At 46.8% G+C, this 288,358-nt stretch overlaps 1 protein-coding gene across 1 annotated transcript; it reads left to right on the top strand.

The window, feature by feature from the left end:
• The first annotated feature begins 56,297 nt into the window (after positions 1 to 56,297).
• LOC142583036 (uncharacterized) lies at positions 56,298 to 267,459 on the top strand. Its single transcript, XM_075693287.1, has 4 exons — positions 56,298 to 56,462; positions 57,979 to 58,243; positions 241,932 to 242,071; positions 264,184 to 267,459. Exons 3-4 carry the CDS (start codon positions 242,012 to 242,014, stop codon positions 264,679 to 264,681), a joined length of 558 nt encoding a protein of 185 aa, XP_075549402.1. The 5' UTR covers positions 56,298 to 56,462; positions 57,979 to 58,243; positions 241,932 to 242,011; the 3' UTR covers positions 264,682 to 267,459.
• The last annotated feature ends 20,899 nt before the right edge of the window (positions 267,460 to 288,358 follow it).

The following is a 288,358-nucleotide window of genomic DNA, read 5'->3' as shown; positions in this document are numbered from 1 at the left end:
CGGGCCCACAAAGCTAATGCTGCCTTAAGGTCGTGGATTGAGAATGGTAGGTCCATCCGGTGATCACGTGGTGGCGGACAGCTGCTCGAAGGCGATGGAATGTTGGTAGCTGTGAGTTGGCCGCATAATCTGGCGCAGAAATACTGTGCCACGTCAATCTCAGATCTCTTTTGAGAGAGTGCAAGCGCCTTGAATGGGAATCGCTGTACGGGGAGCATCCGGAGACCACGCACCGTTCTCCATAGTTGCGATAAAGGCTTGCGTGGATCTAGCGACTCACAGAAGGCAGTCCAACGTTGCAATTCGAGCTTGTCTAACCGGCGCTGTATCTTCTTTTGCGTGCGCCTGGCGGTTCGTAAGTCGTCCATTGTCTTCGTACGTCGGTATCTTCGTTCAGCACGTCGTCGGATTGCTCGATGTCGTTCTAGTTCCACATCAAATTCATTCAGTTTCGAAGAGCATGTGAGAGTACGCATAGTGTCTTACCCCGCGCTCTTGATTGCCTCTTCCAAGACGAAAGATGGATTGGCGTCGCAGTGTTCTTCCATAACAGACTGAAATTTAGGCCAGTCCACTCTTTGGATCGTATCCCGTATTTTGGAAGGGGACAATCCTCTGATCTTGATGAACGTGGGGATATGGTCGCTTCCGAGCGTCTCTATGACCGTAAACAACCCTGCCCGTCTGACAAGGCTTCGTGAGACGAAAGCCAACTCAAGACAGCTGCTGTACGTGGAGCCACGTAAGAACGTATGACTTCTATCATTCAGCAGCCAAAGTTCATTACTGGAGGCGAAAGATGCCAGAGCTCTGCCTCTTGCGTTGATCATCGGACTTCCCCAGAGTGTATGATGGGCGTTGAAATCTCCAATGATGACCCAGGGATTGGAAGTTGAGGAAAGGATGTCTCGTAGTCTTCTGTAATCAAATCGACTTGACGGATATAAGTAGGCACCCACAAAAGTAAAGGCCAAATTATTTTTCCTTACGTTTAGGCATATATACTGATTATTGTCATTAGGTGTTACAAGCTGATGAGTGTAGGTGAGGTCACGGCGAATAAACACCAAAACCTTACTGTTTTCATAAACAGTTGACGACATAAATTGTTCATATCCAGAAAGCCTGATTGTGTTCGATAAGTTCGGCTCGCAAATGACGATAATGGGAAACATATTGGCGTACACGAAGCGACGGAAATCCGAAAGGCGCGCTCTGAGTCCGCGGGCATTCCACTGAAAAATAGCTGCTTGTCGAACCTCTTCCCTAAAAGACCATGGCTGTGGCGCCATGATCTACTCAAGGGTTGCAAGCACCGGACTAAGAGCGTCCAGTACCTGAAGCGCACTACTGGCAGACGGTGTGTGCATGTTGCTTAGCAACACGCGAATGGCATTCATTAAAGGCATAATAAGTGCTATAACTTGCTCATCTGTTTTCCGCGACTCCTCGGATACAGCATCTTGTTTTACTGGGGGCGGCTTCTTCTGCGGTTCTTCTGGCGGTCGTGTACGCGGAAGTGGCGGCCATTCCTTTGTGGAGAGAGATCTGGTAGTTTGCTCCCTTCCAACTTCAGTGTTCAGAGTGCTGGAAACGTCCGCTGATGATGCTGCTTGACGAGTTGACTTTTCGTGAAAGCTTGATGTTATCCGTCTTGAAGACCTTCGACGGTGACGTCGTTTTCGCCGTACTTTCACAGCAGCCTCTTTGTGGGTAGAGTTGTCTCTCACCATTTGTGTGAGAATGGTGATCTCTTTCTTAATCTGGAGACAGTCTTTGGGAGAGGCGCAGTGATCACCCTGACAGTTAGGACACTTCAATGTGGTTGCACTGCAGTTGTCTTCTGAGTGGGGTTCGGCACATCGAGGGCCCACGGCCGAATTTCTGCAAACACCCTTCACATGTCCGATCTTCTGACAATTGAAGCATTGCATTGGTCTTGGAATAAATGGTCGTACCTGGTGGCGAAAGTGGCCGACCTTCACGTAGGCTGGAAGGCAGTCGCCTTTGAACGTTATCCTCACACAACGTGTATTGCCGAGGCGACCAACATGCACAATGACGTTGTGTTCACTTGCTGGTTCTATGAGAATTGGGAGGTCTGCGTTTTGTATTTCATTGTCAATGTCATAGATGACTCCTGTTACTGTGGCACCATTCGTTGGCCCGATGGATCGGACCTTGATGTTTCCCAGCTGCGTTACATGTTGTAGTATGGTCAGCGAGCTCGGGATCATCACATCGATTGCCAGGATGTTTCGCCTAGTGTTTATCCTGACATCCTTGATCTCGTTTGGCACGGTGTTTGCTAGATACACGGAGAGTGCTTGCCTGTTGAGGACGCGCAGGTTGTCGGTAACGTTCTGTGGCACAGACAGGATGGAGTGAGGCCATCGTTGAGGCGCTATTTTCACAGTGTTCGAGCTGGACGCCGAAGATGAGTTGATAATTCTTCGTTTGGCCTTGCGGTACTGGACAAGTCGCAAGCTGTCTTCCGAGGACTCGTCACCTGATGCGGAGTACAGCTCTGTGTCCTCACAACCACTCGACGTATTCCCTCGCTTTCTCGAACCGATGTCGTGGGTGAACGGGAACCGGGAGGATCCTCGGGGTGTTGTACATCCATCACCGCGATGGAGGGAGTGGTAGGCCCCACAGGTGCAGCGAGAAGTCCAGAAAAGCTCAGAGACGGGTGAGATGATGATGATGATGATGATGAAGCCTCAGGTAATGGCACAAACCCACTGAGGGGGATAGGCCACGAATCGGGTGGTAATATGAGATGTATTCCGCAAGAGAAGCACTTCGTCTTCCAACGTCCAATCCTCCAAAATAGGTATGCGCCACTATGACGCAAGTGATACAGAATACCGAAGTGTTGCTTCATATGTATCGTGTTTTACAGCACATACAGCTTTCATTACCCCTCTTCTTTTTGACAAGTACCATGCATCGCCTTCGTACCGTGACGTCCCTGTGTTTCACACTGTTCATGTGCCTGATATGGAGTTGGCATTTCCTCATAACCGGAGGAAAGTCGTCGCTGTGGAGACACCATGCTACCACGACGTAAGAAAACAAACTTTCAAACAGCTATTGGCATATTAAACATTAAGCTTTAATTTACGACAGCGCCTCCATTGTGTCCTCACTTCCTATATAACAACCTTTTGAGAAATGAAACACCAATCTGAAATACCGGACCTAGTGTGTCATTACGGCATTTCTAAGCAATTGAAGAATGTGACATTTTGCGTTATAATTTTGAGACCGCACATTTATTTTCAAAACGAGGAACATTTAAAGCTGCCAAAAATTCGGTCTTTTTCCGCAGAGCGCAGCAAAACGGGAGAAATATGGCAAACTCATTGTCAATCTGACATTTGACGTCGTTTTCGGTGAGCGCAGGGGGCGAAATGACGAAAGGCTTATTTTGGTGTTGATTATGCCAGCTAACGAGCCACATTATTTCTGCTGAAGTCAATCGTAAAGAAACGAGCGAGTTATAGCACGGACATGAGGAAGCAAAACAAGCACCTGAGGAGGCACAACATAATACAAACACGTAACTGCTACGTGTGCATATTCGTTTGAGCCTCCTAGTGTCCTTGTTTCCTGTCCACGCTACAACTCGATCCTTTCAAGATGAACAAGCAACAAGCCCACATCGTCGCTCTCATTAAATTTATAAAGAGTCCCACAACAAGGCTGTGCAAGTCGGCCCTGATAGACGTTTTCCTTTTAGTGTCAACTTAATTCTAGCCGCTTTGGTACAGGAACGATTTAAAAAAATGAATGACTGCAACAGAAAGGAAGGTAAACAAGCAAATGGGGGGGAGCAATCTTGAGATCTGGCTTGCTAATGAAAGTGTGAGATTTTTCATGTAGTTAGCCTAACACAGGCCGGAACAACCACCACACAGAGAAAGGAGACCATAATTTGTCAGCCTATCCATTATAGCTGTTCGAATCGACACTTTTGTAAAATGGCTGCTTGTCAAGAATGGGCAATTGTTCAATAAAACAAATTAAAAAAAATGATAGCCACAAGCTACTTATGAAAGGATAAAATTAATTCTGGGATTTTACGTGTCAAAACGCCAATTTTGCTTATAAGGCACGCCGCAGTTGGGAACTCGGGATTAATTTTGACCACGAGGGGATCTTAGGGTGCCCCCAGAGCACGGGACACGGGTGTACTTGAATTTCGTCCCTATCGGTATGCGGCCACCGTGGCCGGGATTTGTTCCCGCTACCTCGTGCTTAGCAGCGCCACACACTTATGAAAGGAAAACAAGAGGAATAGCCTGAAGTTGAATTAGGTATACCAGCTTTCATATGGCGTGGTGAAAAGTTCCCGACACATCTTTTTGCAAACTAATAAATTCTTGGAATCAATCACTAAGAACAACCGGAAACAATAACATCAATAGAACCAGGCAAGGGTTGTCCTCTTACCGGTACGTCCTTCGAATATCAGACGAGCAGAAACTACATATAAAGCCAGAAGCCCAAGCAGTCGTTTGTGTGAGCCTTTTCGGGAGTTATCCCTTTTCTAGTCAATGAGGTGCGCTAAACACACAATTATTTATAAATAATAAATCCTTGGAGATCGTCGTCAATCAGGTTGCCTGGATTAACTACATAATACAAGACAAGTCATTTTGTCTGTAGAACATAAAGAAAGGGCGTAACCAAGATACTTTCTACCTCAATCTTTGCACAGCAACAGAACGGAAGGTTCCGAAAATTTTGAGCAAGGAAAAACGAAAAAAAAATGTGAAAGTTAGCTAGTAGTATGGACGCCACAAATTTTAAGTAGCAGGCAACGTTTTTTCTTTATTTCTGAGCGGCTCTGCACTCCTGTAACATAAGCTTAACATGATCTGATTTATGACCCAGACCACCACCTACAGCACACTATCCATACTGGTGTGCCTCCATGGATCACTGAGATATATGAGTCAGGTTACCAGTGCATCCGCGAGCCATGCGTTGTTCCTTCCGAGTAGATGTAGCATGCAGCTTGCGAGAGATCTGTGGCCAATCCCTGTTCGGAGCTGCCATGATCGTCAGTCTTACTTTCTCGCGAGAGTTAGACGCCACCCGCCTTACTCTATGTCCCTCGCTTATATTTAGACATTTTTCTGTCTTTCTTTTTGTAATTCTACGGATCATCTCAGTGTTTGTGTTCTTTTAATTCAGGGACAGCTAGACAGCAAAAGATACCGGACGGATCTCATACGGAATGACGTATAAAGCGCGATCAAGCGTTTCCGTTGACGCTCGAAGGTATTTGCTTCTGTGGTCAGAAACCTAAATCCGAGAAGATGAAGTGCGAAAGTTCAGATAAGACCTGCGAATATTTATGGAGTCAGGGAAAGGCGTGAAGCTGCAGCATTTGGAAACTGGAAACCGTCGCAATACGAAAGTGCAGGCCACGTTAAGTTACGCGTCTACTGCAGATGCATGACCGAAAAAAGTGAAGTTGAACTCGCAGGAGCACTTGAGATCATTGGAAATTAAAAATGTACGATCGTTTTAAATGCGTAGGCATTTATATGCTTACCCAATGGGAACAACCGCCATCCATCCGTCCCGTAATAGCATCGCTTTTATGATAGAGCCCGCCGCAGCTAGCGACGTTGCTTTCGTGCTGCCTGTCGCTTCCACGCGAACAAAGCGGCGAGATCAGAGCGCTCACGAAGCTCTCAGCACATATCGCACTCCGCGCCTTTCGCAGATCGCTTTCAATTTATGGGCTCACGCGTCTCTCCTCGAGAGAGATTCTTGTTTCGGGAAGTGAAAGGTGGGCTTAAGTGCAGCGCAGTAACTGTCTCTCAGTAGAGGACACCTCAACCACGCTGCAAAAGGGGGAAGGGAGAGAAAGGTAGGGAATGTCTTCAACACGAAGTGGTGAAAACACAGCGCGCGAGAGTACAATGCAGCAAACTCCGTCCGCATCGCAGTTCGCTTTCAAGATATGGCCCGCGCGACCGTGTCACACGCAGCCTCAGCTGAAGTTTGGTTGATCACGGCTCATAATGGTTCGATGCGGATGGATAAGGCGCTAAAGAGTGATATCGGATTATATTAAAGGGAACGTCATTACGGCACCTGGCTCCGCCACCTGTAGTAGTTTGCTTGCGCCATCGGCTCACCTTGCGCCGCCGCCCGCAGCAGCTCGTGTCGCCGCAGCGCTGTCGTTTATAATGGTCGGAACAAGTGTCAGAACATTGATAATGACACCAGACTGAGCAAATGGTGCAATGCTTACGCATATTTAGAGAACTCCCAGATGAGTTTCTGCGTGAATATTTCTATTTTTCTTTTGAAATTCCAGTTGTATGTTTAAAACTGCAGGCTTCGTCGTCTTGGTACGCTATGTTAATCGAAAATGCAACACTGTCGACGCAATCCCAAGAAGCAGACACATGCACAGTTAAAGTTGGAGTTTTGTCGCTGGCTAAACTTTGGGAAAGCTCGTTTATATCCAAGCGTGTGGCAAAGAAAATGTCCCCAGTGATGAGCAGCATAGTTTTGTATGAAGAAACCACTTGCATTTTATTTTGTGTTCATTATTGATAGCCATGAAATAACTTCAATATGTCGTTCGCGCAGGAGTTCTCGCGCAGGTCCAATAATAATAATAATATTTGGGGTTTTACGTGCCAAAACCACTTTCTGATTATGAGGCACGCCGTAGTGGAGGACTCCGGAAATTTTGACCACCTGGGGTTCTTTAACGTGCGCCTAAATCTAAGCACACGGGTGTTTGCGCATTTCGCCCCCATCGAAATGCAGCCGCCGTGGCCGGGATTCGATCCCGCGACCTCGTGCTCAGCAGCCCAACACCATAGCCACTGAGCAACCACGGCGGGTACTCGCGCAGGTCCAGACTGCATAAAATAGTGTATATAGAAGTGAACACGATGCTGCAGAGCCTCGTACAGAACAGTGACATGGAACTGAACATGTGTGCACATGATAGCCGATTATGATTGTCAACTTTCGCATAGACCTTCAATGCGCTGTGACATGACAGTACGGTCGAAACAGTTTCTCTTTCCGGATCGTCAGTGCCATTGCAGTAAATTGTGGCATAATGTGCGTGTGATCCCGGCTAATTCTTTGATATTTGATTCACGGCGCAATAATGCATCGCACCGCGTGACGAAACGGACCATCGGGCTGTGAAAACTGTTTTTGAACCTCTCAACAAGTACGCCCAAGCTGCTCAAAAATGCAGCATTTATCTTTTCTTAATACCATCGCCCCTTCGTGCTTACAGTTGCTGCTCCCAAGCTTCAGCCTGTCTTGAATATAAAGACTTGAGCGAACCATCATTTGGAGACCCAAATACCACGCCATATTCTATCTAACGATGCGAACGGGCAGTAATGAAAATAAATTTAGCAAATTTTCAATGTTTCTACCTTGTTTTTATATTGAAACGGAAAGCTTGCATGATAGGACATTTCTTGGGCTGTTTTTTAATAGCAACGGAAAAAGAACTTCTGGAACAAGCAAACGAAGGAAACCTCCGCAAGTTCGCTGTTCCATTTCTGAATATTTCCTGCGTTCATGATATGCCAATAAACTCACCATCATGAGGCCATGCACCGTTCTTGCGGTTTAAACTTAACCTCTTATAAATTGCGCATTGCAGTCTGAATGTCTTACTGGAATGTTAGGAAATATTTTACAGTGTTCCAAGTAGTTGCTTGAGAATTATTTTTTTATATCACAGAGATTTTATTAGATATTCCATGTAAAGATTCACATATAATTATTATGATACCGATGCGATATTTCCTGCAGCTAGAGGGACGAAATAACAGTTATGCCTTGTTAAAGGGGCGCAAGATTAGGAACCCTCAATGCGGCAGATTACAATTACGCGGAAGTAAGCGAAGATGGCTCGCAACTTCCTGCAACAAATATTGAAAATTAATTTCCATTTCTTTTTTTTTTTTTGCCTGTTGAGCTCATCTCCGAGCGGTTTTCGCTTACAAATACTCTTGTGTTTGAAAAATACAGCACAGTATTTCAGTCGGCATCGAAAAGAGCGTGTGCTGTCCCACATCACGCTTTCTAAGAAATACGCGGCGACACCCAATTTCTTTGCTTATTCACGTCATGCGTGTCACAGGTAGATCGAGCCACTTGAGCTCTGGATATTGACTTACGTGCTCATTCAAACGTCGCAGGTTCTCCTACTTTTCAGTGAAGGCTTCTGCCATGAGCAAGGGTGTTTTACAGGCAAAACACGCTTTACAGGCAAAAATTGTGTGAGAAGTTTTTACGGTAAGAAAAAAAAAAGGGGGGGGGGGGACGGGGGGCGTACAGTGCCTGGACACGATAATAGCGAAAAGGGCGGCACAAACGCCTGCTTTTTTACCATAATGCCCACCAACATCCCCAGATTTGTATTGTCTCCTGATGCGTCCTCATTAATATATTAAGTAGCGCAAACGCGTTGCCTCAAATATAATTATTCAACAAATCAATTAGTTGCCAAAACGCGGCATGATGACTTTCTTTTATTGGAGCGCAGTGCTCAGAAACAAAACCGCGAAAGGCTTGTGCATCGTACGCTACATGTCGCTAAATGTGTGGAACGAAGCCCTTTTAATAATTTTCGCTGCTGGATTATCTTTCTGCAATTTTCACTATGATTGTTCTCACATTTTCAATAGACTCCCGCCAATTTGTAAGGATTGGTGGTTACAGGCCATGGTAAATCAAATAACACCTCGTTATATTTCTGGTACTCAAGTTTTATTACTCACAAAATATAATTGTGGGGTTGGTGTCCTTGCGCATGGGCTATGGACATCTATACTAAGTGGCCTCAAATCATATACGAGCAAAAATATACCCTTAACTGGAAAACTCGGAAGAAACAGATGGGGAAGTAGAAGTTAGTCATTACTGCTCTTTATTACGTGAATAATTAGTGTCCTATTACCGTATTTTCCTCGCCCGTGCACATTACTTTTAAAACGTAGTGTGCTCAAAGAGCAAACAGAGTTCAAGAGGTTATTTCGCTGAGCCATTTCGAATACATACTATTGCGTCTGCAGACTAATTAACAGCGGACATTATAAATACACATTTTTTTCTGCAGCTAGCAGGGCTCGATAAAGAAAAAAAGAGAAATGAAGAAGCAGTATTCTGTCTACGACGGACGTTATGCAAGATCTACCATTTCTGCGTGTCAACGTGTGTGTGTGTGTGTGTGTGTGTGTGTGTGTGTGTGTGTGTGTGTGTGTGTGTGTGTGTGTGTGCGTGTGTGCGTGTGTGCGTGCGTGCGTGCGTGCGTGCGTGCGTGTGCGTGTGCGTGTGCGTGTGTGTGTGTGTGTGTGTGTGTGTGTGTGTGTGTGTGTGTGTGTGTGTGTGTGTGTGTGTGTGCGTGTGTGTGTGCGTGCGTGCGTGTGCGTGTGCGTGTGCGTGTGCGTGTGTGTGTGTGTGTGTGTGTGTGTGTGTGTGTGTGTTCTTTTTGTCCTGAAGCTAGTAGATTGAGCAACTGTGTGAAGTTTTGCCGTTTTCTTGCAACACGAGACATACTTTAAAGTTTGCGCTAAAAATAAACTCATAATATTATTAACGAACTGCTGCTACGCCTGTCCGACGAGAGCAATCGATGTGCCCTGTTTACGCTGTGGATTATGTTCTGATGTTTCAAGGGCTAACGAACTTAAGCACCGAAGTGTTCCTCCCAGTAAACTCCGCACGTTTACCATAGTTTGTTTTATCCCAAGGTGAGTGCTCTGATATATGGATGGCAGCAGCCCTGACATGCGGGAAAACGAGCCACGTGTAACAAAGTTTAATTTTTGTGGTTGCGGTGCCCTCGGGTCATTCACCTACATAAGACATAGTGGGCAGATTACCGATATCTTCTCTACATAAGTACGCCTTTTTTCGTAGTTTCTTGATGGGGGATGACTCTTGCTCGTCGTGAAGCCCCAAGCGATATTTAGTTCGGCGACAGGAGCCGGCTCCAGTGGCCTTACCTTTGACGGGGTATGAGTGAGGCATTGCCTATGTCCGTGGGGGAGTGGAAACGGTTTGCGAAAAAAATTACACTCGCGCACGTGCATACGTACCAAGGTGTTGAAGATATTTCAGTGTACAAACAACAGTCCGCTCACGTAGCAGTGTGTAATCAGAGCGGTGGTTAGGGAGGACTTACATCAAGAAAGGCACTGACGCTGTCGCACCTAAGTATAACTCGGGGGTCATGGCCACCGGTTCATTCCTTTCCATTTAATGCGTTTCGCAAGGTGTGTTACCAAGACTGCTGATTGCATAAATGCCTTCGCCGTTGTTCACGCGGCTAGCTTATTTTATCTAATGATGCAGGGAGGTTTACTTCTTTAAAGAGAGAAAAGTGAGGATTATTCATTGCGCGTTCTGCAAAATGTGTGATCTTTCTTTCCTTAATTAGCTAAATTGCGTCTTTCGCGAAGTGCAGCACACATATTAAGACTGATTAAACAGCCCTATCGCCAAATCAACCATATAAGCACAGCCAATAAGTAACCATAACACAGCCAGTAAACAGCCATATCAACGAGAAGAGGTTAGGCGCAGATATTAGCGTACTTTTCTTAAACTTCGTCTACCAAAGGCTACCGGTTCAGAACTGCTTGCATGCGAGCATCCATGACCAGGGGCACGTATACCCCGTAAGTGTGCAGGCTAAATGTCCTCGCTTTACAGTGACGTGCGCTTTAATATAATAACCTTAATTGAACGTTAGGAACTTACCACTGCGTATTCTTTTAGTCAAAATTTGCAAGAAGATTTCGTTTTTAGCTCGCATTGCTAGTCATACAATTAGAATTGTAGTTTGCCTGGTTCATTGGCGGCGGTACCTCTCCGACTGGCACCAAAACCAGTCCACCGCCTGGCAAAAGTTCGCTTCTGCTAGAGTGTGGAGAAGTATTACGCTCTTTTTTTTAGTTGTCTTTCTAGATAAGTATTAGTAGTAGGATTTTCTTGTAGACACGCAGAGAGGTTCGCCTCAGCTTGCACGATTGCTACTCTGCACACGGGAAAGGGAGAAAGGGGAACAAAAGTGAGACGGAGGTTGATCACAAGAATATTGGTGCGATGAAGCTAGTCGCCAACATGGCAGCATGTTTAAATTTATCGAAGCTGGTCGTGTGCTTCTTTCCGGACAAGTCATGGCGAGCCAAAACGTGGATTATTTTATTGAGCAATGTGGACAAAGAGATGAGGCAGTGTTGTGAAATTTGAGCGAGAACGAAGGTGCGATAAGAGAAAAACTTTCGCTTATGGTTGTGAGCTTGTATGCTTGGTTGCTTGGTTATGGTTGTGAGGTTTTCACCGTATGTGCAATTTGTCTGAAAATTTTACCGACAGCGGGATCTGAGAAATATCTCGCATTTCCGAAAAGTCCTTGACCGTAGCCCGTACAACAGTTCATTACTTTTGTTCCAGTACATCTGTACAGCCTGGTAATCCGAATACAGGCACCGCTGACAAAGATGCGTTTATATCCAAGTTTCTCGTAGAACCCCAAGTCCGCAAATTTTTGGCGCCGGCTGTAAAACGAAGACGGCTGCTGTAGTGGACTGTACAGCAAGCGTTAGCATTGCAGCGCGGCGGCTATCTGCTGTGGCCCACGCGATTAATGCGGCAATCATGAAGAACGTGACCTTCTTGAATTTAATTCTGCGGCTTTAAGGGCCAAACCACGATTTGATTGTGAGGCACGCCGTAGATGGGGGGGTCCTCCGGATTCATTTTTGATCACCAAGGCATCTTTAAAGTGCCCCCAATGCACGGAACGCGGGCGGTCTTTGCATTTCGCCCACGTGAGCTTCTTAAATGGCAATCTTGCGTGGTGACATCTAATGAGAATTTACAGGTCGGCAATTTTGGAAGCTTTCGTTATCCTGTAATATCCACACAATATTACAGCACTTAGGGCATCTAGTGAATACAAAAATGAATGAATGAAGGAATGAATAAATAAATAAATAAAATATCCGAGGACACCTAAGCACTTCTTATGAGTTGTGAATGCGAAAGCGTTAATGCTCAATTGAACGCCGCCGAGTGGTCCTTCGAGTTATGAACTTCTCTCCGGCAAATGAGCGCGTCGAGACGCTTTGCCAACGCCTCCTAGACAGCACAAGGCCGGTGAACTTTCATCCGTGACGCCATGCTACCTTGCCCCACTGCCATAGAATCTAATGGGGACGCTCCCGAGGCCGCCGCGGTGATTTTGGCGTCACCGCTTTCGTCATGCCGGGGGTTGGCAATGCAAATTTCGGTCCAAGTAGCATGATGTAATTAATCAGAGTGCACGGGCCTGCTATCTGGGAGGCGCAGATTTAGCCCAGTGGGAAAGACAGTGTGATTCTGAGCGTGGGGTTGTAGGTTCGAGACACACTACAAACAACGTTTTACAGCGAAGCTGTAAAACGTGGATCATGTGTAAAACGTGGATCATGTGCCATCGTTGCTGGACTTCGCTAAAGAAGGTGCCACGTGACCTAACGGAAGAGGAAAAGAAGAGCTCAACAGGTCGAAAGAGGTTGGAGTGACCCCCTAGCCCCTGTGTGAATGCTATCTTATACGCGAATCTTATACGGCTGTCAAACGGTGCATTTTCGGCGTTCGAGCTAGATCGGCATCGAATTTTTTGATGACTGATTACAGACTGCCGCGAACGAAACAAATGTTATGCTGGCGGTTTGCGACCAACGAGCAGTGCCCAGTGGTTCAAACGCTATACTAGGAGCGCATGGCTGCCGGCACAATACAACCATTCGTCAAAACGATTGCAGCGCCCGTATTTCCAGTGGTGGGCCTTGTACCTTATATATGGAACTTTAGGTTAGTGGTAACGCACATTCCATCCCAGCTACAACTATGGGAAGACCACGAGTAGTGCGCACTCCTGAGGAACGAGCTGTCTACCGCGAGCGTGAGCGATAGTTGGCTCGTGAACGGGCTCGTCGTCGTAGTGCCAACCCCGAGCTGCGCGCCAGAGATGCCGAGTTTAAACGGCAGCGCTTCTAAGGCATTCTCAGCACGCGAAGCCCGCAAAAGCGAAAATGAGGTGAAAGAATGGCGCGAAAAACGATCTACAATATAGACTGCTTTCGAAGTTTGACTCCGTGACTTCGATTACACTGCATGGTGTAACACTCGGTGTAACAACGCAGCTTCGCTGTTCGACCATCTTCGCGGACTGGAAAGGGCAGTGATTTCTTTCCTTTCGAGTTCGTTCTATTTTTATTTCATTATTTCGTTATAGCGATTACCGAGGCGAAGTTAGAACGCAGACGAGAGCTTTCGCTGACAAGGAATGCACAGATAACACAGGCTTCAGACAGGGAGGGTGACTTGGAATCGCGGCGACGCCCTTTACCCTCACACAACACCTGGCGCGGTAACAAGTGTTCCCTTTCACCTGCTCTACTCTGTCGAGGCGGATGCGTTACGTGATGTCGCACTCGATGAGAATATGGTGCCGTTTCGCTGGTACAAAGACCGTTTTTTTTTTCTCATTAAATGGGCCATTTGGTGCTTTCGCATCAATAAATAACTATATAGGTTTACTGCGGCATGTTGCTTATAAGCCTCGCTGTGCAAGTACACAGGGAGGTGTGTGGACGTCTGAGTTGCACAAAGGTCATGGTGATAAGTGTGCGGCTTGCTGTGGCGTCAATGGGAAATTCACGGGTCGTAGTGCAGAGGGGACCACTGCAAGAACTGGCGACCGGTACATGCGCTGGAAAGTAATGTAGCTCCGGTCACTGTTCTTGGATGCGTAAACGCAGTGGCAACCCTGAGCTTTTCAGACATTTATGATATCAGCATTCCAGGAACCGGCACACGCTCCCAAAATAGTGGTGGGAAATGTCGCTGAATATTTCAAAACGTATGCTTTCTGTAGAACACCCGCTGAAATCCAGAACACTCTGTTGAGTTTCGCCGTCCTGCCGCCATGTGAGGACTTGTAACTTAAAAATTGCTACTTCCGCACAAGCATTTATCCCGACAGCTGCCTTAGGCTACTGGAGGAATTCGATGCTCGACGTGGCGTAGAAATACCAAATTAATGCAAAACATGAACGACAGAAATAATTTTTTTTCTTATGGCATAACTCCACCTATGAAGGCAGGAACCGCTTGGACACCCCGTGGGATGACGTTTCTTGGCCAGGCCGGGCTTATGCATTGTCTCATCGTCTCAAAAACATCTTCTCACGAACTGACCGTAAATCATTCCGCGAAATGTTAAGTAATCACATTGCTTAATTACCGATACTACCCACCCTTACTCTAACACGATGTTTGCTTTTTTTTTCACAATTGTTCCTGGCTTGTTTTTTGTTTGTTGTTGTTTCTTTAGCTGTTCTGTACATTTGTCCTAATATTGTCACAATCATTAATGTCTTCTCTTATGTAATGCCTCCGTGTCTTTAAGGCGAAAATAAATGAAATGAAATGTATGCCCTTCTAGTGTATTTGATGACTGGGCCCTAAAAATGCAGCCGTGGGAAAGTTTGTATCCGTTTTGAAGACGTAATCTGCGCATATAAACTACACAAATGCAATTCTGCGCTCAAATTTCTTCCCGATCATTCGCTTCGTTGCAAAAGTGGGCACTCAGTCTCAACTTCCGCAATTAAAATCTCTCTAGTGATTGGCGAAACATTAGCGAAACAGAATACATTTGCTGCTTGAATTCTCTGGAAGAGCTGGTTGTTCGCGTCCAGAGTTTATACCCTGAAAAGGAAGTCATGAACCTTTGAGGAGACATGTCGTTTGTGTTGCAGGAAACAAAAAGAAAAATGACTTCGGATTGCCAGGAAAAGATGCCAAATGGCGCTAGGAGGTGTTCGCCCCACGCACCTTGAATGGTACGTCTGTAATTTCGCACCCTCAATTTTTTTTCGAACTCTCCGCGCATACGGCGAGAGATCGATTTTTTTAAAGTCATGCTACCGCCTGTTTGCGTTTCAGCTTGTCCGACGACCCTCGGGCCTCGGTGAAACCAGCGGACAAGAGGCCGGTTGCTGCAGCTGCCTTCAGAGGCGACAGATTGGACGGCTTGAAGCAATCGATTCGGACCCTTTCCTGCACCCTCGCTTCCTTTGCCGAAAGGCTTTGCAATTCGATAAAGAAAATGGTGGCTCCGAGTGCTTCGTTTCAGACGGAAGAAGATATTCTCGTCGCGCCCATGTGCACGCGTCTGTTACAATCGATAGACGTTTCATATTTCTGGTCGAGCGCTCTTCCCGGCACCCTTCAGCGATATTTGACACGGCCCGGCCCTCGCCCCCCTGGGAACAAAATATTATCGCGATATTTGTCTCTGGACGAGAGCTCCCTGAATCCATACGCCAAAACTGGTGCGCGCTGACACCCTCCCCCCCAGATTCCTAACATGTACCTGTCTTCAAGCGGAGGAGGTAGGGTAGAACACGACGCTGAATTTAACAGCTATACGCCTGATGCATTAAGCTTCTTATCCTCCGTTTAAATTTTTTTTTCGGACGTAAACAATAGATTTGCGCACGCCACAGCTGCACGGAGGCGGAGACGTCACCTTCCGTTTCTACTACAGCTCACACGTAGCTTATGCGGCTTGCTACCAACACTGATGAGGCTCTTGCGTTTCGTCTCATTACAAAAAGAAAACGGATATATATATATATATATATATATATATAGTCACGCTGTAGTCATGGTGAAGACCATGGCAAACTGCGAATCATGAAAGAGCTTCTTATTGAATGGACCTAAGCTCACTCTCAGATAAATCAGTACTTTCGCTAACTTTGAAACTACACAGTGATCTGTAAAAATGATCGATTGGTGTAACGCCAATTTTCTATTTATAAACCCTACGAAAACACAATTCATGTCATTAAGGTCGTCGCAGAGAGATTTACCTTGCTCTCCGACCAAACTTCTCAATAGACATGGCATTCCTGCCTCCACTTGTGTTTCCTTCCTCGGCATCAAATTAGATCACCACCTTAGGTTTACTAACCAAATTGCGCACATCAAAGAAAAAACTGCATTTGGCATTAGAGCACTACTCAAATCACGTGCATTTTTGCCACTGAAGCATTGTTATCGTTATACTTCGCTTTCATTCACAGACATATCATTTATGGTATCACTTCTTGGGGTAATATTTATCATTGCCATATGTCCTCTGTTCAGCACACTCAAAATCAGGCTATCTGAATGTTAACGCAAAGCCATTTTTTCTCTAACGCCTCTTCACCACTACGTAGAAACCGTCAAGTTACTGATTTGCTTAACTACCATTTAGCGGTATTATTTTTCAGATTACTAACTCACAAGTTTCTTTCAACTTCGTTAGTTCTGGTCCTCTTTTTATTCCTAATAACACAAAGTTTGCAGTACAAGGAAATTTCCTGTTGCCTTTATGTCACACTAAATACAGAAAGATGGATTCCTTTGTTTAGGCGTTTAAACTTTGGAACAGTCTACCATATTCCATTAAGTTGTCATCTACTTTGTACTCTTTTATGTACGAACTCAAGAATTGTTTGCTGTCTGATTAGGCTCCTATAATGTTACTTTGCTAATTAGTAGCCGTTTAATTAGCAATCATTGGGCTTCTTTACTCTTTCTTTTGTGTTTTATGTGTGTCGTCACTCAGTACCTGGCTTAAATTTTGCTTATTTCACATTTTCTTTCTCGGCGCTGTATTCGACTCTATTTTTTTATATAACTTCTAATCCAAGGGCCCCGGTGCAATCTCTGACTAAGGGACCCTTGTTTGTATACCATTTCTTGTAACCAATTGTTATAAACGAATAATAAACTGAAACTGAAAGCAAGTGACACGCGAAGCACAACGGTGGCAGCAAGCCCAGTCGGCGATCGCCGAAATCTGAGTTGCGGGTCAAGCACATCGACTTTTATATGTGACTCGTCCAAGATTCCAGCGTATTTGCTGGTGCTAGCATATACCTTCCAGTAAATACACTATTCGCGTCCCACATACAATCTGATGACACAAATCTTGGCGAGAACATACATAACAGATGGAAACAACGATACCGTTTGAGTAGAGAGAGAAGGGAAGAAGGAAAGGCAGGGAGGGTAACCAGACTGTCCAGTTTGCTACCCTACACGTGGGGAAGGGAATTGGGATTGAAAGAGAGAGAGAGAAAGAGAACATGAGTCTATACCGCACTTTCACATGCACTAAGTTAAGTGTAGGATGTCTATAGTCGGGCACTTAAGTCTGTTGCCTTCAGGTAGCGAAGAAGCGCTCGAACTGCTTTCTGGGCTAATGAACTGTGAGGCCAGGCTCCCAAGATCTTTGCTTCTGTAAATGGCCTGTCATCCAGTCTATTCAAGGCACACTGGAGAGTCTGACGTGGGTTATCAAATCGAAAACAGTGGCACAGAAGATGACTGATGGTCTCTTCACACTTGCACTTAGCGCACATTAGTGAGTCCGCCATTCCAATACGATAGCTGCAGGAGTTGGTGAATGCAACTCCTACCATTCGAGTAAGTTCCAAATCATGTAGGCGCGTCTTTCTCTGAGCCATAACTTTAATTTGCTGGCGGGGAAAATGCAGTCCCCGGAAAAACGATAAATAAGGACACGTGTCAATATATACAGAGTGTCCAAAATATCGTGCACCAAGATTTAAGAATGTACAAATGCCACGTAACTGGATAGAGTCATGGTAATGTCGTTCGATAGCGCTTAAAGATAGTCAGATAAGATTTTTTGCATTCTACCTAATTACGTAAGTTGCCTTAGTTAATCAACTTCTCAAATATTATGTGTAGTTGAAAAGTGTCAATGAGAAAATTGCAGCGAAACATGAAAAATTTTTGATACAGCTTTCTGCTGCTCCATGCGTGCTACACAAAAGTGTTTTTCCGACTGTCAAAGAAGGCCACGAATACACGCAAAATTGCCGAGCAACTGATCGCTATATATATATATATATATATATATATATATATATATATATATATATATATATATATATATATAAAAGTATACAAACAACCCTGAAAAGAAGACGACAAGAACGGACTCTACTGTTTTGCTTCGACGAGCCTCGTCGAAAGTAGGCCTTTGCCATCCACTCGGGAACCCAGACGCGAGATCGCTATCGATGTCCGTTCTCCGGTGCTGACTGTGTTGTCGTGAATCTTCGCCAGCACCGCCATTTTCTTCTCTCGCTTTCTTTTTATTCTCAAGGAGTGGCATCAAATCAAAGACTGTGATATCACTTTTCTCATCTCCAGGTTTGCCTTCTGGACCTGCGTGGGAGTAAATTCCTCTTCTTCCCTTTGCTATGTTTACCCAAGCTTTGTTGGTCACGACTGGAAAATAAAGGGGAACAGAAGCTGGGAAAATAACCTGGGCGCAACAAAAGTTGTAACGGAGAAAAGGGGTGCCCGTTGTCGCCCTGCTGACAGCGTGCTCGGCGCCATTCACGTGTCTCGAGGTTCCCGCTTGGCGAACCGCAGGGGTACCATTCTTTGTGTGCAAGCCTCCCAACTCCGTTTTCTTTTCTCTTTTCAAATATGTGTCAGTATTCAAAACAAGGCTGTCGGCTGAGTTTACTCGCCCTGCCTTTTGTACTTAGATGGTGTCGCAACCTTTTCTGTAGCCACAGTCGTTTTGCTAGGCGCACTTACAAACGCATGCTTTGTGCGCCTTGTCGGCACTGGTGACATGACTTCGGTGTTCTGTTGAATTATAAAAACAGATTTTTGCTTTAATTTTATGCGAAATGGCACCCTCTGTCTTATGATTAGTTCAAACGACGAATTCTTAAGAGCACTAAGCCACCGCCGCTTCCTTTCGTTGGTTAATGCTACTCTGCTTGCTCGACATTTCTTGACTCCTCCGACAATGTAGGCGTACTTCATGTAGTTTATAGTAGGGAGCAAATCGGCACGGCAGTAAAAAAAGGGAGAGAGAGAAAACGTTTTGCAAACTTTTACAGTGCCCCATGAATTCGCTTGGAGTAAATGGCGACAATGAAGGCAGTTATAAAAGCCGCAGTTTTGCGCGAAAAGAGAAGCATTGATAGGGCTATCCCGCCATGGTTGCTTAGTGGCTATGGTGCTGGGCTGCTAAGCATGAAGTCGCGGGATCGCATTCCGGCCATGCGAAATGCGAGAAACACCCGTGTACATAGATTTAGGTGCACGTTAAAGAACCCCAGGTGGTCCAAATTTCCGGAGTTCCCCACTGCGGGGTGCCTCATAATCATAAAGTGGTTTGGGCACGTAAAAACCCCATAATTTAATTTCTTTTGATAGGGATAGCAAACTATTAAACAACTGCTTAAAGTAAGTTTCGTAGTTTTACCTGTTGTATCATTGCAGTCAACACTCGCTTACTAATTAAATTAGCGATCATGGTGTGGCAGGCGCACGGACAAACATGAACCGACCTCGTTCGATGATCGCGAACACACGCTGTCGCAACCCTGGTGTGATGAAGAGCGCAAACCAAGGGAAGTGATCGCTTCTGATGCCTCTTCCTTGAACACGTTGCCAACAATTGACATTACACCACCTCCGGCACTAGGCGCATGCGAACGCCATGCACATGTAGCCATCAGCCATCCCTGCTTGCCCAACGTTTGCCCCCGCCGGATATTGCCTCCAAGATAGGACGCATCGACGCACGGCTGGGCTTGGAAACCAGACGCGCGCTCAGTAATTGCTTTGGCCTGTGCGCAGCATTTGCCCTGTGATGACACGAAAGCGTCACGAAAGCTCATGTCGCCCTCCCGATGACAAGCCCATGGTACCCAGCTCCGTGGGAAGCCCAGCTTTTGCGACGCCCGTGGGTTTCATATGGAGTGATGAACAAATGAGAAGATACTCTCATGATGAATGATGTACAAGATGTAGGGACAAGGAAGGAAAAAGTGGAGAAGGAAAGGAAGGGAGGTTAACCAGTTTAGCTTAACCGGTTTGCTACCCTACACATGGGAGCGGGATGGGGGGATGAAACATGGGGAAGGGAGAGAGAGAGAGTGCATAGCACAGCAGACACACATCGTCCGTTAGAGTCCCTCACTCTGGCGTGGTACATGATATCACTGTCACAGCCGCTTGTCCAATCCCGTCTCTCAAAAACCGAAGTAGTCCCTTCGTCGCCTTGAGCTGCGATGTCTTCTGTCGGCGGCATGTGAAAATCGTGTCCAGGGACAATGGTCTAGTGTAATGTAGGGACGAAGCCAGTGGCCTATACAATACGCACTCGATGACTGAGACGGACCATGATACACAGGTAAACGAAAGGGCAAGTGTATTACGCACGAGGTACCTGGATAATGTGAAGTTATGATGACCGGTGTTAACCTTTGATGGAGAACAATAACATGAACTTCAGAAGAAGTCTCGGTAGAGTACCGCATAAGTGCTCTAGAGTCAAGCACACTGGTACTAAATGCAATTTCGAGGAAGCCTCTACAACAGACAATAAGACCTGCTGCCTCTCTGTCGACGAAGGAGGGCTACTTGAGAGAGGAGGCTAGAGATGTAAAGGTACAAACATATCAAACATACAGTTATAGACATTTGCTCATCGGCGGTAAGTTCATTAACACACCATTGTCGTTTCTACGCGATGAGGGCCTCCACGCTTATATTAGATTACACATCTATGGAGCAGGGCCAGCTGCTCCAAAAACGTATTAAAACTAGCGTAAATCCCATTCGGTACTACGGACTTGATTAGTCTTACACGTAGGCTCAGACATTGCCGTGACGTGCTGAACGTGTTGGCGGGCGAGTAGAAGCAAAAGTTGTCCATGTTATACCGAGCCTGCGGGTATATTAGCCAAAAAGATGAATAATATGGTTCATCGCGGTGCGCATAAGCCCAAAGGTCACCGTCGGATTAGTTTTCTTATGGAACATCACGGAAACAACGCAATATTTGACTACAACAATGATTTTACCAGGCTCTACCCAGCCCATTTCCTTTTCACTGCGTCATGGCTGATTTAACAAGGAAGCTTCCATCACAGTTAAGATTCTGTGTACAGATGATGTGTGCATTTGGACACCAGGGGCTAATGTTCTGTTACTTCAGATGGCATTGCAAGACGACATAAACGTCATTAATCAATTGTTGAGGAAAACAGGAATGATTCTGTCACACACGAAGACAGCTGTATGGTTCTCCAATCGGAGGCAGTTAAAAATTTCACTCTTAATTTGAAAGCACAACCTCTAACAATTGTCACACAGCATCGCCTTCTTCAAATAATACATGATAGGAAGCTATCTTGAGCACCCCATATAAAAAACTCCAAAACGAGGTCAATGCGATAGTGAATGTACTTCGCAGACTTGCAGGCACATCATGGGGCGGATCAGCATCGTCCATACTGATTGTTTACAATGCATTAATGCGACAAAAACTTGCCTGTTGCGCGCCCATCTTACACGGACTTTCCCACACGTCAGAAGAGTGACCTCAAAGACTTTTAGCTAGAGGACTACGCATAAGTCTAGAGTTCCACGAGGGACTTCCAGCTGTCTTCCAATAACTGAGGTTCACCAATCACCATTTCCATTTATAAAAAATACAGAAACATGCCGACATTATTTTCATCTTCAAACATAGCATAGAAGCCACCCACAGCCTCTACACATAGTGAAACGAGATAGAAGTTATGTTCATAAAGAAATTCAAGAAAATCTCCATATATTGTCAAGAAATGAATTTTGGAACTCGAACGTCGAATATCTTCCATGGCTGCTTACACTTTAAAATATCGAATTGTCAGTAGACGGCATATTCAGAAAAAGAGACATGTTCATTCAAGCAGCCCAACAACTAGCACTTTACCAGATGTATATGTCTATTCAGGATCCAGACACGTACGTCTATACAGATGGCTCCAGTGCACCAACCTCTACAACTTCAGCATTCACTATACCGCTCCTCAATAAACAAGAACAATTTAAGTTATCTCGTGCGACTTCGTCCCCAACGGCTCAACTATTCGCAATACTATGTGCGATAAAATTTATGACTTCAACAAGAGATGGCGCAAAAATGGGTAATATTCAGCAGTTGACAGGCGGCACTAACATCACTCTACAGCACATAAGGAAAAACAATCAGTGATAGTATAATACACAAAACAATTAAACATCTCACAAAGGCAAGCCAAGCGAAGCATGAAATAACATTCCAGTGAATACCAGGACATTGCAACTTTCGCGGCAACGCAGCAGCCGATGAAGCAGCACGACAAGCACACCTCAAGGATGACGTGGTTCCGCTCCCAGTATCAAAGAATGAATTATGCTGCATTACAAGGGCAAGGTCTTTCAGAATGTGCGGAAAAGCATGGTTTGACCAGAGTCCTAAGAGCTCTAGTTGGTATAGTAGAACAGAAGGCCACCAAGAATTGCCATTTATTTATCAGGTGACTGCGTTGATGTCTCGGCAACCATCGTTGAGCCTATATGCCTGATGGCGTGGGTTAAGTCTCTTCTTCCTCCCCCGCGGGGTTCTATGCGTATTGTCGAATACATGGCTCCCCCCCTTCCCCCCCCCCGCCCCTAGCGATGAAGGCACGGCCGTTCAGCGGTTTAAGTTGTGGAGATGGCACTGCCAGAGTCTAGATGAGCTGCCTTCAAGCGGTCGATCGAAATTGTCTCTTCGCAACCGCTGACAGCACTGTGAAAAACTTGGCGTCACTCTTAAGGACTTTGAAGGGACCGCGCCTTAAGGAGCCTGTAAAGGAGCGCGAGTAGCGTCGTGTCGGATAAAGACGTGACTGCTATGAAGTAAAGATGGGTTCATGTAAACATATCTGCGGTCGTTACGAAGCGGCGGTAGTATAACAGTGGCCATTGTAATGCAAAAGCGGTCGGGGTAAGATTGTAGGTCAGCAGATGACGGCTCCGAAGCGAAGGACTCACCAGGAACGTGAAGTTTCGTGCCGAAAACGAGTTCGGCTGAGGAACACTATGCATCTGTTTTCAGAGCTGTGCGAAGACCTAGTAAAACCAAAGGCAGGCGCTCTGTCCATAGAATCATGGAGTCGTGGGCACGAATTGCTGCTTTCAGTTGACGGTGGAAGCGTTCTACCATTCCATTGGAACTTGGGTGAAAAGCTCTCGTTCGTATGTGCGTTACAACCAGAAGACGGGTGAGAACTTAAAAGAGGCACGAGGCAAATTGTCTTCCTATGACTGTCGTGATGGTGTGTGGTACTCCGTAACAAGAAATCTAGATAAGGTGGAAGCTTAGGCGAGTCAGTGATTCAATATCGACATGTGTGCACAGCGCAAAAGACGAGGACTGAAGGAAGAACACAACACGTAGCGGGAAGTGACGAGACGTTGTGTGGCGCGTACTCCAGTGTGCGATAAGGAGTGTAGTGCTTCAACAACTTTTGACGAAATTGTGTTCTTCCTTCAGTCCTCGTCTTTCGCGCTGTGCACACATGTAGATAGAGAAATCTAGGTATTTAAGGTGGCCTGGGCTACAGACATTGCAATAATGTGAGAGAGCGGCATCGCTTCAGGCCAGCGTGTGAAGCGGTCGATACAAGTGAGTATATATCGTTGGTTTAAGGACAGTGGTAGTGGACCAACGATATCGGTGTGAACGTGGCCGAAATGAACATCTGGAGGTGGAAAATGACCAGGCGAGCTAATAGTGTGCCGACTGACATTGGCGTGCTGGGACTGTATGCATGTCCGAGCTCAGCAACGGAAGTCAGTGTTCATACGCGGCCACACATAGCGGGAAGTGACGAGACGTTGTGTGGCGCGTACTCTAGGGTGCGATAAGGAGTGTAGTGCGTCAACAACTTGCTGCCGAAATTGTTGTGGAACGTACGTTCAAGAACGGCCCGTAGACATGTCGCACATTACTGTGACGTCCAGCCAGGCAGTAAGATATCTTCGAAGCGCAGATAATCGTTGGCAGTCCGGAGTGTTCGAAGTTCACGGTTGAGCGGTAGCGAGGCGGACGAAGTCCATGTCAGAACGATTTACTTCACTTGACTTTATATGAATCCATGGCAGAGCATCAGCAACGGGATTATCGCACCACCGATATGCCGAAAATCAGCAGCGAATTCGGTGACGTAAGCAAGTTGGCGAAGTTCGCGGGGCGCGTGCGAGGAACTTTTGGAGGTAGTAGGATAAATGAGTGCTTTGTGGTCGGTGAGAATTAGGAACTGACGCCCTTCGAGGTTGTGACAGAAGTGGCGGACTGCGAGGTAGAGTCCTAGGAATTCGCGACCGAAAGTACTGTAGCGGGTTTCACGCGGTGTCCGCTTGCTTGGAAAGAAAGACATAGGCTGCCATGTCTTGCCAAGCAGCTGTAGAAACACGGCGCCAACAGCTATGTCATAAGCGCCTAACATAACGGACAAGGGAGCGTCTGGTTGCGAGTGTGACAGTAGAGCAGTGGTAGCAAGGGCGTTCTTGGCAGAGATAAAAGCAGATTCAGCAGCATTAGTTCATAATATACGCGTGCTAGATCGTGGTGTGCCAGAGAGAAGAATGTGTAGAGGTTGCAAAATTGAGGCACAACGAGGAATGAAACGGGGATAGTAATCGATGAGGCCCAGAAACGGCCGTAATTTCTTGGTGGAAACGGACGTGGAAAATCTTTACCGGCTTGGACACGGGACGGAACGGCTTGGATGACATGCTCGTCTACTCGATGGCCCAGTAAATTGAGAGAAACAATGCCAAACTCACTCTTCGAGACGCTTACAACCAGGTCATATTGACGGAGGCGTTCGAACACCTTACGTAGGTCAGATTCGTGTTCCACAGAAGAGCGACTGAATATAAGAATGTCGTCTAAATTGACGAAGCAACAAGTCAGGCCCCGGAGTACTTGATCGACGAACCGATTAAATGTTTGAGCGTCATTACAGAGGCAGAATGGCATGCGCAGGTATTCGAACATGCCAAAAGGGGTGATGATTGCGGTTTTAGGAATGTCGGAAGGCTAGACAGGAATCTGGTGGTAGGCTTTTACTAGATCCACTTGACTAAATAGGCAGAAACCATGATGCGATGCGATGAAATCATGGGTGTGGAGTATAGGGCCCCTATAGGGAATCGTCACTTTGTTTAAGGCGCGGTAATCGCCGCACGGCCGCCAATCACCCGTCTTCTTGGGCACCATGTATGAAGCAGATGATCAAGGGCTTGCGGAAGGGCGAACGACGCCCAACTCTAGCGCGTGTTCAAGTTCTTGCTTTCTCATTTCCAGACGGTCTGGTGCTAAGCCGCGAGGTCGGGCATATGCCGGTGGTCTTTCAGTCACAATGCGTTGCGTGACGTTGTGCACTATTGGATTATCTGGCGAGGGTGATTCGAACAGCTTTGGAAATTCCAGCAGGATGGTGGACCACGGTTTCGGTACCTGAGTGTGTGCTTGGACGATACGCAAAGGTGGTGCAGACATGGTGATACCTTGTGCGGACAGGTTTGTTGAGGAGTCAAAAAGGCGGCAGTGGCGAAGTCCGTCGAGAAGGTTAAACTTCCGCAAAAAGTCAGCGCCGAAGATCGGCCCGCGGACATCGGCGACCATGAATAGCCATTTAAAAGGGCGCCGCAGACCCAGGTCAAGAGTGACAAATTTCCGGCCATACGTTTTAAGGTTGGAACCATTGACGGCAGTGAGAAAAGACGTGTCATGGCGATGTCTTCTGCGGTCATCAAAAGTAGAGAGAATGACGCAAATTGCTGCAGTAGTGTCTACAAGATAGCGAACTCTCGTGACACGGTCGGTGACGTAGAAGATACGTCTTGATGTAAGGCCATTAGCAGTAGCTGTCATCAGTGACCGTTTCCCGGAAAGTTGCAAGGCGGACGGTACTTACCTGCGCGAGTGCCATGTCTGGCGCGATACCAATAAATAAAGGTAGACGGAGTACGCGACAGGTTTGGTCATGCAAGCGATGCCGCTCCTGATGGTTACTGGAACGAAAGCGTAAGGCAGCCAACTGATTAGTTAACTCCTCTGCTTGCGCAGCAAGCTGCCTGTTTGAACTGTCGGGTTCGTCAAAGTGCCGCCGTAAGTGGGGTTGGGTCGCAACGCGTGCATTACAAGGCTCAATAGCGTATATCACAGAATGGAAAGAATCCATAATCTGGTCAGCCATCGTCGCTAAGGCCTTGACGGACTTCGTCGTAGGGGAGGCACATAAAATCATTCATACCTGGTTCGGTCGACGCTGAAAGAAGAGCTCCCGAAAGATTTTCGATTCTGATGTTGGTGGACTGGTTCCCAGAAGTTGTGTCATGCGGCGAAGCAGCTCAGTCGGTTTTCTGTCACCAAGTTCCTCCGATGAGAGGAGCTGTTGAATCAGTCGCGATTCAGAGTCGGTGGTGCACCGTAGTAACTCCCGCTTAAGGATGCCGTACTGATAATCGGGCGGAGGAGCTAGCAAAATGTCGCGGGCCAAAGTTGCAGTGGTCTAGTTAAGCGCACTCACAACGTTGTCGTACTTGGCCGCCTGAGATGTGACTCGCTGACGGCAAAACTGCGTCTCGATGTGGACAAACCAGAGTTCACAGTCCTAGGGCCAGAAATAGGGAAGTTTGAGTGTGGTGACGGAAGACGCTCCGTTTTTTTTCGAGACGTATTGTTCGGCGGCCGGTTCCATGGCGTCGAGAACGAACTTGGTAGACGTATACAGTTGCGATGCGGTATCACAACTGTGCTAATGCATCATCTGCGTTGGTGCACTGAGCAATGCATCAGCGCAGAAAATTGCTCCGAAAGCTTTAGTAGCCTTCCTAGAGACGTATTGTGTAGAATAAACCTTATACAACAAACATTATACTTTTCTTAGGGCGCAGCTCTTATGCGCACGTTTCTGCGACTAGCGTCGGCGTTCCCGGGGTAACCGAGAGAACGAGCACTGCGAAAGATGAGAGCGAAGGCGGCACGTAGCAGGGGATGAAGTAAAGCGGCGAGAGAGAAGAGGTGCGAGAAGGAAAGCGGAGAGGAGGGTGCAGCGGAACCATAAGACAGAACCATAAGGCCACAGTCCTTATCCGGGCACTGAAACGAGAACATCCGGGCAAGTTGCGAGTAAAAAACGAGATAATCTGGGCAACCAGTCAAGACCTCATTACATTCGCCAGTTACTTTCCAAACAAGTTACAAAAACATTGCTTCCGAGTTCTTCCAAATGTTCGTTCACAATATCACTCAAGCTGTAACTTGTAGTACGCAGAAGTTTAATTTGTCATCTCCAATAGCGACGTTCAAAAGGCGAATACAGGGCACTGTAAACTTGACTGTCATCTTTTGGCGCTGAGGCAGACTTGCCTGTGCTTTCTACAATGCCAGCTGCCTGTGTGTGCCGCGGTGCGTCCAGCTCGCGGCAGCGTCCTATTTCCCCACCGGCTCTGAAGTATCTGATCACGGTGGCGTGATCACGGTGGCGGTGGCGGTGATCACCATAACCCCAAGGGTTAAGCAGCTTGTATTACTACATGCTCATTTCTAAGCAGTTATGCAAAGAAAAACGGTTCACAAGTCTTACCAGCCTGTTTACTGCACACAAGCATGGTATAAGTACACCCCTTTCGTTTTCTCCAGTTTTGGCGCTGGCTAACAGCCTTCTTAATTTCTTACTAGTGGCATTACGAATCCAAAAAAAAAAAACATGTGAGCGATCTTATCCTTCGGGTAGGTTCGAAATTAGACATCTAACCCTTCGTATTCGTTTCGGTGAATGACGGTATACGAAAAGGAAACGCAAGAAGTTTAAAGGCAGCGACCCTGTTAGTGCCGCTCGTGGCGACAGCTATCGGCTCTGTGTGAGTGCAGGCACCATCCTTGGTTGCTCATGTTGGTTTCTGTGATTTCTTCGTGCCTCAAGCGCCGATCTATTGACGTTGGCTTTGCGGCTGCCATCGTCGAGCCTGTATGTCTGGTCACAATGATGATGATGATGACCTTGATGTGTTCGGCGCAAACCCACTCACGGCGATTGGCCAAGAGCCGGGCAGACTTTTTGTATGTGTTCAGGTAATAACCTTATCAATATATAATTTTGATGAATAAATTAAAAACAAGGAAAGTTCGAAATGATTCAGTAGAGAGCCATTGAATAAAAAAGAAAAAAGAAGTATATATAGTATAGATGAGGCAATAAAGGAGGAATGACGTGAATAATTCGGTCAACAATGAAATCGGTTTGATTCAATAATTAATTTTTTCAAGGCGATATACACATTCCTGTACGAGTGCCCAAGCACAGACGCTCCGAAAGAGCTGTCGCATTGTAATTTCCAATGTCATTTTTCTCAGGGAGGTGAAACGGCGGCATTCCTGTAAGTAGTGTTCAAGCGTTTCTATTAAGTTGCAAAAATGGCACAAAGGGAAAATTGCCAGACCAGATCGGTGCACGTATAAATTTAGGGGTGGGACTTGACAACGCAGTCTCGTTAATGTCACTTCCGTCTGTCTCGCGCTAGTCCAGTCTTTTCTTCTTCCGCGGGGCTCTATGAGTACTGTCCACTGCACTATATCATATCGATTGGTTTATTGAATCCAATTTTCCATTGTCATTAGAAAGAAATATAGAAACCCTTATTCATCGATTAAGGCTAGGCACTGCCTACACAAAACATTTCTTACATAGAATTGGCCGCGCAGAAACCTAAAATGTGATTGTGGATTTGCAGATGAAGATGTACATGCCGTCCTTCTATAGATTACCAACATCACGACACACCAAGACAACGAATTAAATCAACTCTAGTGTCATTACACTACACAGCTTCCCCTTGAACGAAACTTTTGGGCCCTTGGCAAATAACGACCTTGCAGCATAGCGCTTTAATAGCATTAACAACTTTTCTCAAAGACAGCGGCATCATTGGCCGTTATTAATGCTTCTATTGTTCCGTTGATTTCAACGTTGCTGTATATATGTTGACTGTTCTGTTCTGACTAGACGTGATAATTAATTTACACAATCCGTGCACTACCCGCATACTAGAGACAATATTATTAGGTGACAGTATTATTTGTATTTTTGAGACTGTCTTGTAGAGTGCTGTGGAGTTATTTAACATGCATATTGCATCAAACACATATTTCTTACGTTATGGCATTACTGTGAAAACGTTGCTTTACAAATTATGGTGCTGGTATGAGAAGGTTGTTTGACATGTAATTTTGAACCTTGTATGGTGTAGGTTAGATCTATTCAAGAGCTAAGGAGTAGCTGATGCCTAAAGTGTGCTTCAGCATCTCCTTATATCATATCAATAAAAAAAAAGTTTTACCAAAACAAGGCAACCTCCCGCAGGCGTAGGAGAAATTGTCTTGCCCATTTATTAAATTCCGCATGTGGTACACTGCGATTTCCATATTTAACCGTGCAAAAGAAAGGACATTATGTACATTTTGTACAAATGCGCATGGCCAAAAAAAAAAAATCTATGGGCATTTTGCTGAGGTAAGCTCCGATAGGCGAAAGGCTATCATCGAATGCCTTTGTAACTGTTGTCTGAATTGTTCTGCGAACGGACACCGCCGTGGCCGCGAGCATGGGGTGCAATCAAAGCCATATGGCTGCAAGGTTTGTCGCCGATGTGCGCGCACCCCCACCCGCATGTCCGCGCTCTCCCACGCGCCCACTCCACAGCGCTACTGGCATGGCACCTCCTCTCCTTGCTCCCCTCGCCGGTGATCACCGCTTTCCTGCGTCCACCACGGATTGCGCCCGGACGCTCATGAGCCACTAAAGGCTTACGCCTTAATATGACCCTATACGACGACCACCAGTGCCTTGTTGCCAATGCCGACACTGGTGGGATAATGAAGAATACTTATTCGTACGTTTTCCCCGATAAGGGCCACATAGACGTGTTTTCAGAAAATCACAAAACTGACTTGATGTCCGGTATTTTAACACAAGAAAGCGAAAAAGATGAACTTGCATCAGTGAGCAATGCATCAGTGCAGAAAACTGCCCCGAAAGCTTTATTAGCCATGTAATGGACATGTACTTGGACTTGGACTTTAGGACATGTAATGAGGAGGGAAGATAACCGATGGTCATTAATGGTTACGAACAGGATTCCAATGGAGTGGAAGCGTAGCAAGGGACGGCAGAAAGTTACGTGGGAGGATGAGATTAAGAAGTTTGCAGGGACAACATGGCCACAATTAGTACATGACCGGGGTAGTTGGAGAAGTATGGGAGCGGTCTTTGCCCTGCAGTGGGCGTAACCAGGCTGATGATATATATAATATATATATATATATATATATATATATATATATATATATAGAGTCATATCATAAGAAGCCAAGAAACACTGGCAGAGCGAGGACAACAGAAGGTAAATTACTTGTGCTTAAGAAATGAAATAAATAAACGATAAATTAATGGAATATAAAGTGGATGAAAAAACAACTTGCCGCAGGTGGGAACCGAACCCACAACGAGAACTGAAATGCGAAGGTTCTGGGTTCGGTTCCCACCTACAGCAAGTTGTTTTTTCATCCACTTTAATTTCCACTAATTTATCGTTTCTTTATTTCATTTATTAAGCACCAGTAATTTCCCCTATGTTGTCCTTGGTGTCAGTGTTTCTTGGCTTCTTATGGTAATACATAAAAATCGGACCCCTCGGTGCACCCCCAGTCTTCTCGTTCATATATATATATATATATATATATATATATATATATATATATATATATATATATAAGGGCCTTTTTTCTAAACCTTCACGTGACTGCCACGCGTTTCATAGGAAACAGTCTCACTTCGCCAATCGCCATCCTTTATTAATTTAGAACCACTGTAACAATTTTAGAAAAGCCGGCGGCATACTGTAATTGCAGCCAATATTTCTAACACTAGAGATCAATTAATAGATAAAGCTACCCGACTACATGGGACCTTTACCCTCTATGCGATAATTGAAAACGAAAGGCGAAATATAGTCACGACTGCTACAATCTGTGCACACGCCTCAAATTAATAGAATAAAGTAGAATAATGATTAAAAGCTAGATATTATACATGTAACCTTAGCCGCCTTCAAATTATGTCGAAATTTTGTCTCTGAGCGCGCTTTGCATTTTATACTATCATGCTAATGGGGCTGTTATTGAATTTAGTCTCTTTGGCTTATTTCTTTCTTCCTTTATATGTCCTTATGTTGGAGTTGATTGCGCTTGACTGTTTTAAGTTTGACTGCGCCAAGTAGTCCAGTCCAATTTAGTTTACTGCTGCCCAGGTCTCCTTATACAATTTGGTATCTTACCATAACCACAAGGGTTAAGTAGCTGGTCTTACTACATGCCCATTTCTACAAATTTAGGGCATACGTAAACGGTTTACAAGCCTTATTAGCCTGTTTCGTGCGCACAAGCATGGAATGAGTGAACCCCGTTTGCGTTTTCATTTTCTGCAGTCACGACGCTGGCTAACCGCCTTCTTCATTTCATGCTAGTGGCATTACGAATTCAAATAAACATGTGTGCGATCTTATCCTTCGGGTAGGTTGGAAATTATACATCTAACCCTTCGTATATGTTTCGGTGAATGATGGTATACGAAAAGCAAACGCAAGAAGGAAACGCAAGAAGCTTAACGGCAGCGACCCTCTTATTGCAGCTGGTGGCGACAGCTGTCAGCGCTGTGTGAGTGCAAACATCATCCTTGGTCGCTCATATTGGTATCTCTGATTTCTTTTTGCGTGCCCCAAGCGCCGATCTATCGACGTTGGTATTGCGGCTTTTCGCCCGACTGTTCTCGAAGCTTTGTTATAGGGCCTCATACAACGAAAGGCATCTCCGCCTTTCCGAGCAGCGACAGAGTTTTCAGCTGTTTCGATCAGCAAGAAGAATGCAGTAAAGCGCACCCGCAAGACGCAAGCGTCTTTCACTGGCGCTGTCAAAACAAAGCTGAACTGTCGCGTTTCCTTCATCAGCGTTTCGAAACGACGCAAAGGAAGTACGAAGCGCCCCGAAAACAGCAGCAGGCGTTAACGACGCCGCAGAATGGACAAGAAAAGTTTTAATGGGGCTACAGCCGGCAAGTGTTCAATTTGTTTCTTGCTTTTTTTTTAGTTTGCTTTGTTGTTTCTTTTTTGTGTGTGTCTGTTTGTTTTGCACTTCAAGAGCTCGCTCAGATGGAAACGGTCGCACTCCTTCGCATGAATACTTTTGCTTACGCCAGTATCTGCTGCTTCAGCACGCCACAATAAGAATGAGTGGCGCAGTCTTTCGCCGGTTGCGCACCTGCATGTTCATGTAGCTGCGTAATTTTGCCTTGGGAGTTTTCTTCTCAATGAAATATTGGTGGAGTTAAACGTCGCGAAGATGCAGAGCGGGATTTGAGGGACGCAGCGGTGGAAGGCTCCGGAATAAATTTTACATAATAGGTTTCTTTAACATGCAACTAAATATTTAGGTACACGGGCGTTCTTGCATTCGCCCAGAATAATCTTATTCTCACTGTGCTACAAAAGAAACAAGAAGAAAAGTGAGGCAAAAGCCTGCAATCAAAATAAATGAGAATGGGCTTTAATTAAGTCCGAAACATAAATGTTTAAAAAAAAACGACAATTTAGCAAGTCGCGGTTTTGCCCGGAAGGCGACGCATGGATTGAGATAGGAAATTCTTAGGCAGATATACGGAATAAAGTTATTAGCATTATCAGCCATATAAACTGCCGTAGACATTCGCTTACCAATGAAATTAATAAGCACAGTGTCACGCGCACACATGCAAACATGAACACATCTCACTCGATGACCGCGCACCCTCGGTGTCGGAACTCTGGCGTGATGAAGAGCGGCATCTTCCACAAATGTGCGTCGATTGAAGCGCAGTTTTGAAGATGCTATAGGAACGAAGCCTCGCTTTGCGACATGCTATTGCCAGGGATTCTCGTTGCTGCGACGCTATATACTCGTGCGCTTTCCGACGTAATAATTCTTGCCCCCCCCCCCTTTTTTTTTTTTGCTTCAGTTGCTTCTTACTTGCATGGCCTCGTTGCGGCGAAATTATGTTCGCATCGACCTTGGGCGTATCTCACTAAGCCCCTATCGATTGCTGCACAGCGCGGATGTGGTGCGGCCGTCGACCTGCGCGAAAACGAGCGGCAAGATTTATACTCGCGAGAAAACTGCAAAGAATCGCACGGCGGAGAACCTCGCTACGCGGTCATGTACAAACGGTTGCTGAAGTATGCCGGGGGGAATATGTTGTTTACTGCGTTCAGAGAGCGTCCACCCTCGCGATAAGTTGTGCCCACACAAAACTGCGGCCCGATCTGTGAGGCCGCTGGAGCCATCCTTCCTCGCTAAGAGGTACCTCAGTTTGCAACATGCTTATTTATCGGTTCTATTTTCTTGCTGTTTTCTTCTGGTGCTTGGTATTAGGAGAGCTGTGTTTATTCGCGAAATAACGCGAGAGCTTAGGCGTGAGGCATGATAGCTCGGTCTCAAATCTGCAATACTGGCTGCATACTTTCATATCAGCATAGGCGCGCACGTTGCCCGTGCGCGCCCCGATTTCAGAGACCATGCACAAGTGAAACCTTAAAGAAGTTCGTATCATAAGAAGCGAACACAGTATTAAGCAGATTAAAGGGAAGCTGAAAGCTTTTCCCGAAAAAATGAGTGAAAAGCAGTACGCCGTGGTTTTCAACCCTCTGAATTCGAATATCGCATCGAAATTGAGCGAAAGAAAGCGCAAACATATTTTATTTCGACGAAAAGTGCAGCAGCAGACACGCCCAGCTCGCGCGCCTCGTTTCCGCCTGTGGTTGGCCGGGCGCCTCGTGACGTCAACAATGGTGTTCGTCCGGACCGACTGCTGCCTCTACACACGAAGCACGGTGCAAAGTAGTTTGGTGGTGTTTTACTTAGACGGTCATGGAAATTTTTGAGAGCTTGCGTTTCTCTGAGGAGTTCGGCGTTAAGTCCAAACTCTACGAGAGCGATTTTGCGCGCGACGGGGACGGGCGACGGCTTTGTGCGACAAAACGGGCTGTCGCTTGAACAAATCGCTCGGTGTTGTCGCTCGATCGCTCGTTTCTAGAAATCTAGGACTCGTCGCTGATCGCCCGGAAATGCTATGAGGGACTAGCCAATTGTGCGAAGCCAAAACTGGATGTACATAACTCAAATACTGCTATTTGTCGCACGGAACGACCAAACTATTGAATTTTACACGTACAAGAATAAGAACCTAGTGCAAGACCTTCAGAAATATTTTATGCTCCTTCTGCAGTAAAATACATCAACTTACATTGATAAAGCATGTGTCACGCTAGTTTCGGCGCGTATATTGCTGCCCTCATACCGGGAAGTCGTCGCTCAAAGCCGTCGCTCGCGTAGAATTCGGCTTGCAGACGACGAGTGAACGCGACAGCCATCGCCTCGCTTGTAGCGCTGTCGCTGTCGCGTGCAAGATCACTTGTAAGGGGTTTATACTTGTACATACTACACGCATGTACATACTTGAACATACTACATGTACCAGTCGATTGCGAAAAGCCGGCCTCTCCAAGAAGCAAAAAATGCAGGCGCAAGCACTGCTTTCCACGCGAACGAAGGCGAAGTGTCAGCATCTCCTTCTGTTGGAAATGTTCTTTGGCGAGTATGTTTTTTGCTAAGCTGCATTCAGCGTTCCAGTGAGTACGTTTCCGGGCAAGCACCTGTAGTGTTATGTTCCTGCATGCCTCCTCGTAGAATGTAAGCGGTGATGCGATCTGCAGCATTTGTGCGCTGCCCCAAAGCTGTCGGCAATCTACACAGACGGTTTAAACGCAGGAAAAGTTTATCGGCTGTTGTAGCACGTGTAGTATAGAACCTTCATCAGCGCGCCATCCGCACGCTACTCGTAACCGGCGAATTCCGTCGGCTACGTGAGATGGTCAGTTTCTTATGTGTGCGAGAGAAGGGGGAGCGCAGCGTCTTGGCGTGAGCAGGCTTTCCAACACATGCAAACTTTACGCTTGCACTGCGTTATGGTAGCTGCATGCAGGCTGTTTCACAACACACGTGCGAATAGAAAATTCGCGGCGCTTGGCGATGAAACCTGCGTCAAGGGTGGGCGATAAACATGCACCTTCCGTTCAGCGTGCTATTTTTTTTTAGGAGAACCAAAAGCACGTATTGTTGATAAACTCCGGTAGTAATCGTCACGGAAGCGGTTAGAGCACAACAATGTTGTTCTTTAGCTCTTGAAGTTGTTTCGCTTCACAGCAGCCTCCCACTTAGCTGAAAGCTTCTTGTTTTGCAGGAACTAATGGTAAAGGGAAAATCAGACATCCACCCGTTCGTAGCAATTGCTACAAAGGAAACCCATACGGGTTCCTCGAAAGAAAAGCCTCAGAGTTGAAGAAAAATTCTTCCTGGTCCGGGACTCGAACCCGGGACCACCGCCTTTCCGGGGCAGCCGCTCTACCATCTGAACTAACCAGGCGGCTAGCAGATGGCAGGGCGAAGCCGTTGTAGCAATTGCTACGAACGGGTGGATGTCTGATTTTCCCTTTATCAATTACTTCTCTCCACCTAGCGGGTTTCCGCAGAACTATATACTGCGTCGAACACTTGCCTTTGCTTCGTGTGTTGTCGACAAATTCGACTTCGCCCTGCCATCTGCTAGCCGCCTGGTTAGCTCAGATGGTAGAGCGGCTGCCCCGGAAAGGCAGTGGTCCCGGGTTTGAGTCCTGGACCAGGACGAATTTTTCTTCAACTCTGAGGCTTTTCTTTCGAGGAACCCGTATGGGTTTCCTTTGTAGCAATTGCTACGAACGGGTGGATGTCTGATTTTCCCTTTATCAATTACTTCTCTCCACCTTGCGGGTTTCCGCAGAACTATATACTACGTCAGGAACTAACGGAACATCGTCGCGGCCGCTGGTGTTCGTGCAAGCGTAGGCTGCACAGAACGCCGGAATGATTGGCCTACAAGTTCAATTGATGTTGCGCACGTCAACTACCACGCCTATATACACACAAATAAAGGAATGTAGGGTCGAGCGAAGCAGATTAGGACGGCACGCACGCAGAAATAAGCCCGGTCAGGCACGGTCGGGGAGACTGCGAAGGAGCGGAACACCAGTGTTGACGTCACTAAGCCGCGGTTTCCGCTCTCCGCTCGCATCGTCAGCGTCAGCAGCAGCGCGCGGCGCTCGACGGGGGGCGGAGCTACAGCGCAATTTTAACCGACAGCTGCGTCGCTCCTAAATGAAAAATCCCCCCCAAAATTTTACCTTCATGGTTTATAAGGTTCCCGCATCCGTATATGAGCGTCTTATTGAATTCGACAGACTCTTCAGCTTCCCTTTAAGTATATTATTTATCAAGGACAAGTAATTTCCCCTATGTTCTCCTTGGTGTCAGTGTTTGTTGGCTTCTGATTAATAAAAATCGGGCCCCTCGGTTAACCCCCTTTCTTCTCGCTTAAAGAAGTTCGGTGACATTATATGTCCGACATGACGACAGGGGCAGCGTGACACACCAAGGTATAAACTAGTATGGCGACTTTGACAATGCGCGTTTGGGTAGATGAGGCAACAGCTCAACTTAGTGAGATGTAGAGGAGTAGCTAAATAATAGCGTACTGTGTACTGTTTTATGTTAGCGCACGCGCACCGACCGAAACAGCATTTGGATTGTTGTATTCGAGATCGCAGAGCAACGCCCCGATTTAAAAATTTAAGGTCTACGGTAAATTTTGTGGTATTTCTTTCCCAAGCACCGTATCTATGTCTCCCCTTCTAAGTGGAAGCAATGATGAAGGTTCTCTATTGCAATTGAGGGCTGCTCGCGTTTTCGCGGTGTTGAAATGAGTCAGGGATTAATTTGGGGACTTTTTGTTGTTTACTAACTGTGAAAGTATCGAAGGTTCTGCTAGTGAAGAGCCCGGTTACACCAAACAAAATATATTGTAGATTTCTTGCACTTTTTTTCATGGTAGAAGCTAGTCTTGAGTGTGTCCACGTGTGAAAACTATTTTGTATAGTTGCGGACCTGACGCTGTATGCGCCGTCCTGGCAAGCCTTCATTTGCAAAGCTTAAAGTGAGTATTTGTGTCAGTCAAACAAAAAGTAAATTCTGTTCAATCTACACTAAGCTCTGTCGCTATTTTTGCGTGACTGTACTGAAAGCTCCGTATTTCAAAGGAAATTGAAAAGCACTGATGTAAATTAATTTACTTTGCGAAATCGATAGGTTCCCTCTCATCTACTGTTTTGAGAGGCCTAGACGACACCTAATATTGTGATCTGTAGCATGAATTGGTTAAATTCACTCGCTTAGCCCACATGACGGGCTATGGAGTTTTCTATGAACGATTGTGCGCACACTGCGCGAACGGCGCTGTCCCGCACTTGAAGCCAGCAGGCCGAAGCCCTGGCCAGCCGGGCAAGGGCGCCCAGCGTACGGCTCACGCCCCCATTGGCGTGGTCTTCGTCTTCCTTTTTTAAGCACATAATGCTTGTATCTCCTGTCGTCGGCGACCTTCAAGTGACCTTGTGGCCAAACGCCAGAGCCCTTATCCGGGCACTCAAACGAGAGCATCCGGAGAAGTTGCGAGAACAAAACGAGACCGTCCGGGCAACCAATCAAGACCGCATTACATTCGCTAGGTACTTTCCAAACAACTTCCAAACGCTCAAGCTGTAACTTCTAGTACATCATCATCATCATCATCAGCCTGGCTACGCCCACTGCAGGGCAAAGGCCTCTCACATACTTCTCCAACTACCCCGGTCATGTACTAATTGTGGCCATGTTGTCCCTGCAAACGTACTTAATCTCATCCGCCCACGTAACTTTCTGCCACCCCCTGCTACGCTTCCCTTCCCTTGGAATCCAGTCCGTAGCCCTTAATGACTATCGGTTATCTTCTCTCCTCATTACATGCCCTGCCAATGCCCCCCCCCCCCATTTCTTTTTCTTTATTTCAACTAAGACGTCATTCACTCGCGTTTGTTCCCTTACCCAATCTGCTCTCTTCTTATCCCTTAACTTTACACCCATCATTCTTCTTTCCATAGCTCGTTGCGTCCTCCTCAATTTGAGTAGAACTCTTTTCGTAAGCCTCCAGATTTCTGCCCCGTAGGTGAGTACTTCTAGTACGCTGAAGTTTAATTTGTCACCCCAATAGCAACGTTCAAAAGGCGAATACAGGGGGCGAATCTTATAATGGTTCGGAAGGAAACCGGTTCCCTTGGCCTCATCTGATTGGCCAAAAAATTTTGCTTGCGTCAGAGCAACGGGGTGGCACCGCAAATTACGATCACGTCACGCATCTGTCAATCATTCCCAAATCGAAACCGTTTTTGGCGAAGAGCGGAACCGGCGAAGGGGTAGTTCGCTTTGGGTTCCATTGCTGTGGCTTGGCTGTTGGCTCGCGACCCTGGCCGCGCGCGCCGGTTGCGCGATCCCGGAGACACGCGGGCGTCGCGCACGCGTGGATTGGTTTCTGCGGAGGCTATTAGTTGCTTTTGTCGTCTGCTTGGTGTTGCTCTTTCGGTGTCGACCACGGCTGGTAGTGCGATACGCGTTCGAAGAAATGACGGATAATGAGTCGCACCACCTAGGACGAGGGCCTAGGCCCTCGTCTCTAGGAAAGCAGCTACGGTTATAAACACCATCGTCTTCCAAGAAACGGGAGGAGACAACCTCCCGTCCCCACACATCACATGGTTCCCGGCCCACATGGGCATCATTTCCGGACCTCCTGACTGTAATCCGAACGAGCGGGCATACCAACTGGCGCGAGAGCTCACATTCCGCGTCTGCGGTCCACCCTCTCGCTTCAACCCAGCCTGGAGGGACCTAGACACAAAGACCCATTCGTATCATACCACGAAATCACTTCAAATCATAGGTTATCACGAAGGATTTTTCCTCCTCCTCACCCAAAGCTCAAAAAAGCACAGGCCGTCACTTACAGACAGTTGCAGACTAGGACATACATCACACCAACAACACTAAGCAGGATCAATCCTGACCTTCCTACTGAATGCCCACACTGCGGCCACGAATACAACAACTTCGAACACATGCTCTGGCTGTGCCCTGCCAACGCGAGCACGGACTTTCCCGACCAGTCTTCCCGGGACTCAGCGCTCAGAAGCACAGAGCTCATCGCTCAGTTCAAGGCTGTCCAGAGGGCCCGGGCCGTCGCCGAAGGACTCTGTCGACCGACCCCGACCTGGGTGGAGCCGCCGGATTGATTTCCCCTCAGGACCTAAATAAAGTTCTAACTCACTCACTGAGTTGCACCGCTCCTGACGGCTTTCTAAGTAGACCTTTTGCAGGCTACGCTTTCAATAGGAGGAGACTCAGGTGCAAGCGCACAAGTGGTCATTCCACGCAGAGGAAGGAATTGCGCGCTGCGGTCCATCGCCACCGGCCTGCAGCTCCCAGAGGTCGGTCGGAAGCGAAGCATTCATCGGAATGGTCTAGATCTCTGCAGCCGACACTGTCCACGAAGTTGCTCTCGCCATTACTGTGCTGGCCGGTTGAAGGGCTGGGTCAGCTTTCCCGTGACCTCCGCTTCAAAGAAGCCAATGCCAAGGAAATATATGCGTGGTGAGATCGAATTCCCAGTGCTATCACCAGCGTCAATAGCTCGCAGATCGCCGTTCAGAAATCAGAATGGTTCAACCTAGGCTGGTCCAGCGCTTCTTTCGTTAGGCCGATAAAACTATACAGTCAGGACGGGAAGATATTGTGGAGATCTCTTATTTGGCTGCCCTTTTTTCTCTAGTTCGGGAGTGCCGCACTTTTTTCCTCCATTTCACGGCACAGCGCGCACCATCAGCACCACACTCTTCGATTTCACTTCGCGCAGGTAATGCAAGGCCCGTATAGCGTAATGTTAGATTTCAAGTTCCCTTGCTTCTATCATGCGCCGCACCGTGAGGCAGATCGTAGCGATAGCGGCAGCGTGGCGGCGAGCGAGTCATGTCTGAGCTGATGACGAAGGGTGAAAAAAGAAGGAAAATCGATATAATCGGCTGGTAATTAAAGGTTACCCTAAGAAACAGTTCACGGCTTTGTTGCGCACACTACTTAAGAAGTTCTGGCACTGCGTTCCTGTTGCGTACATCGGGCAAGCTACTGATAGCAGACGACATAGCGCTGAGCTCTGCCAACTAATTTACGCTTGCAATACCACCTGTCGGCTGAGAATGAAAAACAATCATTTTATTAAATTACTTCTGCATTGCGTAAACGCCCGGCACCACACATCTATATTTTAGAACTTGGCGTATAATATTTAGTTTATATTTTACATTTATTTAGCAAGCAGAAACTTTCTGCAGTTCCTCGATTGGCTTGTCATATAACGTCCTACACTTTAGAGGTGGCACCCTCTCATCTATTGGTCGCGTCCTCCCCTTCTTCCACCACCGGCTTGGGAGTGGCACATTTAGTGACCGCCCCACAGCCCCAGGGCACTGTACACTTGGTAGTCATCTTCTGGCGCTGAGACAGACTTGCCTGTGCTCTTTTCAATGCCACCGACCCGTGTGGTCCGCGCGCGTCCGGCTCGCGGCAGCGCCGGTAGCGTCCTATTAACGCGATAGCGTTAAGGAGCTCGTGTCGCAGAAAAAAGCAACTTCCAAGATGGCTGGGTGGGAATCGAACCAGGGTCTCCGGAGTGTGAGACGGAGACGTTACCACTGCGCCACGAGTTCGATGCTTCAAAGCGCTACAAAAGCGCCTCTAGTGAACGCGGTGTTGCCTTAGAAACGAGCTGTTTCTAAGGCTCAGGCGTGCGTCGCTTGCTCAGGCGCACATTTCGTTGTCGCGCCGAACGCTGCGTTGCTCGACGCTCACCGCGTCCGATGCGGGGCGCGTAGTCGCTGCGCCGTAGCCCATTGTCTTACACCCCTTGGCGGGTCGACGGGAACGCTGTCGCGTTCCACTCTTGAAGGCGAAGCTTAAGCGTCCTCCAATTTTTTCTCCACCGGCTCTGAAGGAGCTGATCACGGTGGCGTACACATGCCGGCCCTCCTTCCCTGAAAGCGATGATGGCACTGACCCCACGGTGGTTTCCAGCGACGGCACTGCGCCCCAATTGGCGGGCAAAACCTTGCAGACTGCTGCACCGGACGTGGGTCAGCGGAGGAAGCAACGTCTGAGTCGCCAACATCTTCCACTTTCACGAAGGTCCTAAACATGGCTGGCTTCCCGGACGTACACCTTGCGAAGATGCAGCAGATCGAATGGTGCAGCCCACGAGTTACCGAGATACTGCAGGGATCCGAAGGGTTTAAACCATTCCCGGACCTACGCCTGGTCTGGTCTTCTTCGCGGGCCTCGTTGTGACGTGTGCACGCAGAAATTAGCCGGAAAGTGCAGCCGTTCGCTCAGTGCCATGCGACAGTGTGGAGATTGGCGCAAGGCATCTCAGGGGCGCAGGTACCAGGAGCGGAAGACAATACGTGATCAACGCTCGAACGGTGCCGCCAGCATTGCCGTAGGCAAATTCTCATTTTTGTTTAGAAATACTGCTGTCTCACTTTCTGAGACATAGCAAGAAGGAGTACAGAATAATAATAAACAATAGAATTGCAAATACAATCGACAAAATTAACCAGAATACAAGAAAACCTTAACAGAATACATAATTGCACAATTCTTTTTCAAAATGCTCAGTATCGAGTCTTCTTGAGCTTCTTGAGCTCCCGGAACGCGTTTTAACAGGAATTATACTTTCAAAATCTTCTGCGATCAAATAAGCCCGTACGGATCTAGAGAACTCAGTACAGACCACCTGTTACTAAGACTGTTTTGACCTTGGTTTGAAAATATTCTAAAGACGTGCCTGCGACAACAATTCCTTTGTGAAGGCAGCTTTGAATCCCTTCGAGTCTTCCATGGTGCATAATTTGTCTCTAATAATGTGATCACTGCCGCCATCCAAAGCTTGCATTAGCATGCCAGGCTGCTAGCCAGGCTTACATCTGCAGCTTGAGTTGAGATGAGTTGAGTGGTTGTTGGCTGCTGGTGGGATTAGCCTTGCAGTTGCTCCCGCAAATTCGCCACCGTAGCGACCCTTAAAATACATAAATCACATAAATCAGACACAGACCTCACAACTACACATAGTCACTCCTAAGGTCACCATGTGGAGGCCAAATCCGTGTCCTGCAGGTAATTTAAAAGAAGGCGAGAAACCTCCTCTCTACACAACTGGTTCCCGCGTGGGAAAACAATGTCCTGAAGAGAACTGCGAGGAATTGCTGCCTTCTTGAGGGAACCGAATAACACACTCCTTTCCGCGTTTTACACAGTACAGCACATAAGGTAAAGTTCTATGTCACCGCCCACACCGCACGTTGAACACTATGGAGACAAGGCCAGGCCAGTCTTATACATCCAGGCAGGGGTACGAGCAGAGCCCGTGCGAATGCGGAGCAGTAAAGCGGCTTGGTTCCTTTTGAGACCCTTGGTCACACATGGTCCGTGAGGTGAGCTCCACAAAAAACTGAAGTGGCACAACACCGCTTCTCTGAAGAGTCTCCTGTCCTCTTGAGGCACCTTTCTCAATGGATTCCCAGACAGCGCTTTATGGGCGAGGCTGTCCGCCATCTCGTTGCCTATGATACCTATGTGCGAGGGCACCCATTGGAAACGTATGGAGAAGCCTTTGATATCGAGATTGTGCACCGAGCGTAGGGAGCTAAGACATAAGGTATCAGTAGGGAACCCGTGCTCTAACCTTTGAAGAGCAGATTTTGAATCTGTAAGAATGACAACAGGTTGAGGCGTGCAACACCGTATCTTATTTAGAGCTGCATCAATGTCTCCGCTTTCGGCCGTTGTGGAGGACACGACTGCAGTGAAGCGAACAGAGCAATCATGCTTCAAAGAGGTAATGTGAAAAGTAGCTGCATTAGATCCTGTGACCTTGTCCACAGAGCCATCAATAAAAATTTGAAGATGACGTGCATATTCAGTCTCAAGATGTTCCAGTACGAGCGAACGCGTTGCCGCCAAAGGAGAACTCGGCTTGCGCGAACGTGAGGAATTGTCGATGAAAAATCGAGGCTCGCGTATGACCAAAGTGGTTTGAACCTCTTAGTTCGACCTCTAGCGTCAAGACCCAGGAAACCAAGAGCATTAAGGGCCAAGTACGCTCGGGACTCAGATCTCTTTCAAAGGCGCTGTAGAAGGGCTCGCCCGGCTACCGTCTGTTTGAGGTGGCCAATTTGCATCAATAACCTTTCTGAATCGACTAGGCTAAGAAGTCTCGATAAAGACTCATAAAGTACTGCATTGTTAGGAGCAGCATGCGGAACGCCGAGAGCCCTCCTTATGCCCTTTCTGTGCAGAACCTCAAGTCGTTCCAGCTGTGATAGTGAGGGGGAAATTAAAGGGAGCTGGTACATTATTCGACTCGTCACCAGTGCATCGTGCAGCCTGATCATTGAAAAAGGGTGATTTCCCCATTGCTCACTTGCAACTCTACGGATCACATTGAGACGCAAAGATAGTGATGTCACAATCGAGTCCACAGCTCGTCGCCACTGTAGACGGTAGTCAATAATGACGCCCAAAAGCGCTTGTGCTTCAATTGACGAAGGCAAGCTTGATCAAGGTCTATCTTCAGCCGCGCATACCATCTTCCTCCTCCTGGAAACATGATGAAGCCAGGTTTTTCCACCGAGAGAGTCGAGCCAACACCTTGAAGGTAATCTTGAACTGAAAGTAATGACTGTGGAGCTATCAGAGCTAAACGCTTGTGTTGGTATTCGGCTTCTCTTTTCATTCAGAATTTCTTTTCTTCACGTCGTGCCATTTCCTTTCGTAAACTGTCATGAGACATTTCATGACGCTTTCAATACTCAATCAGTGTTAAATTCTCGCAGCATAGCTGTCGATGAAGGCAAATAAGAAATCGTAGAGCCGGCTACATTCTCTTCAAAAGTCATAGCCACCAACACTTGATATCTTAGTGGAAAGTCAGCTTCCAGTTTTTTTCCTATTTGCAGGCTGCTAAGCAATTATGAATGCCATGACCAGACAGATACAAACAACTGTAGAATTTCGCATCAAAGATTCAACGAGGAGGGTCAGCCGGTTTTCTCGCGCTAAATGAGGACACAGTATATGTGCAAGCTTAAGTAATGCTGACAGTTTGAAATCTGAAACGCAGTGATTTGCACAGCCAACCATCATTTGCAACTCCTGTTTTCTTTTTGACTAACAGTAACTGTAAGATACTATAACTATTTATGTGTACTACCTTTCATTGTTCTTACTCCTTACACCAGATGGCTGCCACATGTGCAAATACATTTCTTTCCTCAAGTAAACGTTACCCACGAAGCCTCACGTACACCTGAATGTCAAGTGCAACATGCCATAAATTTATTTCACGAGGACCAACTTAAATGACCAAATCCCTGTAAGTTTTCGAAGTTTATAGCTTAAGAAAGATACAAAAAATAAAGCATGGCTCTTAAGCACAGTTAAACAGAAACAGACCAAATAAAAGCCAAAAAAACTATTCACTTTAGTTTTTATCCTTTCCTGTACATTCAAGGGTGCTCTCTCTAGTGTCCCATGACTATTTACGCTGACGACATCTGTGTCTGGACTTCGGCAGTCACACGTCCTCAGATACGTGCGCGACTTCAAAGAGCGGCTACTTTAACAGCGAACTACTTGTGTAAGCAGGGTCTCAGCATATCACCAGAAAAATGCGCACTAGTAGCATTTACTCGCAAACCGATGACGCCTTATGTCATCACAATCAATGGGCAGACCATTTCCTATGTCCGAACCCACAGATTCCTTGGCGTAATTATTGACCGAGACCTCTGTTGGAGCCCGCACGTGGCCTACATGAAACGGCGCCTGACAGCAGCTTCCCAGTTGTTTAAATACTTGACAGGAAAGACGTGGGGAACGTCAGTAGACGCAATGCTTAAACTCTACAGAGCTCTCTTTCTCGGTTTTCTAAGATATAGCCTACCTGTACTGAACAACACCTGCAAGACAAATATTCGTGTTCTGCAGGCAGCACAGGCTCAAGCACTCAGAGCCTGCCTTGGTTTCCCAGATGCACGTCAACAGAGGCAACTCTTGCGATTGCTCGGGACCATCCAATGCGAACTCACATTACGGTGGAAGCCCTGAGAACACACATCAGACATATTGCCCGTGCCTCCTATCACCACCTTACAACACTACCTTCAGACAGGCACCAATCATCATTCTCTAAAACTATCATCAAGTAGAACGACAAACTTCTCTCGGGCTTCACCGCTGCATCTAAACCATCGATACCCCCTTGGTGTCTTATCAGCCCCACAGTCCATCTCAGTGTACCAGGAATCGGGAAAAAGTCTGAACTGTCGTCGCCTGTGCTGAAACAACTGTCTCTGCTTCTTCTGCACGAGAGGTACGCGTGCAGTGAACACATTTATACTGATGGTTCCACCAACATCCAGTGTTCGTCCGGTGCTGCGGTTGTCCCAGCAAAAGCTATTACCATCAGCTTTAGGACTGACCACCCAACAACATCGACATCTGCTGAACTAGCTGCTCTTCGCGCTGCACTTCGTTTCGTCAATCGGGAGCCCACCTCGACAATGATCAATCTTCAGCGACTCAAAGGCAGCCCTACAATCTGTACTATCAGTTCTGCGTCGCGGGCCATTCGAACAGCTCATATTCGATATTAGATGCCTACTCCATACAACACAGGAGAAAGGACACCACGTGACGTTTCAGTGTCTGCCAAGTCACTGCGGTGTCACTGGAAACGAAGACGCCGATAATGCCACTCGGGCAGCTCTTGAAGACGCACAAGAAGAGGCCATACCGCTTTCACGATCCCACGCAGCTAGCAGACTTCGAGTGCTTGCACAGGAGATCACGCTCTCTCTATGGTGCACACCAAACAGCCAGACCAACCAGAGCAACCGTCAATACCACCTGCCCTCTTTGATGCGTCTCTATATGCCAACTGGACTCCGCCGAAGAGAGGCGACTCTGCTTTATCGCTTATGGCTAGGGGTGGCTTCCACGAAATCTTACTCCTTCCGCATTGGAATGGCCGACAACGCTCTCTGCAATGCCCGTCTTTGCGACGAGACGCTGGAACCCATTCTGTGCGACTGTCCTGAATATAATGTTCAGCGACAGTCCCTGGCATGTGTTCTAGCGCACCTAGACACTAGACCATTGTCCCTCGAGACGATTTTCACATGCCGCCGACAGAAGACATCGCAGGTGAAGGCGACGAAGGGACTACTTCGGTTTTTGAAAGAGACGGGATTGGACAAGCGGCTGTGACAGTGAGATCACGTACCATGCCAGATTGATGGACTCCAACGGACGATGTGTGTGTGCTGTGCTATGTGCTCTCTCTCCCTCTCCCTCTACCCCTTCCCCATCTTTCATCTCCCCCACCCCTCTCCCATGTGTAGCGTAGCAAACAAGTTAAGCTAAACTGATCAACCTTCCTGCCTTTTTTTCTCCACTTTTTCCTTCCTTCCTTGCTATTTTACCCAGTTTCCGTAAAAATCGGGAAATTCATGTGCACGAAGGAGTTAAATGGCGGTCAATGATTGCCTATTTTAGGGCACGAAAGATCGCGACATCTCCCTCCGCATGTTGTATTCCGTTCGGGTACGAAATCGAAAATCTCGCTTCCGCTGCAGAGGTAGCTCCTCTAGTGCAAGAGGAAACGTTCAATTCCGTATTTCGCATGATCTCTCATTATGCAAGCAGAGCGTCGATTATTACTCTAATGGTTTGCGAGTTTCTGCTGCTATGCAGAGTGCTATCGCTGAGCCCACGGTCACGCTAAAACTAGGTCATAGCTGATCTTCACGCAATGTTCGATCTAAAAGCAAATGTACTTCTGCAGCAACACATCTGTGCTCCTGAAACCAAAACGCCCCAATAGGGTGCTACACAATTTCCTGCGAAATGCGTGCGTAATACGTCCATGCCACCTCATTTGATATTCAAGTGGGAATCAGGAGTTTAACCCAGACTTAGGCGTCGTTGATCAATGCTGTTCTTGCTGAAGGATATTTGGAAGTGCGCCGTTATTTGTCGTTACCTTGAACCGGGCTAAAAAGCGAAGGCTCTTCGTTCGCTCTGTTGCCTGAGCAGATCTGAAAGTTTCGTGCATATCCAGAAAATGTTTGCCGGTTGCCTCACAAGTGTTAAAAATATTATACGGATAAAACACCACTGCCACTCATGGGCCTCAATTGTCAGGTGTTTCTAGAAGCACTAGGGGTCCTTATGTGAGAGTGGTTACTTCTCCCAGCCATTTGTTAGTGCAATGACAACTTGTTTGGACTCGACGGAGCGGTTCATCTTGTGACAATAAAATGAGACTTAACTGTCGACTCTCAAAGCAGATATATCAGAGGTAATGCTACACGACGTGCACTTACATTGAAAGTGATCAAACGTCGCGATGGATAGAGCGATGCATGTAGTTTTAACCATCATGTAGTGTCAAGCAGTGTTCCACTCCCTTTATAAGTGTCTCGCAGTATAGAAGGCAACCGACCGTATCGTGCTGCGGTTAATAGCTGTGTTCTTGCCTCAACCTCGACGTAATTCACGAGCGCAGCGACCGTTGTTTGAACGCTCCATGAGGGCTATATAGCATGGAGTTAATGTCTACGTCTTTCACTATGCTGCCCCATGCCAATATCATTATTAAATCGCGGACCATATACGTTAACAAGGGAATGGAGCGAGGGACAGCACATGCTCGCGCGCCCCAGGACAATGACACAAGTCGAAATTGGACGCTACTAAAGCGTAGCCTATGCTATATGAGAGTGCACAAAACCTCGCTTCTAATATGTGCAGTGTTTAACAGACGTGCCGCCACCGGGCTTACACACAAAGAACTCTTTTGATCAGCAGGTAACTATGCAGGCTCGTCTTTCAAGCGCACCCCTATTTATTAACCGTCTATTAACCTGCCTGGCAAGTGCGCCCGAGAATCTGTGACGAGTGCTTTAATACCGTCGCGCGTCTCTCTTTTGTTTCTCTTTGAGTTTTGCTTTCTTTTTGTTTTTTTGCCTTGGGCTCTGGTCGTGTAGCTTTCTCAACGTACCCGTGGACGTGCTCTCATCCCGCGCATGAGCCACGCTCCTGCCCCACAACCCCCACTGAGTAATCATTCTCCGCTCAAGAGCGGGGATATGAAAGGGGCGCGCCTAGTGAAGAAATCTTGCCATCGCGTCGTTTTACGCAACCTTGCACCCAGCGATAACAAATTGGGAAGCACACGCGACGCGCTTCCCAGGAATTCGCGAAGCTATTTGCTCCGCATCACTGCTCCGAAATACCGAGTAAATTGCTGGGATTATCAGACCCATCTCGGGGGATGGGCTGAATGGACGAAATTTTCATCTTCTGCGAAGAATTCCAGGAGATGCTATGTGGCGGAAAGGGCTCGGACGTGCAGATGCACCGGAGAGTAAACGAAGCAGGCTAGCTGTTGCCGCGAGCTGTTGCCGCGCCCTAGCAGTCCCAGCGAGAGCTACATAGCATGCGCAAACTAGATCTGTGGTGATCCTGCCCTGTTCTTTTGACCACTTCATCATCGAAGACGTCGGAGCGCTTCTTCCAATGATTCAGATGAGGAGAGCTTTTAAATGCCTCAGAATTTCTGTGCCTTCCCAACGAGGAAAGCTGTCCGTCCGTTCGTCCGTCCGTCCGTTACTAAGACGAATCGCTATAAAGAAAATAATCTATCAAACAAAATAAATTCGAAAGGAAAAACGTTGGTGGTGGTGACGTGTCGTGTCGATTGCGATAAGGTGGATAGCGACCGATAAGGTTTGATAAGGCTGCGATCGAATCTGATAAGGTTGATAACAATAGATAAGGGCTGATAAGGGTCGGATCTAGTCTGATAAGGTTGATGACTGATAAGTATTTATAAGGGTTTATACTGGTCAGATCAAGTTTCCTAACATTGATAATGTGGAGATGAGCTAGCGCCACAATGATTACGTATACTTAGACAACTCCCAGAGGAGTTTCTGTGTCATTGTTTTTTATCTTGCTGCAACGATAGTCAGCACGATCGCCTTTGTCTTGCTGCTGATAAATGGCGGCTGAAAGCGCAAAAAAAAACATTCATTAAAGCGTCGGCCCTGCCAAGAAGCGCTGTTTCGAGTGAGCCTTGGACTAGGTAGTAGCATAAAGCGTAGCGCAGGATCGGCACAGATTTTGTTTGCGTATGTTCGCTGCGCTACTAACACGGCGCATGCGAATGCAGTTCGGAAATCGCTCGCGTGCTGCATTTACTTTCCGGGTGCATATGTGCGCACCTACGGGTGCTCCATTAGAGAGAGAGAGAGTGAACTTTAATGAGAACCAGCAGTTTAGTCGGCTGGGCCTCGGCCTCCCATGACGGGACGTCGAGGTCTTGCCTCTTCGCCGCTTCGTAGGCCTGCTGGGTCGCCCAGAGTCGGTCGTCGAGATGGGAGCTGCGCAGGGCGGCGTGCCATCTCGACGAGAGGGTCACGGGATTAAGGTCTGTGTATTGATGGTAGCAGATATCGATCTGTTTGCAGTACAGAGAGCATGGCATTAGTGTTGCGCCATACTGAACCATGTATGGTACGTCAGGTCCGTCGAAGGCAATTACGATGGTCGTGGTGGAACCGATTCGCTTGGCGGCTAGGGCTAGAGGATTACGATTAGAGCGAACAAAACATTATCGGGGTATTACGTGCCAAAATCACGATCTTATTTTGAGACAAGCCGTAATGGAGGGCTCCCGACTAATTTTGACCATCTCGTGCTCTTTAACGTGCACCGAAGGCAAGGCACACAAGAGTTTATGTATTCCTCCACCATCGGAAAGAGGCCGCCGCGCGGGTGGTTTTGAACCCGCGACCTCGAGATCAGCAGCGCTAGGCCATGGTGACTGAGCTAACGCGGCTGATTGTTAGTGCTAAAGTGGATGCGAGCGGCCTCCGCTGCGTGTCCCTACCTGACATGCTCATCGCGAATAGCAGGCTACGCATTCGGCTGTTCAGCAGAGAAGTAAGGCACCAAGCTGAGGTTCACGTAAATGCGCGGTCTTTTGCGATTACCACTGCCAGTCGATCTGAGTCCTGAGTTAAGGAACTTCTATTGCCCGCCTCCTCCTTTTCTCAGGACTCGTGGAACCGCTTTCTGGAAGCTGTCATTTCGCATTTTTCTAGTGTTTTCTCTAAATGCTGTCCCGTGCTACCACTTACGAAGGTGGCGGCCTCGTCAAGCTGGTTAGTTTAGCAGCTTTTATCCGGTCCCTCCTTCTCTTGTAATGATGAAAAGTGAAATTGAGTCGATACGCTTTAGTTTTGTTACTCTAATTCTTGCCTGTTTTGCCAGCGCCTGTAACATGATTGTCAATACAAATAGTGTGGTGCAAACTTACACTGTAGCACTATGTCCAATGTGGAATTTATCCTTGTATCCTTGTACCCTTGTATTTCTCCTTGTCCGTTCTCTATAAATTTTGCTGTTTATGAAGACGAGAACGACTGGCATTTTTAAATGAAGCACGATGCTGGGCTAGTAGGCACATAACTATCAGTTCTTACGGCGTGATAGGTTAGCAAAGCAAACCTCTTGTTTGTCTGTTTCTGCCCGTTTTCTTTCTCTTTTGTTTGCTAACATTTTGCGCCACAAACACAGACATTTTTTCAGCGGCCAAGTGGTCACTATGACCAAGAGAAAACACTGCTAATGTTTGCAGCATCACAATGCTTTCTGTTCAAGTGGCGCTCTGCTGGTCACTCGCAACGTACACGACTTGTTTTTTTCAGTTCGGCATTACCCAGAAGGAATTTCGTTATCCTTGGCGGCCCATGCAGGTTGTCGTCTGTCTCCGAAAGGCGACGTTTCTATTACGAGCCTCACCTCAGGGGTACCATCTATCGATAATTTCTTATCATATGTAAATCCCCATAAGCCTTCGCCTCCCCGCCTGCACTTTCTGCATCAACGTTCCCGGAACTGTTACCATTATTCTATCTCTTTCTCTCTCTCTTCTGAATTAAATTAAAATAAAGCTGCGGTATCTATACTTATTTGTTATAATGGGCTGATGTAGGCTGTACAGGGAAACTTCTAAAACATTTGTAAGCATCCTGACGGGTCACATCCGCAGAAAACTTTTGGTGAGAGGGGGCAATGGCGGCATGTTAGTCAGGTGCAGTGAACTTACGGCACACAAATGGCTGAACCGATAGCATAATGTAACAAAGTAACCGAACGGATACAACTCAAGCGGAAACAATACGCACATACAAACATAGTAAAACTGTTTACTTTGATTATCTACAAAGAAAAATTATGGATTTCTAAAGGTCATACGATTATGTGAAGCGAAGCCTTGGCGGAGCGCTTATTTGATTTAAAAACGAAACTAACATTGATTCTACAAAACCCTGTAACTTCACCGTAATGTTTATGTTCACGCACCGCAAAGATCCTAACGCTCATTATTCTCATCTATTTTTATGTTATTTGTGAATAGCACCGTTCGCAAGTTATACTGAAATGCAAATGCCAATTCAGGCATGTGCACGTTGTCAGACGCCTCAGCAGTCGATGTTTGATACCTGTCAAGAGGAGAACGTTGATGGCTGGATGCACGCACGGTAAAATACATGACATATGGCCGAAAAAAAAAGCAAAAAAGATAAAGCCTCGCTACAAAACATAGCGCGATTCTTTCATCCTCATGATAATATCTACGTCACTGCCATGCTTAAACTCCTTTTACATAGCGTTGGTATCCTATACCTTAACTTTGGCGTATATAGTATGTTCTGCATTCATTGGATGTACGCGCCGCGGTCAGGATCCAACCCGCGACCTTCTGCTCACCAGAGCGACACCATAGGGACTGAGTGACTGCCGCCGGCCGTTTTTACTCAGCAGCGGCCCCGAAACGCTGTTCGAAAATTGCCTCAATTTGAGCGGACAAGCTGTATAGAACATGCTCTGCTGGACAGCCGTGCTTCAAACTTATTGTTACGACTCAAGAGCAGGACACGCACCCCGGAGACACGGCACAAAAAGGATGTGCTGATCAATATCGTCTCTTGGTTCTGTGGACTTTCTTTACCGACAGTTTGTTTGGTGGACAAGTTCCACAGCGATGACTCGATTATGTTTTATATCATACCACGTCGCCACTATATATTGTTATTGCTTGCGTTCTTTCGCCTGCCAGTGGCTCCTTGGCCCTGTCAGGTTATTGACGCAGCTTTCTTGCCAAGGAGGCCGCCGACGCACGTATATATGTTGGAAAGAAAATTGAACTACTATCTGTTAGACGGCGCTGCGCGCACAGTCGGCTGTTGGCGTTTAATAAATGGTTACGCACAACGCAAAGACAGGTTTGCGACAGCGACACAACATCGTAACTCCTTTATATGACGACACTATCACCATAATCTGTATGTCCGAAGAATCCCCCAGTGTCCTTATAGTAGAGATCCTATACTTATAAAAGGCATAATGCATTCTAATGCTGAATGGAAAGGAACATTCGCATTTATAGAAAGTGTTTTTTTTTTGTCAAGTGTAACGTATATTTGCTTTGTTCCTATCAGACTTTTCGAGCAGGTGCTGCTGCGCAAAACGTTGTGCAGGCCCTCTTGAATTGTCCGATAAAAACGCTGGCAATGTAAACCATCCATACTTCTGCGGTCTTGCCTTATCAGCTGAAAGCACGAACCTGCAATCTCTCATCAACTGACCCACTGAACTTCTCATTATGAGATCGAGTATCACTTTTTGCCGCACGCATGGAGGTGCAGCGAAACACTTTCGTGCAAGCGTCAAGTAGCCCTGTCTTCTCGCAATTGTTCCTCAGCCCCCCACTACTGCGTCTCGCGCATCCTATATTGTTGAAGTTTTGGGCCATTCAGAATCCTCAGTGTTATAACTTTCACTCCCAATAAACGAACAACACACAATGTATAACCAGAGGTAGAGGACACGATGACGACATTTACTTAAAGTTGCGGTCGGAAACACTGAAAAAAAAAAATAGAAGGATCACATCTCGTGCGCGGCCAGACTGAAAGAAAACATAATATAGACGGTAATTTTCTTCTCCTTGTACGTGGGTGCGCCTGACACTGATGAGCTTGAGTGACAGAAAATAAATTAGGTTAATTAAATTGTACGATTTGATGACTCGACAACTCACCGGTTATGCGAGATGCCGTAGCGCGGGACTCCGGATTAGTTTGAACCACCTCAGCTTCTTCAACTTGCACAAGTATCGGAACGGTACACGATCGTTCGTGTATTCTGCCTTCATCATAATGCAACCTCGGCCGGCTAGGAATCGAACCTGCAACCTCTCCCTCAGCAGCACAGCGCCATACAGACACTGAGCCAGGGTGGAGGGTGCTTCACGAACAGGCGCTTAGCTTTTGGGTTAGAATATACGGCGTTTAGTACCAAGTTGCGATCATTATGCGTAAGACATCGAAATTATGGGTTAGAAGTTACGTGTTATAATTCGTTACTTCCTGTTAACGTTTATTTCTGGAGTGATGTTAGGCTTGAGCGTCACAGGATTTGCAGTGCAGTGAACAGGCATACTGCAGCCTACGATAGACAGCTGGCCGGTGTTATATTCTAACAATTTTTAAATGAGCTGCTGCGCTTATCGCTACTTTGTTTTCTTGCTGAGATACCGGAACAACGTCGCATTTACTCGACCACACCAGCAATTAAAAGCTTGGCGTCCTTGTTTCCATTGTACGGCGAATAAAAAAGGATAAGGAAGCGAAAGACCGCCACCGCATGTGCTCCACGCAAGAGTAAAAGCTAGCTGCTGCAGAGACGTGCACTTATTTCATGACATCGAATGTTCTTTTGCACAATGCAAACCAAACGATCCAATAATTTGAATGAGAACAAAGCAGCAGTAACCATCAATTCTTCTTCTTAAGGCTGTTAGAATACGAACACTAGTCACTGTTTGGTTTTTGAGTTACCGTTCAAGACAATTTTCTCTCATTTGCGTAGTGAAAAAATTGAATTGCGCTGCCGATAAAATGTAATGCTGGGCGCATAAGCGAGAAATACGCCTCGCTTTCTCACGAAATATACGTCTAAAAGGTTACTCTAATGAGATGTGTACAAGAAGTCATTTGGTGTTGTAACACACACAAAAAAAATTACACCTCAAGCAACTTTTTTCTTCAATGTATCCGTTTAGAAAGGTTCCCTATTATGTTCAGCAGTCGGAACTCTGATTTCGCAATCATTACAGCAACAGAGCGCCGAGCTGCGAGAAGCTGTCCAGCCCATGGCAGTTTACACGGTCGCAGAAGATTTCAGGCCACAACAGCGTCCAGCCAAGCTTGATTACAGAACGCTGTAACGCTGAAAGGGCACGCTCCAGCGTTCGGCGAAGCTCCATTAGAAAACAGGACGGCATGACATGTTCTCTGCGTACTTCCAAACACCACAAGCATTTGCTGTGCATTCCTGCTCTGGCATGCAGTATAGAACGCGAAAAATAATGTACAGAGGAGAGGAGTCAAGCGTCCAAGAACAAGTTCTGTTAGAACACGGCAAGCACGCAGCAACTAAAAATTTAGAAGCGTCAAGTTTTCCCAATTAGAGTGGGGCGGCCTGTGAGTGGGCGCAAGTCGTTGAAAGGCAGCAAAATACGCGCGGAGGGGCTCAAAAGCGGCGTAGGCGGAGCTGATAAGGAATGTTATCACAACGTACTCGTTAGTGCGGGCAGCTGGAATCGATGCGCGCGCGACATTTGTGCACTTCATGGGTAGTTTCGCTACCTTTGCTACCTTTTTCTAACTTGACCGTCATTCGCACAGAAAGCCATTAGAAAGTCCTGCTGTGCTCATCAAAGACTAATGGGCGAGCTGTCAAAAAGAGAGAGAAAAGGATGCATAGAAAGGCAGGGAGGTTAACCAGACGCAGTTCCATTTGGCTACCCTGCACGGGGGGAAGGGTGAAGGGGGATAAAAAAAGAAAGAGAGCGGAAGGGGGAGATAGAAAAATATAAAGACGAGCACGACCAAACTGCGTACACTAGAGAGCGGTAGGGGGCGGCGTTCTTACGGTATATCGTGAAGCCCCGCAGACCACAATTAACTGTCAAAGATAGCAATATGTTTTTTTAGCAGGGGAAGCAAATAAACGAATATTCCGATAAAAGCCAATGTATTTAAGCCAATGTATACACCAAAGGCACTAAGGCACTTTTCATTTTCCCTCGCACACTACTAAATACAAGAATTATCAGCTGAAACCTTCTGGTTTTAATCTAGGAAAAGGATCAGGCAATACTGTGACGGGAAGCAAGAGTCGGTAAATATTAGGGGAAAATGCGTTTACAGAATAGAAATACAGGTGGAAGGCACAGCTAAAATATCGGATCGACGACAACGCGAGCGCTTCTTCGATCCACCTTTTCGTCACCTTACTAGGCGCCTTCTTGAATGTGCCGCAACAGCTCCTAACAGTATGACACCCAACTCCGAAGATACGAAGCCAAAAGACAATGGAGAAAATACGCTGTGGTTTATTTGAAACTTAGAAGTAAGGAGAAATGTAATTAAAATGGACGAGACGACAGCTTACCAGTGGTGGGAGCCGAATCCACACCTTCCGCATTACGCGTGCGATGTTCTACTAATTCAGCTACGCTGGCAGCTATCAACCCGTCCACTTTGTTTGGCATCTGCGTAAGTTCTCTAGGTCACCCTGGAAGTGTTCGATTCGCGAGTCAAGTTGTCGTTTCATCCATTTTCATCTACATTTTCCCCGCCATTTCTACATTTTAATTCAAACCACAATTATTTCCCCGTATGCGTTCCCTAACTTCATTGCCACTCGCCTTCGTATGAATGCGACCAATAGAAATCGCTCCCTTTGGGTTTCCCCTTCCTCTCGTCCGCCCGCAAAGAGTGCAACAGTAGCGGAAGTGACGCTATAGATCAGATAATACGCAGCCATGCTCAGAGTCGCACCGACTCGCTCGACACTGGCAGCGCCGAACGAACGTGGGATTCGACGCGGTGCTTGCGCTCCCGGGAGGCGGTGGACACTGAGTCGAAGCCACGGCGCCGGCGTCCACAACACCGAAGCGGAGGCGCTGGCATCGAGCCGCCTTTAGGGATCCGTCGCCGTCAGACGGCGCCAACGGGCGAAGGCTCCAACGTTACCTGATCGCCGCGGCGCGGAGCGTGGATTTGCTCCTCCGTTGAAGCACGTGAAAGGATTGCGGCGGGAAAGGCGCGCGGGCGTTCGGGAGGAGCAAGTCGTTCGAGCGCCTCGAGGCGACGGTGGCATTGGATACCGGGTGTGCACCACGGCTTTGACGCGAGTGGTCGTGGATTCACGAGGCGAGCACAACTCCGAGTGAAGAGTGAGTTTCGTCGCGTCGAAAAACAGCGAGCCGCGGTGCCCTGAACCACGTGAGCGGACAAGCTGACTCATTTGTTGTCCCGCCGCCGATCAAAAGTTCCCGACACCGCACTCCGTAACATAAACTTCGCCCTGCGTGGTGCCCACGCTTTTTAAGTGCATACTATACAAGTAGCCGTAATATATCTACCCTAAAACTTAAAGAATCCAAGGGATATTTAGCTAAGTCCGGTACATAGGGCTTCCTGTCGAATATTTTGTTCTTCCGGGATTTTCCCTAATTTGTCATGTATATTGTTAAATATGGGCAAAATCTCCGCTGTCCTGATTCTGTTTATAGATGGCAAAGCATTTCAGACATAAATACGAGAATGTTTATTTTTGCGGCCGTTGCTTTGAGCGTAATTTTATAAGAATGTATTGGGTTTTGTTCTGACTTCTGACCGCCCCACCCACCCCCCATTTTTGTCTCTCTGTCACATATTATGTTGGGCGTCAGGCACGCTCCAACTACAGCCTAGCGCTTCTAATCTGCGCTCCTTTCCTCTTTGTTCTACGAGAAAAAAATAACGTCAATTTTCAATTTTCCAGCAAGCTTAATACCAGCATATTCCCCGGTCACTGAAACGTATCCCTATTGAACTTGCTAAGGTATGGGTGAGAGAAGCAATCAGCGTTGAATTAAATGGATTGATTGCCACATGAGCAGTTCAATGATGATCAGTTTACTTTTGAGTGAGCCCCTGTACAATCCTTCAGCAAGAATGAGGATCTCCTGCCGGTGTAGATCAGTGAGTGTGGTGTTCGGGCGCTGGACTAGAGCTCCCGGTTATATATGATTACTTGTCGCTACGGCCTCATTCCGATTTTAGAACAATATAAAAACGCTCGTATACTTAAATGCTGCTGGATGTTAAAGACTGCAATTGCTGAACGCTGCCAATTGATGAAGATGTCTATCAATATGTCTATCAAAGCATCCGTATTTCCGGGTGGTGCTAAACCCCACGAATAAAACAATGCAAAGGAACAGAGCGAATGTTGCTCAATGCATCATGGTTGAAACTGCGTTCCAGCGTAGAACTGGGCGCCTAATTATAAGGTGCTCACATATAGCTATTATTCTGCAATATAGATATGTACGTGCAACTGCTGTCTTATATGTGCAATGACTATCAGAACATGTATTTTTATTGTTTTCTTTCTTATTTTTTGCTAGTAGTATGGCAGCAGTCGTTGCATAATTTTCGAGAAATATCTTCGGGACTCGCACCCACGACATTGATATTTTCCCGATTGGCTTAATAATACTGAAAGTGCGCGTATTTTCCTGTGCGTAGTGTAGTGTCTGCTTGTGCCTTGGAACACAATACCCGAGTTTGAAAGCAATATATAGTTTTCTTCTGAACAAACAAGCAAATATAGATGCTATTTTTCCCTTCCAAATAAATAAATTAAACTAAGAAATGAATGAATGAACGAATGAATGAATGATAAACCACCGTCTCGTTTTACAGGGTCACCATCAACATACCGAAGTGACTGCACAACCGGGTGTTTCGGCCAGCATTTCCAAAGGCGGCAAGATTCGGCCACCGGGAAAGAGGCCACTTGCGTAGGTGGAAGTTTTTAGACTTGGTGTAACCCTCGTTTGCGTAGGACAGTGGCAACTGTAAAAGTGACGTGACCGTCAACTGCCATTGCTTGCGAAGGGTGATCAACATCGCAGTGTAGATTCCACCTCATCGAAAAGCCGGCACTGACGCCTACATACTGCTACAGGTGAGATATTCGTTGCACTCAGTGAAGACCTGTTGACGTCGCCGCCAGTTTTAAACACTAGCGTAGGGTACCTGGATAAGACTACGCGCAGCCGCTCTGATAAAAAGTTGGCCAAATATAGACTATTTTTATTAAATGTGTTTAAGGAGAGGTTGCTGCCTATGTGCGGCGCCGGCTACTCCTCTTCTCTAACATGATAGTTATTGTCGGAAAGTTTTCAGCAGACACAGAAGTGGACTAATAAATGCATGAACGAAGGTTCACATACTAAGTCTCAGTACTGCAACATAAATAAATGCTCGCGCGACAGAAGAGTTCGCATAGCGTCACAAATGGACGATTCATTAGTCCTTGTCGTTCTTCGCGTCGTTTACGTCATCACCTGAAATCGAGGTGAGCGCTGACGGAAGCATCTTCGCCTATACCAACAAGCAAACGCAGTACTTGCCGTTGTGCTTGTTGACGTGATGTTCGTGCATGAATTAACTTACTGTGCGAAGAACTTGCAGTAATGCAATAATGCAATAGCTTTCGCATCGTATTATATAAATTCATACGGAGAGCGATCAACATTTGTGATCGAAGGCTGTTCTGATATTCGAGGCTATTCCCAAACTAAAAAAAAAAAAAAAACAGGAATAAATTGTAGGCATTCTATTCTGAATCCGACTTTCGAATTCGGATGCGTTAAGGCCCCTAAATGTGCTAAATGCCCGTCACGGTGCATGTAGCGAGTCGAGACTCAACAACTGACGTAGTGACGTTACGGACAAAGTGTACTGTAGCATGCGTTTGTTTTCAAGAAGCAGTGATGGATAGCTTGAAACATTATGCAAATGAACTGAAGCGTTTAAACAGCTTCTTACAAAACAAGAACAAAGACACCACAACGGGCACTACTGGGTTCGCTCGTAAGGGCAAGGTCCAGAAACTGCACATGTAATTTTTCGGTGAAATGGCTGGCTCTGCCTGGCATACTGCAATCATAAGACATTTGTGTATGTTGTGAAACAGAATACGGCATGTACGGCTCCCTTTTCGAACAAAACTTATAAGAGGGCCCAACGCACCGAGCGCGAGAAAGCGTTCTATGCAAAAACAAAAAAAAATGGAAATATCTTGCACAGCGACTGAGTATTATTATTTGCCTGGTATACGGATAAAACATATGAATAACGAGTTCACTGAAGTACATGAATGACAGCGAAAAGTGTCTTTGTAAAAAAATGATGTGGAACCCTATTCAACAAAATTGTCGTAAGTGCAAACTGCAGGGCACCTGTACGGGCTTGATAATGAGGAAAGGCCCTTAGGTTAGAGAAGTTTTGTGAACAATGGCCGCGATGTTTATGTACAAAACAGCGCGATAAGACAAGACATACTGACGCGGCCATACGTGCAGTCTCTTGCCCTTCACCTGCGCATCCGTGGGCGGGGGTGTTTCTACGTAGGCGTGTCTTTTCATTCTATTAACTTTCCAGCTCATTTGCAGATAGGAATAACGATCGCGGTACCCTTCAAGTAAAGTTATAATTTCAAAGGTGACGGTGTCGTTTATACCATCTGCACTTTTAGACTTACAAATCAGGTTTTATAACTGAGCTGGACCGTGGTCCTCATCGCAATCCAGCTCACATATTTGTTCCATTTACACAGCAAATTAGTGGCGTCATAGAAAGGTAAATCCGCAGCTCTTTATTTTAATTTCTCAAGAGCCAGGAACATGAATAAAGATTTTTTGGTGTTCGTCGTGTCGTAGCATGTAGGATGGAAGTCATTGTTTGAAGCTATTTATAACCGTGGAACGACCGGGAGGAGCCGATTTAACGACCTCCATAATAAATAGGTGAACACCTCTTCCCCAGATAGCGCAGCTCTTCGAGTAGCGACAGCACAGCGTTTCGAAAGAACAATTGCGTCCCTTGATACATTCTTTCTTTTTCTCTTTCGTGAGACGAAAAGTGCTGCCGCTACAAATTTCTCTTCACGTTTTCATTGTATGTCGCAGCCTCATTCGAAAACACACCCATAAATGAATATATATGTATATATATATATATATATATATATATATATATATACGCTCGACCGTACACGAGAGGTCATATGTGTTGCTTCTTTATATATATTATGTGGTTGTTTACCTCTGTATTTTATCTCTTATACAGAATGTCCGTGCCAACGCTAGTCAAGCTGTTAAAAGTTCCCCTACGATAACGATACTCGCCAATGCGAAATTTGAGCGCAGCTGTGTTCGTGTTCTCATTTAGCGGTCGCGGACAATCTGTCTCGTGCGGCACGTTGCAAGCGGAGCGAAATCGGGAGATCGCGATAGGCGGCGCGTGGATGACGTGTGGGCGCGATTCACAGGAGCCGCTGCAGACAGACCTCCGCTCATACAGTGCTTTGTTTCTATACAGACGACGCACGCTATTTTGGCGCCATCTCGTAGCCATCGTCGCCTCAAAGGCCGTCATGCGCGGCCCTACGCGTTTCTTCTCACGCTTTCGCCATACCCCCTCCTACGCTTCCCGCGTCGTGGTTCCACTGCACCCTCCTCCTCTGCTTTCCTCCTCGCGCTCTCTTCGCTATCGCAGTTTTTCATCTCCCTCTGTGCTTCGCGTTCGCTTTCATCCTCCGCTATGTTCGTTCCCTCGTTTACGAGGAGCAACGCCGATACTCGCCGCAGTAACGGGCACCTATGAATTGTGCTCTAAATGAACTCTTAAAATACGGGATAATAAGGATGATGATGTTCGGTCATAGGCCCCTTCTTCCAGCACAAGGATAACATTCGTGTGCTAATTAGCAGGCTGACTAGAGAATAATAAAAAAAATAGAGCTCTATTTTCTGATTCGGGGCGTGCTTCCGACGAGAAATCGGTTATTGCGTCCTAAAAGAACCTATTCAGTCGTTTTATCGCGCTATGTCCTGCGTAATTACGTCTTGCTTTTTTTCGCGCTTTACCCGTAGTGCATGATATATGAAAAGTGCAGCGTCATTGTACGCCCACGCGCCACGACACCAGCAGTATAGTACTGTATAGTAAAACTTTATTGAGGTCCCGCAGATCGTGAGTCATCACGAAGTGGGCCGTTCCCACGTCGGAACCGGAAGGCCAAGCCTATCGGCCGCATTGTGGGCCTGCTGGACAGCTCAGAGTTGGTCAGACAGAAGAAAGCTGCGGAGAACCGGCTCCCATCTGGCCGAGCTGTTATCGATGATAGACCGTGGCCGGGCACACCGTGAGAGCATGTGTTCTAATGTGGCTATTTCTCCACAATCGCGGCAAATACTATAGATGTAAGTATCGGGATGGATTGTATGTAATAGCGACGAATTGTGGTACGTAGTCGTTTGTAGTAGACGGAGCGTTAGTGCTTGAGCTATACTGAGCCGCGGATGAGGAACGAAGTAGGTTCTACGGCTGAGATAGTAGTGTTTCGTAATCTCGTTGTAAATGTAGGGCGTGTCCCTGTTCTCTGGGAAGTGGGCTTCCGATTGGTCGGTGGTAGCGCGGTGGGCAAGTTCGCGCGCAGCCCCGTAAGCCGAGTCGTTCCGGTTGGAAGGAGTACCCTCTATTTGAGCCTGATGTTCGAGAAACCAATAAATGAAGTGGTGCGTGATTTCCTTGCCCCCAAGAAGGCTGAGGGCCTGTTTGGAAACGGTGCCTTCTTCAAATGCTCTAACTGCATACCTTGAATCGCGATATATAACATCCCGTGAGCTATCCAGCAGGGCTAGTGCAATAGCCATTTCTTCAGCAATTTCCGAGCCCCTGGTCCGAGCTGAGGCAGCATTGGTGATTCCTTGCCGACCACCGACAGTGAAAATGATGAACGCCCATGCACCACGACACCAGCGGTCCCAAAAATGATTTTGAAGGACTAATTGGGCTCATTGCCTGAATCGACAAACCGCCTAGTTATTGCGTTGGGCTATGATCGTCATGCGGAACACGCAGCTCGTGATAACCGGAAGCCAAAACCCTCAGCTTGCCACTTCCAGACGCTTACGCGTGCTGTTTGTATGCTCGTTCATGACGAGCCGCCTTACTTAATATTCTCATTTACCGCTTTCATATGCAATCTCACATATTATAAGAATGATATTCCTTTCTCTCCTTTTTCATGGGCTTCTATACTTAAATTTATTCACGTGATGGGGGGCCAGCACGTATTTCCGCAGCTCGGGCGGTCGGGACAGTCGCAAACCGCTGCAGCTGAAGCAAAAATAGTACAAGGTGGGCATTCGAGAGCGGGCGGAGAGGGGAGGGGGAAGGTGGCCTGGGTAGGGCGCACATGCCGAGCGATGCCTCGTTGAAGCTGGGCCGTCTATCGACCGTCCTCGGCCGCACAGAACGAAGGGGGAGAGGGAGGGGTAGCCGCGAGCGATGTCCACCGATCTCATTAGAACGATCATTTCAAATTCCTTTGTGGCCAGCGCAGCTCAAACCAACCGCGCACAGGCTGATACCTCTTCTCATCGTTTTCTTTTATGTCCCGCGGGCTCCGAGCAGTAATCAATGCCACTGCCGCAGCTGTTGAAGCGTAATTTGTCACGAATTTAGTCGGGCGCTCGAAAGTCTATTTGTCGCAACCCGCAACGATCGCTGCCCGACCCTTTTCAGTCGATCAATTGAAAGCGCTCCGAACGACAATCCTTAATAACGAGCGGCGGACTGTTATTCCGTCGGAAACGTTAGCGTGCCTCCCCATCTCGTGTGGTTTTGGGGAAATTTGATTAATATAGACCGGGTACACGTTCCTCGTGTCTAATTCCACTCGGCACAGCGCTACTTGCTGTAGGAAGCCCTGTTTCTCTCCTGAGAGCCAGAGCGATTCCACTGTTTCTTCATCGATTGCCGTGCTGTGGAGAACGTAACTTAATGACAGCTTATAAAATTCGCTCGCAACACAATTGCACTACGCTTGCCGGAAACGTTCCGGCGTCCGCTGTTGAATTGTGGCGCTTTGACGGAAGTTCGAAGTGTCTTTTGCCTCGTACTCAAGGCTACTGAAAATTTATACCACTCCTTTTCTATTTTTTTATGTGGGAAGACTGGCGAGTTAGAGGTATAGAAGGATAACATAAAACCACTTAATGCGATGCTCAGGATTCTTAGCCGTAAGACGGGAGCTTATTGCGTAAATTGACAGTACCTGCAAATGCCCCAAATACAGTTAGCATTTGGTTTAACACATGGAAAACACAACATTACGTTTGGCGTATACCTTTGTTAATCCAGCGAATTAATCGTAGTTTTGACATTTACCTCTGCTTTCACTATGATGTGTATAAAAGTCCGGTATGGTTTGTTGCTGCGAAACTTTCAATAACTTTCGCGCATTTCTCGACCTACCCCTTTCAGGATCATTCTGCACCACTCGCTTTTAGCAACCTTTCCGCACTACCACAGCGAATGAACGGGGGGGGGGGGGGGGTGATTGTAACCGTTTTCGCCACTTTGCCCACGATTCAACGTATACCCTTACACGGTAGGTACCCTCCACGATGTACATGTATGGAGGCCGCTGATAGCTCGCCGAAACAGCTGTAGAGCGAGTGCTGTCTGCACTGTTAAAGCAAAAAAAAAAAAGAAGGGTGAGGGGGAGAGAAGAAAGTACTTGAATCTCCGCTTTGACAGTTCGGCAGGCCTATTTGTCCATGTTGCATTAATATTAATAAATTTTGGGGTTTACGTGCCAAAACCCCTTTCTGATTACGAGGCACGCCGTAGTGGAGAACTCCAGAAATTTTGACCACCTGGGGTTCTTTAACGTGCACCTAAATCTAAATACACGGCTGTTTTCGCATTTCACCCCCATCTAAACTCGGCCGCCGTGGCCGGGATTCGATCCCGCCGCCTCGTGCTCAGCAGCTGAACACCATAGCCACTGAGCAACCACGGCGGGTCATGTTTCGTTGTCTCTCTGGCTTTGTATTTTGTGTCGACTGAGTTTCAAGTTCTCATTTCCTTGATCTCTTTCTCTATCATGAACTTCAAAACTTCGACTGTATGTCCTCTGTGTATTCTTATTCTTATTCTTTTTGTACATTTACTATATTGTGCCTGTCCTGCTTGGACCCTACTGTGGTCTGCACTATGCAATAAAAAATTTAAAAAAAATAGCTCTTGGATAGTTTAGATTTCGTTGCACTACCAAAAAACGCCGTTCACAAAGCTTCGAACAGAAAAGCTGCACGAATATAGCATTGTACTGAAGTATTAGTCATAATCTTTGTTTGTGCTGTTCATACTCAACCATGAATCCCTCTTTCACCCAATCTAAACCTAAAACAAGGTTAATCAGAATTCTTGGCTATGTTTGTTGCCTCGCTCTCCACTAACTCTACGTCTCTTTCTTTTTCTTATAGTGCTTGTTAATTATGTGTTTCCCTGTTCCGCCTGAATACTTGTTGTAGTGGCTCCGTGGCTATGACATTCGGCTAATGAGAACTACGTCACGAGTTCTACAAGATACAATACAATACAAGAACGTTCGAGCGCCAAGCTTTATATGCGGCGTTAAAGGATCCGTCAGCAGGTCTGGACATTGCAAAACAGACACGTGTGGTGCGTACATGACGCACTGTTGACCGTATCGGCAAATTAATCAAACCGCCTCACGACGCGAGGACAGCTGATATTTAAAACGAAAGCCCGCGCACTCTTCTTCTCGAGGGAGCCGCGCAACCTGTCGGAACATCAAGGCCCACAGGCATAAGCGCATCTTGTCATCTTCTGTGCCACTGTTCTCGCTTAACCGGCGTGACACTCTCCAGTGTGCCTTGAATAGGCTGGACGATAAGCCATTTACGGAAGCAAAGATCTTGGGAACCTGGCCTCACAGTTCATTAGCCCAGAAAACAGTTCGAGCGCTTCTTCACTACCTGAAGGCAACAGACTGAGTGCCCGACTATAGACATCCTGCACCTAATCTAGTGCATGTGAAAATGTGGTATAGACTCATGTGCTCTCTCTCTCTCTTTCACTCCCCATTCCCCTCCCCACGTGTACGGTAGCAAACTGGACAGAGTCTGGTTACCCTCCCTGCCTTTCCTTCTTCCCTTCTCTCTCTACTCGAACGGTATTGTTGTTTCCATCTGTTATGTATGTTCTCGCCAAGATTTGTGTCATCAGATTGTATGTGGGACGCGAATAGTGTATTTACTGGAAGGTATATGTGTATTTCCTGGAAGGTATATGATTTCCGTCGCTTCGTCTACGCCAATATGTTTCCCATTAGCGTCATTTGCGAGCCGAACTTATCGAACACAATCAGGCTTTCTGGATATGAATTATTCATGTCGTCAACTGTTTATGAAAACAGTAAGGTTCTGGTGTGTATTTACCGTGACCTCACCTACACTCATCAGCCTGTACCACCTAATGACAATAATCAATATATATGCCTAAACGTAAGGAAAAAGAATTTGGCCTTTACTTTTGTGGGCGCCTACCTATCTCCGTCAATTCGATTTGATTACAAAAGACTACAAGACATCCTTTCCTCAACCTCCAATCCCTGGGTCATCATTGGATTTCAACGCCCATCATACACTCTGGGGAAGTCCGATGATCAACGCAAGAGGCAGAGCTCTGGTATCTTTCGCCTCCAGTAATGAACTTTGGCTGCTGAATGATGGAAATCCTACCTTCTTACGTGGCTCCACCTACAGCAGCTGTCTTGACTTGGCTTTCGTCTCACGAAGCCTTGTCAGACGTGCAGGGTGGTTTGCGGACATAGAGACGCACGGAAGCGACCTCCCCACGTACATAAAGATCAGAGGATTGTCCCCTTCCAGAATACGGGATACGATCCAAAGAGTGGACTGGCCTAAATTTTAGTCTATTATGGAAGACCACTCCGACGCCAATCCATCTTTCGACTTGGAAGAGGCAATCAAGAGCGCGGTGCAAGTCACTATGCGTACTCTCACATGCTCTTCGAAACTGAATGAATTTGATGTGGAACTAGAACGACTTCGAGCAATCCGACGACGTGCTGAACGAAGATACCGACGTACGCAAACAATGGACGATTTACGGACCGCCAGGCGCACGCAAAAGAAGATACAGCGCCGCTTAGACAAGCTCGAATCGGAACGTTGCATTGCCTTCAGTGAGTCGCTAGATCCACACAAGCCTTTATCGCAACTATGGAGAACGGTGCGCGGTCTCCGGACACTCCCCGTACAGCGATTCCCATTCAAGGCGCTTGCCCTCTCTCAAAAGAGATCGGAGATTGACGTGGAAGAGGATTTCTGCGCCAGATTATCCGGCTAACTCACAGCTACCAACATTCCATCGCCTTCGAGTAACTGTCCGCCACCACGTGATCACCGCATGTATCTACCATTCTCAATCCACGAACTTAAGAGAGCATTAGCTTTGTGTAGCCGCACATCAGCGCCAGGACCTGACGGAATTTCCTACCGAGCTCTGTGTCACCTGGGGGAGCGAGCGAGAGGAGTTCTTCTTGAGGTGTACAATGAATCTTGGAGAGATTGCACACTACGAACAACCTGGAAGACAAGTCGCCTTGTTCCACTGCTGAAGCCTGGCAAGTCGCCGTTGGAACTCTCATCATATCGCCCGATCGCGTTGGCGAGCTGTGTAGGCAAAGTTATGGAGAGGATGGTCCTAGGACGCCTGGAGTGGTACTTGGAGTACCACAACACCTACCCAGATGCCATGGCGGGCTTCCGACGCGGTCGATCATCGATCGATAACGTCGTCGACCTGGTCACCTACATTCAACATGAGAAATGTCGTAAGCGTCTCTGCGCGTCTTTATTCCTCGACGTTAAAGGGGCGTATGACAACGTTACGCATGAAGCCATCCTCTCTGCTCTCGCAGAGGTAGGAGTGGGTGGTCGGATGTTTCAATGGATACGGAGCTATCTATCCATGCGATCCTTTTTTGTAAGCACCGAAGAAGGCCATACTTGTCTACATTATAGCTACCGCGGCGTCCCCCAGGGTGGTGTACTTAGCCCTGTTTTGTTTAATCTAACACTAATTGCTCTCCTTGAGCACGTGCCAACTACAGTCAGGCTATTAATGTACGCGGATGACATCTGCATATGGACGCCTGCAGTAACACACCTACAGTTGCGAGCGAGAATTCAGAGAGCCGCCACACAAACTGTTCTCTACCTCCGTAATCGAGGCCTGGAAATTTCCTCAGAGAAATGCGCACTAGTGCCATTTACGCGCAAACCCATGGCCAACTACAGTGTAATGATAAATGGCAAAATAATACGAAGGGTCCGATCGTACAAGTTCCTAGGTGTCATAATCGACAGGGACTTGTCGTGGAGCCCACACGTATCATACGTGAAAAAACGGTTGACAGGCATCTGTCACCTCCTCAAGTTTTTCGCTGGCAAGACCTGGGGAATGTCGCCAAGTGCGACGTTGCAACTGTACAGGGTGCTTTTCCTAGGATTTCTGCGATACAGCTTGCCAGCAATAAACAACACAGGTAAAACAAATCTACGCAAAATACAAAGTCTTCAGGGTCAAGAGCTCCGGATCTGTCTAGGCCTGCCTCAGAGTGCTTCAACAGTGGCTATGATAGCAATCGCTGGAGATCACCTTGTCAGGACCCACATTGAAATTGAAGTACTGAGGACCCATATAAGGCATCTGACCAGGACTTCTCGTCACCACTTGGCCTCCCTAACAGCGGACAGACCACACACATTTTTCAGCCGGACGATAACCGCATATGATGAATCATTGCCAGCTTGTTTCACCCCGGCTGCGAGACCTTCGATTCCTCCATGGTGCCTCGCTAGGCCAAAAATCAACCTCACAATACCTGGTATCTCGAAAAAAGCTGATCTATAATCGCCAGCCCTTAGACGGCTCACGCTACTACATTTGTACGAGAACTACCGTGATTCTACGCATATTTACACTGATGGATCTGTCCTTCCAAGTAGCTCCGCGGCGGCAATCGTCATACCAGCGAAAGGTACAACAATAAAATTTAAGACGACCCACGCGACAACATCGACGGCAGCAGAGCTCGCAGCGCTCTTTACTGCCCTTCATCACATTGGTGATGAACCACCACATAAGTGGACAATATTCTTCGATTCGAAGGCGGCACTGCAGTCTCTACTGTCACCTTTACGACGCGGACCACAAGAACAACTAATATTCCATATTACAGAGACGTTGCAACATATAAGTGATGCAGGCCATGAGATAACCTTTCAGTGGCTTCCAAGTCACTGCGGGATTATCGGCAATGAATGGGCGGATCACGCTGCCCGCTCAGCCTATACTGAGGAGCGCCACGTCCCAATTCCTCATTCTAGAACTGACGCAGCACGGAAGCTCCGCCTACTTGCTCGGCAGTGCACCGCGTCGCAATGGAATGAGCCACATTTAAGAAACACGCGACTGTACTCACTTGATCCAACAGTAAGTCTTCGAGTGCCATCACAGCTTCGCCGTAGAGACGACACGCTTTTATATCGACTTTGGTTGGGCGTTGCCTTTACTAAAGCCTATGCATTCCTCATAGGGATGACCGACAGCCCAACCTGTGACCACTGCGGCCATGAAGAATCAATTGGCCATATTTTGTGTGCCTGCCCACAGTACAGTACACAGAGGGCATGCCTTCGCCACGAACTTGACCAACTGGACGACCAAGCGCTATCCGAAAAAAGAATTCTACAACATCGAAAGGACCTACAGTCACAGAAAAAGGCCGTGCAGCTTTTTGCGATCTACCGGCCTGTGTGAACGACTTTAACTGGAACGCCTTTTGTGTGTGTGCCTCCATGTGTGCGTGTTTTTTTTTCCTTTTTTTAGCGTTTTCCTCTCTGTCATCTTTCTAACCCCTATCCCCCATCCCCAGTGTAGGGTAGCGAACCGGAGACTCATATCTGGTTAACGTCCCTGCCTTTTCTCTTCATTCTCTCTCTCTCTCTCTAGACTTCATCAGCCATCTACTACCGCATTCAAGGCATCTTAACTGCGGTGGAAGCGTTCCACATTTTGTGGATAAGCAGCAGCTGTGTTATCGCCTAGAGCGCCACTGTGCCCTCTTGCCAGCATTTGCGTATCACTTGGGTTTATGATGACAGCTTTCGTCCAGAACAAATGCAATAAATTAACGACAAACAATTCGTACTTCGCAAACTCATATGTCGACACAGTTGTGTAACTCAGTTTTATAAAAATAAGCCTTCGTGAGTACCAAATGCGCAGACTACCGCGGACGCCTTCGGTGCCGCTTAATCTGCTTATTCATTTACTGCTGATAGTATTTTCCCGTCAGACCCGCCGCGATGGCTTAGCGGCTATGGTGTTACGCTGCTAAGCAAGAGTTCCCGGGATCATATTCCTGACGCGGTGGCCGCGTTTCGATGGGGGGCGATATGCAAACAAACATGCCCGCTTCCCGTGCAATGCAGGAACGTTAAAGATCTTGTGGCGGCAAAAATCAATCCGGAGCCCCCCACTATGGCGTGCCTCATAATCAAGTGGTGGTTCTGGCACGTGAGTACCCAGAATACAATTCAATTTCGTGAGCCCGGAAAAAGAAAGTATGCGATGCATAATACTTAGCGTTGATTAATCTGTACTTTCTTTTTGCATTCGTGGATTGAATTGCTAGAAAGAGAACTATAAATTTAAAATATAATAAATAAAGAGACACACTGATCAGCGTAGCAAAGACGGGCATATCCTTGTGTCCAGTGATTGCGTACTGCAACTTGTTAGGAAGTATGGCAGTCTAAGCTCACGAAACGCACGAAGGTGTAAGCAATAAAAGAAAGCTTCCTATTGGATCTCAAAACCAAAGAACAACTTACACAACTCAGGGCGGCAGCGTAGAAAACCGCGAAGCGCACCACTGAACAGCAATGAAAACGGACGGTTCATCGACGGTATGGAGAAAGAGAGAATGAACTTTGCGGTGTTCTCCTCCCGTACTCTTGGGACAAAGGAACGACAACACAGTAGTGCAAACAATCACAAGGGCATTTATTGCACCTTTCATAGATCAATGCCTGCTAGCCGAGTTGCTATCCACAACACATGCCGATGGGCGCGCGACAAATCTAGGAAGTCCGACTCACCGCGACCGGATAGCGAGCGAATATGTTCGCCCCATGCTGGATCCCAACGCCTGGTCGTTCGCGCGTACGGTCACGCGAACGGTGGCGCGTTCGAAGCCGGCCACGCGAGACGGTCTCGCAGAAGCATGGATCGGCGCACGCGCGGCACGGCACGTCCGCACTGCTCGCTGTCCCGAACCAAAGAGAGCGCCTTGTCTTTCGGCGCCCAAGTAACGCCGCCTGTCGGCGGCGTTAGCTGCGCAACACTCGCGCCCTCTCGTACTGCGCCTCAACCACTCCGACCGCCGCGGGGTCTGGCGCCCGCGGCTTCGGGAGACGTGCCGTGCGGGAAAAACATATCAAGGGACGCGCGAGAGTTGCGCATCCCCACAACTTTAATGAAAATGATGGCTCAGTGTCCTAAGCAGGTATAGAAAAGTTCACCACTGCTCTAATGAGCTGACGTGACAAAGGTTTCCGAGGTTAACAACAAAATAGTGAGACGGATCAATGCGCCCATATTAATCTGAGTGAAAATACGTGGAACAGACAACGAAATCAAATTCAATACGTCAGATAGGACCCCGTTGCAGCTTCGTTTTTCTTTTATTGTTCCATTTGGGATACCACGAATTGCGTTGCCATTTATTGGCGTCTTGTTTCTTGCACCATTAGAAAAGGATCGAACAGAAGAGAAAGAAAACGCATCAGATCCGATCTTGTTCGCTGCCCGAATGCTCGTCGCTCGTCTCCTGGGGCCCCGTTTTGCTACGGTATTGTTACTTTATAGAACAAACAAATGATTTGTCATTGCTCAAAACTACTTTGCTCGAAACGGTCCTTAAGCGAAAAGAACAAAGCGGAGGACTAAGCGATAAGAAGAGCCGCTGAAATCGACGTCGCAATAGCGAAGATTGAACTACCAAGACGCCACACAGCGAGCAATATGGCTGGAAATGAAAGCAGCACAAGTAAAGGATCTTGCCAGCGCCCAGTGAGCTTTACTCGGCTGTCGCAGCCAGCGACAGAAAATAGGTTGGTTCATTTTCGACCCCCGCCACTCCCCCTCCCCCCCTACACACACTATTTTTATAACTTCTTAAATCTTTTACCTGTCTTTGTTTGCAAGCATAGCTCCGCAAATGTCTAGTGCACGACAAATCCGTCCCTCAGGCTCGCTTTGCTGCTGTTATTTCTTTCTGGTTGAAAAAGTAAAGTAGAAAGCGGTGATTTGATAAAATGTATGTGTTCGGTGTACCTTGGGAGATCCACAAGAAAAGGAGTGTGCTATGCCTAACACTCCTTTTATACTTTACAATACGATGTCATTTGCGACGTATCCAGCAAAAAAAGAAAGAAGAAAAGCAGAGAAACTGATCCGATAATTACTTTCCGGGATTATATTCAGGAGCCTTGGTGCTCGAAAAGCAATAGACTGCGTACGACAGACGCCGTGGTAGAGGACTCTGAAACAAATTTTTGGCCGAATGACATTCAATATATATTATTCATAAAAAAACAAAACTTCTTGAGCATGGCAAACATTTCGTATGGTGCGTTATATCTCAGTATTTCTCATCTTCGCAGCCAAAATATCCCAGGCGTAATGATGTCGCGCCGGCTGCGCGTTGTGGCAAAATGGAGGGCACACCAATTACGAAAGTTCTTATTGTGTAAGTACGTGGCCTTAAAGCGCACAGTGACCCAAACAGTCGGCACTGAATTAAGATTATGTTTCTGCGTTGAATAGATTACATTTACATCCAACCGTTGCCTGCTGCTTCTTTATAATATGTCATAATAAAGCGGAGTGGTGAGAGACGGAAGGAGTAAGGCAAAGGTTAATCAGAACGTTGAATCCGGTTAGCTTACCTACACTGAGGCGACAGCGAAGGGAAGGTAGAAAGAATAAAAAAAAGTACCGAGAGAGGGAGAGAGGGAGGGAGCAGAAGCCATCGATATCGGCTAGTCATGATCATCGCATGACATCACAGCATAGAATAACAGTTAACAGTAGTAAGTTCTTAAGATGCTCGTGTAGATTTGTTGATGAGCGTTATTTGTTGTTTCTTTGTTGTTGTTGTTTGTTATTTGTTTCCCGGAATTGTTACAGAGCACAAATTGTTGTTCGACGCACTCTAGCGTCTAGGCTCCCCAGGGTGGTATTCTAAAATCATGTGTTCTAACAATAACCTGCCATCAACATCAGCTAGAGCGGTTTCGAGAAATGGTCTCCGTGCACTGTACTGCGGACAGTCGCACAAAGCGTGTTCACGGTTCTCCTCGCGATTTCAGCCATCATAGACAGCGTTGTCAGCCATTAAAATACTGAAGGCAAATATTTTTTTTAAAACGCTAGTCATCTAGCCATAGCCGACAAGGCAGGGTAGCCTCGCGTCGGTGCAGTCTTGGTGAGGTGCTAAGGGCGGATCGAAGAGTACGATTGAAGAGCGAAGTCGAGTAACACTTAAGAAACCCGCTTATCTCGTATTAATGCTGTAATGGTGCACAAGTCAGCACAGGAAGTGCTCCTAGATTTGTTGACGTATTTTATTTACAGATACTGTTGGTACACATCAGGGTCAATACAAGAGTGGAAACTAAAGATGCAATAACATACAGTAAGCAGGGAACAGAGCAGTCCCATACAGCACAGCAACGATATATGCCCTATAGTTTAAAATGCTCCGCCACACGCGCGGAAAACTGCTTACGTGTTCTTGCATTTACAATGTATACCGGAAGGCGATTGCAGTCACGTGCTGTCAATATGAAAATGAGGATTTCTAGCAATGTTTGTAAAAACGTTCTTCCTTAACGTGGCTGCTACGTTTATTTCGTACAACACGAGCCTGATTCGTTCATATACAGGCAATTATCAACAAATACTAGCTCGTTAATGATCGAGTAGAAAAGGCTAAGCCATTTTTCTTTACTGCTGACACTAGCAGAAGCAGATTTGCATTCACACAGAGTGCAGTTACAGCGTCTCGTTGCCAGTATCGGGCACAAATAAACCGTATTTTACGTCTTTGGAATTGCTTCAGTTATGACAATACATAGTTCCGTTTACAAACATCATGGTGCCAAGGAGTTCGACACTAATACGGACTCCCCAACTGCAGCATTCCTCATAACCATACAATGCTTTCGCCACGTAAAATCCCACGATCTCTTTTTTTTTTTTTTTGCTAACACTAGCGCTCACCGCACTGGTATGTCGGAAGTAGCATGTCGGTACAGGAAACAACAATGTCGGTACAGCGAGGAAAAGAGGTAGGACAGGCGGCAAGGTTAACCAGATGCGAGTTTCCGGTTTTCTACCTTGCAGTTGAGTGGGGAAAATCGCTTTAGAAAAGCTTGAGGGCTTAGGTCAAGGTGTAGGTTAGGTTTAGGAAAGAGTAAAGAAGAGAGAGAGATATATAAAAAAGGAGCTGGAAGGGCGTTTCCTGTTAGAGGCGTTCACACAGGCCAGGGGATCGCAAGAAGCGCAGTAGTCCTTGCATGTCGTTCGGATGAGAGGATGAGTACAGTGGATACTGTATAACTATTTCTTCAGACCTATTTCTACTATGCTGAAATAGCTGAACCTATGCTGAACCTATGCTGAAGAACTATTTATTCAGCATAGCGATTGCCTTTGCGCATTGTATTGCGGGCTTTGACACAGAACATGACGTATTGTTTCCTCGTCGCTGCAGTAGCCACAGGCTGCGCTGGCCTCCCAGCTTGCTGCACCAAAATTTCGCCATCGTCCCTGGTTCATGCATTGCGCCCATAACAAACGGTTAATGCGCTGGGCCTGACACATGAATCTGACCGGAATGTTGAAACCACCGCTTTCGAGCAAGCTCTCGAAATCATGTTTTCCCTCCCTGTCCACAGACCAAAAGTATTCGGCTACGTCGAGGACGTCATTCGCTGCTACACGCTCAGCAGCTGCGTGCAATTTGTAAGGATATAGTGGTTGGAGGAGAGCGGATTATACGTGCTAGCATATCATCCAAGAAGGCTATGATAAATGTTACTCGCCGTGATATCAGGATACTACTACATACGAGAACCAAACATTACTCACAGCGATTGGCGTGACAGGCCTTGCTCACCATTGACGATATCAAAAGGCTAACTGCTGATGCTGATGTCTGCTATATCTCCAGGAGAGTCGTGGTAAGGAAGATTGTTGCGATATAGTCTACTAGGATACAACTACTATAAACATACCGTAAATACAGTGGCTGAAGCGTAACCGTCGTGACAAGTGACCGGCAGGATAGCTACGACTATGGAGTATGCCATTTCTCTCGGAGCGCCTCCGCTGCAAAGCTGTGTCTGCGCTGTGCTAGCCGGGCTTCCTGCTAGAGAGAGAGAGTGGTTTCGCTTCGTACCAATGTTCGAGTTCGACAGTGCCCTGCAGCTTTCTAGAATACCGGCACTCGACACAGTGCACAACGCTGCCGTCATCATGTGTGTCCCGTTAGTTTGGTCTCCCGTTCACGTCTGGGCACATCCGCTTGCCCGGGCCCTTGTGCCTTTCATTAGGCTTTTCGTACTTAGTAGTTTCAATTGTCGCTCTACATGTTACCTTCGAGGGTGTCTCCGTTTCTTCACAAACGCTGACGGCCGTATGTGCAAAGCTGTAACGCGGAAGTCAGCAATTTGTAAAAGCTTTTCTTTTGAAACTTATTTTCTGGATACTTTTTTGTTTTCACGTTTGCTTGCACCCCACCTTTTAGGAAATACATCATCTACCGTTGGTCGGTGGTTCCTGTCTCTCTAGTGTCCTTCGCGCTACACGATGCATCACGGAGAAGCCGCCACTGGCGGGCGTAGACTCGGACGCATTGGTACGCAAGTAACGCTGGATATACAACTGTATAGCTGGTTGCATGGTGCACTCGAGCGCCTCCTTGGTATGGTGGCAGGGTTTGTGTCCCATCTGTCGATTGGGAGGCGTGGCTTACGGCGGTGGTGCGCTCACACCACCCGGCTACGTGCCGACGGCGCCAGCAAACGTATTTTGCTTTCGCTTCCAAGACGTCGCGGATGGCGCTTCAAAACAATCACATTTGCATACATTCGCTATAGCTTAACCTTCTCCTCATCATAATTTCATGCATCAAAACGAGAAAGGCTGGCCGATATCTGCGGCGTCTAGGCTTAGATGCCTGTGTACGGCTTGTCTCGCTGTGCGTCAGCAGCAGGACGCTGCTTTCGAGTTGAACTATTCTCGCATCGCAGCTCCCGTTCGAGCTAGAGGTTTGACACTGGTGGTCGCTTCTCATGCAATGTTTATACCTCAGGTTTTGCTATTTAGTATTACTTTTCTTCGAAAAGAAGTTATTATCGCCGATGTTCGGGTCACCGAAAGCGGCGACGCAAGACACATACGCAAGGGACAAACATTCCTCCCCTTTGATTGCCGCAAGAGGGCGCAACATGTGAATTGCGTGTGAAGTAGGAACTCATCGGCCTGAAGGAGGAAAACGGCGGGTTCCTCCTTTCTCACTTCCCCCCCCCCCCACTTTTTCTTTAAATGCACCAAGTACGTTTGCCTCCGTTCTTTCTTGTTGACGTCACTCGCAAGTGATAACGAAATTGCGTTTTCTTAAGGCTTCCAGTATTGTTTACTCGCTGAAGCAATTTCTCCCAAGAGACCTATTTTTCTTTAATGAAAGTAAAATGGCAAGAAGAGCATGAGGTTGATCGATGCGAGTCTATAGCGTTGCAACCAAGAAGATATACGTAACAAACGAAATGTGCCCACCAGCGAAAATTTAGAAAACCAATAAAGCGCACCTGTTTTTGAGGCAACGCAATTACGTTTCCGCAGCAGATAAGCACAGAGAAGCGGGTGTTTCATCACTCTTGGAAAACTTAAATTTTTACTTCATTCGAAGGTGCAGAAAAGGCCCCTGGCTATGCGTAATGCCGGTTCGAGTTTTACAGCGAAAGCTGTATATGTCTAAACTTCAGTAGTTTTTTCGACGTCCGTCAACACAAAAAACTGCCATGTGTGGGCCGATCCTGGTGATAGTGCAGAAAGAGTCCAATCTCAATGGCACATATGTCTGTAGGCTCGGGAACCTGTGAACGATCGTTGTCACACGTGAGACCCAAAGAGGTCCCGGCACAACGTAGCTTTTCGGCGTCTGGCAACAGAAACGGACTTGGCAATTTCCAACAAACTCATACGGGTGCAGTGCGCCAGCGCACATTTCAAAACGCGGAAGGGATTCGAACGCTTGCCGTCAACAACAGCGTGAGGTCAAGGTTATCGCAGTATTTAAGCAGGAGAGTATCGGCGCTAAATGCAGCTGCGTTATCGACTGGGCGGACACGTATGGTTCCTACACCCGAAGAACAACATGCGCACGAGGAGCGCCGGAGGGAACAGCACCGACGAAGAACGTCACCGCGATGCTGAACGAAAGCGACAATCTCGAGCCCGGGTACCTTCGAACGAGCAACCACGCCAGACTCGCAACGCAAAACATGACAACCTTTCCACTCCGTGAAGATGGAATGGCAGCGAAAGCACTTTGCTTTTCGTTTGAGAGCTTCGACTGTTGTTAGCTTTCGCTGCCATTTCATCTTCACAGAGTGGAATGGTTGTCATTCTTTCAATTTCACTAGGAGTATGGAAAAAAGATGGGTACGCAAGAGGGCGCATAAAGAGCAGGCAGTCACACATGTTCCGACAAACGAATAAACAAACAAACAAATCCGCGCGGGAAATGATGACAAATTGTGTTTACTATAAAAACTTTACTTTTTTTCTCACATGATGAGTTTTGGGGTGTTTACCTACTCTGGCATCTTTCTCGACACAGCAACTAAAAACATTTAAGCCTTGCCATGACAACATGCTTAACCATTCCCAATGCGAAATTTATAATTTAACAGAAATTTTTATATGTCGCTTATCTGAATGACAGAATAGAGGCGAAAATGCGGAAAACAGTCGGAATAAAGTTACAGGCAACTTATCGAAGGCTTTTCACGTTAATTGCCAACAATTTAAGGCACTGTACCGAGTTTACGGTCGTTAGAACTTGCTAATCCACAATCCTAATGGTGTGTTTATGGTCACGTATTATCTCAGTCATATATTGCGTAACTCAAGACAGTGCAGATGACTAAGGCTCCACAGATACAACACAGATAACTAAGCTCAGCGTTATATGCATTTGTGAAATCTGAAGGAGAACCATATTTGTCTGCGGCAGCGAGTCTGCAAATTATTTTATTAGACATGATGTCACTGAGCTCAGTGAAATTATTTTTTCTGTTTGTTCATCCTTATCTCAAATACTTATTGCAGAGCATTATGGTTTCCGCACGTATCGTTCAACCATGAAAGGCCAAGGGGTGACAAAGTGCAAGAAAATAAAAGCTTGAAGTGCTAGCAAAGTTTTAATGAAAGAGAAAGATCGTTTGACGCGATGATTATAGGCCTCCTGACTATATTTTATTACTATTAGTCACATTTCTTGGAACGATTACCGCTTTTACAACCGATAAGTCACTACGTTCTGGTGGGAAAACTGTCGATAAGAAATTAAGCGAGGTACTGCCTTAGATTGTCTAAGGAAGGCCAATTGCATGTAATTATGTAGTTATTTGTCATATCGATGTTTTTCGGAAGACCAACAATCCTTCAAATGACACCACTTTTGTCGGTGTTCCACAGTGTTTTAATATAACGTCGTTTTACAATGAAAGAAACACAAGTTGTGAGAAATGTGAGTTAACAGCCGCATGTTCGTATAAATTTTGGCCCACGAAACATCTTATCCACCAATGCCTTCGATCTTCGTAAACCTCATGGCATATTTCCAACTTGAAAAGCTACGGCGCACGAGTTCACCCCCAAACATGAGGCGGCAATGGAATAGAAAAGTTGGTCTTATGAAATTGCGGTGGGCACTATTGCCAAAAGACTATTGGAAAGCTGACACGCCGACAAATTTAGCTCATTTTCACCGATGGTTTCTAACAACTGCAGAGTGGAGTGGAACCTAGATTGTTATTCTTTTTCCAAGAACATCGCACGAACAAATTCCATAACTACACAGAGAGCTGTTACGACTCACTGCGGAAGTCCAGAGCAGCCCGTCTGTTAGCATGCTTCGCTTTCGCAATAGGGTTCCTCTCTTCATTTGAGTGAGCGCTGTCACGCAGTTCCTGAAAAACCGCCTGTAGATTTCACATAGTCGCGTTCAAAAATAGACGATTTGGCTATCGCTATTCATAAAGCTCGAAAATTTGGGTTGATAAAGCGTTTTGCTCTCGTTTTGGTACTAACCGCGTTTTTCTTGTGACTCTGGTAATGCTTTTTGTGGGCCAATTCCTAAAACAGCTCGGTTTAAGAATGTGACAAAACTTATTATTATTATTATTATTATTATTATTATTATTATTATTATTATTATTATTATTATTATTATTATTATTATTATTATTATTATTATTATTATTATTATTATTATTGGTAGTAGTAGTATTACGTCATGCGAAAATGCTGGAACGGGAATTAAACCACCGGTTGACGTCAATCACATGTTGTCCCTCCATCTCGGCTCTCACAATAGATTTACGCGTCATACACCCCGTCCTCACCTTCAACTGGCCCTGGAAGACATTGACCTTCATCCACTACAACTATAGCAGGTGGCAACCTAAGAACTAGAAACAAGCTCCAGCCCCGCACCCCCCCCCCCCCCAAAAAAAAAGAAAAAACGCAGTGTACAAGCCCTTCACGTCTGAAAGAGAGCAGAGCCAGCTGGAGTGCGCTCACAGCTTAATGACTTTGAACTGCTAACGTAACTGCTGGATTAATTGGAAAATGAAAGCTCGTTGTTTCGAGCTAAGATGTTCACTATGGCTGAGCCGTGATATCCGGATCAACCATTAAGTTTTCCCTATAGACACTCATGCTAAATCCTGAAACCAGTAACGCAGACGGATCTGCAAGAAAAAGAAAATCCGCAGTTCCGCCCGAAAGGCGAAGCTACGATTGCGATAGTAAATTAGTAGATAGCTGTACGAAGTGAGGGTAGGAGTTTTAACGGCCGTGTAAACTTCTAAACATTTGCTTACGAACTAAATTAACCATGATCTAATGTGTAAGCGTGACTCAACGAGGACGCACAAATAAATATACACACAGAGACAGTGCTGTCTTTGTGTGCCTGCTTCTTTGTACGTCCTCGTTCAGTCGCAGTTACACATTCTATCATGGTTTCAAACCAACTAGCCCGCCAACGTGTTTTAACTAAATTAACAAGCGCGGTGTCAAGCGCACACAGGTAAACATGAACACATCTCGCTCGATGAGCGCGGACACTCGCTGTCAAAATTCTGGAGTGAGGAATCGCGGCAGCAGCAAGTGAATCGACCTTCATGTGTCTGTCGCTTCAACGCGAACGAAAAGTCGAAAGCACGACGCATGCGAAGCTACCGGCACTACGCGCACCCTGCAAACATCGCAGATCGCTTTGAAGATGAGGCCTGCGCGGGCGCGCACTTTGGCCACGCCGCAGGTCGCTTTCAAGACACACGGGCGCCGGCAACGTGTCCTTACGGCGTCCGCCAAAGGCGTCTACTATACGGCGTCCGCCAATCGCGTGACAGTGACGTAGTAGACGCCGCGGTTGTCTCCACTCTGCACGTAGCAGCTGACGAGGAGGACGTCGAGGCACCCTAGCAGCCACCGGAGAAGAACGCGCCTCTTCTCGCGCCTGATCCCCCTGTACCGCGCGAAACAGGAGAGGGCACGCATCCGAACCGCGTTCCTCGCTCGCGCACGCGAGGTTGAGCCGCGTTCGCCGGCTCACCCTGACACGCTTTCACTCAAACGGAACGACACGGCGACGCCGACGGCAGAAACGCGCCTGGAGTGTCCATATAATTGCTGTCGTAATCAAATGGCTGTTTTTAACATGCAATACCTCTTGGCATCAGGAAACTAAGTGAATTTATTCGTTGCCTATAATTTGGCTGGTTCGGCTCTCTTTCAGACGTGAAAGATAGGTAGACTGCGTTTTTTGTGGGTGGAGCATGTTTGCTCATTTTATATATAGCGATAGCTCTACTACTCCAGATACAAACCCAAAGAACGCCTGGTTCCGTAAACCTGACCTTCGTGCTCAGCCAAGGTCAAACTTGGAATCAGCCTGCCACTACCGGTGGCTGCTACATACGCCACATGGCGCCGACATCTCGAAAGAGATCTGCGATGTGGACGAAGTCCACCGAGAGCTAGTAGCTTCCTACGCGCTGTGCTTTCGACGCTTAGTTTGCGTTGAAGCGAGACGCAACATGAAGGTGAATTCGCTCACTGCTGCTGCCGCGCCGAGCAGCGTCTGTGTGCCGTATTGTGGCGCATTTGTAGATGCGGTAGTTGCTAACGGTGCCGAGCAGCGTCTGTGTCCTTTCCTGGAGCCCCGAAGTGAGCAAAACCGCGCTATCGCTCGGCAAACTTAGTTTAACCGTGTTCCACCATGGCAAATTTCTTAGGTTCTCACCGACTATGGAGGTTGAATCGCCTTCCAATATTTTTTGTAAAGTAAACGCAGTGTCCGAACACTCTGCAACGTTGTTGTGTAGTCTAATAAACAGGAAAAGAAAACACCCTTGCTCATTTTATTTCCTGTAGTCACACTAAAATCAGCACTAGAGGAAGATGGTTTGCGTTGCTGCGTAAGCTATCTAGTTCTTTCAAAGATACTCAAGAAACACTTTTACAAAAACAGCGCAGATACCTTGAGAATCAGGTGTGGTTGTCAGGTATATAGACTGTGATAAATGCTTATCTGTAAGTTCCGTCTCACAGAGTACGAAGCTACAATTCCTCCTTTTGAGAGAAACGTACTAAAACTTTGTATTTGGTGTCACACATAAGAAGCTTTAAAGAAAACCGCGAAGAAACTCGCGACAAAGCTTGGTAAGGTAAGGAAAGACCCAACACTTCTAGAAAGCTGTTCAAGAAGACGACGACAACGGCGACGTTTTACAGCTAAGCTGCTTGTCATCATCATCATCATCATCATCATCATCATCATCAGCCTGGTTACGCCCACTGCAGGGCAAAGGCCTCTCCCATACTTCTCCAACAACCCCGGTCATGTACTAATTGTGGCCATGCCGTCCCTGCAAACTTCTTAATCTGATCCGCCCACCTAACTTTCTGCCGCCCCCTGCTACGCTTCCCTTCCCTTGGGATCCAGTCCGTAACCCTTAATGACCATCGGTTATCGTCCCTCCTCATAACATGTCCTGCCCATGCCCATTTCTTTTTCTTGATTTCAACTAAGATGTCATTAACTCGCGTTTGTGCCCTCACCCAATCTGCTCTTTTCTTATCCCTTAACGTTACACCTATCATTCTTCTTTCCATAGCTCGTTGTGTCGTCCTCAATTTGAGTAGAACCCTTTTCGTAAGCCTCCAGGTTTCTGCCCCGTAGGTGAGTACTGGTAACACACAGCTATTATTTACTTTTCTCTTGAGGGATAACGCGCCGTTATCCCTCAAGAGAAAAGCTGGTTGTGGCTAGGCTTAATTTCATTTTTCTTGTGCGTGTGCAAAAACTGTGGGTCGTTTCTAAATATAGTGCAGAAAGGGTCCAAGCGCAATGTTACGTACCCCCTGTGGACTCTGGGTAATGGGCTCCGGGACCTTTAACGCGCCCTTGAACTACCCTTGTCACACCTGGGACCCAAAAAGGTCCCAGGTATAAGGGTAAGAACAGAGGTTTTACGATCGGGTCTTAGCCCAAAAGGCCGACCCGTGTGGGCCATGCTTACGTCCGCATGGCCGACGTTCATTTCCTTTCGCTCTCCCGTGGTGGCGGCTCCGCCGAAACGTCACACGTGTCTAGTTTCCTCCGGCTCCTCGGTGCGGCGGTTCCGTCGTCCACATGAATGATAATAAATGCGTGCGCGTGCCATTCGTCATGATGACCACCCATCAAGACAACAAATGAACTGTTACCTTCGCTCAAATTCTTTGTCACTTCTGTGTGGTGTGCTAAACACTTTTGCTGGTCATCCACCTTTATAGAGTGAAATGGCTCATGATTTTGCATGATTATATTTCCTTGAAGTTGCACAAATGTTGCATGCACACCACTCCTCCCATTATGACGCCGTGGCTCTTAGTCTATCTCTAGCAGCAGCGGTTGGAAAAGATCGCTTCCGTTCTTTTTTATTTCAACGTGGCTGCAGCAGTCTGTGTAATATCTTTTCGTTTAGAAAAGAGTTTTCGCCGCAACAGGGTGCATACTTCGGTGAAGCCTTTTTCTTCGTCATAGCAGCCGGGTCACAGGAAGACTTCATTCTTAAAAGCAGTGCTTCTACCGAAACGTCGCTTCCGCAGATCAGGACGGGCGGCTAGGCCTAGAGTGGACGCACCGCGCCCCGACAGAGGGCAGCCAAGAACAGACAGTTTTAGTTGATCGCCGCTCACCGTGCGCAATTTCACCGGTTTATTGATCGGCAGTTGCCAAGTCTTGAAGAGATAAATCGAGGCGCCGTGAGAACTATCACCGCACTTTCTCGTTATACAGCTATTCCAATTCTACAAAAGCACCCACACTTCAACACTAACTCTGAGCTCATGATTCAACGAGTGGAGACCAGAATCTTTTAAAGACAGCACAATGCAGAAGCCGTTGCTCCTGATAACAATTTCAGTGGGGAGTCACCTCTCACAACGAGAGAAAATGACGTTTCTCCATGGTGCTACAGCTCCCTTGCTACAAACAAGATAACCAATCTTCACTGACGTAATCAGCCAACTATAACTGTGACTACCGTCCGTGAGGGCCATTGCGTCGTTCACACGGATGCAGCTGTCGTTACACTAGGAGGACGGGTCCCCTACGCAAGCCCTAGTCATCCCGGAAATACGAATAGACGCACCTATGCCACTGAAACGCCGGCAGGATTCCTCGTTATAAAACTACAAGCCATACATGACGCCATAGATTGTATGAGCGCGTTATGATACGTTAAAAAAACTTCATATCTTCTACATGTACTCGCTTAGTGCATTGAAGGTAGTACAGAAAGTTACAAAGACCACTCATTATCTGCTAATAAATACGCAGACTAAACAAGTCGTCCAACTTCACCATTTCCGTGAACTGGATTCAGGGACGAAGTCGGAGCCCGCTCAACAACTTGGCTCATCGAATGAGTCACTGACCGTCCTTACCTGACAATCCACTAGCCTCATTTCCTTCGAACTCCAGGGTTCTCCTACAAGTCCAGAAGTCAATTCTCCGACGGGACACATGTGCACCTATGTCCCCGTGTGCCTGCTTCCTTCCCCGCAACCTTCCCGGGTGGAGAAAGTTTGTCTTTGGAGGATTCAAAGGCTTCGGGCTGGGGTGGCCCTTACACCTGGAGTCACCTGCGCCTGGGGATCGGCGAGTGACAAACCTACAACGTGTTCCAAGTGCCCCGCACCTGTGTCCACGCCGGACAGGGCTACACGCATTTATTTGGTGCACTTTGCTAGTTTTTTGTAGAAGCACCTGGCGGAAAGTCCACCAAATCAATTTTTTTTAATATAGGACAAAGTTATTTATTTATGTATGCTGCAAGCCCAGGTCAAGACTCAACAGGACTTATGAAGAAGGGAACAAAAGAATACAATGAGCAGAATATTCAGCGTTCAAGATAACAATATCACAAAAGAACTGGTTGTGAATGATTTTGATTAAAAACACTAACGAAAGATTTAACCGAAGCACATCAGACGGCTACTTCCAGCAGTTTGCTCCAGTGCCATAATCAAAGTTCAAACAGCTTCGAGGGCAAATACTATCGCTTTTCAATGCCTTTATTTTCCGTGACAATAAAACAGTGCGGGAACTCTATAAAATAACAAAGACAGCGGACTCTCATCCATACTTAATAACCGATGCCTATTCCGGCCGTGCGCTCACTCATCAGAACTCACTCGTGGTCACACTCACGTCTACTTACGGTTATAGTAAATCACGTTCGCATTCATTCGTGAGAAACGAGCCTAACTAATTCGTTGTGGGTTTTCTTACCACTAAATACGCTGACTTAAAGGTCTTCCGTTTCAACTTTAGTAAAGCTTAAAAGTGCCTCTTCTTTAGGCCAGTTGACGTTCCTGACTGCTTCGTTTGCGTAAATGTTTCGGCGATTTCGCAAAGCAGCGAAACAAGCTCATTAACGATGGCAGAACCGCGGCGTTGGGGTATTCGTCAGTGCACAAGCACATTTGAGAACTGCCGTCGTTTCCAAGCATCATTTCATACATGGCGTGCAACGCTATGGAGGCTAGCAAGGCTTCTTGCAGTTGCTTGGTTCGCACCAAGAAATAGTTGAAGAAATTTTACCAAGAATTACGTTAAGTGTTTTTATTATTTATACTCAGTAAACACGAAAAAACTTCTAATCTTTAGGAATGTTCAAACTGTGCCACGCGTGGTTTACGTGGTTTACGTCATTTTGATTTTAGACGTTTTCCTTTCCGGGTTTTTCATTTGAGGGCCATCGCGGCAGCCTCACGTGGTAGCTTGCGTTAAGATGTGCGACCACGAATCTTGACCACGAAACAGGTGGAGTGATGCTTTTTGATTACCGAACTTCTTGCTTAGCTTCCACGACGTTTCACGCTAAGTGTGAAACGTCGTCTAACGTCGGCCAGTAAGTGAAAACGAACTAGTGGTTTTCTAGAACATCAATGTGAATAATAAATTGCTAGTATAATAAAGATAAAAGAACCCGAAAGCGCAAACATCTCAAAGGAATATTTTGAAATTAAAAGTGTCGTTTCCTACATTTATGTAATTTTTTTCCCACGATAACGGCATGAGAAAAGTTCCAACATTATTTATAATTTATACACCTCTATATTGTTTTCTCGTCCAGTGGTTTTATATAATGCCTTCGTCTTGTTCATCCACGCTAAAATTCGCAGCAGTGCACCATATTTTACAAAGGAAGGTTAGTGTTAGTTTTTTCTCCCCCTTATTTTTTTGGCGTGGATTGCATGATGACATACTATACTTAAATAAGTGCGGATCCTGTTCGTAAAGAAGCTATGTAAGAGACCAGTGGTATTAATGGCACATAATGAACAGCTCTATAGTCTTTAGGCTAGTATGTCTCTATCCCGACACCTTAAGCACTTTTCCCTCGCGTTGACTTTGTCCGAAAAGGACACAGCCACGCGAAATATGACGTCCCCCCATCCCCCTTGCGTATGCGTGGGCAGAGCACTTCTGACGGTGCAGAACAACAGCGAAACTTAACGCAGATGCTAAAAATGTACACAAACGCCAGAGCTGATGAACAGTGCACTTTGGACTTGTCACAGGATATTCAGGTGCATCTGTAGGTTATGGACGAATTAAGGGCCGCCCAACCCGAAGTCTCCTGAGAGAGACTTCCTCCACATGAACGAGATTACCACAAGAAGAGCGTAGACACGCGGGGAGGGGGGGAGGGGGGGATTACAACGCTTGTGTCCCATCGGAGAAAAGATTTTCGGCTGTTGCTGTTGTTGTTGTTGTAGCTGTTCTAGCAAGGCAGAAAGAACGAACAACGAGATGGTTGTTTGTCTTTGTATATGGCTAATACCTTCTCTGAAGGATCGGAGAATACACGGATGAGTTAGAAAGTAAATTGGTCAAATCTAGAAAGAACCGCTCATGTTTTAGATAAGCTCAACGGAAAAGTAAAATAGCAAAATTATTTAAGAATTTAGCAAAGAAATCGTCCTGATTAAGATGAACGATTACGTCGACATTTCTTCTTCGCTGTTTGTCGCTTCGAACAATTTTAGCAAAGATACTTGACGTTTCCGCGACGTCTAATAAAATCCTGCCTTCAGAACAAGTTAACGCAAGTAAAATTTGTAACTTTTCGTTTTTCGTTTGTAACTTTTCTGTAACTCAGAAAGAGACTACATTGCGTCCGCGTCTAGGTGACGTCACACTTTGCGTCTTCTTTATAAAAACTTACGACGCCATCATATATCACTTAGAGCGTCACTGAGAAGGACATTTTATTTCTCAGTTCATTGCCTTTTTTGTAATAGTTAAGATAGTAATGTATATAATATTTTTGCAATGCAACTTATTGTGCTGAAGGGAGAGCGGATGAATAAGTATACCGTATGTCACGATAGCCAAGCTGTTCAACGAAGAAAAGAATTTAAAAATAAAACGGTTCAAGATACAGGCACGAGATCTAGAGTATTAGTTTGTCACACGTCTGACAACCGAATACCAGAAGTCTGATAACTGTATCTTGCACTATGCCTTTCTTAATCTTTTTTTTTTGTTTTTACAGGAAAGCTTGCTGAAGTTATCTGGGGCACCCTATAGAGTCCCCTGTTAAAATGTTCCAACATTCCTGCACTTGCCCTTTAGGAAAGAGAATGCTGGACTTCTGTACGTATCGCATTTGACAAACGAAGCATCACACTTGTGTTCTGAATGCTCAATGAAGGCTGAATTTTCCAAGAAGCCCGCTGCTTCAAAGAATAAACATTTGACAGTCAGTCAGCGCCGTTGACTATTCATTTGTTACGTCCTGTTCGTTTATTGCAGCGAAGCTGTTTACCTCTTGGCCCCGTACGCGTCACCCGCATGCGCTCCCAAGGGGTGCACCGTGGGCGGCTTGCGTGCGTATCGTGGACAGGAATGGATACGATACGATTGGACAGCGCATGTGCACGTAGCCTGCGCTTCTATGGTTATAACGTCACGGCGTCGGAGGTACCGGCGTGGCTGCAGGAGCGGTTGCGGCAGATGCATAGTTAGTGCGGTGACCGCGGCGGCGCTTGTGTCGGTGTAGTATGGTGCCGTACGAAAAAAAAATGCATGATTTCATAATGTACGCAGCCCATGTGTGCAGATTAAATAGCTTCGCTGGTAATCCGTCCCCATATGAATGCTGTGGCCCCACGAATGTTTTTTTTTCTATTTTCTTTTTTTTTGGGGGGGGGGCTGTTTCTGTTCAAGTCCTGAACCAACCAGCCCAGACGCGTACGCTTCTGTACTCCACTTCGCAGTTATTGCCTAAAAGCAGGACTTCAAGCGCCCCCTTAGACGCATCTCTCTTTCTCTTAAAAGCAATCCCCAGAGATGAGCGGAATTCGCCGAACTACAGCACAAGATAAACAGATGGAAAGGAGGCAGTCGTCAATATTTAGCTGAGCGGAAACTTGCAATGTGTTCCTATGAGTTCGTCTTACAACTCAAATGTTGCACTGTTCATGGCTCTGACTGCAAACTTTCCATAGTGGCTTTGCTACTTTTACCTGAAGCTCGTGTGTTGAGGCGACAACCTCAGCGACTCTACCGATGCTACAAAAACTGCAGAAAACTGCACCTGCAGAGCATAGTCACACCACTGGCTACCGTGGTTGGCTCGTGCCTGCTCTGCAACTTACTTGTAAACTGGCAACGAGGTTACAGAATTCAAACGAAGCAAGTGGTGAAATGTGAAATGAGTGCGTTGTAAGAAACGGGAGGACGGAAATGGCTATGGCAGTCTATATACACCCCTACAATGAATTATGTTTTCTTCACGGTGGGATATTGCTGCGCACGCATCTGCGAATGTGTATAACAACAGATACCGCGCTAAACAGTGCAAGCCTTGCTGTGCATATTATGGTACATCTGCCGATGCTATATCAGCAAATATGTATATGTATGTATATAGGTTTTTGGACTTAGTCAAGCTGCAAAGAGCAACGTTTAGCCCAGGATCATTACTTTCTCGGTGAAGATGCCGCAGCCGAATAGAAATATATGTTTCTCTCCCACTCTCTCCAAATAAAAACAAACACAAGATTGAATTGCAGTGAAATTTTATTAATAGCTATGTGCGTGGCGAGATATGAATGGCTTACCCCACGCACTGCACCTGATCTCTAAACTAGCACCAATATCAAAGCACTTAAACGATTTCTATACCACCGACATCAGAGGGCTAGAATCGCCTTTACGAATGAACCATTTTCCATGCAAGACATTGTTCATTAACGCGAATTACTAGCTGGCGTTGTCCAACCTACATTTTGCTCTTAGCAGTGTATTTCAGAATCCCACCACTCCCCTCGGTAATGGCTTCGGGTCTTGAGAGTACTAGTACAATAAATGAAATTAAACGATGCCAAGATAAAGAAACGAATGTCAGAATAGGAAGGAGAAAGGAGGGACGTTTATCCACTTTTACACAGCCAGGAAGCGCCACCACCACCCGTTTAACCACCCGCAGTGGGTACGCGCCATAATATAGGAAACAAGCAGGTTACCGCGCTCCGAACTCCGAAGCCACACACTAGAATGCGCTCGGTCGCGACGCCTTTGGAGAGTAGCTTAACTGCTATTTTAGGCGACTGCGCCCGGGAACACCAACGTGCCAGCTGACGCGTGTTTTATTTCGGTTCCGGATACGCTATCGCATTTCGCGCACTTTGTGAGCATGACACCGCTGGTAATCTCGCTGCAGTTCTTGATCGACGATGACAAGCTCCAGCAACTCTACGAGCATCGGCGGATGCAATGCTGTTCGCGCTGCTATCAGAGGTGGCGCACTACGAATTCTTTCTGCGCCATGGTAGGCCGACTGTAATATAACTCATTGCAGATCGCAGGAAGGCGGAAGTCTTGCTGATTCGAGGTGTTCAGATTTATGGGGTCAACCAAAGAACGACTTGTCGGTTACGTGCCAGTGCGTCTGAAAAGCATAAATCGTGCTGTGATTTCCTTGTTTTGCGTGAAACAAGAGTGCGAATGCGAAACCAAACGGCGCGTGCAACACGCCAGCTGCGCTTTAAAAGTGTGAAAATGCTAGGATGGCGGAAATACGTCGCCATGCTGAAAGCCACAGCAGGCGTGAACTGCTTCGCACCATCTCGAAGGCGCGAGCGCGTAGAGCTGGTAAAGCGCGCTCTCTTATCGCGCACCAAAGGCTCTTTTCAACGGTGGAGTTTACTTAGAGCATATTCTACCGACTAGGGCGCACTCGAGCTCTTTAAACTTAACGCGCCCATTGAACAAAGTCTCTTTTGCAATCTCGGAAGCAGATTGCGCAAGCGCGTCAACGAATGTTTTCTCCGACCGATACTACAAGAAAGAGTGTTAATACTTCCCTCGTCGGACCGCTGCTGTGCACTTAAAGCTTCCACCTTGCATGAGTACAGTCTGTCTTGCTTGAACGAAACAGTGCAACAGATTTACCGAGTGTAGCGGTTGTGCTGCGGAGACGTCTAGCAACTTTTAAATATTGCTTGCGGCCGATAACACAGTTCTAGTCCTTATTGGGCTGGTGTACCCGAAGAGGCGGACATTACTTGCAAGAGAAACCGAAACACATATTCGAGTAATTAACAAACATGCGCTCATTAAGTTTTAACCAATTACCGTACAGTACATATTGCAAGTTACAAATTGTAGCCGCTCACACTGCAAGGCATAACTAGAGGTTCGATTGGATTGGAGCCAACTTTATTTGTGCCTGCAGTTGGGCGCTCGTGCGCCCCGACGCGGGCCTACGTCATCCACGAAGTCGCGGTTACTCGGCGCTGGTCTCCGCTCGCCGTTGCCGGCCCGCTGGGTCCCTGCCTTTCGAGCGCCCCGAGGACTTGCTGGACGGTCCAGAGCTGTTGGTCTTGGTCGTAGCTCTTCGCGGCTGCCTCGAGCCGCGGTAGGATCGTTCTTGATTTTGCTTCTTCTGGATTTTTAACGCAGTCCCACAAGATGTGCGTGTAATCTGCCGTCTCTCTCCGGCAGACTATGCAGTTATCGGTCAGATATGGCTCCGGGTACATGCGATGCATCAGTCCCGGGCTCCGTAGTGATCCGGTCTCGAGCTGTCTCAGTAGTACCGCCTCCGCTCGACTCAGCCTTGGGTGCGGGGGTGGAAGAGTTCTGCGAGCCTGGCGGTAGGCCTTCGTGATTTCTTTGTAGTCCGTCATGCGGTCCTTGGTTCCGAACCACGTCGGAAGGTCTGTCGCCGGGACGCGGTTGGTTAGTGTTCGCGCCGCTGCGTGTGCCGTCTCATTGTGGTTCTCATTGCGTTCCGACGCGTCGCCCGCGTGCACCGGGAACCACTTGAGTCTCACTTTTCTGTCTTGTAGTTTGGCCGCTCGCAGTACGCGCTCGCCCTCCCTGCAGATTTCGCCTTTGGCGAAGGTTCACACCGCCTGTCTCGAGTTCACTCAGCACCATGTGGCAGTCTGCGTCGGTGATGGCCAGGGCGATGGCTAACTCCTCCGCTTGTTCCGCTCCGGCGCTTCTCACGCTCGCTGCCGTCCTCGTGGCGCCGGTTAACGCCTCTATGACGACCGCTGCGAAGGCGTTCCGTTGGTATTTGGCCGCGTCCACGTACCGCGCGTGCTCGTCGTTGGCGTGCTGGTCGATGAGAGCCTTGGCCCTCGCCGCTCTTCTTCCCTTGTTGAACTCGGGATTCATATTCCTCGGTATGGGGTCGATTCCGGTCTGGCGTCGGACCTCTTCGGGGACGGGGAGCTTCATCTCCACCTCGTTCGACCGTCCTATTCCCAGGTCGTCCTATCTTCCTCCCGGCTTTGGTCATGGACAGCCGCTCCAGTTGAGAGGTCCATTGCGCTTCGGCTATTTCTTCGAGCGTATTGTGTATGCCGAGTTGTAAAAAGCGGGTCGTCCCAAGTCTCCAAGCTCAACATGGGTGAAAGATCCTACAACTACATCAAGGACTTCCTCACGGATAGGACCGTCGAGCTACGAGCAGGCGACCTACAGACGCAAGAGAAGAACCTCGGGAGCACCGACACACTGCAGGGATCGGTCATTTCGCCGATGCTCTTTAACCTGGTAATGATCGGAGTGCCCGAAAATCTCGGGGACATCGAAGACGTCAGGCACACCACCTACGCGGGCGATATCACGCTATGGGCGACCGGTGGCAGCGACGCTCACATCAAGAGAGCGCTGCAAGCCGCCGTCGACGCAATAGAAGACCAGCTGGAAGGCACCGGACTGAGATGTTCGCCGAGCAACTTGGAGCTTCTGATACTCCCACCTGCCAAAAACAGCAGAGGCAAGACCAGAAAACGCGAATACGAAAAAATCAGAATCGTAACCAAATCCGGCAACGTGATCCCCGAGGTCGGCAAAACTAGGATCCTAGGCATGGTCATCGAAAAGCACGGAAGAAACGGCGAAACCATCACCCGTCTCACGGTAAAAGCAGCCAACGCAATTCGACTCCTCAAACGAGTCACTTCCCGGAAGGCTGGCATGAGAGAGGAGAGCCTAATTGGGCTCGTCCAATCCTTCGTCATCAGCCACGTCGCGTACGTTGCAGCCTACCACAGATGGCTGCAACACGAACGTAACAAGATCAACGTGATCGCCAGAAGAGCGTACAAGGCGGTGCTTGGGCCTGTTCGAATCCACGAGCATAACTAGAGAAGATTTGTGTGGATGACACCATTTCTAAGATTTGCGCCATCAAGCTTGCGGCAAAATGCACTGTCGTTCCACTTAGTTTTCTTTTTACAAGAAAACGCCCTTTCATGCATTGAAGCGCAAATGTAACTAGATCGCTAATAAACTTCTTCATTAATGTCGAGAATTAATTCGTCGAAAGTTGCGTCATCCTGAAAATTCGTTCCAAGTGGAAACTGCTTGTGAACTCCCCGGCTACAATTTGAAAATTCCATTATGTGCCGTAAGTTATTAGTTAAACACATAATTACCATATCTGGTAATTAGTCGATCACGCATGTCAATTTCGCGTGCATATAATGTCCGCCTGTTTGAGTAACCCAGATGAAGGATTAGAATTGTGCTATCCGCCACGGGTGATTTTTAAAATGCTTTCGCACTCCAGCCTTCGAGCGCCAGCTATTGGGTCGATGCTTCGCATTATGAACGCAACTGAAAGTTTTAAAAAATTATTATGAAGAGATTTTCTGATAAACAAAAATAAACGCGGAGACGTACGAATAAAGTAAGGCGCCATTCGGCGACGCCATGCTTTTTAACCTCAGCGGCGTCAGGCGCATTTACCTTCTCAATGAAAGAATCGGAGAAATTCGGCATGTGCTTTATTTCTTCATTTCTAATCAACGCGCGTACACACGCCAGAGCACGCAACAGTTTTCTTTCGAGCACGCTTTCCCGAGCACTGACATTCGCTCATTTAGCTACTTTCACAAACACGAAGTACGCACAGCGAGCGTGTAAACGCGCAATCCGGCTTCATTGAATCAACAGAGGTACCGCTGAAACGTGCTTGCCGCAAAATGCAAACGAGAATGTTACTTGGGGTTGGGCAACGGGGGTGACAGTGAGCAAGAGATCCACGCAACCCTGTTCTTGTCGGTGTGCAAACAAGCCCCATTTTAGGATTCGGGGTGATGTTGCGGCCAGAACGCATTACGTTCTTCTGGTAGCGTTTTACAAATGTCATAACCCCCCGCTTGTACGCCGCAACTTTCGTTGCTTCGCAATTCGGAGAATTGCGAAGACTCCCACGTGTAAACAAAGCTGCCGCTGATTTCCCGATGGATATTGAGAAACATCCGGCCTCGTATGTTTCGTGCAGCCTCGAGTTCGTTTCACGAACGTAAACACTTACTAGTGCATAGCCTGCCGAGCGCTTCCGAAAATTGAAGCGGGGCGAGCGTTCGCGGAGCTATGCTTTCAGGCTAGTAGTGTGATAAAGGAAACTTTGTGTTCAAAACCTAACAAAGCCTCGCAATTCTCGAATCACAGAAATGCGTTTGCGCGCCAATTTCAAACCACCTGACTGTTGTTTATGTTTCTGATTCATAGTTTTCAAGGTTAGAAAGTAGGTGGGAATAAACAAGCTGACGTCGTAGTAAACATTTCCTTGTCTTCGCCAAGACCCTCCTCGGTCGCTCGGTTAGCTCAACGCACACAGGCCTTCTGGTTGTTCTCTTTGTGCCGGTTGCGAACGCAACCCACAATTGCACTACACACTTGGTAAAGCACTTCCTCGTTGGGCGGGCGCCAAATTCTGCATGCTGCGCCATTATTCTCGTTCGCCGTACACTACGGAGTGTGGCTGAGATAACGAAGTTTGAAAACACGGTTGTTTCCTTTCCTTCTTGCTCAAACTGTACGTAAGGTGGCGACAGTACACATTCGACTCCTTTCTTCGTTTTGTCAATGCGGCCGCATCTCGTCCACAACCTGATTTCCGCAATAGGAAATGACCAGCACATTGTAATGATATTAGTTAAGGACATCGTTACCGCATAGCACTCTAAACGTATCTAGCAAAGTCCCGATCATGATGACGACATCATCTTTATTATAGTGACGGTGATCAAATATGAAGGTTTGGAGTAACGAAGGCACCGTGGTAGGTTTCGAAAAGAAGCTTTTGCCCCTGAAATCTATATATCCTGCCGATTCGGCCACTGCGATATTTTTTCCCCTTTAGTACAACATTAACTAAACACAGGTCGTTGGAAATTCGTTACTGTCTTCTTGAACGGTGGTCTCTCATCCGTGTAGGGAATAGTCAGCCGGTTTTACAACGACTCTCGTTCGTAAGTGCCCTTTGCCATTGGCCGGCCACCTTCGCTAATAGAATGTGCCACATAATGATTGACTGGAATTTTCTGTTACGAACAATACGCGCCTCTCTCTCTCGCTTTTTTTTTACTCTGCCTCATTCTTCCTGAATATAAATTGGTTATTTGGATAGTTTTTTGCTAACTTTTGCGCCACCACTACGTCGACGAAGCTTGATCGGTAGACGCAAATCTTCTATTTTCTTTTTCTTTTTGCTTTCTTGATATAACCGCAAGTGATTGCCCCATGTTCGGTTCCGACCTAACGTGGAAGTTATAGCTGCAACTCCACGTTACGCTCATGCTTAGTCATCACACTGGAGGCGAGCTTCCGGAAGGGGTGGCGAGAACATTCCCTGGTTGAAAGTTGTTTTATTCGGGTTATCAGCATGAGGCCTCCTGCGGACGTGCTCTTTCATGCAAGCGCAATGACACACTAACGTCCTTCGCACTCTTCCCACACGTCCGCACACAACAGGAAGCAATTGACATCACTAGGTACTGCCTAATTCTGGTGAATGAGATATTTCATGCACTTCCATTGCCGTGCACTCAGTGGTTCACCAGTAACGTGAATTTTTTTTATTCCAAACTGCAAAGGAGTGGGCCTCACTATACATATGTGAATGGCATGCCTTCGATCTCCACCCAGAGAAGGAAAGCGTAGATGCGATGTGTTACTTTCGCAAGAGCATTTTACACCTGTCTTACACTAACTCACTCGCTTACTTACTTTACTCGCTTACTCTACTTACCCACTTGCTTACCCCCTTTACTTACATACTCATTTACTTTGCTTGGGTGGAGGAAGACGAAGTGCCTTTCAGGCAGGACACCGAGGCTTCCAGCTCTACTTATTTTGTGGATTTTTTCTTAGACTTTGACAGTGAACTGCTATCTCCTCCTTAACTGCGATGGAGATGGAGTCTCACGCGCGTCCGCCGGAGTCGGCAGTGCCCGCGGCGGCTGCCTCCAGGAAGCGCAACGGCACCGAGAGCGACACTGACAGCGACGACACCATGCAGTACTATGTCAGCGGTGAAGATTCTTGTGACGAAGCGTTCGAGCTGGTGCGGAGTCGTAAAGCCAAACGAAGGTTTCTCAGCGCATCCTCGAATTCGAGTGAGTCCACCGTGAGATCTTCGCGGAATACCGAGGAGCTCACCATCCTGTTCGCACCAGTTCTCGCTACTGACAACCTGAGACGCCTCAACAGGCCAGCCGTGTCTTCACATCTAGAGGCACTGGTTCCGAATGGAATCAAAGACATCAGAGTGAATACCCGTAAGAACGTCCTAGCGATCGACGTTGAACACGCGGCTGCGTTGGATTCTTTGCGCAATGTCACGGAACTTGACGGGATGAAAGTCCGCCCTCATATTCCGCTGGGCAAACGAACCAGTAGTGGCGTAATTTACGATGTTGATGAGACCATTGTCGACTCTGATCTGTCGATCTTAATCAAGCCAGCTACAGAAAGCACCATCATTACAAACGCGTTTCGTCTCGGCACGTCACGGTGTGTCAAAATCATATTTAAAGGCGAATCGCTACCATCGCATGTAAAAGTGGGCCACTTCCGACACGCAGTTCGCCCCTTCATACCAAAACCGCTGCAGTGTTGGAAGTGCATGAAGTTTGGGCATGTGAGTAGTGTGTGCAAGAACACTACCGTCTGTTCTCGCTGCACTGGGCCCCACACCACTAACAAGTGCGAAGCCAGTGTGCTGAAGTGCACAAACTGCAGCGGCCCTCACGATGCCTCCTCGAAGGAATGCCCTTTAATTCGCAAGGAAATGGCAATATTGAGGAAAATGGTTAGAGACCACTCGTCTCACCGAGAAGCAGCAATATCTATTAGGCGGCGACGATCGCGTCGCCGACGGCGATCACGAACCTCAAAAGCCTCTGCAGAGCGCCAGCCACGTACACTGCCGCCCACTCTTCCGCCCAGGCCAAACGCAGTCAGATCAAAGGAAGAAGATGCAACGAACAGCCCTGCTACTGACGCGTGGTCTGCACTCCCGAGGCTACATGCTCCTACTGAGCGAAATCAGACTTCTACAGCAAGGGGCACTTCGATTGTTCCTGATAAACTGACGGACCAAGATCAACGAATTGTTGTCATGATCAGCTCTCTGGTGAGTGCTATTCGTGTTCTTCTGGACAAGATACAGACACCAACAGCTCGAAGTGCGTTGCAAGTGCTGGATGCCATCCATCCGGTTCTAGCGAGCCTTCAGAAGTCCAGTGCTTGAGAACTTCTACAGCAGAACCTTGGCTCATCGACAGCAACAGCGATCGTTCCGGGATGATGTCAGAAGTGCCTCCATATTCCAATGGAATGCGAGAGGCCTAAGGTCACGTATTTCGGACTTTCGACAGTTCGTGTTTGACTACCACTTTCCTATACTTGTGATCTGTGAACCGAACTTATCAGCCTCCATAAGACTATCAGGATATGAACCTTTTGTTTCAACAACGTGTGTCCGTAGTAGTAAGGTTCTGGTTTACATTCGCAAGTACCTAACGTATTTTTCGCAACCCGTAGCGCCACACGACGGTAACCAATACGTCTGTGTTAGTGCGAAAAAGAAGAGGCTGTCTTTTACTATTATTGGAGTCTACCTATCTCCAACAAGTCAGTTTGACAGCAAAAGACTAGAAGATATTATGGCTACTACTCCCGGTCCTTGGATAATAACTGGGGACTTCAACGCTCACCACCATATATGGGGAAGCTCCATCATAAATTCGAGGGGCAGGTCACTCGTATCCTTTGCATCAGGCCACAACCTGTGTCTTCTAAATGACGGAAGTGCGACATTTCTGCGAGGAACGACGTACAGTAGCTGCCTTGACTTGACTTTGGTGTCACGTTGCCTGACTTCGAGCGTGCAGTGGTTCACTGATATTGAAACCCATGGAAGTGATCATATTCCGACCTATGTGAGAATCAATGGTCTAGACGCCGCATTACCGGATGTATCTCGCCAAATTGATTCGTCAGTCTTTCGCGATCGAGTAGAAGACACCTGCAAGAAACACACCGCACGCAGATTAGAAGACATCATTGCAGACGCAATGCAAGATTGCACGCGTTCCTTCACACATTCGAAAAAGCGTACAGAGAATGACATTGAATTGGAAAGGCTTCGTACAATACGTCGCCGTGCTGAAAGGAGGTACAGGCGCACAAAGTCAATTCTTGACCTCAGAGAAGCTCGGCGCATGCAAAAGAAGATAAGACGCCGAATGGATAAGCTAGCGGTCCAAAGGTGGAAATGCTTTTGCGAGTCACTGGACCCCCGCAAGCCATTGTCCTGTGTGTGGCGTACCCTACGGGGTCTTTGCTCAAGACCCCAACAACGACACCCTTTTAACGCCCTTGCTCTCTATCAAACCCGCCGTGAGATAGACGTTGCAGAGGAATTTTGCGCGCTAATCGCCGGCGGCACAGTTTTAGTCCCTGACATGGCTTTAAGCGACGTCCCCGGTCCACGAGATACCAGTATGGAGGCTCCATTCTCCATGGAAGAGTTAGAAGCTGCTATGGCGCTCTGTAGGTGTTCGTCTTCACCAGGGCCCGATGGCATAACATATACTGCTTTGCGCCACCTAGGCCGAGTAGCACGAAGAGAGCTCCTCAGTCTTTTTAATAGTTCATGGCAAGATGGTGACGTCCCACAGGAGTGGAAACGCAGCCGCCTGGTACCGCTACTAAAAGCAGGAAAGTCGCCGCTCGAACTGGCATCGTATCGGCCTATAGCACTTGCCAGCTGCGTCGGGAAACTCATGGAACGCATGATCCTCATGCGTCTCGAATGGTTCCTAGAACACCACAAGATTTACCCTGATTCTATGGCGGGATTTCGACGAGGCCGTTCATCGATTGACACTGTCATCGACTTAGTGTCATCTTTAGAACAGCAAAAATCTTGGAAACGATTATCAGTAGCGCTCTTTCTGGACGTGAAAGGCGCTTACGAAAACGTTTCCCATCAACCCATTCTAGACGCACTTTTGACACTTGAACTAGGCTGGCGAGTATATCGATGGATCAGAAACTACTTGACACAAAGGTGCTTGTTCGTACGTACGGAAGATGGTCCGACTACCGACCACTACATATGCCGAGGAGTTCCCCAAGGTGGGGTTCTAAGCCCTATTCTTTTCAACCTCGCGCTTCTTGGGCTGGCCGAATCCCTACCGGAAACAGTAAGTGTCTTAATCTACGCCGACGATATTTGCATCTGGTCGTCAGCGGTCACTCGTCTGCAGGTTCGCGCAAAGCTGCAGAAAGCAGCAACCCAGGCATCTCACTATCTTCACACACAAGGCCTTACCATCTCAACAGAAAAATGTGCGTTAGTCGCTTTTACACGAAAACCAATGTCTCGTTATCCAGTATGCATTAATGGCCAGCCTATCTCCTACAAGAGAAATCATCGGTTTTTGGGTGTCATTGTGGACCGGGACCTCTCTTGGAGCCCTCATGTTGCCCACTTGAAGAAGAAGCTCACATCTATTGCTCATGTCTTCAGGTTTATCGCCGGAAAAACATGGGGATCGTCAGTGGGCTCCATGCTACAGTTATATCGAGCACTTTTTATCGGATTGCTACGTTATAGTTCTCCCGTGCTTGCTAAAACATGCAAGTCAAATCTTCGAGAACTACAGAGCGTGCAAGCACAGGCACTACGTGTTTGCCTAGGACTTCCGCGGAGCGCCTCAACAGCAGGAACCATTATAATGGCTCGAGACCATCCGATCACGACTTACATTAGCATGGACACGCTTAGGGCCCATGTTCGTCATGTTTCACGCATGCAGTCAAGCTCTCTTGCCTGCCTGCCACAACGACGACCACAGGCGTCCTTCTCCAACGAGGTCAGCATCCATCGTGCCTGTCTACCATCGGGCTTCACACCCTCAGCACGTTCAACCTCAGCTTTGTGGTGCTTAGAACAACCTCGAGTGCGTCTCATGGTTCCAGGTATAAGAAAGAAGACCGACCTGCCTACCTTTGCCCTGAAGCAAGCAGCTCTGGATTGTTTGAACACTTTCTACTTTGACCGAGTCCACATATATACGGATGGCTCTTCCACTCAGACCAGCTCCACCGGCGCAGTGGTTATACCATCACGATCAATTAGCGTCCAATACAAGATTTCTCACATGACAACATCGACCGGATCGGAGCTTGTTGCCCTCCGAGGTGCCGTTGATTACATTAACAACCAACCCGCAAATCGGTGGGCAATATTCTGCGACTCGAAGGCGGCCTTACAATGTCTTCTGTCATCTCTTCGTCGCGGGTCGTGTGAACAACTAGTGTCGGAGATACGAGAAGTGCACCATCATATGATAGCGAAAGGACACGACGTCGTGTTTCGGTGGCTGCCTAGCCATTGCGGTATCTCCGGCAACGACCTCGCTGACGAAGCTGCCAGGAAAGCGCACGAAGGAGCAACCCTTGTTTCTGTACCTTTATCGCGGACCGACGCAGCCCAACACCTAAGCAAGGTAGCGCACCGTATGACATTACAGAAGTGGCACACACCTGAATTCACCCAAGAACGATTGCATTCCCACGACCCCTCTATGCAACTGCGGCTGTTACCAGGACTTCTGCGAAATGAAGAAACAATGCTGTGCCGCTTACGCTTGGGCGTCGCATTCACCAATGCATATACGTTTTTGATTGGAATGACTGATAGCGCCGACTGCAATGCCTGCGGTGCCGAGGAAACTATAGAACATCTACTGTGCTACTGCCCATCTTTTCAAAACGAAAGACATGACCTCTGCACAGCTCTCAATCAGCTCGATAGAACACCGTTCACCTGGAAGAAGATCTTGGGACCATGGCCTCGCATATCGCAGCTACAAAAGGCCACGAAAGCTCTGCTGCGATATTTGAAGGCTACTGGATTGAGTCAGCGACTATGATCCGGACTGAGTGACTGAACGATATCCCCGGTGGACTTTCTCTTCTTCTTTTAATCTTTCCGTCCCCTTTTCCCTTTCCCCAGTGTAGGGTAGCCAACCGGGCTCAGTCCTAGTTAACCTCCCTACCTTTCCTTATCATTTGCCCTCTCTCTCTCTCTCTCTCTACTTTGCTTGCTTACTTACTTACTTACTTAACACAGCCTTACTTACTTGTTTTACTTTACTTTACTTGCTTACTTTACTTGCTTACTTACTTTGCTTACGTACTTTACTTACTTACTTTACTTACTTCACTTACTTACTCACTTGCTGTTTTTTGTTTTTTTGCCCTCTATGTGCCGTCATAATACCAGACCTTCAAGTAAACATAAGCGAGCGAGCGAGCGAGCGAGTTCGTTCGTTCGTTCGTTCGTTCGTTCGTTCGTTCGTTCGTTCGTTCGTTCGTTCGTTCGTTCGTTCGTTCGTGGAAACGCAGCCGCCTCGCTCGCTCGCTCGCTCGTTCGTTCGTTCGTTCGCTCGTTCGTTCGTTCGTTCGTTCGTTCATTCGTTCGTTCGTTCGTTCGTTCGTTCGTTCGTTCGTTCGTTCGTTCGTTCGCTCGCTCGCTCGCTCGTTCGCTCGTTCGTTCGTTCGTTCGTTCGTTCGTTCGCTCGCTCGCTCGCTCGCTCGCTCGTTCGTTCGTTCGTTCGTTCGCTCGCTCGCTCGTTCGCTCGCTCGCTCGTTCGCTTACGCACACATGCAGAGATACATCTGCTCGCGCGCCCACATACAAACATATCAATGCACTAAACCGCTCGCTTTCTCGCTCACTCAATCACCAACACAGCGCAGCTATGCAATAAACCTATTCCTAGCTGTTTGTTGTCACTCATTCACTGTCCTGCTGCCGGCACGTTGACAATCGATTCGCGTTCGCGCTCTGTTGTCTCAGTAAACTCGTTGTCCCACCGACCTTTCGCTTGGTGAGTGACTCAATAATTCACTTACTGTGCAACACTGCACTACGCCACATCTGTCTCAGTGGTATGTATGCTTTCCTCGTAGCCACTGACTGTCAGCCATCGTGTCGGCGAAGAGGAGTTGGCCTGGAAGAGAATGGCGAGGCACGGTTTGGAGAGGACAGATAAACGACGTCTCGGGCCCATCTCGGTGCTTTCCCCTCTCCCGCTGTATCTTAGCTTCACGACGTTAGCCGAGAGCAGACATCGCGGCCATTCGTCACGTCTACCGAGGGACACCCTCGCCGCCCTCGTTCGCAGTTAGTTTGCTTAGACCCTTGTTTCTCGGTGAATTTGGTTCGCCTCCCCGATGGGCGCTAATATCAGCCTCCGGCACGTCGTCTCTGCATGCTACAAGAAACGGTAAATATAGCACGCTGACTGTTGTTTCATTGTCGAAAGACTGCAGCATACTCCTTTCTTTCACGCACAAAGACAAGCACAAAAGATTCTAAAGAGGCGCAATTCTTCGCTTTCTTTCTCTTTTCTGCCACTTCCCGTTCCAACGCTTTATTTTGCAGCTCTTGGCCCTTCTTATTTAATTTGACTAGCAGTCCTCAAATCGACAATAAGTTTTCTCGCCAAGGAATAAAGGCAGTGTGAGGAGGTAGACTTGCCTAATTAAAAAATTACAGTGACGTTTCACTTCGTGAACGTCGGTCACGCGCAAGCGTATGGGTGTCATTCCTGTGTAATTCAATTATATGGACACTGCAGGTGCATTGCTGCCGCCGTCGTCACCTCGATGTCCTGTACCAAGCCCAAGGGCGATAATATCGTCCCCGCACGCCATGCGCCGATCTTTGCGCTGGAGCGTAGTTCCTTTTCTTAGCCAGGGTCGACCGGACCACCATCCACTGCGGCTACAGGCGTTGAACATTGTCCGCCAGCGTCCCCTCTTCTGGAGCATCATCAGCATCACTTCGGTGCAGCTTCGAAGGTGTGGCCGGCTCCTCAGTGGTCGACTCATCCGGCGTCTCATATGGCACCTCTGGCTTCGCGTCCATCTCCACGCTCAACGCGCCACTGCGTCACTCCCATGATCCGCTTCTTCGTGTGCAGGCGGTGTCCGCTCTCCATTCAGTCTTCTTTGTCTCCACTTCACCCGCCGTGGTTGTTTAGTGGCTATGGTTCTCGGCTGCTAAGCACGAGGTCGCGGGATCGAATCCCGGTCACGGCGGCCACATTTCGATGGGGGCGAAATGCGAAAACACCCGTGTACATATATTTAGGTGCACGTTAAAGAACCCCAGGTGGTCCAAATTTCCGGAGTCCCCCACTAGGGCGTGCCTCGTAATCAGAAAGTGGTTTTGGCACGTAAAACCCCATAATCTAATCTTGTCTCTGCTTTGTTCTTGTTGTGTCGTCCTGTGTCGGCGCAGATGGCGTTGCCAGCTCTTTCACGTCACTTGCCACCTGTTCAACCTGCGTTTCTAAGGAAGCTGTCAACTTCTCCGTTACCTCCTCCTCCACCAATTGGAGACCCTCGTCGTCAGGTTGCCTGCAGCCACTAACTCTTGCATATGTACAAACTCAATCTTGTGTTTCATGGCTGACGTCCCGGCACTGGGCGCACCTTGGTACTCTGCAGTCTCGTGTAATTTGTCCTTTACGTCGACAACGAAGGCGAATTGGATCACTCTTGGGAACGACGTCGAGCACTGGGCCGCCAAAGGTCTTGAACAAATGGGCCAGAGCGTCCGGTTTTGAGTTCTCCCGGAGCGTCATCCGCGCAATACGCGTGGTGGGCTCGGCTTGCTCGAAATATCTTACCTTCCAGTACTCTTGTCGTTTCACTTCGTCATAGTGGTCGAGAGTCCTCTTCAGGGCTTCCCAGGTAACGTGGAATGGAACCCAGTGCACTTTGAGCGTGATGACTTGCTGTACAGGGTCAGTGACGGTGCAACAACGCCCTTTTGGGTCCAGGCCACAGGCATTAACTAGCACTTCCTTTACCTCTGGCGCTAGTAGCTTGGTAAGCCACACATGCGTCATTTGGAAGGGCCCTATACCGATCACGTCTTTCAGTACGACGAGCTCTTGTAGCAGGTCACGGAAATTTTCGAGGCGGTATGGTCGCCCGGCAACGTCACAGTGTAAAACCAAGCACTCCTACATAGTTTTTCCTGCTAGTGAAGTCGGTAGCACATACCGAGAACACGTGTTGGGGTGACAGAAGACCTGTTACCACTGCTAGACGCGACCGCTGAAACCGTTCTTGCAGAGATCGACATCTTGTGTCTGAACGCGCCCGCGTTCAGAGGCAGAGTGAGGCCGCGAACACATGCATCGTTAGCGGCACAGAAGGCCCTTATGGATTTCTTGCGGACGACCCAGCGCCTACAGATGCTTGGCGCGTTTCGTTTTGGACACCTCGAAAGGCTTAACCGCTGCAACTAGTAGCGATTGTGCGTGTTCGTAGAGTTTTGTGTACTTAGGAAAGTATCCCCTGCTCTGAAATATAGGTCAATCAAGACAAATAAAGCGTAATAAACGAAGCCACAAGAACGTTTGAATCAACAAGCAAGAAGATCAGACAAATCCACCTACTCCCCATCATTTCGGTAGTTCCCTCTAGTAATTGCCAGCTTACCATGACAAAATTGTTGCTAGATAAGACTGACAGAATTCCCACGGATAAGGTGCTGCATCTTTCACAACCATAATTATTGCTCAACCTACGCGCATGATTTTCAACAAAATATTTTTTCGCCTATGTCGACAACATTAAGGATTTGACTAGCTCTCAGAGAACTGTCTATTTACCGCGTCCCTTTTAGTGTGATAACAAAAGATATCCTACTGTATAGCTTTTCTTTCTAGTTGCATTACTGGACGAGCTGGACGAGTTCCCGCAAAACGCGGCCACGTGCAACTACGATGCCGTGAACGGTACGCGTGCGGATACCATTGCATAGTCGCAGCGCGTCCGCGGGACACTCACCATACTGATTTCCATGCCTCCGGAATCAGCCTGCATTTCGAACCCCATTAAGACCCTCGCGAAGGCAATTATCGTGCATTCTATTAGGACAAATCTACCCGCGCTTCTTGTGATAGCCTCTTGTTTAATTGCGCACACATTAGTGTTCCCACTGAGCTGCTGCGTGCGTACCACATCGTGGTACATGCATTGATCTCAGTGGAACTGACGGAAAACGTCAAGTCTAGCTAATTCTTTCATTGGGCGCCAACAAAAGCCAGCGGTTAGAGTACCCACACGCACTTTGGATGTAAGCTATCTATCGGTGGTTTTCCGCCGGCGTACCGTAGAGGTACGACGCAGGTAACACCGCTGTCAGCGTTCCTCGTCGCGGCAGTGCTGCGACACGCCTGCTGTGTTGCCGGGGCGCTGTTCCTGCTGCGCAGTAGCAACCGTCTCGCGTGTGCGGCGTTTCGCCGTGTCGCATCCGCTTTAGTTGTTGGAACGCCGCGCGAAGTTCTCGAGCGCCTCCCTAAACCTAGCTCTCGCTTGCAATGCTCCGCCTACGAGCGAAACTGCCAACGTTGTGATGCGAATCGTGCTCTGGCTCACGCCACGCGCTTGGCGGTAGGTATAAGTAAACATGTACTAGCTTGGTTCATTTCTGGCCTTCTTAATAAATAAATAAGTAAATACATAAATAAATAATAAATAAAATATTTGTGCGATGGTGAGATCAAATCTACGCCTCCGAGTGACAGCAGCCCAATGTGCACTTGTGCCAATGGACTGTTTGAGATGACTGGCGCGTGCCTCACGTCACATAGCACGAGCAAAAACACATGTGTCAAGCGGGCAAATTTATCGTCACTTCGAGCAAGTGTACTTGAGCGCGCCGAGTGTTATTTTGGTGGCGCTCTGCTACACGAGAAAGAAAAGTGTCCTTTGGAATTGAGGACCCTGGCAATGACTCTTTATCAGTAAGCCCGACATATATTTGATGTTTTGAAAATTCCTCGCAAAAGAACGGCGCGTTATCGGTAAAAGCAGCATTTAGAATAAACTTTAGTGCAAATGATGCATTTCATTGCAACCGCAACAACGTTATGGATTATCACGAGCCAAGGCAAGAAAACGTCGCATCCAAGCCAAGCGGAGGAAAAAGAAATGTCGCAGTTTCGCCCGACAGGCAAAGCATCGATTGCGATGGCAAATTAGTAGACAGTAACACGAAGTAAGGATAGTAGTGTTATCGTCCACATAAGCTTGGAAACATTCGCTTACTAACTGAATTAACAAGCATGTTGTCAGCACCGGCAAACATGGAACACATCATACTGGATGACTTCAGACACTCGCCTCGCTGTTAAAACTCTGTCATGAGCAAGCCCGGCAGCAGCAGCGAGCGAAGTGACCTTCGTGCTGTCTGTCGCTTCAAAGCAAACAGCGGCGAGAAAACAGCATGCACAAAGGTATGACCTGTCTGCAGAACGCTTTCAAGCCGCACAATGACTCCTCCTTCCCACGCTGCCTCCCCACTTTCCTCCGTTTCGACCGTGAGATTGAGCCCCGATCGTCAGTTCCCTTGGCGCCTTATCGCAAAATACGCAGCTGCTGCTGGAGCCCAATACCGAAGACGCGCGGATGCCATCGCTCACACGGCGTTGGTATAAATAAGCGAGACGGTTGTTTATGCTTCTGTATACCGAATACACCGTCTCTTGTTGGCCGCTTGACGCAGAGGCAAACAGTGCATCTCTGAAATTGAGAAATGTGTAGGCAAAGCAACACGTACAGGCCCACCCATATACGTAGCGAATGCGGCCGACAGCCTACAGGTACGGTGACATACAGACGTTGGCACAGCGCTGTGTCGCCGCTTACCGCTTATTGTGTACGCGCCGTGCGAAGTGAAATGTAGCCGATTTCTTATCGCTAAGGCAAGAATTGAACTATAAACGCACCTTCGTTCGACCTAACTGCTTACATTTCAGTTAAGGTCAGCCGGTAGCGAGTGCACGAACGCCACGGCGCCAGGTTAACCTTCGCTGAACAGGATCGACGTTGGCTCAAACTTCGTGGGCACGGCTTGAGAGGGTTAAAGCTCGTGTATTTCAAGTTGGTAGCCGTGCTGCACTCGTTTTGAGCCCGAATAATTACATATACAAGGGAAGACGCTGTCGCTACTGTAGAGTTAGAGGTAGAGCTTCAAAGAGGTACACGGCACGAGTGCTTGCAGCAACGAGCGTCCGAGCGCTTCCTTCCTTTTTTTTTTTTGGGGGGGGGGGGGGGGGGGCTTTCTGGCGCCGCCACGCGCGACCCTTCCGCTCTTGATTCCTTTCCTCGTAGCAGTTAACGCTACGCAGACGCTGTGCGACATTCTACAACCTTCGAGATTAGCCCAAGTCCTAATGTAACAGGTAACTTTCTCTACCGCAGTACAATAAGAGAAGAAAAAAAAACCATGCCCGTCGCGGTCTCAATACCATTGCCTCTTTTGTCTTGCTGATGGCGGCATACACACGCTCGCCCCTCCCACGCTCGCTTTCTCCCATTACACAAACACGTTGGTCCACCTGGCAGAGCTTTGCAGAATCCCGTAATATACTGAATAGCCAGATACAATACTTGGCATAGCGTCGATTCCCACAATGCGTGTCGCACCATTCCCACAATTCTCCGTCTTCTACTTTTCCTCCTCCTCCTCTTGGCAATATACTCTGCATAAATTGAAGCAATGCGAATTAAACAGAGTCGACACTCAAGAGGCGTTGTTCTGATGAGTAGTGTTGAAAAAAGGAAAGGAGAGAACCTCGTATTTTTTTTTAAAGTTGCACGCCACTATAATTTGAATTCGCATTGTAGATTAATTAGAGTTCACACTGACATTGGCTAAGGTAACCGGTTAGACCAGTAAGTAAAAAGAGTGCTCTGAAAGGGTGGTGGTGCCGGGATTTCTTAACTGGGACAAAGCAAATTTATCCGCTACTGCGGAGCTTTAATTTATTTTATTTCTGAAGAACTGGCGCGGGCCTCGTACGTAGCTTTGTCCAACTTTTCTTCCCTTCCGTGAGTATGCCCTGACATTTTGAGTTACCGCAGAAATAAAGTGACGTATCTATTTTGGCGTTCTTGTTGTTGACCTTGCGCTACTTTAGCTTACTGTCATCTGTAGCCAACCCTCTCTATCCGAGTTCCTGTCATCCTACTAAAGGGTTCCGGAAAGGTAACCTTCACGACGTCAAGCGTCAGGGACACTATAAATGCTAATCGGATTTTGAGAAACGGCTGTCGCTTTATATTAAGAGGGCTGGTAAAGCGCCAGTCACACGTTTGTCTTTCTCATCTTCTTTAGTTTTTTGTTGTTTGCAAGGAAAACGTCGGCGGTTATTCGCAAAGTTGGCATTTCCTTGAGCTTTGCTTAAAGTCAAACTGTGTATCAACATTTTAAAGTTTCAAACCCTTTGGCATCTTTTGATCTCTGGCTCACGCCAAGCCATAGCGCTGATGCCACCCTCTTGCATTATTCTGTACTTCCCCGAAGCTCCCGTGAAACGTGCGCGGACAGCTAAGAGCGTGAACAAATAAATAAAATAAATAATGGGCGAGATATTTTCGCCGAATTTGCCGCGACTCATCACAGTCGCCCGTCGCTTCATATAAAATCGCAGCTTGCGAGAATCGCACAAGGTATACTAGGGGCGGACGATCATTCACATCTGTATTTTTGGCTAGATTCTTTTTGGATATGCCTCCTACTCCCAGACTTCTTTCCCACTGCACACTGGTATTAGCGAAACACACACACACACACACACACACACACACACACACACACACACACACACACACACACACACACACACACACACACACACACACACACACACACACACACACACACACACACACACACACACACACACACACACACACACACACGCACGCACGCACGCACACACACGCACGCACGCACGCACGCACGCACGCACGCACGCACACACACACACACACACACACAGACACACAGACACACACACACACACACACACACAGGTGTGTGTGTGTGTGTGCCAGAGGGAGGTGGGAGAGGATACATATAATGTGAATAGCGCCGTGTCTTCATCTTTGCATTGCCCTATTTACTTTCAGATTCAGATCTTAAACTACAGCTTGGCGCTATGCACACGACGTCTGACGCGTTGAACTGTTGCCTCAGCGCTTTTCTTTTTCGCCTCTCCTTTAAGCCCCGTTCGTTCAAGCTGTTCACTCGAGTTCCCTCGTAGAGCGCGGGGGCGGTCGGCGCGCCCTTAACGCCGGTCACCTCCGGACGGCGCTCCCCTCGCTGAAAGGTATCGATCCGACGGTGGCAGTGCCGCCACGCAGGTGAAAACGAAAGAAATAATAATATCAGAAGAAAGAAAGTGGCGCAGGCCGCCTTTCTCACGACCACGTCAGGCACGTGCACTCGGTGCAGCAGAGCCCGTCGAGCAACGCGCCCACGCCGCGGCATCGTTGATAGATGCTGACACTTCGAGCTCGCCCTCGGCGCAAAATGAAAGGCACCTGAGCCTGAATGAACAGGAATGTGCTATTCTATGACGTCGCCTTGCCCTACACGGGAGGTTTGAAATGGTGGCTATGGTGTTGGGCTGCTGAGCAAGAGGTCGCGGGATCGAATCCTGGCCACGGCGGCCGCATTTCGATGGGTGGAAATGCGAAAACACCCGTGTACTTAGATTTAGGCGCACGTTAAAGAATCCCAAGTGGTCGAAATCTCCGGAGTCCTCCACTGCGGCGTGCCTCATAATCAGACAGTGGTTTTGGCACGTAAAACCCCAAAATTAATTAATTAAGGTTTGAAATGGACAGTAAGAAAAGGTGGAGCTGGGCTGTTTGCGGGTGGATTGTGGTACTGGGAGGTTTTCGAAGGAAAAGCTACACGGCAGGGAGGCGCGCTCTTTGCCTGAGAGGATTTTAAGAGCGCCATCGTAAGTAAAGGAGAAAGAAGAACGTCTTATATAGCGGTCAAGCCGGGAGACAGCGAGAAAGACTTTTTTGAAGGGTGCACGCAACACGACAACGTTACTTAGTTTCCTTAAAACTTGTAGGCGAAATCCTGATGGGCCTCTTCAAGTGGGCTTCCCCTAGTGGCACCGCTCTGGTCTAAGGTGTGTGGGCCTCGTAAGCAAAGACGAAACAAGCCTGTTTATGAGAAGTTAAAGCGAATGGCGAAATGAAATACAAGGCCGGGATAATTTAACGATCCTATTTCAGTGCTAGTCACTCTTCGTTAGTGGTCAAAGCGGCGCTCTACCACCGCCATCATTGGCCTCAGCCGGCCATGGATGGTGAATGTTAAGGATGGCACAGAATCAAGCGGAAGTAATCGATACATTATACCGGCCTGGGGCGTGCACAATGTAAGGATTCCTTTCGCTCGTTTCTATTCCTTTCAATTCATGCCCGATTCATGGCCGGCCGATCCCTGCGATAACATGAGCGTATGGATAACCACTGGGAACAGTGACGAAGAGCGAGAAGGACTAGCATTGGAACATAATAGTTACATTAGAGAGCTTTAGAACTAGGGCACAAGTGCCTTGGGGCTCCAAGAAGATAGCGGGCCACAAATGAGCATGCGCACAAGGCAAGGCAGCCTTGGGTCTTTGCGTTAGGTTCAACCTAAAGACCCTAAACTCGAAAAGATAGCACCCTCTCTCGGTAGGCGTCCGCTTGGCATTGTGTAACTGAAACGATACCATGGACACAAAAAAATAAACGCCTCCAAAAATATGAATCTATAAGTTCGGCTTTTATTGATATTAAAATACCGATTTGAGAACGTCTTCGAAAAGTTCGAGCTCTGCGGTAATGAAGCTCTAGGTTGTTCAGCAGTTTATTTCAATGGGACCTAAATTATCTAACTGTCATCCCACTCCACCACATTCACCTCATCATATATAAAACGAGGACGACCTCAACGCTACAAAGCCCTCGTGCATGAATCCGCTCGTGTCTGGCACTGACATGTGAAAGAGCTTCGCCAGAATTCCTAAATTAGCCTTGAGCGACCCTAGCCCCAAGTGTCCTGACATTGCAGCGTACGCTGGTAATTTTTAAATAAAAGATCAGCAAGATATACTTGTTTGTAAAGACGAGAAAGCGTGTTTACTCTTTTAAACAGGGTAAGCGCAAGCGACACGACGCACTAAGTAGCTGTTGCTTCTTTCGCTATGAATGACGAAGAGCATGCTCTGCTAAACGTGTGGCCATAACAACGACGGCCCGCACAAAAAAAAAAAGTTAATGTCCGACGTCAGGACTCGAACATGGTTGGGTGTGGTCGTAGCGTGACCCGATAAGTACAGAGGTTCGGGCCGACTCCAGACTGCACGTCACATAGGGTGCGCACATAACGAACGAGAAAGACAAAAGAGATCAATGGGCTAGCTCGTGTACAGACACGTGGCCTCAATGGAAAGAATCATCTCTGGTGAAACACAGGGCCGACCGAGAACAGGGAAGCTAACAGCAAGGGCAGTGCATTGTAAAATGAAATGTGCGTGTCTGCGACACCGCCTCAAGCACGACGGAGCACACAACTGACCTTGCTGTTGAAGCAAAGACTCATCGCATACGTTAAGTGAATGCAACAAGGCAAGAAATAGGCACCTATGCACAACGGAGACAGAGCACGACGGAGCACGCGACAGACCTCGCTGCTGAAGCAGTGGCTCATCTTATAGCATACTTTAGGTGAATTCAAAAGCAAGAAATAGATGCCGAGGCATGCAGGACTATCTCGGCCATATTGCGGCCCTATGCCCTCGCGAATATCTGCAGAGTCGACATTGTCAAGAATTGACGGGCCAACGCACTGTAAATGAAGCAGCCAGTCTTGTAACCGCTTCACGCGCACACACACCGCGAACTCTGGCTTCTTGCATTTGGCAGCCGACCGTATACAGTCTCCTAAAATTCTAAGCATGCCTGATAGGACCGCAGATGAAATATTGAGGCAGTTATCCTACGTGGTCTACCTCTGGTCTAAGAGAGTGCGCTGACGCTTTATTGCGAAATAAATGCAAGAAAAATAAGAGGCCTGGATACTGAAAACATGCTCCCGTGACATATACAACGACACCCTTTACGCAACAGACAGTAAAAACAGAGTTCGTATAATGTAAACAAACACGGAGCAGCGCTGTACTCTTGTCTGCGGCTGTTACCATATCTTTCAACTTTGCCCTTTAAGCCACTCCAACGCGCAAGAAGCGTGAAAGCACTAAAGTTTGTTGAACACTACGCGCTCCCCGAGCGTCGTTAATGTCAAGCCTCAGCATCAGCCTCGAAACGTGGGTCAGCGTTTCCCAGCAGACTACTAGCTGCTCTTTTGCCACAATGTGGCCATGGCGATGATGAAACGAAAGTAAAACAGCAGGGCGCGTGGCAGCGCGCGTATAGTTCCTGCTGTTGCTATACAGTTACAATTGCTCGTATCATCTGCCCTGGTAAAGTATTAGCATCGATTCTTTTCGAAAGCACTTTCTTGCGTCTCGCTTCCCGGAACTCACTTAAGGACATCAGGGTTTCCTAACGAACATGAAGGAGATAATGAAGATAAATTGAACGATTGCGCCATGCAGTGCAGATAAGGCAAAAGGGCGCCGCTTGTGCAAAAGAAAATACCAGTTAGCTGGCCATGAAAAGATGCACTTTTAACGCTATAACGTTAAGGGCCCCATGTCGCAGAAAATCTGGCGTCGGCGTCCGGCGACGACCGTTTCATAAGCGAAAAATTCATTCCGCACCACGCATCCACGCAGACCCTCCGTGTAGCGCGAAGGCGTTACTGAACAAATTGAATTTCTCAAACTAACATGCGTCAGAAAACCGTAAAGTACGACTTACACACAAGTTACGGACACGCTGGCATCGGATTGTAATCTAAATATACGAAAAAAAAGACCATTCTCCTACGCGGGAACTCAAACACAAGCCCCTTTTCCAGCGTTTCCACCATTCATAGAGCGGCGCGCCCGGTTCCTTGCGACATCATCCAGATGGCGCTCGCCTCCACACACCGGCGGCCCACGCAAGAGGCCGCGTTTCTACCAGAAAGCTGGCCTTCGTGCATGGCGTTCGCTGCCAGCGTTTTCCGGTAAACATTAGGGTTGCGTAAGCTGCAGTTGACGGGAAGCGTGAGAAGTAGTCAGGAATCTTTGGATGCTATCGCGTTCCACTCTTAAAGACGAAGCTTAAGCTTCCTCCAATTTTTTTCTATTGAACTTGCTTTTGAATTCCTCTCAGTGAAACTTAATCATATCGTTGCTTCAAGCGTAGCTTTACTTTTATTTTTTATTCTGCAGAGGATTTCTTCTACGATGGTAAGAATCGCAATGCGAAGAGTGCCAGCAATTCTTTTTTTCCGGCGAGGCGTAATGCGGCTTCTCGCCTTTTCCCGGCTAACTTGCCATATTTTTTTTTTCTTAACGCAACGTTATCCGCAATGTGATAATCGGCAAGCTTTCCCATTTATGCGAAAAAGAAACAACAGTCAAGGGCTTCAACCAAAGGAAAATAAGCGTGAGAATTGTGCTGAGATGTGCACCTGCAAGCAATAATTCTTCTATTCTGCTTTTCTCAGCTCCTCATAGAAACCATGTTGAAAACCACATTTTATTGCGATAGCTATGATATTGACACTTCAAGTGAATTTCCGCCCTCATCGTCGCAGTCGCTGTGGGGCCCCGCATCTACTAAACCATGTTATTTAATTTATCAATACTGTTGGCCGAAGGCCTTTACAGGGCGGTTGCAAGACAAACGAAACAAGACAACAATGCTGCCGCAGTCTAGAACAGACTCAATAAGGCATACACACAAGAAAAGGCACAATACAAAGCAAGAAGAAGCAAAAGACAAATTACATCAAAGTGGCATCAAATGTATCACAGCCGCTGTATTAAACATGTGTATTACAATCAGGAACATAAGTTTTAATTAAAGTAGCAGCTATGTACTTGTAGCAAATTTATTGACACTGTCTAGTGCTAGTAATTCATGTGGCAGCGCTTTCCATTCCTTTATTGTTCTGGGGAAAAACGAGTACTTATGTACATCTATTCGTGCTGAAATGGGTTGAATTTGTTCTTGGTTGCTGCTTCTTACTGTTCGAGACAAACGCTGTTTTATGTACTGCGTTGTATTAAGGTTAACCCAGTTACGGCAGACCAGATAAAGAAATTTTAGTCTAGCTATCCTTCTGCGCTATGAAAGTGAAGGTAGGTTGAGCTTCCTAAGCACTTCAGTTACGGAGTCGGTTGAAAAATATTCTGACAAGATGAACCTTGCCAGTCTTCTTTTTATTTTTTTGTCAATTGTATCTACCATATTTTCTTAAACGGATCCCACACGACGCTCGCGTACTCTAATGGGGTACCAACAAGTGTTAAATATGCAGCTAATTTAGTTTGTTAAGGAGCAAGTCGTAACTTTCGTCTCAAGTACAGAACTTTCTTTCAGCTGATGAGCATATGTTGTTTATGTGTGTTTTCGAGTTGAGGTCCCTCGATACGGTAATTCCAAGGCACTTAATGTGATTTCCACGGCTTATGACCTTACCATCTATCTCATAATCGAAGAAGTGTGTATGCTTATCCGTGCCGTTTATGTGGGCTATATTACTGCACTATTGAATTACTAAAGTTGGTCATGCCAGGCCTTACATTCTTGACTAAATTGTTCCTAAGAATTTTGAGAATGGTAGCCCACAAACAAATGCCATGAAACTGCATTCCGAGCGCATGCCTTTTATCTTAAAGCTGCTCAAACTATTAATTATGAAAGTGCGAAACATTATCAGTGCTCAAATCTGAAAGTGACGTCATTTTACTGGCGCGGTGCTATACGGGCAGCCTAGTGTCACCTGTGCTATATCATTACAGGCCGCCCATTACGGCGCGTTAAAGCTTATAAGGCTGCCCGAAATTTTTTTCTGTGCACTGCATGTTACGAGCGAGGTCATCCGCACGATCCTGGTAGTTCATCTCACTTCGGGTACAAGGCATGGCGACACATTTGTTTCAAGAAAATACACACCATCTTACATCAAACGGCGATAAATCGTTTTCAGGCGAAGCATTCTACTACGGCAACCGTCGCGTTGCGTGAGAAAATTTCCTTGATAAATGTTCTCTCTCCAGGTACGGCACATCGCAGTACCAGGCCGTAGGCATAGTCAATCGAGACCAATGACCCAGACACGGAGTCCGAGACGTTCGTACACGCCCACAACGACGCGCTTTCCTTTGCTCCGCCGGCGTTCGCATTGCTCTGCACGGACTTTCAACCAGATCGGCCGGTTCGTGAAACAAATTACTAAACAACGAAGAGCTCAATAACTTGAATGGAATAGAAAAGAAAAACTTTATTGTTCAATTTGATGATACGCTGGTCTAATTTAGGGTAAAAATAAATAGGTAAAGGGGTAAAATTATGTTGTTGGTAGGATTCCTGCTTCTTGAGTGAAATTCTAGAGCGAATGCAGAGCCCGCGTAGCGGTGGGTGGGAAATCCAGCGCTCACATGATGGCTCGTTAGCACGGTAAAGCGTACGAGCAGCCTCTAGATCGATTCACTGTATGGCCGGCACCTGTATCCCGCAATCAGTGATGACGACGGAGAGTAAACGAGACATCGGTGAACGTGTGACTCATAAAACCGGACGTGTGTTGCATATCATGCTTCCAAATGGAAGGGGCTGCATGCACAGCACGAATTTACTTGTGCTTGCTGGCTCCATGGTTCCTCAGATTGCCAAAACCCCTCTGAGCTCTGCCCACGATTTCCCAATAATTCTTCAAGTCATCTTGCAGGTCTCTCATAAGAGTAAGGGAGAAAATTTTAAGGAAAGGTAGGCAGCTCAATCAGACGCGCGTAGAGTATGCTATACTTTACGCAATGTAATGTTGGTTAGTGGATGAGAAGAAACAAATGAAAGAAAAGCCTGGGGGTGCCGCTTCGTCCGGAGGTGTACAACGTAACTACAGTCGCTCACTGTGGGCGGAGTTCGATTTTGAGAAGGACCTTCGGTGCTTCTTGAAAACTTTAGAGTTCGGTCATTGCAATTTTTAAAGAACACTGCGTGTCTTTCTCGAAGATTCTCTAAACGTAAGCAAGAGTCAAAGACACATAATTGGTGTTCGAAGTAATTTAGTTCCCTAAGTTGATTAGTCACTGGAATTTGACGTTTGTTTAGTTTTTAACATCTATCTCGTGAGCCGTCACTTCGGATATGCGCCTGCATCCAATTCGTGCTGGGTGTCGACCATGCGTCGTTTCTGGCGGAATAACCAAAACTACGCAGCACCTCACTAGGGAAACGCTTCGATGAGATAGCAATCTGGGAAGGACATGTGCTGATGGCCTCAAATTAGAGAGTTACGGTGTCCGTAGAAGTATAGGTACATCCCGCAATCAGTGATGACGACGGAGAGTAAACGAGACATCGGTGAACGTGTGACTCATAAAACCGGACGTGTGTTGCATATCATGCTTCCAAATGGAAGGGGCTGCATGCACAGCACGAATTTACTTGTGCTTGCTGGCTCCATGGTTCCTCAGATTGCCAAAACCCCTCTGAGCTCTGCCCACGATTTCCCAATAATTCTTCAAGTCATCTTGCAGGTCTCTCATAAGAGTAAGGGAGAAAATTTTAAGGAAAGGTAGGCAGCTCAATCAGACGCGCGTAGAGTATGCTATACTTTACGCAACGTAATGTTGGTGATACTTTACGAGTGATTTTATTATGGCTGCAGCACGGGCTAAGCCAGATGACCTATATTTGGTAGCGTCGTGGAATATAATTACGCCAGAATTTTAGTAGGCTCGTAGTCTTGCATAGGATGGACGGGCCAAGCCCAGGTCGCACGACGCCCAAAAAGTGCGTCAGAAATGCATCCCAGGTCGTTGGCGATTGAAATATGTGAGCAATTGGCTACCGACGAGCCAACAAGACACTTACTCTGGAGAACATCTCTATCTTTGATTTGATATTGTCTCTTTATTTCTGTCCTCTTAATGGTGCACCTTAACACATAAATCGACCCCTGCAACCTAGCCAAAATGCCGCCTTTACGCCGTGCTGCACTAGGCAACACACTAAGAACTCCACTAAGGCAATATCGCGTGACGGCTTGAAAACTGGTTCAAAAAGTATTTAACCGCAAGCATACGAGGGCAAAAGGCACACTCAGACAACAGAGTGGGCTATGTTCAACGGAATATTGTCGGGAAATACAAACAGTATGCATCTACAGCATTGCGCTGTTCCGTCGCGACTTAGTCTCGCCGTTAACCGACTTAATTGATCTAAAAAGACGATCTCTTTATCGCGTATTCCAATAGTAGCTACGCTAATGCGCAATGCGCCATGCTTTCCGATTATTTCTATCTGTACTGTTGTGCGCTGCTTTAGTGTGCGTCTGTTATGCCTCCTTTAAGGGGCGTAGGTTTGCGTAACCGCGTCGGCAACGTCTGCCTGTTTTCGTTTTTTCGAAAAGACGTGGTAACCCGTTCCTTCAATACGCAGAAGTGGCATATTGGATTACCATTGTTTGGTAACAACGAAACTGCTGCACAAGGAGGACGGTGCTTCAGTGATTGACTATTAATACAGAGAAAATGATACATCGTAGCAACTGCTACAAATAAAACTGATACGGCCTTCTCGAAAGAAAAGTTTCGCAGTTGAAGAAAAATTCGTCCTGGTCCGGGACTTGAATCTGGAACCACCACTTTTCCGGAGCAGCTGATTTGCCATCTAAGCTAACCAGGCGGCTTGGAGATGGCAGGGCGAAGTCGACAAGTAAGTTCGACTTTGCCCTGCCAGCTTCAAAGTCGTGTAGCAAGTGCGCACGCACCAGCTTCCATTAGGTCCATGTTCGTCATGTTTAACGCATGCAATCAAGCTCTCTTGCCTGCCTGCCAGAACGACGACCACAGGCGTCCTTCTCCAACGAGGTCAGCATCCATCGTGCCTGTCTACCATCGGGCTTCACACCCTCAGCACGTTCAACCTCAGCTTTGTGGTGTTTAAAACAACCTCAAGTGCGTCTCACGGTTCCAGGGATAAGAAAGAAGACCGACCTGCCTACCTTGGCCCTGAAGCAAGCAGCTCTGGATTGTTCGAACACTTTCTACTTTGACCGAGTCCACATATATACGGATGGCTCTTCCACTCAGACCAGCTCCACCGGCGCAGTGGTTATACCATCACGATCAATTAGCGTCCGATACAAGATTTCTCACATGACAACATCGACCGGATCGGAGCTTGTTGCCCTCCGAGGTGCCGTTGATTACATTAACACCCAACCCGCTAATCGTTGGGCAATATTCTGCGATTAGAAGGCGGCCTTACAATGTCTTCTGTCATCTCTTCGTCGCGGGTCGTGTGAACAACTAGTGTCGGAGATACGAGAAATGCACCATCGTATGATAGCGAAAGGACACGACGTCGTGTTTCAGTGGCTGCCTGGCCATTGCGGTATCTCCGACAACGACCTCGCTGACGAAGCTGCTAGGAAAGCACACGAAGGAGCAACCCTTGTTTCTGTACCTTTACCGCGGACCGACGCAGCCCAACACCTAAGCAAGGTAGCACACCATATGACATCAGAGAAGTGGCACACACCTGAATTCACCCAAGAACGATTGCATTCCCTCGACCCCTCTATGCAACTGCGGCTGTTACCAGGGCTTCTGCGAAATGAGGAAACAATGCTGTGCCGCTTACGCTTGGGCGTCGCATTCACCAATGCATATACGTTTTTGATTGGAATGACTGATAGCGCCGACTGTAATGCCTGCGGTGCCGAGGAAACTATAGAACATCTACTTGCCCATCTACTTGAACATCTGCCCATCTTTTCAAAACGAAAGACATGACCTCCGCACAGCTCTCAATCAGCTAGATAGAACACCGTTCACCTTGAAGAAGATCTTGGGACCATGGCCTCGCATATCGCAGCTACAGAAGGCCACAAGAGCTCTGCTGCGATATTTGAAGGCTACTGGATTGAATCAGCGTCTGTGATCTGGACTGAGTGACCGAACGATATACCAAGTAGACTTTCTTTTCTTCTTTTAATCTTTCCGTCCCCTTTTCCCTTTCCCCAGTGTAGGGTAGCCAACCGGGCTCCGTCCTGGTTAGCCTCCCTATCTTTCCTTTATCATTTGCTCTCTCTCTCTCTCTCTCTCTCTCTCTCTGTCCACTCCTTTTTTCCCTCGACGAACATGACCTTCGTCCTCATTAAATGACTGCGTCGACGTCTCACAGTGTGTATTCCCACGAACTTCTCTTTGCATTTCGGCTTAGACTGTGAACACTGTATAGCTCATAAGCACTGCATCAAATGAAAGTTGTGGCCAGGACGCTGCATGAGCATAACACATCGCATGAGATTACGCGTTGCATGGATGAAAGTGAACAAAATTTTACGGATTGCATTAGTTTTGTATCGTTTAAGTAACCGCTTCACACATGTTCCAACATCTGTGTCGCATCTGCATGTCTCTTTTTTTTCTTACGGGTAGTATACCACGTCCGTTTGAATACGGCAGCGCATATTTCGTATTTTGCAATAATTATTCGAAGCTGAATTATCTGCGCCTCCCTTTTCTCCATAATGAAGAAGCGCTAACATGCTAGCTACAAGTGCTGACAGGCCCGAGTGACAGCTATTCTGCATTTCCCGGTGATGGATTACGCTTCTTTTTTGTCTGCCCAAATGATATCGCACTGAATCCTTGCACACTGGGGATAATAGCGCGTAATTACATATCCGGGCACTGAACATCTCATTTCCAGCATACTTTCAGTGAGGAAACAATGTCGGGTGTCGGAGCATCCGTATAACTCTGTGTGACAGCCGCAGCGCAATTCTGGATGAAATGTGTTCCACCTAGGCACCCACTAAAGCTTACCCGCCGTGGTATGACAACACGCTAACGGCGCTGCCACGTGGCGGGTAAATTAGTGCACCGACGCCTGGCGGCGCGAAACTTCAAGTGCATCGGAATCGCGTTGCATATATGTGTCATTTTGCGCTGACCATTTCAACCTAAAATACTTGCGTTACATTGGTTCAAATGCGGTAATAGCCACGGGGCTCAAAATATCTGCGCGCAAACAATGACAACGTCCGAAGAGAAAGGGCGAGGAGGCCCAAACGTGAGCGGAGTTCGAAATGGCCTTCGAGCCGCAAACTTGCGTGCGGGGCTCGCGTGCGGGTGGTCTCCATGCGCCGTCTATAAGCTTTTCATTTCGCGTCGGTCCTACTTGGCAATTTACCGCTCCGCTGCGGGCGGTAGCTTCGCTCTATCGCGTCCGCGCCGACAGACAAATTGCGCACGTTCTAACGGAGAACCGCAAAGCAATCTGCAGAAAGAGAGAACGAGGCTTCGATCGACTCCCGAACGTTATCGGCGCACCTCCCCGTGCGACGAACGCGAGAACCGCGCCTCTCTTTCGACTTCTCTTCGTTTCCGAGAGCTGACAGCATTTCTTGTCTGGCGCGTTTCACCGCGGTTTCCCAGCGCTGTCCGAAGCTTCGTGCCCGGTCTTCGTAACTAGGCACGGCCCTAAAGGTCTGCGGCAACTGCCTGTGGGGGTGGCCAGTTAGAGCCGCACGTGGGTTCTTGCCTTTAGTAGCAGTTATACGGCACTGAAGTAAATAAATAAAGCGGTCCCGTCGGGCGCGAACAAGTTCGCGCTCAGTCCACACGACGTGGCCGGCTGTTGCCGGGTTCCGATGGGTTAAGCTTTCGTCAGGGTTGAGTGTTTTTGAACAGTTTTATTTCTTCGTGTCAGCCTTCCTGTCGTCATTGTTTTCCGCTAACTTTACTCCCCTCGAAGAAAACTACATGCACAGGGCCGTTGCTAAACTCAAACTTGTGGGTTCACTTCAGGCTCTCTCTCGCTCTCTCTCTCTGTCTCTCTCTCTCTCTCTCTCTCTCTCTCACACACACACACACACACACGCACGCACGCACGCACGCGCACACACACACACACACACACACACATTCACACGCCAGGAACACGGTTGATTAGATTTTTGTTCACAAATTATTTTACTTTACACTCTGCTTCTGCCCGGAAAGCCTCAAGCTGAGCCTGCCATTGCGCATATTTTTACAAAATGTAGGGCCCAGCAGCTTCTACGCTTAGCTCTTGAGTATAATTAGTGCCTTATCTCTTTTGAAAGCTGGAAATCCTTGCGTTCTTTTTCCTTTCTAAGGTGGTGAAGCATGCAATTGTGCCGAAAATGTGAATGTAGTTCTTTATTGAGAAAAAGAAAGGAATGTGAAGATGTCAGAAATAAAGGTCACGCAAAAGCACGAAAAGAGTAATTACGGGGTTTCACGTGCCAAAACCACTTTCTGATTATGAGGCACGCCGTAGTGGAGGACTCCGGAAATTTCGACCACCTGGGGTTCTTTAACGTGCACCTAAATCTAAGCACACGGGTGTTTTCGCATTTAGCCTCCATCGAAATGCGGCCGCCGTGGCCGGGATTCGATCCCGCGACCTCGTGCTCAGCAGCCCAACACCATAGCCACTGAGCAACCACGGCGGGTCACGAAAAGAGTCGTATAGCGCACAGTTACAGTCCTGAAACTTAAGTTCCATTCTTGGAAGGTTGTGAATAATGAAAGGATGATGCACTGAAGGCGCATGTAAGCATTAAGATGTGTTTCACTAGGATGGCAATAAGGGCTTCTTGGCGATCTTTGGGAGCAGTATATGTCGCTTGTTGCGGACGAGGACGAAAGAAGAATGGGCAGGACACACTTCGCCGCAATTGTGTTTTGGCACTTATTTCGTCCTTCCCCACACAACACTTACGTCACCTTTTTTTGTTCGCGGGATCGAATCCCTGCCTCGGCGGCCGTACATCGACGAAAGCGAAATGCAAAGAACGCCCGTGTCCCGTGCACTGGAGGCACAGTAAAGATCCCTTGGTCGTCGAAGTTAATTCGAAGCACCCCACACGGCGTGCCTCATAATAAAATCGTGGTTTTCGCACGTAAAACCCCTAAATTCAATTCAACTGCTTGTGACTGTCTGTCCATACACGAGAAGGGGAACGAAGGGGCCCGATCTTTGTTAGTCACAATCGTAAGAAGCCAACAGACAATCAGAACAAAGAAAGCATTATATAAATTACTGTTTCTATTTATTCATTCATTGAAATGTAGAAGTGGTAAAGTAAAGAGAAATAAAAGCGAAATAACGGAAACGTCATGCGTGCAAGACTCTTACAAAATGAGCAACCGCAGCGTTCACTTTCTTGGGAATTTGTGTATGTTGCTAGATCAAGCTTTAGGAGTGTTAGCCAGCGCCACCACTCACGGACATGAATGAGCTCAGTGCTGTATGTCTGCACCGAATTTCAGGGACTATAGTTCGCGGACTATCCATTTCTTAAGATTGGAAGCGCATTTGAAGAAAATGAGACTAGTCTGCGCCTGCAATTTGTTCATGGGCTAAATCACAGTGAAATCGGCTGCGCAATAATCGTCGTTGCGCATGAGCAAAGAGAGAGATAGCAAAGACAGGAAAGGCAGGGAGGTCAACTAGACAAGCGTCCGGTTTGCTACCTGACACTGGGGGTAAGGGAAAGGAGAAATAGAAAGAAGAAAAGAAGGAAGTGATGACTGCGTGTGCAGTGAAGCACCGTTACACCAAAGGGGAGTTCCATAGCTGGTGAACTGCATTGATGACATCTGGGACGACCAAAGAGCCAGTGATCATTGCGCGAATAGGAGGCTGCGGGTGAGCTATGGGGCTTACTTGAGGCTTTGAAACACGGAATTAAGAGCATCTAGCCCTTGCACTGCACTTCGCGCTGACGGAGTATGCAACTTACTGAAAAGTACACGAAGGGTATTTATGAGGGACCGACGCATCACAACCACTTGCCGGTCTTCTTAGAACAATTTATTGAAAGTCGGCGCTGTAGACTCTATCACAGTGTTCTGTATCATGTGATGCGTCTGTGGCTCCGGCTGTGGTTCCAGCTGTGGCATCTGCTGTGACATCGGTCATGGTATCGGTCGTGGCTCCGGCTGTGACTTCGGCTGTGGCTTCTACTGTGGCTTCAGCTGTGGCATCGGCTGCACCAAGGGCTGTCGCTTTGGTAGCGCGGGCGAAGGGGGTAGAGGAGGAGGCGGAGAAGGAGGCGTTGTCGTATATGGAGCGCTCTTCACAGAGGCATCTGTGTTCTTTGAAGTCCGACTGCGTCGGGAGCGTCTCCTTTTAAGAGCCGCAACAGCTTCCTGACGGCTCGGATGGTCTCTCTCCATCTGCTTCAAGACCTCCCTTTCCTTCTTCATTTTGGGCATTCTTTTGAGGTAGCATCATGAGACCCAGTGCAATTAGGGCATTTTAGAACCATGGCTACACAGGAATCTGCAGCGTGGGGCTCTGCGCAGCGCGAGCAAACTCTCGTGTTTTCGCACACAGCGCTTACGTGCCCCAGCCTCGTGCAATTGCGGTATTGGAGTGGCCTTCGGAAGAATGGTCGCATGGGGTGTCTAAAGTATTAAAGCAGTATTTCCAGCTTATATTGGCAGCTCGTGTTACGCAAACGAATGCTACTCACGACACATAAAGCGGCTGATTTTCAGTGCTTGCATTTGTGGACACGTGCGCAACACATCGTTTTGCAAAACTGACGATGCAGTTATAGACGACTTGATATAAGCGCAAGTCACAAGTGCGATCGTACAGGGAGGTCGAAGGGCTTCAACGGTATTCTTAAAACTGAGTGTAGTCGAGCGTGCGCAAGCCGACGAAGACATTGAGGAGCCATTCGACAAACCCGACGTGCTCGATTTGCTTTTGCTTTGACAGCTACGACGCGAGTGGTACTTACGGCTTTTAGAATCGACTCCTAAATGCAGTCTGAAAAAATACCCAGGCGTTTCCTGGTGGACATTAAAATGTTTGCTGGCCTACCGTTTACCGGTTGCAGATAAGCTAAAAGATTCTATTTTCAGTCAAAGTTCGTTTCTGCGTACTATACATCGGGTGCGGACCACCTAAGAAAAACTTTAAGCCCAGATTGGTCCCGATGGATTATACACTTGGCGAGGAATTCAGAAAATTCGACGTATATCAACGAGAAGAAAAGGAATCGAGGAGCCCGATCTTTTGTTAATCATATCATAAGAAGCCAACAATGACACCAAGTGGCAATAAAGAAGAAATTAGTTGTACTTACTAATTGAATTAAAGAAATAATGAATCATTGGAAATGGAGATGGATGAAGAAACAAGTCGTTTACTAACCACTAAATTTTTTCAATGTTGATTATATATATCATTCTGCGGATTATATATAATAATGATTATATATATATATATATATATATACATATATATATATATGTGTGTGTGTGTGTGTGTGTGTGTGTGTGTGTGTGTGTGTGTGTGTGTGTGTGTGTGTGTGTGTGTGTGTGTGTGTGTGTGTGTGTGTGTGTGTGTGTGTGTGTGTGTGTGTGTGTGTGTGTGTGTGTGTGTGTGTGTGTGTGTGTGTGTGTGTGTGTGTGTGTGTGTGTGTGTGTGTGTGTGTGTGTGTGTGTGTGTGTGTGTGTGTGTGTGTGTGTGTGTGTGTGTGTGTGTGTGTGTGTGTGTGTGTGTGTGTGTGTGTGTGTGTGTGTGTGTGTGTGTGTGTGTGTGTGTGTGTGTGTGTGTGTGTGTGTGTGTGTGTGTGTGTGTGTGTGTGTGTGTGTGTGTGTGTGTGTGTGTGTGTGTGTGTGTGTGTGTGTGTGTGTGTGTGTGTGTGTGTGTGTGTGTGTGTGTGTGTGTGTGTGTGTGTGTGTGTGTGTGTGTGTGTGTGTGTGTGTGTGTGTGTGTGTGTGTGTGTGTGTGTGTGTGTGTGTGTGTGTGTGTGTGTGTGTGTGTGTGTGTGTGTGTGTGTGTGTGTGTGTGTGTGTGTGTGTGTGTGTGTGTGTGTGTGTGTGTGTGTGTGTGTGTGTGTGTGTGTGTGTGTGTGTGTGTGTGTGTGTGTGTGTGTGTGTGTGTGCGCGCGCGTGTGCGTTCGTGCGTGTGTGTGTGCCAGAAGACATTTGCACGTATCTTTCTTCTTGTTACATGAAGGGAGGGTCATCAAATGTAACATTTTTGCAAGTCCCCATCTATCTTAATCACATCTAAACGAGTGGCAAAACCAATTTGCAAAGTAACATTCCCTTGGGCCTTGTACCTTAATATTGCTTACCCCACAGGCAAGCATGTCCTGCAGACAGAGCACGCTTTACAGGCCCAATTAGCAGCAGCTCGTTGTGATGAAAAACTTTATTTATCCCTCTTTAAAGGGAAGGGGGCAATGGAATAGAGGGTGGGAGGAGGAACTACTTGAAGTAGGCCTCCTTTATCCTCTCAGCCCACTCCAGGATAGCCTCCTGAAGATCAGGCCTGGAGCTGCGCAAGGCAGCCTCCCACTGCTCCTCACTAGATATTAATTTCTTGAGGAAAGGGGGAAGGGGGTGCTTAGGGCACCCCCACATGATGTGGTTTAAGTCTGCTCTGGGAGAGATACAGAATATACAAGAGGGAGAAAGTGAGATACGTTGGCCTGTACGCAGTGTTACTCGCAGAAGCACGAAGAAAAAAATAAGATAAACTCAAGCTAGCTCGGGAGCATTCGAGAATGTGTGGAGCAAGTCACGTGAACTTTTTGAAAAGGTGCGTTGGTACAGCCACGTGGTCAAGCAATTGCACCTCGGTCATCTAATTACGCAGGGAGCACGAACACTAACTGCGCCAGCGCTGAGTACAGAGAAGGCAGAGCGTTGAACCTACTTCCAACCCTGACAATTCGGAGCGCATGTTCACTAAATTTTCGCTTTGACGCAGCGTCTCGCAATGCAAGTTCGGTGCAAGCAAGCTTGACCTGGTAAGTGGGGGTGCGAGCGTGGCGTATGCCAGGTCTGAGGTTTGCCCACGAGAAAGGCCGCGACAGAAATGGAAGGAGGAGGAGGAGGAAAGAACGAGGAAGGCGGTGGCCTTCACATGCGCCTTCAGGAGAGTGACGTCATGGCTCTTCTATTTTATTTCTTTGCTATGCGGGTGCAAGGAAATGACCACCCATCAATGAATAAGAAAGCAGCGCAGCCGTAAAGAAATAGAAGAAAGTAAGCACGGGTGAGCAAATGGTTCGAGATAGAGGCACGACACTGCATAAACGTTTCATTGCAATGCTGAGGCTAGACGTCGCGCTCCATAGCACTGTGCTTTCTTTTCCTTAGTTTCCGTCTGGCGAGGACCACTACCTGCTATAGTATCAAATGCAAGAGAGATACAACCAGGCAGGAACATTGCGTGAACATCCTCGTGCATTTATCACCTGAGCCGTGCCACAAACTCATGGCAGTTTTCTGCAGCAGCACAGGACATTAAGCCTGCGACAACTTATACCGATGGTGCCAGTTGTTCAAGTGGGTACGCGTACGAGCTCGAACTAGTACTGTTTTGAGTTCAGGCAAGACTTTTCCTGTTCATTGAGCTCGGATAGTTCCTTCCGAATGAATGGAAGCTTTCCGCCAAAAGAGAAGAACAAAGAAAAAAATTACCGACGATTACGTTACTTCCTAATGCGAAATTTGAGCGCAGCAAATAAGCTGTTTCACCTTTTCGATAGATTGAGGCAAAGAAATCGAGCAACACATGTATGCGCTATCACAGAATTTTTTTTTATTTTTCACACGTATTCCTTTAGCAAAGACTCCACTAACAGTTCTTGACAGTCATGAAGGAAGCTTTGTGGTCGGAGAAATACACTGATATATGTTCGACTTGGTACACCAATGCTTGATTCTCAAAGACGAGATCTATACAAGTGCCTCGCGAGGTTGTCACAGCCGTGGGACGTGTTACGAGCGAGAGGAACGGGATGTTCTCCCGCATAAGTGTTAGGAAATTGCTGTTTGTCTTTATGTCAAGCCGCCACCGATCTGGCTCTCTGATTGCCACCGCACAGGGCGAACGGCAGCGGCAATTTCGGCTCGGGCGGTGCACATATACAGATCCGCCGCCACCGATCTGGCTCTCTGATTGCCACCGCACAGGGGTTGCATTGGAGGAGGAGCGAAGAAAGGAATTAAGTTCGAGCCGGCGCTTTGACAACCGGAGACTCGCAGGAAGAGGGGGGAGGGGGGCGGCGTGTACACCCAGCGGCAAACGATGGGGGCAGAAGCGCGCGCAGCAAGCGGACAACACGATAAAGGGAGGAGGGAAGAGATAGCAGCGACTGACTGATGCCGCTGACGCCGATAGTGAGTCAACCCCAGCTGCGGAGTTGGTTTCAGGGACAACGAATAACCGGCGCGTCGGCAACTGAAGAGCACCCTATCCGCCACACAAGAACAGGGGGGGGGGGACCCTTTCCTCCTCTTTCTGCATGGCGGCGACGGTGTTCTATGCAGTCACGTTATCTTGACTCTCTAGCGGCGTCAGCGGCATCCAGCGGTATCAGTCGGTCGCTGCTAGCGCTGGGGGGATGAAAGGGGGGCGGAGCTGGTTACGAGGCCGACGACGACGACGACGCGAAACCCAGGAACGGACGCCAAAGAGCTGCGCTCTAAAAAAGAAAGGCCATTACGTCGTGCATTGTAACCCAAGGAAAAACCAAACTTTCACATTTTCACGGAGCAATTCTCGTTCTCGCCGAGAGTTACCACAGTAACAAGATGTTCACCGTTAGAAAATAGGTTTTTGGTATACTGCGAATGCAACGTTCTAATAATCTATAATTACGTTCTATTAACCTAATATTAACATTAGGTTTGGTCACAGGGTAAGACCTGGGAGGGCGGAATCGCATGTAAACGTTAAGAAATGATAATAATAATATTGTGGGGTTTTACGTGCCAAAACCACTTTCTGATTATGAGGCACGCCGTAGTGGAGGACTCCGGAAATTTTGACCACCTGGGGTTCTTTAACGTGCACCTAAATCTAAGCACACGGGTGTTTTCGCATTTCGCCCCCATCGAAATGCGGCCGCCGTGGCCGATCGTTAAGAAATGAAGTGTTAAATATTTTACCCGTTATTACTTCAAACATTGATGCAGTATCTATATAACAAAACAGTATATACATTCTTGCAAGAACGCGGCATCTCTGAATGGATCGCGCCACTGTTGCGTTCAGAGTCAGGGGTGAAAATAAAACACGCTCTCGATAGCCCGCATATTGTTTTTTTTTTCATTTTCATATCTTTTTTTTTTTTTGAGCTGCTTGCCAGCGTCATAGCACCGTGTTGCAGCCAGTGTGGCAAGCGCGACAGTAAATTTCAACATCGCTAATTAATGAAAACTTTCGGTATTTGCAATTTATCTCGACACTGTCTCGTCTGATTCCATCAGACATTGGACAGGAGAAACTATGCGACGGGACGGTGACTGCATTGCGCCTTCTTACCTGCTTTGCTCGACGCCGCGCTGGCAACTTGATGAGTGGCAACAAACATGAAACAAGATGTTGTTCACGCTTTCGGCGAATGGAAACAATAGGTACTCGCTCACTGAACTTGACTTGAGTGGCTGCGTTCCCTTAATTTCCAAATAACGAGTTACTCGCACTGGCCAACATTAAAAATTCCTAAATATTACGCAACATTTGCTCGAAATTCACGCCCAGGTCGAGGAAGGGCAAAATTATAACGGGTATGTTTTCTTGCGCGGTGCACACACACACACAAAAAAAATTGTCACATGTAAGGCCCTGCCGTGTTTGCAGATAGGCAACGTGGCTAGGCGGAAAAATAGACAAATATCAGAAATAAACGCTTTTGATGGCAGAATCGCTAATCACTTTAAATGTGCCAACTAATATAAATTCTTATATCAGCGCGTGTGCTGCAATTTACAGATTTAAGCAGAAAGTAATGAAATCATTCTAAGACTGGCACCACTTTCGAGATATCGGTCCCCAAAATCGGATTTAAAGAATGCCTAGGCGTACCACTTAACGTCGCCCCAAACTATCGGAAACACGCTTTCGAAAAACTGTTGATCCGAAGACCAATGCATTTCCTAACACATTGCCATGTTGCATATCTCCAAAGTGGTGCTAGCCTTGGGATCTCTGCAAAGCAAGGATGACTTCACCGCTGTTCTGCGCAAGTTTCGCTTTTGCAACTTGCACCTTTAATAATATTTGGGGTTTTACGTGCCAAAACCACTTTCTGATTATGAGGCACGCCGTAGTGGAGGACTCCGGAAATTTTGACCACCTGGGGTTGTTTAACGTGCACCTAAATCTAAGCACACGGGTGTTTTCGCATTTCGCCCCCATCGAAATGCGGCCGCCGTGGCCGGGATTCGATCCCACGACCTCGTGCTCAGCAGCCCAACACCATAGCCACTGAGCAACCACGGCGGGTAACTTGCACCTTTCAAGTTGGTAATCAAAAACACAATTTCCATAATTTAGGTAATCTGCGAAATTATCCTTGAACTTTTCGGCCGCTACTGACCACCTAGTCATGTAGACTATCAGCAAAAACGGCAGAAGCCAAGATATGATCGTTTATTTTTGATGTGTTCCACATAAGAACAAAAATCTGGCATATTGTCTGGCTATGCAATTTCTTATATGCCAATTCCGAGCTGAGGGAAAAGTATTAGAAGAAAAGGGGGCTGTACTTCTTCGTTAGTTACAACTATATGACCCCGAAAGACAATGAAGCCAAGTAACGCATATGGGAAAATAACTTATTTTGACTGATATGTTGAAAAGATAAGGAAAGAAAAGAATGGAATTAGAGTTGTCGATAAGATAACTTGCTGCCAGTGGGAATCTAACCCACACCTCCTTCATTACGCATGCGGTGCCGTACTAATAAATTACCGCGGCCGGCCATCCTCCTGCCAACATTCCTGGGTGCTAGTATGTGCACAATACAAGCACTGGGAGTGTCAGCCGGCGCAATTCGCGGACATCGCGGCGGACGCAGAACATCCTTTCATTCACAGGTGTCACATAGTACGGGAAATAGTACGGGAACATGGTACGCCTCGTTTACCGCATGAAAATCGGGAAAAGATGAGTATGCAGTAATTATTTCCAGCACACATATCTAACCTACGCACTTCAACTTTCGGTACGCGTCCCCCCAGTGGTGGCTCCTATTTGTCTAAATATGATATGCCTGCCGTTTATCCTCCTGTTAGGGAAGCGGGGAAGCTTTGTAAGCGTTTCATACAACGTCCCTAAACAGGCCGAGAATCAGGATTTAGCAGTTTTCATTCGACGCTTAACTACCACACACACTTCAAATTTGCCTGCATATTACCCATGCTATTCCGCACATTTGCTAAATATATAAGCTTCGCGAGTTATCCAGTTACTTCAGGATAGCGTGAAACAAACGTACAGCGTTTTTTGTTGTAATTTTGAACACACCAGTAACGTATATCAAACATATATCGTGTCGATGGCGTTACCAAACCATATTTGTAAAAAACTTAGTGTATCAGGCTGTTTAAATACAATCATGATACATGTGGACATTGTGTCAGCGCGATAATTTAGCAAAAACTTATGCAATTCAGTTTTTCACGGTGCTTCACAGGGGGCCTATCGATGAGATATGAGGCCCAGTGAGTCCAGTGACAAGCCTTATAGCTCTATTATTGTTATGTCTCATTTATTTATTTATTTATTTATTTATTTATTTATTTATTTATTTATTTATTTATAAGCTCTTGAAAGCTTACCAACAAACGTATCTTAAATTATAAAAAGCAATTGCCTCTTTTATAAGCTCATGTCAATCGAAAATACCAGAAATCTCTATGTGCCCTGTATCATGCATAATTCTATAAAATCGTAGAGGTAGCCGTAAGAAAACCCGTATGTTCTCATATAAAGCCATATGATCCCATATGAATATGATACGGGGCATTTAGTCCTTTTTCATCGAATAGTGCTTTGAGCCAGTTGGTAAGATTGTGTCAAGACAATGGGACGCATATGTATTGGGTAGCGTAATGAACTTGTTTTTTTTTTTTTTTGCTACCAGAGTTGGCGTCAAACTTGAACGTATAACATAAAGCTACGAAGGAAATCTGTGCGAATTGCTAAGGAAGAGTTCTGCGGAAACTTTGCTATACGGCTTCCGCAGAACTCATCTACGCGATGGAGGTATACGTACAGCATCAAAAAAAAAAAAAAAATACGGCATTTTGCAAGCACTAAAAGTTACGTAAGGCCTGTGATTTGTGCGCAGCGTTCCTATATCGCTCTCTGCTTTCTCTCCCGAAGGTAAAATTTTATCGACCGTCACTACAGATATGTGGACTAATAATGACACCACCAGTCGCTTTTATTATCTCTTTTTTTTCATAGAAGCTTGCGGGCAATAAAGTGCGCTATATTTTCTGAGGGACAGTAATATATCTACGCTGTCTTTCATACATATCTTTCCGAGGTATTTCCAGGTTCGTGAACCAAACCTGATTAATATTATATAAAACGTTTCCCCCGTAGAACAATTGCACCTTCAATATCGGTTATAGGTTAGAGCTCCGGTAGCGTGCCTGGCACTGAAGTGTGGAAAGGCGATGCACGCAAGCTTACATTTTCTTTTTTCTTTTCATTGCTTTATTTTATTCTATCTTTTTCCTGAGGAATGCGGCACAGGGGCGAGTGTTCTAATCAATGTCCTAAGGAAGAAGAGGGAGAGAACCTAACGAAACAATCCTTTGCTGGTCGTAGAGCTCTTGCGATGTTTCGATGATGATGAAATAAATACTGTAAATAAATAATACTCGTCCTGGTGCGGAGATTGAACACGCAGCCAGTGACTTTCGGGGTGGTCGTTCTACCATCTGAGCTAACCAAGGAAACTCACAGATCGAAGAGCGACCGCAAATTATACGACACCTCGAAGTGCAGGAACGCGAAATGTGGCAAATCCTCTCGCAGCCTCGTGCGACGAGTCAAGTGGATGACAATGTTCTTTTTCATGTTCTATAACGCTGCAAGCCTCTTACGCAACCTGAAAAAAGGCGGTGGCTACAATGAGTGAGCATGCCCCGGTATTATTCCTTTACGTTTAAATGCGCTAAGGAAGAGTGTGTCTAAATAAAAACTGGTGTGGTTACGCAAAAAAAAAGAACGTGTGCAGCTTGCACTAGGGGTGCAGGGCTGGAGTGAACAGCGGAGCTTGTGATCACCAAGCTTTTACGTGGTTTGCCTAAGTTGTTTGCAGGTTTTGCGAGGTTATGCTAGGTTTTGCTAAGTTGTTGGTAGGCTTGACAAAGTCGTTTCTAGGTTTTGCGAGGTTATGGTTGGCTTGGGGGGGGGGGGGCAAGTCGTTTCTAGGTTTGCGAGGTTATGCTAGGCTTTGCTTAGTTGTCGTTTCGACGGGCTTGACGCTGGAAGTTTTCGAGCAGTCACAGGCCGGTATCGCTCTCTCCGTGACGTCGAGTGTTCAAGCGCCGTCTCTCGCGTTCCCTAGATTGAAACTCAGGATCCTCGACTCGGCGTCACCTCTTCTCAGCCGCAGCTTCGGCGCGGTGTTCCGGATCAGCTCGGCGGTGACGCATCGCTTCTCGCTTGGCAGTACGACGCTCTTCCTGGTAAGCCGCTTCTTCTTCGGTCTTCCCATGGCAGCAGAACGTACGCACGGAGTAGAGGAGGCGAGAAGTGTGTCGCCCCGCCGGCTGTTCCGAGCTTTTAACTCGCCTGTGACGCCACGATTCCGCCCTGCGCGTGTGGGGTGCGAGGAGGTTACGTGGCTCGGTGCTCTTGCAGGTGGTTGCTAGGCAACGCGAGGTGGCGCACAGCTGGGCTGAGCTTTCTGGTAACGCTCCACGGCGGAACTAAAGCTTAAACAGCTCCGCTGTTTAAGCACTACCCGATTATGAGTAATGCCGTAGCAATTTTAACCAGCTGGGGTGCTCTAACGTGTACGCAATGCACAGTACAGGAACGCTTTTGAATTCTACACCTATCGTGCTGCTTGTGCCCCATAGAAATTCGTTTGCCGCGGCCGGATTCGAAACCACAACCTCGTGCTCAGCGGAGTAACGTCATAGCCACTGAGGTACGGGGGTTGGGAAAAGAATTCTTCGTTCCGGTGGCTGTCACCATCGACTTCGTCATCTACGGTGGTAATCCAAACGTTACCATTACGCGATTCAAGATCTATTGTACGTATTGCATGCGAAGTTGCTTTCTTTCAGTATGTTTGCGTCACTATAACAGAGTGTGCGACGTGGCAACCTTATGTTCGGCACATTATCAGTCAAATATTCTACGCCCATCTTTACGTGGGCCATTTCCTTTCTTCTATTAATGGTTTTTTTATTTACTATCAGTGCGCCTTTACTCTTAGCTGATCTACAAGATGCCTACTCCAACGGACTTGGACACGAAATAAGATCACCTGTGTTGAAAGCAAATCCGATACTTTAAGGTGATTATCATTCTTTGGATAGTTACTGTGCCTTGTTTCCTTTCATTGGCGAGAAAATTCTACATTGCTCATGATATACGTGTCTCGTACCGAATACCTACACATTATTCCTAATTCACTCAGAAAAACATATTCAGTTGCATGTTCTAACTGAGCAGTTTACTTACACAAATTAGGCCGTTTGAATATATTGTGTTCGAATTTTTTTTTACTATTTTTGTGGACACAAGCACTACGGTTACCTTTTACCTAGGATGTGCTCACATGAAGTCAGGGTACCAGATCTGGATAGACGAAAAGTATGCACATATTAGATCAAGTACATTTTTTTATCGACACCTGTAACCTGTACTACATGTTCTACTATTTACTTATTCATTTATTTCTTGTTTATTTATTGATAAAATACCTCACAACACCCCGAAATATTCTTCCCAGAATATTTGAGCTGAGCGTGTTTCTTTCTTTTATTATTATTTTTATCTTTTCCTGCTCTATCCTCTATTTGACTCAGCAGAAAGACATCTAATATTCGGCTAGGCAATGAAAAACAGCATTTCCAAATATTCGTATTCGATTAGAAAACTAATGTTCATGTGCGTCTACAAACAACATGACAAACGATAACCGTGCATCCCGCATTTCACACACCGTTCTCTCTTCACTGTGTCAGAACTGTGGTATCTGCTACCGGTAAATTTTTTTTTTTAATTTGGTGCAGCTAAAACAAAGCACACACGAAATACGCGATCACCATTCGAAGAGCCCTTTCACAACTCACTCGCTTCGAACAAAATGAACACAGACGCTCAAGGGTTATGAAACGTGAAGCGCGGACACTGTTAATCAGATTATTACCACGTATTCGACCTATCGCCTCGCCTCACGCCAGAAAGCACGGCCTTGCGAAGCACTTTCACTCTGGATAAAGGCAAAGATTGGTCGCACTCCAGTTAGTTCAAGCAGCGGCCGCGAAACGCATGCTTGTCTAAGTGTCGCCGAAAGTCGCGACTGTCGCCTAGCCGGCAACTGGAGGACAAACTTATTTCATTTGCGCCATGCCCGCCGTGTCGACGGCTGCCTTCTGACGAGCGTGATGCAAGTTTTCTGCCTCCGCGCGCCGCGCGCCTCCTTCTCATCTAGAGGCGCGCTTCGGTTTCCCAACGAATGTAATTGGCTTGGCTCGTGTTCCTAATTAGATAACCGGACGAGCGGGTAAAAGTACAGCTAAGGCGTAGGCATGTTTTGCGAAAAATAAAAGAAAAAAGACGGGGGATGGGGGTGTGTTGTAGATTGCTTTCGACGCATGATTGGCTCTTTTCCTTCTTCCACTGGAGGAGGGTGAAAGCCTAAGATCACGAAGCATTCCTATAAACTGACTGTCAATGTCCAGCACCGACTTTGTTATCGTACGCGTTCGTGTATCGATTTATTTTTTTTACTTATTCTCAGAGTGACTGAAGTGCACGGCGTACTAACCTTTGAAAAATAAAACAAAACCTGCAATACCTCGAAGAGGTGATTGTCCTATTTTGTTCTCGTTGATGCAAAAATATTGCTGCGCAATACACAGAACAAGGTGAGAAGCTTAAAATAAAAATTTAAAGAAATTTCTGCGCACGCAATGCCCACAAGATTAGCAACACACGTCAGCTATGATAATCAAAGAAGATAGCATGTATGGGTACCGTGTGAACTTAGCGATGCTGTACACATACAAGTTCCTTGCTAATGTTAGAAAAATTATGCTCTGATAGGCAGATCAACGCCTGTTATTGCTACATTTTCTTGGAGTACTCCATGATGCTTATCCTGGCCATGGATTCTTTTGTCTCGCTGCTCGAGTGGCTGACCTTGCAGAACTCCGTACGCCGTTGCAATCTGTCCTTTATTTCTACGGGACCCTCGTCAGCAACGTTGCATTGCAGCCACGTCGTGAGCACAGTGACATTATAACAGGTGTTTCTGCGAAGACGACAAGCAATCTTTAAAGCTCGCCTGTGGCGGGTAGCACAATTCCAGTCTTTCAGCTGGTCCCCTGTAGGAGGCGGACATTTCTTGCGCAAATAAATTAAATGCATAATCGACTAATTAACAAAATTTCACAAAGCTTTTAACTGATTATCTTACGTCACAGTGTGCAATTCGCAACTTGCAACTTGCAAGACTGCAAGGCATGTCCACTCGAAAGGATTCTATGGATTATATCATTCTTGATATATGCGCCATCAAACTCGCAGTAAAAATGCACTGTCGTTCCACATACTTCTCAAAAAAACACTGTTTTCTGCATTGAAGCACAAAAGCAACTGGATCACCAATGTATTTTTCGCAAAGTCCGGGAATTAATATGTCAAAACTGGTGCTATCCTAAGAATTCGTTCCCAGGAGCACGTTCCAAGTGACATTGCAAGCTCCCCGGCTACAACTTCTAAGTTGCAGTATGTGCCGTAAAGTAATTAATTAAAAAAATAGTTGCTGAGGTTTTGTGAATTAGTCATTTATGCATTACGATTTCTCGTGCAATTGCATCCTATTTTTTTTTTTCAATAAGAATTTTCTCTCTATATTTCCATCGGCTTGAGCATCGACAACCTAAGCTCAAGAAAAGCCTTTGTAAATTTTCTATGGCTACAAAGGTTTGGCTTATCATTGAAGTATTAGCACGGAAGTGTTCCTCGATACGGAAGGACCTATCCGATGCGATAGTAGCAACTCTCTTACTGACCTCTACACTGAACTAGAATAAGTACACTCTACTGACATCTTGTGGCGTTCTGGACAACGATAACTCGCCAGAAACATAATTGTTTTACATCATCATTCTCCGAAAAAAAATAAAAGAAATTGTGTGATGATCATGCCGCTGTTTACGCATTTACACCAGCAGCTACCTTTTTCTGGTAGTAAGGCTTTTCTGGTAGTAATGATAATCCCATTTGCATTAACGAACACCTCACAATCGACAACAAACGTTTATTCCAGCAAGGCCCTTGCACTGAAAAAACAGAACAGTTGGCAGTTTTTATGGACTGAAAATTGCCAGATTAAAGCCCGTAAATAAACCGACAGCAGGGTCTTCCGAATAAACTGGGAGGCTGATTTTCGCATCTTTGCGCAGGCGTAGCTTATTGCTACATTTCCTGTCCTGCGAACTGATTGCACACACGTCCCTGAATACTTTTCATCATGTCTTTGCTATCACCAGCCGAAGTCAAACCAGTTGCTTACATCTTCTAATATCTCTATCCTTCTTACTTCATACCAATGCGCGAAGTTCGCGCAAGAACCATGATACCATTTCTGCATTTACTTAGTCACTTAATCATTCGTTTTCATTTATTTGCGTTTCGGAAACATGACTTGACAATGCTGATAGCAATTTACACGGTTTTAGTCCATACCAAGCAGAACACTGCCATCGTATTTCGGATCGATACGGCGGTTCGGCCATATTTGTTTCACCTCATATTAAATATAAGCGTAGGCTTGATCTCTTTCTTAATGTAAATCACTGTGAATCGTTATGGAATGAAACTGATTTACAGCTGAATTCTCATAATCGTAACAGTTTTATTCTTGGTTGTGTATATCGCTCCCCTTCCTTCATCTATTCCTGATGTTATGGGTGAACTCCGCATAGTTTTGAAAAAAAATTCCCTTGAACATAAGCAAGTCCTAATTGTCGGTGATATTGCTACGGGGTAGTATTCCCAATGACGAAGAGCCGAGTAGGAAGAAGACGAAGACGACGATTGGAAGCTAGCGCGGGCTGTTGCCTCTTGGTCAACTGCGGCGTATTGCCTTATAAATATACTTGTAAATATCTTTTCGTCGGCGTCTTCCTACGTAACATATTTGGTGGAGGTGGACGTTCCCTGTACCTCGTCACGGAGCTTCGCAGTGGACGGTACGTCGAGCCTTCCTTCATGGCTCCCGGCGACGACAACCCGACTCCGCCGGCTCCGACACCTGCTGCCACTTCGACGACCTACATCACCCTCTCTGCTCCCCGTGATCCTCGCGTATTCTCGGCAAAAGATGGGGAAGACGTCGAGGACTGGATCAGCCTGTACGAACACGTCAGCCGCAATAACCGGTGGGACCCTACTATCATGCACGCCAGCTTGCCCGTGCTCGACTGACGGACTCGCAAACCACGCAGCAGCGTCAGTACAACGCCCGCCACCGTGACGTACAGTTTTCGCCTGGTGCACTCGTGCTCCTGTGGTCGCCCTGTCATCACGTCGGACTTTCCGAAAAGCTCCTTTCGCGATACACAGGGCCCTACCACGTGCTGCTCCAGGTGGCGCCTGTGTCTTATGAAATTGCTCCTGTGAGCTCAACCTCGTCATCTACTCTGGTGTCTAGTGATGTCGTGCACGTCAGTAGGCTCAAGAGCTACTACACTGCTTCAGAGTCCGGCCTTTAGTCGCTCCGGGACGGCGCTTTTGCCGCCGGGGGTAGTGCTACGGGGTAGTATTCCCAATGACGAAGAGCCGAGTAGGAAGAAGACGAAGACGACGATTGGAAGCTAGCGCGGGCTGTTGCCTCTTGGTCAACTGCGGCGTATTGCCTTGTAAATATACTTGTAAATAGCCTTTCATCGGCGTCTTCTTACGTAACAATATGAACATCAACTTACTTGACGTCGACAACGGAAGCGTAACAGCTTATACAGACTGTCTTGCTGGTTTCGGACTGGAATCATTAATTATCTCTCCTACTAGGTTTTCTACTCATGGTACCAACACACTTCTTGACCATGCTTTAACTAACACCGCGCCAACTCCAAACTCTGGGGTCATAGATACGCAGATCACAGACCATTTCCCAATATTCGTCTCCTTTGAGGCCGAAATACCTCAGTCCGAGTCTTGCTACTTTTCCTCCAAGTTTGACCGAGACAGTTTTGTTAACACTATAACAAATACTGATTGGTCTACAATTAACTCCCACCACGATCCCAATCCAGCTCTTGAAAATTTTTGTTCCATCTTTCTACAGGTCGATCGCGCTAACACCGCTACCGTCCGATGCAATAAACATTTTAAGTTTCCCGGTAACCCTCCGGTAACGAGAGGTTTACTGACTAGTATGAGCAAAAAAGAAAACCTATACAAAAAGACTAAAAAGAAACCTTTTAATGCACGCTTAGCGGCACGCTATAAAAATTATTGTAACATTCCGAATAACTTTCTAAAGAAGACTAAACGACAGTATTACGAAAATTAATTTGTTGAACACAAGAACAATCCCAAAAAACAATGGCAACTTCTTAATGCGTTCATGAACTTATCGAAGCCCGGTAATACTGCTGATAAAATAAAATACAACAATAAAACTCACACTGATTCTTCTAGCATAGCAAATAGTTTCAGTGACTACTTCTACAATATATACAGCAGTCGTCCTATGACTGCTACTTATCCCATTTATCGCTACAATCATTCTTTTTTTCTCTTTCTCGTAACTGCGGATGAGGTGTGTTCCATGGTATTAGCTCTAAAGAATTCTAGCCCTGGCTTAGATAACATTTCTATATTTCATCTAAAACTTGTTGCACCGCTTATTTCTGATACACTTTGTATTATAATTAATAATATTTTTAAATGTGGTATTTTTCCCGCTCCACTTAAAAGGGCTAAGGTTATTCCTGTACACAAGAAAGGTGATAAAACGAAGATGTTTAACTATCGTCCTATTTCTATTCTGGCGTCGATTAGTAAAGTGGTTGAGAACTTATTTTGTGAGCCTAAATAAATACTATAAACAATTTAATTTGATGCAGTCCTCTCAATTTGGTTTTCGCGCTGGCAGTTCGACTAACGTAGCTTTAATATCTCTAACCGACTACATTTGTCACTCGATTGATACGGGTAACTTCGTTGGTTCGGTATTCTTGGACTTCACTAAATCTTTTGATACAATTAGTCATAACATACTCTTTACTAAGCTAGAAGCCCTGGGAATTACCGGTCCAGTACAAAAACTCCTAAAAAGTTACCTACATGATAGAGAACAAATAGTTTTTTTGGAGGTGCTTATTCTGATACTAAAGATATTAACCAAGGTATACCACAAGGCTCCATACTAGGTCCCTTATTATGCTCTATTTATATTAATTATTTACCCACTTGTCTTAAGTCGGCACAATGTTTACTGTACGCAGACGATACCACTATCTCGTTGCGTAACAATTCTTTAACAACCTTAATCCTTAAACTAAACAATGAGCTTAACCATATTGCTGCTTGGTGTTCGTCCAATCAATTAATTATCAATCCTTCAAAAACTCAATTCATGATTTTTTGATCCAGCCAAAGAATACTACCTCGCTTACCTGAGATAACTCTAGATGGCCATCACAGTGCCATCTCCAACTGTGTATCATTTGTGGGCATCGAATTAGATTCTAACCTTAAGTATTCTCAACACAGTGCCTTCATTCAGCAAAAGTGTACCTTCGGTATTAGAGCATTAATCAAATCAAGACCATACTTCTCTAAAGACGCATTATTAGCATTATACTTCGCCTTCATTCACAGTCACATTAATTATGGCATTGTTTCCTGGGAAAACACATATAACTGTCATATCTCATCTATTCAGCACTTACAAAACCAAGCAATACGCATTATCACTAACGGTGGCTTTTTCACGAGTGCTACTCCTCTACTTCGTGAAAATAACATCCTCGCTGTAACGAACTTGTTCAAATATCATCTAATAATTATGTTTTATAAATTACTTACTAAACAGCTCTCATACCAATTCATTGATTCCAGGCACCTCATCAATAACAATAATACCAGGTTTGCACGTAACTGTAATTTTCTACTACCTATGGTTCATTCTAACTATGGAAAAATGACATCATCATTCGCTGCTATAAAACTGTGGAATGGTTTACCCGTTAGCATTAAATCTTCATCCTTTCATACATTTAGTCATGCTCTTAAGCTGTTTTATATGTTTAACTAAGTTTACGTCATTCATTACACTATATTTGTCATTTGTATGTATTGACGGTTTCTTTATGCACTACAGGCTTACATAATACAATCTGCTTTCATTTATATTATTTTGCTATGCTGTATTTTCGTGATCGTGTTCGTTTGTTTTAGTTAGCTTGCTCTTCTTTAATATATCTCTACATTGTTATTATTAACCGAGGGTCCCGTTGCAGTCTTTGCGACCCTTCTGTATATTGTATCTTACAAATGCATTGTATTTAAAGAATAATAAACTGAAGCTGAAACTGAAACTTATACCTAATTTTATGCAGTTGGTAATTGCAAGCTAGAGTTCAGCACGCTTTAGTTGATCACATCGCACAAAGATGAATACACGAGAGCTTGTTCTCGCCTCCGAATTTTTCGTACCACTCCTGTTTGTCGCCAAACTCTCCACATTTCATATTCATCAAAAAAAAGAGGAGCTTAAAAATATAAAGCACGCATGCGCAGAGCTGGGCTAGATTTCTGAAGACAAACACGAACAAGGACGCATGAAGGAATCAATATCGTGCAGACGTGCAGCTTGTTCCAGGCGTCGGAATAACACCTGGATGCCTTATTCTTCCGTTCTTTCTTTTTCTCTCTTTTCTTAATTTTTTTTTTATTTTTGACCTTGCGTACACTTGGAAAGAAAAATTTCCACGTGCTACCTGTTTACCTTTCAGCTTGTCCTCAGTTCACTTTGTTCAAAAAACGTGCCGTAAGCTGATCCGATATTGAGGGAGCGTCGGTGCTCTGAACACTTCGCAAAATCGATTCGGGTGCCCTCGGCTGTGCTCGTTGGCTCCAACGCCGCCTGCGCAACGCGATAAAAGGAGACGATAAGCGCCACATGTCGAAAGGCACGAGGGCATTGCCACGCTGACAGGAACAAACGCCACATCTGCATTCACGTGACGCTTCTTTTCCCGTGTTGATGGTTCCTCCTGATTTTTATGCCTTCAACATTCAATGATAGATCACGCTCCCCACCATTCACCTTTGAGACGAAATTTCAAGATTTGAATATCGATCTTCTTTCCTTCCTGTGAGCGTAAATGTGAGCCGGAAGGAGTCAAAATGTGCACGTTCCGCGAGCCTTTGCATCGAACACGTGTTCCTGTGCCTCTGTCTGAATGAAGGAGGTAGCGCAGAAGATAATCAAATTCAACTAAAGCACAAGCCTTCCGTTTAGTTTTAGAGCGCAGCTCCTAGGCGCCCGTTCCTGCGGCGAACGTCGACGTCCGTCGTAACCGAGCGAACGAGCCCAACGGATCAAAGAGCGAACGCGGAGCGCAGGGGGGACTGAAATACGGTGAGAACGAAGGCAGCGCGAGGAGAAAAGCAGAGGACGAGGGTAAGGCGAAAGCGTGAGAAGGGTAGTGCTGCGCAAGACATGCTCTGCAGCGACGATAGCCCCGAGATGGCGACAAAGTAGCACGCGTCGTCTGTTTACCGACGACGCCACCGATACCATACATGGAAACAAAGCGCTGCATGAGTGAAGGTCTGTCTGCGGGGCTGCCGTGAATCGCGCCCACGCGCGATCTCCAGATTAACGAGGCCATCGCACCACATTTCGCTCGGTTCGCAACGTGCCGCACGAGACAGGTTGTCCGGGCAAGCCAATATATCGCAAAATGAAAACACGTATACAGCTGCGCTGGAAGTTCGCATTAGGGAGGATCAATATCCTCGGTGAATTTTTTCATCATGTTTTCTAATTAAGTTTACGCTATTCTTCTTCGACCAACACACACACACACACACACACACACACACACACACACACACACACACACACACATATATATATATATATATATATATATATATATATATATATATATATATATATATATATATATATATATATATATCGCTGTCTTATGTGTCTGTCACGTCCCTGTCTTTTCTGAATTGCGCTAAAGGCCTGGCCATTATGAGTAAACCGTACCAACTAGCCCGAAGGAATTTTTCAAACTAAAACTAAACATACAGAAAAAGTACTTTTCGGCAAGGTATGGTTCAAGGGGTGGTTCATACTGTCTGCATTATGCGCAGTACACTACAGAATTAAGTAAACGTACAGCGATATATATATTTCGACATACCTTTCCAGTGTGCTTGAAAGCTTCAATTTCGGACCAATCGGCTGCCGAAACAACATCATTTCAGTATGCAGACGACTGCATAAGTCTAGCTAACACGGATGCCGCAATACTTAAAAAGTTAAATTGCGCGGCAACTTTGCCACTCAACTTTTAAATTTCCGTAGAGTGATATTGAGGTGTCAACTGTTCCTACGGGCAAGGTGGCTTTACCTGTTGTGACAACATGATTTATTTATTTATTTATTTATTTATTTATTTATTTATTTATTTATTTATTTATTGCTTGAATACAGGGCCCAAAAAACGTTTACGGTTGAGGTAGCAAGCTCTAGGTTGTTCTATGCCATATGCTGTGAATGAGAGGCTCTGCCTATTGTTCCATGACGGGCGTGTTCAGCCGTCTTGAAACGACCATCTGAGCATGCAGTTGATGAAGATTTGCTATTCTTGCGAAACGCGTATGAACATGCTACAAGGCAAAACAAAAGGCATCAACGACAGCTGCTGAACTAGCAGCCCTGCGTGCGGCTCTTCATTTTATTCAGGAGGAACCACCCCATGCATGGTCAATCTTCTATGATTCTAAGGCAGCCCTACAGAGTGTACTCTCAGCACTGCGCCATGGATCACATGAGCAGCTCGTTGCAGAGATAAGAGAAGTGCGTCATCAATAGTTGACGATGGACACAATATAATATATCAGTGATTGCCTAGACACTGTAACATACATGGCAATGATCGAGCTGACGCAGCTGCCTGATTTGCCCATGACGGCGTCAACTGCGGTGACATTCCTCTTTCAAGAACCGACGCAGCGAAAAAACGTTCCGCGCCTACGCGTGACCTAACATTAGCTCAATGGAATTCATATGAATTCACAAGTGGGCGCCTTCGTACCATAATTTACAGCTCCGTATTCCGCCCAACCTTCTACGACGTAACTGCACCCTTCTACTCTGTTTATGGCTTGAAGTAGTATGTTCAAATGCATACTACTTTCTTATCGGAAACACCAACAGCCCACTTTGTGACGTTTTCGGGTGCAACGAAACAACCGCGCACCTTTTTTGTGAGTGCTCTCGTTTCAACCGGCAAAAAGCAGCCTTTTCAGCCATCCTAGAACAACTGGGCAAGCGTCCAATAACGGGAAAGAACATCCTTGGAAACTGGCTCACGCGAACATCAGCGCGAGCCGCAATGAAGGCGCTGCTGCGCTATTTAAAAGACACGGGACTTTGAGACAAAATTGTGACTGTACTCTGTTGGACGTAGGATGGGACGGTGACGCTATGCAACACAAGGAACGCCTTCGCAGGCTGCGTAACATTGCCCACAGAAACAGTTCTGTATTTTATGTATATGTGTGTGCGTTCTTTTTCTCTCTCTCTCATCTTTCGCATTTCTTTCCCCTCCGCTGATACCACATTCCTTTCCCTTCCGCCAATCGGAGGTAAACTCTAATGTACCTCCCTGTCTTTCCTTTGCCTCTCTCTCTCTCTCTCTCTCTCTCTCTCTCTCTCTCTCTCTCTCTCTCTCTCTCTCTCTCTCTCTCTCTCTCTCTCATTCTCTCTCTATGTTCTTTCCTTTCTTTTCACTTTTTATATTAGTCCTTCTTCATTGCTTCTGTTGCTTTCGGTTGCCAACATCCCCGCCTTGCAAAAATTGTAGATGTTGATGCTCTATTTAAGGCGCCGACTACTCCTTCGCTTTTGAATGGGTCTAACCTGCAACTCATACGGTTAAAGATTACATTTCAAACAATCTTCTCATAAAAGCACCAGGACTTGTCAAGCAATCTTTTGTCACTAACACTATGATGTAAAAAATACATGGTACATTCAACATACAAGTTCAATAACTCCACAGTACTGTAAAATAAAGTCACAGAAATACAAATGATATACTGTCACCTAATAATACAGTCCCTATAGTCAGCGGGTGGCGCATACATCGTGTAAATGCAAATGATACTGCCACCTAACAATACAGTCTCTAGCCACTGTGTGGTGCATGTATGGTGGAAATGCAAATAATACTCTCACCTGACTATACAGTCCCTTGTCAGTGGGTGGTGCATGCATCGTGTAAGGGCGTTATCACGTATAGTCAGAACAGACAAGGCAACTTAACATAATCCACAACCCCATACATATATATAGTGACGTTGAAATGAAAGGAACATTGAAAGCTTTAATAACGGCCAGCAATGCCGCTGTCTTCGAGACAAGTTTTTCATGCTTTTAAAGCGCTCTTCTGCAAGGCCGTTGTTGGCTAAGTACCCATTAGCGTCTTTCAACTGAAAGCTGTGCGGTGTAATGACATTAGAGTTGGTTTAACTCGGTGTCTTGGTGCGTCGTGATGTTGGTAATCTAGAAGGAGGGGATGTGTATCTTCGCCTACAATCCACAGACACACTCGAGGGTTTCCGCACGGCAAATTCTATGTAAGCAATGTTTTGTGTAGGCAGTTCCTAGACTTAATTAACGAATAAGGGTTTCCATATTTCTGTCTAATGACAATGGAAATTTCAATTCAAGAAACGGATCGATATGGTACAAATCCGAGCTCTTAGAATTCTGGTCAAACCACGTATTTCTACACATTGTGAAAGACGTTGACCTTATAATGCCGCGCAATTCATTCTTTGATGTTGGGAGCGGAACCACATCATCTTTGAGATGTGCTTGTCATGCTGCTTCATCGGCTGCTGTGTTGCCAGGAATGTTGCAATGTCCTGGTATCCACACGAATGCTATTTCATGCTTCGCTTGGCTTGCCTTTGTCAGCTCTTTAAGTGCTTCGTATGTTATACTATCACTGTTTGTTTTTCCTTTTTTGCTGCAGAGTGATGTTAGTGCCGCCTGTGAATCTCTGCCAATTATATATTTTTGCGTATCTCTTACTCAAGTTATAAATTTTATCGCACATAGGATTGCGAATAGTTCAGCCGTTGTGGACGAAGCAGCACGCTCTAACTGAAATGATGCTTGTGTATTGAGGTATGGTGTAATGAATGCTGACGTCGAAGAGGTTGCAGCACTGGAGCCATCTGCATAGACGTGCCTGGATCCTGAATACCGCATATATATATGATAGAGTGCTAGTTGTTGAGCAGCTTGAATGAACATGCCTCTTTTTCTGAATATCCCGTCTACGGACAATTGAAATTTTTGTAGTGTAAGGAGCCATGCAAAATATTCGACGTCTGAGTTCCAAAATTCATTGCCAGGCAATATATCGAGATTTTCACAAATTTCTTGATGAACATAGCTTCTATCTCGCTTTATTATGTCTAGAGCCTGTGGGCGGCTTTTATGTTGTGTTCGAAGACGAAAATAATGCCATGTGACAGCCTCTAGTGAACCTTGCTATTCCTGGAATTACAAAGAAGGCCAATCATCCATCGCCGGCTCTGAGGCGATTGATACTGCCGTTATTGCACCAGAATACCATGACCGCATACATATATGTACCGACGGTTCGACTTCACCTACCAGCACAACTGCCGCTTTCGTTGTTCCAGCTAGGCAGATTACAATTAAATCCAAAGTCACAAACATGACTACAGAACTTGCAGCCCTCCATGCCGCTGTGAACTACATCTCCGAATAGCCGGCACAGAAATGGGTCATATTTTGTGAGTGTAAGGCAGCTCTTCATAGTATCAAGTTTGTCTTACATCACAGAACATACGAGTAAATGATAGCCGACATTAAGGAAATACACCCCCATGCTCTGGCAACAGGGCACAACATTGGATTCCTGCTCACTGTGGCATCTTAGGCAACGACTTTTCTGACAGGACTGCCCCGTCTGCCCACGAAGACACCTAGACGCTTCCAATACATTTGGCGAGGACGGGCGCAGCCAGGGAACTTCGTCTGCTTGCACCCAAAAAGTCACAAGATTCCTGGAGTTCAAGTGCCTTCAATTGCCGATTGCATAAGCTGAACCCCTTGCTGCGGCTACAACTGCCATCTAGCCTTTTCTGCAGTGAAACAACCTTGGTGTGCGGCTTGCGGCTGGGAATGGCGTTCACGAACGCTTATTCCTGTCGCATGGGATTAGCCGAGAGCCCGATGTGCGACTCCTGTAGGTGCGAGGAAACCATCAAGCACCTATTGTGTATCTGTCCTTGCTACGATGTACAGCGCCTCTCTCTCAGCGCAACTCTAAAGCGGCTGAACTCGAAACCATTCTCCGAGTCAAAGATACTCGGACCGAGACCACATGCGTCACTGGCACAAGAAGTGATTTGGACACTGGTACAGTACTTGAAGCGCACCGGTTTGACTGGCCGCTTATAGTGTGCCTGTGCATCTTCCCACGTGCGCTCAGTGCTCACTCTCCTCCTTTTTTTCGTCTTTATAATCCCCATTTTACCTTACCCCCAGTCTCGGGTAGCAAACCAGACGGTCGTCTGGTTCACCTCCCTGCCTTTCCTCTCCTTGTTTTCTCCTTCTTTCTCTTGTCTTCTCCTGCAAATCCAAGCCTACAATGAGCAAACTTGTTTGCATTTTCGAACGCTGCCGAGTGCTTTGGAACCAACAGGACAAAGGGGGCCTTCCCTGTGTTGCGTCCCTCGAGTCTCGTTGAATCCGGCACTGTTCACCCATGTTCCAGTCGGAAGTGCACTCTCGACGTCCGTTCCGCGCCGAGAAGTGCACCGGCGGAGCTTGCGTGGCGCTTTTAGTGATCTCGCCTTCTTCGCTGTGGTTTGCTTCCTTTATTTTTCTCTCTGGCTGTATTTTTCGAACCGCTTCCCAACGGAGCGTATCGAATTGAATACAGCGATATCGTTTTCCCGTCGTTATAGCGCCAACTGTTTTTCGTTCTTTCTTTTTATGTGTGCGTGGCGGCTCCGTCTGTGTCTCTCGGTGCCCGAAAAAACTTCGTTTGTCTGCGCTGTAGAAGAGAGGAAGTGATTGTGAAGCGATGGGGATACTGAGATGGAATGGGATGGCAGGAAGCGTTGCAAAGAAGAAAGGGGGGCGCACTCTTTCCGCCTTCACAGAAGCCCATCTCGCTCCGATCGCGCTCCCGCGGTACCATTCTTCGCGAATCGCAGAAGCGCGCTGCTATCGGAGCTTTTTGTGTTGCGTCGTCTTGGGTACGTTTTTCTTCCCCCCCCCCCCCCCCCAGTTCCAGCTGCGCCACTACGAAAGGTTCACCGGGTAAGTCCGTTCACTTTGGCTGCTCCCCGCGAGAGAGCTTTTCGACCGATTTACGCCCACACGCTGCTCTATACTGACGTTACACTAGGTCGCTGAGTGCGGGCCATCAAGAGAGACAGAAGAAAAGGGAAAGGCGGGGACGTCAACCAGAGGGGAAGACCCGGCTTGCTACCCTACGCTGGGGAGAGAGGGGAGGGGTACGAAAAGTGACAGGAAAGTATAACGATAGAGAGAAAGGGGACACAGATACACATTCACAGTCGGTTACTGTCACCGCATACTATCACCGCGCAGCACAGTAGCACTTATAGCGCTATAACCATCAGTTCAGGCTACAGCAGCTTGTCCAAGTCTGTTGTCCTTAAAAACCGTAACAGTGCCCTCGTCGCGCTCCGCTGCGATGGCTTGTGGTGACGGCATCCTAAAATAATTTCCTCGGTATTTGGTCAAAGCGCGCTATTGCGATTGCGAGCGGTCGTCTCTGTAAATTGTAGCGAGGACAGTCACACAGAACGTGTTGAACAGCCTCCTCGCATCCACAGTCATCACACGAAGCATCTTCGGTCCATCCGATTCGGAATGCAAAAGACTTCGTAAAGGCCACTCCTATAGCCGTAATCGACAACGCAGGGTAGTTTCGCGTCGGTAAAGTCCAGCTGAACCATCGAGCGAGGAAATATCGGAATAGGCTTGGTAAGCTAAGATCATGAAGTTCAACATTTTGGATGCGGGAAAAACAACGCCTCTTGAGCCGGAATTCGAAGAGGAATCAAAGCACGAATTCCTTGCTATAGTCCTAACAATATTATTTTTTTTTTTTATTTTTTCGTCAGCGTATTGCTGCCTTGGCCGCTTGGTATGGCCGTTGCTTTGCGCGATCAAGCTTACAGTGAATGGTTCCGCTCTAAACCAGCGGTCTTTCCGTCATAATACGCTCTCTATTTTTACGGGCTGCCGCTTTTCTTTAGTGCGTGGTCGTTGCGTGATTTCTATGCTCTCTTACTACGCTTCTCCTATGTCAATGTGCCTCGTACCTTGAGGTGAAAAATAAGTTAATGTAAAGCTGGTGCAAATGTCAAAATGCTACGTTTTTTTTTTTTAAGAGTTCGCTGAAACTTCATAGAAACCTGCAATAAAATAAAGTAAGAGAACACAAAATGTACTTTGATTGCGAGTTCGTGACAGCTTCGCGCGCGTGCCTACCGCGTACTCTCATGTGACGTTTCATATATTTCGTACAAACTTGCAGTTTCACGTTAACTGTGACGCCCCGCTCGCGTACGCTCAACACACTTTGATTTTTTCGGCTAGATGCGTTCAAAGTGGGTAAAGTTTGCCTATAATGCCATAAATAATTGCGTCGCCCGAAGGTGGAATCAAAAATCTGTCTTCCAAACAGAATTCCGAAACTCTAACTTTCAGGCCGCGATCGCACACATGCTTCTTGCGTGACAGAGTCAATCTCCGAAGCGTCTGACGCGTGTGTCACGTGCCAGCCTGTCGCATTCTTCAACCGTAACAGCCTGCGCTTCCACACGCTGTGTTAGACGGCACAGCCTTCCGGGCTCACTCCGTATCTCCTGCTAGGTAGCTCTAAAGTGGATGAAGTCCTCCTGTAATGTGATCGCGTTAACAAATCCTCAGCGTCTCAGATTCTACTCTATGTGAAGCAGCTAACGCATTGATGTCAGTTTTTTTTCTTTCTTTCTTCCTAAAAATGTGGGTTTTTTGCATACAAGAATGTTGTGCTGGTAAATGTCCGTTTCATCCTCTTCATGCACTTATTAAGCACACACTACGAAATTTCAACGTATTTTTTTTTCTTATTCAATGAAGCAGGCTAACGAAAGCTTTGTTTGTAACCTGAAATTTTACGAAGCTGTGAATTTTCGTGATAGGTTTGGGGTCCTGGTTCAGATTTGTACTTCAGGAAGCCGCTGAAATATTAACTTCTTTCTTTAAATGCAGATTGAAATTTCTTTCATATCGTTTGAACGGTTGCCTTATTAAAGAACTCAGGCGTTTGAAATTTATTTAAACACCAGTTATAGTGTTTCGCATGGACAAAACTTATTTTAGTTGCTCTCTTTCATTTGAATAAATATACGGAAGCGTGTTTTTTATTTCTTTTTTTTTTAAAGCGGGCCTTAGGTTGCGTTTTGTGCATTTCTGCTTCTATGATGTCACCCTGCTGTTTTAATTAAATTTTTCATATACATTGCTCATCGAAATCACTGCAGACGCCTTTAGTTTTGTCTGCATTGCATGTACGCGCGTGGCTGAAAGCGCTTTGAGGTGTGTGCCGAGATTTTTAAATAAGAAAACTGGTTTGTTCGTACCAGTTGATGCCATTGCCAATTGTCGTCACCCAGTGCAAATAAGAGATGTCAAAGAACAAATGCAACTATTGTATCTACTTTTTATCCTTGTCACATATAGCAATGAGCTTGTCAAAGAATAATTCGAATCAAAACATTAAACAGCTACTGCGCCGAGTGCTTGTGCAATGCGTCCAGGCATCAAACAATGCTATAAGTGATTTTTCTCAAGATTGCTTTGGCACTAAACATAGGCAAAAATATATATATAATACAAGACGAAAGCCCTTCAGAAATGTTCACGCAAACAAGCCCTCGGACACTGGGATTAGGTGCACGTAATCGATCGTCTCAAGCAGCACTAAATTAATGAAAACAAGCGCTAAGGTTGGGAGATTCTGCCACTGTGATATTCGCAAACCATAAAACTCGCGCGTTCTTTCTTTTTCGACATTTTCCAACGCATGAAGGAAAGAAATGAAGCTTGCGACATACAACACGCAATTACAGATGGCTGCGGAGCAGGTGAAATTATCAAAAGGCAACATCGTCTACAAAACAACAAATGTGTCCTGTCTTGAAGAACAGCGGGAACACTCACGGGAGGCTAAATGAGTTGGCCATCAGAGTGAAATCTAGAAAGAAGAAACAAAAAAAGATTCGAGAAGATTATGCCCGCGATTGTAGACGTAACCAACAGACAAAGTAATGACAGAAGCAAGTAATGCGCCTATAACTGACTATACAAATACCACACTGGAGCACAGAGCGATGGCCACGAGGTCAGGGGACACTGGATCGGAACTGCACTACAGAGACAAAGCGATGAGTCCGAAAGGGCGCGCGCACATATTTACGCAGCGGGGCGCGGTCCACGGCAAGCGTTGTTGCATCTGGGAGAGCGCTTCACCCGCTTCGACGACCCTGAACAGGTGTAGCGTTTTTCGGAAGACCGGTATCTCGAGGTATGGACCTTTTTGCCGCGCAGCCTTGCTAGCGGCCAAAGGAAAGTGGTCAGGCTGCACTGAATTTCTGCGTCACGCCGGTCTTTTAGCCCTGCAGGAAGTTGCCGAGGAGCGGGTCTCACACAGTACAACAGATGTCCTTTGAAGGTAGCCCTATACTTTCTTCAACGTGGTGGGTCTGGCATTCGAACCCTTCCCACCATAGTCAATGCTTGCGGAACGCACACCGTCTTTCTTGCTTTCCTTTTTTTTTCAAAAGCTGCCTACTAATTCAATTAGCTGCACGCATGCGCATGCTTTCGGTCTCCTTGCTGGCAACCTAACTGCAGGAAAGAAGAAGTAAGTTTGAAGTGAGCCCAATTAATGTTCATTATGATCTTTCCCAATGCAATACACTGGAAAAACAGGAAGCGTGAGGACTCCATGACCACTTTGCCTCTGTGTATATTGTGTCGCAATGCATGCCGCTGCATATGCGAAGGCTTGAGAAGTATGACTACAAAGAATAGATAACGATCGTTTGTTCGGCATACTCCCCACACAAAAGCAAATAAGGACAGGCAAGGAGGTCATAAAAGAAATGGCAGACGTTAGTTTGCTGTTGTCATCCATGTTTGGTCTTTAAGAGCCGGTTTAGTGATCGTCAGAAATGTTTGTACTCGTATTGCTTAACACTCATCTGCCCTGCACTAATGTGCAGAAGAGCGGATGCCTCCACATTACTTACGCTTGCGCAAAAAACTTAACTTTACCGAACTAACCACTAGAGATCAGTTTTACGTTCCGGAAAACTTCAGCTCACCGCTTCCGTTAGGTTATTAGGTTCCGTTAAGTTATTCCGCATTCTCTAAGCTGCCTGCAACCCTGTCGTGGATATTGCGCTGCGCTGTGCACTTAGTTTTCAAAGTAAATACTCCTCTCGTAAAGGGCGCTTTCCCACAGCATATATACTCGTGCGGGTAAGCATATTCTGTAGCCACTGTTTTCGGCGGCTCTTTAATATAACTCATTACTAAGCAATCTTGTTCTGCCGCATAAATATTCAGACTATAATCACCTCGTTGTGAGTATTCAAAGTACCATGCTGAAAAATACTGCAGGAGTGCTTTTAAGCAGAGACACACCCCCCAATGCATGGTCTTGCATACCCTAAGCGATTTTTTTTTATTTCATAGTGTAGCCTATTGCAAATCCATAATTAAAGGAGACTAGCGTGCCCTTCCAGGAACTTCTGGTGTCTCTTTTAATCAGACTCAGTGAACCGGCTTTGATCTATTTATGTCTGTATTTTATTGTGCTTGATTCTAACGCAGCCTGTCGTTTTCACGTTCGCGTTGAGACAAACTTTAGCGCCTCCTCGTTTCCTCCTTGTTTTAACTTAAACTTTCGATTGTAATAAAGGGGAAAAATAGCTCACACTGTCACCACTGCAGTGATTGTCCCTTATTAAAAACACAAAAATTTTGAAACAAGCGGTTATTACCAAGAGGTTCGCGCATCCTCCAGCGAACAAAATTATGTGCTTGCAGAAAAAGAAAACAACGAACTTTTATTCCTTCTTGTCTCCCGCTGCGCCAGCTGCCTCGGTCGTGAAAGGGGTAGCAAGATTTATAGCTATACTGTCTACACCTTTATCCGTGCCGTTGTTTTGCTGGCCTGTCTCGCACTGCGGCTTTAGTATTACTAACGTCACATTCGGTGACTTTTCACATGATCGCGTCTACAACTTTCGTGTTTCCTCTGGTGAGCTGTTCAAGCAGGACGAACGTTTGGTTTGCTTTCTACATCAACAAACATGTAGCAACATTCGCCGCAAATACAAAAGAACGGCGGCCTTACGCCGGGATTGTAAAACTTATTAAACCCGGCGTGTCTCCTTTGGCTGCCATAAAGAGTCGCAGAAAACGAGGGGAAAGAAAGAAACGTGTAAACAGGAGCCACTGTCGGGGCGTTGCGGCGAGGATATGAAAAGAAGTTACAACATGGCGTCCCCTGGAGCATGGCTTATACACACTGCGGCAATTTGCCGCGATGAAAGCAAAAGCAATCTTTGAGACCTCGGTGGTGTTTGTTCTCGCCGCGGAGTTTCATCTGGCCCGTGTGGTGAAATAGGAGTGGCCGACGCAACTTCTATTACGTTCCGGATTATGTGCCCTTGTTTCTCTAAGCGCACGTTTCCTTGGTCCCCTGTGGCGCAGCATTTCTGCAATTCAGTTTTTCCATTACTTCTTACGGCGTACAATCTCAAATTCCTCGCAAAGCATTCGCGGCGTGTTTTACGGTGTCGGCTGCTATTTGTCTTGCGGGGTTTACTAAAGTGCTCGTAGGAACGTACCGCAGTATACAATGTCAACACTTCCGGCCTGTGCTATTTTGTTTTTTTCACCGCGATCAAGTAACGGCCACTGCAAATTGTGCGCGTGGCTCGAAACAGTATCAAGAACTTCCGGAGTACTGAAAGCTTTATGTTTCTACCTTTAGTGGTCACTCAGGTAATGGCTTTTGCAAATGCCACACGTTACTCGAAATTAGAAATCCAAAATAACCGAGATGCACGAGTATTGAAAGCCTTGCGTTCTTACTCTTGGTACCATCGTGCTCGGACTGGGAGGCGACGTGGGCGAGGCAAAGTGGGGTATCTGTACGGCCGATAGCTGCAGCAGTAGTTTCGGGTCAGATCTAGACATCGCAGATACAAGAGAAAATTACTTGCGAAATGCGAAGTTTGTGGGTTCGGTTCCCACCTGCGGCAAGTTGTTTTTTCATGCACTTTAATTTCCATTAATTTATCGTTTCTTTATTTCATTTATTAAGCACAAGTAATTTCCCCTATGTTTTCCTTGGTGTCAGTGTTTGTTGGCTTCTTATGATATGACTAATAAAAATCGGGCCCCTCGGTTAACCCCCTTTCTTCTCGTTTATCACATAACGAGGGTCTCGAATCCGGCAACATTGATGCCTTCAGGTAGCATATGTGGGTTTATTGACCAGTTGCCTTCACCCTAAAAGATCACGTTCTCGTGACGCCTGCGGCAAAAAAGACGTTCCACGTCCGCCGCCAAGGTCTGTGAGTGGTGGCGCTGGCTAACACTCCCAGGGTTCTACTAGGACACATAAACACCCAAGAAAGTGGATGGGAAAACGACGCCGCGGTAGCTCAATTGGTAGAGCATCGCACGCGAAGTGCGAAAGTTGTGGGTTCGGTTCCCACCTGCGGCAAGTTGTTTTTTCATGCACTTCAATTTCCATTAATTTATCGTTTATTTATTGCATTTATTAGGCACAAGTAATTTCCCCTATGTTGTCCTTGGTGTCAGTGTTTGTTGGCTTCTTATGATATGACTAATAAAAATCAGGCCCCTCGGTTAACCCCCTTTCTTCTCGTTTATATATATATATATATATATATATATATATATATATATATATATATATATATATATATATATATATATATATATATATATATCTCTGCAGAGAGAGAAAGGCAGATGAAATCATGAATCCAGGTCCTCAATGAGGTTAGACGTAATGCTGACGCATTTCACCCGCGTTTACCGTTAAATCACCACTGACTTTTTAGCCTTGTAACTGCTAAAACAATACAACAAGAAATAAGAGATTTCACCACGTTTTCCATGTCGGGGGTTTGTACCACCGTTCAGGCATAGATGTGTGTCTATGGAGGTGGACAGTGTGCCACTCAAAACCAGTCGCAGTACGGTGGTTTCTTAGTAAAAAGTTATCACGTTGTTGGACGCATTCAATAACCTTGGTGACATTGGCTCGAATTCAGCTTGTGACCATGTCTTTCCGATGTCATTTTAGCTCTTTCCTTAGGGCCTCGGACATCGATCCATTTGATCGATAGTTTTTCTATGCGTTGTTAAACATTTCCGTTGGAATACTTTCGTCATTTCGTTCAGTCAGTCAGTCAAAGTTCAGTCGTCATTTCAGACGGCGCATGGCCTTGCAAACAACGCCATGCACCGTCTGAAATGACGATTGAATATTAACAGATTATCAGGTCAGATTTGACAATTTTTGGCATATTAGTGAGCCTGAAAAAAGAAAACTCCGACAGCAGGTATCGTCGAAACTAGCCTCCAATGCTGCTGGCACGTCCACAATAAAGTTACTCGAAATTTGCGCTTAGGGCCACTGCGCAACATGATTTGTGGCTGACAGAAAGAAGCAGTGAAAACATAGAAGCTTCTGTCTGGTGGTCTAATTTTCCGATCCGACGTCTAAACTTTTTTAACGACGTCTCAAACAGTGATAGATGCTTTATTTTCCCACCATTCTTCCCACACTATTACGAGCAATATTTCTTGTCGTCTGGGGTTTTCACTTATACGGGAGCGCGCAGTCTATTTCAGACCGACCTTCGACCGAAGCTGGACTAATGATTTCTGATATTTTCAACACCACCTGTATAAGTGAACACTTCACAATACTGCACAGTATTGCACACGAACTGAAAGAAAGCACGTGGAGGTTCCTGCGCCCCGTGATCGCGCACTAGGCAAGTTTCCCTGCGCGTGAAAGCTGATCGAACAAAATAATCAAGTATGGGGAGCCTTCTGCATGCTCCTTGGCCTGACAACGATTGCTTCGCGAGCCTAAAGAATGCAGTAAAAAGAGAGAGAGAGAGAGAGAGAGAGAGAGAGAGAGAGAGAGAGAGAGAGAGAGAGAGAGAGAGAGGAAGGCAGAGGAAAGACAAGGAGGTTAACCAGAGATTATCTCCGGTTGGCTACCCTGTACTGGGAGAGGGACAAGGGGATGCAATAGGTGAGAAAGAAAGAAGGATAAAAAAAGATTACCGACGATTACGTTACTTCCTAATGCGAAATTTGAGCGCAGCAAATAAGCTGTTTCACCTTTTGGATAGATTGAGGCAAAGAAATCGAGCAGCACATGTATGCGCTATCACATAATTTTTTTTTTATTTTTCACACGTATTCCTTTAACAAAGACTCCACTAACAGTTCTTGACAGTCATGAAGGAAGCTTTGTGGTCGGAGAAATAGACTGATATATGTTCGACTTGGTACACCAATGCTTGATTCTCAAAGACGAGATCTATACAAGTGCCTCGCGAGGTTGTCACAGCCGTGGGGGAAGCAGAGGCTAAGCGCCGCCGCCGAGAAGACCCTGCCGTTCGCGCCGCCGAAGCGGAGGCTCATCGCCGCCGTCGAGAGCAACCAGCAGTAAGCGAGGCTGAAGCAGAAGCTCATCGCCGCCGCCGAGAAGACCCTGCAGTTCGCGCCGCCGAAGCGGAGGCTCATCGCCGCCGTCGAGAGCAACCAGCAGTAAGCGGAAGCGGAGGGGGGCGGCGTGTACACCCAGCGGCAAACGATGGGGGCAGAAGCGCGCGCAGCAAGCGGACAACACGATAAAGGGAGGAGGGAAGAGATAGCAGCGACTGACTGATGCCGCTGACGGCGATAGTGAGTCAACCCCAGCTATCCGCCACACAAGAACAGGGGGGGGGGGGGGGGGACCCTTTCCTCCTCTTTCTGCATGGCGGCGACGGTGTTCTATGCAGTCACGTTATCTTGACTCTTTAGCGGCGTCAGCGGCATCCAGCGGTATCAGTCGGTCGCTGCTAGCGCTGGGGGGATGAAAGGGGGGCGGAGCTGGTTACGAGGCCGACGACGACGCCGACGACGACGCCGACGCGAAACCCAGGAACGGACGCCAAAGAGCTGCGCTCTAAAAAATTCAGTGCCCTTCCACTATGTGAAGAAGGATGAGCTGCGAAGCTGTTTATGTGGGCCCCTTGAAGGCGAGCTGCACCTCCGCCGGGGGTCGGCCCGGTATTGCACTTTCTTCAGGATCGGCCCATGTATGGGGAGTGCTGAAAGCCTCCTTCACCTCCGTCGTGGGTCGGCCCAGTAATGCACTATATTCGGGATCGGCCCACGCATGGGGAATGCTTAAAGCCTGCTTCACCTGCGCCGCGGCTCGGCCCGGTATTGCACTATATTAGGGATACGCCTACGTACAGGGAGTGTCTAACGCATGCTTAACCTCCGCTGCAGGTCGGGCCGGCATTGAGCTATCTTTGGGATCAGCCCTATAACCTTTCCTCCTCTCTACTTCCCTTTTCATAGCTGCACCGAGTTTTGAGCGGCCTCCAGGCATGGCTGGAACTCAAGCTTGAACAGCTTCGCTGTTCAAACAAATCACGTACCGGCTGCAATGAGTGAAAACAAATGCAGGTGAGGCAGGTGAGCGGCTGGGTCCTCCTCTACCTCGGCCATGGCGGCGTATGATTGTCCGCGTGTCTGAGTGCATACGCGGGCCACGCGCCGTACTTTCCAGGTAATCTACGGCGAGTGCAAACGCTGGGCAAATCGGAATGGCTGGTCGCTTCGCGTGCAATCCTTGCGCTAAGTGTTCGAGGTCGCGTAACCTCAAGTATTGGACACGCATTAAAGCAAGAGGCAGCTCAAAGCGTTCGCTCCCCGAAGGCGGCGGTCTTCACGCCAGCATTGTGACAGCAAATGTTTGCGTCCATCGATTGAGATCTGTTCACGTTTGCCTGACGGCGCGTGACACTGTGCTCGTTCATTTAATTAGTAAGCAAGTGTTTACTGCAATTTATACGGCCTATAATACCAAGGGCATTCACGTAGTTGTTTAGTACTTTCCTATCGCTATCAATCGTTCACCTTTCAGGCGAAACTGCCTCATTTCTTTTTCTTTTATTTGCGTAATTGTTATCGCCGTACTGAAAAAGACAGATTACCATTGAACCTATATAAAAGTAGTAATGCACTCTGCGCACTGGTGCAAATATGTCACGAAAGTTTTTTTTTTTACCTTCTTATGGTTCCATGAATAAAAATCAAGAGACAGAGAGAGGGAGAAAACTAAACTTTTATTTTCTTAAACGGTACTCCGAGTCAGGACCTGGTTCGCCCTAGGTGGGAGTATTCCTTATTCCAAGAACCCTCTCGCTTGGGCTGCTTACTTGGCCCGGGCGACGAGACTGCGTTGGTCGTCCAGTTCGTAAGAGGAAAGTTCGGCCTCCTACGTTCAAAACCCTTTCCTTTTTTTAGCCACGTAGCAAACGCCTTAAATAATTTAATATGACCGTTTCCTTTTCGAAAGTTCGATACTTTCATATGTTCCCTTCACGCTGCTTGGTTTGTTGACTGGTTAGTTGCTACGGCACATTAAACAAATATGTTCAGGCCGAAAGCTGTAAAACAGAGCTTGAAAATACACGCATAACACCTTGCCATCTGTTTATCCTCCCTGCGTGAAGCCCAAGCCCATTCATTTACTTTTAGCCATCGTCCACTAAGACTTTCGTGGCCGCTAGAAGTTTCAGTCCATTTGTCAAACAGGGTGGCCGCCATTCGTTGCATTATTCAAATATCCGGTCATGCTGATTGTGGCCATAGCACAATGTCCTGACGAACATCACAAGAAAAAAACGTATATAGCTCTTAATAATCCGGTTCGCATACTCGTAGCCTTGGCGAGATTCATTGCTACTCTGTGCACAAGTGACCTCGGATTTGCGCCCGCACAGGTTTCGCGCTGTCACAATATTACGGTGCTCATTACCTATATTACAGACTTGCACAAAAAGAAAGCCAATGCTTCCGCAACATGGTTCGTACTTCGAGTGCCGGTCTGGTTAATCTGCTTCTGTGCGCCCGGCAAGCTGCTACAATATCAACTCTCCCAGGTACCCTCGTATAATCCTTCGCCGTTCTGAAGCTATCCAACTAGAAGCGCTTATTACAGGAAATAACACGGTCAACGAAAGCCGACACCCGGAAACGCGCTTTCAAAGCTAAAGATATATCTTTGCCGACTAAAAAGAGACGCTAATGATCCATAGCTTAAGGACTTGCAGTAATAACTAACAAAGCAACCACCGGGGTTCATATATGTACGCTTATCTTTCACCGTCGAAACAATATGGTCTACGTCTTAGGAAGGTTTAGCTTTGCCAAAGCCTCCAAAATTGGCGGCTAGCGCAATCCTTCTTACGCTGAGCGGACGCGTTCAAAACTTTTCAATCACTGAGACAAGCCGTGCGTCGCTCGTGCAGGCGTCTTCCTGTACTGGCTTTAGTTTGTAAAGAAATAAAGGTTAAGCCGGCTGAAGTACGCCCCTCTGATTGAAAGCTTTCCAGCAAGTGCGCCAAGCAGCAAGCAACTATTGCTTCGGGGCTGCTTAACTTCGCTGTGTTGAACAAGGCGGGGCGAAGCTTGGATGACTGGGGTGGGTGCACTGAAATATCGGAGCGCAAGCGCGGAGACACCGTACCTCTTTTCCAAGCTACGCGCAATGTCTGAGGTGAAGTCGCTCCTGTCGCGAGCCCTCGACTCTCGTTCACTTGACTTAAGGCCGCTGAAATAGGCGGCGAGTACTTGCTTCAAAGGCATATGCCACCTCGTTCGCTCACCGCGATTCTTCGTAGCTTCATCTGCATGGCTTGTTTTCTCCTTCCTTCCTTCGTTTTCTTTCGTTCTGTTTATTTCTGTTTTGGAAAAAGAGTCACGACGTATTCTGCAAGCTTCGAATCTGCTTTCGCGCCGGATTGACTTGTCGCAGTCAGTGTCGGCCCGAGGTCGCCATGCTGAAAAGGGACGCGCCAGCTGACGCAACCTCGCGGTCGCATCGCTTCAGGCATACACATGTGAACGGAATGAGAAAACAGACACTGGTATTATACGTCCATCGCTTTAATGACCATTTCAAGTTGGTTCACTGAAGTACAATCTGAATTTAGTAATTAGGTTATTGGCACCAAATATCCAAAGATCTGAGTTTATTCCCGTAAACAGCCTAAAGTGTGATTACCTTGGCACGGTCCCCAATGTTATCAAAAGTAAGAGATTTCATGTTTTTTTTTTAATTCTGGGGATGTGTTATGTGAAAAATTCATTACACCTATCTTTAAGGCGCCAAAAAACAACACACAGCACACAAGAGAGGTCAACGGTACAGAGCACTCTGTACCGTTGTCTTCTCCTGTCCTCTCTTGTGTGCTGTGTGTTGTTTTTTTGGCGCTATAAAATATAGGTGTAATGAATCAATACCAACTCGCCCAGAAAGAAGTTATCTTACGTCATGTAAAACCACGAGAAGATGGACACACGCAATACATACATAAATGATTACGGAACACGAAATATCCACCAGTCTTTATGCATTCTTGGTAACGAAAGAAAGAGAGAGAGTACTTGAAAGAGAAAAGGAAAGTCTGCTGACGGCACCATAAGTTTCTAGCGTGCGGCTGACAACTGAACATCGGTCAGCATTGTTGGGAAGAAGGAACAGAAAGATGTCAGAGATATGAAGCGAGAGAGAGCTCGGAGCTGATAGCCCTGCTGGCACAAGATGCTCTGCGAACAGAATACGCGCTTACTAGAATCGCGGAAAGTGACAAATGCCGCTGCGCCCGTTAAACACTGCGGGTGCGAAACCTGTTACCTCGCATACATTAGGCGCGCTATCACTTCTGAAATCTGAATGAACTTGGCCAGGCTACAGTGTGCCTTATCTCGTATACACGAGCGGATTCACGCCACTACACACGTATTCCACGCTGTTGACGAAAAGGCAAAAATCCCTCCTACACATCAAATATCGCTTGACAAGCTGCAGCGAACGCCGGTGCAGTGTAGCAGCAAATATTCAAGTGTCTCGATTTTCGCGTCTTGGCGGCGTCGGCTTGTTCAGAGCAACACCGTACGCTGTGGTCCCGATAGTAATCGCGCACCGATTAGGGAATTCGTTATCGGAGCGCGACTCGAGGGCCCGGATGTAGTGCGGCGACATGTGTCCAGGTAAGTAGGTGCGTGTCATCGAAAAGAAGAACAAACTTTATTTCCAAATCAAAAGATTCGAGTCCGGCATCATTTTAGTAGGTCTGAGCTAGCACCCGCCGCGGACGTGGTTCCGAAACCTTGTCTCGAAGCGGCTTCTTCGGCTCGCTGGACAGCCCAGAGTTGTGTTGTAAGGTTCGAGCTGAGCAGTGCGGTCTTCCAGCGCGAGCGGAGGCTAGCGTTGGAAGGGACGGAGGGATCGGCGCTGTCCGAAGTGTCTAAGACCTGGCACTCCCATAACATGTGACTAAGCGTGGCAACCTCGCCGTACGATCCGCGTCTGTTTGTAGTGCACATGTCTGGACGCATTGCGTGCATGAGTCTGGCGTTTCAGTAAGAATCAGTTTGTAATTGCCTTAGTGTACCGCTTGCGTCTTGTCTAACCTAGCGTGAGGGGGTGGCTACACGCGTCTCTGTAACTGGTAGTGTGTCGAGATGTCGTGAGACCTGGTTATACGATCCTACCACGCCCAGACGTTTGCAGTACTACGCGGGGGCTCTTCTTCCTCCGATGGTGCTCGGTGAGTGAGGTCTCGAGCAACGCGCTGAGCCGCTTGGTTGGGGGTGTTCAGCCCGGCGTGCGCCGGGATCCATAGCAAGTGCCTTCGTTTATCGAAGTCGTCTCCCTGGTGTATCGGATTTCGCTGGAATATGTATACGCCTGTTGCGAGATGCACCCGTTTGCAAAATTGAGAATTGCTGTTTGCGAATAGCTGAAGCACATTTTTTATGCATTGAAGCCCAAAAGTAACTGGAACACCAATGGATTTCGAGGGACAATTTGAAGATTAATATCTCGGAACTGGTGTTGTCTAGAGAATTCGTTCCAAGTGGATACGCCGTTCGAACACAAAGGCTATAATTCGTAGGTTGAAATATGAGACGTAATTAATTAAAATGTTAATTAGCATAATTGCCTTAATTATTCAATTGAATATTTTGATTTCTCGAGGAAGTAATGGCCGTCTCATCGAGTAACTTTGATCAAGTGTTAGAATTGTTCCACTTGTCATAGTAAATCATTAAGAAATTTGGCTCAGGTAAAAAAAAGAATCACCCTGTATATCACTCGGATCCCGCGATTTCTTCGTCTTCATTGACAGAAGAGTCCACAAAAAACCATTTCACAAAATGAAGCGAAAAATGCCTATCTCCAATGGAATTAGGCATGCGACACACACTTCAGTATTCGTTTCAATAAAGATAAGCACAAGAGAAGTGCCAAAACCACATGGCAGATGATAAGGCGCGTTCGAACAATGCGTAGCACGTAGCTGCGAAGCACGTAGCCGCATGGGTTTCCCGATGAGGATTACAATTGCATAAGCTGCAGTTGCCGGGAAGCGGCAAATGTAGCAAAGAAAGCAGGGAGTGGTCACTACACTTTCATATGTAAAAGAAGAACCCGCCTAGCAACTGATTTCACTTGCGTTGGAATAGTGCTGTGGGAAGGCCATAGAGTTTCCTACAATAATTACTGGAGGAAATTGTGGCGCAGAGATCGTTCAGCCACCATGGAATAATGGGAATTGCATGGATTTGTCTGATATTCGTGCTTGGGGCTTAGGCGCTCTTGCGAATTCGTTTATTAGGCCTTATCTGTCTTCAATGTAGTAAATTTAGAGCACTCAATACTTTTCTAAGTACATATGACTCTGCCAACACGTCCAATTACTACTAATTGCAATGGTTTAGCTAGTCGAGGTGGCCAAACTGAAACGCACCAAGCATCTCAATGCGCTGACTTGCCCGCGAGAAATTCATAAGGGCGTTCTATGGCTCTTGTCGGTGCATTCGTCCATGGCGTAATGGTTTAAACATTGGGCCTCTGTGCAAGAAGTCCTGTGCTCGAATCCTGCTGGCGGATGACTTTCATATTATATTTACCCTTTACACAGTACCTTGTTGAAAATGACGAATGTACAAATTCGAAGAGATGCCTAAAACCCGAAGTACGAAGCTCAGTACTCCTCATAATTTCCACCATGGCTGCACCGCCATGGTTGCAACTCCCGTAGACACCAGCGCAAGTGTTCTCTCTAGTAGTTACTGAGTATAAAATACCCCTAGCTCCCGTTGTCGGCGACCCTAGGGTTAGCTTGAGCCAAAAACCTGCGTCGCTATGATGATGATAGTGATCGAAAGCGAACATTCAAACCAGAACACCTACGGCAATTGCGAGAAGAAAACGCATTCATCCACGCAACCAATCAAAACATTACACAATGCGGTCTCTGGCCCCCAACCCTTTGTACAAAACAGCATCACATTCGCTAGCTACTGCCAAAACAAGTTAGGAAAAATATTGTTTCCGAGTTCCTCCTCATGTTTGTTCACGATATCACAGAAGCTGTAACTTCTAGTACGCCGAACCATTATTTACCATTTCCAATAGCGACATTCAAAAGGCGGATACAAGGCACCATGGAGAGAAATACGGAGAGAAATACGGTCAGAAAAGCTCTTGTTGTATGAAGACATCCGTTATATTTGCCTAAAAGCGGACAAGGTAGTCTGCAGTCGACCTACCTTCTCTGAAACCACGCTGGTAAGGATCTAGTATTCCGTTGCTCTCAAGGAGATACACTAGGCCCCGGTTTCCTTGGAAAGCTATCCTACCGGTTGAGTCATCCTCGAACACGTTATTAATTAACAATGTTGCAGTTTCTGATTCGCAGACAATAGCTTCTTCTTTTAACAACTAATTCCACTCCTTCTTTACGACTGATAACTTTGTAATCCCTGTTTTTGACTCCGAACCATACCCTCCAATCGACGATATATCACTGTCTACTAAGCGTGTACTTAAGTTAATCCTAAACTTAGACACCAAGAAGTCGTGTGGTCCCGACGGTATCCCGACTGTCGTTCTCGCTCGATACCCTCTTTGGTGCAGCAGATATCTAACAATTATCTTTAGAAAATCTCTCTCAACCACCACCATTCCTCCCTCGTGGAAACTTGCTGTAATATTGCCCTTATTTAAGTCGGATAACGTTCAATTGTTATCTAACGATAGGCCAATCTCCTTAACACCACACTCATGTAAATTACCCGACACATAATCTTTCAACATAGTTTGGAATTTCCTGAACTTAACAAAATTTTATGCACTTTCCAGCATGGTTTTAGACGTGGCCTTAGCACTATAACACAACTAACAGAATTCGTACATCACATCAGCAGCTCTTTAGACATAGGTGACCAGATTGATGCTCTTTTTATAGACATTGCAGAGGCCTTCGACACTGTTTCACAGCCTAAACTATACTATACTGTTCGCTATACTAAAAAATGCATCTTTGGTTGGCTGGATGTCGGACTTTCTTTCCCAGAGTTCGCAATGTGAATGTTTCAACTGTACTAACTCACCCTTGATGCCTGTTTCATCAGAGTTTCCCCAAGGCTCAGTACTGCTCCTCTTTTATTCCTGCTTTATATTAATGATCTCCCCCTACACACCTCAGTTAAAATACGCCTTTTTTTGCAGATGATTGCGTTTTATATCATACAATTAAATCTCCTACTGACCATGTTGTCCTTAACAATTGCTTTGCTGACTTCTGCAACTGGTCCAAAGCATGGCAAATGAATATCAACTTTTCCAAAACTGTCTCCATGTCCTTTACACGACGTTCATGCCCTTCCTTTCTTGCCTATTCCTTTAACAATATTACTTTAAATAGCGTCTTCGAATTCAAATATTTAGGTATCCTACTAACACACAATTTGTCATGGTCGAAACACATTGATGTCACCTGTAACAAGGTCCTTAAAATACTAGGTTATATACATCGTGCGCTGCGTCTTGCTCCTCAAGAAACTTCTTACATATAAAACTCTCATTCACCCCATCCTCGAATATGGCTGCGTTGTATGGAACCCATGCAAACACTGTGACGTCAAAAAACTAGAATCAGTGCAAGAAAAGCAGTGCGTTTTGTTTGTAGGAGCTATAACAAGGAATTTTTGGCTGTCTAACTCTCCTCCCCTACTTGGTCTCACTCCTCTTGCAGAGCGTCGCAAACTTGAATGCCTAAAATTCCTTCACACATTGGTCAATTGTCCTCGCCCCTCCTCTCTAGATAACGACTTGACTTTTTCCAAATTCTCATGAACGACGGGTCACCATTCTCTAAATATCTCAACCTTCTCTGCCCACACTGATTCCTTTAAACACAGTTTTTTTCCATCAACAATTATAGTCAGGAATTCATTACCGGGCAACATCCGTTCACTACCACTCAAACAATTCACGCAAGCTAGTTTATAAATGTTGCATGTTTTTTGTTCATCCCACTCATGCAATATCCTCATTGAGGCTGCAGTATGTATAAATAAATAAATAAATAAATAAATAAATAAATAAATAAATAAATAAATAAATAAATAAATAAATAAATAAATAAATAAAATGTCGCCCCGCCTAAATATGTGAGTTCTCGAAATAGTTCCCAGTTTGCTGATTCGAGGTTCCATTGAGGGAAATGGGACGAGCATGCATCTTGTTTTGCTAGGTTTAGCATAATTTGGAAGTGGTCACTGCCATAGGCGTTCTTGAGAGCAGACCACTCCAGCTACGGAAATAGTGAGCTCGAAAGTATGCTCAAGTCTATGGACGAGTATGTGTTATGTGTAACACTGTAGTACGTTGGTTGTTTTTGTTTCAATAAACATGCGCCTAAAGAAAACATCACATTTTCTATCAGGCGCTCACGCGTATCGCAACGCCAGTCACCCCACAGGGGGCTGTGACCGTTTAGATCACCAACGACTGTGTATGGCGGAGGAAGATCACCGATGATCCTTTGAAACTCTGTTTGAAAAAGTTGACATCATGGGGGGGCGTACATCTAACTAATTGTGATTAGCTTATCAAACAGCACAGCTCGGACTACAACTGCCTCGAGGGAACTTCGGAGTTTTATTTTCTCGCATGCAACGCCTCTATTGACTATTGCTGCTACAACCCCCAAGGAGGCGAGCGCATCATCGCGGTTTTTGCGGGAAGTGACATATTGCCTTAGAAAGTCAATCTGTGTTAATTTTAGATGTGTTTCCTGGGCACACAGCACCTATGGAGTGAATTTTCGGAGAAGTTATTTGACATCGTAGAGATTGCGGAGAAGTCCTCTCATGTTCCATTGTAATATTTTGGTGTTCATAATGAAAACTAGGTTAGTGCAGTCTGTCTAGCAAGAAAAGTTAGGTTACAGGGCCCTTCGCCGGTCCCGTAATGTGATCTTTCTTTCTTTTTGTAGCGAAGAGAGACGCTAGTGGGTTCAGCGCTACTGGCTCAAAACGCTAGTGGGTCGAGCGCTCCTGCTCAGCAACGGCTCTCGTGTTGGGAAGCTGTGACTGCCCTGCCCGTCGACGTCGAGCTCTGCCAAATTGTTTCCTTCTTTTTTTTTTTTTAGCGGTCGAGAGATTCTTGCCGCTCCTTGGGCGCTAGTGGCGCCGTTTGACTAGGTGTCGGGTCCATCGCCTCCTGCGAAGCGCTGGACACCCGCTCTTGTGAGCGATTTGTTTGTCGTGAAGGTCTCTTTTGAAGGAATGAGGACCTTGAGGCCACCAGCCCGGAGGTCGATGGCCCCTTCTACTCGGACGGCAGAGCAGCGCCAGCCGCAGCCGCCGAGGGGCTGGGTGACGTCACTGCCGGCTCACTGTGTGTGGGCCAGACAGCCGCCGAGGCCGTTGTTGCGCTGCCCTCTGAATAAATAAATAAATAAATAAATATGCGGTGGAAATTAGCAAAAGGCGACTGGAGGATTGGTGGCTCAAAAGCAGAGAGGTGACATAAGGTTAAAAGTGTAGGAAGACGTATTTAAAGAAAATGGTGAATTTTAATAACCTACAACACAGTTAAACAAAAATAAAAAGCTGAGCATGGTGGCAACTGCTATCACTCCGTTTCAAAGGGGATGCTCCTACCTTCCATCCATCCATCCATCCTGGCGTGCCACTTCGGAAAGTCGTTCTTTGGCAGGATGGATACGTGCCCACGTGCCTCCTTAAAGGGAAGCTGAAACACTTTTTAAAAAAAATGAGTTCTCTGCGGCATTCTACAGTTTTGAGTACCCTGAACACGAATATCTGGTTCAAAAACGGCGGAAACAAACGCAAGTGGCTGTTTTTTCAAGAAAACGCGCACCAGCGCCTCAGGGCATTGCGCGAACGCCGCTGTTGCCTGGGATTGGTCGGGGCCTCTGTGACGTCATTCGCGGCAGTCGTCGGTCGGCGCCGCCGTTTCAGAGCCTAGCAAGCTGTTCCGGCTTCATAGCTGAGTTGGCTGGGTTGTAAGCATTATGGAACGTTCTCGCTGTCTGTTTCGCCGTACATGTTCGAACCGACAGCCGATACGGAAAACGATGGCGGCAACGACGATGTTGAGTGTGCCAACAGCGAGAGCGATGTGTGCACCTTCTCGTGCGTTGGAAAGCTTAGCTGGTACGTATGTTTTTTTTTCATGTAGCCGCACGTTCCAATGACGGGAGAAAAAAATTCGCTAAAGTGTCACTGGGAACTTCCTGCTGGAAGAATGCCGAAGCACTAACTTCTCATTAGATTGTGAACACGGGTGCAATTCCGCGATGTCAAGCACCTTGCCGCTGCTTGTCTAAAGTCCCGTGGTTTTTGAGTGTTGATACACGATCGCGAACATAAGTGCCGCATTTCAAAGCGCGCACATGCAGTGCTGCGAGGTACAGTCATGGAAGTTGCTTGTCATACACATCAAGAGATGGCCAGAGGTATTATATGTGCAATATTCATACTATGGTTCGACGACTTTGCGATTGTGGCTCGATCACGAATCGGTATGCGTGCTCCATGCTAGTGCTGACATAAAGATATTAGGCAGTTTTAGCACCGCCTTGTGGTAAACACGATAACTGCAACCGTACGTCGAACGTCACTAGGCAAGCCTATACTCCATTTCATACCTCAGGTGCAACGCTGTGGAAGCTACGCACGAAGTCCGGTCCCCAAAATTTATTACTGCGCGCGTTTCCGTCTATGCTTCGCAGCGTGCCAGCGGCGTTTGCTCGCGCGAGCATGCACGTGAAGCTGCCGTGACGGGCTGCAGTTAAAAAATGCCGGAAAGAAAATTGATTTAAAGGAACGTGTTAGCAGCCGTATAAGTACCCGGATTGCTTCTATGGGTAAATTCTTTTTTTATTTTCATTCCGAACTCAGCTTATATATGAAAAGCTTTTTGAAAAATCGGGTCAAGAAACACCGAACTTTTTCTAAGTGCGAACGCAGCCACTACAAGAAGTATCTCAGGCCTCCACAGCGTTGCACCTGATGTATGAAACGGAGTATAGCAACGCTAGCAACAACGCGTTTCCGCATTTGTCGTAAGGCTATCCGGCTATCACGGAAATGGTCCGAGCACAGCACAGTTGATTTCGTCGGCACGAACTTATCTCTCCTCACCGCGCGGACCCACTGCACTGCAAGCTTCTTGTCCTTCGGGAACCTGTGAAACACCACATCGTCTCGCCGAGAAAAGTGTACTTAGCACAGTCCCTATTTTGCGGCAGAGTGTTGTACGTTTGACACGTACAGCCACCATTACGAGTTACTAGGTCTCTGCAGTCCCTTCTTGGTTACTTCTTCTGTTCGGGAAGTACAGAACTGGTCTGTCACGCGGCGCTTGGCCAACCACTCGCGGTGGGTTCGCGTTCTCATCCGTGTCTCTCCGGTGCCGGTTGCTTGCTCTTAGATTTCCGCTCCGTCTCCTACAGCGCGATCCGTGTCCTGCGCGTGAACTCGCCTGCCATTTCTTTGGCACAAAAATTCGTCACGTGTTACCGGGCGTGCACTTAAACCGCGGACCACAAGTGTTAAACGCACCTGTAATTTACTCTACGGCCGTGGCATTTTATCGCCGCATACAACAGGTATGTCCTGATGTAGACGTTCTAGAAAACCGTGATGTACATGTTATGTCAGCGTTACGGCTTCCTCTAGTTCCCCCTGCGCGCCGCGCACGTTCCAATAATGTGTCGTGGGATGCAATAACGCGGTAATTTCTGCCAGGCCACGTACGCGAGTTCATGTGGCGTCTAGGGTGGCAAGTGCTTCCAACTCGGACAGGTTAGAGCGGCGGGGCGTAGTCCCGTCTTCGCTGTGTCCAAATTGCCCTCTGCAAGAATCCAACAAACATGTGCTGCTGCATGCGTCGTTGCCGTCGTATTTTGGAGCACCGTGAATACTGGTTTCCGTGACCTTGGACTTAACCGCTTTTTTTACATCTGGCCGCCTCTAGGTGACCGCTTCGCGCGACTTTTAATTGCTGCGGGGGCCTTTTTGTCTATGGCGTAACCGGTGCGAAGCCGTTACCGCGGGACGTAGTCGCCGCGCTCTCTTTCCACTTCTGGGGAGGCTCCACTTTGAGCTACTGTCGTTTCTGTCAGAGGAGTTGTTCTTCCTTGGCGAAGAAGACAGTGGTCATGCCGTTTCCTGTCGGTGTCTGATATACGCGAATGGCTTAATTTTCGACCAGCCAGGTTCTTGTTGCCAGGCCATCAGAGGTGTTTAATGAAAGTACACAGAGTGAATGTAGGTACCTGTGACTTCTGTGTGTGCGTGATCTCGTATACCTGATCATTTTTGTATATACCCATTTCATAGCAACACATCAAGATTATGTCAAATGTCTCGGTCCCATCATCATTGTACATAACCATTTTGTACACTGTATATATAAACATCATATTATATAACGTGACGATTACTTTCTGTGTAACTGTGTGTTGCGTGGGTCTATAGGTGGTTATGTGTTAGTGAGTGAGGACTCGGATACTTCTTTGAAAACGTGCCGTGTATACAGCGCTTCGTACTTTGTATATGTGATCGTCCTGGTGCAATTGTACCGCAATTGTGACTCAGTGTTCGTATCGTCTCTCGTTGAATAAACTTTTTCCAAAAACATCCATCAACGTATCGTCTTTCGTTGAAATAAATGTCTTCTAAACCAGCAACCCCCACGAAACACCGTATTCTCAAATAATTGTCGACTCCAAGTTTTCTCTCCGCTCCACCGAGTGGCGTACAGCGCCACCCCTCGACTGACCAAGCCCTCACACTTCTCAAGAATTGCCGTAGATTATCAGTTTTTTTACAACCCTGTTTATGTGGACCCTGTGCCGTCGTTGTCGCAGTTAGCTAAAACCATCATCAGCCGCAATAACTCGAGCGTTGTCTGCTTCCACAGCGCTAGCACGCGAACGCGCTCGTGCCACTACTCCCACGTTCGATCGTGTTCGTCTCCTCCCACAGCTGACTCCCTTGCCGCTCGTCATTCCAGCGTAGAATTTCACTTCTCTTCTGTCGTCGTAATGGGGAGGCCGCGTTTACGGGGGTATGAGCCATTGCTTAAGGGAGTATGAGCCATTCACTGTGTTACCCGACGGACAGATTTAATTTTGAAGCAATTTAATTTTGAAGAATCGCCATCGGGAAATGTTGGGCCGATGCTGCTAACCACGCCACGGGGCAAACTCGAGATATTGAAGGCAAGCGACAACGGCGGACTGCGGGCATACCGTCACTGACGTCGTTCTCTCCGTCGCAGGCAAACGTGTGCGTAATCTCATTAAGAAACAAAAAGACGTCAGTCGTTAAACCAATCCAACCAATCGTCAAAACGATTGCAGCGCCCGCATCTCCAGTGGTGGGGAGCTTTAGATTAGTGGCTCTGTAATTTCCATGCCAGCTACAACTATGGGAAAACCAGAAGTAGTGTGTCCTCCTGAAGAAGAAGGTGCCTACCGCGAGGGTCACTGTCATTTGGCTCATGAACGGGCTCGTCGTAGTAGGGCCGACCATTAGCCGCGCGCCACAGAAACCTCTGGCTCAAAAAAAGAAAGAATAGTGGGAGATCTGCAAAAAAAAAAAAAGAACGAACCCTCTTAAAGCATGCTAACCACGCGAAGCACGCAAAAGCGGAAATGAGGTGAAATAATGGTGAGACAAAAGATTTACTGTATAAACTGCTTGCGATATTTGACTTACATGGTGTAACACTCGGTGTAACTACCATAGCGTTGATATTGCACGGACTGCACGGACTGTTGAAGACGACGACGACGACAACGAACACGGGAGTGGCATGATCGCGTTCGCGTGGTTGCTCTGTGGAAGAATACGACGACGATCGAGCCGTTGCTGATGATGATAGTTTTAGCGAACTCCGACAAGGACGGCACAAGGTCCGCATGAACAGCTTCACTGTAAAAAATTGATAATAATTTTAAAGCGAAAGCTTTACTAACCGCGTCGAGCAGAACTTCGCAGTCGCCAGCACTTCGACCTTCATTTGACCACAGCTGCGCCGTAGCCTTGGCAACCCATCACGTGACTAACCATGCTGAGCTCCGCCGCCATTACCGGCTTGGCGCATGCGCTCTCCGCAGCTGGATCACTGCCTGACCACGTGAGTCACCACGCGCCTGGCTAAGAGTGCCTCGCTGTCCTAGTAAGTGCGAGCTTGGCCATGGATGAAAGCAAGGCCGGGCCGTCTTCTCTGAGCGTTGCGCGGGAGCGGGAGGATTTCAGCCGTCGTCGCCAAGCGGCGTCTCACCACACCGCAGATATCGCCTGGCGAGCTGCTTCCCTGGGAAGCGTGTCCGCAATGCAACAGGCGTTGCACCATCGTGATAAATGTAGCGACCGCGTTCGCACCCTCTCTGTTTGTGCTCCGCGCCTCAGTGTGATCCGTATAGTTGCAAGTGAGCAATGAGCAAATCATGCTTCTTCAATGATCAGGCTGCACGATGCACTAGTGGCGAGTCGAATAATGTACCAGCTCCCTTTAATTTCCCCCTCGCTATCACAGCTGGAACGTCTAGAGGCTTTACACAGGAAGGGCCTGAGGAGGGCACTTGGCGTTCCGCAGACTGCTCCTAACAATGCAGTACTTTACGAGTCTCAATCGAGACCTCTTAGCCTAGTCGCTTCACAAAAGTTATGATGCAAATTGGCCGCCTCAAACAGAGGGTAGCCAGGCGAGCCCTTCTACAGCGCCTTCGAAAAAGATCTGAGCCCCGAGCGTACTTGGCCCTTAATACTCTTGGTTTCCTGGGTCTTGACGTTAGAGGTCGAACTAAGAGATTGAAACCCCCTTGGCCATTCGTGAGCCTCGATTGTTCGTTGACAATTCCTCACGTTCGCCCTAAGCGGAGTTCTTCTTTGGCGGCAACGCGTTCGCTCGTATGGGAACATCTTGAGACTGAATATGCAAGTCATATTCAATTCTTTACTGATGGCTCTGAGGACAAGGTCAGAGGATCTAGTGCAGCTGCTTTCCACGTTCCCTCTTTGAAGTATTATTGGTCGGTTCGCTTAACTGCAGTCGTCTCCTCCACAACGACCGAAAGCGTTGCCATTGAGGCAGCTCTAAAGAAGCTACGGTTTTGTACGCCTCAACCTGTTCTCATTCTGAAAGATGCAAAATCCGCCCTTCAAAGGTTAGAGCAGGGGTTCCCTACTGATGCCTTATGCCTTAGCTCCCTACGCTCGGTGCACAATCACCATATCAAAGGCTTCTCCATACGTTTCCTATGGGTGCCCTCGCACATAGGTATCATAGGCAACGAGATGGCGGACAGCCTCGCCCATAGAGCGCTGTCTGGGAAACCATTGAGAAATGTGCCTCAATAAGAGAAGAGACTCTTCAGAGAAGCGATGTTGTGCCACTTCAGTTTTTGTGGAGCTCGCCTCACAAGCCATGTGTGACCAAGGGTCTCAAAAGAAACCAAGCCCCTTTACTGCTCCGCATTCGCACGGGCCCTGCTCGTACCCCTGCGTGGATGTATAAGACTGGCTTGGCGTTGCCTCCATTATTTTCAACGCGTGGTGTGCGCGGTGACATAGAACATTACCTTATGTGCTGCACTCTGTATAACGCGGAAAGGAATGTGTTATTCGGGTCCCTCAAGAAGGCAGGAATTCCTAGCAGTTCTCTTCATGACATTGTTTTCCCACGTGGGAACCAGTTGTGTAGGAAGGAGGTTTCTCGCCTTCTTTTAAATTACCTGCAGGACACGGATTTGGCCTCCACATGGTGACCTTAGGAGTGACTATGTGTAGTTGTGAGGTCTGTGTCTGATTTATGTGATTTGTGTATTTTAAGTGTCGCTACGGTGGAGCAATTGCCGACAGCAACTGCAAGGCTAATCCCACCAGTAGCCTACAACCACTCAACTCAACTCAAACTCAACAACTTTGCACATCTAGCCCTTGCGCTTTCGCTGTGGCACAACAGGCGTCGCGCCGTCGAACGATGCGTTTCTACCCATGCTTAATCACAGTCATGTCTAGCCACCAACCTTGGCACAGCCGTCACACCCGGCTTAAGGATGATTGTATACCTCGTGTAATAATTACAGCTAAATCAAAAGTTAACCAAGTGAAACCAAGGGTTAACCAGGGTAAACCCAGTTTTCGCTTTGCATATCCAGGGTTACCTGAGCCTATTTTTTTCACCGCCCGATTCATGGCCGATCCCCCAGAGTGGTTTGCGGCACTTCACCAGGGAGCAAGAACAAGAATAAGCATGTCTTTCAATAGAAGTATGTCTCACTTTCAGGAAAAAAATTACATTTGGCGCAGTCGAAGACGAACTATGTTGGTGAAACTGACGTTTTTTAGATCGATGGAAAGGCCTGCGTGGAGAGCTATTAGCTTGAAGAGGAGGAACTGGTCAGCGACGACGGGCATTCAAGCGTTTCTGAATGGTTGAAATTCGCGACGACAGCGACAAAGCCGTCTCCGACGGAGCTCGTCACGAGACGCACGATGAGCGTGGATATGAAGATCTAAAATTTGGCAGTCTCATATTGCGGCCTATTGTTCACGAAGCGTTACCTTCTGCCGAAGGGGCAACGTCAACCACAGCGAAAGATATGCTACTTTTACATGTCTCACAGCTATAGAACAACGGATGCATATCATGGAACTGTTGAGTACGGTGGTGGAGGACTCACGGAAAAGTGTAAGGTGCTTGTGTAGCCGGACTGTTTCGATGATGAGTCGAGCTCCGCCATGCCTTGGATAAGGTTTTATGAATATGCTTGCGAATATAATGCATAGAACCGTGACAAAGATCGCATAAAAAACTTGCGATTGTACTTGTAAGTAAATGCACGGAAGCGGTACGAGTTGCGTATCATTGCCTATGAAAGCGATACTTGGAATGCGTAGCGTCTAATAAATTTCGCGAAGGCATTTGAGACCAACACAGTACAGCGTTGGGAAAAGGCATTCTTCTAAAAGCATCTATCTGGCAGTTTGCTAGAGACTTCTTTGAAAAGAGAAGACTATTACAAATTGCAGATCATGATCTCCCAGAAGCAGCGGTACTTTCCCTTATTCTCCATGGCATGACAAGAAAGGGGCGCAAGCAAGTTTAAGCCAGAGCACCGGCTTCAACCGAAGACTTATTTCATTAATTGATGAATGTTTACATGGAGAACCAACGTCAAAACCGGGACTCAAGAACAAGCGAACCGTGGTTCAAGGGCGATACAAAAATGGAAGGACTCTGGTGATACACAGAGCGCTATGGGGATACAATAGGTTCGAGGTTCTCCTAGGTATGTGGAAAGGTGCAATGGTTCCAGGACTTATTTTTGGAAACGTGGTTGTTTGCTTGAAATCAGGGGTACAATCAGGACTCGATGTAAACCAAAGGTCAGTGGGACCTCTCGCATTGGGCGCTCACGGGAAAACTATACATGAAGCTGTGCAGGGTGATATTGGCTGGACAAGTTTTGGAGTGAGGGAAGCTCACAGTAAAATTGATTATGAAGAACGACTGAGGAATATGGAATAAAGTTAATGGGCTGGGAGAGCGTTGAGGCTTTTGTACAGGAAAAACATTGATTCAGAGTGGAGGAAAAGAACTAGGAAGCTTACCAGCAGGTATGCGACCTGTAGGGCGAGCAACACAGCAACAAAGAACTTCAAGCGGCAAGTCAGAGAGGCTGAACTAATCTCCTGGGTGGCGGCAATGGAAAAGAAACCTGCCATGAGTAACTACTTATGAGGGAAAAATGAAATCAGGAAAGAAACAATTTATAATAACTCCAAGGGAAGCTCATTATTTTTCGAAGCGAGATCAGTATGTCTTAGAACACGTACCTATAAAGCGAGATATAAGAAGAAGCATGTGCTTGGCTGCGCTAAAGCTACGGATACGATGAAGCATGTTTTATTAGGATGTGAAGATATCTGCCTAGTGGTCGATTTAGGCACCACTGGCCTCCTTGAAGCACTTGGGTTCAGCGAGAGCAGAGGGAAAGTAAACATGTCAGCAACAGAGATTAGTAAGAGACGATTGGAAGATTGGTGGAAGAAAAGTAGGGAGATGGCAAATAACGGAGACGTACAAAAACAAAGTGCACAATAGTGGGTCAGAAAATTTGGTTATGGAAACTCCATCCTGGGTTTTCTTTTCTTTTTTCTTTCTTCTTTTTTAACATAGGTAGGACATTAGCAGTATAGTAGCAAGAGCTTGATGGCGCAACCCATAGCCCCGTTCCAAAGGGTCGCTCATAACATTCATCCATCCATCCGTAGTGGCACCCATGAAAAAAATAAAAGGTTGACACGGTGGCTGTCGGTATGCGTATGCCTGCCGCAGCTGTATAACATCAACCTTCATTGACATTTATGTAAAAAATATCCGTTGCTGTACCTCATGTACCAGGGAGCCGATTTGTTCCACCTCCTGACAAAACTTTCACATGCGCCATGCAGTCAAGCCGATACCATCGTGCAATGAATCGCCGTAGATCAAGATAAAGTTTATTGTGCCGAACCAATGCGCGAACTGTTATCAAATTTGATTTTTATGAACCTGACTTGATTCGAAATGGAATTGGTGCGCGTTGAACCCAAACTTGAACTGGTATGCACACATATATATATATATATTTGGGGGGGGGGAGGGAGAGGGGGAATTCGACAACGCTGGAGAAGAGCCGGCACAGCGTACAGGAACATGCGGCAGATATAACGTGCAAACGGAAGTACTATGCTCCGATATAGCGAAGCGTTTGAAAATGATACTGGTATAGCGAAGAAATTGCACCGGATGGTGCGTTTACAATTTAGGCTACATTTTTGGGTAGCGGCACAACAGACCCCTACGACTTCCCCAGAGTGTGAGAACACCCTTATGCAGATTCGCTGTCTTTGATGTATACAATTTGCTCGGATTGGGCACGAACCTGCGGATGATTTTTTGTAGGGGACAACAGGTCCTTTATTTAGCTGATTCCTCGTGTATTTTAATAAGAATTTGCCGGATTGTAAAGCACGGTATTAGGGTGTCGCTTTAGAAGGACCTTCAGCTTAATGGACGAATTGTGTCAGCGATTTCCATGTTTGGTGATATAAACGTTGTGATGGAATGGCTATTGATGCAGCTCTTCGAACTCAACGTGCATTTGCAATAAAGGTATATATTCTTCAAAAGGCTGTCAAGAAGCGCTTCGCTGTCGACTTAAGCGGGTGTCTCAGATGTGATGTTCTTTTCCTCGGGGCATTGCTACCGTACTAAAATACAATTGCAAGTCAAAAGAACGGCCATTCGTTCAGTTCAAACTTTTTTAACAAATTTCTACTTAACAGAATTTTTTTCACTTAATATTTTTCGGAGAGATTATAGAATTCATTTTGTAGCGAAATCCGCGCAACAGAGAATGAGAACACTGGGACTGCTCCCATCGGCTCCTCGCCATTTTTTGCGGTGCCAACCACATTCTCAGTAGGTGCTGCTCGAAGCACGTCGCGCAAGCTGAGTGGCTGTGGCATTGCGCCATTAAGGTCGGGGACGCAGGTACGATCCCATGTCACGGCGGCCGCATTTAGATGGAAGCGAAATGCAAGAACTATCGTGTACTTAGATTATAAGATGCACGTAAAAAACCCCACGTAGTGAAAATCAGTCCGGAGTCCCCCTCTACTATATGCCTCATAATCAGATCGTGGTTTTTGGCGCGTAACATCTCAGAATCTGAATAATTTTGGGCTCAACGTAACTGTTGTAGGAGCCTCTTAAGATGCTGAGAATACGCTACCAATATAGAAAAACACGTTTCTGATTTTGTAGGAGAAGCCGTGGTTTCCATAAGCGGCTATGACGTGGGGATGTGATGTCAGCTTTGAGTGTCATGCGTTTTGAAGCCATGATGCATGTAGACAGTTTGTATATGTACGAATTTATGTGTAGTTTTCTTGTATACATATATTGCTATGCGTATACATAATGTATGCATAGAGTGCGTGTTTTCTGGCGCAATAATGGAAACACTGATCGGCTCGGACTAATCAGGCAGCACGCGCTCATCACGTAATATTTTGCCCGCCATCACTCCACATTCTCCTGTGACTGTGTTTTCTCATTTATCACAGTGTGGAATAGCAGGCCAAAGACGCGCTCCTCCGTCTAACCTCTTCGCTCTTCCTCTCATTAAAATTTCTTTTTTTCTTTCTTGCGTTCTTTAGGCGGCAGTTTTCAACTATGTCGCATGTCGTTAGCAGTCGAAATTAGCAATTCGGCAACCTTGAATGTAGCTTGCACGAAATAAGCTAAGCCAAATGCTCATTCGCACTTTCTTGCAGGTTCGACGAAGTTCATGCGTGACGCTACGCTAGTGCGACGCTAAGGCTGACCCCGCTTCGTCCTTCTTCGAATTGCCAGAGTGCACCTCACTGACTGAGGAAACAGCAGACAGGTGAGAACAGTTGTTCTTTCGCACTCAGGGATGAAGTAAATGACACCCAGGAAACTCGACTGCTGTCTATAAAGCAATTGAGATTGTGAAAGCACTGCTATCCTGCGCGTCTGTGCACAATATGGTAAAAATACACCGAACACGATGCTGCATAGCAAGTGTTCTTGTTGCGCATTGCGCAATTCGTGTTGCGCTTCACCAAAATGCAGCTGTATCTAATTGTTCTAACTGCTGTTGCGTGATAGCATATACACACAAGCCTATGTGCAATCTCATGTTATTTATTCTTCCGTTCGTGCTCAGTTCATCGAATTTTCAGGTAAGACTGAGACGTAGCGGTTGCGATGCGAAAAAAAGTTTTAGCAGACAGTTGTATAACTGCGCAAACAAACGACCACGAAGAAACCATGACTCTCTCTGTGGTCATTTGTTTGCGCAGTTGTAAAACTGCTTGCTAATGTGCACCAACTCGCCCAACAAGAAGTTCTTCTAAGGAGCAAAAGTTTTTCCACATACCGACCGCGCACGCTACTTTCAATTTTACACGCTTCATATTATTTGTACATAACAATTGCAAAACGGGCATTCAGCTCATAGGCCAGGAGAGCACCCATGCGGGGCAAAAACAGCATTTGGGTCTCAGATTTGACAAAGGGCAAGAACGAAGAGCTTACTGAGGTAAGCTCAGTAAGCTCGCTTAAGTAAGCTCTCTGAGAGTAAGCTATCTCAGTAAGCTTACACGCCGCTGAACGGGGAACCATTGTCCAAGTAAGCTAGGTTATTGTGTTTGTATGATGAAACGGCCGACTAGCATACATTGGTTCCATTAGCTTGACAACGCATCCTGGTGCGTTGATGTCCTTTAAGGTGCGGTAAAACAAGGCAAGAAAACTTCAAGGTTCTCGATTTTGGACCATCAACTTCAAAACCACATAGTCACCCTCTTTCTATGTCGCTAGTATTGTAGATAACGTGCCAACGCATCTTTCAGATCACGAACGCCTATTGTCATTCATGAAATCTCACTCAATTGCTGTCCGTGACTTTATCATAAACGTAGTTTCTGACGCAGCGTGGAAAACGAGCTTAGATATTTCGATTATCGCACGTTCCACGTTTTGTTGCGTGCGATGTTGGCATACTAGTCTGTAGAAAATGTAGAAGAGCTTGTTTTGCCCTTCTTCATCCGATGCTGAACCTACTGCTTTCGACGGGCAGCCACAGTGACCACGCCTCACTTTGCCTGCGCACGCGGTATGTTCGCCGTGTAGATTTCGCGGGGTTTTCAAGGCAGCTGAGCGTCAAAATGAGGTCTTTCTGGACACGTCCTGGATAGTCCTGGATAGCGAATCGACGTTCATCGAGTGAAGCCACCGGAAGTAAGCCGCCTCGTTCCGGAAGTCAGCGTTTTGTAACCGTACAGTGGTACTTCGGGTGCACGGGATTACGGCGTTTCTTATTTTCTTCTTCTGAAAGTATTTTGGGAAGGCGCCCGAAAGTGTTGGTAACATGAGTGGCGCACGCTGGAAACACTGCTAATTGAAAAAAAAACTCTTTATGTAAGGAAAAAATATTGCCCACAGATCAGACTGCCGCTGGCGTTACCTGCGCTCAGTTGGGTGAGCGGCGAAGCGGAATTTACCAAAACATAGTAGAGATCACGACCATATGAAGCCAACATGAAATGAAGCCATTGGCTTCACTGCCTGTTGGCTTTATGTGGTCACGAATAACAAATATCGAGCCACTCGATTTCCCTTCCCATTCATAGTAGAGATCAGTGGCGTATATTGTCAACGTGTAGTGACGGGGAAGAAGCAGTGAGTGCCGAACTGCGAGCCACGAACCTAACTCTTTACGGTGCGAACTTAATTGTGCCCAGCAAAACGAGTAACACTCCGATCACCATGACAGCGGCGAGCACAATCCTCGCTCGTCGAAGTCTTATCTACAGGTACAGTTCGTAGGCTATTTACACATGATGCATCGCAGATTCAAGCGTAATCGCTGGTGGTCGCTTACGTTCCAGAGCGTAAAGTCGACCGCGAGATTTTACGCACCACGGGAGCTGAGAAAAAGCTCGATATCTCTGCAGCCTCACAACGCAGCCTGGTATTCTCATTTGCAGCGTCTACTATATTATTTGCGAACAACGTTGTGACGCATGGACTTACTGACTACTGTTACAGGAAACTCGGAAATTCAACTTGTTTTTTTTTAATATCGTTGTTCGTAAACATTTGTGGTCGACTGTACATCACTATTCGTGTCGCGAACGCAGTATAATTAGACAAGATGCTTCCGCCAGATAATCGGCGACAACATGAGAGAAAGTGCGCAAGCATGAAGACGCGTGTTATGCCGAGCAACTAGTAGTGGTCAGCAGGAGGAAAACGGTCATCGAAAAAATATGAGCATTATATGCGAGTCAATATGTGGTGCGTGTCAATATAGTGTGTACCAGCTAACGTTGATCAAAATATTGTTTATTTATTGTGTTTAAGGATTTTTTTATAATTAGCCAAGTAACTAGTGCACAAAAACGATGTTTGTGGCTGAAGGGAACAGATGGCCTAACAGCGTAGAGCTCTCACAACCATATTTTTCACCAGTCTTTAGTTATTTATTTTTTTAAAGCTTCGTTAACATTAGCTGGGACCCCGTATATGGCAAGCGCGGCGCACGTTGTAGCACATCGAATAAAACTCGTTTCGAAGCTTCGCCTACTCCGTGCATGCAACTTTGACATCGTGGATCCGAGGTGAGATGATCCTCGGCTGCTTAGCGATTGTATGAACTCTGACTGAACAAATGGAGACCTTGTATGGGCAGCCTCGATCTTTCTTTTACACAGTGACACAGCGTGATGACAGTGCTTAGAATTTTACAATTGTGTATCCTTAGTGGAAGACATGCGTAGTTAACTCTAGATTCTAGCAGTACGTCTCTCCATATGTCACAGACATGAATTCGCCGAGTCCTCAACAATCGCATTCGAATTACGAAGGAGAGATACGACCGATAGCACCGACTCGAATCGGTGCATGATGCTCTGGTCCCAGCAGTAGGTAGATCTAACATATTAGATAGTATAGTATTCTTTGCATTCTCATACTAGTTATGGTTCTGGATATACCTAGCCAAAAATATGGGCCGATCCCGAAAGTAGTACATTCTATAAGTGCGGTTCTAATCTCGCTCACAGCGCTCTTACATGAAAAAGAAAGTTGTGAAAAATTTCTCGAATGCTGGGCGGAATCGAACCCACATGACATGGGTTCCTCGAGCACAGCAGCCCGACATATTACAGTTGACTGCACCACAGACATCCACGCGAAGGGAGTGGTTAATTCTCGGTGCACGCTTGCACCAGCGTGCCATGGATCTCAGAGCCCACGCCCGAACTTCGTGCTCGGGGCCCATTCAATGAACAATCTTTATTTCCAACGCAAAACAATGCCATCGCTTACTTGTACAATCATCGTAGACAAGTTCTGGCCTTTATTTTTTCATTCTAATTGCAAGAAACCTCATCAAAATCGACGAGGTGGATGCCAAGGAAAACAATATAATCGTTCCCATCCATTTAAACAGAAGCTCCTGTAGTCAAACTTCCTCTGAAGAGACGAACAAAAACAATTGAAAGCGCACGTATCAAAGAGATCTTTTTCGCGCTCACAAATTTTTCAGAAAAATAGCTGTGCGTACAATTATAAACTCATAAGCATTGTTCGCCAGTATGTGTTGTAATGAAACGGCAGTATTCACATGCCGAAACAAAATTTATAAATAATGTCGCCATCATTTAGCCAAGCTTCGCAAGTCGTAAATGATTCTGCGCACCGCATCTGGTGACGAAAACCGCGAGGATCCGACGCAGGGACACATACAAAAACAGGAAGCTTGAAGTTACTGACTAGACGGCGCGCGTCGACTAGAAGTTATGCACATGATTTCACAGGAGCTCAAGGAGTATCTACTTTATTACCCGCCGCCCTTCCGGTATCCCGAAAAAGAAGAAAGAACGAACAGGTAGAACCTTGGCCCACATTTTATGCATAAAATTCAATCTGCTCCCAGCTAAAGCAAAAAACAAAAGAAAGCTACAGTTCCGAGTAGCAACAGTCTACCAACTCCGGAAGCGAGAAGAGACTCCAGGTGGTATACGCTGCTTCTCTTCGGAGAAAGAAAAGACTGTAGGGAATGGGTTTTCAATAACGGGTCCCTTTGAGATCTCGCAATCAAGCATGCTTACCGACGGGGCGCGTGCATTTGCGGCGTCTCGCAGTATACGCGCGCTTGTTTATCCTTGTTGGATTACCTGCGCCCGTCTATAACACGGGGCCCCCCTCTCCTCGTTCCTGGCGGGACAGCTCCCGCAGGAGCTTTGCGCATCAACGAAGGCTGCATTCGCCCGGATTCATTCCGGTGTACGCTGCGCAGACAGGATGCAGATCGCATTACGATCGCATCCATAGAAACTGTGGGCCGCACGTGGGCGACTCGTTGTGATGGCTTACTTCGTCTTCCGCGAGCAGCGCACCTGTATTTTTGTGTTGGTCTTCGGGTTCAATCGATAGCGTAATGTAGCCGGGCCCCGTGGTTCCTGATAGAATTTCTTTCTGTCTGCATGGTCGCTTTCCCAGGTATCCGGCGTTGGCAATACGGTATTGCTGGCACCAGCAGTATGCAGCGAAATTTTTCATTTGCTGAAGACCGCCTGTTAGAAATGTTCGGAAAAGCTCTACTTGAGGGCCCATATTTACAAGAACCCAAAAGTGCTCGAACAGCAAATTCCAGCGAGTCGTGATGTTGGACATATTATTAGAGAAGGCTGTCGGCCAATGACAACGAGCACTTGTGCAGAGGCAATTGCTATATATATATATATATATATATATATATATATATATATATATATATATATATATATATATAGAGAGAGAGAGAGAGAGAGAGAGAGAGAGAGAGACATGTGCACAAAGAGAAGGCAACAAATAAAAGCGTTTTATGAAACAACATAACGAAAATATTACTTCAAGGGCTCTCTGTGGCCCCCGCCTTCCGCGTTGTGCTCGTTTTACTACGAACAATAAGCTTTGGGAATTTCGCCCTTGTTCTTTCAAAGACGTGCGGCAGTATCTCGCTTCCCTTCCTGCGGCTAGAACTCGTTCAGAGCACCCGTCGCGCTGGCTTAGCGACTATGGTGTTGCGCTGCTAAGCACGAGGTCACGTGATCATATCCCAGCTGCGGTGACCGCATTTCGATGGGGGCGAAATGCAAAAGTGCCCGTGTGCCGTGCTGTGGGGGGTGTTAATTATCCCCTTGTCAAAATTATTCCGAAGTCCCCCACTACGGCATGCCTAATAATCAAATCATGGTTTTGGCAGGTAAAACCCCAGAATTCAATTCAACTCCTTCAGCATTCAGCAAGATTATTGCCGTCAACAGTAACTTTACCGTCGAATTCCATGCCTGCAGCCAGACCACATCTGTCGCTGTGGTGCCTGCACCCGCTCCAAGTACTCTTCGTCATTCCCGGCATCGGAAAGATAACGTACGTGTTACCTTTCACCTTCAAACAAACCGTACTTGCCTTCCTCCATAAAGAGCACAGCCAACGCCTCCACACTTGACATGGTCGGTTCCGTTTGCTCCAAAAGTTCAGCTGGACTAGTAGTAGTTCCCGCGAAATGAAATCAATCATCATCCTGTTCAAGACGCCTCACGGTATGTTATTAGCGGCTGCAGAACTCGCAGCTATCCGCGCTCCTTCGAAGTTTATTGTTCACGAATCATCGCAGTCATGGTCCATCTTCTGAGACTCGAAGGCAGCTCTCCAGTGTCTGCTGTCCCTGCTAAATCATTGGCCTAACAAACATCTAGTAACCGACACCCGACTACCTCACCACCACGAAATCGACAAAGGAGACAACGTATCTATCAGTGGATACCATGTCTGTGTGGAATTTTCGGTAACGACAGTGTGGATGAAACGGTCTGATCGGTCCACGAAGCTGTTCCCTGTATACTAAAAGTGCCACTGTCGAGGACAGATGCAGCCACAAGGGTTTGCTCGCTTCTCCTTGGCTTGCTCGCGCACGAGGTCGAGGTTACATTGGCACAGTGGAACACCAACGAATTTGGCAGCGCACTTCTCCAGAGCTTTGATTACCATCTGCAACTCAGCCTTCCACCAATAATATCACATGCGGAAAAAACACTTCGGTGTCGCCTGTGGCTCGGCTTTGCATTCGCGAAGGCCCATTTCTTCCACATTGGAATGACCGGCAGCCCTGCTTGCGACAGCTGCGAGGAGACGATCAAGCATCTCCTCTGTGACCGTCCCCGTTACAGCGTGGCAAGAAAAGCGCTCGCGACCGCGCTTGACTAACTTGGCGATTGTCCCTTGATGGAGGAAAAGGTCCTAGGACACTGTTCCGGGCGTGTACTATCACTTGAAGGCTTAAATGCGCTGCTCCGAAACGTAAGGACTTGTTAATTGTGCGACCAACTCCGAAAACTTTAGCACGTTGCCATCATCATCATCATCATCATCATCATCATCATCATCATCATCATCATCATCATCATCATCATCATCATCATCATCATCATCATCAGCCTGGTTACGCCCACTGCAGAGCAAAGGCCTCTCCCATACTTCTCCAACAACCTCGGTCATGTACTAATTGTGGCCATGCCATGCCTGCAAACTTCTTAATCTCATCCGTCCACCTAACTTTCTGCCGCCCCCTGCTACGCTTCCCTTCCCTTGGGATCCAGTCCGTAACCCTTAATGACCATCTGTTATCTTCCCTCCTCATTACATGTCCTGCCCATGCCCATTTCTTTTTCTTGATTTCAACTAAGATGTCATTAACTAGCGTTTGTTCCCTCGCCCAATCTGCTCTTTTCTTATCCCTTAACGTTACACCTATCATTCTTCTTTCCATAGCTCGTTGCGTCGTCCTCAACTTGAGTAGAACCCTTTTCGTAAGCCTCCAGGTTTCTGCCCCGTAGGTGAGTACTGGTAAGACACAGCTATTATATACTTTTCTCTTAAGGGATAATGGCAACCTGCTGTTCAGGATCTGAGAATGCCTGCCAAACGCACCCCAGCCCATTCTTATTCTTCTGGTTATTTCCGTCTCATGATCCTGATCCGCCGTCACTACCTGCCCTAAGTAGATGTATTCCCTTACGACTTCCAGTGCCTCGCTGCCTATTGTAAATTGCTGTTCTCTTCCGAGACTGTTAAGCATTACTTTAGTTTTCTGCAGATTAATTTTTAGACCCACTCTTCTGCTTTGTCTCTCCAGGTCAGTGAGCATGCATTGCAATTGGTCCCCTGAGTTACTAAGCAAGGCAATATCATCAACGAATCGCAAGTTACTAAGGTATTCTCCATTAACTTTTATCCCCAATTCTTCCCAATCCAGGTCTCTGAATACCTCCTGTAAACACGCGGTGAATAGCATTGGAGATATCGTATCTCCCTGCCTGACGCCTTTCTTTATTGGGATTTTGTTGCTTGCTTTATGGAGGACTACGGTGGCTGTGGAGCCGCTATAGATATCTTTCACTATATTTACATACGGCTCGTCTACACCCCGATTCCGTAATGCCTCTATGACTGCTGAGGTTTCGACAGAATCAAACGCTTTCTCGTAATCAATGAAAGCTATATATAAGGGTATCGCGTTTTATTTATTGGTTCATTTATTTATTTATTTATTTATTTATTTATTTATTTATTTATTTATTTATTTATTTATTCCAAATACCTGCAGCGCCCGAAGGCATTCTCGCAGGGGCGGGAGGAGGGGGGGGATACATAACTAAGCAAAAGGCGAGTAAACAAAACACTACAAGGCATGACAAGCAAGTACTAAATGAAGACAGCTGCACTCGTTCATACATCTGACAATAAGGCCCGAAACATTGGTTTAGATCGGCACTCGACAATTTGTTTGGGCAACCGGTTCCATTCACGAATTGTTAGTGGAAAAAATTTACTTTGATAAGTGTTAGCTTTACATTTAATTTCTCTTGCTTTCCATCCGTGATGAAGCCTATTCGACATGAAATGCGGTGGAAGCAAATAAATATATTTGTCTATTTTATTTTATCGTGATAAATCTTATACAACATTATTAACTGAAAGTTCCTTCGGCGAGTATACATAAATGCTCCCATCTCAACACTAGTTTAATTTTAGTAACACTACTACACAAGTTATAATCTGTGCACAAGTTCTGTACACGTTCAAGCATGTCGGTTAAATATAAAGTTCGCAGGCTCCAAGCAACACAAGCATACTCCAATATAGGCCGAACATAAGTTAAATATAGTTCTTTAACTTTTAGTGGTGCCGTTTTAAAATTTCTTCTTAAAATATTACGCATTTCACAAGCTTTAGATGAAACATGCTCAACGTGCTTATTGTGCTCAACGTGCGTTGATGCGTGAATTATTTTCCCGATTTATTTCAATGTCTCTTCTTTCCTTCTATCACTTTTTATTCTCTTTAACCCTTTCTCCAGCACAGAGTAGCCAGCCGGCGCTTGCACTGGCTATCCTCACTGTCTCTCCCTCTTTTCTTTCTTCTCTCCTCGCACTCTAGGGGGTTAGACGAAAATCGGGCAGCCCAATATAATATATTACACCCCATAGAATGCAATAAGTTGAAGATTTGTTTATAATACATAGGTTAGAATAAAATAGACCTGGGTCGAATCGGCAAGAAAGAGATGAGTTGTTATAACTGTTTCTAACTGCAGGTGCCACCCAAACGGGGGGTTCGACATAATCTCATCAATGGAAGCTAGCCAATAGCAAATATATCTTGCGAACGAAAAGCCTTGTGATGTCGGCCCACTAAACTACGCGTGTACATAATAATCGTCATTAAAGGCGTTAAGCAGAACGTCAACATACATAGCATGAAACTAACCAAGGGCGCTATAACGTAAAGCTATTCCAAACTATTCCAATTCTGCAATCAGCCCTACGCGATTGGTTAAACACATTTTTGGGCCACTCCCACTTCGCCTGTCTGTCACGCGACGTCACGAAAACCGCGATAGCTCTCCATCTGGTATGATGTATGCACACTTGTTATGCATGATTTGACTGAACAAAAGAAAAACAGCTATTTCTGATTAGACACCTTTTCGACATTAGCCCTTGGCTACTGGACAAAGGTTTTTGGGCTGCACCCACTTCACCTGCTTGTCACGCGACGTCACAAAATCGCGAAAACTCACCGCGTCAAAGGGACGTGTACGCGTTAAAAATCCATTAATATGCCGAACAAAACTGAATTCTTTTTCTGAATAGCCGCAGGCTGCCCCTTTCCGAAAGGAAAAAAGAATGGCTGCCGCCGATCGCTCAGGCACAGGCTACTCGCACCTGCCGGAGAGCATGGGTTTATTTGCGTGTAATCAAACTTTCTGTGTGTCCGTGTAACGTTTTCGAGCACTTTCGGCACGTTTACGACCTTGCTCTGCCAACTCTTCCTTGCTGAGGATCTGTTTTAGCGGCATTCTTAACCTTCCGTTGCACGCCGCCGCGATTTTCGACCAGCCACCGCAAGCTAAGTAAGGGAAAGCGGACCAATCGCAGACGCTGGCACCACCCTCTTCATCCGGTGATCTATTTTCAGCGCGTTGGCTCGACCCCATCAAAACGCTCTCCACTTGAGCGTGCTCCTCGCCTACTGGCAGCCAATTACAAACGAAAAACCGCTCAATGTAGGCAATGTTATTCGTTTTTAAAGCAAAGAAGAGTGACCTATAAGCTAGAAGGGCATTTGATTGGGCTGCTGAGGCAACGCTGCGGATCGGCGGTTACTCAAGTTTGACGTCAGGAGATAGGAATAAAAACACATTGGAAGAGGTTTACGTTATAGGGCCCCCAATAAGCGGAAAACGCAAGCACATTAGGTTACCAATTTAGCCATAAATCACTTTGAAACTGAAAAGTCCTCAGAGGCAAAGCAAACGTTCCCATCACTGCTCAAGAATTTAGGCACCCAAGTGTGGCAAATTTGGAAGCGGTTCATGATTTTCGAAACTTCTTTCATAAAGTTGCATTTTTGGAATGCTTACTTCGTCTGAAGGTAATTGATTTATTATGTTACTTATTATTACCTTGGAAATCACGGCCGCTATAGTATGTTAATTGCCAGCCTCTCCCCTACGTTAAATTGTCGTACGAATGAAAAAATCACGTGAGCTGAACCATGTCCTAGATAATAGAGCCTCCCCTAAACCACCCGCGCCCCCTTACTAATGAAAAACCGCACCGCCTGTGCGTACGACATTTCAGTTATAACAGTCCAACATAAGACACATCACATGGGATGATAATGAACACAATTTTAGTCGTCGCATAAGGACGTGTAGCAATAAATTATTCGATTCACTAGCGCTTCGCGTCACAAATATTTATAACATGTGTCTCGTATATTCATATATTTTTAACGCAAAGATTTCTTTGCGAAAACTCATTATGACCTTGGATGCGACTGCTGAGTTCTACTGCTGGCTCGCTGGACAGTTCACAAACAGAAAAAATAATCGAAGAGAATTGTACGCCGGGAAGCGGGATCGAACCTCGGTCTCCCAGCACAACAACAACATGCTCTAACAACTCACGTTTTCCGTCGCTCCAACGCCATGTAGCTGTTTAAGATGATGGGCGCTTGAGTCACGTGGATGATTGCATCGCATTTAGTTTTACAGCATTTCATTAAACGCCTCGCTTAGGCTTCGCTTCACATACACTCCATCATGTATGTTCTCATTGCTCACTGTCAATCTTTGATTTGTTTGTTTGTTTGTTTGTTTGTTTGTTTGTTTGTTTGTTTGTTTGTTTGTTTGTTTGTTTGTTGAGATTTGCGTTGTTATTTAGTGTTTCAAAGACTGTTCAATTACCTTTCTCCTCCTTGTTTCTTTGTGAGCAGCCACATTTACCCGCCTTTGGTGCGAAAGAACAAAAAAAAACAAATGTGCAGCAGACCCAACACACATTACGGAAGATACGTGATAGCTAAGCTTTCGGGAAGCAGCTAATTAAGTTTTATAAGTTTGCCCGTTTCCTTAGTGTGTCTTTGGAGTACATGAAACTGCAGGCGCGTGTGGTCTCGGGTACCTGTGCTACGCAATGTGATAAATCTCGTATAGGCTCGGACTTAACTCCTTCTTAGTTAGTTTATAAGTACACTCTGTTTATTTGTACCAGATCATCACTTCCGTTTCGTTTGTCACAGCTTGTGTGAAAAGTGTTTTCCCAGGTGGAAGCATCCCGTAAGGCGTTACTTTCTTTTGTCCTCTGTTCGAAAGTGGGATCATGCGCTTGCATGAACTCGGTTCAATTCGACACCTGGGGGTCACTCCCTGGTCCTTCCTCCGTCGTGGGTATGGGTCGTAGTATGAAAAATTATAATCATCATCAACACGTGGCGATCATCTCAATGTGCTAGCTGGCGTTGGCACGATATGTGCCACCTTCTTCTTGGCCAATGCCTTTTTGCGGTCATGTGCCAATAAATGAAAATCATCATTGTCATCATGATCTCAAACGCGGACATCGCTTTTCGGCCGATCTCTCGCTGTAGGTATATGCCACAGTATGGAAATCATAATCATCATCAACAGGTGCTGACTACCTCAAAATGCTATAGTTGGGGTTGGCACGATGTGTAACGCCTGCGTCATGGCTATTCCTTTGTTGCTGGTGTATGATCCATAGTGTAGAAATCATCACCATTATAAACGCACGGCAACCATCTGAAAGAGCTAGCTGGTGTTGGCACGAAAGAAGTATAATTGATAAGTTGCTGGTCGTTGTTAATCGGTTAAACGCAAAACATTCTGTAGTTTACCTGCGGTGCATGGTGTGCACATGGTGATCTATAGGTACTTTCTAGGCCATGAATATCTGATGTTTTGGTTAGTGCGTGCACGTTTCTCGCATATAGTATTATATATGACGCAATAAATACCATGTAAAAAAAAGACTTTGTAGCCTAATGGTTTGAGCATCGGGCTTCAATACTGAGCGCCGAGGCTAATCCCGCGGGCGGATACGCTTTCTTTAAGACAGCGCGGATGGATCTACTCGGCGTGATTCCAACCAGCTACCGACCAACCGACAAGCAAAATCATCAGACGGTAGACAAACAAAGCTTTTTGCTAAAGTAAATTGCAGTGCGCTGTTACCGAGTAGAAATGTAATCCACCCAAATACAAGTCTATCAGAAGTATAATTGATTACAAGTAATTAATTACATAAAATTTGGTACGTAGAAGTCTACTTCAAGATGATCAAAGACATAGATTCACCTATCACAGTCAGTACTGCCCCCCGATCCATGCCCGGTACTTTGTGGCAAAGGAAAAAAAGTCGCAGTTTCGCCCAAAGGGCGACACATCGATTGCGATAGCAAATTAGTAGACAGCTATACGAATTGAGGATATATAGTCTTATAGCCGGTATGAACTTGTAAACATTTGCTTACAAGCTAAATTACCAACCATGCACGCGTGCACAAGGAAACATGAACACATCTTACTCGATGACCACTGAAACTTTCCGAGAAAACGTTGGAGTGGGGAAGCGCGGCAGCAGCAGCGAGTGAATTGACCTTCGTGCTGCCTCTCGCTTCAACGTGAACTAAGCGGCCAGAACATAGGGCCCATGGAGCTATGAGCCCGTGTAGCACCTAGACTCTGCACTCATCGCACCTCGCTTTCAAGATAGGGCCCGCGTGGCCCCGCACGGCTGCGCACGCAGCAGCAGCAGGAGTAGAACGCCCCCATCCCTCCCCTACCCCCGGTGCCTTGCACGCGATGGAAGACGGTGCGCTTTCTTCCCGCTTTCCTTCCTTGTGCGCGCACGATTGAGCCGCCATCGTCGGCTCACTCACGCATGCTTTCACTCGCACATGCAGCATACGGCGCGGCGACGATGATATCGCCCTCACGGCAACGGCAGAAATGCGCCAGGAATATACACTAGATATCTCGATAATAAAACAGCTCCGCGTGTTCGTAATTTGTTATGCAGTGTTTATTTCTGAGTGTCTCCAGAGCCCATGAGGCCCATGTTTCACCAAACTAGGGCCTTCCTGTTCATAACACCCCGGAAAAAAAATCTTACGTGTACGGCGACCGACAAAGTAACAGTTATCGCACCTCTGTTCAGCTTTGTCAAATGTATTGCAGCATAAAACCAGCACTCATGATATCGGCTGGCAGGTATCTGTAGTCACCGACCTCTTAAGGAAATACCGCACGACGGCTTCTGTTATCTCCTGACTTTGTCTGATTTGGTCATGGAATATGTGCCAGAGTCTACGTGCCCGTTCCTGGCCAATGCTCCAAAATGGGTATGTGTCACTGTCACAGAGCTGTGGAATACTTAAATATATTTATACACGGTGCCCCAGTTATGCACAGAGCTTAAAAAAAACACTTATCATTCTGCGTGAATAAACACAAGCATATCTTGCTTAGCGCATTGTGATAAACCGCCAATAACCATTTTAGTCTTCGATGTTCAATTATTTCATGAAAACTAATTATCTAACTTTTCAATTGTTACCCGCCGTAACGAATAAGTGGCTATGGCGTTGAGATGCTCAGCGCGAGGTCACGGGAGCAAACCCTGGCCGCGGCGACCCCATCTCAATGGGGGTGAAATGCAAGAAATGCCCGTGTACCATGCACTGGGTGCAGTGTAAAGGACAGCAGGTAGTCAAAATTATACCGTAGTCCCACCACTGTGGCCTCACTATCAGATCGTTTTCTTTTTTGGCGAGCAAATTCCCAGAATAACATTTTTCAATTGTTCTAATTGTCAAGATGGAAATTAGGCAGTTATAGAGAATCGTAAAACTTGTCAAAATTGGGTGTTTCCAGAAAGGTACACGGCGCGCGTTTACGTTTTCTTGCAAATTGAGAAATCCCGCGAAATATCAAAAGCACCATGTGACTGTGTGCCCGTGTGCACGGAATAAATAGCACCGCCGTCAAACAGCCTCAGTGGAAAAGCAAGCTGTTTCTTTCAGGGTAGCGCATTTCCTCCATATTTATATGCAGTAATGGCCGTACGCTTTAGCGAGCTGCGCCGTGAATGCATTGGATATGTGCCGCTCTTCAATAAACCTCTCACCAGTTTGGATCACTGAGTATGTGCCAGTGAGTGTGCAGCTAGCGAGGGAAGAATTCTCGGCGTTCGCATACATAACTCGTTTCGGTGGTGGCAATACGCTGTGTCGCTACCTAAATTCAATGCTAAACGCATTACCGTCTACAGTCATCGTGATATGGGTTTCTTTTCTTGTTTGTTATTGTTTGTTATTGGTATCAAGAACGGCAATTTTTTTACTCCAATTTCAAACAAGGAATTCACCGCTGATTACGATACTTCCTAATGCGAATTTTGAGCGCAGCTGTTTAGGTGTTTTGAATTCGCGATATATTGTGGCATAGAATCTGACTCTGAACAATATAGGTCCTCTGTACGACGGCGCTGAGCCTTTGCACGGGCAGCTCTTTTAGCAGCAGCGGCAAACAAAGCATTCCCACCGGTTTCGTCGCTCACTGTTCAGAAAAACAGAAATCACTGCATCTTGCAATCCGTAAAGATGGCCGAACAGCGAAGCTGCGTTAGTTACACCGAGTGTTACACTATGCAAGTCATACTTCTCAAGCAGTGTATATTGTAAATCTTTTGTTTCATCATTCTTTCAACTCATTTTTCGCTTTCTCGTGCTTCTCGTGGTGAGCATGCTTTACGAGTGCCTCTTTTTTTGTGTGCGGTTCTCCCAGTGTTCTTTTTTTTTTCTATTTGGCGCGTGAGGTTTCTGTCTGTGTTTGTGTGTCTGCGTCTGTGTTTGGCGAGCCCGTTTACAAGCCAACTCTCGGTGACGCTCAGGGTAGGCACCTTCTTCTTCAGGAGTACGCATTACTCGTGGTCTTCCCATAGTTGTAGCTGGGATGGAATGTGAGGAACCACTAATACAAAGCTCCGTATATTGAGTGCAAGGTCCACCACTGTAGATGCGGGCACTGCAATCGTTTTGACGATTCGTTAGATTGGTTTGACGATTGACGCGCTTTTAGTATCGCGTTTGAATCGCTGGGCACTGCTCGTTGGTCGCAAACCGCAGGCATAACATTTGTTTCTTTCGCGGCAGGGTGGAATCAATCGTCGATCAATTCGATGCCGATCTGTCTCGAACGCCGAAAACGCACCCAGCCGTAAAGATTCGCGTATAAGATAACATTCTCACAGGAGAAAGGGGTCACTCCAACCCCTTTCCCCGTGGTAAGCTACTCTTTTCATCTCCCGCTAGGTCACGCGGCCACTTTTCAGCGAAGTCAGACAACGACGGCATAGGGTCCGCTTAAACAACTTCGCTGTAAAAAAGCGTGAACACGGGAACGCGCGTGCTTCGCGGAGCCCATTCTCTAGCGGCGGCGACGCAGGCAAAGTAGCGCATGCGCAGAGGATCTGAAGCCATTCCAATGCTTTGTTTCCATATAAGGTATCGATGGACGTGCTCGCCGCATACTTGGTAGCCGGCGTGAAGCACGTCTCCTATGGCACTTCGCCTTCCTCCTCACCCTTTCGCCATACTATCCTTTTCCGCTCTTCTTCTCATTCTTCCGCTGCGTGCCCCTCCTCCACTTTCCTCCTCACCCTCTCTTGCTTCTCTCCGTCTTTCGTCCTCCGCTGCGCTCCGCGTTCACTCTTTTATCCGTCGTCGTGTTCGCTCGGTTATGCCGAGGAACGCCGATGACGCCGATGCTCAATGAAGGAACGGGTGCCTAAGAGCTGCGCTTTACAAAATTTGCACGGAAGCTAGTCTATATTTTATGGAGACGGCTTTCCACGAGGTTTACCCTACGACCGACAGTGACCAGAGGGCACGACTTTCCTCCACTCTGCAAAGCACCAAGGTTGCTACGGTAGCGTTTGTCGACTCTCGGACACGGTGCAGAGAAGATTCCAGAGTCAGATCACCAAAAAACATGGGTTTGTTTATTAACCCAAGATAGGCCACAGTGTGAAAATCGTGGCTTGCGGGCAAGGATTCACCGCAAGACTGATCGATTACGCGCGCCTGCTGCGCTAGGGCTAACCAGGTAGTGGTTTAGCAAGCGCGAGAACGAGAAGTCGCGGGAGCAAAGACCCCATGTAACCACCTTGTTGCGGGCCTGTGAGCATCTGCCACGGGGAGAAGGCGCTCAGCGGAAGTGAGCTCGGATCGAGAGGGCGCCCGGGGGCCGCCAATGGGGGACCAAGCAGTGAGCGTACCGGTGACGTGTGCTCGTGCGGTGACTCGACAGCCGGAGGAAGGACCGCCCATGTTGCCACTGGGTCGGCGGTTCCCGGAGATCGAGCGTGGCAAACGGTAGTCGCCACGCGCCAGCTGGGGAAGGCGGCGCGGGAAGGCACCTCAGTTCTCACGGTCTACGCAATCTGAAGCCGTGCATCTTACGTGGCCTAAGATTTTGTTGCAGTCGGTCTTTATTAACCACTTGACAAATTATTCGATATATATTACATGAAACGCTAATTATTTATGTGGGAAAATGCTGCAGACTAACCAGGGCAACCACAAAGGCTTTTCAAGATAGCGTGTTTTAACAGGCCTCCATAGAGTTCGCTCCATTGACTGTACGAGGGCTCGTTCCATGCGCTTACGGTTTAGACAGTGCCTCCAAAATGCGGATCCAGAGAACCAATGCATTGCAGACTATTTGCGGCGCGAATGCCACGCGTGGAGCACCGATGGCAGTGACTGATGCGGTGCGGCAAGGTCGTGCGAGTCAATACGAAGTCAGATGCTAGAAATCCACATGTACTATCAGCGTCAAATGAAACTCGAACAGCGGAGCGCGTGGCCAAAGGATTAGTGAAGATAAAGTGCGCGCCGTCCAGTCATCAGCATTGACAGCCGCGCACATCCGGTTTGGCCGCACTGCGCGATTCCCCTCTAGTGAGATAATTTCGCTTCTGTTTTGGTTCTTACATTTGAAAGAGAGAAAATAAAAAAATAAAAATGAAGCTAAAATATTGCAGTTTACGGCGAGTCTAGTCGCACAGATCGCCGAAACCATCACCGTCACCACCGTCAAGCCACCGTCACCACCACCACCGTCAAGCGATAGCTTGACGGTGGCAAAATGCAGACTCTGAACTGGCTGCCTTAGAGTGGTAAAAGATGACCCATTTCTGTGGTACCTCTTGCAGGAGGTATTTGACATCAGCACGGAGTGCAGTAAGCTCCGCCGCCGTTAATGTTGTCATGTGCGAATAATTCATGTTTGAATTTGGTAGCAGTTTTTGTAGCCGGTACCTGAAGAGCTGATAGGTGTGACTGAACCATCGGTACAGATGTGTATGTCTCATTCATTATTAGCAGCGTCATCTGTTTCAGAGCTATTTTAGGGTGATTGGCCTTCTTTACACCCGGAATATTTAGGCGCACCTGATGCTCTTGTTAGACACCACAAGGGGCATGATGGCCTGGCTGCTAGTGTGTATCCTTATGGAAGACAATCTGGATGGGTGATGATAACTTCAGAAAACATAACACGAGGTCTCTGCACGCCAAATTATGATCGGGGACGCAGGAAAGATGATGGATATGCGTCCAGAGACAATCTACAGCAACGTACGTTTGGTTGGGATGATACTTGGCGAGCACGATTGTTGCAGGTGTTGACGCGCAGCACGAGAGGGTACGTGCGCAATGCTTGGCCCTGTGAGCTCTCCAATGAGCGAACATTTGACTTGCACATACTGGACAACATCGGAAAGCTGTAGCGCAGATATCCTAGGAATAGAGCTTGTACAACTGAAACAGGGAGTGTACAGATGTGCTCCATTATTTCCTGCACATGAATCTCAGTACCTGCGCAATCTACAAGTTTTTTCTTCGTGTTTTTCAGGCTTACCAGTGTTTCGTTATAACGAGCCTGCTAAGTGCTGCTATGTAAAGCCCATAATTCGTTTACTGGTTTAGTTCAACGCTCGTCGCTCAACTCCAACGCATAAGAACGCGTTGTATAAGCTTGCATGCAGCGGCAAGCCTTGCACGAAATAAGTAGAGTTACTGTAAATGACTCTCCTTATGTGGCCAGAATTGCGCGAACGTCTGCCAGCTTGGGCTCCAAATTTATGCGGGAAAGCTTCCCCCCCCCCTCCCCCCGCCTTCCGTAGACGGAGGAGCCGAGCTCGCGTGGGAACACACAGTTTTAGTATAGCGTGAAACGCTTGCGTTAGAGTTAGCGTGTGACGCAACCCTAACGCTAAGGAAGGATGCACTGCGCGGCACAAAGGAGTCTTTCCGAATAGCGGAAGGGACTAAAATACTAACTCTAACGCAAACATCTCGACGTCTGTCCGAATGGATTCAAGGCGAACACCCCATTCAGGAGGTTCATGTCGTGTTCGTTCGTACAACGCACACGCATCGTGTCCACCGCACCGATCGCGCTACCTTTTATTTTGCCGCGGAAAAGGTGACACATATCATCTTTACATGTCGCTGTATTCTTTGAAGCGAGTGAATGAGTGAAATACAGGCTTTGGCACCACCTCGACGCGGCTACACACCTAACACGAGAAAGCTATCTCGTTAATCCTACTGTGCCAGTCACTGAGAATGTATTTCAATAACAACGCCCATCTGAACGTACGTAAGAGCTCCAGCGCCGTTTACGTACAGCGCATGCGCAGTGCGGGAAAACGCAACGCTAACGCTAACTCTTTGCGTTTGCTGCTATGCGCTATAATAAACTGTCTAATATCAACAGCGCTTTATTTTCGGTTTCTTCTTATTCTATATTATGTTCCCACTACAAGGCGACCTTGCGTCTCATGATGATGAGCCCGGATTTTGCGCTTGCATGTCTTATAATGTAGTCTCTTATGACCTAATGATTACCAATAATGCAGCGTGTGTGGAACACATACACCGGTGCATGGTGGCGGCGCTTGTGAGCCTTTCCATTTTCAAAGCAGAGCGTCAAATATAATGCAAAACTTTCATAAATTAGCTATTATTCTCATTAGGCACTCATGTGATCGCGGCTCACGCCACCTGAAAGAAGAGAATGCGCGTATTCAAGAAACAGCACTTTCGCGTCTGACATTCCTTGTGTGTAAAACATTAAAACAGAATATGATCCATATGAAACGACAAGAAGAACTGCATGCACCCATATCGTTTCCATTGAACCCCTCACCCCCCCCCCCCTCCAGCCCGGCATCAATATTTTGAACCTAATGATTTCACTAAAGCTACCTAGTCGCGTTTTACACGTCACAGACAAATTTAGGCGAGCTTTGGGTCTCATATATAGCAGACAGACGCGATCACTAAACCTGCATGCCTTGTATGTATATAGTAAGAGTAAAGTTCTGGTGGGTAGATTGAATTGCGTAACTTCACGAGCGCTGTGCTTAGATAAAAAAAAGCTATTTTTTTTACACCCCACTATACTGCGAGCGCTGTCACTGCGTCGCATGACATTGATTCCGCAATTTAACCCAGAAAGCACCTGCGAACACATTTTTTCGGCCATCAGCATAGAGGAACGAGCAAAAAGAATAGTAACAATGCCGATATCGGTCGGTTCCTGCGGCGGAGTGTTGGCATCGCATGCCAAGTGTTGGCTTCTCCGCAACGCAGTGGAACCCGTTTTGACACCATGATGGCGCTCGGCGAATAGAGGTGCTAGACTCGTCGGAGGCGACGCGAGCGGCGCGCGGAAAACAGCGGCGTATATGTGGCTCCCTAGAGGGAGCTTGTGCGGTAACCCTAAATATGTGGTACTTGCGTAGCCCTGGCGGAACACTCACCAAGCGCCCTGCATGGGACCTCTTGAGCAACTACTCCAACGTGCATGACGATAGCGTAAATAGATTAGCGTTCACTGCTGTATCAGAGAAAGCTGTCGCATTGCTCAAGTACCAGAAAACAAATTCTTCGCTGTCCTTTCCCGGTGCGTTGCGAGCTTTGACGTCCTTTTTCGCTTACCCAGTGGTACCATATACTGCGTCACCTCACTAGAGAGCCTGGCGAGTGAGGTGAAAATGGGCACTGGGAGTCTTTTCCTTCCATTTCCCTTCTTCCCCCAGTGCAAGGTAACAAACCGGGCTCGGTCGTGGTTAACCTCCCTGCCTTTCATTTATCCATCTCTCTCTCTCTCTCTCTCTCTCTCTCTCTTTGCTTTCACTTACACTGATAAACTGAGAATGAATAGTCGGATTGTCATGTCATGGCGAATGAATTATACGTGTTTTAGAGTACGCTAGGGGAATGACACTGAGTTGATATTCAAGACGAGGAAGACTCTTAAGCTCCGGAGCTTCGATCTAAATACATCGGAACAGAGAAATCGTTTATCAGGGTGACCACGACACCAATTTGATACGGTCTGTAAATTTAAACGAAGAAGTTAAGATCTAGTAATATGTGGGAAGTGGATTTTTTATTTATGTCTTACATTTATTTAATTTTTGAAAGTTCCAAATTTCATCCGTGTCTGTCTCTGTCTCTGTCTAAGCAAAAAAAGAACAAGATTTGAATTCTCTAATCTTCACCTGTCTAAAAGGGACAAAATTGATGCATTTTACCATGGTAGACTATACAAGAAATTCTTTAGTAGTACAATTGCAAAACCGCTATAAGTATTGTAACACTTTCACTTCAGCTGTAAACTTATACATCATATCTGTCCGCTTGATATTATGTAACAGAAGTCGTTTACATAACTACCATATCTGTTTTTGGTTAGTTGCGGGTTTGTAAACGTCATGCTTAAATTCTTTCTTAAATTTATGAATCATCGTCAACCTTTCTTACGAAATTTGACGTTCCAAATCAAACTTTCGCTTCACGGAGCTCCTAAAACGTAACTTCCTCTATCAAATGCCATGCATTTCATTCCAATTGGTCCAGCGGTTGCCTCAAAAGCATTCCTGCTTTTCACGTGCCTTTGAATACGGAAATCGCAGTTGGCCCCGAGGTTAAGCTTCAATAAAGATTATGTCTGGGGAAAGTTTAACCGAGAGCTGAACGCTCGTTTGACGTTTCTGACTTAATTATGGTCATTGCTATCTATCAGTTACTGAATACTCGTTTTCCGCCTATTTCTCACCGCCGTTTTTTGTGGCGCGACATAGTATTCAAGCCGGACCTTGTTCCGGCGTGAACACGAAACACTGTAGTACGCCTGACTGTAGGCTGCCTGCATCGGCAGGACGCAAGCTGTTCTCCGTGGTTCCGCGAGATCGATATCTGAGCATGGCGCGGGGTCGCTTTACGGCACTGCCGATGGCCGTGCCGAACCCTTCTGCGTTTCGCCATAGCGCCCCTCCCCCTCTTACACACATACACCTTTTTTTACCACCCTCCTCGAGATTTTTTCTACTCTCTAGAGGCCGGTGACTCACCTTAGCGCGTAGTATGCTGCTTCTCTATTTTGTATGTCCCCCACCTCTTTCGCCCGTGCTCTTCCTTCTTGCACCGTTCCTTCTGTGCCTTCCGTACCAGCCATTTTCTTTCCCGCGCCTTTCGTCTTCTTATGCTTTTCGCTCTTTCTGAAGGTACTTAGTGGCCTGCCGGAGCACGTCATCTGCATTTTGCTGTGGTGTCCACCGGCTCCTCGACACGCGAACTCTTCTTTCTCCTTTCTTTTTTTTTTTGTCCTCCTCCAGATGTTACGACGAGATACGGAGGAATGCCATCCCTATACCACATCATCGATTGCGACACGACCAGATGGCGAGTGGCGACGAGACGCTGGCACGTGTAACGACGCATGCATTCGTCTGGTCTCCTTTTAGAAACATTTCCCAGATACGCAAGAAAAAATTCGGCAGAAGCCATCTGACGACGACTGTCGCCGGTAATGCGTGTAGCATCGAATCAGTATAACGACACAACGTATTTACACCGTCGAAACGAGTTATGTATCAGGCGTGTACTGCACCGGGCCTCGTCTTTCGCGCTTCCCCAAAAACACCCGGCGCTATCTAACACCGCCGCCGCTGCGAAGCCTGCGTGAGACCTTCGAGATGCTTAATGCGGTGGTCCGTGCGAACGCTGACAAACGCGTCATGCAGCAAACGGGCTCCTTTCTCGCGCGTCTATCTGGACGCGCTGCGCCATCTAGTGGCACCGCCGAGAGGTTCGCGCGTGGCCTCCGAGACGAGAAGCGCGGCGCGCTGATGCCTGCGAACGCTAAGCTACCCTAGCTTGCCGCCCACCCAGTGGCACATACTCTGCGGCCCAGATTGGCGAAAGGTACACTGAAGCGCGGCACATACCCAGTGCATTTGCGGCGCATGCTGCTAAAGCGTCGGGTTGCTGTCCTTGAGGAGCCCTTGTAACAGGGGTTCGAATGCGCCGAGCATCTAATATATTTAAGGGATTTTTTTCGTCGTTTTAAAGCGGCACTTTCCCAGTGGCACATAGCTAGTTACCCAAGTTGGCGTCTAAGAGATTCATCTAACAGAGGTGCATATCCATTCTGGCATCTACAGTGGCCCATGTTGGCGCGAAAGAGGTACGCTGAAGAGTGGTGGCCCATATGTACACATTGTCACATTGTCATTGAACCAAGTTGGTCCGGCGGTTAGTTTCGAACCTTGTTCGCTCAGCACAACAGCCCGAAGAGCAACCCATTCAACCATGGGCCACCCAGTGATGTAGGTAGGTGGAAAAACAGATACAAGCATACACCGCCCCGGAAAGTGCGAGAAGTACCATAACAATGCTTATACTTTAAAAATAAATTTGTGGCAGGAACCATGTAAGATAATTGTCAAAGTAAGCGAATAGGTTGAGCGTTGGACTAGTTGGTGTTTTGTGTGTGTGTGTGTGTGTGTGTGTGTGTGTGTGTGTGTGTGTGTGTGTGTGTGTGTGTGTGTGTGTGTGTGTGTGTGTGTGTGTGTGTGTGTGTGTGTGTGTGTGTGTGTGTGTGTGTGTGTGTGTGTGTGTGTGTGTGTGTGTGCGTGCGTGCGTGTGTGTGTGTGTGCGCGCTGCACTAGTAAAACATCCGTTAAACGAAATAGGTTATGCGGACCACACAAATCAAATGGACGCGCATGTGTGTATGCATCAATTTTTGTCTCAGTGGGATGTGTTGTTCACGCCATATTATCGCAAGCAATATCACCTTGCTGGAGATAAATATTTTCTACCGCAATAACAAGGTAGGTGCAAGCCAGTGGAATATCGCGTAAAGTAGGACAAGCGAATTTCAGTACAGTAGTGCCGCAGAGCAAGATATTGGCTGTGGCTTAGCTCAGGTAGCCCTGGATATGCAGAGCGAAAGCTTGGTTTAGCCTGGTAAAGTCGTGGTTTCATTTGGTTAACCATTGCTTTAGCTGTAGTTATTATACTTAGGAATGCAATCATCATTAAGCCAGGTACGACGGCTGTTCCTAGGCTGGTGGCTAGACATGACTGTGATTAGGCTTGGGTAGACACGCATCGTTCAACGGTGCGACGCCTGTTGTGCCACAGAGAAAGCGCAAGTGCTAGACATGCAAAAAGACGCCGCGAACATGCGCAGCATCGAAGCACAAGCGCACCGGGCGCGAACGCGGTCGCTACATTGATCTTGACGGTGCGACGCCTGTTGCATTTCGGAGCCTCTCCAAGGAAGCAGCTGGCCGGGTGATATCTTCGGGGTGGTGAGACACCACTTGGCGACGACGGCTCAAAGCCTCCCGCTCCCGCTCAACGCTCAGAGAAGACGGCCCGGCCTCGCTCTCATCTGTGGCCAAGCTCGCACTGGCGAGGCCAGCGCGGCGCTCCTCTTAGCCAGACACGCGGCGAGTCACGAGGTCAGACGGCGACCCAGCTGCGAAGAGCGCATGTACCAAGCCGGCGGTTGCGGCGGAGCTCGGCGCGGCGAGTCACGTGATGCGTTGCCAAGGCTACAGCGCAGCTGTGGTCAAATACACGTCAAATTGCTGGCGACGGCGAAACTCGGCTCGAGGCGGTTAGTAAAGTTTTCGCTTTAAAAACTTAAGCGCGTAGCCCTTAGGCGCCCGTTGCAGCGTTGAGTGACGGCGTGCCTCGGTTTCCCTCTGCGTCCCTCGTAAACGAGCGAACGAGAATGGCAAATGATGATAGAGCGAGCGCGGAGCGCACCGGGGGATGAATTAAACGCGTCGATAGCGAAGAGAGCGCGAGGATTAAAGCGGCGAAGGAGGGCGCAGCGGAACCATGAGGCAGAAACCGGAGGAGGAGGCTATGGCGAAAGCGTGTTGAGAAGAAAAGTGTAGTGCCACGCAAGACGGGCTCTTCGGCGATGATGGCTACGAGATGGCGACAGAGTAGCGCGCGTCCGACATGTGAGAAAAGAGCGCTGCATGAGCGGAGGTCTGTTTGCGGCGGCTGTTGTGAATCGCGCACCCGCGTTATCCACGCGCTGCCTCTCGCGATCTCCCGTTTAGTGAAGCAGTCGCGCCACACTTCGTTCCATGCATTTGCAACGTGCCGCACGAGCCATCCGCGCCAGCCACGCTACTCACAGCGTTCTCTTCCTAAAATAAACCATGTAGCTATATACTCTAATACAGAATAATCACATGCATACTTCTTGCACGTACAGAGCTGCGCTCAAATTTCGCATTAGAGAGCATCCTAACTGACGGTGAATTTTTTGCATATGCTTACTCTCTACATACTGAGTACCTGCCTACAGGCGCTTTTAAAGAGAATTAAAGGCAAACCGTAAGTCACCTTAGGCTGGCAATGAAATCTTTAACGTCTTCATTTTCATTCGTTTTGCGGAGAAATTTGACGGCTATAGTCGATCAATTAGATATTTATAAATATCGTTTCTTTCTTTTTTTTTTCGCGCTGAAACCACATCTCAGCCTGCAGGTCTGTGTGAAATCAGGTATTTCGAACATCTGTTATTCTGGCCCTCCTAAGGAGGAGGAGGAGGAAAGAACTTTATTGTGTGCCCTGCGAGTTGGTGGGGAGAGCCAAAGGCCCCGCCTAGGTGACGGCCGGGAGTTCGTGGGTCCTGGCGGCATCCTCGGCCCGCTGGACGGCCCATAGTTGATCCTCGAGGGCGGGGCTGAGCAGCGCCGCTTCCCAGCGCGTGCGAAGGCTGCTGCTAGAGGCCGCGTTTTCTTTATTGTTATTTATCCCTCGGCATTCCCATAATATATGCTCCAGAGTGGCTCTGGATTCACATGTTTTGCATTTGTCCGTAGGATATACATCCGGATATATGATGTGCGAGAGCGCAGGATTCGGATACGTCCAAGTTTGTAACTGCCACCATGTGACAGACTGCTTTTTTGTCAATTTTGCGTGAGGTCGCGGGAATATGCGCCTCTGTAACCTATAATGTTTCGTAATGTCATTATATGTTGTCATTCCGTCCTCCCACTCCCACTCATTTACCGCACCGTCACGTCCGGAGGGTGTCAGGGCGTCACTTGCGACTGCGGCTCGGTCCGTAAGCCCTAGAGCCGCGTCGTGTGCCGCCTCGTTGTTGCCGTCCTCCGCGAGGGTGTGAGCGGGTGTCCAGGTGATGTATATCTTTCTTTTGTAATTTTGGCCTCCTGCAAGAAGAATGCGTAGTGCCTCCGGGGAGATTCGGCCGTTGGCAAAGTTTCTCATAGCCGTCTGAGAGTCGCTGACTATCACGGTTGCGTTAGTCTGAGCTACTGCGAGCGCTATGGCTACTTCTTCAGCTATCTCGTTACTTGTGGTGCGTATCGTCGCGCACGTCTTGCACTGTTTCTCCCTATCGATTACGGCTGCCGTAAGCCCCCGTCTGCGACTGTATCGAGCCGCGTCTACGAACATTGCGCCCTTGTCGCTGCCGAATTTCTTCTGTATTTGCTTCGCTCTGTTCTCTCTTCTGTCCTTATCGTGTTCTGGGTGCATCTTCTTTGGTATGGGAGGTATTACCAATCTTTCTTTCGTCTTTCTCTGGATGTCCACCTTGATACCGTGCTGTGTGTGGCAACCTATGTCTAATTTCTCTAGGATGTGTCTGCCTGCTCTAGTCTTAGAGAGGCGTTCATATTGTGCCGTACATTGCGCTTCAATGAGCTCGTCTATCGTGTTGTGTAGGCCTAATTGCAGCAGCTTGTCCGTGCTGGTGCTGATCGGTAGTCCTATGGCTCGTTTGTATATTTTCCGAATGAGGCATTCTAGTTTGATCTTTTCCGCGACCCGCCATTTTAAGTACGGCGCTACGTATACTATTCTACTTATTACGAAGGCCTGTATTAACCTGATCGTGTTCTCCTCTTTCATCCCGCTATGTTTATTTGCTATCCTCCTGATTAGCCTCATGATTTGCGCTACAGTTCCCTCCAGTCTTCTGGGGGTTTCTCCGTTGTTGCCCTTGGCTTCAATGAGGAGCCCCAATACCTTGATCCTATCGACCTTAAGTATGGGTTTCTCATCGGCCGTCTTTAACTGTATCTCCTCTCTATGGGTGAGCTCTTCCCTGTAATTGCTTGGTTTGCGACCTCTGCGAGTCGGCCTGTACAGCAACAGCTGCGATTTCTCTGCCGAGCGTGTTAACCCTGTCCCCTCTAGATATTTTTCGATTGTTTCGACCGCTGTTTGAAGCGTTTGTTCTATCTGCCCGTCACTTCCGTTTCTCACCCATAGGGTGATATCGTCAGCGTATAAGGTATGATTTAGACCCTCGATTTCTTGTAGCTTGGCTGGCAGGCCGATTAGCGCCAGATTGAATAGCATCGGTTATAAGACCGAGCCCTGTGGCGTACCTGCGCTGCCTGTCTCGATCTCCTCCGAAACTAGGTCCGCTATCGTGATCTTTGCCTTTCTGCCCGTTAGAAAATTGCGTGCATAATCGTACGTGCGTTTTCCCAGTCCTAGTTCGCCTACTCTATCTAGTATCGTTGCATGTGTAACGTTATCGAAGGCCTTTTTTAGGTCCAACCCGAGAATTGCCTTTGTCGATCTGCCCGAATCGTCTATGATCTGATGTTTTATTTGTAACAGAGCGTCCTGCGCTGAGAGGTTTCTCCTTAATCCTATCATCGTGGGCGGGAGCGCGTCGCAGTCTTCGAGGGAGGTGGTTATCCTCGCTAAGACCACGTGCTCCATGAGTTTCCCCAGGCAAGAAGTGAGAGATATGGGTCTCAAGTTCTCAATTTGCAGTCGCTTGCCCGGTTTAGGTATTTATTTACTATTGCGATAAAGACTTGCCCTTAAGGCATAATTCTTGATGCGTATATGTGTATTATATGTGTGCTGTGAGGCCTGCGTTGTGTATGAATTGAAGCACTGTTTTGTGGAATCTGTTGTCATGTAACCAGCGGTCATAGCTGGTTGTCACACTGTAGCGGAGGCCGGCTTGCAGTAGGAGACGCGAGCGTTCCGATTTTAAACCAGTACATGTCCATATTAGGTGGTATGCATCTGCTTCCATCACAGGAACGGAGCAGTATGGACACGTAGCACCCAGTGGTAAATGCGACCAGTTTCACTTTGACATAACAGCCGGTGTAAGGGCCACCCCGGCCCGAAGCCTCCTAAGCACAACTTTCTCCGCCCTAGTAAGGTGAAGGGGGAGGGAGCAGACACACGGTGGGATAAAAGCGCGTGTGTCCTGCCGGAGAAAGTTTTTACGGGCTCGGAGCGAGTTAAGGGGTTGAGGTGGGAGGGGAATAGGCGGAAGATCAGGATTAGGAGGGCAGTGTGCCTGCTCGTCAGCAGCAATGTTGTGAGGGTTCGCTGAATGGCCTTGAATCCAGTGTACCTTGACGCAAGTAGCTGTCTTACTATATATAGTGTGTATTGTCTCGCAGATTTCCATCGCCTTATCAACCTTCTTGAGTTCCTGAATAGCCGCTAAAGAATCAGTGAAGATATCTAGTTGCTTGATGGTAGGAAGCTTAGATGTCGCATCTTGCACAGCGTCGTGAATGGCTTGAAGTTCCATTACTAGAGCGCTGGCTTCCGTAGATAAATAGCGCTGGTGGCCGCTAATCAAATTATGCGTAGTACTCAGGAATGATGTCCTTCCACTGTCTGGGGGAATGGCAGCATCCGTATAAACTTTGCAGGTGTTAGCGCATGATGCATCGACGATATTGTGTTCGTCAATAATACCTGTTGTATCGCTGCGTCGTAACTTCGTTGGCTTATTAGTTGTGATGCTGGTGAATTCCCAGGGAGGCATTGGATAGGGCTGATTGTCAATCCGAGAGCCGCAGTGAAAATGAGCATGCAACGCAGCGACAGCCGGAATAAGTTGCTTTTTTTATTTCACGTGCTTTTTCACGTTGCGAAATTAGCTCAGCAATTGTGTTGAGCTGGGCATGTTCCTGTAAGGTTGGTATCGGAGTGATGCGGGGCAGTGCTGTGCTTGTACGCATAGCATCGCGATTAATCGTCTCCAACTGTGCCAGCTGTGCCAAAGTCAGCCGTTGAAATTGTGCTTGGTATAAAATTCGTGGCTGCAAGACTGCACGCACCAACCGTCGAGCTACGTCGGTACGAGCTCCAGCTGCTTTTGCTGCAATGCGACGAATAAGGTGAAGTTTTTTTGTCGAACTCTGTCTGGTTTTACGGAGCCAGTGGGCACCACTGCCGCAGTGGTGAATATCGAGACCCAGTATGCGGACCTCAGAAGCCTCAGGGATTGTCACTGCGCCGAGTCTAAATGTAAAGGGGTACTGCGTGATTCTTGTGCGTCCTTTCTTGTTGGCCACCACAGCATAGCTTGATTTTTGGGCGGAAATGTCCAACCCTGCTTTCCGAGTGTAGTTGTTCAGCACATCAAGGGCTTCTTGAAGCTGTTGAGTTTGTCTAGATATATCTTTATGCACGGACCACAAAGTGACGTCATCCGCATAGATTAAGAACCTCACATCTGGAATCCGATGTAGTTGCCAGGCTAGATGTATTAGAGCAACGTTGAAGAGAAGAGGAGCCAAAACCGAGCGTTGTGGGACTCCTCTGTTCGATGTGAAGTATCCTTCTTGCCTTCCATCTACTCTAATCGCAAATGTGCGATTCTGAAGGAATGAGTAGATGAATCTTATCACCCGCGGTGGAAGTCCCAGGTCGATGAGGTTGGATATAATGATTTCATGGTCTATTGTCATAAGCTTTCGTTATGTCTGTTGCTACTACCGTGCGCACAGCGTGACTGTGTGGAGAAACCTGTAAAACATCATCGGATAAGATAGAAAGTCCGTCTTCAGTTCCCAAGTAAGAACGGAATCCAATTTGAGCAGGATGATATTTATCGTGGCGTTCAAGCCACCAGGAAACTCGTGTGGCCAGCATCTTTTCAGCGAGTTTGCAGACAGTTGAGGTTAGTGAAATTGGGCGTAAAGACTGCAGGCTATTTGGAGACTTTCCTGGTTTCGGAATCGCGACAACAATTTAATGCTTCCAATCAGGTGGAACGTTTCCAGTCTCTCATACTTTAATAATAGCCTGAAGAAGTGCGTCGAGAGCTGCTCCTTCCATGTTCTTGAAAACATCATAAGGAATACCATCGGGACCAGGTGTTGTTCGTTGCTTCGAAGTTTCAATCGCCGCTATTAGTTCGGCCATGCTGAAAGGGCTGGATATTTCGGATTTGGAGGTTGTGTCAGACCCATCAATTTCGGGGCAGTTTATAGGTGACGCTTGATCGTATTTCGGGAAAAACGCTCTAGCAGCGTGTTCTGCAAATTGATGTGGCGAACTCTGCATCGCTAACCTAACGCTCGCTGCAGGGTCCGGTTGCTTATGACCGCGTTCCATTGGCCGGAACGTACGCCAAAGTGCTCTGTTTCCAATGCCCGATCCAAGATTCTCGCACCACTTATACCATCGTCGTCGAGAAAGTTGCTTTTCGTGCTGACGCGCCTTCGCCGCTATATGGTTAGCACGTGCACGGCTACCTGGTGCATTGGGATTCCTCGACGCATACAATTCTGCGTGACGTCGCTTTGCCAAAAGTTGCAAAAGGGTGAGGTCCGGTTGAGGTTGTTCCTCGTCAACTGTGGTTACAGTGGTGCTCCTCCGTAGCAGTTCTTGCAAAGCGGGAAGAATTTCTGAGGGTTCTGAGGGTACTTTATCAATCGATGATTCCCGAAACTTATCCCAATGCGTGACTGTTACTCGTCGTCGAATTTTCTTTATGCACGTTCTGTTCAAACCAATCATTATTGGCATATGATCACTGCCCCATGTATCTGGTTCCACCCGCCACTGCGGCATTCCAGGACCCAACCACCACGTGAGGTCTGGAGCGTTTGTTCTAGATACTGCGGGTACAGCACAGGTAGCCACAGCGTGATGGTTCAGCAGTGTAAAAGTGGCATCGCTCATGATGCTTTTAACTTGGTATCCTCTTCGGGAGTTTTACTTGTATCCCCATTCTGTATGACGGGCATTGGAGTCTCCACCCACGAGAATAGGAATTCCCGGGTACGTAGACCGGAGATGGGCTATCCACCCCAAGTTCAAACATGTGCGCTGCGGTCTGGCGTAGAATGACACTAGAATGACAGGAGTCTTCACTGGTCGTGTCAGGACTCCGACAACTTCTTGATGGCTCCAGATAAACCACTGTGTGAACAATATGCGATGATATATAAACTGCAGCTTTTCCCGGAGCTGAAGCCATTGTAGTAGCACGTCTACCTCTAATAGATGGGTTATGATACCCATTAAAATTGGACAGGGAGCATAGCTTATTATGCTCTTGAATAAGCAGTGCCCATACATGTAGCTTATTGTATTGAAGCTTGGTTTTAATTTTTCCTAACTTGGAGTTTAGGCCCCGACAATTCCACTGTAGAATTCCATCCTGTGACAGCTGCTGCAGAGAATTAGCCACGATGCAGGCAATTCTGAATGAGCAACGTTAGTTGAGCAAGTTGATCTAAACCAGTTTAGGTATTAACACGATTTGTGCCGTCTTCCATTGCTGCGAAATCTGCCCTGCCTCCCAGCATTCGTTAATATATATATTCAGTTAACTTAGCTATAGACTCATCGTCCAAGTTCCTTAGTGTTTTATTCCTTACACCGTCTAGTCCCGGGTGCCGACTTGGTATTGAGTTTCTGTAAGGCTGCCCTGACCTCTGACTCGCCGATTTTGCTGTCTAATTCGTCATTTACCTGCCCTGTGTAGTCAGGGTGTATGACGGGCAGCGCCTGCGAGATGTATCTTTTCTCGATTTCCTTGAGAAAGTCCTGCTCTGTCCCTCGGTACGTTTGTATTAGCCGATTTATATTTTGCCTATGTGCCGACTTTGTCCCGTCCGGGTCTAACAAATATCGAAGGATGTTCCACGTTTTTGCCATTCCTATCTGACTGTCCATGTTGTTGCATTTTTCCTCCCACTGTTGTTTGCCTAGCTGCTGGGCGTACTGTTCTATGTCCCTGTTCAATTTGGCTATCTTTCTACGAAGCGTCCGGTTGTGTTTTTGTTTTTTCCATCTCCGTTGCAACCCTGCCTTAGCTTCCCACATGTGTAGAAGCTTACTGTCCACGTTCTCTAAATGCGCCTCCGGCGGGACCGTTTTCGTAGCTGCCGACATCTCTCTTTAGTTTTTCGGTCCATTCCTCAATACCTTGTGTCGTGTCGTCGGCCTCCTCCCTTATTTTCCTGAATTTGTCCCAGTCGACAACCTTAAGTGGTCTACCATTTGTCTTGCGCGGTCCTGCCCTTACCGTTATTTCTAGTATATTGTGATCGCTCCCAAAGTCGTGTTGCGTATTTGTCCAACGCGTGTCCAGTATGTTCTTGGTGAACGTTAAATCTGGCGTAGTATCCGCGCAAACGCTGGTACCTATTCTCGTGAGAACCGATGGATCGGTCACGAGGGTCAGGCCTTCCTGTTGCGCGTCTAGCCACAGGTTCCTACCTTTTTGAGTTTGGATTTCGTAACCCCATGCCGCGTGTTGGCCGTTAAAATCTCGTCCGATCATTACCGCTCGGTTGTCCGCTATGGCTAGGGTTTCTTTAAAGAGCGATCGAAATTTATGGTGTCTGCACTTTGTACTGCTATAAATATTTAATACAAAGAGACTGTCCTTCGCTTTCCGCATGGGTATGAGTTCCTAAGCGCAGAAATTTTTTGAAACTTGCGAGCTTGCAGCATTCAATTCCTTCAGAATGCAATGTACTCGTCGCTTATCCATGAACGATTAGGCCGGATCATAGGCTCTCGTGTCTTGACTTGAGGTGGCTACAATCTGGTCCGGATACTTTGGCGCAGCGTCGCCACCTGCCATCCGTTCGGGCGTGTTTGCTGGCTTCAGCAAAACAAGAAACTTGGGCAAGTTGCTATAGGCGTACAATACTCACTGCAGTGCAAGCACACGGAGCACGAGTAGAAGAAGGAGACGCACATGATGGTCACATTTACAGATGAACTTTCATTAAGAAATCGGGAGCAGCTTTACCTCGGGGCCAACTCCAATGCCGCTTTTTCAGATACATGGAAAACGCAGAAATGTCTTTTTCCGAGATAACACCATGACTTACCTTAATAATATTTGTCGCATTTGCGAGCGAATGTTAAATTTTCGTTAGCGTAACAGGCATAATTTTGATTTAGGACTTATAATTTTTTACTAGTATATACAAAAATGGGCAATTTTGAATAAATTGGAAGTCCGAAGTTTACAAGTTTGTACCACCGCACCAGAAATAGAGATCAGGGGTCAGTAAGCTGCCTCCGTTAGAACGTCTAAAGCGGGCCAACTTGACATATAAATTTACAGCTTAGTTGAATTTGTTGCAGAGTTCACAAGTTATTTGCAAAAGTGCTAGTCACAAATTATTGGTACACTTCATAGTGGTTTACACTACCAGTTTTGTCCTCTTTAGATGCATTAATAATTGCAGTTTACAGAATGGCGATATTGTTTTTTTTTCATTGCTCAGTTACGGTGTTTGAAAAGTGATAGTTTTAATAACTTCTCCCTTAGTTGTTACTCAAGTTCGGCGCCGTTGATAGGTAATTTACTACGCATACCATTTCTTTGTAGAAAGTCGAAATCAGGGTTGTGGCAAGAAGAGCCTAACTTACAGGCAATGCCCAGTGGCGGCTCATTATATATTAATAAAATTCGAAAAAATTGGCAGTCGTCCTGACGCAGCTCTGTTGAAGAACGGTTTTACACGCTCAGATGAATGTACCTTGTCCTTAGCCCCCAATATATATATATATATATATATATATATATATATATATATATATATATATATATATATATATATACACACAGTCACGTCTGTATACAACAGATATAGGGATTTTTTTTTTTTATACGAAAGCATTATTGGCTCCATTACACGAAAATCCTGCGTCGGCAGCGTGACTAAGCGGTGGTACCAAAAATGGCGGACGGCGCGAATATTAAAAACTTGTCAAAAAATGCTCGGATTTACGTCAAATTCCCCCAGAGAGCTTCCTGTAAACAAAGTAAATTAATGGCTTTGAAAACAACATTTTGCACATTTCGGTCTGGGTGTGATTCGAACCCTGGCCTCCGGGGTACCAAACCAGCACGCTCCCCCACGCTGGCTGACCAAAGGTGCGCGAAGTGCGTGCGTCATTGGGCACGAGAGGGCGCAGCCAATGAGGAGGAGGCGGTGGCACGTCATGAATGTATGAAACAACATATTTCACCAAAGGGACTATAATGCTTTCGCATGTCCACACGTAAGCAGTCTTAAGTGTCTCGATCGAATTTTTCTTCGTCGCCTAGATATTCATGTGGAAATTACCCTGGTACAGCCTACGTTCGTCTCTTTCGCTGATGTTTAGAAATAAGACAATTCCACGTTGCACATCTCTGTTAGAAGAAATAAAATGTTTTTTCGGATGTCATGGCAACTGGACCTTCGCTGTCGACTGTACTTAACTGGTACACGTGCTGCTTATTAAACGTGTAAATGTCTAGTCACTTGCGTGGAGTTATCTTGCAGAGTTACGAAAAGAAGTGCATGTCAAGATCCACATAAACATTCAGAACAGCAGTAGAACACTAGTATCTTGCATATAGCATACAACGATTGCTCACTCTCCAGACAACTAAATTTACAGAGAGCAAGACAATGTTTTCAGAAAAAGAAAATCACCCTTGCTTAGCATCGTATGCGTAAGATATCTTATTTGTCCCAGTTGACACGTTGGCTCTCAAATAACTTTGAGAGAAACGGCCAAGCACCTCTTGTTACGAGACACAAAAAAAAATAGATTCCTTGGCTTTCTAGAATAATAATTGTATTGAAACAATTTCTTGAATATTATGCTTATGCTGGCTAACAAGCTAGTCGATGCATGCATTGACGCACAGACAAAGTCGTCGAGGAAAAACAAAACGTACACAAACATTGTCCCGCACCTCCATTGATTATGTTTGAAAAGCAAAAAATACGCAAGGGATTTCTCGTTCCCTCGTTTCGCATGCCCGGAGACGTCGGTGGCGAGAGAGCGCGAACACGTGTTGGCACAGGGGCGCGCATGCATATTTGATGTCGTCTGTTGTCGGCGCCAAGACCGATCCACTCTTGCTTCGACACGACCGAGCTCCCTCACTGGGGCGGTCATCGTTTTCCCTTCAGCGCACCCTTCGGGCTCCTGTTACGAGTGTCGCGAATTCCAGAGTTTGTTTGCTTGGACAGAAGAGAGCGGATTGGGTCGCTGCTATAGGGTGGCCTCTTACGACACGCTGTTCGCAAATTCACTTTACATTTTGTTTCATTCTACGCGCCCTTGTCAGGATCGCTGTGACTACGACGACGACGACGACGAGGGAGAATGTGTGCGTGTGATTGGGTGGGTCTTGGCTTGTTAGGGGGCGCAAAGATTTAAAAAAGAAGCTGTCGTGCCTCCTTGCTCTGACAGGTAGTACATTCTAGTGCAAGAGATTGAACTATCGTGTGTAGGCGATTCGAAGGGGCCAGTGATTCAACGCATTTAAAAAAAAAATATGGGGCTTTACGGGGCAGTACCACGGTATGGTTGGGAGACACGCCACCAGTGGGGAGCTCCGGATTAATTTAGACCACCTGGGGTTCTCTAACGTGTGCCCAACTGCAAGTACAGGAGCGTTTTTGCATTTCGCCCCCCCCCCCCCCCCCATGGAAATGCGCGCGCGGTGTCCGGAAATTGATCCTGCAACCTCGTGTTCGTGGTCCCCGGTTCGATAGCTTAACGCCAATACAAATGGATTAGAACTTAGCAAACTAGGAGACTTTGCAGAAAGCAATCGAGGGAACAACGAAAGTTTTACATTTCGATACAACGAATTGCAGCTGCATTGCAAGACCTACACATATTATGTAAAGAGAGGGTGCCATAACCGCGGAAAGAAATTCAGCGCACAGTTGAAAGAAAGAAAATGATAGGCTGTTATCTCTTATTCTCGCCAACTTCTGCAGCATACTCCCAAATGCAGATGTGGTGAGCGAAGTGATAAACACGCTTTCTGCGGATATCATCCTTGGAACATCCTCAGCACATGTTGACAACAGTGTGCTATCCCAGCCTTAACCAGTTTACGATGCTCCGTAAAGATACGCGTCGGCCCATAAAGCGCTGAAGGCGCTTTTGTGCTTCTTAAAGGGACACTAAAGTGAAAAACAATTTCTTCTGTATCAGTAAATTACCGTTCTACAACACCAAAAACACCACTCTTACAACGATAACACGTTTGGTAAGCCAGAAAAAGCGCAAGAATGAAATACGGGTGGCGACGCCTACTGAAGTTCCCGCACCTGGTGGCTGTGACGTCATGGATTTTTATGGCATCTTCTAGGGCCTGATAACTATATATAGCGGTACAGACTGACTACATTGTGTTCTAAAGGAACCACATATTAAACATGGCAAGTTTCGGGAACCTGTACTCAGCCAACGCTGCCCAAATGCGAAAACATACTTTGGAATCCCTGACGTCACGCTGACATACAAGCGGTGGGGTTTCGGCGCGAAATTCAGATGCTGACACTTGGACCTCCATTTTCTCATCTAATAATCAAACTATCTTTTTGAAATGACTGCCTGCAGGGTTCTGAAACAATGCTTCATTAGTCTAAACTGATTTATTGTTTCGCTTTAGTGTCCCTTTAAGGACAACGAGTTTGTGCGACCTTCTGTGACTATTAATGCAATATCTGTAAGACCACACGCGTCAGCGAACTCACCGCAATTTCCTTCTTTCCTTCCATCCTATCTCTCTCTCTCTCTCTCTCTCTCTCTCTCTCTCTCTCTCTATCTCTCTATCTCTCTCTCTCTCCCTGTGATCGTTGTTTTCCCCTTTCCCATTCCCCCGTTGTAGGGTAGCCAACCGGACGTTATTCTGGTTAACCTCGCCGCCTTCTACTTTTCGTTTTCCCCCCCTTTCCTCCTCTGTAAAGATACGAACGAGATTAGGCGAAGGGTTGTGTTGGGGACCATTAGAAGTGACTGCCAGCCATTTTTGGTTTTGTTTGACACTCCACTAGAGCCGACTTGGGTGGTGATGTGACGTAACTGCATGAGATGCGCATTCGGTGCATTGTACGTCCCTCCGAGAAGCTCTTCTGATTTTATTGATCATTTACAGCAACCTCTTGATGGGATATTTAAAACAAATCCAAAACGTATCATAATCTTAGGCGGCAACTTGAACTACTCCGTAATTAGCTGGGCTACTCTGTGCGTAACTTCCTGAGAAAATTGCTTAGTGTTACAGATTGATACATATATTGAGTACGTATCACCTAAATCAGCTTGTCGAAACCCGACACGAGGCTGCAGTATATTAGACCTGTTGCTGAAAAATCTCTCTGATAATTCAGAAACTCACGTGCTAGAGGAACTAAGCGGCCATATAGTAGCGCTCGGCGCATTATAGCCGGCACGGCTGCAGCGCCATGAAAATCCCAAATCATCACCATATAGTAACGCATAGCGTTCTTCCAGCTGCGATTCCTGATAAATTTACTACTACAAAAACGATCTTGAATCTCCTAAAGCCGACTGTAGCACAAGAGCGAAGTAAACCTTCAATAACCCGTGATGAAAAGCAGCGGTCTATGTTTGTGAGAAGCTGTCGAGGAGCTCCGTAGTGTCAGATGACGTTATGGAGCAGGAAGCCTGCGACTCGTGTGCACCTGATGCCTCCAGAAGGGTGCCTCGATACGCGCGCCCCCGGGCATGGCGCATCGAGGCACCCTAGCCTCCGTGATCGGTAGCGGTAGCAGTCACTTCGAATATTCGTCTTAACAGAAGAGTACGTCTGAGGCGAGTTTTTTTTTTTCGCATTCAGTCTATGGAAAACCGAACAAACATTCGCATGTTCGTTATAGGGAGAATTCGGTTTAACCGAGTTTGTGGAAACAAGAGTTCACTTTCTGTATATATATATATATATATATATATATATATATATATATATATATATATATATATATATATGTGTGTGTGTGTGTGTGTGTGTGTGTGTGTGTGTGTGTGTGTGTGTGTGTGTGTGTGTGTGTGTGTGTGTGCGCGCGCTCAATAACTGCTTGTGCTTAATAAATTATAATAAAGCCTCGCATTGTCATGTCGCATGCTTGGCCAAAACGCTATATAGAACAAACAGATTTATAACTCAGCACCTACAACTGCTTCTTGTGCACGCGCAGTGCGGAGATGGCCTCTAGACCACTCTGCAAGTGTAATTCACTCTGTATGGTATGCTGTAATTACTATGCTAAACTATTTCATTCTCCGGTGAAAACCTCGTCTATGAGACAAGGTAGTCGCGCATTGTATCTACAGATAACAATTTGAACACCCTTTAAAAGTAAACAGCACTCCTTAATCCGTAGCAGAATGGTATCCGCGCTGTTGGGATCGTCATGTGTTTCGGAACTACTGATTGCTGCTAAACCAAAGCTTAGAACTACAGTGAAAATTCAGCAGTAAGGTCACATTACTGAAATGAATTTTCAAAGATACAAACCAGATCTCCGAGGTTGACTGTAGGCTAAACGACGCGGGCGCACACTTGCACTGGGTGCTCGGTACGCCTCAACGCCAGCAGAAACTCCGGCCATGTCGTCTCAAGTCAGTTCAGTACGTCTAGCAGTACCTTTCCAACGGAGAATATTCCACATCATACTAAACAGACCGCGCGACCAGGAAACAACTACCAGAAACTGCGCCGGGCGTATACCTGGCATACAAAACGCAGCGCTCGTGCAAGCCAACATGCCGACTGGCCGTATATAGATGACGCCACCGCGTACGCAGTAAGGCAGCCCCCATGAACAAACGGTCTTGTGTGTGGCGTTTCTATGCCCCTTGGGCTGACGTTGCCAGGGCACATTGCTCGGTGAAGTGAGCTGCGCGTCTGTTATCGTGGTGTGCCTTTCGCCTTGCCGGTTCACAACAGCTTCGCTTCCACAGCGCGCGGTTAAAGTGTTATTCGATCGAAGTCAGTGTCATGTTGTTGTGGAGTAAATAAGTGAAGTTCCAGTGCGCATTTGTCAAGCCATCGTCGTAACGCTGTCGTCATCCTGTTGTCATGAAGCCAACATCACAGCGTCGTCGACACTCTGTCGTGATTCTGTTATCAAGCCGTCTTGATCATGGTGCAATTGTAGCGCTGTAACTCTGTCCATCGTCCTCACACCGTCGTCTGTCACGCTGTCATGCTTCGTAGATTTGTGCATAGCGTTTGGATACGTTCGTGTATTTGTAAACGTCAATGAGTGTTTTGATAGACTCAAAACGCGAAATGACGCTGTAACTCTGCTGCGGAGGTGATATTAGAGGCATAGCAAGAATCTACATCATTAACGCCCCACGAAGGGGGCAAACGAGAAAGAAACGATTTGATCAACCGGGATAGTTTAGAGCGGGCAGGCTCGGTGCCACCACGTAGGTACAGTCGCAATCAAAAGTTTGGGGACCATGGCACCAGCAAAAAATTTGAATATATTTAAACGCAGCTCCGTAGCCTGGAATTGCTTTAATGCATTGTATTGGTCAAACGCGCGCGCGTACGCGGGCGCTCTACATTTGAGCCGGAATGCCCAGGCTGCGAAAAAACAGAAAGAAAGATCGGGGCACCTTTGGTCCCCAAACTTTTGATCGCGACTGCGCATGAAGTAGTTTCTTCCCCGTTATGATAACCTCTTGTGGAGGCCTAGCGATAAATCGCTTCTACAGTAAAGAAATTACATTTCCGATTACACAATCGAAACAGAATCTCCCAACACAAGAGAAGGATTGTCTACCTATTTGTTCGTTTGCTTTATTGTATTTATTACAAACATAGTATGCACAGCGAACAAAATAATCATTGCCTCGTGTACGAGCGCGCAAAGCCGCACGGGACATTAACGCGAAGAGTTTTTAGCAGCTGCACCGTGGCCAAGGCTTCGCAATTGTCGTATCGATAAAGACCTGCGAACCATCGTGCGTGAGCTACGGAAAGCCGCTACAAGTTCTTTAATAAAAACAAGTAGGCACACTTTGTCAAAAGGGGACGCCAGTCTGGTGACATGCTCTTTTCTGTTCTCTCATATATATGAATTGCTGGGGAGTAAATGGTACTCCGGCTATTGTTACGTTATTCAGCAAAAAAAAAAGACGAAATCAATAATTATAATTAATGTAATTTTGTGAAAAAATAACAATTAAACAAATAAAGATAACGCCGGAACGGAGAATTTATTGCACGTCTGTCCATGCCACTGACGGAATGATACATACACTTCGTGGTCCTCTCCCATTGTTTCAAGAGTCCTCCCCGTACTGAACGTATGGTAGGTCCAAACACACACCTCCATTTAATTTCCGTCCACAGTACCGGGCACAAGTACGCCAGCTCATACATAACCGCACGGGTCTACTTCTCATCAAAGCTGCTATAAATCTGTGTCTGATAAAGAATATTTTACGAATGTGTTCACCTCTTGCTGCAAATTATTTGCTGACCATGGTCCAAATAATGTTTTTCATTGTACATGGGGCGCTTGGCCGAACTTCATAGTTTTTCTCGTTGACGTTTAATTTTGCTTCTATCGGAATTCGACTAGGACAAAGAGAAAACACGGGTGAAACGCCGAGAAAAAAACATGATCAGACAAGGAATAGAACTTGAACTGAGTGACGAGACGATAACATAGGCACACACTAATTTTTTTTTTTTTTGCTTTTCGTCGTTGGTAGGGGTAGTGTAGAGTAGCCATGTAAATGCTAAAACTTATGCATCTAATAAGCTTGCAACACCTTTTCGCGAACGCCTATTCTAAGTATCGATTGTACTTATGTAAGAAACCGAGCTTTCAGTATAGATATGGCAACAGGCGCTGAAGCAGTACAAATTGCACGCAAGAACAGAGTGCGCGAGCGCTGGCAGAGTATTGGTGACGTTGTTCTTCGTACCCAGCCACCGCCTAGGCAAACTCTCACTTAGCTAATTGCCACGGTGACGGCGAAAAGAGAGAAAATGTTTGTTAACGAGGTGAGCCGGTAGCGAACAATTCAAGCAAGACTAGGTGCCAACGGATCTTGTTCTCTGATGACGAAGTGCCTTACTGTCCATGCAGTAATCAATCAATCAATCAATCAATCAATCAATCAATCAATCAAGTAAGCAAGCAAGGTTTGATTTCCAATTTCTAAGAGATTTCTGTGACTCTATGGCATTCTGTTTGAGTCTAGACCTTTCACTCGACTATTAGCGTCGCTTTCTATTCTCTCTGTTACTGCCCAATACGTCCGTGGCATTGGGTACAGACGGGAGTCTTTCAGTCTGCTTTTTACAGAGGGCAAGTGCAAACCCTCTTGCTCTGTGCACCAAACTCCCCCTCCGTACACTTATCCATTTTTTTTTCCAAAAAGCTCTTCTCTGCAATTTTCTCGAGCGAAGCTCAACCTTTTGGTCTACCTAATAGCCCCCGCCGAAAGAGAACGAAAGTACAGAAATAGCGGGAAAATTAGTGTGTGCCTCTTAACTATATAACGGCCGCTCCAAGGTGCAGTACAGAGTGCGCTCTCCTAAAACTCGAAAACGCCTGGCGTTCCGGCCGAGTCAGGTTCCGTTGAAACCTCAATCCCGGCCTCTTTGTGCGAGTCCAAACTCTCCTTCACCAATATACTTTACTTTTGCTTGCGCTCTTTGCGTTTCTGTTTTTACAGCCGCGCTACGCTGACAGGAGAAAACAAGAACGGCTCGGACCATCCATGTACAAGGTCTTTCTGTTGGCCATCTCAAGTTTCATTCGACGTGCGGCAGCGCTGTTCATCGATTTCGAAAGAGCACGCATCAGTGCAGCGATCGGTGGAAGCGCGCCTGCAGGCTCACGTTCACCGCCAGCTGCAGGTGGCCACGTTTGCCTCCGTGATTCTTTTTTCAATGAAAAAAAAATGGTGACGCAGCCGCGCAAACTATTTCATCCTGCACGTAGGGAATGACATAATCCCTCGGCATGCCGCTAGACTACAACTGCGTTTGATAAGGCTTCCTTATGTTCCATCGATTCTGGTCGCATCTATCATCTGGCGCAGAAAGCTGCTGGTGCGCTATTGTAGTTTTTTGTAGTGCAGTGGCCTCAGTGATCGTCTGCAGTCCTTCTGTGCATCCTATTGCGTATAAGCATTGCTCATTCTTTCTCTTTCTTACAGCGAAGCTGCCAGCCTCTAGTTGGACGGGATTTTTCTCGGCGGACTCACACAAAAAGCGGCATCCGAGAAAGGGGGTTTGTAGTTTGAGTTTCCACGTAACAGAAGTATGTTTTATCGTATATTGGAAGTACAATCCGATGCTATCATGTCTGTAGGATAGTGTGTAAGTTGTACTTTACGATTTTCCAACGTATTTTCCTTTTGGAATAATTCAATTCGTCCAATAACGCACTTGTGCTATAGCGGAGGGCCTCCACGAATGAGGATGTATGCTCTGCTAACGGTGCCGCCACCTAGCCGCGGCGGTCATTCAGACATACCTCAAACATCATTTTATACATGTAACATTTAGTTTATGTGTAAGTTTGCCTTTACGGGGGTCTATGTGATTATATGTTGGTCAGTGAGGACTCAGACAGTACTTTAAACACGTGTCATGTTTCGTTTTTTTTATGTTATCGTCCTGGTGGAATCGTGCCATGATTGTGACTCAGTGTTCGTATCGTCTCTTGTCGAAATAAACTTCTTCTAAACACATGGCAACTAGAAAAGGACTTTGTCTTTTAGTTTCTGCATAACAAATTTATGTTTTCTTGTGCATTCGAATAACAATCCGAAGCTATCATGTCTGCAGCTTGTCTGTAAGTCGTACTTTACGCATTTTTCTGACGAAATTTACTTTTAAACATTAATTTAGTTCAATAAGGCACTTGCACTTGGCGGACCGCCTAGAAGAATGAGGTTGTATGCCGCACTTCGACACACGTGCGTGCGTGCATGCCACACGCCATTTGCAGTGGTGGCGCTTTTTAGAGCGCAGCTCTTTGGCGTCCGTTCCTGGGTTTCGCGTCGTCGTCGGCCTCGTAACCAGCTCCGCCCCCCTTTCATCCCCCCAGCGCTAGCAGCGACCGACTGATACCGCTGGATGCCGCTGACGCCGCTAGAGAGTCAAGATAACGTGACTGCATAGAACATCGTCGCCGCCATGCAGAAAGAGGAGGAAAGGGTCCCCCCCCCTGTTCTTGTGTGGCGGATAGGGTGCTCTTCAGTTGCCGACGCGCCGGTTATTTCACGTAGGCCCCGGCACGTCGACGAATACGTGACCACCTTCCCACGGCTAGACCTGGTTCTTAGCGCTGCGGAAGCGAGGGTATCATATTGTTTGTGTCGGCATCGGCGGCGTTGTCCCTGAAACCAACTCCGCAGCTGGGGTTGACTCACTATCGGCGTCAGCGGCATCAGTCAGTCGCTGCTATCTCTTCCCTCCTCCCTTTATCGTGTTGTCCGCTTGCTGCGCGCGCTTCTGCCCCCATCGTTTGCCGCTGGGTGTACACGCCGCCCCCCTCCCCCCTCTTCCTGCGAGTCTCCGGTTGTCAAAGCGCCGGCTCGAACTTAATTCCTTTCTTCGCTCCTCCTCCAATGCAACCCCTGTGCGGTGGCAATCAGAGAGCCAGATCGGTGGCGGCGGATCTGTATATGTGCACCGCCCGAGCCGAAATTGCCGCTGCCGTTCGCCCTGTGCGGTGGCAATCAGAGAGCCAGATCGGTGGCGGCTTGACATAAAGACAAACAGCAATTTCCTAACACTTATGCGGGAGAACATCCCGTTCCTCTCGCTCGTAACGTGTCCCACGGCTGTGACAACCTCGCGAGGCACTTGTATAGATCTCGTCTTTGAGAATCAAGCATTGGTGTACCAAGTCGAACATATATCAGTCTATTTCTCCGACCACAAAGCTTCCTTCATGACTGTCAAGAACTGTTAGTGGAGTCTTTGTTAAAGGAATACGTGTGAAAAAGAAAAAAGAATTCTGTGATAGCGCATACATGTGTTGCTCGATTTCTTTGCCTCAATCTATCGAAAAGGTGAAACAGCTTATTTGCTGCGCTCAAATTTCGCATTAGGAAGTAACGTAATCGTCGGTAATTCTTTTATTCCCCCTTTCCCTTACCTCTAGTGTAGCGTACAAAAGACGTTGCTCATCTGATTGACATCGCTACCTTTCATCCCCTGGCTTTCTCTCTCTCTCTCACTCTCTCTAAAGTTTCGCATTACAAGCTTCGGCCTCGTCATGTTCCCACCATGCTCACGCGCCTCCTACGACGCTGACAGTTCGTGCGTGATTGTGACTTCGCTTCCCGCTCGTGTAAGGCAAACTTATACGTAAATGAGACTGCGGAAATCCGCGATGGGGAGAAAGGTTCAAGGAGGTGAAGGCTGGAGGTTTCGACTAATTATTTATTGCGCTGCCACCAACAAGCCTCCTACTACGCAAAGGAGGTGGCGTTCGGTACAATTCCCGAACCAGAACTACTACTTCTATTACGAAACTTGCTTTCCGCGGAGCTCGCGCGCGTAAGTTTCCTTTGTGGCTACGTAACTGCGTTTAGACAAATGACAAGTTCTCTTTCGCTTTATAAGTTTACGCGACTTTTTATCTTCCTGCTCCGAAAGAGTTCCTGCTTTCTTTATGCAAACGTCTGTCCCCGCGTCAAGACAGTCACTGCCTCCTGATCGGCTACAATTTTTCTGTCAGCGTACGTACACACATAGAACTACGTGTTTCAGCTTTTTTTTTTATTTTGGCTGGCATAAGCTGGAGGAAACCTAGATCGCCCGAACTAGGAGCAGATCGGTCGGCACGGGCGGCTGTGCCGCTCGCTGCTCTTGCACGCAATCCCGTGAGTAGCTCTTCTGTTTCGGCGAACCGGTGCTGCTTCGGTGGTACACTGTAACCATTCTGTGTTGCTCTGCTGGCGAAAATCCTCTCATTCTGTTGGCGCAAGTCTCGCACGCAAGTCCCGCACGCAAGTTTCGGTTACTCCGAACACCCGTGATGCGGCCCAATTTCCGTCCGTCCCCGCACACGTGATCACTTTCTTTTTAAATGCGGCATCACGATGAACTCAGCGTGTAATTACAATCGGCAATTGCGTGCGTATAGATAAAACGCAGAAAACGCTAAGACGGACAGTATAGACTAACCCTAAGTACATGGAGGAAGCTACGACAGCTGGGCTCGAAGCGTGAATGAGGCGGCCATCTTGAAATGCCGATGACGATTGTCTTAATGCAGAATTGGGGTCTCGATCTAACGTTCACGCAATTTTTGGACACGCTTTATTGGAACCAAAGTGCGCGTTAGATTCGAGGAAACACGGTGCTCGCGACAGACGTTTCATAAACAGACGACGAGTTGCAGACAAAAAAAAAGAAAGAACAGTCAAGGCACCTGTGAAGAAATTAGCCTTAATAATTTATGAAATCATGCAAGCGAAGACGCAGGAAACATAAAGTCAATTGTAAACCTGGTATGAATCACTTAGAGCGCGTCAACTTGAATTTCCTCTCACAGTGTCCAAATGTTAAAGCAGTAAAAGTTCGGCAACTGCTCTTTTCGCAAACCCGAAACACTGCAACCAGGAGTCCAAAAAGAAAGGCACCCGTATTTCTGAAGACGCGTGTGGCACAAGAAATCGGTAACTAAGCGCACGCTGTTCCCTTTGCCGCGGGCTATATCTTCCACTGCATGCTATTCCTTCACCGTGTCACTCAGCATCACAGATTGAACACGCGCGGGTGCACCTCTTTGTAGGCCTGCACCACAAAGAGGGCCATTCACAGCTTCAATGGTGTAACCATGTAAACCTACGTGGCCCTTATAGGCGCGGTCGCCGTGCGCGGCTTTCGTCACCATCATTTTTCACAACACGCTAACTTTCAACCTTTACACTGGCTTAAACATAACTAGTTAGTCCACCAAAACACTTCAGCAAGAGAGCACAAGCTCATCATTAGCTCTGAATATATAAGTGCCTGAAAGTTCCTTTTATTTTTCATTTTTCCTTATGGTGAGCGTGCCGTCACGTGGCTTTGACACTTGGGATAATGCCGCAATTAAGGAAGCGCGAAACACTTCAAAAGGCCAGTTTCGGCGCGTCATCATTGATTCACACTTACAGAACGCTGCTGCAATGTGCGCATAAATGAATGCCTTGCCACGAGCAAAGTTATTCACAAGCTTCAATTAAGCGATTTCTTCGTTTAGTTGGTTGATAACGAGGGACAAAAAATCACAACGCAAAAAATGAGAAGCACGAAAGAGAACTGCATAGTACAAGCGCTAACTACGAACGAAGGTTTATTGAAAACGGTGACGTGCTTAAAGAAACATGCGGCGTTCTTTTTTCTTAGTTTTTTTTCTTAGTAAACGTCATAAAAGGCATGTCCTGTCCTGATGCACTGCACCTTCATCCTCGTGATATTACCGCTATGATATTTCTCTCTGCGTTATACACACGAGCTTTTACGTCCAGGATGCCCCTGAATGCGCCTGTACGTAGGAAATCGCAGCTGGTTTTGAAAGTACGCGCGCGCGGCAGCAAAAGTGCTCGCCGTTTTCCCATGTTTAAACCGCAATTCTGCCTGCAGACAAAAAAAACGTGCTTCCTGGCGTAAAATCAGGAAGCGCGAAATTACGTCGATGTCTGGTTTTCTTCAATATAATTAAAAGGAAATATTTAAATACACAACACAGAAGATTGAAAAGCTGGCGCAATTTCCTGCTGATTGATTGATTGATTGATTGATTGATTGATTGATTGATTGATTGATTGATTGATTGATTGATTGATTGATTGATTGATTGATTGATTGATTGATTGATTGATTGATTGATTGATTGATTGATTGATTGATTGCATTTTACGAGAGCTATCTTTTCTATCGGACTGTATACGACATATCTTGACAGAATACCGTAAAGTACTCTTGACAATATATTTTAAAAAGTGGCCTGAATATGGCACATGCTTCTTTGTTAGAGATTGTTTCAAGTGTTGCCTCTCAAATTTCTGTTGATGCCAGTGAGTGTATGTCATTTGAGTGCTGTGTATGCCTACACACATCTGCAAATCGCTGTTCCCTATACACCACTGACGCGGAGCCCGTTCGCTTCGTTATGACGCCACACGCTTTTTTCAGAGCCTCTGTCAGTGCGGTGATCCCTGTGGGCTTGCAAGGAAAAACGCTTGCGCATACCGTCGCAAACTCAGTAGCCATTGCCTTCTCCAGAGACGACGTCACGGCACTGCTTTCTTCTACAATGCGGATAGCATGCAGTTGGCACTGGGCTAGTCCCATTTCTCGCCATTGTCGCCTTTCTTTCTTTACGTTAAACCCAGAATTTACATGAGCTGACGTGAAGGCGCGACAACAACTGTGGACGAAGAGGGAACTTTTCGGCCACCATCGTTGTCGCGCCTTCACTTCAGGTCATGCTTAACCAACACGCCCAACTATCCATCCTAACATAATTTACATTCTGGATTCCACCCAAAGTACAGCAAGGTCATACGACATTCCTACAGAAACTGGAAGCGCAAAGCGAGAAAATAGACTGCGCTTGTTTTTCTCTTTTTTTCTTTCTGCGAGCACGCCGTCAGACGGCTTTGACACTTGGCATAATGCCGCCATTAAAAAAGCGCGAAACACCGCAAAAGAGCAGTTTCGACGCATACTCATTTATTCACACTTATGGAACGCTGTTGCAATGTGCCCGTAAATTAATGCTTTTGCACGAGCAAAAGCTGCTCACACGCATTAGCGAAGCGTTTCCTTCGTTGAATTGGTTCATAGTGAAGGACGAAAGATCACAGCGCACGAAGAAGCATAGAAATAAGCCCGGGATAGCGGTCACGCGACGGTATCTTCGTAAGATTCGCCTATAGTATGACACCGACTGTCAAAAATATGACACTCCAGAAACGATCTGGCATCCTCTAAGATTCTCACAAATTCTTGAGGGTTCGAACTAGGCTAGTCGTCAAGCCTGACCTATTATGGAAACCCTGAAAAAAACTGAAATCCACGAAATGCAGTACGGCCTAGCTTTACTGAATGAAACTATTGAAACTCCGAAATCCGAGAAAGAAGAAGTAACGAACCAGAAGACTTCTTCGTGGATCTCCCACGATAGGTGTGTGCCATTTGTGCAGAGGAACAACAGCAAAGCCCTTTGTGCGTAAAATCTGGCGCTTGAAAGAAGAGTCAGTAACCTTGAACAACACTCTAGCAAAAACAATATGGAAATGAGAGGCATTCCTTGAAAGCACGGAGAAGACTGTGTTGTCACGATCCAGACGACTGGCGATAAGACTCAACTGCCCAGTGACCGCGAATGACCTAGACATCGTCCATCGGGCCCCACCTACTTCCGATACCACGAATCCAATTGAAAGGTATTAGTTCGACGCCAAAGGAAATGAGCATCTCGAAGGCACAAAGGGGGGCCCGACTTCAGACAAACGATATTGGATTCCATGGCAGTGACGTAAAACTCCTCCATGTGAATGACCACATGACATCAGAAAACGAGAGACTGTTCACACGTGCTCTGTCTGTAAAAAAAAAAACAGAAAAAGTAGCAATTTCATTGGATTGATGATTGTCAGGTTAAAGAACGTAAACCCACCGACAGTCAAGTGTTGCGCATTCGGGATAATCTGATCTTTCCAGCTTATCTAGTGAACCAAAATGACCTGCATCGGTGTTCGAGTGCTAGAACGTTTCTCGTGTAGTTCATACCACCTTGTGGTATATTTCAACGTCCGTAGTTTCTGAAAACATTATGATGAGTTTCACTCTTTGCGCGCCCAAGTTCACTTTCCTTTTGCAAAGGTTTGTATCTTAAACATGGTTTGATGATCATGACAAACAATTGTACTAATTTCCCATGTACACCAGCTTAGTATCGCCAGTGACTGAACTTTCGCCAAGGTGGAGCTGCTATTTTTATCCGAAATGGTATTAAATAAAAACGTCGGCATGACCTGAAATTCAGGCTGAGTGAATGTGAAGCAGTACAGATTAAATTTGATAACTGTGTTCCTAATACTGATAACAAGAACACACTTTCGGCTGCATCTATCGTTCACCTAGCTTATCTCACTTGGAATTTTCTTTGAATTCATTGTTTAGCACAATTACTCATAGAATAAAAATGTAGTAAACATGGGAGATATAAACATCAATTTACGACACATGCACAATTCAGCAAGAGTATATTAGCCATGGTTACGGCCTTGATTCGTTACTCGACCGTCCCACTCGTTGTCCTGCCACTGGATCAGGCACTCTTATTGATCATGCTCTAAATAATATGTTAGCCCCCCCCCAGCTGAAGCCTGCATCATAATATCCAACATTACTGAACATTACCATGCATCGCACAGCACCACATTGTCCCTAACCTACACTTTTCCAATTCCACTTTTGATAAAAGGAAGGTTGCTGGAAATTTCAGCAACTTTGACTGGTCTTGGTCTTGTGTCACTTCATTGTGTAACTTACAGCCATCTTGTAATTCATTCTCATCCATTATGCCTAGCAGCATCACATCATGAACTACCGCCGCATCGTGTCGTTAAAGTTACTGCTCACCTCAAAATCTCTGGTTAAACCTTGCTTTGCTTCAAAATCTCCGAAGGAAAGACAACCATTACGGAAAAATTTAGAAAACGACTCTTTAATATGCATTTGCTTGTCCGCTATAAGAAATAGGTTGAATTATTTGCTGAAGGTAGCCAGGAAAGCTCACTATCACAATCAAATTCAGGCAGCGGGCCACAACTGAAACAAACTATGGCTTATTCAACCACTTCTTGAACGAAATAGCAGCTACCAATGCGATAACAAAAATACTGCGCAACGGAGATAGGCTAACAGGTTTGTATATCACCGGGACATTCAGCGATTTCTTTGCCTCACTGCAACGCGCACCTACTCCTTGCCCATGTGATAACTTTCGACACGTGACGAATTTCTTCTTGAACCCGACAACACCAAATAAGTACACCATGCGATTCTTATTATCAAGTGTACAAGACCTGGGGCGCCTTGCACGAACATTTAATAACGAAAATAATAACGAATTCAAGAACGCGTTCTTCTGCGGACTAGGCGTTGACTGTGCAACATTTAGGAACGCGTTATTATTTTCGTTATTAAGTGTTCGTGCAAGCCGCCCCTGGTGTCGATAATATTCATGCACACTACATCGAAGATAATGTTGACGCTATATCTAGTACTTTTACCCACATTAATTTAATCTGTAGGATTGCACTTTTTCCTGACGCACCTAAAGAAGCAAAGGGTGACAATACTTAAGTCACTAACTATACGTGAATCGCTCGCCTTCCCTTCAGTAAAGTTGTAGAAAAGGTGAAGGCATCCCGTCTTTACAGATACCTGGATAAGTTCAACTTGTAAACAAATAGACATTTCGGATTTCGTCATGAATGTATAACTAGGACCGCCGTGACTACTCTTACTGAGAAGAATTAACAATTATATTGATGCTGGAAAATTAGTGGTATCAATTTCTATTGATTTCACTAAAGCCTTTGACTCAATTGATCATGAAATTCTCACGCACATGCTCACTTTTTGCGGAAAAACTGTTCACCAGTTAGAATTCTGCATTTACCCTCACCAAAGAATGTTCTGAATACCGGTACCACACAGTACCGTTAATTACCACACCGGTACCACACAGTACCATTAATTACTTCATATAGACATGGTGTCTGACTTATATATTTTTGTAATTTAGCACTTCTGTAGCCCATATTAAACCAGGCGCTTCTTAAAAGTACATTTTCTTGTTATAATGCATACTGGAGTCCAATTTTTCAACAGCTTCATGTAATACCCATTAAATATATCACTACATATAATTTTGCCATTATAGTCTTTTATATGATATCTATCGCTAATCTACCACTTGTTATTCGTTCGGAATACACTTAATCAATCCAAAAAACAATAATACGAGATTTGCTTTAAACTATATTATGTTATTGCCTATATAACTCATAGCAACTATGGGCAACAACAAACAGACTGTCGGGTTTGCTGTTTTAAAGCTGCGGAACTGACTCCCTTCGAAATCAAACGTATGTCAACGCCATCTTTCTTCAAGCATCGTTGTATAGATATGTAAAATATATATGACATGTTCTTATGCAGCACCTTTCTGTATTAGTTATTTTGATTCGCCTAATCTCTTAACCAGTTCGCTGTATGGGGTGATAATTTTTAAGTTATACAGAATGTTTTAAAATTTTCTGTAGCAAGTGGCCTATTTCTGATCCTTTAGCTGGATTATTTAGAGGCAGACATAACTTGCACGTGAAATCAAAACACATAATCAAACAACTGACGAAAACTCACTAATTAACTTCTCAATAAATTATTTCTGCGACACATATATTGCGACTCGCGCATTGTAGCCGGTGAACTTGAGCATAACCATTTAGAAGGAACTTTGAAGATGACATAGGTTTCGAGATATGAGCCACCAAACTAGCGTTAAAAGTGCACCGTTGTTCCCCTTCATATTTTTGAGGAAACGCTCCAATATGCATTGAAGCACAAAATTAATTGGAATGCCCATGCATTTCATCGCACGTTTTCGCACTCAATATCTCGAAACTGTTGCCATTTTGTAAATTAATTCTAAATGGATACACCGTTTTGTTAATGAGTTCAAATAATAATTGTTTAGATTTCTCGTGTAATGTCAACCTCTGAATAATCAAGTTCAAGTGCTATAATTATGCCATCAGCCACAGGAGTTGGAAAATCAGTTCTTCGGAAATCCGCAAGGTCGAGGACGTATCATGAAAGAGAAAAATTGTCACCCACCCGATTGTAGCACGAAACTACAAGGAAGCCCATAAAGGTTATTTTTAAATATTCTGTAAAACTACCCGGTATATGATACCACTAATGCAACTGCTTGTATGCTATTAATATTTATTTGTTTCGTGTAGTTAATACCATCTATACTATAGTATTAATAGAATAATAGTATTAACCTAACCAATACTATTCTTCCGTGTAAATATGTATGTTCAAAATAAAATTACACACTTCCACTACTACAATGCGACTGCCCTACTTACCGGAAGGAAGGACAGACACTTACCACATCGTCTGGTTTGGACGACAGATCCTTTTCGGAGCAGGACATCCTAGGGTCATGGAACAGCAGCCAATGTGCACTGCGATCAACAAGAGTGCTCTTAATATATTTAACGGAAAGCATACTCACGTACAGGCTCTAGACCTACACGACACACGCCTGCGCATTGTGACTTGGATGAGGCGTGCTGCGCAGAACGTGTTTGCATATTGCACGTGTTCATAGCTCACAACCCACGCACTCCCTCTCTCTCCTTGCCCTTCTTCCTTTCCCCCTACGCAAAATAGCCGGCCAGAGATAAAGCTACTCCGGTCGACCTCTCTGCTTTTCTAAGATTATAATGCTCTCTCTCTCTCTCTCTCTCTCTCTCTCTCTCTCTCTCTCTGGGCAAAACACGTGTTGCTTCACCGACATTATTCATCTCTCTCTCTCTCTCTCGTTTAGTATTTCTCTGTTCTCAGAGTATCAAACAACGAGAGGTAATTGAGTTGTTTGCGTCTTTCATATCATAATTTCGCTTCTCCATTGTGGAGCTGCTAGTAATTCATTGCAGACACACAGACAAAGCGAACTACTCATAATCATTTATAAGAGCAGGCCAGCCGGAGGCGGCAGTCAGCTCGCGTTAAAGAAAAAACACTGAGTGGCACTTTGTCATTTTCCGTGCGACCGCTAGTCTCTTTAGAGTAGCACTAGTTTCCGGTTCCGGTGGAAATGAAATTAGCAACGACAGGAATCTGGACTCTCTGCTCACTGTGGTACTGGTCTGCAAAGCGGTGTCCTAAGCGGTGTCGACACACCGGCCACCTGCAGTGGCATCACCTTGCACTCAGTCGGGGCCAAGGTAGTTGGAGCATCAGGTGATTGGAGCGTTTCAGAACACCACGCACTGGTGACTGAAATCGAGTACAACGAACCGGAACAGTTGTTCTTACGTATACGTGTGCTGGACAGCGATCGTTTGTTCTTGAGGGGGCTTTCGACTTGCGTGTGACATCCGCACGAGGTGACACGTGACAGCAGCTGAACGAAACCGCTCTGCATACGACACTCGCACTCTCGCGTAAATGCCTTTGTTAACGCAGGAGTAGCAAAATCAAAGCCTTAAATTGCTAACGTTAACAATAAGTGATTTATCTCATAGTGTGAAGCAGTAACATCGATATACATCGCAGCATTGCGTGAGCACTATTGTTTACGGTAAGGTTTCCCAGCAGAGTGCGGAGAATCACTGTTAATTTAAGTTAATTTGGGACTACTGCCACTGCGTGCAATATAGATAACTGACGACCTCCGTCTGCATAATTCTTTATAAACATGGCCTATATTTCGCGGCATTCATTGGCTCCACGATTACAATTTATTTAATGCACGCGAGCTTTCCCAGGAACTCAAGTTATCCTGAATGCTCGCACGTAATTTTTGTGCAGGAACGTTGCATTTAAAGCGGGAAACGGAGTTGAATGTAAGGAAAGCAAACAAGTACTTTTTCAGCGAAATTCACAACCAATCAGCACCAGTGAAATGTCTATGCAAGCCAAGATTCTCATGGTGTTCGAACAATGTAAGTGTCAGACAGCCTTCTAGCAAACTTTCGTATGAAACTACATTTTTTATTGATGTATTTAAAATTTCCTTACAGGCCTCGTATGAGGCACTGGGTAAGGGGGGGGGGGGCGTCACAGAATGACTAAAATAGCATATATTATGGGTAAATAACGAAATATCATATAAATACATTATTAGACAGTATGAGAATAAATACAAAAGTACTTACGCAAACATTAGAGCATTACACAAAAATAATAGGACACGTTAATGTACATTTTAGAGAAAAAAACAAAACATACAGTTCTTTCAGCAAACAATGTCGAAAAAATAGCCACTACAATGTCATATGACAAAAAATACATGAATAAAAAGCAAAATATCAGCTCAGAAACAAGAGACCACACAGAACGCATATAACGGGAAAACAGAAGAAAGGACATCATGCATTTTGTTGAGGTTAGGCAGTGGAATATGAACTCACGAGTTGGCGGAATTTATCAGGATTTGTTTCGAAGACAATGAAATGAGGAATAGCGTTCCATAACCGAATGGCACGAGGAAGCGCCGACCAAATGAATGCGTGAGTGTTCCTTTAGATGAGCGTGAAGCTTAGGTGATTATGAAATCCGCGGGATGTGCAAGGTGCGACTTCAAGCCGTAAAGAAGATTTCCTAGCAGTATGAACGCACTTGTGAAGTAATGATATGAGTGCAAAATCACGCCAAGTACTTAGGGGCGGAAGATAAACATCAAGTTTTATTTGTGAGATGCTTGAATTGTAGGTGTAGTTGCGCGAGATAAACCTAGCGGCCCTATTTTGTACTGATTCACATAAGCTGGTTAGGCTGTTGTGACGGGATGACCAGATTGGTGAGGCAAATTCGAGCTGGGGGGGAGGGTGGGGGGGGCGAACAAACGTCCGATAAGCTAGCTTGCGGACGTTGGAGAGCGAACTACGTAGCTTTCGGCGTAAGTAAACGAGTGATTTTGAAGCATTGTCACGTTAGCACAAGCATTAGCCCATGGTCAGAGTACTTCACAAGTGACGTCGGTACGCATTTCAACACGGAAAGCACAGGGTTTCGCGAAAGCGTATTACAAGTCAGAACAAAACAAAAACATTGAAAAACAAATGAGCCTGTTATAAAACCTGTTCAACCCGCAGTGGTTGCTTCCAGCCCTGTGAGAACAGACTGACGCCCCCGTCTCACAGTGCCACTTCTCAATCATCTAACCGGGCTCCGTCCTGGTCAACCTCCCTACCTTTCATTTATCATTTGCTCTCTCTCTCACTCTCTCTCTCTCTCTCTCTCTCTCTCTCTCTCTCAGTCATCTAAACTGGAGCTTCTAATCCAACTCGTGCGTGCTTGGTTCGTGATTGCGGCGTTTACCGAGTACCCAGCCGAGAACTCGGTCGGTGCATACGTTCGCACGCACCGTGGATTGGGAGCCTAACCACTGCCTTCAAAGCGAGAACGGCAGCTTTCGCAAGAACTCGCCCAACCGTGCGTCGCGAGCATTACGCGGTTCGCTCACTTCTTTGCCGTCAACGCCTGCGTGGGTTGAGCTTTCCCCGAACTAACTCGTGCGCCGGTTTAGGGATGCGGCTCACTAGTTGTCCCTGCAAATAAGGGAGGAGCTGTCAGAGGCAGCTTATACTCTCACTTTCACACGAGTTGAATTGCATTTCTTGCGCGCATGAGTTCGGGTTAAGAGTTCGCGTTTCACAAGCCGTTTACAATTCACGCGGAATGGCTGATGTCAATGTTACCTCGTGCAATACTGCGAACCCGTGGCATGACTCGAATTTAAATGGTGCACAGAACGTAGAAAGGGGTCGTGTAAAAAATGGGAATTGTGAAAGACGAGGTTTAGTGAAAGCTGAAGACGGTCAACTCGGGCTATACGCAGGCTTCCAGCCATTTGCGGCCCTTCTGCTTGCTGCTTCAGATAGTGTCTTTAAAGCGATAGCTTTCTTTGGCACCCCCCCCCCCCCACACACACAAACACACTTTGCGGTTTGTCAGTTTATGGCAATTCATGGCCAACTTGGAACAGTAGGTGTCACTAGGTGCTACTATAGGCGCCGAATGAATGTACCAGCCAACGAGCTAATATGACGTTTGAATGCCACCCAACTATGCCCACCTGTGTTCAGCATAACAATAAAAACTGATGTCCTGAATAAAAATTGAACATTTGATAAGAATAATATTTGGGGTTTTACGTGCCAAAACCACTTTCTGATTATGAGGCACGCCGTAGTGGAGGACTCCGGAAATTTTGACCACCTGGGGTTCTTTAACGTGCACCTAAATCTAAGCACACGGGTGTTTTCGCATTTCGCCCCCATCGAAATGCGGCCGCCGTGGCCGGGATTCGATCCCGCGACCTCGTGCTCAGCAGCCCAACACCATAGCCACTGAGCAACCACGGCGGGTAACATTTGATGTCTACTCACAGGCATTCCTGAAGCATACGGATTTATAATGGATGGCTGAATATTATTTAACGGATTCTTTTATTAACTTATTTTTTCTTCATTTAGCCACGCAGTAAGTTCCAGTGGGTGAGTGCCAGTTCTTAACCAATCCTCCATAATGGGCAAGCCCCACTACTATTCCTACATAAAACTCATCAACCCAAGACAGATCAAAACAGCATTTGTACAGCATAAAAAAAAAGCCATCAGCGATAAGTGTTTGTCTGTGTACCTCGTCGTTCCTTCTTCGTTCATGCTTTAAACTTATTCGACTATGAGTTACCAACTTGCCCAAACTGCCACCCTTCTAACAACACTTCGCTTCACATTATTTCTAACGTGCGTTGCATCTGCATGCTTTCGTTTACAAAGATATCAACCCAACGTTGGTTCTACCGGTATTTTTGTTTAGTTCAAAACTACTCTGGAAGAAACTTAATAATAATAATAATAATAATAATAATAATAATAATAATAATAATAATAATAATAATAATAATAATAATAATAATAATAATAATAATAATAATGTAACAAAAAGCATTTGAAGTGCAGATATTCAAAAGTCAATTAATCTTGTAATTGAAAGGTCAACGAGCCATACAAATCCTCACTTGACTGAAAGCACTAATGCACTTCAATGCAGGACAAGATAAACATTTTATGAGAAAGCACTGACGCTATATACATGCAGCAAACCTGCGGATGCGTTCCGTATAAGGAGAAGCACGTCTCAAAGTCTTGAGAGGCCCATCAGTGCGCAAAACAGTGAATGCATTTCCTTGCATGGAACAAAGCTACGGCAGCTCGTCACTTGTTCAATTTCCTTGCTTGGATCGCGTTCATTCCTGTATTTAACCTGATCTCGAGCGCACATCGCAGGCCACCGCCTTCCTAGCCAAGCAAATCGGCTCACAGGCGACTGGCTTTCCAGTCCTCTTTCAAGTCCCCGTCTTCGTCTGCGCTCTCTTATTTCTACAGCTAGCTAGAGCAAGCAGTCCTTAATTCCAAAAGAGTAATGATACACTATAGCGTCCCCTCGCACCATTCAACTGTCCCTCTAATTACAAGTTTGAATATCAGCATTTACTCGTAATTAGCAAGGCAGCCCCTCGACAGGACCCCGCTGAAAGTCGGGCGAACAAGAGCACAACGAGACGGGCGGAACGAACCGAAGCCAAAGCATTGAAAAAGAGGAGATTGTTTGCCCTGTAAGGGGAGATGGCTCCTCCGCGAGTCGTTCGTTGAGCCGAAGGTGCGTATCTCGTAATTAGCGTGCAGCGTACAAGATTCTATAGGCATGCGAGATACGCGCTGCTAGCTTCTCAACTGCCGTCGGAGCAACTCCTCCGGTTCTCAGATCTATTAGCGCGCGCAACATACCCCCCCCCCCCCCCCCCCCACAACTGCTATAGTTCACACGTGTTTCTTAAGAGCCAAGTCTAGCGCGATAAACACGAGTTAAACAAGGGGCACCTGTAATAGAGACACTCGGGCGTAGCGCTTCGCTTCATTTTCAAAAAGTCTCGCGATAGACACGGATCCATAAATAGCAGTCTCTAGCTGCGCCGTACGCAACTTCTCTGGCTGGCAACGCAGACGGTGAAAATTAGATTAGCGCTGCCGCTCGATGCACCGACGTTTTCACCCGATCGAAACGCGGAGCCAAGCAAGCCTGCTGTATTCATCCACCTTCTGGCTACACCGTGTAAAAAAACGTGAACGTGGACTTCGGGACTACACGTACGTCAGACTGGAGAACGAGAGGTGTAGGATGAATTGGTCAGCAGCCGATAATCTTCAATGGTGAAACCACTTTGAGGGCCCAACGCGATGGTGAAACCCAAAAAAAACAGCGGCAGAAGAAGGGGTATTCGGACCATAAAGCCCCGGTGACTTGCGAATAGGCTCATCTGCAGGCTTAAATGTTTCGTGTACATATTTCTCAAGGTTCGCTTCTAGTACGCGATCTTTTACTTTAATTTAGTACCTTTCTTGATACAATTTTTTTTGTCTAGGTACTTTAGTGCAAGCACTAAACCTAAGTTATCAGCCTCAAGCGAAATACGGACCCGCTTGGTATAAATGTACGTTTGTCGCTTCGGTGAGCACAATCTAATCATCTTTTCTACTAGATTCTTTTTGCTATACCCTAACACAGTCAAAGTAGTACTTGAAATAGATTAAAAAAGCCGGCTTCGTACTGCAAAGCTGTTCAAAATTTACTTTCTCCGGTCCATAATTATTGTAAACGTATTTAAATTCAACTTTCTTCAACTGTACAGATCTCAGATACTTTCAGACCAACGCGCGAGCACGTGGTTGAAGCGTAGTGAAGGTACAGTGCGCCATATCGGCCAGTCGTCGACAGAGACAGACGCGAACATGCATGTTCGCCCGCATGCACTGTAAAATAAGCGACACTTTTATTCACTTGTAAGAATGTAAGTTATTGTGTAGTGTGGTGCGAGGATGATAGACCTACTGCTGTAGTATTGCCTCTTGTCTGCTTTCAGTCTTGTTTTCTCGCTTCCAACAGAATTACTATCAAAGAAAACAGGAGCAATACTACCGCATTAGGAGGGCAAGCACCCTCGCACCCTGAAGGCAAACCGGATGTTCGCGCCACTGTTCCTTTCAGTATTCTTCGGTCACGTGCTCGCGGTATCCTGCTAATGTTTCTGACGCAGGCAGAAAACAGAGTCGGGCATGACAAACCAGCTCTAAAATCGCGCACCTTGTGCGCGTGCGTGCAGGCTTTCACTCACACCCACCGCATACAGCGCAGAGTCACGACGTTATCGCCCTTGGACTTTATACGGAACATCACGCCGACGCCGACGCCGACTACAGAGGCGCGTATGGAGTGTCCGTATAGTTAATATCGCGATAAGACCATTTTATTATTCAATCAAACCCTAGCGAATAATCGCTGTCTCAGCACCTAAATTTTGACTGGCGAAATGCTAGCAGTCTTGACAACAAATAAGCGCTTCTTTCTTGCGTGATTAAGATTTTACAAACACGCGCAGAACTGAAGAAAGGAAAAGGCCCCGCCGATTCGCCATAATTCCACACATCAGGAAAAACTTACGCATTAGAGCGATTTGCGCATCGGAGTCGTCGGGCAACGCCTTTTTTTTACACGCCCTTTATTTTTATTCGGGGCAGCCTTCACGCGAAAGCACCACCGACTACGAAATGTGTCGCTTAAGAACTTTCGCGTGCTAAGACGGCACCATTATTTCGAGGCCAAGTGAGCAAGATGATTGTGTTCGCTTTGATAGGCTGCAGTCACTGTGGTTAAGTTCAGAGCCGGAGGCCTGGCTGAAATCTTTTTCTATTTATTTAGCAACACATTATAGGTTCTGCACCGGACATTGAGCAAGGAGGGCGTCACAGCAATAAGCAGTAAATGAACATTGGGAGCAAAAGTACAAAACGACATCATCAGTAACCTACAAAAAAATAATGTCCATCTGCCACTTAGCAGAGGGCATACTTTAGCATGCAACCACATTACTTAAAGGGCTTTGGGAATATTTTTCGAAGTCTGTGCTTTTATTTCTCGTTTTTGCTCCAAACTAAAGCTCGAAATCTTCTAGAAAATGTCAGCGCCCGATATGTAGCGCAACTTTATAACTGTTCTCAACAAAACGTTCAGCAGTCGCTTTATTTTTTTCTAGGTCGTGACGTCATATCTTTAATATTATTCTTTACTGAAAGAAAAGGAGTATTTTTAACTCAATATTATTAAAATAAAGCTAAAGTTTAGCTGAAAGCAGGTCGGACGCTAAAATCACATTCCCTTGGATAAAGTCCATGTTTACATCCTCCTCTACTGCAATAATGAACCAAGAGTTATGGTAATAAACTCCGAGCAAAATCTGAACGTCTCTTTTCGCACTATACTTCTTGGATCAGCCGTGCTCTGAAACAGCCAATTGATTCAGCGTTCGTGTGTTCCTTCTAGATCGAATGCTACAGATTGTTTTCCCGCTTAAAGTGAAGAAGAAGACGAAGAATAATCGTGAAGATTGTATGCTTGAAGATTTAATATATTCTCCACATCATGTTTTGTATGTGAAAAAGGGAGCGTGGCAGCTGCGTTCAGCTATGTGAGGACCGAAAGAATCGAATGTTCTTTGTGGCAGCGCCGTAGGATTGGCCCAACCGCACTTACCGAGATAAGAACGTTCACCTGATTACTTTGCCGTGCACTCGACGGGAAATAATATGAACTACAAGTAATTCTTCGAGCAGTAAATCTTAAGGGGCGGGTGAAATTGCTTTCCTCTTTCTCTCCTACAGATGAACAAACTTGATCAAATGAAAATCCCGTGAGGAAAACATCACCACCGAAACAAACTCGAGGTACAATTGCTAACTTCAAAATTTTTCCGGGACCATGCGGTTCGCCCAAACGACTATATGTCATTGCGAAAGGAAAGGACAAATGTGTCGTTGTTCTTCGAACTAATCGTCCTGCCAAGTGCAGACTGTTGCCCGGATAATTGCCTTTTCGATAACGTATTTTCTTATGATGCGTACGGGGCGCCGGCGTCGATTCATTTCAGCGTGTGCCGAAATGCGTCTGTCAAACACATCCCGGCAGGAAATAAAGAAGCAAGAAAGTGCGCGAAACTCATTAACACCTGTAGTACACGACTCTGCGGAAGCAGCGAAAGCCACTGTTATCGAAAAGTCGATCACACCACTGCTGAATGCCTTATGGCACTCGGGCTTTTCCTATGTGAGGTTTTTTTTTTTTAAAGGGCCCCTCACCAGGCCAGTGAGCAAATTTTGGTTACGCGCTGTAAGTTGTTACGCGCCCTCTTGGGAGCGTTCTACCGCAATAATTTTTCACATTAGTTGATTAAGAGCCGAGATAGAAATATTTCAGTGCCCCGAACCCATGATTCCATGAGGCGGGCGTCACCGCCCACAAGGATATTCTCTCCACTTGCCCCATCTAGCCTCCGCAAGCGAAGTTCCTTCCCTGCGTTCCCCCATACCAGCGCTCGAGGGTCGCGTAACGCATACTTCACGGGCTCCGCCTTCTTTTTCTTTTTTTTTTTTCTCGCGCTTTTTTTGCCGCGCGCGAGCTGTTGTCTCGTTTCGCACAGCACACGATTTTGCACGCCGTGCACAAGGGACTAGCGGTATAAGTCAGTGCTACATAAACACTGAGACAGACGCAAGCAGAACGCAGAGCATGATTGCGCGCTGGAACACTGTAGAAAATGACATGGTTTCGCTCTCAGCGCGCGCGACTGCACCACGTGGGACACAAGCAGACCAAACGGCAGTGCTACTTTATTGCTGCGGTGCGAAGTAAAACAAAAACACGAAAATATTCTATTTGTGTGTATTATTATTTTTCTAAACTTTATTTCGTCTATTGCAGCGACAGATTACACAAATAACAGATGTTGCCTTAAAAAATTCTCGAAGTGTCATGTGTCACTATATAAGCGACGTCACAGCATATATATGCACGTAGTGCACTTGCTGATATACGTGCGCGGCGCCCTTGGTTTGAAATTTCAGCTCTTTCCGCGGCGCGTAGCGATGCAGTGCTTAGCAGAAACGGTCGTGAGCGCGCATTATATGCACTGTGCTTGGCAGCTCAAAACGGGCAGACTACACTCTTAAATGTACACCCTTTGGGTCGTAGCTTGCCACATAACGATAATCGTCATCTGCCTTGCTTGTGTTTCCTTTCTTGAAAACTCGACGCTCGCTAATTTTATGTCGAGAATGATCTGTCATGCTGATAACGCGCACGCCGTTCGTCATTTGGAAGTACCGGGCTCGCAGCGTTAAAGAAAGAAAATGCGGACAAGACATATGGTGATTATCGTTGTGTGGCAAGATACGACCCAAAGGGTGTAATTTTGTTTAAAAGTGTAGGTGAGGGACCGTTTAAGAACTCTCGCATTGGACAGCAGCTACGTAACAAACAATTCATACTCTTGTATAGATCCGCAGCGATGTCAATACGAAGCCAGAATTCAGTTTCACCCCCATAATTGATATTATTTTACACTGGTCTGCAATCACACAGCCAATAACGGATTGGTAGGGCCAACTGTGCTAGACAACTTCGCTCGACGTTAAAGTAAACTCCCTCACTACACAACCAAGCTATGCGGCGAAGCATCAAAACTATACGACGAGCGCTCAGGTAAGTGACGCCACCTACACCGTGAAGAGGAATCCACTGCTGGCGTTCGAGATTTAAACATAGCCTCTCCGCACCGTGTTGCGAATCTTTGAGGCCGTGTTCTCTTTCGTTATTGTTGCGCTGAAAGCTTGGCAAAAGTACTACACCGGACGACACGCCGCGCTATTTATGTCATAGGAGTAAGCCTCCAGCTCCTTTATTAATTTTGTCGATAGCCTTTCGTACACATAACTCAATTAGGGGAGAAGCACGCGCGTGCTAGCGTGAAGTGGAAGAGCGGGACTCGGAAGATATGATAGGAAGAATACGAAGAATTGTACGTATTCTGTCTATCTCTTTCTGCCCTTGCTTTGTTTGTGCGTAACTGCACGGAAGGAAAAACAAGGTGCATGACGTCATGCTCACTCTCATCTTTTCCTTCCTCCAAGGTTAGGATAGAAATCCGCTAGCCGAAGATGGCGACAGCACTTTGGATACAGACGCCGCCCAGGACACGCCTACAGCTAGTCACAAACTTGTCTGTCTATGAATGGGGCGACGAAAAAATAAGCACCTGTAGGCCCTATAGTGCAACCGCATTTAGTGGGCGGATAGACGGCCTGATATACGCGTTCACGAGAATGAGCTTCTCGCACGCGATTGCTCGATTAAGGAGGAGAGACAGGTTCTCACTCGGTCTTGATTGCCATTCTTGGGACGCCCAATGTTGGTCAAAATGCTTCGCTTTCATATTTGGTGCGATATATTTGCCTGTTTCTTAAATCTCCGAGCGTATGCGAACGGGGGTAAGAGATACTGAAGACTGCGTTTGACGTCACCTAGCATGCCGACCGCTCACACAGCAAACCATTCTTCGCAAAAATATATAAAGGTAAAGGCGTTATTTGTTGCTGCCATCTCGATTAGCACATATGCTTAGTGTCCAAACTATCATGCACCAAGATTTAAAAATATGCAAATGCCATGTAGCGGGACAGAACCAAGGTAACCTTGTTTGCCGTTGCTTGGAGATACTTGGATTATTCTTGCATTCCGCCTAATTACGTACTCAGTCTTAGTTATTCAACTTTTTAGATATTATAATTAGATCAAAAGTGTCAATTAGAAAATTGTAGAGCAACATGAAAAACATGAGCAATATGAAGAAGGTTTCTGTTGCTCAGTACCTGCTACATAAAAGTCTTTTAAGAGCGTAAAAGAAGCCCGCGAATACACGCAAAATTGCTGCACGACTGGCCACTCGAGGCACTTTGCGTGTATTCGCGCGCTTCTTCCATGCTAGGAAAAACACTTTCACTTAGCAGGTATTGAGCAACAGAAAGCTGCATCGGAAGTACTATACGTACGAGCGTGCGCGTGCGCGTGCGTGTACATGTGTGCATGTGTGCGTGCGTGCGTGTGTGTGTGTGTGTGTGCGTGTGTGTGTGTGTGTGTGTGTGTGTGTGTGTGTGTGTGTGTGTGTGTGTGTGTGTGTGTGTGTGTGTGTGTGTGTGTTTGTGTGTGTGTGTGTGTGTGTGCGTGCGTGCGTGTGTGTGCGCGTGCGTGTTTGTGTGTGCGTGCGCGTGCGCGTGTGTGTGTGTGTGTGTGTGTGTGTGTGTGTGCGTGTGTGTACATGCGCGTGCGTGTGCGTGTAGAAAAGAGACGACGAACCTTTTAAAAGACATATTTACTAAACGTTTTAGGCTGGTACATCAGCCGAAAACGTTTACTATATACCTCTTCCAAACGGTGCCTCGTCTCTTTCCTGCATATGTTACGTCGGGTCCTGCGTGCTGAACTTTGAAGCCTGTATATATATATATATATATATATATATATATATATATATATATATATATATATATATATATATATATATATATATATATATATATATATATATATATATCGGGCCCCTCGTTTAACTCCATTTCTTCTCGTTTATTACATAACGAGGGTCCCGAAAGCGGCAACATGGATGCCTTTAGGTAGCATGTGGGGGTTTATCGACCGGTTGCCTTCACCCAAAAAGATACGTTCTCGTGACGCCTGCAGCAGAAAGGATGTTCCACATCCGCCGCCAAGGTCTGCGAGTGGGGGCGCTGGCTAACACTCCTGAGGTTTTACTAGGAAACATAAACACCCAAGAAAGTGGATGGGGAACGGCGCCGCGGTAGCTCAATGCGAAGGTTGTGGGATTGTTCCCTGCCTGCGGCAAGTTGTTTTTTTCATTCACTTTCATTTCCATTAATTTATCGTTTCTTTACTTAATTTATTAAGCGCAAGTAATTCCCCCTAATTGTCCTTGGTGTCAGAGTTTGTTGGCTACTTATGATATGACTAAAGAAGATCGGGCCCCTCGGTTAACCCCCGTTCTTCTCGTATATATATATATATATATATATATATATATATATATATATATATATATATATATATATATATATATATATTGACTGGTATTCGATGACAAATCATTATGGCTTATGAACTGTCCCGTGAACACGGGTCAGTAGTGTTTTATGTGAATAGGAAAGAAATGGAGAAAGAAAATACCGTTACGGCATTCCTCGCTCCTCAAACCGGTGCGGAAAGCGCACACGTCAATACTATGTACCTGCCTGTTTGAATAGCCTGCCACCTAGTGTATTCCGCATGAGAACAAAATACACCTTGAAAAAAACTTTGCGGTCTGTCTCCGCGTTGCTTCCTGCCCCATAATTATGTCATTTAGTGTTACTGTCTTAATTTCGCATTGCTGTCATCCCTTTTGATGTTGTAATAGTTATGCCTCTATATCTGTCTCTCTGTGTTGTTAATTTTTTCTTCTTTTTTGTGTTTGTGGAGTTCGTTGCAACATCTCTATTGTCCTTTGTTGTGCTAATGTTCGCTGTCTGCCAGGCGCTGCCACTCAAGCCCTTCGTTAGTCTTTGGTAGGCCTGATTTTGGTGTACGAGAATTGATATGAATAACAGTACAATCTATCTATCTATCTATCTATCTATCTATCTATCTATCTATCTATCTATCTATCTATCTATCTATCTATCTATCTATCTATCTATCTATCTATCTATCTATCTATCTATCTATCTATCTATCTATCTATCTATCTATCTATCTATCTATCTATCTATCTATCTATCTATCTAAGGATAGTTACCCACTATATAGCCAGCTAATATGCGCTGAGCGAAATAGAAGAGCGGAAGAAATACGGACAAGATGGGTGACGACGATGACAGAGGCGGGAAGGTGCAAAATACAGATTGGGAAAGGGCAGAATGCACAAATAGATAAGAATGCACAAAGTTTTTTTCTTTTTTCTATTCGTAAGTGCTGCTTGCCATTAGCCAGCTGGCTGCCTTCGCTAATGATATGTCCAACATCCCGATTCACTGGCATTTGGTCGTACAAGCTGTTTTATGGTAAAAACAGTTTTACAAGTACTGGTGAACATCTATCTATACTTTGTCCAGGATTGCTCACTTGAAAAAAAAATAAAGATAAAGTGAGACCTGGAAGTGCTAAAGGCGACGTTAGCAGTCGTGCCGTATTCCACGCGTTCTATACACTTACACACTTCCTTTTCCTATTACAGGTGCAGCTAAAGCCGCTGAGTCACTCGGAAGCGTGTATACCGGAGACGCATTGCAAGGGAGCCGCGCTACCGCGCGCACCATGATGGACACTTTATCCAACGACCCAGAAGACGGTTCCCTGCAGAAAAAGAAAGCCAAGGTGAGTCGGAAGAAACCCTGTCCGTCAGGATTACCTGCTATGCCGTCCATAACCTACCCACACATATCTCGGTGGGATTAGCTGGACGAGTGTTCATACCTGCAGGCGGTCATGATCCTTGCAAAAGTTGACGGCGATATTCCGCTCCACCCGATCGCCACTTATTAATTGCGGTAGAGTCTGAACCCCGTCACGTTCCATCTTGTAACACGAGTGATTTGAACCGGGGCGCAAGAATCTGCACGCCACCCCATCCACGTCGACACGCAAGGCTTGCTACTCGCACTCTTGCTCTTTATCACATAGGAACTTTACGAGGAGCCGAAGCACCTCTCTCCTATACGTACAATGCACTAGCTGGAATGAAATGCCACCCGCGTTTGCGATGGGGGCCTTCTTGCGTTTCTGCTCATCAATTAACAGTTAACATTTTACTTCCAATTCTGGACACCAATAATCAATGGCTGACGTAACAATTATTTTGACAGAATGCACACGAGGATGACGCGCCAAGCCCTGTCTTGCACAGCCACGCTATAGCTGGCGCTGACGCGGCGCGGATGCGATAGAGGGTGGCTTCGGTTAAGCGAAATTCCAGTACCTTTGAAAGGTTGGTGCGGTGAGAGCCACCACTAAAGGTCAGGCCTTATGTAGCCTGTTTCATCACACTCATCAAGAAAGCTCGCGTTTCCACGGACTACGGGTCACCTGCTCAACCCCCTCTCCACCGCCCTCTGCTGTTGAGATAACTTCCAGGCACGCATGTCAAGTGACGAGATTTCACCTGGGATGGCAGACTGTCTATACGTTTAACTCGGGAGGCTGCAGAACACTCGACGAAGTCGTGTTTCGGGTAACTCACGGCATGGAGTTTCCTACAGAAATTACTAGGCGAAACTCTGGCGCTCTAGTGTCTACCCGATGTGCAGGTATGGCGTTTCAGCCAGCACGACAACGATGACTGATGCACGGATTTGATGTAAAGTCCGCGGACCTCGCTGTCCGGTAGACCAGGCTTCAAGTATGGGGAAGTACAATACGTTCTAAGAGCCGAGAGCAGCGCGGCCTACGCGCTGCCGTTCATTCCAGCAAGAAGAACGAAGAACTCCGATGCCACGCGCCCTCAGTCTTCACCCTTCCTTTTTCTTTGTTTGTGCGAGTTTATTTTTTTTTTTTTTTTTTTTTTTTTGCTCTTCACACTCCCGGCCCACGAAGTGCTACGGGTGCATTTCTAGGAAGTACAAGTGATGTATCGGCCGCGTGACTACATTGCCGTTTCCAATCTTCAGTCGACACACGCGCGCAATTCCGTCGTTTCTCGTAATGTTCTCCAGAAGACGTGCAAGTTCCCGCAACAGTCTGGGCGCGGAGTCATTGCGCACTATGACGCCCTATGACAACATTGCTTTCAACAATGCTAGTGGTGTCCGACAGTGGCTTACTATGAGCGCTTCTGAGGGGTACTAAATATTTCTTCTATCAGCGATTCCAGAAGTCATTTGCATCACTTCGCGCTGTATGCATGTTATAAGCAGCTCAGTATGGTAGCTAGACACTAGGGTCACAGTTTGCATGTAAGTAAGTGCCATCAATCGCTTGCCATGTGAGAAACGGACTTCTGGTTTCTCTGATGCAGGATATGAATGCGTCAGTTGTCTAGTGTTTATGATCGCTTCAATTTCTGTTAGGACCATGCTCATGTTATCATAATCTAGAAATGACCTTCCTAGAGCTTTTCCTCAAACTCACTGACCGCACATACGGACCCAAAATCCACTCCACGAAGGAGCACGTTCAGCAGAGAACTTCCGCGTAATGCGACGAGCCGACGGATAATCGCCAACCTCACTCCCTTAAACAATGTCATACACAGCGCGAAGTTCACGAGAAGCACAGTTAAAGCCCAGAGCATTTTCAGAGTAGATCACCGCGGGAAATCCACGACGTGCAGCAAAATGCCGGAAAGCCTGTAAGAAACTGTCGGCCCTTGAGCGCAAGACAAGTTCCAGGTGAATAGCGCGAACTACCGCGCAGGTAAACAGCACGATGTAGGATTTCTGTGTAGGCTCACATTTCAGGTATACTGGTCCAGTAAAATCCACACCAATTATTTGTTTGAACACATATGCACATATACACAGACATATACACATATATACAGACATATACATATGTCTGTATATATATACAGACATATACCCCACACCAACAATGTCAAACGGTTTAGACACATTCGCTCGGTCAGCAGGTTGCGCTGCCATTGGAGCCGTCGCCGTCTTCACCTTTAAGCGTGCGCACCAGGTACACCGCCCGATCACCCTTTTCACGCACCACTTCGCGTATACGTCACCCAGAAGCGCCTGCGGAGTTCTGCGATGGTCGTTGCGACTGCCGCGTTATAAAGCCTCCTGTGCAAGCACGTTGCGATGAGTTCGGTGGCGCGGCCGGTGATCACAGGGAAGCATTATGGGGAGCTTGATGCCGTCCTGGCCCGCGACATTCGCAAATTCTTGTTTCAATCCGCAGCAAACCAGTCTCCTCCGCAAGAAAGGGGTAGACATATTTTATTTTAGATGCCGTGTGAAGATCGCGTCCTTTTCGGAGGGCTGATATTTCAAGCCGAAATCGCTGCTTTTGGGTAATTGAAAGTCAATAAGTTTCAGAAGCGGCAAGCTCCTCCGATGTTAGGCGTCCTTTGGCGAGTTGGCAGGCCGCTGCGCGCTACTACAAACCTCACTATCCATGCTGTGACTTGTAGCACCCGCAACCAAGAACTATGTCTCGACAAATCGAAGACCGGGGGCACCGATGCAGATGAAGCATAGAGCGTAACAGCGTCTACTCCTCACTCCTCGTCTTGTAAAGTAGTCAGATTGGCCAGCCGACTGCTCGGGCCATTCTTCCTGTCATGCTAACCAAGCCGATCCTCTCCACCGAATTTTGCTTTCAGTCAGAGACCGGGCAGAAGTGGCCCCACGAATCTAGGTCTGCTGGGTTTTCTTTTCCAGAAGAGTCGTTCCACTGAGATGAGTCAGTGCTATCATGAATTTCAGGGACCCTTTTTTTGACGCACTGTTACCACCTCGTAGCGACACTTCGAATCCAACGAAGAGCCATCGTTGAATCGGTCAAAAATATATCGAAGAAGGGATTCGAGTGTGTCAGTTATAAACTTCGCAAGTCAGGCACCCAGTGAAGCTCCAGTAGGCTCGAGCCAAGGAAGTGAAAGCTGTTTTAGCAGAGTTACGCAAGCTTTTGCCATGCGCATCTTTACAGGTCAGGTAGAGCCCGGGACTGGTGCCAAACCGGTCCGGGTTTGGCACCAGTCCGGGTACGCTGGTGCCAAACCGGTCCCGGGTTTGGCACCAGTGTAAAGTCCGAGCACCTCGTTGTCTGATAGGTCGGGCTTCAAGTAAGGTGAAGGACTATACGGCCGAAGAGCCGCGAGCAGCGCGTCTTCAGCCGCCATTTATTCCAGCATGAGGACGAAGAACGAACGTGCCAGGCGCCCTCGATAGCGGCACTTCCTTTTTTTCTTCTTTTTTTTTGCTGAAAATGCCTGAGCTATTTGTTTGCTCTTAAGATTTGACTAAACTTCCTCGTTCTGAATTCGAACGGCTTTTTGACTTTGCAAATTGGTTTTGTTCAACGAAATATTGTGGTATACTGCAAGTGCAACTATTCACATAACTACGCGCTTGCTCAGAAGCTCACTAGATTGCTGTGTTTATAAAACTATGGTTGCAAGGAAATTTAGATAGATAAAGCGTAAATAGGTGGTATCCGTATCCGGATGGATGGATGGATGTTATGAGCGTCCCCTTTGGAACGGGGCGGTGGGTTGCGCCACCAAGCTCTTGCTATTATACTGCCTAATGCCCTACTAGGCTAAACAATAAAAAAGAGGAAAAAAAACACTATAAACTACCCCACCCAAATTTTATGATCCCCTATTTCGAACTCTGCTTTTGTACGTCACCGTCTTTTGTCGTTTCCCTACTTTTCTTTACCAATCCTCCAATCGCTTCTTACTAATGCCTGTTGCGGACATGTTTACTTTCCCACTGCTCTCGCTGAACCCAAGTGCTTCAAGGAGGCCATCATCATCATCATCATCATCATCATCATCATCATCATCATCATCAGCCTAGTTACGCCCACTGCAGGGCAAAGGCCTCTCCCATACTTCTCCAACTACCCCGGTCCTGTACCCCGGTCAGGCCCGGTCAGGCCAGTGGCGCCTAAATCGACCGCTGGGTAGACGTCTTCACATTCGAATAAAACATGCTCCATAGTCTCCCTAGCTTTACCGCAGCAAGCATCCACACCCCTGTGGTGGCGCCCTCTGGGCGAAAGATGCAGATCTCGAAGTCTATACTTTTGCTGGGTGCGTGAGACGGGAGCGATTGTGGAAGCCGGAGAGAGGTTACAGACGCCGGGTTTTTGACACCACCTATAAATAACGCGACAAGAACGGCTGAAACTACAAGGACGAATATCGGACAAATCCACATACTATCCATCATTCTCATGGTAGCCGAGTGATCGCAGCGATAGAGTTTCCTCTAGTAATTTTTCTATGAAACTCTACATATCTCACAGTTCTCAGGCAGCCGAGTGCTCAGAGTAGACGACTACGTGACGTCCGAGTATCGTTAACTTTATTTGCGCAGCGGAGGCTTTCTAAAACTAGCTTTGTTCATTTCGGGCTAATAACCTTAATAATAAAAAGAAAACGATAGTTATTGAACTTCCATTCTTCATATAAAAATAATATTTTTAAAAAAATCTCAGTACTGATGCGTCACTGCGAGTCACGGATTAAAAATTCTTTGTAAATGGGTCACGATCGCCAAGTAAAAGTCGGTTGAAATACAATACAGTCGACCTTTACCGACAAGAAAATTAACTCTCGCCGAGCAGACGCCTTCAAAATCGGTGACGTCACGGCTGTCGGGTGCGGGAATTTCAAAGCGGCGTCGCGCCACCTGTCTTCCATATTTGCACCTTTCCTATAGCTTACCGTGCCTCTTCTCACGGTAGGAGGGGTTTTATTGATAACACGGACATTTTCATGGGAACTAGCGAGAACCTCTTGTATGGGCTGGGGCGCAGGAGCACACAGACCCGTGCGCCAGCTCCTCTGATGCTTCTACGCAGGGGTTCGCGCGCAATTAGCGCAAGCCAGAGTGTATTACGGCGGAGCAAGGGGCTTCATCGTTGAAAAAGTACATATACTCGCGGACAACTTTCTGTAGCGATGAAGGGAAAGCTACGGAGGCAAGGCGCTCACAAGAGAGAGCGCTTCTGAAAAGAGTCCCGTGTTTTCATCCACGTTAGTTTAAGCTCGGGAAGAGAAAACATAAACCTCTTTATTAGCAGCGGTTAAATAGGACAAAACACACCACCTAAAGTAAAGGTTTACTTATTTTGCGGTTCGTACCTTCCGCGTCTGGGCAAACGCGATACCGTACGTCGCACTTGGAAGAGGCGTCGATTCAGCGTCCGTTCCGAGCAACCAGAAGCGTTGTCGAACACTGGCGGTCTACTTGGCGCGATAACACATGTGCAGAAGCTCCGCCCCCGTAGCTTTCCCTTCATTGCCACAGAAAGTTAAATTATGGGGTTTTACGTGCCAAAACCACTTTCTGATAATGAGGCACGCCATAGTGGAGGGCTCCGGAAATTTCGACCACCTGGAGTTCTTTAAGGTGGACCTAAAGCTAAGTAGACGGGTGTTCTCGCATTTCGCCCCAAAAAAGTTGTCCGCAAGTGTAGAAAAGTGGTTGTACAGTTCAAATATTAGTTTCTTTTTGTTCTTTTGGTCCGTTTAAGAGCTCATCCACGTTTCGCCGCGTTCGTATGGTGTTCTTTGAGGAAAGGAAAACTTGGACAGAGAAAATAATTATGCTCGAAGCCTACCATATCAAGAAGGGGAGACGGTTATGCAATCTTCCGGCATCCTCAGTGACAAAAAGAAAAAGAACAGTTATTTCTGAAAATGCGACCAGGCATATACAGGGAGTCTGCAAGTAACTCATTCGTGCTAGCAGAAAAAAAAAGCATAATATGAAAAAACGAAACACAAGGGGAAGAAAAGCACGAAAAGAAGCGTAATCACGGGAAAAACGGAATTTGTGTGAAGTACGCGCGTGACAGCTCACATGAATTATGTATACATAGGGTCGATTAGATTCGACACCTCAACTGCTTTTGAAAATGGGGTGACCTGTGACAAGTATAGATGGCTATCGATTGCGTCCTCCCCTTCACTTTTAGGTCTTTCTGATCTTCGTTGTAAGGTTGCAGCTGCGTTCCGCGCAGCTGCATGCAGTTGTGAGTCAGCGCCCGTGCCGTTTTCTTCATTGTCCTCTTACCCGCCGTGCTGACGTAGTGGCTTTGACGTTGCACTGCACGCCCGAGCGCACGGGTTCAAATCCGTGCCACGAAGGGCGCATTTCGTTGCGGGCGAAATGCAAAAACGCCACTGTACCCTGCATTGGGTGCACGTTCAAGAATTTCGACCAGAGTCGGTGGTCGAAATTAATCTGGAGTCCCCCACCACGGCGTATCTCATAATATCGTGTTTTTGGCACGTAAAAAGCACAAGATTTATTTATCATTCTCCTCGCTCTGCGCTACGGCGCTCATAACTACTACTTCGAGCGCTCTACGTCTCCTCACTGCCCTTCACTGTTTTACACCTCTGGCCCTGCGTACAGCAATGTTAAATACAGTTAACAGCGCGTCTCACGCAGTACCCTTCCTTACTTCTTACAAACAAGAATCACTTCACGAAAGCCGTGAAGGCAGTCTCCAAGTAAACATTTTCATTCAGGCCTGCGACGCCACCCTAGGGCGCCACATAAATGTACTAAGGTTTCCGCTGCAAAGCCTACTGTTGTGTACTTGTGGACGTCGTGTACTTTCCGTAGTTTCTATACAACAGTAAAACCTGTAGGTCCTTCACCTAACATCATGACTCAGAATACAAAAACTTTGAAAACGTCACTCTCTAGTCGGCTTCGTCCAGTTGCGTCAAAGGTTTCAGTCAGTCAATCCATCAATCAATCAACCAATCAATCAATAAATCAGCTTTATTAGCTTACATACAGGGAAGACCCAGGAAGAAAAGAACTGGACGAAATTTAAAACATTCTTGCGCATTTACTAAATATACATCGTGTTGTCTTGGAGTCACGTGTTTGACCGAGACGTGATCCTGTCGCCGTCCCACACGTTGGTCTTCCGGTGGTTGTGCTTCCACCACTTATCATACGCCCGTCGAATCTGCGTACGGCACTGCGCGCGCACGTGACCACCGGTTGGTCGCACTCGCGTGCGCGCCCGAGAAGTGCGGCCGCCACGCGCAGAAGCAGGACCACAGTCTCGCGCACTGCGACTCCATTTTGGGCCGTGACGCGAGCGCTGTGCGCATAGGCGACTCCGCGCACCACTCGTGTACGGGCGGCGTTGGGGCTGCTCGCGTGAGGAGCGCGCTCGCGCGCGCGCGCGTGAGGACTTGACCCAATTTGAAGCGAAACAAGCGGCTGCCGCCGCGCCAGCAGGGCCCCGAGGTCGTCCGTGCTCTGGCCCGATCCGATGTCAGCGCAGCATGCCCCTCGGTCGAGAAACCCTCCTCTCTCTCTCTCTCTCTCTCTCTCTCTCTCTCTCGCGTCGTTGTTTACCGTGGTGAGCAACCTCCACGGAGTGTCGAAGGTGATGCCTTGTCACGCGGCGTTGCGTCGTCGGACCGGCGGGTGTGGGAGAAAGGAAGAGACCCTTGGAGGCTGCAACTGCCATAGAATCGCGAGAGGAAAGTGAAGGGACGCTTCCAATAACACGGGATCGCATTGGAAATCAAATTATAGTCGAGTTGTGGGGTTCGACGTGCCGAAAGTGCGCAGTGGGTAATAAGAGAACTGGGGAGGTCGAACAGCACGAATGGAACAAGGACACGAAGAAACAAATACCACAGACAAGCACTGACTGCGGGAAGTTTATTTGATGTTCAACAGCCATTTTATACCGTTCCCAGTATAGGCATGAGTGCACCAGTCCCATATACACCAGCAAAATCATAATCTTTATCGCAAAAGAGAAAGCTACTTCTTTTTCCGACAAAGCAAGACAGGGAGTGCTTACTCATGTCCTTTTCTTCTCCTTTTCGAATTTGATATGCCTCTATTATCTCCCTTTTCCTCTTAGGGGATAACAGTGTAAGCGCTCCCTCTCTTGCTTGGCCGGAAAAAGAAGTAGCTTTTTTTTTGCAATAAAGATTATGATTTTGCTGGTGTATATGTGACTGGTGCACTCATGCCTATACTTTGACGTAGTAGTTCTGCGGAAACCCGCAAGGTGGAGAGAAGTAATGAATAAAGGGAAAATCAGACATCCACCCGTTCGTAGCAATTGTTACATAGGAAACCCATACGGGTTCCTCGAAAGAAAAGCCTCATAGTTGAAGAAAAATTCGTCCTGGTCCGGGACACGAACCCGGGACCACCGCCTTTCCGGGGCAGCCGCTCTACCATCTGAGGTAACCAGGCGGCTAGCAGATGGCAGGGCGAAGTCGAATTTGACAACACGAAGCAAAGGCAAGAGTTTGACGTAGTAGTTCTGCGGAAATTCGTCCCGGACCAGGACGAATTTTTCTTCAACTATGAGGCTTTTCTTTCGAGGAACCCGTATGGGTTTCCTTTGTAGAAATTGCTACGAACGGGTGGATGTCCGATTTTCCTTTTATTCATGCCTATACTGGAAACGGTATAAAATGGCTCTTGAACAACAAATAAACTTCCCGTTGGTAGTCGGCGCTTGTCTGTGGTATTTGTTTCTTCGTGTGCTTGTTTTATTAGCGTTGTTCAACCTTGGTTCTAAACAAGAATCAGATAGCCCTCATCAAGATGTTAGTAACAACAGACGCTGTAGTAGAGCGCTCCGGATTAATCTCGACCACCTGGTGTGCTTCCTAGTTCAACTAAATCTATAGTCGGTGACAACGTAAGAATAAAAAGGTTATTGGCACGATGTCCAACTCAAGCACGATTTGCTCGGGGCCGACAGCCAATTATGTTTCTTTGTTTCTGTTACGTAAAAGTGCCTGTACCAGTTTTGAAAACTTTTGTTCCTTTACTGTTATTTTTTCCTTTTTTTTTCTTTTTATGTGCAGACCTGTCTTTCTGTCACTGGTTTTAGGATTAAACTTGAACGTCTTGGGAAATATTATGGGAGTTCTGACATTAGTGGTCAGCCCAAACGTAATATTTTAGCTTAGAACAAGGAGCTTTTATTTTCCTGTGAGCCTGTGATTTGCCTTGGCAGAGCAAACCCACTACGAGTGGGCGTACTTCAGCTGGCTTTGATCTCTTTCAGAGGTGAACAGCAGGTGCATGGCGTTTTCCTGGGTGGAGCTTGCACTGAATTCTTAAGTTGTCACTGACTACAAGTCGGTGACAGTCTAAGAATTCAGCACAAGCGTTTTTCCATTTCGGATCCGTCAAGATGCGGCATAGGGTCACTTAAATAACAGGTATCACATATTCGGAAGACTAAAATACAATTGAAAAAAAAAGAAACACTAGCACAGGAACTGAGCAAGTTCAACGTGCGTCGTCGAATTATAGAAGAAAAAAGAAAGAGCACGCTGGTGGCAGGCCGAACAAAAAGGAAGGGGTCAACAAGGGAACCATCAGATACGCCTCCTTTCTTTACTGACACAGTTTCTCTCTCTCTCTCTCTCTCTCTATCTCTCTTTGTGCTTTCTGATGAGCACACCCGTTCCGTCCCGAGGCGCGTTGTCGTCGTGCGTGTTGATCCGTGAATCAATGATCCCTCGGTCATCCGAAAAGGCACGGCTCTGGAGGCCCTAGTGGGTGGGTCTTGGCCGGTCTTTGACTCGGCGGGGAAGGGAAACATCACGTGCACGGCAATTTGTGATGTCTGGTGGCTAAATATGCATGCTATAGACGAGTCAGTGGACTCGACCACTGTCTTTTCTCTCCTTTCTCTATCTATCTTTACCCTTGCCCCTGAATTGGTGTTGTGGTGCAAGTGACCATGTGCTGTGATAGTATGCGGTTATATAATTACCGGCTGTGATCGTGGTGCCTGTGCTCCCCGTCTCTCTCTCTCTCTCTCTCTCTCTCTCTCTCTCTCTCTCTATATATATATATATATATATATATATATATTGTAACCAACAGTTACGACGGCCATTACTATGCAAACTAATTTATTCTGGGCGAACCTGTGCCCGTCAACAAAAACGTCCCTTGAGCTTCGCTTCTTCTCACGTCGTTCTCTTTGTCCCTCCTGTCGCGTGCCAGTCCGATTCTCGCGCACGAGCCGTCGGTCTGGCAGCACCGGCCCAGCGTTGCCTTGCGATGCTTTTCTTGACGCTTGCGGTGTGGCGGCTCTTTGAAACGCAGTTGGGATGTGGCGGTCGTCTTGTGTTCTCGCAATGCTGGCGGCATTAGCCCCCTCCGAAGAAGCATCGTCCCGATGCGTAGAAAAGGCCTATAGAGAAGCCAACTGCTTTAAAACGACAGTGGTCAGAGGATGGCTGGTGCTAGGCTTGATCGTACGTGCAAATTCTAGTAGTCAATGCCTTTCATGGTAAGGCTTCATTCGTACTACGTGTACGACCGCTGGGCGAGTCCTGCGTCGTGTGGAGCAGACTTGGCCTTCAGGAGTTACCTCGTAATTTAAGGGACTTAGCCGGCGAAGTACTCTGTAGGGGCCAAAGTAACGGCGCAGTAGCTTCTCCGAAAGACCGGGCGTACGTACAGGCGTCCATATCCACACTTTGTCTCCGGGGTTGTACTGTACCTCTCTTCGCCCTAGGTTGTATCGGTTTGCGCCGACGTTTTGCTGTTGTACGATACGGTGCCTTGCCAACTGCCGTGCTTCTTCTGCCCTTTCTATGTACTCGCTAACGTCAGGGTCGTCTTCAGCGCTGTTGTCTACAGGTAACATCGCGTCTAGTGTCGTTGTTACTGTCCGACCGTAAACAAGTTCAAATGGCGTGAAATGTGTCGTTTCTTGTACTGCAGTATTATACGCAAAGGTGGCATATGGTAGAATACTGTCCCATGTCCGATGCTCGACGTCCACGTACATTGAGATCATGTCAGCGAGCGTTCTATTGAGCCGTTCAGTCAGGCCGTCGGTTTGCGGATGGTACGCTGTGGTTTTTCTATGAGCAGTATGCGTTAGTTGCATAACAGACTGCATCAAACGGGCAACAAAAGCTGTTCCTTTGTCTGTTATGAGTACTTTAGGTGCGCCATGTCGTAACACTATGTGTGTGACAAAAAACTGAGCCACTTCAATGGCGGTTCCTTTTGTAAGAGAAGATGTCTCAGCATACCGAGTCAGATAATCGGTGGCTACCACAATCCACCGCTTTCCTGAGGTTGATACGGGAAATGGTCCAAGTAAATCCACTCCTATTTGTTCAAAGGGTGCTGCTGGTGGCTGTATCGGTTGCAGAAAACCTGCTGGTTTGAGTGGCGGTGTTTTGCATCTTTGACAATCTTGGCATGATTTGACATAGTGCTGCACTGAATTCATCAACTTCGGCCAGTAATATTTCTGGCGGATTCTCGCCAGAGTCCTACTAACGCCCAAGTGGCCAGCTGCAGGGTCATCATGGCAAGCTTCTAAGATCTCAGCTCGCAGCGACGATGGTACGAGAAGTAGAAACGTCTCACCACTGTGCTCGAAGTTTCGTTTGTAGAGGACGTTGTTCCGGATGACATACGAACACAATCCGCGGACGAAAACTCGAGGCACTTTCACTTGTCGACCCTCCAGGTACTCGATGAGCAGGAGTAATTCCGGATCTGTACGCTGGTGATGAGCCATTTCCGTCGTATTTACAGCCCCAAGAAATGGGAAATCTTGCTCGTATTCAGGTGACGTAGATTCGATTGGTGCACGTGATAAGCAATCAGCATCATTGTGTTTGAGACCGGACTTGTAAACGACCGTGATGTCATACTCCTGTAGACGCCAACTCCATCTAGCGAGTCTTCCAGAAGGGTCCTTGAGGTTCGCCAGCCAGCACAATGAATGGTGGTCGCTGATGGCTCGAAACGGTCTGCCATATAAGTATGGCCGGAACTTACTGATGGCCCATATAACCGCCAGACATTCCTTTTCTGTAGCTGAGTAATTTGTCTCGGCTTTTGATAAGGTACGGCTTGCATAGGCAATGACTTTTTCTTCTCCATTCTGCCACTGAATAAGTATGGCACCGAGACCAACGTTACTCGCGTCGGTGTGGATGTCCGTTTCGGCATTTTCATCAAAATGGGCAAGTATAGGAGGACTCTGCAAACGCCGTCGTAGTTCAGAGAAGGCGTCCTCTTGATCTTTCTCCCACACAAAAGGGACATCTTCTTTTGTCAGTCGCGTGAGTGGTTCGGCAATTTTAGAAAAATTTTCTACGAAACGCCTGTAGTAGGCACACAGTCCCAGGAAACGTCTAATAGCTTTTTTGTCTCTTGGCTTCGGAAACATTTCTACTGCAGTGATCTTCTCAGGATCGGGGCGGACGCCTTCAGCACTGACAATGTGTCCGAGAAAGCGGAGCTCGCGAAAGCCGAAGTGGCATTTTTCGGGTTTTATGGTCAATCCCGCCGTGCGAATAGCATCCAGAACTGCTCTCAGTCGCTGCATGTGCTGCTCGAATGTAGTGGAGAAGACCACCACATCACCAAGGTAGACGAGGCACGACTGCCATTTCAGTCCGGAGAGAACAGTGTCCATCATCCGCTGGAAGGTGGCGGGCGCAGAACACAGACCAAATGGAAGCACCTTACACTCGTATAGACCATCCGGTGTCACAAATGCCGTTTTTCCGCGATCTCGCTCGTCCACTTCAATCTGCCAGTATCCGCTTTTGAGATCTAAAGAAGAGAAGAAGTAAGCATTGCGTAGTTTGTCCAAGGTGTCGTCGATGCGTGGAAGTGGATAAACATCTCGCTTCGTGACGAGGTTGAGTTTCCTGTAATCAACACAAAATCGTAGGGTGTTATCCTGCTTTTTGACCAGGACTACCGGAGATGCCCACGGGCTATTGGATGGCTGTATCACATCGTCTTTGAGCATTTCCTGTACTTGACTTCTTATCGCTTCTCTTTCTTTAGGAGCCACTCGGTACGGGTGTTGGCGCACTGGTCTTGCAGGTTCTTCGACCACAATGCGGTGTTTTGCGACGGGAGTACGACGGACTTTCGATGAGGTCGAAAAGCATTCAGCAAACTCTGTGACCAAGCTCACAATCTTATCTCTTTGTGGTGATGACAGCTCTCGGTCAATGTCGATGGAGGTAAGGACACTGTCTAAAGTGACAGAAGCTGGTGATGGTGCATGGAGGGTTGACACATCCGCGAGTTGTACATAGTCATGAAGAGACGCTATGGCTGTTCCCTTCGCCACGTGTTGTGCCTCATTGCCAAAGTTAGTCAAGAGGACATCAGCGCATCCGTTACGCAGGTGAACTAGGCCTCTTGCCACGCATATTTGCTTTTCCAGTAGTAGCCCGATATTTCCGTCTGCAAGTCCCTCATAGTCACGAAATACGTCGCTCCTTACAACGACAGTCACACTGCACCGTGCCGGCACCGTCACGTGTTCATCCACAATACGGAGAGAGGAAGTATGTGGCTCTTCTGTATCAGAAATGGTAACAGCATTTTCTGTGGAAAACAACACACGTGATTCTTGCAAGTCGATAATTGCGCCATTCGTTTGCAAAAAGTCCATGCCCAGTATAAGCTCACGGGAACACTCAGGGAGAACAATAAAGCTGCTCACGTATGTAAAGCCTCGAATGCCGATTCTTGCTGTGCACATTCCAACGGGGTCGACTAAGTGCTCCCCCTCTGTACGTATTGCAGGTCCGGTCCAATGGGTCAATACCTTTTTCAATTTTCTGGCGAGTACACTGCTAATAACTGAATAGTCCGCACCAGTGTCTATCAGCGCAGTCACTTCGAAGTCGTCGATGATGACGCGCAACTCGGAAGTAACGGCGTCATCACTGCACTGGTGCGTAGGTTCGTCAGTGCCGTCGTCTTGTCGGATTGGCGATGGAGGGCCTTCGGTGTTCCGGGAGTCAGCGGCCTTGCCTCCACAGGTCGCTGGCTCTAGTTTTCCCGTCGTGGACTTTGTGCGCGACGCCTCGGTGAAATGGAAGAGGGACGCGGACTGGGCGAACTATAACGCACAGGCGCTGCCGATCGAGGTTCATGTTGCTGGGTGTTTCGAATAGTTTGGCGCGTGGACAAAAATGCTTCAATTTCATCAGGGCGCTCACCGTTTCGAGGGCAAAGTGAATTCACGGAGAAGCCACGCAGTCCTACTCGGCGATACTGGCATTCCCGGTATAGGTGACCAGCCTCTCCACAGTGGTAGCAGAGGGGACGCCGGTCTGCAGTGCGCCATACATCGCTTTTACGTGGCCTTCCTTCTGCCATGGGCGGCACATTGCGAGGAAGTACCTAGGGTATTGTGGCCGTTCGTCCAAAGTCGGCGCGTTCTAGGTCCTGGCGTAAAGCTTGGGCGTACGATATCCGCGGCTGACGCTCTGGCTGTGCGCGGGGCCGTACCTGAGGCTCTGGCTCACAAATTACTTGCCGGACTTCTTCGCGTATGACATCGGCAAGTGAGGACACTGGAGGAGGGCTTTGAGCCAGCTGCAGTTTCTGCAGCTCTTCCCTTACAACGGACCTCACCATTTCGCGTAGGATGTCCATGTTGTTGGAGAGGGCTCCTGACCCAACGTCAAATGATGCGAGGCTTACATCTCTGTTGTACTGCCTCGCACGCTGCTGCAGCGTCTTCTCCATCGTCGTCGCCTCTGATCGAAATTCAGCTACAGTGCGGGGCGGATTACGAACCAGGCCGGCAAAAAGCTCCTGTTTCACACCGCGCATTAGGTGCCGCAATTTCTTGTCCTCAGCCATGTTTGGATCGGCTCGGCGGAAGAGGTGGGTCATATCCTCAATGTACATGGTCACACTTTCGTTGTTTCGCTGGTTCCTCGCCTGAATAGCGGCTTCTGCCCTCTCTCTGCGGTCCGTGCTCGGGTACGTAGTAAGCAGCTCTCGTCGGAAGTCGTTCCACGATGATAACGACGCTTCATGGTTTTGAAACCACGTGCGCGCAGATTCCTCCAGCGCGAATTCCTCCCAGCCGTTACATCTGGCGACACGCTCGAAGTTTTCGAGCCATTCCTCGGCATTCTCGAATGTGTCTCCGTGAAAGGATTCTGGCGTCCGGGGTGAATCGACGACGACGTGAGGAGGCATTACTTGAGTAGCCATCGCACTGGTACCTAGGCTGACTGCTGCCGCGGCCCTTGGTGAATCGGCGAGAGGACCAAACTCGGGGGCCTCACCTCGTATGCGGCGGCTCGTGCGTTGGTGGACAGGCGTTAATTCCGTTCGCTCCAGACTTCGGGGATCCGGGCTACCTTCCCTGGCGCGTGTGGGGCTTGAAATCATACCCCGCACCTCCACCAGATATGTAACCAACAGTTACGACGGCCGTTACTATGCAAACTAATTTATTCTGGGCGAACCTGTGCCCGTCAACAAAAACGTCCCTTGAGCTTCGATTCTTCTCACGTCGTTCTCTTTGTCCCTCCTGTCGCGTGCCAGTCCGATTCTCGCGCACGAGCCGTCGGTCTGGCAGCACCGGCCCAGCGTTGCCTTGCGATGCTTTTCTTGACGCTTGCGGTGTGGCGGCTCTTTGAAACGCAGTTGGGATGTGGCGGTCGTCTTGTGTTCTCGCAATGCTGGCGGCAATATATATATATATATATATATACTCTTCTATCTCTTAGCCTCCCCTCCCCCCACCCGCTTCCCAGTGCAGTGTAGGAAGCAGGATTTTCACGGTGGTGAATCTCCCTGGCTTTCCACCTTCACTTGTCTCTCTCTCTCTGTCTCTTTCTTTCTCTCTCTCTCTCTCTCTCTCTCGACCCACGCGTGACACGAAAGTAGTATACTGTTCAAATATCACGAACTTAGCCATTTTCATTTACTTTCTTTTCGCATCCAACTTCTGTTGTTCCTCCAGAGCCCCACCCCAGCGTAAGGTATTGCACGCCAGAGTCCAATCACTCAAGACGACCTCACCATCTTTCTGCCCTTAATGTTCCTCTCTCTCACCGTGTGGTTGCTTAAGAGGCATAAGTACACTTGTATATTTTCATAACCCCGATTCATAAACAAATAACCGTGTGACCGGCTGCCCATCTTCACAAATTATTAACTCGATATCACGATTGGTCAGCACCTATGCTTACCATGCACTCCAGAGTTTACATTGGGTTCAGCATTTTCAGCTTATGCAGAATTACGGGGGAAAGAAGGGTGCGCCAAATTTTCTGAAACATTTTTTTTTTTTGAGATTCGGTTTCTTCTGGAAACGGACCATAAACGTAAATTTACCGGAGTGCTCAGACGGCAATCTGGCTCACAGCCGCGAGCCTAATTGTGCTCCTATGCAAGGAGCGTAACCAGGTCAAGCTCGCGCATCGGCCTGCCGCCCAAGCGATGAAATAGTTAAGGTGTAGATGGTGATACATACAGCAAACTTCAAGGTTTGGTTCCTTGTACGCCTTTTGATTGGTTGTTTTTCCGCAATGGCTTGTGATTCCGCCGCATTTTAACAAGCCCTTTGTTTACAGCCAAGCGGCTGGTCTATACTACATTCGCTACTGTACAGAATGTAGCATAAGCTAGCCGCATGTTTTGTGATTTGCTGAGTAAATCACAATATTTCTTTAGTGATTATTGTTGCCCTCTGTAGTCGCACTTATCATGATAAATAACAATTTGAGCACGAATTTTGGCATGAAGTACGACTGAAGCTTGGCTGCTTGGTCGTCATTTTCAACACACTGCCGGTGTGTGTGCATCAAATTCCTATGTTATTGACTTGGGTGAGTTGGAATAGTGAATCTATGACACGCAACTATAGCATAGAAATGGTGCTAACCACATAGAACAATGAAAAAGACGCGCCTGTGTCTATGTCGTTTTGAATGTTCTTGTCATTAGTGGCCATTCTTCGCTCGACCATCCGTCCTTTGAGTTTAAATTATATAATAATTATTATTCCAACACTAATAATTATTTGGCCGTGTTTGTGAACAGGAAAGAAAATGACAGATATAAGTGGCCTTTATAGACGACCCGTTGGCATTGATAACCACCTGTATTCCAAAAATACTATTCTGGTATAAGATATATTAAAAACAAGTACGAGAAAGCGACTTGGCAGCAAGCAAAACATCTTGAAATCACAATATTTTGACACAACGTTATCACGGAAGTGCACACGATGCACGTTATGCGAGTTTTCATAAAGTATAGCATGCAGTAAGGACAGCACGTCGTATTATAGGCCATTCTCCTACTCAGTATGTCCATAGTATGCTATATAGCTTGCGAAACACCCATCGTTCTTACAGCATTGCTCAACACGTGGGCCCATGCAAAGTACAAACCTTGAAGCGTTCAAACTCTATAACGCGATTGGCGGAAGAGTGTTCCCGTAAGTGCGATGGGGCGTACGTCGGACATTATAGATGCGATCCGGGACCGGGCGTCGCTCTAACTTTCATGTTCAAGTTCAAGTTTATTCATCAACTATGTCAGTTTTACAAAGAATTGCATACAAAATTAGTACTACACAGGGAGCCCCAAAGTTAGAAACCGTCAGGGGGACTCCCATACATGAACAAAATGAAAAGAAAACGAGAGATAGATCAAGCATTGGTTAGGGTGACTTTACAGACAATTCGAAAAAAAAAATAATGAGGAGCGTGAAAGACAAGAAAATGTAAAGCTATTTAGTAAGACGAAAAATTGCACAGAAAACTTCTGTAAAAGCAAGCAATGCAAGTTTACAATAGAATAAAAATAGGAGTAATATAACATGCAGTATTATAGCCAAGTCAATTATTATTACAATCACAAAAGTCAGTTGTTTGGATGAAGAGAGTTGCTGCATAAAATATAGCTTCGGCGTCCAGTCTAGCGATAAATATGGGGGGTGAACTCTACGGAGCTCCAAGGATTGCGGCTGCAGTCACGATCGGGCAAAGCTTAACTTTTTCATCCTATACAGCCGGACTTCTCTGGAAGGTTTATGAACACACTAGTGTACGCGTGCATGATGCGCCTTCGAGGAAACACGCTGCACGCAACAAGCACCATCTGGTTTCGCCGTTGGAGCTTTTTGTTCCTCAGAAACAGCCCGTGTTTCGAGACATACAATCGTGGTTGCATTGTGCAGAACACCGATCAGGCTTGTCAGAGGCATGTTAGAGGCTTAGCTGGTGCTCAACGGCTTCTTCGAACTCGGCGATACGCTGTAACTATGCGCTCAGAGGGACTCAAATTTGCGCGACTATAGATAAGGTCTGATTGACGTGCTTCGCGGGCGTAGATACTAGCTAAAAGGCAGTAATCTCGTTTCAGTCTCAGCAACTAAAAACTTCTAAGCGTGCTGCATATCTTGTGCCGTAGCTGTTATATTATTCTACGTTGGAAGATACAACATATAGATGTCAGGATTAGTAACTGCGGATATTAAGAGGTGGTTTGTTGCTGTGTATTTTTTTTTCGCGTGTCCATTCCATTCTTTGCGCGCTCAATCGTTATTATATTGTACTAAGTTCTTATCACACAAAGGATGCATTCGTTATTGTTTCCGCGCATTTGCTTATCGCGTGCTTTAACAAAGAAAAAATTGGAACAAGATAAGACGGCGGGCAGTCTAAGAATGGTCTATCGCAAAACTGCAAAGACCACGACTGTCGTCGCCGGAACTATCATATGCACTTATTTAAGAACGGCACTTTATTTTTCTGATATTAACGAGGTGCCACCCTTGCACACAGGTTGCCGATTTCAGTCCGTACATAATCCTCGTGATTCCTTGTTACAAGTAGAGCAATCGCTATTGTTTTCATAATGCATTTATTTGTTCTGTTATGCACGCGAATGTTATGCTGACCGCCGTCTAGTCGTTACCACTGGCACTGCCACCACTGCTCAGGCTCGGTTTGGTATAGCTCACTCGCGGATACAGTCGCCCTCCGTGCCCATGGCGTTTACTATGCCTGTGACTTTAAAGCGTTTCACAACGCAGTCTCAAGGACCCACGCGCCACCTACTCATAATTTAAAAGACGGGCTTTGTTTCCTTTTTCGATTTCTGACCTGTTTTTTTTTTCGTAGTTTGATCTGTCAATTTGGTGGTCCGGCTCCTTCAGGAGTGCGGCCCTTACTCGAGTGTATACGGTATAAGGCAACCGACAAGGGCGTGCGCAGAGGTGTGTCAATCTAGGCATACAATTGAGGCATCTAGAGAAAGGCGGCGAGTGGAAAGGAGGCAGCGAAATGTCGACTTATAGCAGCACGTGTCTTAAGTAAAGCTTGTATAACGTTAAAAGAAAAGTTAATATTAAAGGGACAGTAAATGTAACTATTGAGTTAAGGTGAGCTAGTAAACTTTGCTTCTGCAATAGCACAACGGTCACTCACAGAGGGATGGCATATTAACTCACAAATGACTTAAGGGCACCGACACCACCCGCATGTTTGCCCAATGACTCTTAGTAATGTCATGGGTATTGATACATTCTGTTTGGCTGTATAATTCATTCTTTATTCGTAAAGAAAATTCTACTGCATCTAAAACAGAACAAATGGCTTAGTTAGGGTAGGAAGTTCCGAGAAACTTTTCTGCGTTAATACGTTCCAAATATACGAGAAAAATAATTAATGCACGACGTCGCGCTGGCCTGCCGGCGCTGTTGTTCCGGCGCGAAATTCACAAGGAGACGGATTTAACTTTGATCTCTCCGCTAGTATTGAACAGCTTTCCGTCAAGCAAATCAAAATCAAGTTTTGACAGAAGACTTAGCAATCAACTTTTTTTGTTACTTGTATAGTGTTGCCCTCATTCTCATTGTCGATTTAAGTAGTCCCACACGCGTTGCATGTTGCGGTTACGGGCTCTAAGTGGTGAGAGTAGGCGCGCTAATTATTAAGCTGCTGTGAAGTGTCCTTGAAACTGCTTCAACTAGAAGACTTTACAGGCCATTCGCTGAGGTGAGCTGGAAAAAAAGAAAAGCCGGGAAAAGCGCTGATAGGCAGAGAGGGTATACTGGCAACTCATCGCTGAACATACTCGTGACACGATTCGGCAGAAGGGCAACGTTTGCTGGCAGAGCTAAAGGCTCGGCCTTCTGAGTCTAGAAATATTGTAAGCCCAACTGCTCCCTCCATTGAGCATTCTGAAACATCACAAATGGAGCGTTATATGTTACTCTATGCGATCAGATGTGGCCGTTCGGGTATGTAGCCTTCAGCGCACCTCCAAACAATATGCTGTTCACGGGTTGACCTACGAGCTGTACGACATCTCGACAACACCCTGCAGCACCGCTAGTTCAAAGATATTTCAAGAACATCCTAAAATAATGGGTCCTCCAAGTGGGCATGACACGCTAACTGAAGCTAACTTAACCACTCTCTTTAGAAATGCAGATATTTATAACGCCAAGGAGTGCCTTTTCTTTATGAGTATTATGAAATTAAGAGAGACGTTGGCATTATTTGCGCCGGCTATGTACTCCTCTTCGCATGGCAAATAAAACTAGAAGCACAGACAAGACAAAAGTGATAAGCACTGGAGACAGTCAAATAGCACGAGCATTTGCGGAGTTCTGTGCGCAAAAGTGAGTGAGAGGACACACAGTTCTGTAAACAAGTGAAAGCGCACAAAATAATTTGTATACACGCGCATAAGCTGACTTTCGCAAAAGAGACGGCTGACGTATCTACACATATCTACATAGCAAGACAGATAACAACATATAACCAAATAAGGCGTGAGCTACACACATACGACATATAAAACCTCAGGTATATAAAGGGAAATTCAGGAATATTTAAAGGAAAAGGTCAACCGCGAACGTTTAGCATGAGCCTAATATTCTTGATTATTTTTCGCAAAAAGATTGTAAAAGCCCCAAGGGCTCTTGTCTGCCGCGATATAGTTGGCCAAGGGCCAAGTGTTCTTTTCAGAGTTAGAGGACTATGGTTTAACAACACTAAACCAGCCTTTAGTCTTCACCTCGCGGTATCGTGTCCTGGGTACTGCAGAAGGAGATTTTGCGCGTATTCGTCATCGTGGTTACAATGACACTGCGTATTGGGACGCATTGGATCCTGTGTAAAAACTGACACAGCATTTACGCGTCAGTTCTTACGCGGGATTCAATGCTGTGCCAAGCGGCAGACGGGTGCAAGAAAGTTACACAATTTCTAGTGCCGCCGAAATACTCGTTAGCTGGCTGCCAGATGGAGGCGAGGCCAGCGGAAACAACTCGACCCTTCTTTTCTTCCGGCCCACCGGTCTCCGCTTCCAGTGAAGCAAGTTTGGTTCCTTGACAAAATGATCGAGTCTCAAAAATGCAATTTTGTTATGGAGCCAGATTGGTTTGTCCAACCACCGTATATACGTCTGGTGAGATATTATCGATTGTGCAGTTGACACGTCGCGGACACCGAATTAGCTTCATTGTTCCAAATGAGGCTAGAAGCTTTGTAATTATTAGTGCCGCCCGCTTTAAAAAAAGTGAAGAATAAAGGACAATCCAACACGTCTCCCCACAGCAATACTACGTTCACTGTAAAATGCAAGATCTTTTACTTGGCCAGCTATTCACGGATGCTTTCACTACTTACGGATTCTTCCATTAGCCCCGTCCGTGCCCAAAATACTATGTGCGCCAGGCCTTGAAGGCCATTGTAGAATGTTTGAGAGAAAGCGAACTGAATATTCGACTGTAATAACTAATACCAATTTCTGCTTGTTTTTTTTTTTATTCATGAACATGTACTTTTCTTACCACCACCTTCACTTCATTTCTGTGATTTTATCCTTTCGCCCTTACCCTTACGCAAAACAGCAGGCTAGAACACAGTAGTTCATCCCGATCTCTCGGCTTTTCTCTCACAATAAAACTACCCTCTGTCTCTATTTCTTTCGAACCTCTGACCCAACCCTACTGCGCAGAAATTCAGGCTGTTCGGCAAGAAGAAGTCTCAGCCCGCGCAGCTGGACCCGAACTGCCCCCAGTGCAACCCGCACCTTCTGTTAGCCCTCGAGCAACAGCAGAGGCAGCAGCAGCTCTACCTGCAGCAGCAACAGCGGTTGCAGTACCACCACCAGCTCCAGCAGCATCAGCAGCAGATGCTGGCCAAGGCGGAGGCGATCGCAGCGGGCAGGAGGCAAGGTCGCCGAGCGATGGACGACAATCCAGGCGCCATCGTCGAGGACTACGGCGACGACGATGACGGCGACGAAATCAAGGTGGTCGCCTCGTCATCCACAATGCGAGAGGGAGGCCCCTCAGCCTCCGCCCTGGGCGGAGCTCGGGTGGCGTGCGACTGCCACAGATGCCAACAGGAGCGCTCCGAGAGGCAGCTCACCGTCGAGCTTCTGCCGATGGACACGCAGGTGCCGCTGCAGAACATGATGCAGGACGCTGGAGTCTTGTGCGCCCTGCTCTAAAAGAAACAGACACCGCCCCTATCCACGGCATTCTGCGGTGCTGCCCTGGCCGTTACTCCCACGTGTCATGCATTTATGTGTGCGTGTGTGTGCCACTGTGTAGTCTCATGTGGCACCAGTATTGTATATCACACTCGTGTAAGCGTGTACAGACACGCTGTGGTTTCTATTTGGCCGACACCGGAGCACAGTTTCATTGTTTCAATGGGCATCAATGTTCGCGTACACTCTGGTGCCTCGGATGTCGGTGCGTCCGCGAAAGTGCACGAAAAAATCATTTTCTCCATGATGTAAAATTCTCGTGGTGCTTGAATGTTCGGTCAGCAAAAAAAGAAGCACCGTATGTCACAGTTGCGCGCACACCGGGATTCTTTTGTGCACTTATGTGTCAGGAAAAGTGACGCTTGAAGACAGACTAAAGGAAAATATTATGTCGAGCTAGATTGAAATATTAGACTTTTGTAAAAACAAATTCGCTTTTCGTAGCGAGAACAGAGCTTTTGTAAGCGAGAAAATGACTAAAATAGATCATCGAAGTGGCGCCACCTGTTGTGGACTGTAGTACCTCTCACGTGACGTCAGCAAGTGCCGATTCACAGAGAGAGGCGTAGAGGGAGGTCACGAGGTGAACACGTCATCTCGTCCGTTTCGGCGAGGGCGGTTCAAATTGAGGAGCAGTAACGGCATCTTCAGCGGCAATTTCGTACGCGACACAGGGACATATTGGCGCACAGAGAACAATAATAGACTTGTAGAGGAATAATCTATTGATCTAGCTGGACCTAATATTTTTCTTTAATGCCCCTTGCAATATAAAGCCGGCGGGTCCCATTCACGTTGTTCTGTTGCCATGAGAGCTAGCAGTACTGGCTGTTATAATTTGACATGTACCGCGGTCGACTTTCAAGGCGCACCAGCTGAGCAGACGCCGCGACAGTCACGCATGGTCTTCTGACGGCCTGTACCAGATGATGGTGGCAAAGGTTCATAAAGGCTGCGCCCGGGTGTGGCAATTCTTTTGTGGTGCACCTAGATATTTGTGCACACAATGAGCCATCACTGCAGTGAAGCAAGCTGCGTTGAAAAGGTAACATCGTTGAACGATCGAAATGTCAACTAATGTTTGTAAACATAACGCCAAATTTTGGCATGAAATAACTAGCTTCATTGCAGCCTCAAAATTAAATCTTGCAGCTAAGTACTTTTGTGGAACTAGCAGATACTATGCTGAAGCAAGAAGTTCAAGTTAGCCCTCAACAGAACAGAACATAGAGACACTCGAGAACATGACTCAAGAGATTGTTTACAAAAATAGAATATTTGAAATTAACTGTAAACTATTGAAGTCACTTGAGCACTATGACTTCGAATGTATCTGAAAGCTGATTTAAGAAAATATACGAGTTCGTTCTTGTGCAATAGAAATACAATTCGTGCGCAAAAGAAAAAAGATATGTGGTTATCCTAACTGGGTGGTGCCCTGGTGAAACAGTCGTCGTACAATACTATTGCCTATTCCCATGTACATGTTGGCCATTCCGAAATCGCGGCTCATCGCTGCTTGCACAGTGTATACTCATCCAGCCACGGCTCACATGAGCAAGCGCTAGATTGTTGCCGTAATATCCCCAGTATTGACAGCGTAATTTCTATTTTAAATTGAATAGGACATTTTTTTCACAGGGAAGCTAGGCGCCGCACTATTAGCAGTTCAAAAAAAGTTCAAGCAAGCAAATATGCAGCGAATCACTAAATACAACCTCCATTTTTTGGCCCCGAACCACAGACAATAAAACAGGCAACGCGTCTTTGAAGACCAAGGTTCCGAACAACAACTACACAACATTAGCGACATCACATTCGCGTATAGACTCTGCAGTTCATCGACCAGAACCGACGCTGCCGCCTGTATGAGTGGAGGTTCACATGGAAGCACCACACAATTTTGTACCTGCCGCATGGCGCTTGGACTCGTGTAGCGTGTTGTTAAAGTCACCTTTTCGCGTTTTATAAACAAACCGAGACGTTGCACTTACCACCAGTCTAGCGAGCACACTGTGTTGACGTAGGACAGTTTGTACAGAAAAATCAACAAAATGAATAAAGAGAGATGCCGCAGCGCACGAGCTCCGTGGTAAGCGAATGGTTGTGCAGACAACACGATGGTTATGCGTTAAGCTGGTAGACGAGGCTAAATAACTCTCAAAGTTGGATAAAATCAACCTGGCAACGGCTTGCAAGAATACTGAGCACACCATTTCAAGGATGCGTTTCTTCTGTGCCGCACGGTCTGGAGATTGTTTCAGCTTGACACGCAAGTATTACCCTTTGTAGTGTTACCGTCCTTCTGAGACGTAGCTAAGAGCCGCAGTTCGATTAGCAAAACCATGGTGAATCGGTTTTCGTATAAAACCTTCAGTACTCGATCGTATATTAAATGCGGGACCGAATTCCGGTTTTCGCATAGTATTAAGGCTTTCGAAGTAACGCATCCACAGTGCTTCTGCCTCCAAGAAGAAGCATCCGACACAATAACACTGACAAGCTAGAGCACATTTCACTTCAACATAAGCCATACATGACCTCTCCGCTAGTGCTTCGACGGCAGCCTACGTCTCGGCATGGGGACTTCAGTGTGTAACAATAATACACCCCTGTTCAGTGAAGTGATGTCCTATCGCGGTTTGAAAAATGTTGTGGGGTATGTTACGATTGCAGGCGGCAGTGCGTAAATTTGTTGTTGTTGTTGTTGTTGTTTCTATTATTACAAGAACATGCCCCAACACACATTACTGCAATGGTAAGATGATACATAGTGCGAGTCGTGTTCGATTAAAATATGTCGAAAGTTTTGCCTGTTTACAGAACATAACGTAAGCACTTTTGACGGGTCCGGACACTCCAAGGTAGCTTTAACTGTGTGTGTTCTCTCGGGCTCCTCACACATTACGGGTGTCTTGCTGTGACAGAAAACAAGGAGTCCAGCGTCTTCCTACAGTAAACTGGTTGATTACAATCATTGCGCTGCGCACTGATATAAACAGCCCCATATTCTGTGGACTGCAAAGTGCGAGAGCAATAACTTGCAGTCGTATAGACACCGTAAGACAGCTCATTGACCGCGTAAGAAGCCGTTGTATAAACTGCGAAGAACCACATATAAGGAGTAGTGCAAACCTTTTCCTAAGATGGCTGTCGTTCATTAAGCAATGCAGAGTAGGTTGGAGTAAGGATAGTTTCCTTGCCTCGAAGGCGTGACAGATGCTGGAGAATGCAAGATTACGTCTGAATCCGTAACGTAGTAAAACTAGAGTGAACTAAACGTCGCAACACTTTGCGTACTAACCAAAACAACACGCGGTTTTTTCTAACGTTCTGTCAACAGGCATACCGCACCACAATATCAGTAGCTGCATGACATTGTTTTTGCTTCAACGGCCTCGTGCGAGTTTTAAATCGCAGAATTTCGTAATTGGAACAGGAACTTCTGGCCGAATACGGTCTGTCCAGTCAAAGAAAAACACTGCTTGGGTTCTCTTGTACGCAAAGTCGACAGCGTGCGCGAACGCCGTTCATTTTTCTTTCTAAAGCTTCCTCATGATTGACTGATTGATTTATTTGTGATTAATGTGTTGCGTGAGGCCTATGCGACTGCGACCGGAAAGATTTAACATGCACACAGTCTAGCAGCAGTGAAGGCTGTCTGCCCAAGCTGTAGAACGGGCTTCTCGCTTTACATATCTGCACCCTTCAGAGCGAAACTTCTTACGGGTGCGACAGTGCGTAAAACAACCGACTTCCTGCCTGATAAAGCCAGCCTGCATTGAAGGTTATCAAAACAGGCTTAAAGGAGTACTGACGAAAAATATTGAAGTGGAGATAACGCGTCAGATCGATTTATGTGGGTACACACACATCGTCTGCAAAACAACGATTAATATAGCTTAGAACATATAGGGGGTATATAGGAACGTATAGAACGTATGGCTTAGAACATACTCAAAATCAATTTTAAAGTATGTGCACGCAGCCAACCGCAAAACGCAGCACCTTGCGACATCGACATCAAGGAAGGATTGCAAACAACCAAGAAAACGCTACGTCACGAATTTTCGTTGACTGCCATGCTGCGCGCTCTTGTCAGTTGTTGCTTGTAGTGGGACGCTCTCCGTGTCGCTGCAACTCCAGAATTAAGCGGCAGTTTTTGTCGTGCCCGCAAATTTCCCGCACCATCAGCTTGACTGCCATTGAACGTGGCCGGTGCGAGGGTCTTGAGGTTCGTCCTCGCCGTCGCCGGCCGCAATATCCGAGTGGCTGTTTTCTTTAAAACTTCTTTCTGGGCGAGTTGGTGCATACTTGACATAAAAAAAGTATCGACGATTACGTTACTTCCTAATGCGAAATTTGAGCGCAGCAAATAAGCTGTTTCACCTTTTCGATAGATTGAGGCAAAGAAATCGAGCAACACATGTATGCGCTATCACAGAATTTTTTTTTTATTTTTCACACGTATTCCTTTAACAAAGACTCCACTAACAGTTCTTGACAGTCATGAAGGAAGCTTTGTGGTCGGAGAAATAGACTGATATATGTTCGACTTGGTACACCAATGCTTGATTCTCAAAGACGAGATCTATACAAGTGCCTCGCGAGGTTGTCACAGCCGTGGGACGCGTTACGAGCGAGAGGAACGGGATGTTCTCCCGCATAAGTGTTAGGAAATTGCGGTTTGTCTTTATGTCAAGCCGCCACCGATCTGGCTCTCTGATTGCCACCGCACAGGGCGAACGGCAGCGGCAATTTCGGCTCGGGCGGTGCACATATACAGATCCGCCGCCACCGATCTGGCTCTCTGATTGCCACCGCACAGGGGTTGCATTGGAGGAGGAGCGAAGAAAGGAATTAAGTTCGAGCCGGCGCTTTGACAACAGGAGACTCGCAGGAAGAGGGGGGAGGGGGGCGGCGTGTACACCCAGCGGCAAACGATGGGGGCAGAAGCGCGCGCAGCAAGCGGACAACACGATAAAGGGAGGAGGGAAGAGATAGCAGCGACTGACTGATGCCGCTGACGCCGATAGTGAGTCAACCCCAGCTGCGGAGTTGGTTTCAGGGACAACGAATAACCGGCGCGTCGGCAACTGAAGAGCACCCTATCCGCCACACAAGAACAGGGGGGGGGGGGACCCTTTCCTCCTCTTTCTGCATGGCGGCGACGGTGTTCTATGCAGTCACGTTATCTTGACTCTCTAGCGGCGTCAGCGGCATCCAGCGGTATCAGTCGGTCGCTGCTAGCGCTGGGGGGATGAAAGGGGGGCGGAGCTGGTTACGAGGCCGACGACGACGCGAAACCCAGGAACGGACGCCAAAGAGCTGCGCTCTAAAATAATTAGAATGTAGCCCACTATGACCTTGTCGAAACACTGTGGAGGCGCTGCAGTTCTGAACACCCGCTTTTATATCTCACATACTCTAGAGCTTGTAGAGGCCTACACGCTTCTGACCAAGCCGCTGAGAGCAGTCAAACGCCGCAGTGTAGCGAGGCCTCAACTCACACGCGATCGTGCTGAGCTAACTACGAACCAAGTTTTCGTTACGCTTTCCGCAAACCTGCACAGCGCATAGCACGCATTTTTAGGCCTCTCAGGGTGCTCAGTTGTCCCATGGTTTACGAATTTACACTTCAGGCTGTAAATAATTTCATTGCGTGTAGCAGCGAGCTCACACTAACTCTACTTTGAGCTAAGCAGTCGTCGAAAACTGCGTATTAATTGTGACCATTTAGCGCGCACCGAAACGTCTGGCGCGAGATTTTCACAGCAACAGCTACAAAACCTTATTTCATGCAGTTCTTGTGTCATCTGTCGATGCTATCGTCTCGTTTACTTGCCATAAGCAGTCAGGAAAGAGGAGAACTTCTCTTGTCACCATCGAGGTTTCGATCTTATATAAGGTTAAGGGTGTTAACCTTGGAGGTCACCTGCAACTCTTGACGTGCAAAGAAATATTTACTGTTTAGCGTGAGCTCCACGTTTCTTCAGTGCTTCCTCTAAAGCTTTCTCAACGAGCCTCTAAAACACGTTGCACAGAAAAACAAATTCTCATCATCGTTTGCTACTTTTGCGTTGTTTTCACTGTGTTGAGAGAACCGACCCAGCCGAGAGAAGCGGTCGCACATTCGACTCCTGCTCAGCGGAGATAACACAGCATAAGCCGCGCGAATACATCTACCTGAATGACGAGTTGGGCCAGTTGGTTTATATTCATCGTGGAAGTAGTGTTCAGTGCGACAAGATTGAATACGGACAGAAAAAAGAATACAAAAGCGCTGACGGCGTGTCAGATCTTTTGTCACCTTATCGCGCTGAGTATTGCTTTCACCTTTACCTGCGCAGCCGCCTATTGTAACAATATACAAATGCGCTTCAGTCGTGCATCATTTTATCACTACACCACGACAGAGACAATGTGGTACAGAAGTTACACGAACAGGGATAAAATCCCTAAGAAAGCCCACTTCTTGACGTGAGAGAGATAAGGAAATTAAGAAACGTCGAAGAGGTTACCCTGAGGTACACCGACAGCTTGCTTCGCTATTACATAGGTAACACATACATATGCGACCAAGCAAGAAATGTATTCAGCACTACGGGGCTGGGATAACGTAACAGTTCTAATGAATTATCATTGGTGACTTATTAGCGGTCTCGGTGATTTATTCGTGGTATCAGCAATTTATCAGAGGCGATTTATCAGTGGTCTGAACGGCGCTCCTCCTATGTGCGCCCGCGAGCAAAAATATACGGACCATAGGTTCGCCGAAAAATAAAAGTTAACTTACTCATGATTCTGACGCGCAAACCGAAATCGACGAGTCTACTGGAAAGTGCGCAATACCAAATTCGCACTGCAGTCTTTAATTTCAAGTTACATTCTTAGGCGGAGAGGAGAGAGAGTAAAACATCTTTATTAATAATATTTGAATGGCGAGAGCAGTGTGGGAGGAACCCTCAGTCCAGGGTCTGGCGGAGAGGAAAATCGATCTAATAGAACAATCCCTGGTCCGCGTACACTAGCTCAGAGGTGTACAGTCTTTGTCAAACGTATGCGGCCTGCATTGCCTGGGACCGCCAAGCTGACTACAGTCAGTTCTTGTGGTGTTCCACCTGTTCTAACGCCTTCAGGAATGAAAAGAACTTTTGAATTCACCATGCAAATGTCCCGCGTTTCAGGTGCGCCACTACGCAACCTGCATACATGATGAAGGCTCGTGCTTTTGACGAAGTGTCGTCATCGCTTGTATCGCCTGGTCGTAAGTGATTGAGTGATAACGAATAAGTGTAACTGCGTAAAATGTACCGTTACATTGTACAGCCTTGCGTTGTCCAAGGCCCTAAGTAAACATACACCCCATACCTAGCGCATATTATTGCGCGTGGTCAAAACCCGATTGCTCTAACGTCTACCTGTTTGCAAGAAATGAAATGAAGTTACAAGAATGTACGCCTCTGAATGACACGGATTCATTTTTTTCCTTGTAAGCGGGTGCTGTGTGAAAGAAAATACCATGGCGTCGAAACGCAAGTGTTTGACGAGACGACCTAAGAGAACGTGTTTGAACGGACCACTCCTCGTGAATGTTGTTTGGCCCACGATAAAGATGTTTAATAAACGTTACCGAGTGCATTTTAGTGACATTGCGAGCTTCATACTTTTCGGAGTTCTGAGTTGAACAAAGGCAAAAGTGTGCGAGCGAGTGCGTATCACATGGTGTCCCAGTATAGAATGTGAACCATTTGAAATGTAGGTTCATGTATTATATTGAGAAGCGGATGTGCGACTTAACGCTAGTGACGATTTTGCCTTTGTTTTTGGATAAGAAAGAAACAAAATCATAGTAGGAGAGTGGAAGATCGGACATTTTGATAAATAAGCTAATGGGTAGATCGCCGTCAACAAAAGAGAATAACAAGAGGAAGCACAAATGCTCATAGAGCCAAACGAGCTCTTTACTCCTTTCACAATGACACACGCTTGGGGGTGTCGGTAATGCGTTCGTGGCGTAAAGAAAACGAGCACAAGCCCTGCAAGACAAGCGGTGCGCGGCTGTGCCGCCTTCGTGTCGCCATTCGCGCACAACAAATTGCCCAACTTCCTCGCCGTGCGGACCGGCACATAGCTGAGCCGGCACGAAGCTGCTGAAGGCATCACTCCTTGAGATTGGACGAACAGCCAAGAGAAGTAGTCTGATACAAGTCGTCGCAATGACGGCAGACGCCCATGAATGAGATTAGCCTGTTGCTTACAAACATACACTCACCAACGGCTAACAACACACCTCAAAACTTGAGCACTCTTGTTTCACTGGGAAATTTCGGCTGTAACAAGCACAATGGCTGCTAGGCCACCACCTCATCGTGGTGATCAGGAAGCGTCCGTCTTCTTTGTATGTACCCATATCTGACAGTGCGCAGATGTAGAATGCACAGCCTTTGGTCAACTGGAACATCATCAACAACGTGACGGGTTGGCTCTGACAGCCCTATGTGCTATCTGCACGATCAGCGCCGGTTTACGTCACTGTCCCTTTATTCAAATTTCTTTCTATTCACATTCTTCTAATGCGAAGCATTTATTGTGAACTTCGGGCGTTCCGAGCGTGTTCATTTACCTAGCCTATAGTACGTCGCGATGTCGTTATGGTCGCTTCTTCAACTCAGAAGGGCCATGTTGTAGCATGGCATGTATGCATGCATGCATAACATGATTTACATTATTGACATATTTGGCATGTTATCTATGTCATGACAAAACTGGTATGAATGTATTGATGCTGTCGTGGTCAGTTGTTCAACTCGGTAGACAACAGGATATCACTCACGTGGCATGCGTGCATGACCTTGCATGAAATTACATGCATAAATGTAGGGAAAAGACGGGAATGCGGGAGATGGAAATTCCAGACGATGAGCAAAACGTGAACAAGGTGAATGCAGGAGCCTCCTGCATTCACCTTGTTCACATTTTGCTCATGCATAAATGTAATAACATGAATGACATGCGTGTCATGATATAAATGCCATAAGTTGCTTGGCATCGCATTCATGAAAAGACATGCACGAGCATGTCATTCCACGTAATTCTTGTTATGCCATGCACGCATGTCTCGCCACATGTATCCCAATACATATTCAGTTAAAAAGATGACCCCGACGCCATCGCCACATGTCGTTCATGACAATCACGTCATGACTGCCAAGCATGATCTTCATGCCATGGATATACTGATATTTAACTTGCGAGAAATTGGAACTGAGATGAATGACATGTCATTAATGTAATGACATGAATGTCATAAATGAGATTACTATAATGAATTGACTGACAAGACATGCATTTGTCTAACGGGATATATCATGGACATGCAAGTGTGACATAAATGACGTATCATGTCATGTCTTAAAATGATTGGCCTGAGTGCCATGATCTGTATGTCAAGCCATGACATGATCCCCATAAATCTCATGACACGCATGCATGCATACACGACATGAAATTACCACGACAATAACTTATGCCAATCGAGTGGACCAAGTAGTCTACTAACTTGGGCCGATGACTATGATTGTTCGTGATGGTCGCTGCATCATCATTCCAGCTTCGTAATCCGTCTCTCACCTCTGATTCTCACGCGGCATCTGCGTTCGAGTCAGGTGGCACGCCTAAGGACATCCTGGCATCTCGGTAGCAAAACACCAGGATTTGGGAGCATCCCTCCAAACACCGAATGGAAAGCAAGGTTCCCACGAGCGTTCATTTCCGAGAGTCGAACTGCAACACGCTGCCTCCTCGTTCCTCCCAAATCTCCTTAGCGGATTTTCACGGTACTTCCCGTCGTTGCCAGGCTGAAAACTAGGCTACAAACGTGGAGGCATGCTCTTTCCTGGGGCGCATAGTGTCTGAGTACGACAACACTGCATCAAATTCCATTAGGGCAGCGTAATCAAAGTACCGCCAAGGTGAGCAACTGTTACACCACTCATCCAAATGGTTATAAAAGGACACGGGCTTCAGCTTGTGCAAGAGTATCGCCGCCAAGTAACTCGTTTGTGTTCGCAAGTGATAGCGCGTGCTCCCGTCAGTGAGCACTTAGTTTCCGCGTCTCTTACCCATCTCGCACCTCCAAGCCATTAGTTCACATCAATTCGACCTTTCGTAGAAATAATGCAATCATTGTTACCGTCGTCGTTGACTTACTGCTGTTGTCGCGCTCAGGCACTATAGGCAGTCCTAGTTCCCTGTGCTCGCATCACGCACAAATACTGAATTCACACAAACACATGAGTCCACCTGGTGACGCTCTACGGGATCCCAAACAATGCTGCATTGCGAGCTGCCTGCAAAATGCTTCGCATAACGCTGATGCCCACAATACGTGTGATCTGCATTTTTTTTCCATCTCAGCAGAGTAGTAAGCTGGGACCATCTCTGGTCTAACCTGTCCGCTTTTCACTTCGCTTCTCCGTGTTTATAACGCACATGTCAAAAAGTCAATCGCCCTTAGGCACCCCTGCGTGGATGAATGCGGAAGCACTGCGGCGTCTTCCCGATGATGACTCGTTTTGCCAAACGTAATGGTATTGTTTTCACATTGCCTTGCATCATTTCTCGCATCACGTGCCTCGGCCTCGTTCGCGTACTTGCGTGGACGTCCAAAGGAGCCTGGCGCAGCTACTAACTTAAAAGTCGAAGGTTCGCCCACCGGAGCGCACAGCAGAACTCACTGATACCACCGTAACGACCGGCAGTGGGCCAGTGTCGTCAGCGCCTTCGCAGAGGAAGGGGCGGTATGGGAACGCTGGCATGATGAGCAGCATCGGAGCTAGCCGTTGAAGAAGACGCCGACGAACGCGCGAGCAGTACAGTACGAGCGCGTTTCTGTGAAAATTTGACGTTTTGTACCATCTACGGCCACGGCGCCGCATTTTCCGCTTCATAAGCCACATAATGCTTTCGCATTAATAACAAAAGTAGTCTGGGTGATACAGGAGCAAGTGGGTTTAGCCTTGCGACCAAGGCTGGTATTTACTCCTTCTGTAGCGCCTCTTTCAGGCTGTATAGATTGTAACCAAAAGTCAAACTCCAAAGCCGAGAATAAACGTAAGAATAAGGCGCAATATTACTCTTCAGACGATTGGAGACTGCCCTGCGCAGCTCCGATCCCACCCTACAGGACCGAGTCCTGAGGTGGGCTGAGGAGGTAGCGGAGGCCTACCACGACTGGTAGACGGACTTCTAGCCACATAATGTGGTGATGGACGCCTGCTGGGACTGGAGTACTTACCCTGCTAGTAACAGCGCAAAATATAGACAAGGGACGAGAGAAGAAGACGTGCAACCGCTATCTTGAGTGTATAAAAGAAAAGGAGGGAAAAAAAAAGTGCTTGTTTCACATGATGTGATATCACGTGACTGCGACACGTGAGGGCAATGTGTATAAGAAGCCGTGTTTCTTTCAGAATAAACGTTGTTGAAAGTCAGCGCTTGTGGTGTCTTCTTCTCTCGTCCCTTGTCTATATTTTGCGCTGTTACTAGCAGGATGGAAAACCAACAAGCCCAAGCTGCTATTCTAGCGAAATACATTTGGAGTACTTAGACCTCCCTCTCTCCACCCCGGCTCCTCCCCTTTCTTAAAAGGGGAATAAAGTTCATTCATTTATTCATTACTCTTTTGGAGACTTTACACAACGTACACAAGCATACGTAGATTCTATTTTTTTTCGCCATGGCCTCAAGCGGTACGTTTCACTCCGCAGTATAACGCCGGCAGGATCATATGAAATGATACGCATCACTCTGCTCGTCGCAAGCTGCACAGAGCGGAGAATACAATCGCAAAATGACACAGGTGGTGCGTATGCTGAACCCACCAGGTGATAACTAAAGAGACCTCCTGGTGCACCCACGTTCCAAGCACACGCCATGCATTGTCGTTTCGAACATCGCTAACGAGTGTTTCAAAGGCGTGGTGCGTACTCAGACGCCGGGCTACGAAGCTGCTGCCTGTTTAGCGACAGGCTTCAAGGAGGTGACCCACAGCGCTCAGGTAAGCACGCGCATGACTTGGTTTATCTTTTCATTTCTCTCGTAGTTTCCTCCTGGCACAATATTAGTGCGAACATTAGTGAGGCTTCAAGGAAGTCACCCACAGCACTCAGGTAAGCACGTGCATGACTTGATTTATCTTGCCATTACTCTGCTAGTTTCCTCCTGGTGCAATGTTAGCGCGAACATTAGTGTACGTGTGCCCTAGTTTTTCAGTTGCGCCTTACTGTACAGCTATAACGAAGGCAGAAGCGAATGCAACCGCATGATGGGAGACGGGGGACGTTTCCGGGTGCCAGAACATCAATGAATTTGTATTGGTTGCCTCGCCGCGCCAACAACTCCTCTCCTTCTGTACATTCGTTGCTGAAGATGATCAGGTACTGCGTAACAATAAATAAATGACGGGCAAAATCCATTCAGGATGACTGCCTAAGTTATACGAGAGCATGCGCGCGACACACACACGCACACGCCCGCACGCACGCCCGCAGATACTTTATTCAACTGCCAGTACACTATTGTTCACTTCACCTGTTTTACTCAAGACAGCTATAACGCGGCACCGCGTGCTGAAATGTTACACAGACAATTCCGCGCCACTTGACAACTCTTAGCGTGGCATCGGTGAAAGATGTACTCCACGCCATGTTAACAGTTGTTAAGGGGAGGGGAATAGTACGTCGCATACTCCAGCGCAATGAAACCCATTGTTTCTTCCAAAATGAGGTTTAGTTCAATGAATGTTAACTTGGACATTTTCGACCTAACAGAATTTGAACCGTACAACCTCTTCATCCGCTTGCATGTCATTCCCACTCATTTAGGTGCAAGAAATGCTTGTAGTTTTCCGTGCTTCGGAGCGCAAAAATTGTGCTTTCCAGGTCCTTTTCAGGCCATCGATGTATGATGTGTTGGCTAGGGTCTGTGCAATTCTCGCCTAGAGCGTTATACTAGCTAAAATAAATAGCACTTAAGGGAGAAAAAAAAAGGTACCTATGCGTCCAGGATAATAACTCGCTTACCACGTTGCTGGCCTGAGTTCAATACATTGCAGCGGACCAAATTTTCATAATTTATTTTTTTTACGTGGTCATCTTTTCGAGGACAGACGGACAGACGTACGGACGGACGGACGGACGGACGGACTCACCGACTGACCGACACACCACAGTGGGTGGGGTTGGCAAAGAATGCTCTCGCATTAAAAACTGGCAACGTTCACCACTGTGCAAGAAGTTGTGCTCCAAGGAATCAGTGCTGCTGAGATCAATACAAAATGAAGTAGAAAGAGGACATGCGCGGACCGTCAACTAATCTTACCATATATTTTGTGGAAAGTTAATCTAAATTGACAGACGGTGCCCATTTCGCACGGAACGGATCTTGAAACGTGGCCTCCATTGTACTAACCCTCACCAGCCCTGCCGATGTTCTCTAGTCGCGTTGTTTATCATTGTACCTGAATAGTTCTTTAGGTGAAACAAGAAATTAAATTGACTTCATGCTTTATGCTAATACCAGCATAGCGCAGGATCTAGAAGTGATAGGTAGGGTAGACTGCAGTGATCATAGGTTAGTGAGGGCTAGGATTTATCTCAATTTTAAGAGAGAAAGTGCGGAATTGGTCAAGAAGAAGCTGGTCAACCTAGAGACGGTAAGGGTAAAACTAGATAAATTCAGGCTGGTAGTTGCAAACATATATGGAGCCTTAGAACAGAGAGATGATGACGACATAGAGCTAATGAATAAAACCGCAACTAGGCTGGCTTCAGAGGCAGCAAATGAAGTGGGAGGCAAGGCACCAAGGCAACCAGTAGGTAAGCTCTCCTAAGTAACAAAGAACCGAATAAAGAAACGACAAAGAATGAAAGTGTCCAACTCAAGAGATAAGATTGAATTCGCGGAGCTGTCAAAACTGATCAACGAGGCGAAAATAAGTGATATTCGAAAATATAGCGTGAAAAAGACTGAAGAAGCCGTAAAAAGTGGATGCAGCCTGAAATCAGGGAGAAAGAAATTTGGCATAGGACAAGCTAAGATGTATGCACTGAAAGATAAGCAGGGTAATATCATCAGAAATCTCGAAGATGTGGTAAAAGAAGCGGGAGAATTCTATACTGACGTGCACAGTACCCAGAGGAGTCAGGATACCTCCATTATAAAAAGTAATGACAGGATACAGAAACTCCTCCTATAACTAGCGATGAGGTCAGAAGGGGGCAAGACATGCAAGACATGAAACGAGGAACAGCGGCAGGAGAAGATGGAATAACAGTCAATTTAATCAAAGATGGAGGAGACATAATGCTTGAAAAACTGACGCCTCTTTATTCGAAGTGTCTATCGACTGCAAGGGTCCCAGAAAACTGGAAGAATGCAAACATTATACTAATCCACGAAAAGGAAGACGTTAAAAAATTGAAAAATAATAGGCTCGTTAGCTCACTCCCAGTATTATATAAAATATTTACCAAAATAATCTCCAACAGAATAAGGGCAACACAGGACTTAAGTCAACCAAGGGAACAAGCTGGCTTCAGGAAGGGATACTCTACAATGGATCACATCCATGTCATTAATCAGGTTATCGAGAAATCCGCAGAGTACAATAAGCCTCTATATATGGCCTTCATAGGTTACGAAAAGGCATTTGGTTCAGTAGAGATACCAGAAGTTATAGAGGCATTACATAATCAATGTTCATTGCAGGAGTGCTGCCTCCTCACAATGAACCTTTAGCAACTCGCTCAGTTTTCTATTATGATCCTTCAAGAAACAAGAGAAATTAGAACGTTCAGGAAATCGCTGGGCCATAGCAAAAAGAAAGAAAACGGGGTAGGTTGTGAAGTGCGTGCTTTCACTACGCCCACAGTACTAACCATACTGACCAACACAGAAGACAGAAGCACGGATGGCCTGACAGTCCTGCTTCGGGCGACAGTTTTCAATGCAATGGGGGTCTTTGCCTAACAGCACGATGTAACTTTGCAGCTGTAGGACTAAACAAGTCAGTCGCAGCTATGGCGAAGCGGGGGGCAAGGAAGCGCTGCTTGTCTTCTTATACTCTCATCGGCATCGTGGTCAGTGGTATTAGAGCCTCAAACGATCATTTGCGAATACGGCGTGTCATGCTCACGTGTTGTGTTTTGAAAGAGTTTATTTCAACAAGAGACTGTACGAGCAATGAGTCAAAATCCCGACCCAAATCCACCAGCATGGTAACATATACACAAAACGAAGCATTGTTACACGGCACGTTTTCAAAGTAGTGCCCGACTCCTCACTCACTAACATATAACCACATAGACACACCGAAACGCACAGTTACACATAAACTAATTGTCACATATATAAATTATGTTCGATATATATACACTGTACACAATGGTTATGTACAATGATGATGTGACAGAGACACTTTACATAATTTTGTAGTGATGTTATGAGATGCGTAATACAAAAATGATCATGTATACGAGAGCACGCGCAAACAAATCACAATCACCTACGTTCTATGCACCATTCAATGAATACTTTTGATTGCCTGGTTACAAGACCCAGGTTGGTCGAAAATTAAGCCATACGCGTCCACCAGCCATTGTTGCGATTGGCGTCTAGCACCCCGTGCAAGAGAGAGAGAGAAAAGAAACTTTATTTGGTCCATTAAGGGTTTAGCGTTCGGTCTTGGTCTTCATCGCTGCAGACGCTTGACCTTGCAAAGTGGATTCTCGACCACCATACCTCATCGAAACGAAGTGTGACTTCCTAATTCGCCACGGTTGTCTCGAGTGTATGCCGGTCTGGCGGACGCCCCTCAGTGTTTGCAGGCCCCTTTTGTGTGTTTGCGACTTTAGAGGGACCCTTTCCTCGAACTGTCGAGCTCTACAGGAGAACTTCCGCGAACCAGCAACGCGCAAAAGAGAAGGATAAGCGTCTACAATCCCAGAACTGCAGGCTTGGTGTCTACGGAGGCGGGACGCTCTTTCCTTGCTGCAGGCTTGGTATCTACGGAGGCGGGACGCTCTTTCCTTGCTGCAGGCTTGGTATCTACGGAGGCGGGACGCTCTTTCCTTGCTGCAGGCTTGGTATCTACGGAGGCGGGACGCTCTTTCTCTGCTGCAGGCTTGGTATCTACGGAGGCGGGACGCTCTTTCTCTGCTGCAGGCTTGGTATCTACGGAGGCGGGACGCTCATCCACAAACCAGACTCAGTGCCTATCACGTGACGTCGACGGGAGCAAGATCCCTCCCACAATTTTAGAGAGCCTATTTAAGGGGCTCCGACATGTACTTTTAAATCACTTCATTCTCTTCTTATCATCTTTCACCCAACCTTTGAATAAACCGTGCAAGTTTCGCACTAGAAATCGTCTCGTCCTTGCCTGGTCGCCATGGTCTACCGGATGCCTACAGCCCGCCGACAACGCCACGCTACCCAATAGTAATGTCGGTCGAGCTTCGATAAACAGGCGCCGCTACAACTCGGCAGCAGTAAGATACACTACCCTGGAGTACGCAACACCACCGACAGGAAACGGCATGATCACTGTCGAAGGAACTCCTCTTCCCCTAGGAAGAACAACTTCTCTGACAGAAACAACAGTAGTTCAGAGTAGAGCCTCTCCAGAAGTGGAAACAGGCGCGTCAACGATATCCCGCGGCAACTACCTCGCACCTATTACGCCATAGACAAAAGGCCCCCGCAGCTACTAAAAGTCGCGCGAAGTGGCCACGTGAGCGGCGGCCAAATGTAATAAAGCGTTTAACTCCAAGGCCACAGAAACCAGTATGCACGGCCCTCCAAGATAACCTGGCAACGACGCATTGCAGCAGCACATGTTTATTGGATTCCTGAAGGGGGCAATCGGGACACAGCGAAGATGGGACTACGCCGCACCGCTCTAGCCTGTCACGAGTTGGAAGCACTTGCCACCCTAGACGCCACATGAAGTCGCGTAGGTGGCCAGACAGAAATGACGCCGTCATCGCACCCCACGACACATTACTGAAACGTGCGCGGCGTGCTGGGGGGACCAGAGGAAGCTAAGGCTGACATTGTATCCACAACACGGTTTTCGAGAACGTCTACGAAAGGACATACCTATTGTACGTGGCGATAAAATGCCACGGCAGTAGAGTAAAACGCGGGTGCACTTGTGGTCTGCGATTTAGGTGCCCGCCCGGTAGCATGTAACGAATTTTTGTGCCAAGGAAATAGCAGGCGAGTTCACGCGCGGGACACTGATCACCCTGTAACAGGCGAAGCAGAAATTGCAGAGAAAACAGCCGGCTGCCGACAGGCACGGATGGTAACGTGAACCCAGTGTGATTGCCCAAGTGCCACACGACAACCCAGTTCTGTGCTGCCCGACCAGAAGGAACCAAGAAGGGACTGCAGGGACCTATAGTAACCCGTGATGGTGGCTGTTCAACGTGGCAAACGTTACCACACCGGGCCCGAAATACAGACTTTTGAACGCAGAAACGGGTGCTTAGGCGTGTCTGTGGTGAACCAATGAACAAATACCAATATTTTGAAAAAAAATTAGCGCAGCACTTGAAATATTTCCGTAGTGAGTGAAAATTTCCAAGGCGACGGCATAAGCTATCTTCATTCCTGGGATAAAATGCGATGTCATCGGCGAAGGCTGTCACCTTCACAGCGCCCCTACCAGACAGTGGGAGACCGCACACGTAAGGGTCTCTCAGTACCCAGAGCAGAAATGGCTCAAGGCTGAGCACAGAGAGTACTGGGGACAGAAGGCACCCTTGACGAACACCACGAGTAACGGGAAATGGTGCACTTTCACAACCATAAGAAACAATCTACTTTGGATATTTAAATGGGTATTCGTAATGAGTTCAACAAAATTTGATGAAAAGCCAAACGAGGTCAGTACATTGAATATGTAGCTCCGTTCAAGGCGATCGAATGCCTTTTCTTTATCTAGTGAAACTAAGAAACCACGTGCTGACCTGGTCAGCGTGTACGTCATTATGCCGCGCGTAACGAACGAGAGAATATATGTACCTCTCAGCCAGGGCCGGGGCATGCCTGATGGTGCCCTATTAAGAAAGACATCAGACTTCCCAAGCATCGAGTGACAACCGCTGTGAAGGTTTTGTAGTCAAAGTTGAGAAACTTGATTGGCGTCCATTCCTCTGGACGAAATAATTATAGACCACGCTGAGGTATCAGCACAATACGACCATGGCGAAAACTAGACGGGAATTCAACGTTCTCAAAGAAGCGGCTAACGAACACGAAAGTGGTACCAATGTCATCGCGTATTTGCAGGTTTAGAAAAAATTAGCTGCGACTTAGCTCAGCTAACCCTGTATATGCAAATCGAAAGCTTGGTTTAGCCTTGGTTGATCTTTGATTTAGATGTAATTATTATACTTAAGTATACAATCACATTGAACCTGTTATGACGGTTATGCCTAGGTCGGTGGCTGGACATGACTGTGATTAGGCTTAGGTATACACGCATCGTTCGACGGTGCGACGCCTGTTGTGCCATAGCGAAAGCGCGAACGCCAGACATACAAAGAGACGCCGCGAACATGAGCAGCGTCGAAGGCGGCAGCTGGAAAACATCGCGTTAAAAGCAATTTGTGTTTGAGTTTCCGCGTAACAGAATTATGTTTCCTCGCATATTCAAACTACAAGGCGACGCTATCATGACTGTAGGTTGTGTGTAAGTTGTACTTTACGATTTTTATTGCGAAAGCAATACTGCTCGCACTTTCGGCCCATCGGTGGTCGTGGCCCCTCCTTACACAGCTGCGCGTCACGTTACCGTGTGGCGTCACGCCAGACCGAGAGACGGGGCCCCAGCTCGCGGCATCGATGGTGGAGGCGAAGCCTTGAGCGCCGCTCCTGCGGCGCTACCGAGAGAGGGCGCTCGCTGGTGTGACGTCACACTAGGAGGATAAATGGGGCTACAGCTCGGCTCCTAGCAGTGGTTGGCGCGCTGCCTTGCGCTATGTCGGATGATGTGTACAAGGCGAGGCTGGAACGATCTGCTGCGGCCAAGCGACGGCGCTTGGCTTTCGCAATCTTCCAGGCTTAACCAAGCTAAGCCTTCAGCCAATTTTTTTGACGTATTTTACTTTGATAAATTGAATTAGATCAATAACTTCATTGCGCTACACGAATGGCTTGCATTGGTTGGGTATGCGTGGTTGGGTATGCGCGGTATGGAATCCCTATTCTCAAAAAGATGGTCGACGACGGATGCCGACGCTGGATTTTCGGCGACACGGGGCCCTTAACGCTGTCGCGTTAATAGATCCCAACAAATGTGATGTCGAAATAGGACCTCGTTTTAAAGCCAAAGCTTCACTGGCCGCGAACTTGCGATTTCACCGTGGCCGTGCACCGAGGAGGCACATGACGTCACACCGCGTTTCTACACCGCGTTCCTCGTCGTTCGGCTCGCCTCCGCTCGCTTCGCCAGCTGCGTCGCATGCCTGATAACATGTGGTTGAAAAGGAGAGCTCGCGTGCTCCGCAACCACAGTTGAGGCGGCAATACGGACGGCGATAATTCTGATAAGCAGGAGGAGGCCTGCAACCGACGTCGGAACGAGATGAAGAGGAAACGCGTATCGCCCAGGAAACAGAAGAACAGCGCGCCGAACGACTGGCTAAACGCCGCAACATAGCTAGACAACCAGACTAACCTGGACTTGCAATCAAGATTAACCATGGCCAACCATGCTATGCCTCAGCTTTCGCTACGTATATCCTGGCATAGCCGAGCTAAGCCACTGCCAATTTTTATATGAGATTTTCTGCAGAGCCGACCTTGGTATGATATCATTGTAAACCATAGCTTGCGCATTACAGGAAACGCGCAAAAGAATTGAGTGTCGAGCGCGTCCCTCTGCCAACATGGTGGACATTGCAGAGGAAGTGGAACATTTGTTCAGCATTAAAATGTGTTGAATGCCAAGACACGACGTGCTTGACCTTGCACAAACACCGCAGTGCGATGCGCCAGTTCATCCGGGCGTGCTGTGAGAACAAAGCGAGATCATCCGGGCAACCAGTCAAGACTGCCTTACATATATACGCTAATTACTTGCCAAACAAATTACAAAAAGATATTGCTTCCGAGTTCTTCTAAATGTGTGTTCACAATGTCACTCAAGGCGTAACTTCTAGTACAAGTTTTATTTGTGATTTCCAATAGCGGACGTTCAAAAGGCCGATACAAAGCACAATACACTTGACTGTCATCTCCTGGCGCTTTCTCTTTTCAACGCCAGCGGCCCGAGGGGTATGTGGTGCGTCCGGCCGCGTCAAAGCCGGTATAGCGTCAGGCGTACCGCGGATGGCTGTTTGAGCGAGAAGAGACTTGCAGTGAGGTTCTGTCTATGACAGGAAGCTGTTGCATCCATATGGACCAGTGCACAGTATGTCGTGGTGCGTGTGGTGGGGCAGCCATTGCGAACATGCACTACATTCATTTTATGATTGCGGCTAGTGTCATCTCCACCCAATCTGCTTTGCCGGTAACCGTTTCATGCTTACGTCTACTCTCGATTACGTGAGAGCCAGCATACTTAAGACTAGGAGTGTTTTTTTTGTTTTTTTGTTTTTTTTTCTTGCTGTAGGCGGAGGTAGCCTTGGAATAGTTACCGGCTATTGCTCCGCCGATGGGATACCGCTGTACGGTCTGAAACACATCGTCTAGCTAACAAAGCCAGGCAGCAAAAAAATTCAGAGACATTCCACTCGGTGAAAGCGGATGACCAGCGGATCTGTATATAACTAAAAATAAAATAAAATAAAGCAACAAAACAATATGACACAAATATGCAGGTTGTTATGTTTATTTGTATTGACGTTTATCTCGTGACTGCAGTAATTATGGCTTTACGGTCGCTATGATAGACGGCCATGAGCTCTGCGACGACACGGGAGATATTCTTAGCGACGTTTAGCTCTTAGCACGACCGATGGCGTGTCGTGGAGTCATTGGTCTTGGTGTAACATTGAAGAGCGAACCTTTCCAAGAGAAACACCAAGAACCACTTTGCGTCGGAATGAGACACATCGACGTTAATGTCACCCACAATTACGATAGGATTGGCGTCCACAGCGCTGACTGTTGTGTACGGAACGGAGTATAGCCTAAAACAGCTCCGCTGGAAAACGTTCGCGCCGGTCCTGTGAGCGATAAGCGAGCAGAATCGCTGAATGTATGCCAGTTGCCATGGCGACGAGACCATGTTCTTTCGCTGCACTTTTTGTTGGTACGTTCTTCCGATTTTTCGGAGGACGACGCTGTGATCATCGGTATGTTTAAAGGCAGTGCAAAGGCACAATATTTTCATACGCTCGCGACGCTATTCCTTTAGACGTGTCCACATCTAAAGCGTATGATATCTTACACCGTGGTTAGATAGCTTTTGGGCGTTGTCTGACACCGCCACAAGCGCATGAAATGTGGAAATGACGGAACTTGTGGTATCATGTTTATGTACTGTATGCTCCGTCAACAGCAAAAGTTTACAGGACGCAGGATCTGCCAAGAAACTGAATTCTGGCGAAGCGTACTCACACAGTCTCAAATTAAATGTGCTAGCATGTAAGCCTTCGCCACCTACGCAGTGAATCATGGAATTAGAAGTACCACGCCTTAACAGTTAGAACTCACATTTGCAGGGGAAACCATATCCCGTAAACTTTTTTGTTGTTTACAGTGATTATGGTCTGGCTGTAGACTTTCGCAGCCAACACGCGAGTGCGATCAGGAAGTGCATTCACTAAATCTACAATCTACTATAATCCGCTACACTCTCGCCATGGTACTGCGCGTGTGCCACATCAAACGCGCTACCGTATTCACTGTCATAAAGCCCGAGACTGTACCTGAAGTCATGAGCCAGCAACAAGCCCAATTTTCCGCTCTTTTGGAGCCTTGCAAGCTAAGCGGGCACACGACGACTGAAAACGACATTTGGGCCTTTCTCTGAGCTCACACAGTTGTGGCCTCATCTGCTAATGGGGAAGGTTTATGGCGCAGTACTCTGATCCAGACAATAAGATATTAGTTAACATGGCTTTTATTTTGCAGCCACTGTGGGAACCTTCGTAGACGAATCTCCGCACGAGGAAGCTCTCGTGGAAGTCAGGTCTGTTCACCAAAAGCGCGACAGGCTACATCAGCTCATTTACGTATATTCAAGCAAAGTGTGGAATGCATGAAAATACATTTAGACCCTAGCTCAAGAGCCAACGTAGCCGTATGGAAACTGCGAAGCCCTTTCAGTGGAATATTATATAAACAATGAAGGCGATCACACGTCATGGAAAGCTGAAAATCACTGTTGGCGCCTCATCTACCATATCGCTGTTACAGAAGTTGCGCGCAAAGCTTTCCAGACAACAGCGGCGACGTGTTTGCCAAAGGCGTAAACAAAAATATAGAAAAGGGAATCGGCCCCGCGACTCACCAACTAGTTGCCAGTTTCCTTGTCAGCCTGGCATGGAATATCAATTCATTTCCTTTGGTGAGCGTCTGAGAATACTTCGTGTGAAAACAAAAACGGTTGCTCTGGAGCCGCGAGCGTGACTTCCGTGGCATGCCGGCGCTCAGTACGTGTTCGCCGCGACCAACCGGGTGATGAACAGTCTACAGTCTGAAATGAGCACGGCAAGACAGGCACAGACAACAGATATGTTTCCTTGTCTACACTGCGTTCGCTTGCATCGTCAACGTCGCGAAGCCTCGCTTTTTTGTGCCTCGGAGTCACGCTGTCTGAAAAAGTAGCCCCGGCCACCACTCGCGCACCATACGCACACACACTATACGGTGACCGTCACTTTTCACACTGGAAGCAGAGACCGTATTCTCAGACGCTCACTTCCGGGATTGCTTTCGTATTCGCGAGATTTTGCGTGACTAGCGCCAGCCGCATCGGAGCCTAGAAGCGAGAGCGTTCCTGGGGCGGGTGCAATACGAACTCTATCTTATCACAGTGCCATAAATGATGCCGCCCGTCGATTTCTATCAGTGCTAGTAACGCAAAATTTCGAGAAAGTGAAGCTATATGTCCTCGAGAGTTGATTCATAGAGAAAGACATTTCAACAGGAGCGGACACCCCCGTAGAGCCCAGCGACCGAATTGACTGTAGCGCACCAAGCGGATGAGATTAACCCTTTCCGGTTTTGGTTTTAGGCGCACGCGTTTTGAACGTTAGCTGGCACGCGTTACGACGACTGCGCTAATCAGCGCGGAATGTTTTACTTTTTTTTTTGCTTCCGGTGCTCAACCGCGTGCCGTCTTAATGCGTAATCTGATTATTTAGTAAAAATGATTGCGAACGATCTTTACAACACACCACCGAATCTGTGCCATGTGCAAGTTCATAAAGTAGACGCAAGACGTCTGGTAATTGAGGAAATGTTTATTTCGCTCTCTATAAATGCTCGTTCTGGGCTTTTTGTGCAATCATCCAACGTGGTTCCACCAAGTAAGCAGCAGTAGTTCCCTTACGAAGCTCCACCGGACGGCATCAGCTGAAAAATGTAAATAACAAGCATGTGTCATTTTGAT

Source organism: Dermacentor variabilis, chromosome 5 (assembly GCF_050947875.1).
Source record: "Dermacentor variabilis isolate Ectoservices chromosome 5, ASM5094787v1, whole genome shotgun sequence".
NCBI lineage: Eukaryota > Metazoa > Arthropoda > Arachnida > Ixodida > Ixodidae > Dermacentor > Dermacentor variabilis.
This window is presented reverse-complemented; position numbering and strand designations above follow the sequence as displayed.

Bases quoted from the DNA above. Each gene is read 5' to 3' on its own strand.
- LOC142583036 (XM_075693287.1), top strand. From the start codon at position 242,012: ATGATGGACACTTTATCCAACGACCCAGAAGACGGTTCCCTGCAGAAA. The intron at 242,072-264,183 runs GTGAGTCGGAAG...CCTACTGCGCAG, and splicing joins TGCAGAAAAAGAAAGCCAAG to AAATTCAGGCTGTTCGGCAA.